The sequence below is a fragment of the Mirounga leonina genome, unplaced genomic scaffold (assembly GCF_011800145.1).
Source record: "Mirounga leonina isolate KUSES-001 unplaced genomic scaffold, KU_Mleo_1.0 Mir_376, whole genome shotgun sequence".
In the NCBI taxonomy this organism is placed as follows: domain Eukaryota; kingdom Metazoa; phylum Chordata; class Mammalia; order Carnivora; family Phocidae; genus Mirounga; species Mirounga leonina.
Window position 1 is genome coordinate 2,378,190 of NW_023270718.1, and position 273,820 is coordinate 2,652,009.

Sequence of the window (273,820 nt, forward strand, 5' to 3'; positions counted from 1 at the left end):
CATTCCTCCCCGTTTTATTTACTTTTCCCCACAGAACTTTTTAAATTATCTGTCCCCCCACTAGATGGGGGAGGAGTCATTTCTGCATCTGGTTTGTTTACTGTTGTGTGTCTGTTGCCTGGAAGGCGGCTAGGCACAGGATAGGTATGCAAGACATGTTTTCAGGGAGTGAATACATAAGGGTAAAACAGTATTTGCTGATTTTTATTATGATCATCACATCCTTCATAAATTGGTCGTGAGAATTCATTCTTGGTCAAAGCACTATGGACAGACCTGGCATCACGTAGCACTCAGAAATGACAGCTATTGGGTTCACAAATTCTTTCTTTTCTTTTTTTTTTTAGAGAGGGAGAGAGCGCAGGAGAGCCAGGGAGGGGCGGTGCAGAGGGAGAGAGAGAATCTCAAGTAGACTCCATACTGAACATGGAGCCCGACATGGGGCTTGATCTCACTACCCTGAGATCATGACCTGACCGAAATCAAGAGAGGGATTCCTTTTTTTTAAAGATTTTATTTATTTGACAGAGAGAGACAGTGAGAGAGGGAACACAAGCAGGGGGAGGGGGAGAGGGAGAAGCAGGCTTCCTGCTGAGCAAGGAGCCCGATGTGAGGCTCAATCCCAGGATCCTGGGATCATGACCTGAGCCGAAGGCAGACGCTTAATGACTGAGCCACCCAGGCGCCCCAAGAGAGGGATTCTTAACCGACTGAGTCACCCAAGCGCCCTGTTCTCAAATTCTTTTTTCTTTCATTCTTTTTTTTTTTTTAAGATTTTATTTATTTATTTGACAGAGAGAGAGACAGCGAGAGAGGGAACACAAGCAGGGGGAGTGGAAGAGGGAGAAGCAGGCTTCCCGCGGAGCAGGGAGCCGGATGCGGGACTCGATCCCAGGACCCTGGTATCATGACCTGAGCCGAAGGCAGACGCTTAACGACTGAGCCACCCAGGCGCCCTAAGGTAGCTATTCTTAAAGTCATTTACTGCGTGCCCTTGGACAAGTGACTTCACCTCTCTGAGCCATATTACCTACTTCTCAGGGCTCTTGAGGGACACAGAAAGTGAGAGAGTTAACTAAGCACCCAAGCAATGCATAGGCAAATAAAGGCATTTTCCTTTTGTCTTCCCTCAAGGAGACAGTCAGGAAAAGCACGAAGGGAGGTATCAGATCAGGAAGGCTGTAGCCCCTCCCCACAAATAACCCCATACACATCCTATCGTTCTCAAGACAAGTCCCACAGGGCCCTCCTGTCAGAACCTTGGTCATTCCAAGCTCCTCCTAAAAAGAAATTCTAAGGGTCCACTGGGAGGTGAGGATCCCCTTCTCTCTTGGGCTCACCCTAGGTTTCTGCTGATCCAGTCCTGGTAGGAAATAGGTGGCCATTCAGAGCTTAAGTGGGAGCACTTATGAAGGGACATTTCAGAGGGGTGGGCAGGCTGAAGGAACCCACACAGTGTGGGGCGGTACCAAGGGACCAGCCACAGGGAGAGCCAAGCCGTTACCAACCTTAGGGCAGGAAGCTGGAGTTTGGAGAGGAGCCCGTAGAACCTATAACTCTAGGTAGAGAACACAGCCACTTCCAGAACAGCAGGGATGCAAGGACAGGCCCCCCCAAATACTCCCACCTCTCTCCTCCTACATTCTGATTTCCTGTCAGTGCTTCCAGTTGGCAGAACCCAATCAGAACGTGGAGGGCAAGGGAGCCCCATGGATGGAGTCCACACGGGGCAGTCTCCTAAGGTCCAGAGCAGGAAGAGAAAGGCTCAGAGTGACTCTGGGCCGGAGGCGGGGGGGAGGCGGGGGGGGGGGGGGGGGGGGGGGGGGGCGGGTCACTGGGAGAGAATCGCATTTCTTCTTCCACGCAGGTCTGAGACTGGGCACAAGAGGGCGACAGAGCACCAAGAAAACCAATGAAAAGGCTGCTTCACTAGCCCCGGCCCTCCCCCTCCAGAACTTGGACCGTTGAGAAGGGTCAGAAGGTGGGGGACAGTAAAGGAGACTTTGATCCGAGAGCGGCAGAAACTGGCTTCTGAAACCTGGAGATCTGGAGGGGTGATATAACGGCTGAAGTGGTGGTGGCTGAGTAGGAGTTCTCCACGTGGACGCGTTCAGGCGTAGCGGGGCGGGTGCAGAGGGAACAGCATGTACAGAGGCTCTGAGGCGCGAAATGTCACAGGGAAGGGCAAATACGGGTGACTCAAATGGTTGGAGATTAAAGATGGGGACAGGAGAGAATTCTGGCTGAAACAGCAAAGAAGACAGGATTGGGGGGGGGGCAGCTAACATGCAAAGAGCATTGACTGCATTCCAGGCATTATTGTAAGCACTTCGAATGAATATCTCATTTAATCTTCAAAAAACCCTACAGGGAGTTACCATTTCACAGATGAGAACATTGACACACAGATGCTGTCAAAAGGCAGCAATTTTGGCAGCTGGGTTCTGATGCTTTAACCACTGTTACACTATTTCTCAGGGTGGGAAATTGAGGGTTGAGGCATTTGAACTTCAATCCCCTTCATATAAGACACAACTCTTTCACACACTTCAACACACACAGAAAACTCGAATATTCATTCAGCAAACATTCCCTGAGCCCCCGCTGCCGTGCTAGGCAGCTCTGGGGACACAACAGGGACCACAACAGCTGTGGCCCTTCCCTCCCAGGGCTGGCAGCCTGTGTGGGGGTGACAGATCTATCCCTTACAGTGACCTCTCAGGTCAGGGGGGATGCTGGAACCCAGAGGGGCTTTGTCAGTTTGTTGGGGAAATAGGAGGAAGGGAGACAAAACCCTCAGAACTTGCACCTGAAACACTCCCCTCACTTGGTTCATTTCTTCCTTGTCCTTCAATATTCAACTTGGTTATCCCCTCCAGGAAGCCCTCCTGGTTGCCCCCTTGGTCTTCCTCTGCCCCCTCAGGGTCACCATTGTCTGAGGATGGATCTGCCTTCCTCTAAATCTAAAAAAAAAAAAAGATACTGATCAGGGTTCCTACTCCCTGCATTCCTTTTTTTTTTTTTAAAGATTTTATTTATTTATTTGAGAGAGAGACAGCGAGAGAGGGAACACAAGCTGGGTGAGTGGGAGAGAGGAGCAGGCTTCCCGCGGAGCAGGGAGTCAGAAATGGGGCTCGATCCCAGCACCCTGGGATCATGACCTGAGCCGAAGGCAGACGCTTAACGACTGAGCCACCCAGGCGCCCCTCCCTGCATTCCTTGGCATTAAAACTTGTGATTCCTGCCTGTATGTTAATTTATAATCTTTTGAGCTTTGACAAGATGTAAAGAAGATAACCCTCTAAAAACTGTTGATTCTCCGGAGCATGTTTCCCAGGCAGCTGTCCTAATTTGGGCTCAAATAAAACTCTCTTTCTTACTTTTAGAGATACTAAAGAGGGGCACCTGGGTGGCTCAGTTGGTTGAGCGTTTGACTGTTGCTCTCAGTTCAGGTCTTGATTTCGGGGTCATGGGTTCAGGCCCCACGTTGAGCTCCACAATGGGCGTAGAGTCTACTTAAAAAAAAAAAAAAAAAGGATTCTAAAAGGTTTGTTCATTTTGTGTTGACAGATCCTTGGCCAGAAAGATGGAAGGGATGGAACCCTTTGGCATGATTGAACACCCTCCTAGAATTTCAGGTTTCATGCGGGGGGGGGGGGGGGCTGTCATTTCTGAAGGGTATTGCAATTGGAAACGTTATAGCTTAGGCAGCTGTTTCTGGAGACTCATGGACAATCCTCCTTACTGGACAAAGGGGCCTTTGCAGGCTTCTCCTGCAATAATTTTTTCCTCTTTTAGGAAGAGATGGGCTTTCGAAGTTGTCACTCTGAAACTATAAGGCTCTGAACTTTCCGACCCAAGAGACCATCTTGACAGTTGAGACAAGGAAAAGAAACACAAATGTGTCATGTTCTACAAAATTCTTTTTTTAAATTTTATCTTATTTAGTGATCTCTGCACCCAACGTGGGGCTCAAACTGTTGACCCTCACATCAAGAGTCGCACGCTCTACCAGCTGAGCCAGCCAGGAGCCCCTCCACAAAAGTCCTATGTATTGTTTTGTCCAGGAAAATCCTATGTTTGCTACCTTAGAATGTTTCTATGAGAGGAGTTGTTCTCAAAGTGTGGTGCTCACAGTATCAGTATCATCTGGGAACTCTTTGGAAATGCAAATTTTCTCCGGAGGACCCCAGACTGACTAAAGTGGAAACTCTGAATGGGTGGTTAGGAGAAAATGCATTTTCATTCTAACAAACCTGCAGGTGATTCTAACACACCTTCAACTTTGAGACCTACTGAGCTAGAGAACAGGAAAAAAAAAAAATCCCCAAAGCAACTCCAAGTGCCTCCAACATTAAAAACAAGATGTAGGGCGCCTGGGTGGCTCAGTTGGTTAAGCGACTGCCTTCGGCTCAGGTCATGATCCTGGAGTCCCGGAATCGAGTCCCGCATCGGGCTCCCTGCTCGGCAGGGAGTCTGCTTCTCCCTCTGACCCTCCCCCCTCTCATGTGCTCTCTGTCTCTCTCATTCTCTCTGTCTCAGATAAATAAATAAAATCTTTAAAAAAAAAATAAAAAAAATAAAAACAAGATGTAGGGGCGCCTGGGTGGCTCAGTCGGTTAAGTGTCTGTCTTCAGCTCAGGTCATAATTTTGGAGTCCTGGGATCGAGCCCCACGTGGGGCTCTCTGCTCGGCAGGGAGCCTGCTTCTCCCTCTCCCACTGTCCCTTCCCCTACCTGTGCGCTCTCTCTCTCTCTCCCTCCCTCTCTGTCAAATAAGTAAAATATTTTTTAAAAAATACAAAAAAAAAAAAATAAAGGGAGAAGATGAGGATGTATGGCGACATATGGAATTCTCCCTTTTCTGGTAACTGCACCTGGTTCTAAGTAGCTCATTGGTCAGTGAGAGCCTATGGATATTTTGAGGTCGCTGTGGTCCCCTCCTCCATTCCGTCATTCAAGGCTGTTTGCCTGAAAGCAGCTCTATAAGCTTGCGCCCAATGTGGGGCTTGAACTCACAACCTCGAACTCAAGAGTCGCATACTCTACGAACTGGGACTGAGCCAGCCAGATGCCCCAAAATGTTGATCTTTAGCCCAGAAGTAGGATGTATGTATAGCCTGCGTAGTTTTGATAAGGATTAAATAAGTGCTGGTTGATACACTTTTTTTTTTAAGATTTTATTTATTTATTTGAGGGAGAGAGAATGAGAGAGAGCACATGAGAGGGGAGAGGGTCAGAGGGAGAAGCAGACTCCCTGCTGAGCAGGGAGCCCGATGCGGGACTCGATCCCAGGACTCCAGGATCATGACCTGAGCCGAAGGCAGTCACTTAACCGACTGAGCCACCCAGGCGCCCCTACACTTTTTTTTTTAAGTAGACTCCACACCCAAGGTGGGGCTTGAACTCACAACTCTTGAGATCAAGAGTCACATGCTCTACCAACTGAGCCAGCCAGGTGCCCCAACATCCTTGAAGGGTTTCATGGCTGCCTATATATTTCATCGATAGTTAATATCAAACCAAATGATAAAGGGTGCCTGGGTGGCTCAGTTGGTTAAGCGACTGCCTTCAGCTCAGGTCATGATCCCTGGGTCCTGGGATCAAGTCCTGCATCGGGCTCCCTGCTCAGTGGGGAGTCTACTTCTACCCCTCCCTCTCCACTCTTGCTCTGTCTCTCATTCTCTCTCGAATAAATATTAAAAAAGAAGCAGTAAGAAATCTTGGAAAAGTAGTTTTATGAGTAGAAATTTGAAGAAAACATTTATGATCTGATACTTCCTGCATGCCCCGTCTCCCTTGAGCACTAGGCATATGACCACCAGCTGCAAAAGTGCACTTTCTGCCCTGGGGTCTGTCCCCCTGCTGCTTAAATAAACTTACTGAGTTGCACCATAAAACATCTCAAGTATTCTTTCTTGACCTTTGTGCTCAATGATCCTGAAACATTTTTGGTGGCCCGAACGGGGATTACAGCGTGAATCCGAGAGCCTCCATGGGGCTTGGTAAGTCTTCTTTAGCTCCAGTCTTTTTTTCTTACTTGTTCTTTTCTGGAGGTGTCCTGAATAGTGGTCAGGGGAGAACCTATTGCCCATGGGACAAGCTCCTGCCACTCCACGGGACACCACCAGCGCCTTGGGTGTAATGGTGTTGGGCTCAGAAATCAGGCTCTCTCTGTCTTACCTGGTTTTTTTTTAAAGATTTTATTTGGGGCGCCTGGGTGGCTCAGCCGGTTAAGCCTTACCTGTTCTTTTAATACTTGTATTTTTCTTGGGCATGGGACGGCCATACATGTCCTTATAACGGCTGCTGATCTTAAGACTCCTGTTTAAGGTTTCCTTCCAAATAACCAGGTGTGATCCCTCAATGAGCATAAAATCCAAGATACTTCTGACTGCGTGCTTCCAGAAAGGGACTGATTGAAGCTATTACCCAGGTGGGGCCCTCACCTAAGAGGGCACAGCTCCCTGGGGCTGGATCTCGGAGAAAGCTCATGAGAAAGTTGCCTGGGTTAGAGAGGAGTTCCATCCTTTTGGGGTTTTTTTCATGGCTCTCATTTGTCCTTACACATGGGCTAATTGGCGTTCTCGATCCTGCTCTCAGATTGAAAGTACTTCTAGTGGGGGCGCCTGGGTGGCTCAGTCGGGGAAGCGTCTGCCTTTGGCTCAGGTCATGATCCCAGGGTCCTGGGATCGAGCCCCGCATCGGGCTCCCTGCTCTGCGGGAGGCCTGCTTCTCCCTCATCCTCTGCCCCTCCTCCTGCTAGTCCTTTCTCCCTCTCTCTCTCTCAAATAAATAAAATCTTAGAAAGAAAAAGAAAAAGCACCAAACCCACACCCTTTCCCACTGTGCTGCATGTCTGTCCTTGAATTCCTTCTCATGAGAAGACCAGAAACCTTCAGTGACTCCTTTGGGTCCGGCTAGGTCGAGACCGGGGGGGGGGGGGCCTGGGGTGTCCCCAGTTCACCTGGCAACATCTTTTTGGTGACCACGAAGAGACAAGGTCCAACAGCGGCTTGAGCGACCCTCTTCCTCGGTGAGGCTCCCACACTTGCCTTCCTCCTGCCGGAGACTCGCTTAGTCACGGTTCCCCTTTGTTCTTCTCTCTCTGATCGAGCAGGAAAAGGCCTAAAAAGGACACCTCGTGTGCTTCCGTCCTTTCTGCTTCTTTTTGTAACACTGTTGGCCTCGATAGGAGCTAGAGGATAGGAACGTCTGAGCAGAAAAATGGACCGAAATCCCTTATGGTCAGGCCTTTGTGGTCCTGTGCCCAAACCCTGATCTGTCCGCACTTTCAGGACAACCAGAGGACACCCCTCTCCTCACCTCTACTCCTCAATCCGCCATCAGCTCAGCTGCCTCAGGCCCTTCTATTGCTATTCTTCTGCCATGTCCCCTGAGTTCTGTCCTGTTCTCTGCACCACCCCCCACCTGTCCTGTTCATGCCTGCCTTAGTTTTTCCCGAGTCACTCGTCTCCTCCCTGCTCGCTTCTTCATTTGTGTGTCAGATCCGGAATAGAGAGGGCTGCCTCTTGTGTGGGGGGCTCCCTCCCTCATTCGTTGCCCGGCTAACGGACAGGAGAACTGAAGCTAATCGTCCCGTGAGTCAGGCCTGTAAGGAATATTCCCCAGGAGCTGCCGAAACACTTTTTGTTTCGGGGAGGTGCCCTGTCTTCTCCTGTGGGTCGCGAACTGCCTATTTTCACTTTTTGTTGCTGGAAAGAAAACGTGTGTCCTTTCCGTCTGTCCAAGCTGATGAGCTTTAGGACCGGGAGTCCTCTTTCTCTGCCCTCTGGGCTTTTATCCGCCTCCAGCCTTGCTGGGGGCACCTCACCAATTCTGCCTCCACCCCCCCATTCCTGTTTCTGCACCACCATGGGCTCGGCTTGCTTAACTGGCTTCTCTACCATCCTCAGTGCCTCAGGCCATTGGCTCCTGCTCTTCCTACCCTCTCTCTATTAAAGAGCAAAGAGCACCCTCCCTGGACTTCAACCTCCCACTTCAGATTTCCCCGCAGGTGCCCCAGCTAAAACTGACCGGGGCGGCCGGGGGTGGGGGTGGGGGGCAAATTGATTGGCGTTTGGTGGATCCAGGTGCAACATATTCAGTATTTAATTTGTCAGTTTCATTAAGGTAAACATATCTGTAGAGTTGTCAGCATTAAATACAAAAACCTTAGGGGCACCTGGGTGGCTCAGTCATTAAGCGTCTGCCTTCGGCTCAGGTCATGATCCCAGGGTCCTGGGATCGAGCCCCACATCGGGCTCCCTGCTCGGCGGGAAGCCTGCTTCTTCCTCCCCCACTCCCCCTGCTTGTGTTCCCTCTCTCGCTGTGTCTCTCTCTGTCAAATAAATAAATAAAATCTTTAAAAAAATAAAAAAAATAAATACAAAAACCTTAAAATAAATTTTTTTAGAGAGGGAGAGCAGTGGGGGAGGGGCAGAGGGAGAAGGAAAGAATCTTTTTTTTTTTTTAAGATTTTATTTATTTGAGAGAGAGACAGAGAGCGCACAGGTGGGGAGGAGAAGGAGAAGCAGGTTCCCCGCTGGGCAGGGAGCCCAACGTGGGGCTCGATCCCAGGACCCTGGGATCACGACCTGAGTCAAAGGCAGACGCTTAACGACTGAGCCACTCAGGCGCCCCAATGTTTTGCCTTTATCAGGTCTTTGATTACTTAAAGTTAAAACTTCTCAATATTAAAGGAGCTGAGTTTTGCTAACAGCTATATAACTTCCAGTAGAATCCCTTATTGCCACCTTGGTGAAATATAGTTTTGTAATGATATTTAGTAATCCTATTTAGGCACGTGCTTTAAAACCTTCTGAGATCTTTCACAAAATTCCCAAGATTTAAAATCTAAATGAATGCCTTTCAACTAATCAGGCTTGTTTATTTGATAAGTTAAGTTCCTCGGGTTTGGTTTTTGTTTTGTTTTGAAAAAACATTTATTTAAGAGAGAGAGAGAGAGAGATGGGGCAGAGGGAGAGAATATCCAAGCAGACTCCCGCTGAGCACAGATACAGAGCATGATCTCACGGGCCATGAGATCAAGACCTCAGCCAAACACCAAGAGTCGGATGCTTAACCGACTGAGCCACCCAGGCGCCCCCATTAAGTTACTTGGAAAGCATGTCAAAGAAATAATGATAAGCCTTAGGTTGTACTGAATAGGTAAGTAATATAACTATTCCAGAAAATATATGAAATTCCTTAAGTTTTAATATGTCCTGGTATAAGGTTATTACTTGAATTCTTGAAATGTGTCACAGAAACAACCAGATTTCCATGTCAATTGCATTATCATGAACTTTCATATCAGATCTTTTTTTAAGACTTTTTTTTTTTAAGATTTTATTTATTCATTTGAGACAGAAATAGGGAGCACGAGCAAGGGGAGAGGCAGAGGGAGAAGCAGGCTCCCCACCAAGCCAGGAGCCGGACATGGGGCTGGATCCACCCACCGCCCATCAGGCTCCCTGCTCTGCAGGAAGCCTGCTTCTCCCTCTCCCACTCCCCCTGCTTGTGTTCCTTCTCTCGCTGTGTCTCTCTGTCAAATAAATAAATAAGATCTTTAAAAAAAAAAAAAAAGAATGTCACTTTCTGGAAGGTGCAGGAACCTCAGGTTATTTGGGGGACCTTGAGAAAAGGAATACACCCAAATCCACAGGAATTACAGGCAAGTCTGATGACATGTATTTGGCTTGGCTCTGGCCTCAAGACGCTATTAAAAGTTCAATCTAAGGGCACCTGGGTGGCTCAGTCGGTTAAGCCTCTGCCTTCAGCTCAGGTCATGATCCTGGAGTCCTGGGATCAAGCGCCCACCCCCTGCATCCTGCTCCCTGCTCAGTGGGGAGCCTGCTTCTCCCTCTGCCTGCCGCTCCCCGCTTGTGCTTCTCTCTCAAATAAATAAATAAATAATCTTGGAAAGAAAAAGAAAACCCTTAAAAAAATAAAGTTTATTTTTTTAATCTCTACATCCAAGGTGGGGCTCAAACTCACGGCCCTAAGATTAAGTGTCGCATGCTCTTCCAACTGGGCCAGCCAGGAGCCTCTATTATAGTATTGATCTTTTTTGTTTTGTTCTCTCCTATTGCCAAGATACATGCAAACAGTTCCTGACTCCTTCAACCAGCTGACAGATGATCCTTACTATTCAAAACAAGGTCATCTCGATGTCCCCTCTGGACCCTACAGCAATGGCCTTCCATAATAATTGCTTGTAAGGATAGATAGTGACCAATTTCAGTCCATAGGTAGGGACATCTCTATGACCCCTGCCGCCTGAAGCAGTTCCAAATGATGTGCCCTTTGCCCTTCCACAACCTTAAAGATACAAGGACCAGGGGCGGCTGGGTGGCTCAGTCGTTAAGCGTCTGCCTTCGGCTCGGGTCATGATCCCGGGGTCCTGGGATCGAGCGCCTCATCGGGCTCCCTGCTCAGCGGGAAGCCTGCTTCTCCCTCTCCCACTCCCCCTGCTTGTGTTCCCTCTCTCGCTGTGTCTCTCTCTGTCAAATAAATAAATAAAATCTTTAAAATATATATATATATATACAAGGACCAAAAATTGTTCAGGGGGGAAACCATGAGGGATAGAAGCAGAAAAAATGTTCACCTTTAGCCCAGAAGGCTGACCTGCATAGTTTTGATAAGGATCAAGTAAGTACTGGTTGGTACATTCTTAAAGGGTCTTGTGACTGCCTGTGTATCTCATCGATAGTTAGTATCGAACTGAACCATAAGCACCAGAGAAATCTTGTGAAAGTAGTTTTTTTTTTTTCTAAGATTTTACTTATTTGAGGGGCGCCTGGGTGGCTCAGTCGGTTAAGCGTCTGCCTTAGGCTCAGGTCACGATCCCGGAGTCCTGGGATCGAGCCCCGCATCGGGCTCCTTGCTCCGCAGGAAGCCTGCTTCTCCCTCTCCCTCTCCCCCTGCTTGTGTTCCCTCTCTCGCTGTCTCTCTGTCAAATAAATAAATAAAATCTTTTTTCCCCCATAAATAAAATCTTAAAAAAAAAAAAGATTTTATTGAGAGAGAGAGCATGGGCGGGGAGGGGGAAGGGAGAAGGAAAGGGAGAGAATCTGAAGTTAACTCGGTGCTGAGCCCCACTTTGGGCTCCATCTCATGACCCCGAGACCATGACCTGAGCTGAACCTAAGAGTTGGACACTCAACCAACTTGGCGCCCCAAGATTAACATTTATTTTATTTTTTAAAGATTTTATTTGACAAAGACAGCCTGTCTTTGTATAGCTCATGTGCTAAGATGGCTTATATATTAATGTTTAAAAGAAATCACAATAGTATTTTGTGGCAGGCGGAAACGAGAAACTCAAACGTCAGTATCCATCAACAGGTTTATTGAACACAGGCTGTGTTTGCACCGTCTGTGGCCACTTTTGTAGGAGTGTCCGAGTTAGTTGGGACAGAGACGGGGTGGCTCACAAAGTCTAATGTATTTACTAAGTGGCCCTTTAGGGAACCAGTTTGCCAACCTCTGATGAACCTATTCTATGGTGTGAGAAGTCAAGGGAGTGGTTGCTGCGGGGGTCAGTGTTTGGAGGGGGCCCAAGGGGACTTCTGGGGGGCTGGGGATGCTCTGTTTATCCATCTGGGAGCTAGCTGCATGACTGGGTCAGTCTGTGAATCGAGGAGACTGTATGTTGTTGAGTGTACTTCTCTGCATATTACGTTAAACATCGATAAAAAGTTAAAAATGTGCTCAAGGTTAAAGATACTCAGATGAGAAGTCCCCAAGAGGAGAACCCTAATAACCACAGTTGAGCCCCCGGAATCCAGCTGGGCCCCTCCTGGATCACCCAGCTCCATGGCCTGGCAACTTCTTCTTCTTCTTCTTTTTTTTTTAAGATTTTATTTATTTATTTGCGAGAGAATGAGAGAAAGAGAGCACGAGAGGGAGGAGGGTCAGAGGGAGAAGCAGAGTCCCTGCTGAGCAGGGAGCCCGATGTGGGACTCGATCCCGGGACTCCAGGATCATGACCTGAGCCGAAGGCAGTTGCTTAACTGACTGAGCCACCCAGTCGCCCTATTATTATTATTATTGATGCTGGAGAGAGTTGGGTTTCTGGCTCTTACAACCCAGAGTCCTCATACCCCATCTCCCAGCCATTTATTGTGTCACCTGCCCATTCCTCTGAAAAGTTCCCTTGGCTGATTCAAACTGGTTCAGGTGGAGGCTTCCATGTTCTCACACAATCCCAGGTCCCTGGCCATCATGATGGGTCCCTGGCTGATCTCCACCCAAGGGGAGCCAATCACAGTAGCCCAACCAGCAGGCCAAGCTGATGAGCCAATCAGAACTTTTCCCTGAGATTTTTGGATGCGAGGCCCAAGGCTGGTAATTAATGAGCCCTGAAGCCTTGTTTCTGTGGAGGATGCTGGTCCCAGAGAACAATGCTGACTCGTGAAAGGCCAGAGAAGGTATGGAGGGAATATCCTGATTGCCCTCAAATCTCTGCTTCGTTGGCCCCGAGGCCGGGAAGCACATCTGCCCTTCTCGGTCGGCGATGTGGGCCCCCCGAGTGCTCTTTTGGCCTGAGTCAGAGCAAGCTTGGTTTCTGTCAGGCTTAAAGACCAATGAGACCTAAGTCATTGCAAACATTGTCATCGACACATACCCCGCCCCACGCACACGCTTAAAGCCACCGAATCCCTGGACACACACAGACCCTGACCCTCTGCGTCAGTGCATGTGTCTTTATTTCTGGGTGATATAAAAGAATAAACTTAAAAAAACACTCCAAATCAAACACCTTAATGGCTCCCCAAAGCAATGTGACCCCTTTTCCCACCCCGATAAATAGAGACTTCTGTCAGTCTACCCTCCCGTCCCCATAACCCCCTCTGCTATAGACATACTCTGGTATATATTACTCTACTCGGCAATAGACATTTCCCGAAAATACAAGTCCAGCCCTGCCACCTGACTCTCCCCGGGCCCCACGTCCCTGGGACTCTCCTTCCCCACCTCAGACCACCCTCCACTGCAGCACACTGGTGTCCTTGCCCCCCGTGGTCAGGGCCACGCTGTCATCCCACAAGAAGGCCACATTTGTCACGTGGCTGCTGTGTCCGCCGTATTTGTGGCTGAGGGCCTGGGAGAGGGAGAGAAAGAAGTGAAAGAAGGTGATCTGTCATGTTCATGGCTGGAGCCCCTGTGCCAGGCACACAGTAGGGGCTCAGTGACTGTTTCTGGCGTGAATAAGGATCAGGGAACCCAAGAGCCCCGAATCGCAGACACTCGGAGCAGAGCGTTAGCACTAGAGACTGAAAGTTACCGACTTTGAGGTTCAAGAACAACCCTTGGGATCATGTCACGGCCTTCCTTGCACAGATGGGGAAACTGAGGCCTGGGGAGTGTTGCCTCACTCTCGCCCCCAAGGCTGCTTGTCACCTCCACCCTGCCAGCCTCCCGGCGGTGGGGGGGGAGGACTCACTCGGGGCTGACAGCAGGGGTAACTGAACAGGTGGACTTTGCCAAAGTCATCAGCTGAAGCCAGCAACTTCCCGTCATGGGAGCGGGCCACAGCGTTGATATCAGTACCATCTGCTCCTTCAGACCAGATCCCTGTGGGCAAGATGAGGGGTGGGTGGGGGTGAGAGGTCAGCTGGGGTCAGGGACCCCTGAGGTGAGCAGGCCCCAGCCTCCCTGCCTTCCTCCCACCTAGCTTGTCTCTGGCCAGGGAGGATAACTGGAATGATCTTTTTAATTTATTTAATTATTATTTTTTAAAGATTTTATTGGTTTATTTGATAGAGAAAAAGAGAGAGCATAAGCAGGGGGAGGGGCAGAGGGAGAAGCAGACTCCCCGCTGAGCAGGGAGCCCGACATGGGGCTCCATCCCAGGACCCTGAGATCATGACGTGAGCCAAAGGCAGCCGCTCAACTGACTGAGCCACCCAGGCGCCCTGGAATGATCTTTTTTAAATGTGTAATTGACCCTGGCCTTCCACTGCTCAAAACCCTTCTGTGGCTCCCTCGTGGCCTTGGGAGAAAGCCCAGGCCACCGCCGCCGCTGCTGCTTTTTTTTTTAATTTTTAAGTTTAGAGGTGCCTGAGTGGCTCAGTCGTTAAGCATCTGCCTTCGGCTCAGGTCATGATCCCAGGGTCCTGGGATCGAGCCCTGCATCGGGCTCCTTGCTCTGCGGGAAGCCTGCTTCTCCCTTTCCCACTCCCTCTGCTTGTGTTCCCTCTTTCGCTGTGTCTCTCTCTGTCAAATAAATAAATAAAATCTTAAAAAAAAAATTTTTTTTTAAGTTTAATTTATTTAAGTCATCGCTACACCCCAGGTGGGGCTCGAACTCACGACCCTGAGATCAAGAGCTGCATGCTCTTCCGACTGAGCCAGCCAGGCGCCCCAGAAAGCCCAGGCTTCTTAGCATGACCCCCAAGCTCTGGCCCACGCTGCTCCAGCCGCCTCCTCCCTGGGGCTCCCCTTGGACTTCGCAATGATTTACCCCTCCTGCCTTCTTGGATTTCTCCAAATGCCAAGTTCTCTGCCACCTCCCTGCTTTTGTGGGAGACGTGCTATGATTCCCTAGGCCCCAGGACTGCTTTCCTTCCTCACTGCCTCCTCATCCTCTAGGTCCAGCTTCGATAGCCCTTCCTCCAGGAAGCTCTCCTTGACTCCCTCCCATGCTGGGCTCAGGTGGCAGCCCAGTCTCAACCCCGCTGACTCTGGGTTGTCTGGGGACAGGTCTGTCTCCTTCACTGGACTGTGAAGCTCATGAAGGCAGGGACTGGGCTGGGCCCCGGGATAACCAATAAGAGACCCCGAAGACCACCAGTCAAGGATGTTTCTTGGAACTCCTGCCCTTGGTGGGACCTCCCCCATTCCAGAACTTACCAAACACCCCAAATCCCAGGACACAAGTGGCCGTGGCCCATTCCACATTCCTCACAGCATCTGCACTAGTGATCTGCTTACAGGTAGCTGGGTCCCCTGGGGCAGAAAACAGGGAGGTGCAGGGGGCTCAGAGCAGTTACTAACTTAATGCATTTCACAGTCCAGGGGCACCAAGGTCTGAGACAGGAGGCTGGGGTCCTAGGACTCATTCCACCTCTCCAGACTTGGATGAAGGCGCTAGATCCTGGGTGGTGACATTCCCAGGCCTGAGCAGGTGCATCTGCTCAGAAACCTGTGCCCCACCCATCGAACCAGAAAGGGGAGCAAATCCGAAGCCAGGAGACCGATCAATGAGAACAGCCCCTGACACAGGAGCTAGAGGAGAGAGGCCAGAAAGCCCTGCCCCCCTTCCGGGAAGTCTACTAAATCGCACACGGAAAGAGGGAAGCTGAGTGGGGGGCGGCCTTTGGCTTTCAGAGCACTCACAGTACAGAATCTCGTAGTCCCCGGAGTTGGTGACAAAGCAGCTGCTGTCCTGGGCCCAATCCAGGTGGGTAATAAAACTGGAATGGCCCTGCGGGGGGGAGGGGAGGGGTGGAGTTAGAACTGGACGGGGTGGGATTAGACCAGGAGAGGTGGAAGGCAAAATACAGAGGTAGGGTGAGAACACGAGGGGGCCAAAGGAAGGATACACGGCCTTTGGAGCGTGGGGGCGGGGCCAGACTACCACGGGCGGGGCCAGACTGATGGGCGGGGCCAGACAGAAAGGGCTTAGAACACAGTGGGGTTTAGAACAGGTGGGCACGGCTAGACACAGAGGGGCGGGCTTGTAACACGGGGTGGGGGTGGGGGCAATGTGTGGGCGGGGCTAAGACTCCTTGAAGTGATCAGGGCAGAGTCAGTAGCGTTGAAGCTGTGCTCCCTTGAAGGAGAAAATTGGTTAATTCTGCAGCCCCTGGACGGGGTGGCGGCGCGGGCTGGGGGCCACTGCCCACTCACCGAGCACTTGCCCAGGCGGCTGACCTTGCGGCCGCCCTGGTCCACCGTGTACACGTACACCAAGTTGTCGTGGGAGCCCACGGTCAGGTACGCCCCGTCTGGGGGAGGGGGAGGGGGGGCTATGAGGAGGCACCCAGGCTCTACCCCCTTCTCTCTCAGACTCAGCCCCCGCTATTCCAGACTCCTCAGCTGTCCCAAGCTCCGTCCCCGCTACAGTCCTAGAGCGGCCCCTCGGCCTTGCCAACACAGGCACCACGCCTTCCCCCTGCTAGTGACTGAGCCTCAGTTCCCCAGCCTGGCTTCTCCAAGATCCCTGGGCCCCGCCGCTTACCTGGAGAGAAGCTGACCACTGAGATCTGTTCATTGCCATCGGTGTGGATCGCCACCAGGTCATGGGTCTCCGTGTCCAGGAGCAGCCATCTTTAAGGAGAAGGCATGATTGGGGGAGGGGATGTAAGCTGATCTGGTCGGGGGGCGGGCAGCAATCTGTGGGGCCTGAGGGAGGGACCCCAAAAAAGATTTGGAAGAGAGGCTGACTCCAGACAAATGCTGGGAGAACAGCTTGGTGAAGTCTCTTAATTACAGATTCTGCGGGCTCTGGGGACATAGGGTAGGGGGATGGGTGTCAAGGGACAGTTCTCAGGGACAGCAGAGAAGCTCTCCCCAAATGCCCACTCAGCTTTACCTGCCAGTCACCGTGCCCACAGCCAGGACAGAGCCACTGGGGTGGAAGCCAGCAGAACGGGCAGGGTCCTGAGGGGAGAGAGGAGACAGGGCTGAGAACGGGGGCCTCCAGTCTATCCGGCCATTGTTCCCCAACCTCAGATCTACCAGACTTCCTCTGCTGCCACAGAGGTTCCCAAACCACCCTCCCTTCCTGTACCATGTCACCTCAAACAGAAAACATTCCTCCTGTCACTACTGACTGGAGCCTTTCATACTCCTGGGCTAAATTCCCACAGCTTTACTCACCTGTGACTTCTGTAGGTAACTTTCTAAGTGAGATTGTTGGGACTCAGGGTATCCATTTTTTTGGTAAGAACTTTGATAGGTAATGCCAACTTGCTCTCCATAAAATTCTATCAACTCAGAGGCGACTGGGTGGCTCAGTCGTTAAGCGTCTGCCTTCAGCTCAGGTCATGATCCTGGGGTCCTGGGATCGAGCCCCGCATTGGGCTCCTGGCTCAGCGGGAAGCCTGCTCCTCCCTCTCCCACTCCCCCTGCTTGTGTTCCCTCTCTTACTGTGTCTCTCTCTGTCAAATAAATAAATAAAATCTTAAAAAAAAAATTCTATCAACTCCTCACCAGGCATGTGCAAGAGCCAGTTTCCCCACATCTTTGTGAAGCACCCAGCAATGGGTATTTCCATTTTTTGAATGTTGGGGGCACTTGGTTGTTTCCCAGGCAAGGTAGCACCCTGGAATCACGGTTGGTTGGTTGGTTGGTTCACACGGTGGCTCTGACACTTCCTAGTTATATGACATCAAATAACCTTCCCTGTCCGAGCCTCAGCTGCCTCGTCTAGCAAAGGCCGAACATCAATCCTTCACAGGATTGTTATAAGCAAGATGTAAAGTCCTTAGAACAGTAGGCTGGTAAGCCAGATGGCGTACAGGAAGCACTCCACAAAGGCTGATTATGAGTATAATTACACGGTGAGGATGGGCAAGTGATTTTTTAACCTTCCCATGCCTCTTTCCAAGCGGGAATTGGTCATCCCCACTGCCTTGTGGAGGTTGCGAGAAATTAAAAGGACGAAGCGGTTAACGTACTAAGCCAGTGACTCTGGTTGTGGTTGACAAGCTGCCCGAATCAGAAGAATCTAAGGGAGCTCGTTACCAACTTGCAGATCTCGGGTCCCAAATATAGAACTCCTGAATCAGACGCTCTGTGGATGGGGTGAAGGATTCTGCATTTCTAATGACTCCCGGGTGGTTCGACGCCAGAATGGGGATGATGATACCCGGCCCTAACAATTTCCAGAACGCACCATGCCCGACTCAGGAGTTCAAAGGCCGTCAAGTATTCTAGGATCAGCGGTAACCCGGCATTCCTGGAGCAAAGCCTCAGAGAGTGGCACGGGGGATATGACAGACTGATGTTCTAGGGTCCCAGGAGGACAGGCAGGGGACCTTAAAAATTACACTACCCAGAATCCTCTGCACTGTGATTTGGGTCAGACGATCCGTTGGGCTCTTGTGGGCTCTGGAAGACAGAGGCAGAGGCCCCGCTCTCCCACCCATCACCTGGGCTCTGAAATCAATGGCATTTGCTACCCTCGTGCGCAGTTGCCAGCCTTGAAAGGTGGGAGCGCAGAGTATAAAGACTACAGTGCAAACAGGGCCAGCGCTGGGTTGCTCTGGGGCAAGCCAGTCCACCAGAAGCCCCTACGATGGAGATGTTCGTGATCTGTGCTTCCCAATACGGTGGCCACTAGCCATGGGTTTGAAAGGTCGCTAGTGCAGGGGCGCCTGGGTGGCTCAGTTGTTGGGCGTCTGCCTTCGGCTCAGGTCATGATCCCAGGGTCCTGGGATCGAGCCCCGCATCGGGCTCCCTGCTCAGCGGGAAGCCTGCTTCTCCCTCTCCCACTCCCCCCGTTTGTGCTCCCTCTCTCGCTGTGTCTCTCTCTGGCAGATAAATAAATAAAATCTTTAAAAAGAAAAAAAAGAAAGGTCGCTAGTGCAACCGAGGAACTGAAGTCTTAATTCTATTTACGTTTTAAAGTTCATTGGCGAGCCACACATCCTGAACAGGGCAGCCCCAGAGCCAGCCCTCGCGGTGACCCCGGCCTCCTGGTTCCCAGGCGAGGATGGCACTTTCTTGAACTCGGTGCTCCTGACCCCGCCCTCCTGCCTGTGGCAAAGGCAGCAGCTGGCTTCCCCGGCAGGTGGGTTCTGGGCCTCCTTCCAGGGGAGAACCCGCTCCTCCGGCCCTTCCAAGCAAGTCCGTAAGCACCCAACTCTCTGCATCAGGGCGCCAGGGGGGGCTCAGTGGGTTAAGCATCTGACTTTGGCTCAGGTCATGATCTCAGGGTCCTGGGATCGAGCCCCGTATCAGGCTCTGTGCTCGGGGGTGAGGGGGTCTGCTTGTTCCTCTGTCCCTCCCTCCAACTCCCACGTGCACACACGCTCTCCCTCTCAAATAAATAAAATCTTAAGAAATATATATATGTATATATATAAATCCCAGTGTGCTTAAGCAGACTTGACCCTGAATCCTGACACATTGAGACAGGCGGTTCTGTTAGAACAGGGTGCCGGGTTCCCTGTCCCCTTACCTCGATGATCCTACTCCACAGAGGCTGGTGGGACTCCGCATTCCACAGATGCACCAGCTTATCCTGCCCACATGTCACAAACTGGGCCCGGCTGGGGTGTGTGGCCAGGCCCCATAGCTCTTCCATGTGGCCCTGGCGCAAAGGGGAGACAGCAGCGTGGAGACGGCCAATCTGGGCCCTTGCCCCACCGAGCCTGGTGCCAGAAAGAAGTGCTAGACTAGGCGCGCCTGGGTGGCTCATTCGGTTGAGCGTCTGCCTTCCACTTGGGTCATGATCTCTGGGTCCTGGGACCCAGCCCCGCATTGGGCTCCCTGCTCAATGGGGAGTCTGCTTCTCCCTCTCCCTCTGCACCTCCACCCCGACTCCCCGCCTCGCTCATGCTTTCTCTGAAAACAAATAAAATCTTGGGGGCGCCTGGGTGGCTCAGTCGTTAAGCGTCTGCCTTCAGCTCAGGTCATGATCCCAGGGTCCTGGGATCGAGCCCCACATCGGGCTCCCTGCTCTGCGGGAAGCCTGCTTCTCCCTCTCCCACTCCCCCTGCTTGTGTTCCCTCTCTCTCTGTCAAATAAATAAAATCTTAAAAACAAACAAACAAACAAATAAAATCTTAAAAAAAAAAAAAAAAGGTGCTAGACTAGCCCCAGCAACACATTGGGGCCACAGGGGACCCAGGGAAGATCCTTTCCCCAGTGTGTCCGGAGGCTGTGACTGAGCAGCCCCTGGCCCCGGTGTGTGGTTCGAGGCAAATCCTGCCCCTCTCTCCAGACCTCTATCCTCCAGTTTGTACATGGGGGGGGTGGGGAGCAAGAGAGATCCTGGGTGGGAGTTGGACCCTGGGAGTCAGGTGGCGTCCAAAAGGCCGTGAGATCCCATGGAGGGTACTTGGCCTGGGGAGTCTGACCTCAGCTCCCTCTGACTGATAGGTCAGGTGACTTCTCCCTGGATCCTCAGTGTAACCTTCTGTAAAATGGGACTCATCCCCATGTGTGTCTCATGACATTACTGTGCTCACTCGAATCATGGATGGGAAAGTGTCCGAGACTAGTACAAAGCGCTCACGAAATTAGCACTATATAAAACTAATAATTACGGGGCGCCTGGGTGGCTCAGTCGTTAAGCGTCTGCCTTCGGCTCAGGTCATGATCCCGGGGTCCTAGGATCGAGTCCCACATCGGGCTCCCTGCTCGGCAGGAAGCCTGCCTCTCCCTCTCCCACTCCCCCTGCTTGTGTTCCTGCTCTAGCTATCTCTCTCTCTGTCAAAAAAATAAAAAAAAAATAAAAAAATAAAAAAACCAAAAACAAACAAAAACCTAATAATTACTATTATTAACATACCCTATTAATATACTATGAAATAACAATGAAGAGTGACGAGATAATTGTTGACATCAGTTTAACGATTAATGTTAATAATAAAGTTCTAATAATATACTAACCTATTAATTATATAATCAACAATATGTAATATTGATACTGTTTTTAGGGGTCTCTAAGGTCCCCTCTTGGCCTTGGGACATCTAGAAAGTTCCCCTAACCCGTGTTTTTCTTCATGCACCATGGAGACCAGAGCCAGAAGGAGATCTAAAAGCAGGAGCATGGATCTCAGCTAGCCTGGGACAGGGAGAATGCACGGAAGGAATGGAGGAAGCAGAACCACAGATCAAGGAGTAATTTTGGCCAAGGCTTCTGTGCCAGGCACCATCCTAAATGTTAAATAGGAACGGACTCATGGGTCCTTACAAACCCCCACGAAGATGGGCTCTGTTACTAGCCCATTTCCCGGAGGCACAGAGGCTCCTCACTTGCCTCACGTCACACAGCTAGTGAGCGACAGGGAGGTGATTCGATCCCAGGTAGTCGCACTGCAGAATTCCTGTTCCCAACCACCATACTATACTATCCGGCCCCTCGGGGCGGGGGTGGGGAAGGGGTGCTCACTGGGTGTGGGGTAGGGTTTGGGCATGCCAGGAGGGAGGAGCGGGCATTCGAGCTGCAAGAAGAAAAACGGGCAGACTCCACAGGGCCTTCCCAGATCCAGGGAGCTGGGACCTGGGAGGTGCGTGGCCCAAGGTGCGTGCAGCCCGTGGGACCACGTGCCCGGGCACTTACCGACAGAAATGGACAGCACCCCTGATCAGAGGGGCAGGGGGCGGCATGGCTGCAGCAGGGTCCTGGGGTCCCCCTGCTGTGCCAGCAGGTAACTCGCTGGACCACAGGGAGTTCTGGGGCGAGGGTCCTGGGACAGGGTTGGGTTTATGGGCTGGGTGCAGGTAAAGGGAAGGTGAGTGGGGTTTGCCAGGCCAGAGGAAAAGGGATGGGGCAGGGAGGTGGTGAGAAATCAAAGTGGGAAGAGAGATGGAGAGACGTGGGAAGGAGGGCAGACGCGGGAGAGGCACTCACCTGGACGAGAAGTGAGAAGCCCGTGTGGACAGAGCCCTGCAGGATGGAGTTGCGGGTGGTCCCCACGTACAGCGTGTCTCCCCGGCCCTCCGCCACGGTGCGCACCGGGCCGAAGTCCTCCGGGACCTGAGAGTGGGGGGTGGAGGCAGATGAGGGCAGGACGCACGCAGAGAAGGGGGAGGGGGAGACCAGCTGGGGAGAGGAGGGTCTATCTGGAGCCCTGGTGTGTGTGGGGGGAGGTCCCCTCGCCTTCATAGGAGCCTCTCCCCCTCCTCACCTCCACCTCCTGCAGCTTGCTGTAGTCGGAACCCCAGAGGACCACCCGACGATCACGGCCCCCTCCGGACACCAGCGTCCCGTCCCGCAGGGCGCAGAGCCCAAACACACCGCCATCGTGGGCACCCAGCACCGCCTGTGTGATGCGGTTCCCACCTATGGGGGTGAGGAGGGGTGGCCAGGGGCAGGGATCAGCATGGGAGGCTGCCCCCGTACTGCCCCGGAGAGCACCCTGAATGCTCAATTCTACATTCAGCCATTCACCCACCCACGACCTATCTATTCCAATACCTTCTCATCCATCCATTAAACCATCTGAACTAACATCTACCCATCCACTTTTGATCCATTCACCCCCTCACCCACCCATCCATCCATCTACCCCCATCCATCCATCCATCCATCCACCCACCCATCCATCCACCCATTCATCCATCCATCCACCCATCCATCCACCCATTCATCCATCCATCCATCCATCCATCCAACCATCCACCCATTCATCCATCCATCCACCTGTCTACTGATCCACCCACCCATTCATCCAACTCTCATCCATCCATTCACCTCTTTCATCCAACTATCATCCACCTGTCAATCCATCCATCTATCCAAACATCCGCCATCTGTTTTCCCATCCATCTACCCATTTACCCATCTATCCACTCATCTGTCCCTTTGACCATCCACTCATTTATCCATTAACCTATTCAATCAACAATTATCTTACTTGAATATACTCAGGGCCCAGCTTCATGCTGGGCGATACTGGGGACACAGTTGTGACCAAGACAATGTCAGATCTTGCCATCATGGGACTCACAGTCCAATTTCAGAGATAGACCTACTACCAGTCAGTGGCAACCCAAGGTGGTTGGGGCTAGGATGCAGAAACCCAGGAGACTGTGGGATCCCATAGAGAACACCCAGCCTGGTAGGTCAGGGTGGGCTTCCTGGAGGAGAAGATGGCTGAGCAAGGATCTAAAAGATGAGCAGGAGTCAGCTAGGAGAACAGAAGGTGGAAAAGTGCTGTAGGCAGAAAGAACAAGGTGTGCAAAGGGAAAAGAGGACGAGAAAGCACGCACTATTTAGGGAACTGTAACAAACCTAGCCTGGGGTGCCTGGGTGGTGCAGTTGGTTGAGCATCTGACTCTTGGTTTCAGCTCAGGTCCTGATCTCAGGGTTGTGAGATTGAGCCCTGCCTTGGGCTCCATGCTCAGCACAGAGTCGGCTTGGGATTCTTTCCCTCTTCCTCTCCACCCCTACCCTCCCCTGCTCGTGCATGCACATGCTCTCTCTCCCTATAATAAATAAATAGAATCTTCAAAAAGAAATCTGGTGTGATGACATGTAACATGCAAGGGGCCAGGGAAGGCAGGGCCAGACCACGCGGGGCCTTGGAGGACCTCAGTGAGGAAAATGGACGTTGTCTTGAGGGAACTAGGGAGCAATGGAAGAGTTTGGCAGGAGAATGGGGTCCGATTTACACTTGGTTGAGAACAAATGGAATTCGAGGAGGCAAGACTACAGACCAAGGACGAGGGAGGAGGCTGGGACAGGGACTCAGAGAAACAGTCCTCCTCAGGCCCCATCCTTTAACTCAGATGTGGTGTCACATGTACATACATCATCCTGTCCACTTGTCTTCCCACCCACCCCGCAGCCCCACGGGACAGACCCAGGGGTGGGTCTGGGGATATGGAAATCAATCAGACCCAGTCTCTGCCCTCAGAGAACTCACGGTCGGCTGGGAAAGACACACCGCCAATGATTCAGAGCTTATTCTTAGCTGTCTGAGCTCAAGGGAAGCTCCAAACAATGCTGTGATGGAGGTAATATTATACCCATACTAGAGATGGGGCAACTAAGTCTCAGTCACAGAGACACCTGACTCAGGCCTGTCTCCCATATACCCATGTGCGGGGGGGGCAGGGTGCCTGGCTTGGCCACTTGCTGGGTCATTTCCCTTCTCTGAGCCTATGGTTTTTCCTTTTCTTTCTTTTTTTGTTTTGTTTTGTTTTTAAGATTTTCTTTCTTCTTTTTTTTTTTTTAAGTAATCTCTACACCCAAGTGGGACTCAAACTCACAAACCGGAGATCAAGAGTCACACGCTCTAGGGACTGAGCCAGCCAGGCACCCCAGGGGCCTATGGTTTTTCATCTGTGAAATGGGAATAATATTCAGTGCAGCCTTGAATAAGGAGCATCACGTATATGAAAGCAAACGTACCCAGGCCAAAAAACTCACTGATTGGTTCATGCCATCCATCTGCCGGCACAACCCATTCATTTCTTTGTTCACAATTCACGCAAAGGCTGGGGCAAGCTTTTATTCACCCCGTTGGCCTTTGCTGGGACAACAACACACCAACCCACTGGTTGGGACAACCATTCATTCATTCACTTGCTCATTCACCTCATCGTTCGCCGTCAAGGAGGACAGTGCACTCACTTACTCAATCTTCCAGTCACTGAGTAGGATAATTCACTCATTCCCTTATTCTTCATTCCCTGCTCTGGAACAAACCATCCCTCTACCCACACACCCATCCATCCACCCATCCACCCACACCTGGGTTAACCAGCTCATTTGTTTTTCATTCAAACTTGATCCCTACCACAGGATTTGCAGGGGACAAGGGTAGGGAATAAGAGATTTCATGGAGGTGGGGATACCAGAGCTGAGCCTTGATGGGGGGGGTGGCATGGGAATTAGGCAAGTAAGGATTCAGACTGTTTTATCATATGCTCCACGCAAGCTGGGGCAGAGGAAGGCTCAGCCAAAGGGGGTTAGGGGTGACACTGACCTTTGCCCCAGACATAGAGGTTCCCCCCAGAGTCCCCGGTGATCACATCACCACCCTCCAAAAAGGTCACACACAGCACATACTTCGGTTTCTCGTGTTTCTAGGGTAGAGGAAAAGGGGAAGGTGTCAGAAGGTTGTTGAAGCAGAGAGGCTCCTAGAGCTTACCCCCCCGCATCCAGGACCGTGGTCCAGGGGATCCCCTCCACGCTTTTGGGTGTGAGGCCCAGTGTGGAGCATCCCATCTCCAACCTGCCTCCATGGATCACTCTGTGGCCTAGAGCTTCTGACCCCATTGTCTCCCTTGCCCACTCCCAGACCCACTTCCTGCCTCCTTTCTGACTTTTCTTCTGTCTTCTCTCTGCCCTGACTCTCCCTCTCCATCCCTGGCTCTCCCCTGTCCTCTGTTCCCGGGTTCCCCCTCTCCCCATCCCCGGGTCTCCTCCTCTTTGTCCCGGGTCTCCCTTTCTGTCCCCGGCTTTCCCCCTCTCCATCCCTGGCTCCCCCACTCTGCCCCTGCCCCTCTCTCTTCCCCTCTCCTTCCCCACCCTCTGTCTCTCTGTCCCTCTCTCGGCCTCGCCCCACCCTTTCCTCAATATCTGTTTCATCTGTGCCCAGTGTTCTCAGGGCCTCCCTTTTTGGGGTGAAAGCCCCAGTTCTCACCAAAAACTGGTGAGTCCTGTCAGAGGTGCCCCTGCATCTTCTCCCAGGCCCTCTGCTTCCTGCTCAGTGTCTGTCTGTCTGGGTATGCATCTCTTTCAGCCAGTCGGCCTCTGACCTCGGTGTTTTTCCATATTCTCGGCAAGCATAGCACTGCTTACTGAGCATTTACTATCCGCTAGGAGATGCTATACTCTTCACCCCATTGAAGCCTCCCGGCTGCAGAGTTAAGGAGGATTATCCTCACGGTATGGATAAGGAAACTGAGGCCCTGGCGGGCAACACCGTAGCATCCCCATAATCTCCAGCCTCTGAAACCCTCTAGAACCCTCTGGAACCCTCTGGGGCCCTCTGTTTTGTTGTCTGCCTGGGTGTCTCTGCCTGCCTGCTTCAGGGCTAGCCTGTCCCCGCACCCCTGGCACTCACCTCAAAGAGGCCCTGCCGCTTGCTCAGGCCGCCCCCCTCCAGACTCCAGAAGTAGATGTGGGATTTCCCGCAGGTGATAAGCAGGGTGGGGTCTGTGGGGTGGAAGGTGGCCACCAGCACGGCCTCATTGGAGCACTTTGGGAAGTGGGGGAGATTCTGAATCAGGACCTCAAAGCCACCAGGGCCACCCCACGTAGGACTGCCCTATACAGCTGTGCGGGTTGTGCACTGCACACCCTAATTGCCTGTGTCTTTACTATACAGGCAAACTAAAGTACAGGAGGCAGGGCCAGCCGGCATAACATTATTGCCATCTTTGTCAACATAACAGCAGACCCTGGAGAGCCCCAACTCTGCATCAAGTGCTGTGCTCAGTGCTTCACCCATTAACTCCTGTAATCCTCACAGCACCCTGTGAGGTAAGGCTCATTAGCGACCCCCATCACTGATGAAGACTGAGGCTCAAAGAGGGGATAACGTCCCTTGCCTTAGGCCACACAGCCAGGGAAGGGTCAAATCCACAATCAACTCCAGAGCCCAGCCTCTCAAACACTAAGTCTCTGTCCCCAAACTGTGGGCCCCATCCAGAACCCAGTTCTCCTGCCCCGTGCCCAAAATAGGCATGTGACCTCAGGCAAGTAGCTGTCCCCTCTACCATGCCTCAGATTACTCATCTAGAAGTCAGGCCACCACCCAGAGATGCAAGTCAACGTTTTGGACACTGCAAGGCTAAGGTCAGTAGCTGCCTCGCACCGACCTTTCTGTTGGGCCTGGTCCAGCATCCCCGTATCCCAACATCAAAGCCAAGGCCCTACTAGGAAGATGCTACCATTATCCCCATTTTACAGATGAGGCAATCGAGGCTCAGAGAGGCAAACCTCTTGCCTGAAGTCACACAGCCACCAAATGGTAAAGCCTGGACTTAAACGTGAGTCTCTCTGGTTCCAGACTCCCAACCGCTGAGATCCAGGCCAGTCCCAGAGAGGTACCCCAAGGAGAGGGGATGAGAACAGTCACCCCACCTTGCCATCCACCACCTTGCCCTCCTTGGCCCAGTCCCACACAGAGAGCATGTGATCGTTGGATTCATCCACTGCACAGAGCAGGTTGCCCCCATTCTAGAAGGAGGAGAGAGGAAGGAGGCAGAGAAGGTGGGTCAGGATCCATCCCCTCAACACTTTGCCCACAGGGGCATTTCCCACGCAGGCCTGTTTTAAGATTTTCAAAGCTCCTGGCCCACATTATATGAAATACATTCAAATACACTCCCTGTCCAGCAGCCAGACACACATTTTAAAGGGTTTCTAGAATTTTCCTTTTGAAATGACCTGTCCCTAAGAAATATCTCCTTGGGGGGCCTGGGTGGCTCAGTCATTAAGCGTCTGCCTTTGGCTCAGGTCATGATCCCGGGGTCCTGGGATAGAGCCCTGCATCGGGCTCCCTGCTTGGCGGGGAGCCTGCTTCTCCCTCTCCCACTCCCCCTGCTTGTGTTCCCTCTCTTGCTGTCTCTGTCAAATAAATAAATAAAATCTAAAAAAAAACCAAGAAAGAAATTCATCTTTATCCTCAGCTTTTTCTCTGCAGCCACCATGCGGTGAGGAATCCTGACACCACCTAATCTGTACTCTTATATGGAGTAACTTTTATGTACATGAAATTCCACAACAAAGTTGGTAAAATGTTGGGTGTTTATACCTTTGGTTAAACAGGTTAAGTTTGATTTTGCAGGGTTCACCCGTCCCCATACACACTGTGGCAACAAAATAGCTTTCCTCTCCCCCCCCCCAAGTGTTCTCAAAGGACTCCCTGGGCCTCAGAAAATCCGTGAGGCTCTAATCAGTACTTCTTACATAATCGGGGGGTGGGGGGGGAGGACTGGTTGTTTCTTATTCCTCAACCCCTTGCACATCAATACTTTGGTAGAATGCATTTTGATAAAAACGTAAAATATGATTAAAAAGCCCACCAATCACAAACTTGGATGCGGTGGGAAATGTCCAATTGCTCTACAAATTCCTAAAGGCTTACTCTTCAGTTCTGGGGTTATCTCACCCAGACCTGCCAACGCCCATCCTGCCAACATCCACCCAGGCCAGCACGGAGAACCACAAGGCCCTACACACTGGGTTACAATACCTAAGGGATAAGGACCTTTGGAGAATGAGAGCTGGTGCCAAAAAACACAACCAAGCATGGGCCGATCAAAAGATCGCCAAGGAGTTTGTCTGGGGACAATCAGGTCATGTGGGTCCCCGCCTCCCCCCGCAAGGGCTAACGGAGCAGCCCTGTGAGGTCACAAAGATGGGGGCTCAGCCTGGAGGGCCTGGATTTCTGCCAGGGGGCATGGCCTACACCTTGCATGTTACAGTGAAGGCGTGGCCCCACCCCAAAGTTATGGGAGTTGCGGGGGGAGGTGGGGGTGAGGGCTTGCTCCTGACTTTGGAGCAAGGGGGCAAATGGCGGGCGGTGCAGAACTTACAAATTTGGAAAAGCCCACACAGCACACAGCTCTGTCAAACACCCCCAGGCCCAGCACATGTAAGGTGGAGAGAGAAACTGAGTCCCAAATGCGCACGTGGGGTGGTAGGGGCTGCAAGGAAGAGAGAGGCCTGTTACCTGGGGGGCCCAGCTGTCTGCCCCCCACCCCCACCCCACCCCCGTCTCCACGAGCCGCCCCCTCCAATCTGTTACCTTCCCCTCCTTCGTGGTGCCTGCTACCTGTCCCGTGGCAATGGTGACCATATCAGGGTGGACAGCCAGGCTGAGAGAGAGGACAGATGGACAGGGCTCAGGGGGAGGGAGGGGGCTCACGGCGGCCCGGGACCCCTCCCAGCGCAGGCCGAAGTCTAAGGCCGGGCTGTTCATTCCACAAGCTGGTTGAGTGAGTTATTCAGCCAATAAACAGCAATGTTGCCCGTTAACAATAATGGGGGCACGTTCTGGGTACTCAGGCTCAGAAGCAAGACTCTGGCCTGGCGTCTCTAACTCAAATACCCGCAGGGGTCAGGCCTGGACCCAACTGGTAGCCAGGAGAGTGCACCCATTTAAACGGGCTGTCTCTATCTGGCTTCCAACACGCTGTGGGATTGTCTGGGGCGCCAGCTAGGAGTTTTCGAAAGAAGTGAAAAATCCACGCATTTGAGTGAATTCACCGACCTTTAAAATACTGATAAGCGGGCGCCTGGGTGGCTCAGTTGGTTAAGCGACTGCCTTCGGCTCAGGTCATGATCCTGGAGTCCCTGGATCGAGTCCCGCATCGGGCTCCCTGCTCAGCAGGGAGTCTGCTTCTCCCTCTGACCCTCCCCCCTCTCATGTGCTCTCTCATTCTCTCTCTCAAATAAATAAATAAAATCTTTAAAAATAAAAAAATAAAATAAAATACTGATAAGCAATCCATTCCCGCCCCCCGCCCCCCCAGTTCAGCCTGTAGGCCCAGCAAAGGCCTGGCCCCGCCCCTCCCAGCAGGGCCCCTCCCAGGCCTTTACCATTTGATGTCATCGTTGTGTCCCAGGTAATGCCGCTGTCTCTGCTCCTCCACGCTGTACAGCACGGCCACGGAGGCCACGAAATACACTATCTCGCCGGTGGGCAGCAGGTAAAGGTTGGCCCGGCAGTCTCGGCCGCGGTAGCCATAGCTGGAGATGCCCGGGGCAGGTCAAGGAGCCTGTTTTACATTGCACATGCGCACTGACTGCCAGACTCAAGAACTGGGCTTAGGGGCGCCTGGGTGGCTCAGTTGGTTAAGCGACTGCCTTCGGCTCAGGTCATGATCCTGGAGTCCCTGGATCGAGTCCCGCATCGGGCTCCCTGCTCGGCGGGGAGTCTGCTTCTCCCTCTGACCCTCCCCCCTCTCATGTGCTTGCTCTCTCTCATTCTCTCTCTCAAATAAATAAATAAAATCTTTAAAAAAAAAAAAAAAAAGAACTGGGCTTAGGTTTTCCTGCTTCCACTCTGATCCCCGGCGACGGGGGTGGGGGCGGGGGCTGGGGTGTGTGTGTGTGTGTGTGTGATGGTATCCCCCCCCCCCCAGCAATATGTCCACCAAAATATTAACCCTCGGAACCGGTGCATGAACCCTTCCCACTCACTTGGGAAAGGAGTCTTTGCAGATACAATTAAGGATCTCAAGATGAGATTATCCTGGATTATCTGGGTGGGTCCTAAATCCAAAGACAAGTGCCCTTGTAAAGAGTCAGAGAGGAAAAGACATGAACACCGCGGGGGCTGTGGGATGGAACCCACAGGAAAATCAAGAGACTGGAGTGATGTGGAGGGGCTACAAGCCAAAGAGCCCCAATGGGCTGCCGGCAGCCACCAAAAGCCAGGAGACAGACATGGGACAAGTTCTCCCCCAGAGCCTCCGGAGGGAGTACGGCCCCGCCAGCACCTTGACTTTGGATTTCTTTCTTTTTTTTTTTTTTTTTAAGATTTTATTTATTTATTTATTGGAGAGCGGGAGAGAAACAGCATGAGAGAGGAGAGGGTCAGAGGGAGAAAGAGGCTCCCCGCTGAGCCGGGAGCCCGATGTGGGACTCGATCCCAGGACTCCAGGATCGTGACCTGAGCCGAAGGCAGTCGCTTAACCGACTGAGCCACCCAGGCGCCCCTTGACTTTGGATTTCTGGCCTCCGAGAAACTGTGAGAGAAATTTTTGTTTCAAGCCACCAAGTTTGTGGTAATTTGTTACAGCAGTCACAGAACACCAATCTAACCCCCGTCCCCCTCTCTCCAGAAGGATCCTGTTAAGACCTGTTAACACTGTTAGCTCACATCTGCTCCAACCTTCCCATGGGTCCCAAGTAACTCAGAGCAAAAGTCAAAATCCTTACGAAAGTCCAGGCACGAGGCCTGGCCTGATCTGGGCCCGATTCCTCATTCCTCAGGCAGGCTCCACTCACACTGGCCTCCTCTCTGTTCTCACCTCAGGGCCTTTGCACTTGCTGTTCCCTCTACCTGAGTCCTCCTCCCCTTCATCCCTCCATGGCTCCCTCACCTTCTTCGGGTCTCTGCTCAACTGTCAGCTCCTCAGAGAGGCCTTTCCTGCCCTTGCTATTTAAAACTGCAAGCTCATGCACCCTCACTGCCTCCCCTCCTCCTGTTTCCGTCATACACTCATCAGAATCCCACACAGTTTAACTGTCTCCCCAGCTACAGTATCTGCTCCAGGAGGGCAGGAATCTTTGTCCATTTTGTTCACTGCTGTATCCCTTGTGCCCAGATCAGAGCCTGGGACAGAACAGACATAGGAATTTAGTATCTGATGAAGGAATGGCTGACTCCTCTGTTCAGAACTTTGTGTGGCTCCCCCCATTGGCCTGGCTGGGCCTTTTCTGGCTTCAACAGGGCTTCTGCCCTCCTTGGCTCTCTCTGATCTTGGAGTCCCTCAAAATGTCAAGATCATGGGATGCCCGGGTGGCTCAGTCGGTTAAACGTCTGCCTTCAGCTCAGGTCATGATCCCAGGGTCCTGGGATCGAGTCTCACATCGGGCTCCCTGCTAGGCGGGGGGCCTGCTTCTCCCTCTGCCTGCCGCTCCCCTTGCTCGTGCTCTGTCTCTGATAAATAAAATCTTTAAAAAAAAAAAAAAAAAAAAGCCAAGATTATGACTCCAAGCCTTGACACTAACCTTTCCTTTTGCCTAGTACATTCTACCTGCTACTCTTCTCAGCTGTCACTTCCTCCACTGGCCTCATCTCACTCATTAATTACCTGGTTCATCTGTTAACTGTCCCTATTCCCCAAGGAGACTGTGAGTTCCACAGTGGCCAAGACTGGGCTGTTTCATTCACTTCTATAACTCCTCCTCTGGGAAGCCCTCCCTGACCCCCAGGCTGGGTCAGCTGCCCCTCTGGTTTCCCCTATCCCAGCCCTGATCACTGTGGGTTGTCACTGTCAAGGAGTCTGTCCCCACACTGGACAGGGAGCCCTAGTAGGGCAGGATGTCATGGTGACTACTGGGTGCCCAGCCCTTGGCCCCAGACGGTCAGAAAAAATCTGAATGAATGCTGACCCATGTATCGTGACCCCACAGAAAACTGCTTTACCCTGCAGTTACTTTGGAAACGGGGCATCTGAGGCCCACACTGATTTCTGCAGCCTCGGCTGATCTAGCCTGGTACAACAGCTTAGTATGCTTGGATTCTCGTGAATATTTCCAGCGGTCTCGAAGAGACCCTGGGCTCCAACAACCCTGCCTCCTCCAGAGCCGAAACCAAGCCCGAGAGAAGAGAGGACAAGGACTGGGTCCCTAGGATGCTGATCCCAAGCCCCAGTGGGCTTTTTGGAAAAAGCCTGGGCCACACAGTCGAGCATTCTTTGCCTCAGAACTGTTCTGACTCCCTAGGACAGGGCTAGGTCCTCTCTCTTGGACTCAGTTTTCTCATCCAGGAAGTGGGGGTCATAATTCCCAACCAGCAGGCTTCAGAGAGCTCTCGGAGGCTGCTGCTTATGCAAATACATTCTCAGTTCTACAGAAGAGAAGGATCGTATCATTCACCATGTTTATCTATAAAACACTTTAGAACAGTGCCTGGCACCTAAGTCCACAATAATGAGTAGTTACTATGCTATCAATCCCTGTTTATGAGGCACATATTTTGAGCTTGGCACCTTTACACACTGTTTCATAGCCTTATGAATCTCAGATCACAAAACCCATTTTTCAGGGGACACAACTGAGGCACAGAGAGGCGAGGTGACTTGTCCAGGGTCACACAGCCAGGCAGAGGCTGGGCCGGGGTTTCAACCCATTTCTGCTAGGGTTCTTCACCATTTCCAACTTCTTCAATTTCTCAAATATGCCAAGCTCGCTCTGGCCACAGAACCCTCATACCTGACGTGCCCTCTGGAACGTTCTTCTTCTAGTTCTTCCTATGCTGGCTCCTAATTGCTCAATTCGTGCAGCTCAAAGGCCCCCTCCTCAGAGAAACACGGTGACTCCTCTCACATGACCTTGGGTTCCTGTGTTCCCAGCATTTACTACTTAACTGAAATTACCTTGTTTGACCACTGGCTTCTGGTACCTTCTCTCCCACCCACCCCCCAACCGTTCCCTTTAGAAGGTGAGCTCCAGTTCACTCCTGGAATATAGAAGAGAATCGGACATATGGAAGGCACTCAGCAAACATTTGCTGCCTTCGTGAATCATAAAAGGTCATTTCATCTAATCTGCTTTCCTCTGGCTCCCTTCTGACTCCAGGGTCATGCTGACCCCTCAGGCCACAGAGGCCTACAAGTCCCTCCTGATTCAGCACAAAGAACGTCCCCCCCAAAGTCTCATTCCAGAAGGGCTTTTGTCCCCTCCCGACTGGAGGATGAGGGGCGGGGAGGAAGGGATTAGAGCAAAAGGATACACCCAGTCCAGTTTGAGACGGCTGGACGGCAGCTCCGAGCGCGTGTCCAGGCTGTAGGTGGGTGCCAGCTCGTCCGGAATCAGCATGGGCACAGGGCGCCCCCTCAGGAACATTTTCACGGAGCCCTCCTCTGCCAGGACACCCCCAGAGGTCAGGCGCTGACACCAGCCCCTATCCCCTATTCCCTCTCCCCTTCGGGCTTCACTTAAAAAAAAAAAAAAAAGATAATAATGGGCGGGAAAACTGAGGCCAGAGAGGCAAAGACTCCATAAGCCAGGTCCCCTGACCTCCAGCGATCCCCAACCATGCCCCTCCCCCTCTCCCCACTCACCCATGCTGAAGATAACTTCTTTGGTTTTGCTGCCAGGAAAGGGGGAGAAAAAGCGCCCTAATTAGCAGACGGGTCAGAAAAGGGGAGAAACCACTCCCCTACCGCACCGCTCCCCGGAGGTCTCTGATGAATAATGGGGGCCGCGTAAGGAGCGGAGCGCTGCCTCTCTGCAGGCCGTGTGCTTTGCTCGGTTGATCTTGCAGAGCCTAAGACACAGGCCCAGAGAGGCAGTGATCGCCAGAGATCACACAGCACGAAGTGGCAGGGACGCGATCCTGGAAGACGGGAGTCACCAGGGACCCCTCCCTCCTAATCAGCACCGCGCTCCCAGCGCTCCCCACCCCCAGTCCCACAGTGACCCAAACTTCAAGCAGCAAGGGAAGCGGTGAAGGGGCGTGTCTCCACGTTCCCTTGGCGGGCGGGAAGGGGTGATACTCGCGGGCCCAGGTCCCTGGCGAGGGCGAGGGGAGACCTGGGATCCAGGCCCCGGGGGGTGCAGGGAGGAGGGGGTCTGCCAGAGGGTCTCACCCAGCTCCAAAGCTACTCATGGCGGCGGCCGGCGGAGCGTCGGGGCCGGGGGTGGAGCCGGGACGGGCTCCGCCGCTTCCGGCCCTGGGAGGCGCCCGCGCCGCCGCGCCCTGCCCCGCCCTCCGCGGCCGACCCCGCGAGCTGGCCGGTCACACTGGGTCTCAGATCCCGGGCTGTGGGGTCCTGACACCAGGCTCTTTTGGGGGTGGGGGGAGAGTGTTGTTTGAGAACAGGACTAGCGGGAGTGTCTGCCTGAGTGCAAACCCCACCTCTGCCACTTCCTAGTAGTGTGGACAAGTTGCCCAACCTCTGCCTCGGTTTCCTTGTTTTCAAAAAAATGGGGATAATAAGAATACCTACCTCGCGGGGTGATTGCGAGGATTATGTTGGTTAATTCATGCAAAGTGCCTGGAGTTGTGCCTAGCACATAGCACTATGTACGTGTTTGCTATTATTTGAGTCGGGTTGAAATGTGTGGTTTTGACCCAATTCCTGCCTTAGTTCAGCCCCCAGGCCCACAGCATCGTGACTCCATCCTCAGGTTTTTACTCCGCCCAGACCTTCAGTGTGGTCCTGCCTCCAGGGAATGGACCACGCCCAACATCCCCGTCACACCCACCTCCCTTTCTGATCTGTCCCCAGACTTGACTCCTCTCTTGACAACTGAGTGCTCCCCCCTGAGCCCTCGGGTCCCCCCAGGAATTCTGACTGCGACCACTTTATCGGGATCCAGTCCCTGGGCTGAGTCCCTTCAAAGCCTCCAGGTTGGCTCCGCCTCCTGGTGTTGGGCCACGCCTATCTGTGGCTCCGCCCCTCTGGTCTGGTCCGACTCCGCGGCCCCTGCTTCTTGCACCTGACATGCCACCAGCTGGTATTGGGCCCAGTGATCCCCACCCCAGGCTCTGATTCTGCCCAGGCTCACACTCTGCCCATGCCCTCAAATCCCAATTATACCCGTGCCTCTATTTCCCTATTCCCTGCAGACACTGCTCTGAGGCTTCTGTCCCGGCCCCACCCCTGAGATTCAAGGGAGACGCTTTTACCTTAATGGCCACGCCCACAAGCCTGGCTCCCCCTCGATTTCCATTGTGGCTTACCCAAAGGACCCTAACCACTCACTTCTAAGTCCTAGTGCAGCCTCTTAAGGCTTGACCACGCCCCTCGATGCTGGCTGCGCCTTTCCAGGCCTTCCCCTTGGACTATGCTCCCTCAAGATTGGTCTCTCCAAGCCTCCGTCTAGTCCCCGCATTCGGAGCTACATAGCCTCGCTCTAAGTTATCACCTCGGGGCCTGGGGCATCACCCGATAATTCCCCATCCCCTTTCCCATGCCTCTCTGGGGTCCTGGCCGCACCGTCGGTGACACAACCCCACCGCAGACACCTACCCTTCCTTTTTAGCGCTACAATTGCTGCTAGAAGATGTGGTGCGGCTGCGGGGGTCCTCGCGGCGCACCGAGGCGAGGCGCTCTGGTGACAAATAGCGGCGGGCACTGCGAAGAGAGAGCACACGGTTAGGAGCCTGTGAGGTTAGCAGGCCGGTGTTAGAGGCGGGCGAGAACCTCCTGGCACTTCCCATCGCTGGAGTTCGAGCACCTGAGCCCATCCCTCGCCGTAGAACAGCCTCCGTCTCCCGCAGGGTCTTGGAGGAGGCTCGGGACCCCGGCTTCCGTGCCTTACCTGCGCCCGGAGGTCGCCTCCTTCTTGGGGGAGGATGGGGAGGTGGCATAGCCGCCCGGGCGCCGCGGAGGCCCTGCGCCATTGAGAGGCGTCCTGGTGGGAAGGCCTTTCAAGAGCTGACACACTAGAGGAAGAGGATGTGGTCAGAGGACAGAAGTAGTGAGGATGACCTCTCCCCATCTCATCCCTCTGGTCTAGCAAAGATACCCGAGGCTGTGGTGCCTAAGCGTGGAGGCGCTCGGCCCTTGGGGGTTCCCCGCGCGCGCAGCGCAGCACCCTGCTCTTCGCATGCCCGCAGGCGACGCAACGCGTCAGCCAGCGCCGCCTTGAGGACCGCGAGCTCGTCTTCCTGCAGCTGCAGCCGCTGCTCCAGCGCCGACACGCGGTCGTCCACCTCCATGCCGCTCGTGCCCGACAGATTGTCATCTGGAAGGAAGGACAGCGCGGGCTGCGGGGGCCACTCCGGAACTCCAAGGCTCAAGATGTTCCCCCGCGTCCCCCACCCCCACCCCCGCCACCTTCCCGAGTTAAAGCGGGGCCAGCCACCCCCCCTTCCTCTCCCTCAACCTGCGAGGACGCTCGCCAGGAAGACGGCTCCGAGGGACAAGGAAATCCCCACCGCTCTCAGACCTGTGCTCCCACACTCCTCTGCCCGCCCTGGAGGTGTGACCTTAGGGAAGTCCCTTCCTCTCTTACTTTCTAAGATTCTACCAGTCAAGAGCCTCTCGGCTCTGATTTCAAGATTCTATGACTAAGATGCTAAATTAACTATGAGTGATACCAATATTTGTATCTTTTTTTAAGTCGGCTCCACGCCCAACGTGGGGCTTGAACTCACGACCCTGAGATCAAGGGTCGCATACTCTACCGACTGAGCCAGCCAGGTGCCCCCATACCAATATTTTTTAAATGACACCGACTTAATCCTAGTGACACCAACGTTCTAGAATTGATCCTCAATATTCTCTGACGAATATCAATATTTTACCGCAGGTTCTAACGTTTCCTTTCTGTTTCTTAAGACTTTCCAAGCCAAAAAGGTCATGCCTGGTCCCTCCTCTTCCCCTTCTCTCCTCTCCGTGAGGTTCAACCCCAGAGTAGGCTGCAAGGACAGAGTTTCTGCGGCCCCTGGCGGTAGACTTGGGGGGTTGCAGGCAGCGCATCACAGACCCAGGAGACCCACCGGAGGGAGATGCGGGCGGGGATCTGACAACCAAACTCTCTATCCCAGCCAGAGCTTCTCTCCTGTTCCTCTTCTCTATTTCGCTTCTGTACCCCACGCCCCAGATTCGGCTCTCCCTCTCCTCTCCAGCCCATGGGTGCAGCCAAAGAACTCCTCCATCACCCCCCAGCCCATCTTCCCCGAAGTGGGAGGGGGTGGATGACTGAGGCGTCCCTCTCCCGTCCCTCTCCCCTCTCCCTCCCAGATCACTCATACCCAGACTCATTGCTGGCAACAACCGAGGAAGACCTGGCTCCCAGCCGGGTGGAAGTAAAGGTGGTATCATTAACAGGGACGGGGCGTGGAGGTCGCACCTGCCGTCCCGCGTCAGTAGGCCGCCCGGCCCGCCCGCTGGGCTCCGCAGTGCAGCCGTCCGTCCCTCCCCCCCCCCCCCCTCCTGGCGGCCCAATCGCCAGCCCGGCCTCGCCCGCCCTGCCCCCCACCCAGCGCCTCTTTGGTCCGGTGCTTGGACCTGCAGAGGAAGGTGGGGGCCTCCCGAAGTCGGAGGAAGGGAGCTGTCAGGACTTAGAACTCGGAAGGGAAGGGACTCTCAGGGTCCTGCTGGGATCGCCTTTTCCAAAGGAGGAAACTAAGAACGGAGGCTGCGAGAGTGTGCGGAGACTCATCCAGTCAGTAGGTGAAGGGACAGGAGGGCCCAATGACCTCGTTGCGCCAGGCCCCCTCTTACCTACCATCGCTAATACTACACACTCTCCCAAAAAGGGGGAGGGGGAGAGAGAGAGAGAGGCCCCTTATAGTGTTATAGGGAGCTTACATGTGACAGGACTCTTCGAGCGAAGCACTCAGCACTGTCCACTTAGCACTGTTTCCTGGCTCATGGTACGGTGCTCAGTAAATCCAGAATACAATTAACTATTATTATGGCACCTACTGCTCCAGGCATCTTTGGTAATGGTGGTATTACCTCCACTTTAGGAGGAGGGGAGGAGGAAGGGGATTGAGGCCCAGAGAGATGAAGTTACTTGTGCCTGGACACACAGCCTTCAGCAGCAGAACAGGCACTGGACCCAGGCTTAGGCATTCTGCCTCTTAGAGGGTCAGAGGAGGCTAAAATAAGCATTCTGGTCCTCTGCCAACTCCAGTGTGACCAGGGGAGTGAGCCTCCAAACTGGAAGACAGTCTCTTCTCAGAGTCCCCTGAGTGAAATGGAGGTGCTTTCACCTTGGTCCTTCAAGCCCCCACCCAGAGAGGCCAGCTGCGTTCTGAGGCCTTGGACCGCCCCCCCCCCCAGCCCCCGTTAACTCAAGTCCTCTGCCCCCTCCTGAGCATTCCCCCACCCTCAGCCCTTTTGCCCAGAGATCAACCCTGGCTTCTCCTCCTCCCCTCCCTTCCACCTCCTTCACCTCCTGCTCCCCTCATCTAGGCCTGACACTCACAGTGGTCCTTTGGGTAGAAGGAAGGGGTGTTTAGGAAGAAGGGATGAGTCCTAATGGGTAGGAGTGGTGGGGCCTGAGGATTTGGGGGTACAGTGGAGGCTAAATCCTCTGGTCATCCTACCTGCTCCCACACCCAGCCCACAAGCCTACACCAAATCCCACCTCCCCCTAATCTGTCAGTCCCTCTGCCAGGGAGAAGGGGGAGGGTCCCAGAGGATTGAGGGGGGGAAGGGCAGAGTTCCAGACCTCCAGGCCTATCCTCTCCGACCCCAAGCTCCTGAAGGTTCTGCCCCATCCTCTTCATCCAGTCACTTCGGGAGAAGGGGAGAGTCGAGGCAAGTGGGGGACTGGGATCAGGGCTTTGGGGATCAGGGACCTTGCTCTGGGGTCAGGGTCCTCCGGGGGGGCGGGGCGGAGAAGGGAGGATCTTCAGCAAGGGGCGAGGATGGGGACTTGGAAGGAGGAGGTTGGGGCAGGAGGAAATGGGTCCAGCCTGGGCGGAGTCAGGGTCGGAACTGAGGAGGGGTCTCACCGTTGCAGTATTGAAGCAACGAGGACGTGTCGTAGAGGCCGCAGAAGGCCGGGCCGCGCTCCGCCATCGCCCCGCCACAGCCACCGCCGGCCCCCCCGGCCCCAGCCTGGGCTCGGTCCCCCCCTCCAGGCCCTGCCTCCCGTTGCCATAGCAACGCCCTTCGTTCCAGCATCCCCGGCTCGGCCCGCCCGGCATCAGGCGGCCGGCGCCGGGCCTGGCACCGGGGTCATCCCCCAGGATGGCGAGAAAGGGGGGTCGGGACACCCCCTGCCAGGCCCCCCAACGCAATCCTTGAACCGGGATTGGTTGAGCCTAGATCCCCCTAGGTACCGTCTGGTCCCGCCCACAACCGGCGCGAATTCTCCCTAGACCCCCTCCTCGCCAGTTCGGGACCAATGAGAGCCTGTCGCCCAGGCCCCTCAGCCAATAGGGATGCAGAAGGATTGGAAGGGGCCGGGCTTTCCCTGCTTTTCAGCCTGAAGCGTAGCCCCGGGCTCTGAGAGGAAGAGAGGGTAGAGGAAGACACTCCCCCAAACCCCCAAACCTTCTCCTCAATCTTTTACTGAATTTCCCAAAAGCCCCCTCGCAGGACCAGGGCCCGACCCTAGAGCCCCAAATCTGCCTAGATATCCACTAGCTCCGCCCTCGAACTCTAATTCTTAGAGTCCTTGTTTATTAGATGGCGGCCCGCCCCCAGGCCCTTAGCTCCACCTCCAGAATCCTGCTGGAGCTAAAGTTCTATTCCTGCCCGCAGAGCCTCTGACACCGCCCGCGAGGTATCCGAGAACTATGGTACTTCGCCCAGGGCCCTTGACCCTGCCTTCTTTTAGGGTTAACCCCACCCCCGGGTTTAAGTCTGATATCGCTCCCCAGCCTTTCCTTCCTCTTTTTTATCCGCGGTCCCTTGGTTCCTCTCCGACAGCCCTCATCTCCCGCAACTTCATTATCCAGTCCGGGTTTTGACATAGGCCCAGCTGTGACGCCGGGAAGGCTGGCAGTGTCAGTCGGAGCTGGCTCTGATGTTGGGGGAGGAGGGGAGGAGAGAAAACCTGACAATGGATTTAAAGAATAGTGGATCACCTTCCCCCAGTCCCCACTGAGGGTCAGCACCTAGTCTTGACCAGACCATGTTGTATAGGAAGGACAAGAGAGCCCAAAGCGGGAAGAGATTTACAGGACACACAAACAGACCGTGAAAGCCCTGGGCTTTGGAAACGGATGGACCTGAGTTTAAATCTTGACTCCACCAGTTTCTGGTTGTGACCCTGAGCCTCAGTTTCCACGTTTGAAACGTGGGCGGTCATATTGTGCCTATGTCTCTCCTTCATTCAAAAATGTTTACTGGGGCGCCAGGGCGGCTCAGTTGTTAAGCACCTGCCTTCGGCTGAGGTCATGATTCCAGGGTCCTGGGATCGAGTCCTGTACATCGGGATCCCTGCTCAGTGGGGAGCCTGCTTCTCCCTCTCCCTCCACCTGCCGGTCCCCCTGCTTGTGCTTTCCTGCTCTCTCTCTGTCCAATAAATAAGTAAAAGCTTTAAAAAAATGTTTACTGATTTAAAAAGGAGTAACAAAAATGTTTCCTGAACATCTAGAGTGTGTCAAGCTCTGTGCTAGGTGCTGGAGTTTCAGTAGTTACCAAGTCAGTGCCAGAGTTTGTTCTCATTGATCTTGCAGGGTGACGGAAGAGGTAAGCCACCATACACAAAACAATTAACTAATAATAACTAACATTTGTTGAGCACCTACTACATGTCAAACACCCAGTTATCTTCACCACGAGCCCTATTTTCACCACCATTTTACAGATGAAGAAACAGGCACGGAGCTGGTAAGGGAAGGCCTCTCTGAGGAGGTGACATTTGAGCAGAAATGTGAATGACAAGGAAGCAATCACGCATGAAGTTGGCGGGGGAAGCTTTCTAGGCAGAGAAATCAGTAGGTGCAAAGATCCTGAGATAGATATGAGTGTGGCATATTCCTGGGGCAACAAGAAGCCTGATGAGGCAGAGGAGAGCAGGAGGTAGATGAGGTCAGGGAGGTGACGGACCCACCAGATCCTGTAGGGCCTCGAAGATGTGGGGAGATGCTCGTAGTCTGTTACTGTATCCTCCGTGAGCCCCAGTGAGGCCACAGATGTAAATCACACATGAGTACAGTAGCAGGCACACATAGGCACCTGTAAATGCTAGCTCCCATCCATTTCTCAGGGAACACCTACTGTGAAAGGCACCAAGGTCAATAATGAGTTCAAAGTGATGGGCAAAGTAGATGTGGGCCATTATCATTCTTTGATCACAGCTGGCTGTGTTATTGATAGAAACAAAGAGTTCAGATCCTGCAAGGTCTGTGTGTTGGGGGAGGGGTGTGGAGCCACAGGGAGAGGAGGTCAGCCAGGTGAGTTGTGTGCTTGTGTGTGTGTATGTGTGTGTGTATTTGGGGGGTGGGAGGGGGTGACACACAAAGATGAGTCGGTCCTTGCCCTCCAGGGGTCAGGATCCATGTGAGATGGGTGACCTTGGCCCAACAGCTTGCTTCTCTGCAAAATGAGAGCCATTCCAGCACCCACTTCCCAGGGGAGAAGAGCAGGTTCAGTGAGCTCAGGCCTGTCAAGTGCTCAGCACAGTGGCTTTTGGGTACAGCTAATGGAGCTAGTTGTTTTTTTTTTTTTAAGATTTTATTTATTTATTCATGAGAGACAGAGAGAGAGAGACAGAGGCAGAGGGAGAAGCAGGCTCCCCGCAGAGCAGGGAGCCCGATGCGGGACTCGATCCCAGGACCCTGGGATCATGACCTGAGCCGAAGGCAGACGCTTAACCGACTGAGCCACCCAGGCGTCCCTGGAACTAGTTTTATTACAAGTACTTTTGCAGGGAGATGTCAAAAGCCTGGAAGTGGGGCGGAGGGGAATGGGGAAGAGGGAGGGAGCTCTGCGCTGGGGGGACAGGGCAGGACTCCCAGTCTGGCTTCCTCTTTTCTCTCTGCCTCTAGGTTTCCTTCTCTGGGCCACTTCTCTCTCTTCTCTCTGTCTCCCTTTATGTCTCTGGAAATGGGTTACATCACTTATGAGCTATGTTGCCTTGAGCAAGTGACCTCCCTTCTCTGCTACTCCTACTTCTGATCCTACATTCTGTTTTTCCATCAGCTTTATTTCCCGTCTTCCTGATTCTTTCTTCTTTCTTTGTGTTTCTCTTTCTCCCTCTCCTTCTGTTAGTCTGTCTCTCTATTTGGGTCTATGACTGGGCTGGGCAGGAGGGCTGGGGCCCTGGGACCCCCAGCATTGCTGAGTCCAGGGCCTGATACATAATAAGTGCCAGTAAAATGAATAGAACCCTGCTCTGGGCCGAACCCTGCTCTGGGCGATGCTGGGGTCCCACAAGCCACTGAGAGAGCCGGGATCCTGTCCTCACAGAGCTCAGAGTCCGGGAGAGGAAGTAGTTATTGGTTGAATGGATGAATGAGTGAGTGAGCTAACTTTGAGGCAGGCTTGGGAAACAAAACAAAAATTCGGTGGAGGCACTTGAGGCAGAGAATATTGCTAGAACAAAGGACGAGGGCCCAGGAAGGGTCTGAAGAGCTGGGACTTCTCAGAGAGAAGGCTGGGGAGCTCAGCAAGCACCTTGGAGGCCATGGAGGGGAGCCCAAGCTTTCTCCTGAGGGCACTGGGGAGCCATGGCAGGTTCTAAGCTAGAGAGGGATGGGGGCAGTTTGTGCTTTAGCATCATCACTCTGGCTGCCTAACTGTCCTATGGGAGGGGGGTTGCAGGTGGGAAAAAAAAGGGGGGTATGACTGGGGACAGAGGGGCCCTGGACCAGAGCAGGAGCTGTGGGGGAAGATTCTAGAAATCTGGAGGAAAATGCCCAGACCAGCCTACTCTTCTTGATGCTAGGAAAGGAGCTTCAGGGCTGGCCCGCCACCACCAGGGGGCAGCGAGGGCTGCAGTTTTGAAACTCTCAGCTCCTTTTCCCAGGGCTGTGAGGTTTACACCTTGCTTTGGGGAGGTGGGGGGGAAGTTGGAGCTATCTGCAGGGCCCTGGCTGAAAGCCCCTCTGCTCTCCTGCCCCCCAGCCCGGCCTCTTGGGCCCCTGGAGCCCCCACCCCACCAGCAGGAGATTATGTCAACACAGCCCCACTGCTTCTAGCCAGGACAATATTTGCCCTCAGGATCTGGGGAGGTCGCTATGGAAACGAGCTGCAGGGTGTGGGGGGAGCACCCCCTCCCTCCCGGAAGAGGGCGAGGGGGCTGGGCATCTCTGCCTCATCTCTGTGTCTTTGGGAGAGTTTACCCCCATCCCCATCTATCTGCATTCCAAATCTCTCTCTCTGGACCATCTCTTCATCCCTGTGTCTGTCTCTTTCTCTGGATACCTGTCTCTGGGTCTCTGTCTCTCTGGTCTCATCTCTGTGGGTCTCTGTCTCTGTTCTTTCCTGTTTCCCGGCTCTATGCTTCTCCATGTCTCTGTCTCTCTCTGGGTTTCACGTCTCTACGTCTTGGTCTCTCTTTGGGTCTTTGTCTCTGTCTCTCGCTTGGATCCCATGTTTGTGTTTGTCTCTTGAGGCCCCTGTCTCCGGATCTCTGCCTCTTTTCTGTCTCTGGGTTCCTGCTTTCTCTGGATCCTATTTGTGTGTGCGCGCGAAGTGTATGTCTCTGTCGGTCTCTGTCTTTCAGGCCTCATCTATCTTCAGTCCTGAATCTCAGGGGGCCACCTCAGCCTTCCATTTCTGGCCTCGGTCCCCATGGGGTGCCCCCTCTCCCCATCTCTCTCTGCCTCATTTCTCCTGTACCATCTGCTGGCACTCCGGGCCCCCTGCCTGCTCCCCACAGGCTCGGCTTGGCCACAGCCCCAGTGGGGCAGGCACAGGCCTTCCAGCTCCTTCCCTTGGGGGGCACTGCCTGCTCCTTGCTGGGGGGTGGGGCGACAACAGCGTCCCGCAAAGATCCAGGACCCGAGGCAATGGAGAGAGAGAAACAGAGACAGACACCCTGAGCGCTGACAGATGACAAGGGGAAGAGAAAGGGGAAAGGTTAAAGATGGGAAAGAGAGGGGCGCCTGGGTGGCTCAGTCGTTAAGTGTCTGCCTTCAGCTCAGGTCATGATCCCAGGATCCTGGGATCGAGCGCCGCCACCCCCCTCCCCCCACCCCCTGCATCGGGCTCCCTGCTCGGCGGGAAGCCTGCTTCTCCCTCCCCCGCTCCCCCTGCTTGTGTTCCCTCTCTCGCTGTCTCTCTCTCTCTGTCAAATAAATAAATAAAAACTTAAAAAAAAATAAAAGATGGGAAAGAGAGAGAGAGACCCGGAGAACTGAGGTCTGGAATTCAGAGAGGGCTGTGTGCTTGTGTGTGTGTGTGTGTGTGTGCGCGCGCGCATGTGTCCCTGCTGCCCCCCTCCCCAGACCCTGGGAGACTGCAGAGGACCCAGGAGAGGGCTTCGGTGTGCAGAGGGCCATGAGGGACCCAGGCACCACCCTCCTGTGCACCTTGTGCTGGGTTCTGACCCGGGGGTCCCCCCGCAGGGATGGGTGAGGACCTCTGAGCCACAGCGGAGTCCTGGCTAGCTCGCCTCTCCTCAGCGCCCATCGTTCAGGCTTTCTCTCCCTCCATCCCCCCTGTCTTCCTCTCAACGTGGACTGTGCTCTGTCCCTACCCTCCTCCCCTATCTCTCTGTCTCTCTCTCATTGTCTCTGTGTCTCTCTCTCTGTCTTTCTCTGTCTCTCTGTGTATCTTTCTCTGTTTGTCTCTTTCGATCTCTTCCTCTCTCTGTCTCTGTCTGTGTGTGTGTTCTTCTTCTTCTTTTTTTTTTTTTTAAAGATTTTATTTATTACTTACTTGACAGAGAGAGACACAGTGAGAGAGGGATCACAAGCAGGGGGAGTGGGAGAGGGAGAAGCAGGCTTCCCGCAGAGCAGGGAGCCCGATGCAGGGCTCGATCCCAGGACCCTGGGATCATGACCTGAGCCAAAGGCAGACACTTAACGACTGAGCCACCCAGGCGCCCCTCTGTGTGTGTACTTCTATGTCTCTGTCTCTTTTGGTCTCTTCCTCTCTGTCTGTCTCTCTTGGGCTCTCTCGTCTCCATCTCTTCCTGTCTGTCTCTGGTCTCTCTGGGCCCTTGGTTTCTCTTCCTGTCTCTCTCACCACCTCAATTCCTCTCCACCGCTTCCCCCTTCCCCAGTCTCTCCCTCCCCCTTCCCGGCCTCCCCCCACCTTCCCAGTCCTAGCTGAGTGGCCCCCCCCCAGGCTCTCTTGAGGCCAAGGAGAGACTCCCTCCCAAGCCCAGCCTCTCCCCGAGGTGCTGGGCTATCTCAGACCCCTCTCCCTCTCCACTCCATGAACCGAGCCTTTCCCAGGACCCAGAGAGCGCCAGGAATTTGGGGCAGAGAGCAGGGAGGCCAGCTGGAGGCCAGGGAGCCAGGACCCCCCCCCCCCGTTACCCCCCTCCCAGACTTGTCTCCTTCCAGCTCCTGGTGCTGGACCTTGCATCCCCCAGTCTCCCTGCCCCTGCTGGGGCCTCGGGGCCTCAGTTTCTCGTCTGCCAAGTGGGCACATTCACCTCTGCCCCACTTATCCCCTAGGTCCCAGGGGAGTATATGCTCCTGAGTGTTACAAGTTGACTAATGTGCATGAATCCGTGGTTTGGTTTGTATTACTGGGGATGTGAACATTGAGAACCGGGACTCGGTTGCTAAGGCTTCCCCCTCATGTACAGACGCTCCCCGTTCCCCATATTTTAGAGCAAAGAAAGAGACTAGAAGTGGAGACTGCGGGAAGGTGTGTGACTCAGTGGTGCCCGTGACCGCGAGACCCGGTGAGGCTGCGGGTTCGTGCGTGATTGCGGCATGACGGTGTGTGATCCTCTCTGCATCCGTGGGGCGTGCGGGACCCCATGGTGGTGGCACGGTGGCACGCAATGTGTGTGTGACTCTGTGGGACTTGTGAGTGTGGGTGAGGACGAGCAGAGTCGTGTGTCCCTACCACCATGGCACTGGGTGTGACCGTGTAAGGGTGACGGCATGACGACATGACACCCTGAGAGCGTGTGCCTTATTGACAGTTGGGGAAGGTGTGCTGTCGGGGTGTGACTGTGGGCTCAGGCGACCGTGTGAACTGCGAGAGTGTGGATGGGTACGGTTGCGTGACCTTGTGTGTGGCCCCCCCGCAGGTGGTGGTGGGCCACGGGTTACGTGACTGCGTGAGGGACTGCATATCGACGTGTGCATGTCATTGACGGTCATTCTTCCAGCCTCTGCTTGATGCCCAAGCTGGTGCTGAGTGATGCTGGGGACCCAGGGGTGACCGCAGGCCAGTGGGGAGACGAGACCTAGTGACTGGGCGGCTGACACGGCATCACGAGAACTGTGGGAAGCCGTGATTGTGTTGCTCTGTGAGTGGAGTTGCCTGAAGTCCGGGCCCACGGCTGTGTCACTGTGGATGACTGTCAGCCTGTGCGGGGAGTGTGACCACGGCTGTGTGCCACGGCTGGGTGGGATGGGTGGGACCGTGTGAGAGCCTGTGACCCCGGCTCCGTGACTGCTCTTCCACGTGACCCTGGGTGACTCTGATCCTTGCGCGCCACTGGCCGCCACCCCCCGCCGGGTCTCTGCCCCAGAGCTCCCCCTTCTGCTCCCTGGCCCCGCCCTCTCCCACCACCCCAGGCCGTCACCTCTTCCAGAGCTCAGGCGGAGGCTGTGGAGGCGACAGCCGCTGGAGTGAGTGATCGAGAGCAGATCTGGGGACAGGTGAGGGCTTTCCCAATCCCAGCCCATTCGCCCGCCCCCATGTCCCACTCAAGCCTCTGGGTCCCTCTTTCTCTGTTTCTTAGCTCATGCCTTTGTCTCTTTGTCTCTCTGTGCCCTCGCTCTCTATCTTCCTGTCCGCCTCTCTCTCTGTAGCTCTGTCTCCATGTCTCCCGATCTCTGTTTAGCCTCTGGATGGCTCTGTTTCTGTCCCTTTATCTCTCCTTGCCCCATTCTCTGTGTCTCTCTCCATGTCTCTGTCCCCTCTTTGTCTCCTAGCCCACATTTTTATCTGTCTTTTCCTCTCTGGTCTCTTGCTGTGTGTCTCATTCTGCTTAGTCTGTATGTCTCTCAGTCTCTATATTTCTGTTTCGCCCATTTCTGGGGCTCCATCTGAGATCTTCCCTGCTTCCCCCTTTCCCCACACGGAGCTGTGGGGGGGGGGGGAGGATTGGGGTTAGACCCATTTTCAGGCATCTGGGCCCCTGCAAACCTAAGCCCAGGATCTGACTCCTCTCTGGTCCCTAGGGAGAGGGTTGTTCCATTGACTCTGGGCTTCATCTACAGCGGGCAAGTTTTTTAAGGTCGGGATCCTATTTGCCATTTGAAGACCCTCTGGGCGGGTAAAGCGGGAACTCTGAGGGTCATTTCAAGCTCCATGCCCGACGCTTACCTCTCCAAGGCAGTCCCCAGATTCCCCAGAATCTCTAGGTCTAGACTCCGGGTGACATTAGCGCTTCCGCCCAAAGCAGCTCTAAGGGCAACCGCGCCCTCAGCAAACACCCCCCTTCCACCGCCGCTGCCCCAGCAACAGTTGGGGGCGGGCCTGGGAATCACGTGCTGGATCTCGGCCTCGCCCACTCTTCCCCCACCCCACAAGTCCTCACTGGTGGGGGCGGAGGGGGGCCACTGCCTACTAGTCCGCCTGTTTGAATCTCAGAGCGGGTGGCGCTGGGGGCTGGAGGCGGAGGGCCGAGGCTCCTGACTCTGCGCCCTGACCCTCCAGGCCGGACTGCCCCTACTAGACCAGACCCTTCGCCCCCCATGCCCCGCCGCCCTCACGATGCCGAACCGTCCGCCTTGGCGGCTGCTACTGCTACTCTCGTGGTGGGGGCCGCTGCTCCGGAGGGCGGAGGTGAGGAGCCCAGGAGCCACAGGGGTTCAAGGCTAGGAGGGAGGTCTGGGGACAGTTTTAAGGCTTCCCCCGCTGCAGAGAGAGTTTTAAGACTGCCCCGCCTGTCCAGATTCGAGTTGTTTCCAGTCTCGCTTCTTTCCCTCTCAAATCCTCCTGATGATTTCCAGCCACTCCTTCCCCTAATTTTCCTGAAGGTTTTCAGCCCCACACAGCAACTCCCCTGGTCTAGGCACCCCTAGAGACCTAGAAGAGGTTTCTAAATTACCCAAGACTCCCGGACAAAACAGGGCAGCCTCTTCAAGTCTCTGTAGGGTGTTTCTACACGAACCGTGCTGCCTGGGAGCGGGGATCGGTCGAGGTGTGTGTGTGTGTGGGGGGGTCCTCCCTCCTCTCTTTCCATAGACAGGCTCTGTCGGGCAGACGGCGGAGGAGCTGTACCAGCGCTGGGAACGGTACCGCAGAGAGTGCCAAGAGACACTGGAAGCCTTGGACCCCCCGGCAGGTGTGACTGGGGAGCGGGGCCTGGGGGCACGGGAAGGACTAGGGTTGAGAGGGGTGTGCTTGAGGGGGGGCTAGGACTGACAGACGGGGCCTGAGGAAGTCTGGGGTAGAGGTGGGCTGGGTCGGGAGAGGCCTGGGTGATGCTTGGCCTCGGTGGGACGGACCTAGACCTGAGTGCGCGGGGCCGGGGGCGGGGGGAGGGGGGCGGTGGGAACTGGGACGTAACTTGGATTAGTGGGAGAGGCCCGGGCAGAAGCTCGAAAGGGCGGGGCTGCATCAGGTGGGTGGAGCCTGAAGTGGATGGCGGGTGGGGCGGGGCCTGGGGTCTGGTGGGAGGGGCTGTGGCAGAGCCAGGGACTGGAGCACCCCCGGTGGGCGGGGCCAGAGCAGCGCTTGCGGAGAAGCCTTGGGCTGTGTGCGGTCTGTCCACCCGACGTCTGGCCCCCACGCCCACCCCAGGCCTCGCCTGTAACGCGTCCTTCGATATGTACGTCTGCTGGGACTACGCTGCCCCCAACGACACTGCCCGTGCGTCCTGCCCCTGGTACCTGCCCTGGCACCGTCATGGTGAGGTGCCCCCTGGACCCCGGGCCCTCCCTTGACAAAAATAGCTCCTAGCCCTGCCCCAGACAACACTCCCAGAGTTCGCTTGATCTTGATCTCACACTTGATCTCCTGCTCCTCTCTGTCCGGCTGAGTGTCTCCTCCTGCCTGACCAACCCTGGTTCTGTCACTTAATGCCCCTTCTCTGTATCTGTATCTCTCTGAGGACCACAGGGTTCTTATTTCCTCCGGGCGTCTTGGTCTTCCTGTCCTAACTAGCTATTTGGCCTAGAGCAACTTATTTAACTTCTTTATGCCTCAGCTTCCTCTTCTGTAAGATGGGGTTGATAATAGTACCATTTTTTTTAAAGATTTTATTTATTTATTTGAGAGAGAGAGAATGAGAGACAGAGAGCATGAGAGGGAGGAAGGTCAGAGGGAGAAGCAGACTCCCTGCCGAGCAGGGAGCCCCACGCGGGACTCGATCCCGGGACTCCAGGATCATGACCTGAGCCGAAGGCAGTCGCCTAACCAACTGAGCCACCCAGGCGCCCAATAGTACCATTTTTATAGGCTTGTTATGAATATTAATTTAATTAATACACAAGGGTTTATTATCATCACATCACTTTGGCTATCTCTGCCTTTGTCTTATTTTTTTTTTTTAAGATTTCATTTATTGGGACGCCTGGGTGGCTCAGTCGTTAAGCATCTGCCTTCGGCTCAGGTCATGATCCCAGGGTCCTGGGATCGAGTCCTGGATCGGGCTCCCTGCTCCTCGGGAAGCCTGCTTCTCCCTCTCCCACTCCCCCTGCTTGTGTTCCCTCTCTTGCTATCTCTCTCTCTGTCAAATAAATAAATAAAATCTTTAAAAAAAAATTTTATTTATTTGACAGAGAAAGAGTTAGCGAGAGCAGGAACACAAGCAGGGGGAGTGGGAGAGGGAGAAGCAGGCTTCCCGCGGAGCAGGGAGCCCAATCCAGGACTTGATCCCAGGACTTGATCCCAGGGCTCGATCCCAGGACTCTGGGATCATGACCTGGGCCGAAGGCAGACGCTTAACGACTGAGCCACCCAGGTGCCCCTGCCTTTGTCTTACTTTTGTCTTTCTGTTTTATTCTCTGTGCCTCTGACCCCCTCCTTTGTTTCCCCCACAGTGGCTACAGGCTTTGTCCTCCGCCAGTGTGGCAGTGATGGCCAATGGGGATCTTGGAGAGATCATTCGCAGTGTGAGAACCCAGAAAAGAATGGGGTCTTTCAGGTAAGAAGCAGTGAGGGATTCAGGTCAGGATGTGCAGGGAGAGATGAAAAGGCAGCCGCCTCAGGCTGAGCCTGAAACCCCTTGTACTATTCAAGACTCTAGGTTCCAAGTGATAAAACCCAACTTAAACTTGTTGGGTGGAGGAAAAAAGAGAAATGTATTGACTTCTGTGATTGAAAAGTATAAGGTAACAGCTTCAGGCACAGCTGGATCTAGGTGCTCAAATGATGTTGTTGGGAGTCTTTTTGTCTCTCACCACACCATGACTTTGTTTTTCTCTGTGCTGGGCTCATCTTTTCTGTGGGATGGAAAGTGTGGTCCTCATTAATTAGCACCAGGCTCACATCCTACCAACCAAGCAAGACTGTGGGGAGACTGAACTGTGTTCTTAATAGCTCTAATGTAATGTCCCAGGACTGATACCTTGGGCCATGCCTCCACCCTGCACTAATCACTGTGTATGTGTGTGTCTCTGTGTGTGTAGGGGGTTATATAGAATGCTCTGATTGGCTGGTTACATGCTCGGCCCTGGACTGAGGGGTGGAATCAGCCAGTCAGCCCCAGTCAAGCAAGGGTAGTTGGATCCCCAAGAGAAAACTGGGATGCTGGGCAGGAACAAAAAGCAGGGTCCCTTTCTGGTCCTGGGGGGGGGGGGGAAAGCATTGAACTGTGTTCCTGTGTCCTCCTACCTTCCTGCACCCCCCTACCTCGACCTAGGATCAAAAGCTGATTTTGGAGCGGATGCAGGTCATGTACACCGTGGGCTACTCCCTGTCCCTGGCCACACTGCTGCTAGCCCTGCTCATCTTAAGTTTCTTCAGGTGAGACCTCCAGCCTTGAGTCACAGCTGCAGAGCCTGGGCCACAGTTTGCCCAGTAAGATGGGGTGGTCAGGCTTCACTAGTGACAAGCATCTAATGGTGGTTCTGTGGGAAGGGCGGGGAGGTGACTTAAGGGGATCTGTGTGGCCAAGGACAGGTAGGTATCCAGGGGTCCCCAGACTGCATCCCCAATCCCCTAGGAGGCTGCGCTGCACTCGCAACTACATCCACATCAACCTGTTCACATCTTCCATGCTGCGGGCGGCGGCCATCCTCACCCGAGACCGTTTGCTACCTCCACCTGGCCCCTACCCTGGGGACCAGGCCCCTGTCCTGTGGAACCTGGTGAGCAGCATCCTTCTCTTTCTCAAATTGGGATTCTGCCTCCTCTGGTGGGGCCAAGAAGTTCCCAGTCCATTTACTACTTTCTACACTATCAACAGTTTATCTCTCTTGACCTCTCCAAACACATTTGGAGAGGGGCCCTCCCAACTCAGCCTCCTCCATCACCCACCCCATCACCTCCTATGTGAGATTTTCCCCTTGCTTAGCTCTCATTATCTCACCCGTCCCTGGACTTCTCCACCAATGAGAGAGTCCCCTACTGGAGGTGGGGCGTGGCAGGATGGGAGGGGATTTGGTAGATACCAATTTGTTGTTACTGCCAAACTAAGGTGGGGGAGGCTAGAGGCTGGGGGCCCAGGTGAGAAAAACTTTCAGGTAGCCAGTTGGGCCATGTCGATTGTGAAGAAGCTATGGGGTGGGGGAGTCCCTGTGCTGGCTGGACAAGGGTGACGGGGTGGGAGAAACTTTTTGACAGGTGAAGTAGTTGAGTTCAATTTTTAGAAGGCGATGGGGTGGGAGAGGCCATATTTGGGGGCCATGGGGTGGGGGAAACTGATAGCAAGATGGAAGATACCAATTGTTAAAGAGGTAAAAGCGGGACAGCTCAGAGGGAAGAGAACAGAAGAGAGAAATCAATCACAGACACCATCCTCTAGTGATGCAGAGCGGGAAGTGAATAGTGGACGGCAGGAAATGGAGGTGGAAGGACGGCTTGGGGACACCCTGAAGGCCTTGACTGCCCTCTCCCCCTGTCCGGCCACCCCCTAGGACCTAGCTGCCTGCCGCATGGCCCAGATCGTGACCCAGTACTGTGTGGGTGCCAACTACACTTGGCTGCTGGTGGAGGGTGTCTACCTACACAGTCTCTTGGTGCTTGTGGGAGGTTCCGAGGGGGGCCACTTCCGCTGCTACCTGCTTCTCGGCTGGGGTGAGCCCCGACCCTGTCCCCTGCCCAATCCGGCGCGCCTCCACTCCCTCGACTCCCCAGCTGGTCTATCTCAGGGGGTCTCCTCCCCTCTCTGGGCTTCTGCCTCCCCACCCCGGCGGCGGGGGAAATTCCGCGGGTCTTGGGCCTGGCGGGGCCCGTGCGCGCGCTGACAGCTGCGGCGGGGTGGGGGGCGGGGTCGGGGTCTGCACAGGGGCCCCCGCGTTTTTCGTCATTCCCTGGGTGATCGTCAGGTACCTGTACGAGAACACGCAGTGAGTCTTGGGGTCTGGGGTGGGGCCTGGGAGGCGGGCGGAGCTTTGAGGGACTCGGGCGGGTTGTGATGGAAAGGTGGGGAGGTTCGGAGGGTACATAGGGACTGGGACGGGGTGGGTGGGATCTAAGGGAATGGGGAGCTAAGAAAGAGTGTGCTCTGGAAGGGGGCGAGATGGGGGCGGGGCCTGGGTAGTAGCGGGGAGGGGCTTTAAAGGAATGTGAGTGTGGCATTAAGGAGAGTGGGCGGAGCTGGCGAGAGAGGGTGCGTGATCCTCTGAATCCAGGGGTTTTTCTCTTAGCTCTACTCCCCCTCTCCCCAGGTGCTGGGAGCGGAATGATGTCAAGGCCATTTGGTGGATCATACGCACCCCTATCCTCATGACCATCTTGGTACGGCCAACCCTGAGTCCTCCAGGCCACCCTCTGGAATTTCCCACCCTGGGAAACGGGGCGCCACCCTCTGTCCCCCAGGACAGGATGGGGCTGGCTCAGCCTCTATCTCTCCCTGCAGATTAATTTTCTCATCTTTATTCGCATTCTTGGCATCCTTGTGTCCAAGCTGAGGACGCGACAGCTGCGCTGTCCGGACTACCGCCTGAGGTGAGGGAGCCGGGCCGGGATGGAGGGAAAGGGGCAGGGTGCAAAATGGAGGACCTGGGGCTGCGGGACCACTGCCACCCTCTACCCTCAGGCTGGCTCGCTCCACGCTGACGCTGGTGCCCCTGCTGGGCGTCCACGAGGTGGTGTTTGCTCCGGTAACAGAGGAACAGGCCCGGGGTGCCCTGCGCTTCATCAAGCTCGGCTTTGAGATCTTCCTCAGCTCATTCCAGGTGCTAAGGCACTAAGGCGGGGTGTAAGGGCTACACCCTTCGTCCTGGGGCCCTCTTCCCCAGAGGGGCAGGGGGTCTGCAATTGTCCACTGATGCGGGCACTGAATGGGGTGTGAACATGTTCACATGTTCATTCGTACATTTCTGCGCAAAACACTGAGCTAGCTCTGTCCTGAGCTGGGGAGGCAGCAGGGAGCAAGGGAACAGACCAGGCAGCCTCAGCAGACTGCCACCTAGTGAAGATGGAGGGCTTTGCAGCCCGGGTAGGGCTAGGGCCAAGTTCAGGTTCTGCCACTTCGCAGCTCTGTGGCCTTCACCTAGGGTGAGGTAAATGAGGTGCTTACAGTGCAAAATGTAAGGGGGCACTCCAAAATTTAAGGCCAACCCTGCACTTGCCTGCCAGACCCTAGTCGCCATACTGCTTTTCCTTGTCGGGCCTCAGTTTCCTCATCTCTAAGTTGGAACAATACTAATCTCACCTCACAAGGCTGTTCATTCATTAAATTCAGCAGAAATGTACTGAGCTCTTACTGTGTACCAAGCACTATTCTGGGCCAAGAACCAAATGGTCCCTACTCTCTAGTGGGAGAGACAGATGCTAAACATGCTATGTAAATAAAATGAACAGAGTGTCAGATGGAGAGATGTGCCTAGAAGCTGGAGGTTGGGGGAAAGAGAGCAGACAAGATATAGAGCTGTAGACAGGGGGTAAAGGCCTCACTGAGAACACACTGGAGCAGAGACCTGGAGGTGAGGGAACAAGCCAGGCAGATAATTGGGGAAAATGTTCCAGGAAGAGAAATATCAAGTGCAAGATCCCTGATATCCAACATGCTTTAGGCGGTGGGAGCCAGAGGGAGCAAGGGGGAGATAGGACAGAGAGGTGAGGTACCCGGGCAGATCCTTGGGCCAAGTAAGTACCTTGGCTTTTCCCTGAGGGAGCTGGGAGCCACGGGAGCAGAGGGATGTGATCAGAGTTAGATTTTTTTTTAAAGATTTAATTTATTTATTTGACAGAGAGAGACACAGCGAGAGAGGGAACACAAGCAGGGGGAGTGGGAGAGGGAGAAGCAGGCTTCCCGCGGAGCAGGGAGCCCGATGCAGGGCTTGATCCCAGGACCCTGGGATCATGACCCGAGCCGAAGGCAGACGCTTAATGACTGAGCCACCCAGGCGCCCCCAGAGTTAGATTTTTAACAGGATCATGGAAATTAATAATAAGATTTGTAAGATTTTAACATAAATAACTGATCTGTATTATCAAGTAATTTATTAGTAATTATATTTTATAGAAGTTTATATGTAAAATGTATACTTAAAGATAATTCTTAAAATTAATTTATTAATAATATGTAATATATATAACAAACTTATAACAAGCTTAAGAATAAAGTTTAACGCGGGGCGCCTGGGTGGCTCAGTCGTTAAGTGTCTGCCTTCGGCTCAGGTCGTGATCCCAGGGTCCTGGGATCGAGCCCCACCTCGGGCTCCCTGCTCCTCGGGGAAGCCTGCTTCTCCCTCTCCCACTCCCCCTGCTTGTGTTACCTCTCTCGCTATGTCTCTCTCTGTCAAATAAATAAATAAAATCTTAAAAAAAAAAAAAAAGAATAGTTTAACGCTACGTGCCAGGCATTCCAGCTTCTTGCATATTACCTCAATTCTCACAACCACCACTCTATTATGACCCCATTTTCCAGATGAAGAAACTGAGGCACAGAGGGGATAAGCCCTTGCCCAAGTGGGTCAGGAAGTGGGGAAGCGGTTCTCATATCTAGGCAGCCCACCTCCAGGGTTCCCTGTTAACTCTCTTATTGCTCAGCAAACCTGAGAGGGCAAAGGGGGGGCCAGGGAGAGGGTGATTGAAATGGTCTCGGACCAGGGTGGCGGCAGCCGAGGTGGTCTGGGACCTGCTAAGGGCCCAAGCTCACTCAGGGGGTGTCTGCGATCCTGCCCCCACTCTCGATTTAACCCCCGCGCCTCCTCCCGGCAGGGCTTCCTGGTCAGCGTCCTGTATTGCTTCATCAACAAGGAGGTAGGGACAGCGCCGGCTCGCCGCCCGCGCCCTCTGGCGGCCGCGCAGGGAACGGCCGGGAGCGCAGGGAACGTTCTGAGCCCCGTCGCATTGCAGGTGCAGTCGGAGATCCGTCGCTGCTGGCACCGCCGTCGCCTGCGCCACAGCCTCGGGGAAGAGCAGCGCCAGCCGCCCGAGCGCGCCTCCGGGACCCTGCCCTCGAGCTCAGGCCCCTGCCGGGTCGCCCCTGACCGCGGCCTGTCCTTGGGGACCCTCCCAGGGCCTGGGGACGAGGCCAGCCGGGTCTCGGAAAGTTACTGCTAGGCAGCGGGGATCCTGTGTCCATTCGAGATCGCACGTATTTATTGAGAGCCTACTGTGTACCAGGCCCAGTGTGGAGGGCGCTGGAGAAACTGGGGTGCGGTGGGAGGGGGGAAACAAGGTCCCCGTTCTCCTAGAGTTCACAGTTCACAATTGGGGGGGGGCAGCAAAGACAGAACATCACGTTAGACACACACTGTGGAATGGCTAATGAGGAAAAATTAGAAGGGAGCCTAGGGTGGTCCAGGAGGGCATCTCTGAGGAGGTGACACTTAAGCCCATGCCTGCAAGGGGTGAAGGAGACCGCTTTGGGAAGAAGATTCTAGGCAGAAGGAACAGCATCTGCAAGGGCAGAAAAGCTTGGTGCTGCCTGAGGAAAAGACAGGAACAGACGGTGCCGTGTGATGGAACAGATTACTGGGGGGGCAGGAGAGGCAGCTGCGGAGGGGTGTGAAGTGGTCGGACTCTGGCGCTGCTCTTCTAAAGGTAGAACTGAGGATTTGCCACCGTTTCGCATGAGGGAAGTGCAGCAAGAGAAGTCAAGGAAGACTCCTAGGTTTGGGATGATGGCAAGAGAGGGAGATGGGGTTCAGGGTGGGGAGAGCCAGGAGTGCTCTTGGGACATGTCAGGCTGGGGAAAAGGCCCTGGAGCTCACAGGAGAGGTGAGAGCTGGAAAGAGAAATATGGGGCAGCACTGCAGGGGGTGGGGGGGCAGAAAGGAGGACTTGGTGTGTAGACTAAACAGGAGCCATTCAGGGCAGGACTCAGAGGAACTGGGAGAATTGGGGAGAAGCTGACAGCCTGGATCTGGACCACCTGTACACACACAAGACTCTCACTCCTAAATCCATCCCTGACTCAGATCTACACTTAGATTCAGTTAGTACCTGGGTGTTGTTTTCCTTAGGGTCCCCAGCCCCCTGGACAGATGTGCCCCATAGCCCCTGAGGAGAGTCCTTCAAGCATGGGGTTGTGCTGGGCCCCCCTCATGGGTTTGGGGGGGGTGCTCTAAGGCACGGGCCTTGTAAATCAAGCATGTATTTTTGTGTATGGGAGGTGGGTGGGAGGACCATCTTGGCCAGGCCATCAGGAGAAATGAGAGGTGGGCTGCCTGCCCGTGGTGGCCTTGCAATCTCTTCAGCCATGTGTTGCCACAAGAACACGGGACGCTATGCCGCCACTGTCCCCCATGCCTAAGAGAAACCCCTATTGGGATTGTTCATGTGATCTCCCGATACTTAACTATTTACAGTGTATGCAATTAAAATTATGTGTATGTGCCAAACATTTTCTGAGGGTTGCTTCTCTAAAAGGTAGTGTAGGAATAGTAAGACTGCAGACACCAGCCTGGTCCAAACTTAGTTTGGGTACTTATTAGCTGTGTGACTTGGGAGAAATTCCCAACTTCTCTGTGCCTCAGTTCCCACTTCTGGAAAAATGGGTATAATGATGGTGTCTACATCCTATGGTTGCAAGATTCCGGTGAGTTATTCTTAGGGTAGTTCCTGGTGCACGGTGCATGCTTTTCCTGCAATCTCTGCTTTCGCTTTCACGCAATGAAGGAAGAGGTGATTAGAAACCATTTAGGCAGGGGTGGGCGAAGACGGGAGGAAATTCAGACTGATGCCAAGCAAGGTGCCTGAGGCTGGAATTTCTGCTGCCAGCCCGCAGGGCAGGGAAAACCAATTCCCACTTCTTGGGGAGGCTAGGTCAACAAGAAGGGGGAGGCAGGGCAGGGATCTGAAGCCAGGACTGATTCCAGCGCTTGTGCTGTCCCAGCTCCTGCACAAGAACTGAATCCTTGCAGGGGCGGGGACCGGGGCAGGAGGGTCTCCTGCAGCGGCACCATTGCCCCCCCCATTACAGATAACTTGGCTCCATTATTTCCTGAGTGACCCTGGGCAAGTCACTTACCCTCTCTGGGCCTCAGCTGTCTCATCTGTAAGATGGATGACTCTGGTATCTACCCACCAGATAACTGTTCCCATTAGATGTGGGCCACTCAGTAAACGTGCACCTTTATAACCTCACAGCTGTCGCCCTGTGTCAAGCCTTCTCCTCCTACAGGGTCCCTTGCTCTGTCACTAATGGATCACGGAATAACTCAGGATGTGCCTTCCGCAACTCAGTGTATCAAACATCTCATTTTATCTTGATCTGAGGCCTGCAAACTCCTGCACCCACCTGGTGTTTGGTCTTATCTGGAGAACAGAGTAAGAGATCCAAGCAGAGATAGGACACAGAGACATGGGTGGGGGAGAGCACAATGTGTGGGCATCAGAGCAAGACCAGGATCTTCCTTATCCCCCCCCAATAAGCCAGTCTCCTCCTTTCCCACCTCTATCTCCCCACATTTGTCAGAGAATTTCTCCCAGGGGTAATGAAGCTGTAATTTGAGGCCAGTGGAGCTCAGGGTTAAGCCCCAGGCTCTGGCGCAGGGTGGAGTTGAATTATACCATCACCACTTCCTGGCTGGGTAGCCCCAGGGAAGTGCTTGCCCCTCTTTGTACCTCAGTTCCCTCCTCTGGAAATGGAGGTCATCATTAACAGTGTCTGCTCACGGTGGCTGAGAGGAAGTCTGATCAGCACAGAGGCTGGGGCCTGGCACCCTAACAGCTCGGCAGGTGTTAGCCGCAATCGCTACCAGTATTTGGGTACTGGCCGCTCCAACTAGATCCTCCTCCTCCTCTCAGTGAGGGCTGGTCAGGGCTCTCCTGGGTGCTGCCGGGCCCCCAGCAACACTGCAACACAGACCTGGCAGAGAGGAGGCACTTGGGGGGCTGTTTCCTGACTGAACAAATGGAGAAAAAGACTGCAAGAAGTTCTGAGCTAGACCTCAACTTACTGAGAGAGGGACAGAGGGAGGGAAGAGAGAGAGATGCAAGAGAGAGACACAGTGATGAAGAGAAGATAGAAAAGATTAGGAAAGGGAGCTCTCTGTATCCACCCCATTCGCTTCACAGATGGGGAAAGTGAGGCTTGGGAGGGGCAGAGAGGTCCTGACCCCAGCACCCGGCCCCACACCCAGTTGCCTCCCTTCCCCAAGTCTGCCCTGCTCGCAAGGCTCTGGGAACAGATGCGAGTAGAAAAAACACAGGACTTTATTATTCCCATTACAAAGGGCAGGTCTTCGCAGGATGAGGGCGGGAATTCTGATGGTGGAGAGGAGGCCCCTACTTGCCGGCGATGAGCGGGTTCCGCAGGACCACGATGACCGAGTCCCCGCGCAGGAACATCTTGGAGATGTAGCGGTCCTTGTTGACTGGCTTGGACTTCTTCTTGCCCTTGCCGCTCTTGGGGACCTCGGTCCACATCTCCTTCACATTCTCCAGCACCATGTTGCAGTGCCTGGGGCGGGGGGAGGCACCGGGAGTGAGGGGGGAGGCTTCCGTCCGCCCCTCTTCCAGCAGCACCCACAGACCCAGGACCAGGACAGTTGGGGCTCCCATAGCACCTCCGCCAGTCCTCAGGTTGAGGCTTGGGCAAAGAACTTCACCCCTCTGGGCCCCAATATCCTGCTCTCTAAAATGGAGCCATTCCCAGTGCCCCCATAGGGCTGCTGTGAAGCTCAATCAACACGGCATTCTTGTAAAGACTTAGAACAGGGCCCTGGTCCAAGGTAAAGGTAAGCAAAATGCGTCTGCTTGTGTTTCTTAATTCCAAGTACTTCTGAAGGCATCAGCAGGGGAGCTGCTTCTCTCTGTGGAACCAGAGGCCCCTGGGGCCTATGCGGGTACACGACGCCTCCACTACAGTCCTGCTTGGTCCCTGTCTCCTCAGGGTGCCAGGTGGACGCATGTGAGGACAGGATGGATTAACTCACTCCACAAGCACTTGCAATGAATACAGCAAAGAAGCAAACAGAGGATAACCCTGCCCTGATGGGGTCTGCATTCTAGTGAGGAGAGAAGAATGCTAAGCAAGTCAACAGACTGACCTGAAACATTTGTCAAATTACGTTACCTGCTATGAAGAAAAATTAAAGCCAGGAGAAAGGACAGAAGGATAGAAGGAAACGTTACCGAGTAGCAAGAAAAACAAAATAGTTAAGAGCAGGGAAGCTCTGTGCCTTGCTATGGAGTAATATCCACAAGAAGCTACTGAGTGACAAATGCCAAGTATTTGAGGAAAGTGATTCTCTTGAGGGGAAGAAGGCGGGTAGGAGAAGCATCGATACCCCCCACTTGCTTGTACAATACAGAATCCTGGAAGACATGCAGAGATAGGGGGCGGTGGGGTGACCTGGGTAGACTGGGGACAGGCTGGATGAAAGTTTTCATCAGACTGCTATTACTGTTTTTGGAATCCTGTGAATACATTAGCAATTCAGAGAAAAATAAGTTAAAAAAAAAAAATAGCGTACCAGTATAGAAACATTTCCAAGATATACTGTTAAGTGAAAAAGCCGAGGTCTAAAACTGTGTGATGTGCCCTTAGCAGTGATTTAAAAATAAAGAAAAGCACCCTCCTCCGTCTGTTGGTCTGATGTCACGTAAGGAGACAGACCTAAGGAATTCGCCATGGAGGGATTCCTGGGGAGGGCCACTGGTGGGCAGGGAGCAAAGACTTGGTCTTCATTGGGTGCTTTTGTTTCTTTTGAATTTTGTCTCAATTGCATGCACTGCTCACCCAAGAAAGTAACATAATTAACACAGTAAGTAAGGGGGTTAAGAATGCTTTAGCGGACCTGCAGGGATGTTCTCAGACCACTGACACACTGTGAAAAACAAAATGCAGAAGAGCAGCACATGAAAGATTCAATCTTAAAAACAATTAAATTGGGGGCGCCTGGGTGGCTCAGTTGGTTAAGCGACTGCCTTCGGCTCAGGTCATGATCCTGGAGTCCCTGGATCGAGTCCCGCATCGGGCTCCCTGCTCGGCGGGGAGTCTGCTTCTCCTTCTGACCCTCCCCCCTCTCATGTGCTCTCTCTCATTCTCTCTCTCAAATAAATAAATAAATAAATAAAAATAAATAAATTAATTAAAAAAAATTAAATTTATGATATGATGACATGTCAATTAGACCTCAAAAAAGCTGTTAGCTAACACCACAGAGGAGCCCCTGGATATGTGTGAGAGTCAAATGTGGCAGGATACATATTAGGGTGGGAGGCTGGGTAGGGTGGAGAGGTGGGAGGCTGATGTGGGGGCAAGAAGCAGCAGCTAGGGGAAAAGGAAAGAATCACCTTAAAAAAGAGTGTGTGTGTGTGTGTGTGTGGCGGGGGGGGGGCACCGGGGTGGCGCAGTTGGTTGAGCGGCTGACTCTTGGTTTCAGCTTGGGTCATGATCTCAGATCATGAGATCGAGCCCCGCCTCCGGCTCCGTGCTCAGTGCAGAGTCGGCCTGAAGCTCTCTCTCCCTTTGCCCCTCCTCCCCAAATTAAATACAATAAATCTTACAAAAAATGTGTACACACACACACACACACACACACGCGCGCGAATAAACCACCACTTAACTGTGCTCTTACTAAGTGCCCCTCTCCTAAGCACGAAGCCAGCAATCCTCACTGCATCTCACCCCCAGGAGGTAAACACCGGTGTCACCTCCAGCTTCCAGAGCAGGACACCGGGTACAGTGGGATGACATTTTGGAAGTGGCAGATCCCGTGTTCAAATCCAGGTCTATCTGCCTCCGTGGCTCAGCACTTCCTGTTCTCGTTCTCATTCTTGAGAAGAAACTGAGCCTCAGAGTGCAAAGACTTATTCCTGGTCACATAACAGCTTGTGGCAAAAACACTGTAGACTTACGCTTCGCCACACTATTTCCCAAATGCTAACTGAAGGCTGCAGGTTATATGTTTACTGAGCACTTAGGATCTTAGCTACTGAGCCAAGTACTCTTCCTACAGAAATACTTAACCCTCACAACTGTCCTACGAAGGGTATTTTCTTTTTTTTTTTTTTAAGATTTTACTTATTTATTTGACAGAGAGATAGTGAGAGCAGGAACACAAGCAGGGTGAGTGGAAGAGAGAGAAGCGGGCTTCCGGCAGAGCAGGGAGCCCAATGTGGGACTCGATCCCAGGACCCTGGGATCATGACCTGAGCCAAAGGCAGAGGCTTAATGACTGAGCCACCCAGGCGCCCTACGAGGGGTATTTTCATGACGCCCGTTTTGCAGACAAGGAAACTGAGGCCCAGAGAGGAATAACCACTTGTTGTTCCCTCTGGCCAAAACACTTGGACCCTAGCTTGCTCCTTCATCGTATTTAGGTCTGTTCATCATTGCCTCTTCCTATGGGGCCTCTTGCATTCCAGTTTAGGACAGCACCTCCTTCCCAGCACTCCATACTCCTACTTGGCTTTTCTTTCCTTTTTTTTTTTAAAGATTTTATTCACTCAAGATAGAGAGCGAGCAAGAGAGAGCACGAACTGGGTCCGGGCAGAGGGAGAGGGAGAAGCAGACTCCCCACTGAGCAGAGAACCTGACATGGGGCTCAATCCCAGGACCCCAGGATCGAAAGCAGATGCCCACCAACTGAGTCACCCAGGCGCCCTTGGCTTTACATTTCTTATGACAAGTTATGTATGTGCTTGCTGTCAGCTTCCCTACCTACGGCATAAGCTCTCTTAAGTATAGGACTTGTTTTAGTCACTGCTGTGTCTCTGGAGCCTAAAAAAAAGTACTGGGCATGGGTACTCTATGTTGTAACTGCAAAAAGTGATTAAGAGCTTCCTGTGTGCCAGATGCTGTACTTCTAATGACTTTATTACACGTCAAATGTATTAAGTCACTGAATCTCAGCAACCACCAGAACTAGTGCCACTGTATGGAAGAGATAAAGTTACCTGCTAAAGGTCGCCTGGCTGCTAAGAGGCAGAGCTGGAAAATGAATCCAGGAAGCCTGGCTCCCAAGTACATGCCCAGCACTACCAGCTGCACAGCTGGAGGGACCACAAGATACTGTCACACCTTGAGGTCTGAAGGCGCTTATGCCCCAGGACTCTGAAAACCTTGTATTCAGGCTCCTCACACTGGAGCTAGGACCACATCTCCAGGCTTGGACAGAACACCTTCCAGGACCCAGGCACTCACCTGTCGAAGGCCTTCACGCGGCCCAGGAGCTTCTTGTTGTTGCGGCAGTTGATGAGCACCTGGGTGTTGTTCTTGACTGACTGCGTGAGCACAGAGAGCGGACCTGTGTTGAACTCTTCTTCTTCCCGCTTCTGCAGCTCCTCTGGGGTCATCTCACTCTTGGGCTTGTTGAGGAGGCTCCTGAGTGGGCAAGCATGGAACCCACAGGTGAGAGGGCCCAGCGCTGGAGCGTGCGTGGTCACATGGCCTTGCACTTGGGTGTCTCCCCAACCCTTCCCCAACACATCCACCCTCCTGCTCAGGCCCTCTCGCTTGGCATCACCACTTGGATGCTTAATACATGTTTCCAACCTTACACATCCTCAGTTGAGCTCCAGATCTCCCAACCACCCCAACCTACTCCATCCACAGCCTTCCTCATCTCCATCCTTCTGGTTCCTTGAGCAAAAATTCTGATACCAACTTGACTCCTCTCTCTCACATCCTGCATTCCATCTGTCAGCAAATCCTGTCATCTGCCTCTAAAATATACCCAGAATCTCACCATTTCTTACCATGGCCTAAACCTCCATCACCTCTCTCCTAAGAGGCTTATTTGTCTCCCTGCCTCTGCCCATGTTCCCCGACGGGTCTATTCTCCAGAGGAGTCCCAGAGGTTGTATCAAACCTAAGTCATATCTTCTCATGCTCTGAAACCCTCCCATGGCTCCCATCTCTGTGTAAAAAGTAAAATCCAAAGTTTTTACAATGCCCTGCAACTGTCCATCCCTCTGTTCCAGCAGTGGCCTCCTAGGTGGTCCTTTAAGATATTAGGCAAACTTTCACCTTGGGCCTCTCCATTTCTTTCCCTCTGTCTGGATACCTCCCCAGTCATCTTTGTGGTTCTCCCGCTCTTCAGGTCTTTGCTCAACTGTTGCCTTCTCAGTGTGTCCTGCGCTGGTTATTAAGTTACTCTCTCTCAAAACTGGCATTCCCCATTATTTTTACCCTGCTCTATTGTTTCCTTACTCACAGCTCTGGTCACCTAACATTATGTTTTACATGTTTATTATCAGTGTATTCATTGCCTGCCTTTTCCCACCCCATAAGCTGCAGCAGGGGAGTTTTTTTTCTTATGGGGCGGGGGTGGTATTCACTGATGTATCCCACGTGTCTAAAGCAGTGCCCCATACGGGAGCGATAAATAAATACTTGCTGAGTGAATACATAAATCAGGAAAATCATTTCGATGACTCGTGAGCCGAAAAAGTCGCGAATGAGGTGGAAAGCCAACCGTCTCCAGCTCAAATGGTCCGGGTAAGTCCCGTACCTCAAACCGTTATTTCTAAAACTCCGCATTCCCCTTTCCCAGGTTCTTTCCTTCCCCTTAAAATCCATTTCAGTAAGACTATTTATCTGGGAAATCCCAGCCCATTAACTGGTAAAACTGCCTTCTCACTCGAACTCAGGACCCGTCAAAGGCCCCATGCCCGTCCTCAAACTCGTCAGGAGAAAGATGCGTACTTTACCCCTACAATCTCTGTCCTCGCCCCGCCTCTGCGCACCACCGGTAAGCGGCCACATTTACGCCCTCAACCCCACTCCCGCAGCCAAAGCCTAGCCCGGCCTCACATGGTGATAGTGCCTGCGGTCCCAGATCAGCGCCGTCTCCTCCGCGTTGCTGCCGCCTCTGAAGACAGCGCGACAGGCGGGACTTCCGTTTCCTGCGGCCCACTTCCGTCGGCGCCTGCGCAAGCCCAACCTGTGGGGGCGTGGCCTGTTACCATAGCGACCCGCCCAGCCCAGCGCAGAGGTGGGGTAGAAGCGTTGCGTAGTAGTTCAAGGTCTTTCAGGACCATACGGGGCAGATATTCACGATTATGGAGAGAAGAAGAAAACGGATTCGACTCAAATCACTTCGTTGTAGAGCGGCACAGGCTGAAAGAGGGAAAGGACACCCCATTCCAAATGCCCGCCGGCCCTGCCTTCGGGGGCGCGGCCTCCGCGAAGCCAATCGGCTCCTCGGTTCAGGGACGGACACCGCCCCTTTTCCTTCAGGGTCTGTTCTATTACGTGTCTATTGATCTTTCCGACTCCGAGTAACCAATCCTTTGCCTTTACACGGAGAGGCGTGGACCTGTGCCTAGGTCCAATGTTTTCCACGATCAAACATTTCTCACTGGCTTCCTTTCCTCCGCTGAGACGGAGCCTACCCTTTTCGCGCTCCCTTTTGGGGTTGTGCAACCCTCAGGGGAACCAACCCTAAAAGCCCTAGGGAGACAAGAAGGCGTGTTCTCGGAACGAGAGTCCCCATTGGCTTTACTGATCGAGGAAGGGTGGGATGGTGCAGCCTCTCTTATTGTTCATTGGTCCGGTGATTCCATGGGGTGGGATTTGGCTGGGCCTAAACTATCCGCGGTCCGGGACCGGTTTCTGGGCGAAGCTGCCATGCCTTCCGGGGGCCGCGGGCGGTCCCGGCTGCGGCTCGGGGAACGTGGCCTCTTAGAGCCACCCTCACCGCCCAAGCGCCGCCTGCTCCCGCGGGCGCACTTCTTGCCCCTGCTTCTGCTGTCCCTGGCCGTGGCCTCGGGGTTCTACACCATCTGGAGCGCCTGGCACCGCCAGACTGAGGAGCTGCCACGGGGCCGGGAGCTGCGGGTGAGGCCGGGCAGGGGCACGGGCACCGCGGGCGCCCTCATTCCCCGCCTCGCCGTCCCTGAGGTCTCAGGTTGACGTGGCTGTATCGTATGGCTCTAGCCGCAGGTGCTGCGGTCTCCATCGTTAGAGCGCATGCTCGTTGCTAACGAACTGAGGCTTCGGGCTTGTTCTGCAATAGGTGGTTCTCCCTAAGAGGAAGGGTCTGGAGTAGTAAGACTTGGGAGTTCTGGGTTCCAATCTGAAAGTCAGCTATTTGGAAGAGTCCTTCCTCTGTCTCGGCCTTGATTTCCCCATCAGGATTGGGGTGGGCTGGAGTTGATGGGCTTAGAGGGACTTTTCCTGAGTCCCTCGGCTGGAGGCTCGAATTAGGAAGAAGAACCGGGGTTTCTTAGGGGCGATGGCGTCTGGGTTAGGGTCGGAATGGGGGTTGCTCTCACACTCGGCTCTTCTCTTCCCTATCCTACCCCCTCCCAAGGGCCGGTTGATCGGAAGCCTCCCCGAAGCTCGGCTGCGGAGGGTGGTGGGGCAACTGGACCCACACCGTCTCTGGAACACTTATCTGCGCCCCCTGCTGGTTGTGCGGACCCCGGGCAGCCCTGGCAATCTCCAAGTCAGAAAGGTAAAGGGCCCCACCTCCAACCCCTGACCCGCAGCCTGCCAGGGAATAGGAAATAGGCATTCTGCCCAAGATACCCCAAGCAGCTAAAACGCAGAACTGGGGCTCTGACTGGAGCTAATCTGAATCTAGAATCCCACGCTGGTAACCACTAGGCTGTATTGCCCTTCATACTCCCCCCAAAAGCTTACTGTGTGCTAGGCAACAGCTCTATGAGGTGAGCACTGATGTAATCCTCACTATGCAGATGGAAATTGAGGACCGGAGCAGTTAGGCATTTTGCCTGAATCCCACAGCTAATAAATGGTATACCTAGGGTTTCAACCCAAATTTCAGATTGGTTCCAGAGCTGGCACAATGACATCTCTATATCGCTTCCCAGAAAGCATCCAGTCATTTGAAGACTTACCCCCTGAGTTCAGATCCCACCTCAGCCACTTGGAGTGTGACCCTGGATTAGTTTCTTAACCTCTCTGTGCCTCAGTTTCCTCATCTATGAAATGGAGCCATCAACAGTGCCTATTCCTACAGGGTTCCTAGAACAGGGCTTGGCACACAATGAGTGCTATCGATGAGTGAGCTGGGATTAGTCTTGGCATCGAGAGGCGGGGTCACGACACACCTGGCACTCAGTAGGCCCTCAGCAAAAGCGTGTCAAGGGAATGATTTAAACCAAAGTGGGGATTATGAGTCAGCCCAACTGCTCTGCATGGCTCAGGTCACATGGCCCTTCTCCCAACCTCCTCCCCAGTCCCCACCCACCCTCCCACCTCTCTCCTGCCACTAGTTTCTGGAGGCTACACTGCGGACCCTGACTGCAGGCTGGCATGTGGAACTGGACCCCTTCACGGCCTCGACACCCCTGGGGCCACTGGACTTTGGCAACGTGGTGGCCACGTTGGACCCAGGGGCTGCCCGTCACCTCACCCTTGCCTGCCATTATGACTCCAAGCTCTTCCCATCTGGTTCAACTCCCTTTGTGGGGGCCACAGATTCGGCTGTGCCTTGTGCCCTGCTCCTAGAGCTGGCCCAGGCCCTCGACAGGGAGTTGAGTAGAGCCAAAAAGCAGGTGAGGAGTGGGTAGAGGGGTGGGAGTCTGGGGCTGCCTCGACCCTAGTCTAAACCCCCCATCCTTCCCTGCCTGGACTTATCTTCCTGCCTCCGTTCCACACACTCAGTCACAGGGATCTTTCCCTCCTCCCCTGAATGTCCGATCCTGTCTCTCCTCCGCCCAAAGCCCTCCCAGAGCTCCTACCCCATTGCAGGCATAAGCTAGAGTCCTTATAGGGGCCTCTGAGTTGTGCCCTGTTACCTCTCAAGTCTCCTCTCCCACCCCTGTCCCTCCTCACTCCACTCTAGCCACCCACCTCCTCAGCGTTCCTCAGACTCACAAGGCTCACTCCCGCCTGAGAGCATTTGCACCTGCCGTTTGCTCTGGCTAGAATGTGCTTTTTGCAGATACCTTCCTAGCTGGCTCGCACCCTTCATTCAAGTGTCCACTCCGATGTCACCCCCTCAGAGATGGTTTCCCAGCCACCCTGGAAGAGCTCCCTGTCACTATCCCAAGCATTTCTGGTGCTTTATGTAGATATGTTTGTCTGTCTCCCCAGCTAGAACAAGCTCCCTATAGGCAGGGATTTGGCTGCTTTTGTTTTCTGCTGTATTCCTTGGGCCCACAAGATTACCTGGTGTAAATTAGGATGTCAAGAGAAATGTGTGGAATGTATAAATGAAAGAAAGCACAAATCCCCTCCTGCTTCTCCCTTGCTCAGGCCCCTTCCGTGGCTCAAACCCTCTGTAACAAAGCCCAAGTCCCTGGTATCTGCTCATCCCTCGGGCCTCTTCACAAAGCTCTCTGGCTCTGGTGCCAACCCTTGGCCATATTGGTTCTTGCCTGGGAACATTCTCCCTGCTGCCCCATTTTGCCAGGCCAGCTCCCACTCACCTCCATGCAAACGTCCCTTCCCAGCAGACCCAACATGCTCTGCAGGCCAGGTTATCCCTAACTCCCTTCCCATGCTCTTTTAGAACCCCAGAGTTCTTGGAAGCATTCGTCCAAGTGCAGTTCACTGCATAATGATTCGTTTGTGGGTCTGTCCCTTCTGCTAAAGGAACCTAAAGAATAACAGTAATAATCAGAGCTGCCCCTTCTTAGTTACTGCATACCAGGTGCTATTCCAGGACCTGGATTCGCATCCTACCATATGATTAGAATTGTTATTAACCCCATTTTGTCATCTGATGCCTTGAGAAGTTAGTAACTTACCCGTAACTGCCCGGCTACAAAGTGGCCGAGCCAGGATTTGAACCCAGGCGGTCTGGCTTAGAGTCTGCACTTCTGGCCCCCACCCCCTACAAGTGAGGAGACCTAGTTTGTGCTATTCAGCAGTGCAGGCGGGCAGGAAATGTGGATGGGTTGAGGCCGAGGGCTGGAACCAAGCCGGCTCTGACCCCCGGCTCCCACAGGAAGCCCCAGTGACTCTGCAGCTGCTCTTCTTGGACGGTGAAGAGGCACTGAAGGAGTGGGGGCCCCAGGACTCCCTCTATGGCTCCCGGCACCTGGCCCAGCTCATGGAGTCTGCACCCCACAGCCCAGGCCCCACCAGGATCCAGGCTATCGTAAGACCAGGGCCCCACTGGGTTCCGGCGAGGGAGGGAGAGGGCAACGCAAGGTTGGCGAGATCCCACCTGGCCTCTCTCCCTAGGAGCTCTTCATGCTTCTTGATCTCCTGGGCGCCCCTAATCCGAACTTCTACAGTCATTTCCCTCACACGGCCCGCTGGTTCCATCGGCTGCGGACCATCGGTAAGGGTGAAGGTGGGGGCAGGCACCAGCCTGGGATGTAGGAGGGAAAGCCTGGTGGGGTGGGTCCCTGTTCTCTGAGGGGTCATCCAGCCTGCCCTCCACCTCCCTACTCTCTCTCTAAGGCATTAGGGCAGAAACACACAAAGATCCCACAGCAGTCAAGTGCAGTGATTCCACATAGTCTCTGGGGTCCAGTAGCCCTGGCTTTGAATTTGGGCTCTGCCTCTTCCCAGCTGGGTGAACCTGGGCAAGTGGTTTCATCTCTCTGAGCCTCCATTTCCTATCTGTAAAATGGGCACAATAGTAACAATAATAGGGGTATCTACCTCCTAGGCTCAGAGAGAATAGAGGAGACTGGGAACACAGTGAGCCTGTGGAAAGGGCTAGCTAATTACATCCTTGTGGGGATGTGAAGATTAGTTCTTTACCCCCAGGCCTCCTGCCCTGCCCTGATCTGTGTGCAGGAGAAACTTTGACCCTGAGGGGGCTGACCCTTGCTCTCTAATCCCCACCACCTCCAGAGAAGCGCCTGCACCGCATGAATCTGCTACAGTCTCATCCCCAGGAAGTGATGTACTTCCAGCCTGGGGAGCCCCCTGGCTCTGTGGAAGATGACCACATCCCCTTCCTCCACCGAGGTACTTCCTGGGCTGGGGGTGGGGAGGGGGGGCGGGGAGGGGGCTCACGGCATCCAAGGGAGGACAGGTGGGACCTGGCCCTGGCCCCTTCCTAGGGTCGGGGACTGGTGGCAAGTTGCTGAACTTCTTTGTGCCTCAACTTTCTCATCTGTAGAATGGGAACACTAAGAGCCCCTATCTCAGAGTTGTTGAGGGGACTGAATGAGCTCTTATAGTAAAGACGTTACTTGCATAGTGCCTGGCACACAGTAAGCCTCCAGAGAACATTAGCTAGTACTGTTGGTGCCTCAGTGATCAGATTCCAGTACTTGTCTTTCAAGGCCCTGGGAGTCCCGCAGAATCACCAGAGGAGCTTCGAAAAATGCCCAGTTGCATTTCAGGTGTTTTTCATTTCACTGAACCACAATCTTGGGTGTCTGCATTATTTTTACAAAACTCCCAGATGAATCTGTCGCACAGCCAGGGCTGAAGACATCTGGTAGAGGGGTTCAGAACATAGGTTTTAGAATCGGACAGGCTGGGGCGCCTGCATAGCTCAGTCGGTTAAGCGTCTGCCTTCGGCTCAAGTCATGATCCCGGGGTCCTGGGATCGAGCCCCGCATCGGGCTCCCTGCTCAGTGGGGAGTCTGCTTCTCCCTCTGCCTCTCCCCTCCAGCTTGTGCTCCCTTTCCCTCTCTCTCTCAAATAAATAAATAAAATCTTAAAAAAAAAAAAAGAATCGGACAGGCTTGGGTTCTAGTGTCTACCACTTACCATTGGTCAACCAAAGGCAGATTACTCAGGCTCTCTGAGCCTGTCTCCTGCATTTCTTCTGGAAAACAAAAAGACACATACATACATACGAACACACCTGTTTGTGTATATTCGTAATCACAGGGTTGGGAGGATTGAATGAGATTAGGTAAAATGCCTTCTCATGCAGTGCATGGCATATTATATTAAGTGCTAAAAACTGCTTTTAAAGTTTTTACTCTCTAATTTACTCACTCCATAAATATGCCATTCCTGACAGTGCCTTTAGTGATTCTTTCAGTGATTATTTCCCAACGCAGGTCCTGGGCTGTCCGGGATACTGTGATGGCCCATAACCTGCCTGGGTCCTGTCCAGTGGGGGGAGGGGACAGATATTTAGCGAATCTTGACAAACACAGAGGGAAGCGCTCGGAGGATGGGAACCCATCGTAATGCAGGGATTAGGAACACAGACTTGGAAGACAGGTGGCCCAGCTTCAAATTCTCACCGTGCTGTTTACTTGAGGCAGGACCTTAGGCAAATCACTCTGCCTGCCTCTGTGCCTCGGCGTCCTCCTCTATAAAATAGGGGTAAATATAGGATTATTGTAAAGGATTACCGTAAGGGTAAAATGGTGTGTGTGGCCTTAGCTGAGGGCCTGGACTAGAAGGGTGCCTGGCTGGCTTAGTTGGTAGAGCATCCGACTCTTGATCTTGGGGTAGTGGGTTTGAGCCCCACATTGGGCATAGAAATGACTTAAAAAAAATTTTTTTTTAAAGATGCAAGCTATGGGGCACCTTGGTGGCTCAGTTGGTGAAGTGTTTGCCTTCTGCTCGGGTCATGATCCCAGGATCCTGGCATGGAGCCCCACATGGAGCTCCTTGCTCAGTGGGGAGTCTGCTTCTCCCTCTGCCTCTGCTTCGCCCCCTGCTTGTGCACTCTCTCTCTCTCTGTCAAATAAATAAATAAAATCTTTGGGAAAAAAAAGTGCAAGCTATCAATAAAGAGAAAAAGAACCTAATAATAAACCTGGCAATATGAGGTCAGACATCTTTCCCTTCTTCTGGCCTTTGCATAATCCATTAGGTTTTGAGTTTCTCTAGTTTGTGTGTGAGAACAATAGATATTCTGTATATATATATTTAAACTAACATGTTGCCCTCACACGCTTAAAATCATCATTCAGAGTTCTTCAAGTGCTAGGACAGAGTATCTTCTGGGTGGGGTGAGGCAGGTTTCCCCAGGCCCAGGGCTGGGCTTCTGGGTCAGCCATCAGCCTGACCGAGCTTCCCCTCTCTCCTGCCAGGGGTCCCGGTGCTCCACCTCATCTCCATGCCCTTCCCCGACGTCTGGCACACACCCCATGACTCTGAGGCCAACCTGCACCCCCCCACGGTACACAACCTGAGCCGCATCCTCGCCGTGTTCCTGGCTGAATATCTGGGGCTCTAGCCTCCATGGCTGACTCTGAAGTGCCTGGCCAGGACATGCCAAGGACACATGCAACCAGCTCAGGCCAGGCTTCCCCGGGGTATGCTGGCTTATCCTTTTCTTTGGTATGGATTCTACTTGCGCTATGATTGGAAGACCCTCTTTCCTTTGACTATCTCAGGCTGCCACTCTTTAAAGACATGGAAGAGACGAGAAGACTGTGGGGGTGGCAGCCGAAGAAATAAGAGCTTGGACCCCGTCCTGGAGGAAGCACTTGGTCTGAAGATTTGCGGGGGCCAAAGGCTGTTCTCAGTTTTATAGTCGGCACACCTTGGACTGGCATCTGGACCAGCAACACCACCGCACCAAATGAATTCTCTGTGGCTTATGTTTTTAGGTCCATGGATTGCTGTGTGGGGTCCACAGGGGATGTGTTTAGAAGCAGGAACAGAGGAGGTGGAAGCCAGTATTTGGGAACTCGAGTCAGCCAGACCCAAGTGCAATGAACCAGTGTTTCTGTGAAACATATTTTACAGAATTAGCCTAACTAGATGTTGCATGAAAAAGGCGATCTAAGATGCGGGGTGAGAAATTAAGTGAGTTTCTTCATTGCACAATGTGAACTTTGAAGAGTAAGGCAGAATGCAGTGTTGTTTCCCCAAAGTATTTCAATGTGGAACCCCTTTATTGGGGAGCTCCTGAACTAGGGTACCTCAGAAGACACCTTGGGAAATGCTAGGTTTTGACAGTTGGAGTTTATTTGTGGGAGGAATGAGTAAGACGGAGTCACTGCCGATGAGTTCTACCAAACAATCCCTTCCCTTTCACTTGTGGGTAGAGGAGTGTGAGATGGTGGGTGTCACCGCAAGTCTAAGTGATGGCTTGAGGAAGTACTTCCCAACCCAGCTACGGTTCAGACTCAAGAAGGGGTGCTTATTAAAAAATGCAGACTCCCAGGTTCTACCCCAGACCTGCTGAATCAGAACTCCAGGGAGGGGCTGGGACTCTGTAATGAGCACCCGAGGGAGTCTCCTGATCAGCGAAGTTGGGGACCTGCTGTCCTTAAGGATACAGTGTGGTGCGTTCCCTGCAGCTTAGCAAACCTCAAAAAAACCCCACCAAACCCATAAAATAGGGGGCGTCTACAAAGGGAGACCTCTGCTGGACTCCGTGCCTGCCGGTTTTGTGACATCGATGGAGTCCTGGTAGGCAGGGGGGAGGCCAGGCGAGGATGGAGAGTGTGCAAAGGTGAGCACTGGCCTTCCAAGCCAGCTCGGGGCTGGAGAAGACTCTCTTGAGTCTTCACTCAGAGGCTGAAGCTCAGGATCTCAAACGAGGGAGGATAAACAGAAGGTCCTCGTTTGTAGTTTTCCATTGTAGCTGACATGTATTGGGCCCCTACTGTGTGCACTTGACACATATCAGCTCATAGTCTCCGACCAAGTCCTGAGGAGGGTACAATTTCCGTTCCCCTTTTGCAAAGGAGGAGGGCGAGGGCTGAGGGTTATGACCCGGGTGTTTACAGAGCCATGTGCTCCCCCCCAGCTGCAACTCCTAACCTCCTGTCCCATCTCCCAGAGATCACCTGTGCTGGACCAACAGATGGTTGGCAGCGAGTAGCGCCTCCTGAGGCTTAAATGACTACAAGCTAGAGCGAGCAGCGTTGGTGGGGGAGGGGGGAGACTAATGACCTCTAAGAGGTGGAGGTGGCATGAGTCCCGCGTTCAGAACCGGAAATTGACAGACATCAACAGCCAGGGTGGCAAGGCTCCCCAACCACAGGGATGGCTCCTGTTTGTTCTTGTGTGGCAGGCAGTGCCAGGCACGTGAGAGCACCCCATCTCCCCTTCAACTCACAGCCACCCCAAAAGTAGGTGACACCATCATTTCTGTGTTCAGAGACCAGGAGCCATGTGCTGTTACGCCCCAGGCTCTCCATGGGTCCCTGAAAGACCTCCCGCTTGAGTACTGCACACCAGGCACTGGGCAAGGGGGCCTGATGCCCACTTTCCCTCTGGAATCTGGGGCAGGGATCGTTAGCCCATCTCACAGATGAGGCTGCTGCTTGGCAGGATGCTTTCCCCAGCTCCCGTCTGTCCCCCAAACTTCACACTCTGATGGGCCCCCTAGGTTTATCTGACAAGCACAACGCTTGAGCACTCTAGGTGCTGATGTCTCACAAATCGATCTTTTTGGAGGACTGTCAGGATTCTCATTTTTCACCTGAAACAGCTTTGGAGAAATCAATAGCTGCAGATCATGTGTCTAGGTGCACTTTTCTTTAAAATTCATCCTGCTTTGGGGCACCTGGGTGGCTCAGTCGTTAAGTGTCTGCCTTCGGCTCAGGTCATGATCCCAGAGTCCTAGGATCGAGCCCCGCATTGGGCTCCCTGCTCAGCGGGAAGCCCGCTTCTCCCTCTCCCACTTCCCCTGCTTGTGTTCCCTCTCTCGCTGTCTGTCAAATAAATAAATAAAAATCTTAAAAAAACAAATTGCAAGAAAAAAAAAATAAAATTCATCCTGCTTACAATGCATTGGGCTTATCGGTGTCACTCATCAGTCTGGAATTCACAACCATCCTGTCTTAAAACATTATCTTTGCACCATTGTCTCTTCTGATTCTAGAAGGTCAACTGAATGTGTTATAGATATTCTCACTCTATCTTCCATTAACATTTTTTCTTTCTTTCTTTTTTTTTTTGTTTCTGCCTCTGTGCTACTTTTTGGACCTAGCTCTAGTTCAATCAGTCTTTTTTTTCACTTGTGCCTGATTTGCTGTTGAGCCCAGCCACTGAGTTTTTACTTTGGGTTCTTGTGTCCGAGGCTTTCCCCTTTCCCATCTGCTAGGCCATTACTTAGTTCTGGGCTGCCTGCAGAGATTTCCAAGCTCTTCTACACATTTGCCCTGCTCGCTGAAAGCAGAGTGATCCTGCAGAACCTTTCATAAGCCATAAGCGCAGAGTATCCCCCACTTTCCAAAAGTTTGTGTCCCGCCACTGCACCTTCACAAAAGACCTACCTTAGGTTGGTAAAGCGTCTGCCTTTAGTTCAGGTCATGATCCCAGGGTCCTGGGATCGAGTTCCACATCGTGCTCCTTGCTCAGCAAGGAGCCTGCTTCTCCCTCTGCCTGCCTCTCTCCCTGCTCGTGCTCTGTAACAAACAAAATCTTAAAAAAAAAAAAAAAAAAAAGACCTACCTTAGTACCTGTTATCGCTAACAGAAAGAGATCCAAAGAGGATTTTCACTTTTTTGAAAAAAGCCGTATCGTACTAAGGCAGATCTTTTGTAAAAAGCAAAGTGGTGTAATTTGAGCTTTCGGAAAGTGGGGGAGACCCGTATTCTAATCCGTGACTGGCAGGTTCACTGTCCAAAGCCCTTGTGAGTCTGCTTTTGCTCTGTTGTCTCTTCTGGTTCTTGTTCGTGGTGCTTTATTTCCACGCATGTTGGGTGACTTGACTGTGGGCTGCTCATTGTCTGGGGATTGCGGGGATTCTAGATGACAGTTCTTTACCCCGGAGGATTTATCTTTGTTCCTGCCAGACAGCTCAGCTCAGAAGTACCCTGAACACATGGATGATGTCACAAACCTGAGCTGAGGGCCAGCCTGTGTCTGCAGTCTCAGGGGCCACTTTCTTCTCTCCTTTGGTCTTGTGCCCCCCTCAGTATTTAGAACATCTCTGCAGTCTTCTGGGCCATCATCCTTACCTGAGCTTGTAGAGCTCCTATTAGATTGCCCACCTTGGTCTTGACTTCCGCCTGCTTGTCCCAATAAGACTACAAATTGGAAACCCAAGTTTGTCGCACAAGCAAATGCCCTCAGAGCAAAAGTGGCTTCAGGGTCCCATGTCCTTTCCCCTGAAATTCTTGGCGTGGTGTATCCTTTAACTGTATTATATTGGCTAGTTGATGCTTTTATGATTTTTTTACACCTCTCCCTCTTTTTCAGCAGGAGTCCAAATAATCTGGCCCCTCCCTCCAGATAAAACTGAAATCCCACAAAGCCAAGCCAAGGGTCAAACCCAGGTCTCTCTGATTCTGAAGTCTAAGTATTCAATAACTACTATGATACATCCTAGTCTCTATAGTCATTTTTTTTTAAGGTTTTATTTATTTGACAGAGAGAGGGAACACAAGCAGGGGGTGTGGGAGAGGGAGAAGCAGGCTTCCTGCTGAGCAGGGAGCCCGATGTGAGGCTCGATCCCAGGACCCTGGGATCATGACCTGAGCCCCGTCTCTGGTCATTTTTATTCCCTGATAACAATGTCAGAGACTGTGGGGGCGCCTGGGTGGCTCAGGTGGTTAAGCGTCCCACTCTTGATTTTGGCTCGGGTCATAGGATTGAGCCCTGTCTCCGGCTCCATGCTGTGTGTGGGGCCTGCTTGGGATTCTCTCTCTCCCTCTGCCCCTCTAATAAATCTTAAAAAAAAAAAGTCAGAGACTGTTAATTATCTCTCACTACCCATGCTTTCCTCTTCCTTTATACTTGAATTTTTTAAAATGACTTAATTCCCTTTTTATTTAGTAAATAATTGACTGTTTTGAAGCTTTAATTACAGGGATCTTTAGTAGTTTTTTTTGTTGGGCATATGTACCCAAGCTGAAAAACTCCATGTCCCAGTCTCCCTTGCAGCCCTTCCATATGGCTAAAGCTTGGACCAGTGAGATGTACATATAAGTATAGTGTAGTACTTCTTGGAGGAAGGAGACTTCTCTTCCTGCAAATTGGTGATGGTCAGAGTTCTAGCAGATCCACGGCCAAAGGACAGTGAGTCAGAAGCAGCCTGGGTTCCTGATGACTTCAGAGCCACCATTATCTGCCCACTCGGGATTTCTGAAGAAATGAAAACTATCTTGTTTAAGCTACTACTATTTTGAGATTTTTGAATCCAAACCGACACAGATGAAGAGTCAAAAATAATCTCGAGCTAAGGGACTTGGCGAAGGATCCTTCTCCCAATCTTTCCCAGCTCACCATGCAGTGCTCCGTGGCTCCCTTCTCTCCCCAACCCCCCCCCTGAACAACACACAAACCAGTCTGGGCCCAGCCTTATAAATATTGATTTTATAGAAAGGACCAATTCAAAACTGGTCAGATGCCACACACCAGAAGCTTCCAGAACCACAAGGGTGAAAAAACAAAAAAACAAAAAACCCCAAATGGAACAAACGAAAATACCCCAGACCAACCTGCTTGAAAATCAAGGTCTCTGTTGACCAAAGGATTCTAAAGAAACACATATGGCTGGGGCTAGACAGGCCCCAACGCCTGAACGATTACCCAGAGTGGAAGGAAAAACAATCCAGAAATTCAAAGCCACAGTCCCTGCCCACCGGCCCCCCACGCTGTCAAGAGCGAGGCAAAGGGCTTCACAGCTTTTTTTTTTTTTGGGGGGGGGGGGGGGGAGAAGTGATGGCAATAGCTTCAATAATGGGAGGAGGGGAATCTTTATACTTCAACTTTTTTTTTCTCTTCCCCTTTGGGGGAAGTGAAAAGACCGGTAGCTTTAGGTTACGGAGAAAACAGTGATTTTTATTGTTTTAATGGGGGAAAACGTCTAGAAATGGCAGGCTGCCACGAAAAGTGCCACATCTGATCTGTGATCTCACTGGCTGACAATTCCTTAAGAGGAGGTGAGCCCCGGTGTGGTAGGTCAGAAGAGGTACCAACCTTGTGCCCTGCAGCCTCTCAGGAGAACACAGCTCTAGAGACAAAAAACTGGGGGGGGGGGCGCCAGAATGGGGGAACCCTTGTGGAGTACCAAAATTAGCTGCCTTCTGCTCCCTGCTGGTGGGTCCCTGGGGTGTAGAGTGGCAGGGAGGGGGTTGGGACTGAACGGAGAAGTTGAGATGCTGATAAAAAACACCCTACTTGAGGGTCCACGGCCCTGGGTCTGAAGAGTAGAAAACCAATAGGTGTCAGTCGATCAGAGTGCTTTCTCAATCATCCCCCTGAGCCCCATCTCAGTTCTGGAGGGGGATCAACGCCGCCTGGACTGGGGGTACGGGCTGGTGACCCAGTCCTGGCCCTCGGCTCCCGGGGGGAGGGGGGAGGGGTGGGCATGGTGGGCTCTCCCCACCCCTCCCCCGGCTTCACCTCCCTTCCTCCCGGCCAGCCCGGCCCCCGCCGCCCCCGCCGCCGCCGCCGCCGCCGCCCGGCCCATTGCAGGGCAGCACCCAGTTGTTATCGTGCAGACCCAGGCGGCAGCCGGGCGTCTCGCGGTCGGCCCGGCGGCAGCACATCCAGTAGGAACGTCCGTAAGGCAGGTCGTGGTGGTAGGGCTTGGGGTGCCAGCGGCAGAGCGACACGTCCCCCTTCTCGTACCTCTTGCGGCACTGCTTGCAAGGGTCATCGCGGTACAGCGGGTCGCGGCTCCAGCGCGAGTCCGTGGCCCGCACGCCGAACGCCTCGATGATGCCCTTGAAGTGGTGGCAGGTGCACTTGAGGGCCGCCAGGGCCCGCGTGGGCAGGAAGCTGAAGATCTTCACCAGCACGTGCTCGGGCAGCAGCAGCATGTACTGTCGCGGCTCCAGCAGCCGCTGGATCTTGAAGCGGATCTCCAGGAAGTCGTGGGACACGTGCCGGTAGAGGCGGCACAGGGACGTGTCCGCGGCGCCCTCGGCATCGTCCGGGCCTGGCGCGGCGGCCGGGGAGTCGGCCGGGGCTGGCTCGGGGGGCCCGTCTGGGCCGCGGGGCTGGAGGAAGAAGAGCTGGCCCGGTGGGGGCGGCTCCTCGGGGCTGACCGTCAGGCACACCGTCTCCTCTTTCACGTTCTTGGTGCCGTCCTTGCCGAAGAAGACGCACTCGTCCACCACCCCCGTCACCACCACATCCACGTGGAAGCCCGATGCTCCGCAGTCCCGGGCGGGGGGCGGAGGGGGGGCCGGGGGGGTGTCCTCGGGCCTGGCAGGGACCTGCGTCTCCCCCTCGCTGGCCTCATCCGCCCGAGCCAGAAGGAACTCCACGTTGCTGGGGAGGGCGTCCCGGGAGGGGCTGATGAGCTGGTACAGGTCGCAGGTGATCTTGTCCTTGGCCCGGGCCCCGGGGCCTGGGCTGCCCGGGTAGGCACAACCGGGCCGGCCCCCGCCCCCGTTGGGCAAGCTGCCGTCGGGGGCGCGGGGCTCTCGGCCATTGGAGATACGGAAGGCGATGCGTACCTCCCCGGGGCCTGGCCCTGGCCGCTCCTCTTTGCGGAGGCCTTTGGCTGGAGGGCTGTCCCGCTGGGCCTCGAAGTGGGCCACCGCCTCGGCTACCCGGCTGCAGTCGCCGCCACCGGACCGCCGTTCGGACCCCAGCCCCTTGGCAGGCCCGCCCTGCTCGGCTGACACGAAGACCACAGGCGCTGGGGTGCCGGGGCGTGGGTAGTTCTGCAGGGCCAGGGCGGCCCGCTGTTCCACCAGCGCCACCATCTCAGCCACAGAGAGCAGGTCTACGTCCTCACCAGCTGAGGATGGGGCCCCCTCAGAGGCAGGGGGCGCCTCTGGGCCTCCTGGGTCCGGGGGAGCCTTTGTAGGCTCAAGACAGCGCCTCCTCCGCTTGGCCTTGGAGCTGTCACTGCCCCAGTGCCCCTTGACCTTCATGGAGCTGGCCCGGCTGCCCCCACCACACTGGTGGGCCACAAAGAAGGCCACCTTCTCCTTTGTATTCCCGGGCTTGATGACGTACCACGTGTCCAACAGGACTCGCCCCTCATCACCAGCAGCTGCTGCTGAGAGGAGCGGGGACGGCTGGGAGGCAGGGGCCTCCGTGGCCAAGGTGGGCGGGGTGTTCTCGGAGTGGGCAGGCCCGTGGTCTGGCTCAGCCCCGCTGCCGGGCTCTGGGCAGGCCGCCGGCTTGAGGGCTGCAGTAGGCGGGCGAGGCTGGTTCTGTGAGTAGGTGCCGAAGGGCCGGGGGCACCACAGCTGGAAGGGCAGGAGGCTGCCTCGGTCCATCCTGGGGAATGGTAGCAGACAGGCAGGGGTTCACCGCATTTCAGGACCTGGATGGTCAGGGGAGGTTCCACGGGCCACCTGGAGACAGGGAAGAGGAGGTTGGGGAGCTGGGGGGGCGGATAGCCTGCCCTTCTCTGACCACCCCAACCTCAACTCCTGAGGGGACAGACCAAATTAGATCTCTATTCCTGCCCCACTGCACAGGTGAGCAAATGGAGGGTTGCAGAGGGAATGAGAGCTGGTCTTTAAACACCCAGAATGGGGGCGTCTGGGTGGCGCAGTCAGCCGATGGTCTGACTCTTGGTTTCCCCTCAGGTCATGATCTCGGGGTTGTGAGATTGAGCCCCAGCACGGAGTCCGCCTGAGGTTCTCTCCCTCTCCCTCTGCTTCTCCCCTGCTGGCTTGAGCCTAGGCTCACTCGCTCTCTCTTTCTAAATAAATAAAACACCCAGAATGTAACTAAAGCTGGCAGCTTGTTCCAACCCCACAGGTCATATTCCACGGCCTAACTGCTTTCACTCACGATCCAGAGGCCTCCTGCTGCCATAACCCTGAACTTAAGTGAAAGTACCCACTGACAGCTCCTCCTTCTTCCATTTGCTCACCTAGTAGCCAGTTCCTGAAAAGACAAGAAATTCCCAGCCCTGCCCACAGCTACAGTACTTGAGCCCACGGAGGAAGGAATGAGGCAGGCTGGGCAGGGGAAGAAAATTTGAGGTCAGAGCCAGCCAGGCCCTTAAGAAATAAGCTCTTTGGGGCGCCTGGGTGGCTCAGTCGGTTGAGCATCCGACTCTTGGTTTTGGCTCAGGTCGTGATCTCAGGGTCGTGGGATCGAGCCCCGCGTTGGGCTCCACACTCAGCATGGAGTCTGCTTGTCCCTCTCCCTCTGCTCCTCTCCCCCACTCATATGCTCTCTAAAATAAATAAATAAATAAAAATCTTAAAAAAAAAAAAAAATCAGCTCTTCACTTTGTTCCAGTCCCCAGGCTCCCTGAGAATCTCTCAAAGCTGTGTATCCTCACCCAGAAAAATGCACCCACTTGCACAAGACGGTGTAGGTAATGAATGCCCTTAAGCTCAGGCACAGACCTCTGGGATAAGGCCTGTTCTTGTCTAGTTTCCTCTTCAAGTTGCCCACAGGTAGACCGAGTGGGGAAGGGTTACTTATCATAAAACCAGGCCCTCAAACTTGGCTTCAGGACTTTTTAATTCAGGGCTCTCTTAACAATGACCATTTTAGGGGCACCTGGGTGGCTCAGTCGTTGGGCATCTGCCTTCGGCTCAGGTCCTGGTCCCGGGATCCTGGGATCGAGCCCCGCATTGGGTTCCCTGCTCGGCGGGAGGCCTGCTTCTCCCTCTCCCACTCCCCCTGCTTGTGTTCCCTCTCTCTCTCTGTCAAATAAATAAATAAAATCTTTAAAAAAAAAAATGACCATTTTATTTTGCAATGACTTTGTGCATGACCTAATCTGGAAGCCATTCTGCTAATGAGTCTGACATGACCACTGTCCACTGTAGGCCCAACAGGTAGCATATTCCTCCGTCTCCATCATTCCCTGGGCCCATCTCCCTCCAGTCATCTTGAAACCAAAATACTCTCCAAACCTCAAATCTTCCACATGCCCATAGACCAGGGGTAAGCAAACCATGGCCCACGGCTTGTTTTTGCCAATAAAGCTTTATTAAAACATGCTCATCTATGTATGGCTGCTTTCACTCTACAATGGCAGAGTAGTTGCAACAAAGGACATATGGCCTTGCAAAGCCTAAAATACTCATTTTCTGGCCCTTTATAGTAAAAGTCTGCTGACCCTTGCAGTATAGACTGACCCCACCTATAGATGGCTAAGTTTACCATCCACCAATACATCTAAATGCCCAGGCATAGACATGAACACAGCAAAAGCCATTTTCTATAGATACTATCTCTCTACAACTTGGCTACCCCCTGAAATCCTCCAATCAGTTCCTACCCTTATCTCCAGAAGATAAATGCCCTCCTCCAAATATCCAGACCCTTTCAAATCCTAATTTAAACTTCCAAACCTATAAATATCCCCTCCAGCACAGAAGGACCCAATCTCAAGGAACGCCTCCCAAATCCCATGTCCACCAAGAACTCCAACACACACAGCAATCGCCCAAACTCACACATGCCCCAAAAGACCAGTTTCCTGAAATCCTATACTCCCCTTCAAACACTTTCTAAATCTCCACATGTATTTCCTAATTCCTAACAGAAGCCCCCCTAACTGCAAAAAAAAAAAAAAAGGCTATTTTTGTGAGGACAAAAACATAAAAGCTCCCTAACACATAAGACTAATCCCAAACCATATATTTCTCAAAGCCCAAAAAACTCCCAAACACTCCCAAAGAATCCTCACCAATGACACGTGCTTACTGCAGGGCTCACTGGAGTTTATTAGGTACTGTTCTAACCATTCCCGCTAATCCTTCCCAGTCCCTTTGAAGCAGGTAGCCTATTAGTCCCAGCGTCCAGATGAGGCACAGAAAGGTTTAACCCCACATCGCGGGTCAGACAGGTAGGAAGGACTCGAGAAAGGCGAAAGCCCAGGCATTCTGGCTCCAGACTTGGCACCCCTGGATTCTTTACTTTGCTTTTAAGTCTCCCCATGAGCTTCCCAAATCACATACCCACCAAACACCCCCAACCGCAAAGGAGACCCCTACAATACAACGGAAACTTCAACATTACATAAAAGAACCCAAACCCAAGCTCCAAGGCTCCCCCTAAGCTCAAGGGAACCCCAAGTATCCCCCACACCCACGCAAACACTTCAGGCCCCAAAATACCGCTTAACTGCAAAGGGAGCCCCCCAATTTTGTAACCGCCCCCCCAACCCACTCAGACGACCCTCGAAACCTAGACACGCCCCTAAAGTACCCTCACCGGTGAGCCCCGCCCCCCCAGCGGCGGGAGAGGGTCGCAGCACACACGCATGCGCACAAGAGAAGAGGGCCCGCCCCCTCGCTCTTTCCCTCCAGACTTCGCGCGGACAGCCGCGCGACTAGTTTCTCTCCGCCCCTTTGTTGACAGACCCGCGCGTGACGCCCCCAGCCAATGAGCGGCTGCCGTTCGGGGCCGTGCCCATATAAGGAATGCCTTGGCGAAGGGGCCTAACTTCGAAAGAGGGAGGAGTAGGCGAGAGGTGAAGGGGGTGTGGAAACAGTGGAGTGTAAGAGAGCGAGGAACAATTCCCAACTCCTTGCTAAAACGGAGGAACAAGACCAGGAGAGAGGCCAAGGTATTCAAGGAGAGGTTTATTACACGACGTTCCCTCTAAACAGGAGCCCTGATTGACAGTTGAGATTTAAAGGACCAAGCAGCTCCGGGATTGAGACTCGAGGGCGGAAGGAAACCGGCAGAAAGATAAGCGCCCAGGTTTGGCTGGAAACCCTGAAGACCGAGATTCCCTGCGGGAGAAACTGGGCAGCAGAATCACTTCATCCTTGAAGAACAAATGGCCGAACCCTGCGACGACTCCCTCGGCACTGAGTTCAGCCTCGGGGCTTGGCATCAAGGATCAGGCTGTGTGGCCAAACGCACCTTTCCGTTCAACCTGTCCAACCAAGCGCCCCAAATCTGACTCAGACTTAGTACAAGAAAAGAATATCAAATGCCCCGATAATGCTTTTTAAATATTAATTACCTGTTAAAATGATAATACTTAGGATATAATTTAGTTAAATAAAGTACTTAAAATTAACTTCATCTCTTGACTTAAGATTGGCTACTATAAAATTTTAAACTATACATACGGCTCGCATTATATTTCTATTGAACAGCGCTGGTCTAGATCCTTTCAATGCCAGGCCCATTCAAGAGACACCCAAAGGGGGCTCCACTGTAGGCGGTCACCTGTCCCCCCACCACCCTGCCCCAGCCTTGCCTGCTTCCAACCATCCTGCAAGTCACGGCCAGAAGGGTCTTCTTATAGCACAAACCTGACCCCGTCCCTACCCTGTTCAAAAACTACCATGACTCCCCAGTGCCCCTGGGAAAAAGCCCAGGTACCCAGCAGGACAGGTTGCCCACACAGAACTGGTGTGAGTTGGAGCAGGGATGTGAATCCAGGAATCTGATTCAAGACTGCTGTGCTCTATTATTGCTTTGCTATATTCTCTGGTGTCCTAGCTCAGCCATTCCCTCCAAGAAGCTGAAACCCCTAGGCTGGGTCAGACTCCACCTCTGGGCTCTCACCCACATTGGCCTCCTGGCTTTTTATTCCTCTAGAGTCACCAAGCTCTTCCCTTCTGTGGTCTTTGCATTTGCTGTTCCCACTAACTGGAATGCTTTCCCCCCAGATCTCCACATGGCTCAGTGCCTTATTTCATTTGCGTCTTTGCTCAAATGTAACTTTAACAGAAAGGGCTTGGCCAAGCTTCCTTCTTGGAAACCTGCCACCTGACCAGAGGAGGACCTCTGTCTGGGTTCCCAAGTCCCAGCCCTGCCCACTGCAGTTATCACTGTTCTAGGGATGGATCTGGTCTCCTCTATGGGACAGTGGACCCAGTAGGGCCAGAACAATCAGGGTCATCATGGTGCCCCCAGCCACACTGCCCAGCATGGGACTGAATGGATGAATCAAAGCTCCCTCCCCTGGAACAACAAGTCCTAAACTTTATGAGGCCTGGGTGTGCCTAGGTGTGAAACTCTGTTTCACACCCAGGTTCTGTCTGGGTCCTAGGTCACCGGGGCAGAATTTTCTAACTTCCCCCACACTGAGCCCTCCACGAGGCCCTCCATTAGGTCAGCTTTCAGAGAATGCTCCATGAAGATCCGTTTATTGTAAAACATCATGACCCAGAAAGACTGAAAATTTTTTTAAAAAATGGAAAAAGACCAGACAAATATGAACCAAAAGATAAATAGAAGAGAGACAATATCATTTAAAAAAACAATAAGGGGGGGTGCTTGGCTGGCTCAGTCGGTAGAGGATGCAACTCTTGACCTCGGGGTTGTCGGTTCAAGCCCCACGTTGGGTATGAAGATAACTCAAAATAAATTTTTTTTTTTTTAAGATTTTATTTATTTGTCAGGGGGAGAGAGAGAGAGAACAAGCACAAGTAGGGGGAGTGGCAGGCTTCCTGCTGGCAAGGAGCCCAATGTGGGGCTCGATCCCAGGATGCTGGGATCATGACCTGAGCCGAAGGCAGACGCTTAACCGACTGAGCCACCCAGGCGTCCCTTAAAAAATATTTTATTTATTCATTTGTCAGAGAGGGAGTGCGCACAAGCAGGGGGAGAGGCAGAGGGAGAAGCAGGCTACCTGCTGAGCAAGGAGCCTGACGTGGGACTCGATCCCAGGACCCTGGATCATGACTGGAGCCAAAGGCAGACTCTTAACTGACTGAGCCACCCAGGTATCCCTCAAAATAAAATCTTAAAAAAAAAAAGTAACAGCTGACAAAAGCAAAAGGTATTAGTAGGCACAAAGATGGTAACGAAATAAACTGACCCATTATATACAAAAGTTCTCAACATACATGCTAACACAATGGCCTCAAAATGTATAAAGGAAAAAACAAGAGAATGGCAAGCACTTTGGCAAATCCACAACCGTGATGGGAAACTGCAATGTATCTCTCCGTAAGAGGTGGGCTGAACAGATAAAATTAGTAAGGAACTGAACCCCATGATCGACAATCGGTGGGATGCCCCCAACCATTCGAGAATCCAGTTTACACCCCTTATCTGACAGTCTGAGGTCCTCCTGCTTGCTGGCTCGGAGCTGGTCGCCTGGCACACAGAGATGACACTGAGCTCACCAGGAGGAGCTCGTGAGAAACGGGGCAGACATCCAAATAAACCATCATGACCCGCATGAATATATTAAGAGAGAAACTGATCACAAAGGCAGTTCACACCCGAGCATCATGGTTGGGAGCCAGGCTTTGCTCGAGGCATTTTACAAATATTAACTCACTGAATTGTCACATCATCTCGCTAATCTTAACCTCATTTCAAGGACGTGGAGGCATGGAATGGCGAAGCGATTGCCCTCAGACCCAGCTTTGTGGCAGGAGTTCCTGAAGTGGCCGGCAGCTTTAGTCACTGAGCGGCACTTTTGTGCAGATCATCTTACTCGGTCCTCAAACAGGAGCAGTCCCCCTCACCGAGAGCCACAGACAATGGCCTTTCTCTTCCCGATTTATTTTTTTCCTTAGCACATATCCCTATCTAATGTACTAGAAACTTTGTTGATAAAGTTTCTTGTCAGTTTCCCCTCCCAGGACCAGTATTTTTGCCTATTTCACTTCGCTGCAGGATCCCCAGCATTTAGAACAGCACCAGGCACTTGGGCTCCTGTAACTGAGCTGCCTGGAACAGGAGACCCCGGCAGTGTGTTAGGAATGAAGTCTCTTGTGCTGAACGGACACTTCCACAGCTCTCAAGGGGATTTGTATGCACATTTGAGAAGGAATGCCCTAACCCATCAGAGGTGTGCAACGCATGTTTATTTGAACAGACTCCTAAGACCGCCACGCCGTCCGTCTTTACATGTGCTACTGGGGACCTCTTGGGAAAAGCCGGCTGGTTCCAGCCAAGTCCATGTGTGGAAATCCTGCTCCCAGGACGGAGGCAGATTGGCACCCCTTCCAGGAGCTAGTCCAGCATCCTCCCAAGCTATTTGGGATCTCTTCCTCCTGAGGCCTCCTCTGGCTGCCCCTGTCACCTGTCATTGCCGAATGACAATGACCTGGGTGAGGGCCTCTCTCCCCTCCATGCTGTGGGTTTCTGGAAGGCTGGGACCTCTCCTCAAAGGCACAGCTGCTCCAGCCTCCGCACTTGGCTCACTGGCCTAGTTTAGCTCTTCCGGCTCCATCCTTTCCACGGTAGCTGGGGAGATTGCTCCAAACATAAATCAGACCATATCAACTCCCCTGCTTAAAACCTTTCTGTTGAGAGGCGCAAGTTTGCAAAAACAAAAATACATGTCCGGGAACCCTTCTCAGGAAGCTACCGGAGGATTTGCTTCACCAAAATAAAGCGGTGAACAAAGAGAAAGGGAGCTATCAGATCAAAGACAAAAGTCTAGCCCAGAAGAGAGGCAAAAGGGCATCCCCAGATGAAGGTAAAGGGAGAGCCTGGGAGCACAGCTTGCAGTAGGTCTAGGGAGAACTTGTTTCCACAAATGCACAAAGAAAAGAGAGAACAAGCTAAGCATGCACCCTAAGAAGTTGGAACCAAGGGGCGCCTGGGTGGCTCAGTCGGTTGAGCTTCTGACTCTTGATTTTGGCTCGGGATCTCAGGGTGGTGAGATCGAGCCTGCTTGGGATTCTCTCTCTCCCTCTGTCCCTCCCCCCGCTGCCGAACGTACTCTCTCTCAAATAAATCTTAAAAAAAAAAAAAAAAAAAAAGTTGGAAGTTGGAAACAATGTCAGCTATAGCAGAATAAAGCAAAGAAAGAAGATAGGAAATAAAAAGTGGATGCCTGGCTCCCCTCACTCTGACTCAGGTGAGGCCCGCCCCCAACGCTGGGGCACCTCCATCCCACAGTCAGGGTCATGCCAGCACAGGGCTGGGCACGGAGCAGGTGCTCAGGGAATGCACTGGTCCATGGTCATGGTCACAGGAATCGGTGGCAGGATACCAGGGCTCTGTTCCTGGCCCTGCTCCTTCTATCCCCCACCCACTTGACCCCCCCCCCCATCCCCACGCAGTCCACAATCTTGATTCATCTCTCCCTTGGCTTTTTGGCCTCAGGGTCAGCCGCCCTCTCTCTCCCTCTCAAACCTTCCTTTCCAACAGCTCTTGCTGACGGCAGGAATCATCCAAATCCTCAGGATCTAGAGATCCAGGATGCAGACAGAATCCAGGCAGGGCCTGCAGACACCCCAGCTTTCCCACTTTTGGGGGTGTGTCTGTAGGTTAGGGTGCTTAACCCTTGGTGCCTCAGTTTCCTCCACTGTAAAATGCAGATAATAACAGTACCCCCACCCACAGGCTGCCTGATGATTCACGGAGATCAACCCAGCAGAGTGCTCAGTGTCAGCTAGGTACTAAGGAGAGGCTCAATATTCCGGCTCTGGGCTTATCAAGGGAAGGAGAGACTCGGTACCTAGGAGTTTGGAAATCACTGAGTAAATCAAAGACTTCGTCCCTCTTTACTTCATATTCTTTTTTTTTTTTTGAGAGAGAGAGAGAATGAGAGACAGAGAGCATGAGAGGGAGGAGGGTCAGAGGGAGAAGCAGACTCCCCGCCGAGCAGGGAGCCCGATGTGGGACTCGATCCCGGGACTCCAGGATCATGACCTGAGCCGAAGGCAGTCGCCCAACCAACTGAGCCACCCAGGCGCCCTACTTCATATTCTGAAAGGAAACTGACCCTGGTTCCTCCAGGTAGTCAAAATATGGTCATTCCTTTGTTACTGTTGCGTATTGGGTCTCAACTATTAAACGGATATTTACAGAGCAGCTACTGTATGCCAGGAACCTGTTCTGGGCACGGGGGGTGAGGCGGGGAGGAGACAGAAATCCTCGCCTTCGCAGGGCTGACATACTAACTGGAGACAGGGACAGTAAAAATAGAGTAAGTTCTAAGGTGGCAAGTGCTATGGGGAAACAAATATAGCAAGTTAAGAGGACTGGGAGTGGAAGTGGGGGTTCTGATCTTAATCGAGGGGTCAGGATGGCATCATGGAGCAGGTGACGAGCCAAGCCTTTCAGAAAACTTGTAGTTTTAGGAATCATACGGCGTTGCCAGAGCTGCTAGAAATACCCCATTAGAAATGGTAAAAATATCATGTTGTATGAGTAAGCTTCGGACAAGCACAGGCTGAAAACACATTGAAGATTTTAAGAAGAGGCAAAATGACTTGGAAGCGGACACATTTTCTAAGACAGACAAATAAATGAGAGGGGGGGAAAAAGTGTCACATGACCTCGGGGGCCCAGATGTGACATTCAGGCACAGGGATGAGTGAGAGGCTGGCCAACTTTCCCCCAAACCAAGAGGTTTTCAGAGGATTCGTGGAGAGCTGAAGACAAAGTGTTAAAGACCCCTGAAGTTAATGACACAATGACAAGCAGGCAAAGCTAGCATAAGGAGCTGCAAATGAATCAGGGAGAGAAAAACCCAAACCCGAAAAATGAGCCCGAGTGCCACCAACGTTGGGATAACAACGAACTCCCCAAGGGCAGGGTGTCAGTCTGCACACAATAGGTGCTCTATCAACACTGTGGCCCCACTCAAGGAATGAACCCCCATTTTCCAGAAGAGGAAACTGAGGTCCAGAGGGGTTGAGTGACTTGCCTAGAGTCACACGGCTAGTGTGTGATGGAGCCAGGATTCAAATCTGGGTGTTCTGGTTCCAAAGCGCATGAGCCAGGGTTTTTTCTTAAAAGAATAAAAACCATAAAGAGACCCCAGACTTACTGAGAGCTTCATATGAACTACACATTTTATACAAGTTACCTCATCAACTCTTTACAAAAGCCCCATGGCTGGAATGTGGCCCCATTTTGCCCGAGAAAACTCGAGGGCCAGAGTGGGAACGCAGCGTGGCCAAGGACACACAGCAGCAGAGGTAGAGAGCTGAACCTGGGCCTATCTGAGGCCAGTGCTTTTAACCACAAGCTTTCCTATCAGGGACAAAGAATTTATGTGATAAACTCAGGAAGCCTCACAACAAATGAACCAAACTGTTTCAAGATGAATTACACAGTTACCAAACTGCCCAGTGAGGCTGGAATAACCAAAAGGTTGGAGGGAGAAAACACAGTTGTCAGAAATAGTCCTTATTCACTAAAATACCTGGAGTTGGGCCAGGCTGGGCATTGGCAAGTGAATTATTTATATCTGGCTAGGAATCAGGATGGGAATGGGGACAGATTGAGTTTCTGAGCACCCCTTCGGGGGTCGCCCTTGGACTTGGAAGCCCAGGGGTGTAGAGGGTGGGAAACAAGAAGAGACAGATATGGGGGCAGCCTGCGGGAGAAGGAAAAGGGAGGCAGCCTGGCTGATGTCTCCCTCACTGGTCCCTGTCTTCTGCGTTCTTTCTCAAGTCTGTTTCCCACTCTCTGTTCAAAAAATGACAACTCATGTGTATTGAGCACTTACTCCAAGAACTTTACGTGCTTACCTCCCTGAACCCTCTAACCTTCTTAAAGTTACTGATCCCAATTTATAGTTAAGGAGAGACCCAAAGACTTGCCCAAGGTCACACGACAAATGAATGGCAGGGCTAAAATTCGAATTGAGGACTGCTTCTGTTCTGGAGTCTCTGCCCTAACTCATAACACTGTATTTCAGTACAAGAAGAGGGGGCGAAATCACAGTGGTGAAAGCAGATTCTGAGCCAGTATGCCTAGTTTGGAATCCTGAGTCTACCGCTTAATGCTGGATGACCTTGGGAAAGTTGCTTAAGTTCTCTGTGCCTCTGCTTCCTTTGGGGAGAATGGAGATAACCCCACCTATAGACCTTAGGGGTGTTGTCAGAATTAAATTAGTTAATATGCACGAGGAGTTAAGAAAAGGGCCAGGCACTTCCTAAACTCTTAAGTGTTAGCTGTAATCCACTGTGGAGAGCCCCTGCCTGCTTCTTAGCTGTGGTGTGCCCTGATCAGTGCCAGGTTTTGAGAAAAACGCCTCTAGGGTTGGACTGATAAGAAGGGAACCCATTAGCACCTGTGACCCAGTCACATTTCTCGGGTGAGAAACTTCCCACCAACAGCTCCCAGACCGAGGAATTATTGCAAGGGAGGGTAACAATCTTAAGGAGTCTCCCCTCTTCTCAGTGGCAAGTTGTTCCCACAACACAGATAAGGGCACCGAGTTTCAGAGAGGGGAGACTTACCCAGGTCTCAAAGGAGTGACAGATTAAGAGATCAGAATGCTGGACTGCCAAAGCACAGAAGGCACTACACTTTCGAGATCCCTCTGGAGAAATGAGAGTGCAAAAGGTTCTAAGGCTCCTTCTGGCCATCTTATCTACAGTTCTGTGACTGTCCAGTTTCTCGGGAGTCTCTGGCTGGTCTAGGCAAACTATCGTTGCATCCAGGCGCCTAAAGCCATGCTCCCCACCCCACCCCCACAGTACGGCAGCCTCACCAACACACCACTCTACCATTGATTTCTCTCTCCCACCACCTCAGCTTGCCCTCCTGCCCCCAATCTGATCTAGAGGCCCTAACCCACCGCATCCACGGCTGGTCTCTCCTTCGGAGTCTACAGTCCCCCTCATTCATCTAGCTCTGACCCCCATGCCTTTCCGCATCCCCCAGGCTACCCGCCTCGAAACTGCTCCCTTCAGGGCCTCTGCCGGGACGCCCAGCCCCTTCTCCAACTCGGGACTCCCTTCCCCAGCTCTGAGCTCCCTTACAATCAATCCCAAAGCTCGACTCCTTCCCCACCTCCAAGACCCCTCCCCAGCCCCCATTCTTCTACTACTCCCTCCGGCTCCCATTCCTCCCGCACCCTTCCCCAAAGCGATCTCTCGTCGTCCAGCCCCTTCTTTAGCCCCAGCTTCTTCCTTCTTGCCACCTGGCCCCGAACCCCCGCCCCAGCTTTCAAGAGCCCCCGGCCCCGACTCGGGGTTCTCACCATCTCCCCGCGCCGCAGCTCTCTCGGCTACGCGGGTTTCCCCCACTCGCTCCTCTCCAACCTCCCCTTCCGGGTTCCCGCCCCGAAGCCCGCTGGGAATTGGAGTCCGAGCGGCCACGGACTACACCTCCCAGAAGGCAGCGTGACCACGCTTGGAGGTGGGGAAAGGAAGCAAACTGGGCGGGCTGAGGACAAGAACGACTCTAACTCCCAGGAGGCAGAGAGGGCGCTTTGTAGCGCAGGCGCAGAGAGCGCCCCCGCCAGGAGGACTGGGAGATGGAGTCCAGTCTCCTCCATTTTGGCCCGGGGCCCCTGGAAAGAGATTGAGCAAATTTCAAAGAGACGTTTGTGAGGGGTGAAGAGTTGGGAAGGAGCAAGTTTATCGATTTCCTTATGCTTATTAACATAATAATTAACAGTGCCTTGTACTTTCTCAAACATTTTTCCATCTCTTCCCCCCCATTTTCTTACCATCACCTCCTCTAATTTACAAATGAGAAAATTAAGCCTTAGGAGGGAGGAAAGCCCCATGAACTAGGAACTATCCAATATCCTAGAAGCTTCACGAGGACAGGCACCTTTGTGTATCTCATTCAAGCACCCAGAACAGTGTAAATAAGTGTTGTGCAATATTTACTACATACCAACCATATGCCAGACACCCTGCAGACAACCCAAGTATTACCCCAAATTTGGAGAAGTTAAGGCAAAAAGAGATGAAACCTCTTCTCCATGGCAACTCAGCAAGAAAGTGATTTGAACTGAAGTGTGTTGGACATCAGGGCCTCTACTCTCCACTCGGTCTTTAGATCGCTTCCCCTTAAGCTATATTTCCCAGTCTATCCTCATCGGCCATGAGAAAGAGCTTTGGAAAATAGAGCATTTGCTCTGTCAAGGAACGTACATCTTCGTGAAAGGAACTGCTACTAAGGGCCAGTTCCCATGGCCCTCCTCTTTGAATCTTTTCTCAATTTATGGCTCTTTAATGCAGCCCGTGCTTCCCTAGGTTCTCAAGGTCTGTGAGCCTTCCCGATTGCACTGGGAACACCGCGGTGAAATTCCCAACTTCCGGCATGATCCTTGGCACACGGTAGGCCCTTATTAAGATATTGCACTGAAGGGGAAAGGTGGAAAGGGGGCCAGAAAGGAAACTGACGAGATCTCTTTTCTCCTGAGAGATGGCAGTTGGGGAGACCCCGCCTCCTCATCAGGATCCCCAGGCTCTGGTCGGCAGGAGTCGGGTGGGGCGGGGGTGGGGCCAGGCGGGGGCGTGGCCGGCCGAAAAGGCGGGCAGCTGACTGAGCGCTGATTGGTCGGCACTTTGGCGCGCTCCAGCAAAGGCTTTGTCGCGAGGCGCGAGGCCAAGCTCGTGCTGAGCTAGAAGCCGGGGCCCTTCCCCAGGCGCGCCTGCGCACGGCCACTTGGACTCTGCCGTTTCCCCTCTCCAGTCTCGCGCCCAGCACACCTTGGCGGGAACTGGTGGGGGCGTGGCCTGGCCTCAGGAGCTCACTTTTGCTCCCTTCCACAGGCCTCCCGCAGGAGCCTCGTTCCAAGGGGATTCGCGCCCACCCCACGACCGGGTGGGGAACGCAGTGGCCGGGGCCCGCCTGGGGCTCGCGCGCGTGGCCAGCCTCCCGGGACAGGCGCGAGACACTGTCTGATCAGGCTCCCGAGTGTGGGACTGGCGTGAAACCAGAAGGGGGGCCTCACGCCATTTTGCACGTCCTGAGGCGCGTGCTGGAGGCCGACGGGGAACGGGGCAGGGGACAGCCCGCTGGAGGGGAGCGTGAGGTCCGCTCAGGAGCAGCACTCTGTGGTCGCGGCCTTCCTCCGGGAGTTTCAGGGGGACAGGAAGGCGGGCGTGCCCAGGTGCTCGGAGTGAGGCAGGCCAGGCGCGGAGCTGGAGTTTGGGTTTGAGGCTGGGCCTAGGTTTTGGGATCCAGGCTCAAGTTTGAGACAGGGAAGGCTCTGTCTGAATAGTGTTGGGGCTTTGGGGTCACAAGCTAGGATCTGGGATCTCCGGCTTCATATCTGGCTGTGACTAGTATTGGAATCTGAAGGTGTTGGGTTTTGTGACTGGAAGTTTTCCTGTTGGAATCTGGAGAACCTAATTTTAGGATGTGGGTGTCTTAGTTTTGAATTCTGGAGTGTCATTTGGGAGTCTGGTGTCTGATTTGGGAGGTTTGAAGCTTCAGTATAGATTCAGGGTCTAGAATCTCAGTGTAGAGTATGAGGTATGAGATTTAGGGTCTGGAATCACGGTTTGGGATTTTGAGGATTAAATTTGGGGGCCTGGAGTCCCCACGTTGAGTATGGGGCTTCAATTTTGGGACTCACATGTGAGATCTCAGCTTTAGGGTTGGGGGTCACAATTTGAAGGTCTGAAGTGACAGTTTGGGGGTCTAGAGGTCTTTATTTTTGGATCCGAGGTCAATTTGGGAGACTGTTGTTTGCTATGGGGCTTGGGTTTCTTACTTGAGGGTTTGGGTTCTCTATTAAGGTTTGTGGTCTGTGATCTTAATGGGATTGGGTTGTCTTTGGAGATCAGAAATGGACAGTTTGGGGGTCTAGAGTATCTCAGTATTAGAGTTTAGGGTTTTGGGGTTTGGGAGGGCACCTTTTTGGTTTTTGTTTTTTTTTTTTAAAGATTTTATTTATTTATTTGACAGAGAGAGACAGAGTGAGAGAGGAACACAAGCAGGAGGAGGGGAGAGGGAGAAGCAGGCTTCCCGCAGAGCAGGGAGCCCGATGCGGGGCTCGATCCCAGGACACCGGGATCATGACCTGAGCCGAAGGCAAACGCTTAACGACTGAGCCACCCAGGCGCTCCCCTTTTTGGGTTTTAGATCCTCACTTTGGGAGTTTAAAATCCTAGTTTTGGTGTCCTAACATTGCAGTTTAGAGATCTCAAACCACAGTTTTCAGGCCTGGTGGTAGGACATCTCACTATTAAGACCAAAGCTCTGAAGTTAAAGTTTGGGAATTTGCTGCTTTTAGTTTTAGGTGTTGATCACGACTTGGCCCAAATTTACAACTTGGGATTCATGGACTTCAGTTTAGAGTTTGGGGGTTTGAATTTGGTCTCTGGGCCCATATTTGTGGGGGGTCGGGGACTCTTGGGATCTCTGAGTGCTCAAAGGAACAACATGGGGAAAATGAAGGTTGCCCACCATGTGGCCCATTCCTCTTGGAATCCCAGAGGTCACTTAATAATTCTTTCTTTTTCCCTCTTTGCAGATGTGGGGCTCCAGCAGACACCTGTGTTCCCTTGGATGGCCCAGAGCCTGTTCCCTGGGTTCCAGTGACAGGTAAGGGCTCTCCCCTGTCTATCTCTGTTCCAGCTTTGGCCACTCTGGTTGAATAATAACAATAATGTTTACTGAGCATTTACTGTTTGTCAGACTCTTTGCTAAGCCCTTTTGTTTGTATGATATGCTTTAATCCTTACACCTCCACAAGGAAATAGGTGCGAATATTACCGCCATTTTCAAGATGAGAGAACTCTGAGGTGGTTGCCAAAGATCATCTCAGAGGCCCTGCAGGCTTTAACATTTGGAGTTTTGTAAATGCCCTGCCTTCCTCTTTTATGCATGTATACATTCATCCATCAAGCACCTACCAAGTGTCAGGAATCTCATAAGAAGGGATGTTCACAGGATATTGAGGGTTATATCGGATTCCCCTCCCCCAGCCTGGATAAAGAAAAGGGAGCCAGAGTTCATCTTATCTTCCCTATCTCCCAGAATGACTTACTGTCCATCCATCTCTTCATTCATTAATTAACTCCAAAATTAAGCATCTGCTTTGTTCAGGTTCTCTACTTAGGTACTGTGCTCAGAAGGAGCACCATGAAGAAAATGAAGAATGCCCATCCCACTGCTCTTTCCTCCTGGAATCCCAGAGGTCACCAACAATGTTGGGGGGCAGTCTTTCCCCCTTTACAGATGTGGGGTGGGGGGGTCATTGTATTAATAAAGACTCTTAGTTGCCATGAACAGAAACCTAGCTAAAACCAGCTTAGGCATAAAAGGAGATTCATTGGGTCCTTTAAGCCAAAAATTCAGGGGCATCAGTGTTGGCTGGTTCCATGTGAGGATTAAATGATGTTGCCAGGAACCTGCCTCTCTGGGCTCTGCTGTTGCCCTGTGTTGGCTTCCTTCTCAAGCAGACTCTCCCTTTGTGAGGGCAAGATGGCTCCCAGCAGCTCCAGGGCCACATCCTGCCAGCCTGACAACCCCAGCCGAGAGCCTCTGTCTGGGAGCCATTGATTCTGATTGGCCAAACCTGGGTTATGACCCCAATCCTGAGCCAATCACTGTGACTCTTCTTAGCTGGACCTTAGTTCTTTTTTTTTTTTTTTTAAGATTTTATTTATTTATTTGACAGAGAGAGAGACAGCGAGAGAGGAAACACAAGCAGGGGGAGAGGGAGAGGGAGAAGCAGGCGTCCCGCCGAGCAGGGAGCCCGATGTGGGGCTCGATTCCAGGACCCTGGGATCATGACCTGAGCCAAAGGCAGACGCTTAACTACTGAGCCACCCAGGCACCACGCTGGACCTTAGTTCTGTGCTGCTAGTGGAAGGGGTGGTTGGGGCCCACCTCTCTGAACCACATAGAGCCAGTGGGGGAGAGGGGTGGTCCCAAAGGAAAGTATTACCAGGCAAGGGGGGTTAAATGTCAGTCCAAAGACAACAGCCTTATCAACTGTAGTTATCCAATACAATACTTCCACCCCATTCTTCAACATCCCTTATCCCTAAAAAATTCTGACAAATGACTGTCCACTTTCTGTCTGTAACATTTTTTGAGCACTCTCAATGTGCCAGGTGTTATGCTCAAGATCTTTCCAGACAAGATCAGACTTTCTAGCCACTTCCATTTTATCAATGAGTTAAAAACAGCATCAGAAAGAGGAAAACGTGTCCAAAGTCACACAGCAAATGGCAGAGCTGGGATTCCGATCTAGGTCTGTCCTATTCAAAAGCTGGAACTTATAACCAACTATGAGGCTGCCTGTTGGGATTGCCCCCTGCTTTGTCCTACTTTGGGGCAGCTCTTATTCTTAAATCTCTGCACATGTTAAAGCAAATTAGGGTCTGGGCCTTGGTTTTCCTGTATCTAATATGAGAAATTTGGACCAGCTCTTCTAGCTCCTGTAAAATAAAAGAACTAGGGAGGGTTTAGGCTGATTGGCTCAGGGAAGAGGAAACCCAGGAATTAGGTCATTTGCCATTTCAAAGGCTGAGACCATCAGAAGACCGGAGCATTCATAAAGTCAACAATTTTTTGTTGAACACTTACTAAGTGCTGGTCATTATTCTAGGAGCTAGGGATATAACTAGGGCCACATAAGACTTGCTTGGGCCCTAGGCAATTTTGCCTTCTCGGGCTGTTCCTCCATTTTTTAAAAAGCTTTCTTTCTTTCTTCCTTTTTTTTTTTTTTTAAGATTTTATTTATTTATTTGACAGAGAGAGACACAGCGAGAGAGGGAACACAAGCAGGGGGAGTGGGAGAGGGAGGAGCAGGCTTCCCACTGAGCAGGGAGCCCAATGCAGGGCTCGATCCCAAGACCCTGAGCCGAAGGCAGACGCTTAACGACTGAGCCACCCAGGCGCCCCCTTTCTTCCTTTCTTTTTTAAGGTTTTATTTATTTATTTGAGAGACAGAGCATAAGCGGGGAGGAGGGGCAGAGGAAGAGGGAGAAGCAGGCTCCCGGCTGAGCAGGGAGCCTGAGCAGGGCTCAATCCCAGGACCCAGAGATCATCACCTGAGCTGAAGGCAGACACTTAACCGACTGAGTCACCCAGGCGCCCAGGCCCCTTCCTCCATTAAAAACGTATTTAAAGGGGCGCCTGGGTGGCTCAGTTGGTTAAGCGTCTGCCTTCGGCTCAGGTCGTGATCCCAGGGTCCTGGGATCGAGTCCCACATCGGGCTCCCTGCTCCACGGGAAGCCTGCTTCTCCCTCTCCCACTCCCCCTGCTTGTGTTCCCTCTCTCGCTGTCTCTCTCACTGTCAAATAAATAAAATCTTAAAAAAAAAAAAAAAAGTATTTAAAATTATAGTTTACAACAACACTGGCATAGAATTTAAAAGAAATTAAAACATTTTTAGGGCACCTGGCTAGCTCAGGTGGTGGAGCACGTGACTCTTGATCTCTGGATTGTGAGTTCAAGCCCCACGCTGGGTGTAGAGATGACTTAAAAATAAAATCTTAAAAAAAAAGAAATTAAGACGTTTTCATGAGCCCTTAAAAGTGGCACCAGATTTCGACTCTGTGCTTACTGGGCCTAATGAGTAAGTCAGTCCGGGATATAAACATTAATAAAATAGACAAAAATCCCTGCCCTTTGGTGTTGATAATAAAGAAAGAAGATTTCAGATTCTGATAAATGATACGGGGATGTGACCAAGAATGTGCTTAGCTAGATTGGTTGGTCAGGAAAGGTCTCTCTGAGGTTACATTTAAGCTCCGTGCTGAATGGCAAAGTAAAACCAGCCATACAACAATCAGGGCAAAAGAACATTCCAGGTGGAGGGGGGCGCCTGAGTGGCTCAGTCGTTAACCGTCTGCCTTCGGCTCAGGTCATGATCCCAGGGTCCTGGGATCGAGTCCCACATTGGGCTTCCTGCTCAGCGGGAAGCCAGCTTCTCCCTCTCCCACTCCCCCTGTTCGTGTTCCCTCTCTCGCTGTGTCTCTCTCTGTCAAATAAATAAATAAAATCTTAAAAAAAAAAAAAATTCTAGGTGGAGGGAATAGGAAAGGCCCTAAGGCAGAAAGAAACTTGTTTAGAGAAACGGAAAAAGGACCTGTGTGGCTGGAGCTGGCCTGTTCCCTGAAGACCCAGAGGGCAGAGCTGGGATTAGTGGGTGAAAATTACAGAGAAGAACTTGTCTGAAACCAGAACCATCCAGCAAGGAAAGGGGCAGACTTGGGAGGAAGTGCCTGGCTTGCAGAGGCCCCCAGGGAGCACACCCCAAGTCACACCTATTCAGGACTCCTGCCCAGGAGATGTCAAGATTTTGTGATGCCTCATCGTCACCCTTTTCCTCCCGCCAAATTTTTTCCCAGGAACTGCTGTGTTTGCACATAGAAGGCTCTCAGTGCTTTGCAAAACCCAGAGTAAACACCCAGGGACTATAGTTGATACGAAATTCTTTTTCTCAGCCTTGGTCAGGTCACACCTTGAACTTAAATAGGCCTGGACACTTTTTTTCTTCCTTGCTTTCTATGTTGTTTCTCGCTGGGGCTTCCAGGAGGTCCTTCTAGAACAGAAGGAAAGTGATATGCAAAAAGTAAATATCAGGGCTAAACAGGACTTTAGAGGTCAGCCTACCCAGTTTTCCTCCAAAGATAGAACCCCAACGCCCTTGCCCCTCAAAGTTATGGCTTCTAGCAGGAGGTAACTAAAGACGAGAGATTTTTTTTTTCTTTCATTCCTTCATTCAGCTGACATATATGTGTGTCTTCTGTATTCATAGCGGTTTTGAGAGGGTGCACTAATGATATCCTCCCCTGCGTAAAGCCCCTTTATGGCTTCCTGTTGGTCTTCAGATAAAGGCAAAACTCTTCTGTACTACGAGCCTTTGAGACCCTGCCTCATCTGGCCCCTATCTTCTTCTCCAGCCTTGTCTCACCCCACAAGACTCCTTGCCTTCTGTGCACCAGATAGGGCAGCTTTGGTTCCTTTGAGTTCTCCCTGCTTCCTTGTGCCACAGGGCCTTTGCGCATGTCCCCTCTATCTGAAATGTGCTTGTTCCCTCTTCACCTATACATCTCCACTCATCCTTCAGAACCAGTTCTGACCAGGTTTACTTCCTCAGGGAAAACGTTGTAGATTAGATCAAAGCCACCTGTTTCAAGCAGCCTTCTTCTTTGTCCCCATCAGGGCCAACTCCCTGGGTGTGCAAACTCATATGCAGTTACAGAGCCCTGTGTTTAGAAGAGCCTGACGTTTGGTTTAATGCCCTGCTCTCACCACCTTGAAAACCTTAATTTTTAAAAAGGGGGCCCCACGTTTTCATTTGTAAGGCTCCCCTCCCCAGCAAGTTATATAGCTGGTTCTGGTCCTAATTGGAATTTTATGCTTGTCTGTGTGTGACAATCTGATTAATGACTTTATCCCTGATGGTCCTGTGGGCTCTAGAAGGGGCTGTATTTTGGGTTTTATACTTTTATCCCTATCACCTAACACCATTCCTGGCCCATCGTAGGTGCTCAATAAGTAATTGCTGAATGAGTGAGGGAGGATGATTCTTTTAGGACTTCAGGGTTTGGTTAGGGAGGTAAGTGCGTCTCCCACCCTGCTCCCCCATCTCCTCGAGAGCAGTGACAGTGTCTTCCCTCTCCTTCTGTGGTGTCCAGCGCAGGGTCAGTGTGTGGGTTTGAGTAGGAACTGAACACCCATCTGTAATCAAGGGAGTGTTTGGGGGCCTGGCCAGGCCGCAGGTGACAAAGTATTGTGGACATTCAGAGCAGGGGAGGAAGGCAAGGGAGGTCTCCGGAGGCTTTTTGGGCAGGTGGCAATGGTACTGAGCCCTGAGGGGAGGCAAGAAAGGATTGGGTGGAGACAGGGTGGTGTCCGGGCATTCCCAAAGGAGTTGTGTGTGAGTCTGGCAACAGCACATAATTTGGGAGAGACACTCCAATGTCTTTGTGTCCCCATCTGTCGAGAGAGAGAGATGGAGGTGTGTGTGTGCAGGGTTATATTATGAATTATGAATGCAGGGATTAGATCCTGGAAGTTCTGCATCCCCAGGAGTCAGCTTCTGTCATGCCCTCATTTATTTATTTAGCAAATATGCAGTGAGTTCCCACGGTGTGCCAGACCCTCTTCTGGATGCTAGAGATACAGTGCCCGCCCCCTCCCCCCCAGCTCTCAGCTCAGAGCAGGGCTCAGAGAAATGCATGAGCACGGGGTTGAGGGCCCTTAGCAGGGGTACCTCACCTGTCCTGTAAGAGATGAGACCAGAATGGTCAGCCGGGCCAGGTCTTGAGGGCCATTATAAGCCGGATTAAGGCTTTCAACTGGGTCCTTAATAATGGATGGCATCGAGAGTTCTGAAGCACTTACTAGACAACTAGAGTATCAGGCTCCGTTCTGGACGATTTCACACACACAGGTGTGTTTGGTCCTACTGGTAATCCTCTGAGCCTCAGTGAATATCCTCATTCCCATTGCCCAGATAAGAAAACCATGGCCAGATCTGTGTTGCAGAAAGCTCACCCTGATGCTAGTAGACAGGATGAACTGGAGGAGGCCGGGGGGAGGCTGGGAGGGCTAGGGGGACAGCCACACGTGGACTAGGGCAGGGCCTGGGGCTGGAGAGAAAGGATTGGAAGGGGAATGGGTGAGATTTGATGAGACCTACGATGCCTAGGATTCTGTCTGGGGGTGCTGGGGTGGACAGCCTCTCTGAGATGGGGAGCACGGAGACAGGTGGTTTGGGGGGGTCAGGTGCCAATGTCCTAACCAATACCAGCTCTCGGCCCCAAACAGGAGGCAGAGGAAGAACCACACCAGCAAACTTCATGAGTTGGCGCTGCTGTTGCCTGTGGCCCTGAAGACAGGCACCAAGAAGCTCACCAAGGTATGGGGGTGGAGGGAGAGGAGGCGGATGTGGGGGGCAGGTCTGAAAATCTCAGTAACCGGGTTACTGTCTCTCGTCCTGGGGCCCCAACACAGACCCTCTCGGCGACAGCACCAAGATGGGCATGGTCCCGCCCTGAGTGGGCCTTTCTGTGATCCCATCACTAGAAGCCTGGGGGATCCTTTCTTGCAAAGGGGCAGGGGCAGCTGGGAGGGAAAGATCGGCAAGGAGCCAGATAAAAGTCATCACTTTGGGGAGTCAAACAGCCATGGGTTCGAGCCTGTCAGCCCTGAAGCGGCAGGACTCTGGGCAGGGCCCTCAGCTTCTCAGCCTCTCAAGCATCCTGTTTCCCAGCCATAAAACGAGGGAACATAATGTCTACTACCCAGAGATATTGTGAGGCCCAAACGGCACACTAGCCGTGACCGTCCTCGAAGAAATGTCACTTCCCTCTCTGAGTCCCTTGTCCTGGGTCCTGGGGGCGGCATCTCCATCTCCCGAGGTAGCAGGACTTAAAGCTGCTCTGCGCGTCCCCCAAGTGGCTACTCGATAAATACATACGGGGCTGAGCTGCCTCCTCACTCCGCCAGTGGCGACAACTTACTAAGGGTCTCAGAGATCTTGAAGGCGTGGTGGGATGTTTTCTTGCTATAGTTCCTCTCATTCCATCACGTATCCACTTATTCATCAGCCAGTTATGGAAAGACTGTTGGATGGCAGAAGCTGTTCTGGTCGCAACGAGGGGAGGCAAAGGAACTTGAGACCCGCCCCTCATCTGCTGGGAACTCAGAATGTGGTCAAGACAATAAAGATTCCAACCCAGGAATCACCGATCCCCAGCTAGAACGTGCTTCTTGCCTTCTGAGAGGCTCAGAAGAGTGGGCGTTTGGGGCAAGATCCAGATCTTTGGGTGCCAGATCCTAACCCTCACCTCCTGGGTGCCTACCACCTTCCATCGATCACCGGTTCATGTGGACTCTCCCTCCTAAGCCTCTTGCAGCCGTTGGCACTGTGTCCTAGCTTCCTGTGGCCGCTCTAGCTTCCTGTGGCCTCACAACTCTGTGTCTGCAAACAATGCGGATTTTTTCTCGAACAGTGTAGAGGGCTGAGGTCCAAAATCGGCCTCGCGGGTCTAAGAGTCGGTTCTTCTCCAAGGCTCCCAGGGAGAATCCGTTTCCTTTCCCTTTGCCAACTTCTAGAAGCTGCCTGTGTTCTTTGGCTCATGGCCCCTTCAAAGCCAGCAGTGTAGCATCTCCTAGTGTCTCTCTTTCTCTTCCTCTGCTCCCATCCTCACCTCGCCTTCTCTGCCTTCGACCCTCCTGCCTCCCTCCCACTTGTAAGGACCCCTGGGACCACAGTGGGCCCACTCAGTTAATCCAGAACAATCTCTGCATCTCAGGATCCTCCACTCAGTCACATCTGCTGAGTCCCCTTTGTCATATTAGGCAACATATTCACAGGCTCCGAGGACTAGGACATGGACGTCCTTAGGGAGAGGCATTAAGCAGACCACCACGGTGCTCAGAAATACCTGAGGAATTTTGCCCTCTGTCCTCAAGCATCTGTGTATGCAATGTGCACAGGTATTGCGATCAACTCTTGGGAGGTGGGGGGGGCAGAGACGACTGGGGGACAGTCCTGGCCCCGAAGGAATGACAGTCGAGTCAGGCGACAGGCAACATTTCATCACTGACCGCATGACCACATCTCATGGAATTCTCCCCAGGCCTCAGCCTGCTTTCGTGACCATTGATCCTCTAATGTCTTTTTTTTTTTTTTTTAAGATTTTATTTATTTATTTGACAGAGAGAACGAGAGAGCACAAGCAGGGGGAGCAGTAGAAGAAGAGGGAGAAGCGCAGGCTTCCCGCTGAGCAAGGAGCCCGATGCGGGGCCCCATCCCAGGACCCTGGGATCATGCACTGAGCCGAAGGCAGACGCTTAACCATCTGAGCCACCCAGGCACCCTGATCCTCTGATGTCTTAAGGATCCCTCTTCCTCCCCACCTTCATCCTTCCTTGGGTTCAGTCCTGGGTCTCCTGCTCCATGGACAACCTGCGTCCCTGCCAGTCCCCAGCCTCCCCCTCGACTTGTGTGCCTGGAGGGTGTCACCACGACTTGTGACAGGGCTGTGCTGTGACAGACGCGCTCAGTCTGATGCTCAATGAATGAACTGAGCTGTTATGTGTTGCCTTTCCTGTGTCTGAGATTTGGGGTGTGGCTTAGGTTCGCGGCATCCTTCCTCACCATCCTGACTCATGATGTGCCCCCAGCCCTGTATGGTCCTGTGGCTTCTCTCTCTGACCATCAAAGCCCTGGGCATATTCCTGGGACTGTTTCTTTATCTCTGACCCCTTTAGATGAGGGGTTTTGTGAGGGTTAAGGACCATAATGGAAGCATTTCTATCCCTAGCACCCGCAGGGCCAGCAGACAACAACCACAGCTACTCCCAATTTACTGAGGGTTCTAGGTGTCAGACCCCGAGTGACAAGCATTTTGGATACGTTTTCTCATTTAATCCTCCCCCAAGGCTTGAGAGGTGCATCTGGTGTGCTCATTCTCCACTGTGAGGAGAGGGGTCATGTTGCCCAGAAGGACACAGCTAGTTAATGGCAGAGAGAAAGAGTCAGATGTGTCTCATTCCAAAGGCCCACATCCTCAACTGCTTGGTCACTCAGTGCTCAATAGGTGTTTGTTGAATGAATGGGTGAATGAGTGAGTGAATGAATGAATCCCCTCAGCTAAGACAGTTATAGGACCTGTCGATCTTGTCTTCAGAAGGTCTCTGGGATCGGAACCTCTGGCGTAGCCCCCAAGCTAACCTTCCTGAACCATCAATTCCTGAACCTTCGGTCTTGGAATCTGAAATGATGCCCAATGGCCTTCTGCATAAAACCTTTATACTGCTACTAATCACATTTCATATAACTTGACAGTTTACAGACACAGCGTAGTGAGTGCCAATCATGTGCCAAGCCGGGGGTTGGAGATAAAATATCTGCTCTTGAGAACCCCATGGTCCGGTTCTCAAAGTTAGAAAAGGTCCTCATTTAATCCTTTGAGAACCTGATGAAAGCATTCTCATTCAATCATCGACGAAGTATTTATTAGGCAACTGGTATATCAGGCTCTGTGTTGGGTGATTTCACACACACTAATTTATTCAGTCCTAATGATAATCCTCTGAGCCTCACTGACTATCCTCATTCCCATTGCACAGATGAGAAAACTGAGGCTCAAAAAGGTAAAACGGTCTGTTCCCGATACAAAGCCAGGAAGTGGCAGATTGGATCCGGGTCCTTCCAAAGTAACAGTCTCCTGCCTGTGTTACATGTATTCCTTAGTTAGATTATAGCTTCCTTCCATGGATCAGGTCACATCATTTCAGTGACCGTCGCTTTCTAGCTTATGGAACAGTTTCACACAAGTCCCTTTGTGGGACCGTGTTTCCTGATCTAGGGTTTGGAAGATTACTGCTAACGGTTTTATTGGTATTCTAGGGACCCAGTTCAATCCAAGAAATACTTACTGGTGTTCTTCCCTCACCTCTTCACCAGGCTAACTCCGGTCATTCTTCAGGTCTCCACTTAAATGCTGGAGGCCTGGGGCGCCTGGGTGGCGTAGTCGGTTAAGCGTCCAACTCTTGGTCTTGGCTCAAGTTGTGATCTCAGGGTCCTGGGATCAAGCCAAATGTTGGGTTCCATGCTCAGGGGGGGGGGCTGCTTGGATTCTCTCTCTCTCTCCCTCTGCCCCTTCCCCATCTCTAAAATAAATAAATAAATCTTTAAAAATAATAAATGCTGGAGGTCTTTCCAGACACTCAAGTCCAATTTTAGAATCTCTTGTTACACTCTTATTCATAATGCTTATCACACCGTTGATAATTCTGTATGACTTACGAGTTTATTGAGGGCCGCTGTCCTCACTAGATTATAAATTCCATGAAGGTAAACAAAAGCATGTCTGCTTCACCCCTATGTACCTGGCCCTCAGTGGGTAGTAGTCTTTTTTAGCTTTGTGTCTTTGACACTGACTTAGTACTTGGTGGCTGGCTGGGTGATGCCTGCTGGGCAGAAGGCATCATGCTCTGTGCTACGGAGATCATCCTTCAGCGATCAGTGGCTAAGCTACCTCTTGATTCTGTGAGCAAAGGATACAGAAATCACTTAGCTACAGCCTCTACCCTCAACTAGTTCAAGGTCAATGAGAGAGAATAACGCATGAACAGGTAATTAGGCCAGGGCATTGCAAGAGTGCTGAGGAGGGACATCCGACCCAGCCTGAGCGAGAAGGTTCAGGGAGGTGGGAAAGCTTCCGGAAGGGGAGACCACTGTGCTAAGGCTCAGAGGAGGAGAAACCAATGCGGGAGCCTGTGGGGAGAAGAGGAGGGCTTTGCAGATAGAGAATACAGCATGTGCAAGGGGCCATGGGTGAGAAGCCAAATAGTGTGCGTTGAAAAACTGGGCCAGGAGGCAGGCAGACCTGAGTTCAGATCTCAGCTCTGCCCCTTCCTCTCTAACCTTAGCAAGTCATGCTAGCACTCCGAGCCTTGGTTTCCTTAGCTGCAACAGACCTCTCCCTGAGCTGCAGCAAGGTCTAAACAGAATAGGAATATCTCCGCCACCAGAGGAATTGTCGGGCTGGGGAACGGGCTCCTGCAGCCTGTCTCTGGTCCCCTGCAGCCTCACATTGTCTTGGGCCCCCATTCCTGTGCTCAACCCTGTCTTTCTTTTGGGGGCAGAAGGAGATTCTGCTGCATGTCCTGCATTACATTCAGTACCTCCAGAAAAGCATCGATGTGGCCAAGGCCTTGCTCAAATTCCACACCACCAATGGGGAAGGCGGACTCGGGGGTAAGTAAGTTCAGTCACCATTTCCCAGGGCCTGCTCTCCATCAAGTCCGGTCCTGGCTGTCAGGGATACCAAGTGACTTCGATGAGCCCCAGTCCCCGGGGATCTCAGAGCCTGGCAGAGCTGACAGAGTCAGAGAGATGGGCCCGATGCCGTGAACTCAGAGCGGGTGTCTGGGGCCTCGCGACCGGGCCTGCGCGGACAGTAGCCTGGGGGAGCCCCGGCAGGCAGGAGAAGCCGTGAGCAGGAGCACGCAACCACAGGAAGACATGTGTGGAATGTCTGGGACAGGCCAGCAGCTGGTGTGCTTGGAGGGACCGTGTAGCATCAGGACGACGTGCGCAGGCTCGCGAACCAGACCCTGACGCAGACACATGTCTTATGACCTTAACCTCCCTGTGCCTCAGTTTGCTCATCTGCAAAATGAAACCAATACTAGTACACTTGACCCTTGAAGAACACGGGTTTGAGCTGCATGAGCCCAGTTATACGCAGATTTTCTTAGATATATCCTGTGCAGTCCTGTAAATGTCTTTTCTCTTCCTTATGCTTTTAACACTTTTCTCTAGCATTCTTTACTGTAAGAATACAGTATACAACACAGGATATACAAAATATAGACTAATCACCCGTTTGTGTTATTGGTAAGGACTCTGGTCAATAGTAGCCTAGTAGTAGTTACATTTTTGGAGGGCCAGAATTAGACATGGATTTTCCACAGCGCGGGGCTCGGGCTAAGGAGAAAGACGAAGATGAGAATTATGGCGGAGGACTTTAAAAAGCCAGGAAAAGCCATGATCAGATTTTTTTTTAAGCAAGAGGTGCCTGACATCTAGTGAGCAGGACTAGTTGGTTACTAAGGGAGAAACTCGAGTCAGGGAGGTCAGCAAAGAGGGCTTTAGGAGGGATCTGGACCGGAGACAGGCCAATCTCGCACTGAGGGTGAGGCTGGGGACAGAAGTCGTACCTTTGGGCGATGTTGAGGAGGAAGAATTGAGAGGCCTGACAGAGAGGCAGGGAAGCCTTTGGGAAGCGTTGAGTCTGTCTTCCTTCTTGGAGGACCCCGAATGGCTTTGGGGGGAATCTGAGTTTACGCCCTGGAACCTCTGTCGCCTGGCCGTGCAACCTCAGACCAGTCCAGGCTCCTCCTGGGAGCTCAGTTTCCACATCTATAAAGTCAGCTTGGGGACTGTGGCTGCCCCGCAGCCCCCTGCCCAGGATTGGGAAGCACGTCTGGAAGGAGGAGGCAGGACGGCATGAGGTTGGGGGGCATCTGACCTCTTTCTCTACCCTGTGCAGGGCTGGGTTGGAACTGGGCCTCGGGCCCTGCCCGGCGGAGACACTCCACCCCTTCGAGCTCCCCGCACTCTCTTAAGTCCCGTCTTCAGGGAGCCTGCCGGAAACCCAGGAAGAAGAAACCCACTGGATTGTCAGGTACAAGGGAGACCAGATAGGAAGCCAGGTCACATGGGAGCAAAGCTCCTTCTCCAGAGCCTTCCTCATTCCAGGGAGGCCCGATCAGCTACCCAGAGCCCCTGGCACTGCTTTACAGCGAGATCTATCTGGTTCAACGCCCTGGCCCCTGGGCTCACTGTCTCCGAGGCCTGGCATGGTTGCTTTCCTTCTCTGAACCTCAGCATCCTGGGGGTGGACCACAGGGTGGTCTTAAGGACCAGGAGCCTGGGTACATACCCTTGGAGCAATGCTGAGTGGAGAGGCTCATGGTCAGTACTCGGTGAAGGGAAGCTGCTGTTACCATTTATTGTCCTTACAGCCAGTCACCCGTCCTGGGCCAGGGCATCAGGGAGCACAGGCTGATGGAAAGACCCAAGTGTGGAAAGCAAGCATCCCCGGGCCAGCTTCAGCCTTGCTGCTAACTCTCCACGTGTCCCTTGGCCTCTTGAAGGCCTCAGTTGGCCTGTCTTTAAAATGGGAGTTGTACCTAACCAATGATTTCTAGTCTTAGCCGCACATCTACTGAATCATCCAGGGAACCATAAAAAATGCCTGTGCCTGAGCCTCACACCCAGAAAGTCAGGTTCCAGTGGCCTGGGGTGGAACCTGGGCATCAGTATTTTTTCCAGAGCTCACCAGGTGATTCGAATGTGTGGGTAGGGGCAGGGAGCCTCGGCTGAGGTGACTGCTTGCTGAGGATCCAGACTGACCTGGGAAGGGCTGGTGAGCGACCAGGCCCGGCAAAGCTTGGAATAGGCTGGGGGGCCCAGGGCAGAGACGCCCTCCACCGGAGCCCCCTCTGATGCTCGTCTCTCTGCTCCCCCAGAACGCCAGACCTGGGCCCAGAACCCTCGCCGCTGTCTGGCCCTGGACAAGCCCGGGAAGTGGGCGACCCCATCCCCAGAACAGCAAGGAAGAAACATGGGGGGGACCACCACCCCTTCAAGATGTGCCAGCCCCGGCTGTCACCCCAAAGTTGCGTCATCCCTGCCTCAAGGTGACAGGAAGGGAGGCAGGTCCCGGCTGACGTTGCTGGACATGGCCGAGAACAGCATCCACTATGACTTCTCAGGTTGCTGTCTGCCCTCACCGTTAACTTAGTCCCTTCCACACTCCTGGGCAGGCACCCGCAGCATCCCAAGTCGGGGCCCAGTAGCGGGGCCTCCGCAGTGGCCAAGAAGGACTCTGTCTTGGGCCTCCTTCCCCACGTCTCCTTCCCTCCAGGCCCCGTTGTGGACGGAAGGGTGGGGCGGCGTCAGCGAGCCTCTTGGTGGGGCTGTGGGTCACAGAGCCAGGGGAAGACGGGCAATGGCTCCCGTGGCTCCCATCCCTGGGCCACCTGGAAAAGGTGTGGTGACGCGCCCAGCAGGGCACCGGATGAGACGGGGGCGCCTGGCGGGCTGGGGCGGTCCTGAGCCGTCCTGCCCCCCCCATCCGTTCATCCGGCCCCTGCTCCCCGAACATCTCGGGGCCAGGCTGCGTGCGAGTGCTAGTGCCACAGCCCAGTGAAGGGGCACAGAGGGACCCCGACTTCCCGCGGTCACCCAGGAGGCCATGGGGGCCCAGAGGAGGCACCCGACCCACCTGGGGAGGGAGGGCTCTTCGGCTCTTCCGCTAGTTGTGTGACCTCGGGGAAGTTACCTGGTATCTCAGGGTCTCAGTTTGCTTAACTGTAAAACGGGCATAATCATGGTACCCTCTGGCAAAGGGCCACTGACTCGTATTAAAATGCCCCAAACCGTGCCGGCAGGGCGAGCGCCTCGTATGCGTTGGCTCTCATCGTCTTCCTCGACAGTATTCCACTTCAGGAATTTAGTTCTCTTACACCTCTGAGAGGGATGTGGGTTTCCAGAAACCGAGGGGTCATTCGGGGCATCCCATAGGCTCACGCAGAGGCCCCACAGCCCGAGGTCTTACGAGGATGTGGGAGGGAGAGGCCGTGGCAGACCGTGGCACTTCTCTATCCAGGTATCTGTGACTCCTGGGATTTGTTCCAGTCCCAGCAGTAAGCATTCCCGCTTGCCTCCCATTCCCCCCAGGCTGCTATGGCCGAGTCAGCGGCCAGGGTGATGGGCTCTACCGTGCCTTCAAGGCCCAGCAAGGGGCTGAGCAGATCCACTTTCTCAACAGGACCCAGCCCTGTCCCAGGTAAAGGAACCCCAAGGGCGCCGAGTGGGGGAGGCTGAGGTGTCTGGTCCGGCACGGCTGAGGGGTGGTGAGAAATGAGGTCGCTTGCCATCCTCACTGGTGTCTGTGGAGAGAACACCGCAGGCCCAGCTTCGTGCGGGCGGCGGACGCTCAAAGCAGAGCCTGGCTTTGGGACTGCCGGACCAGGGCTGCGGCCTCTCGCCAGCCTCCCTGCCTCGTGCCTCACCCCTCCAGCCCGTCCTCCCCAGGGGCCGCAGTGGCTTTTCTAACCCCGGACCTCGGTCACGTCAGCTCATGGCTTTCAGGCCTCCCTCAGTGCCCGTGGGGCAGAGCCCCAGTATCTTAGTCGGTATCTGAGAGCTTCCCTGGCCCCAGCTCATCTTGCTAGCCCCCTCCCCTGCCCCAACCCCATGACCCTGACCCAAAACACCACCACATATTCGCCACTCCATGGGAGCCGTGGCCTTGGCCTGCTCTGGACTTTTCACCCTCCTGATCCCTGTTCCTGACAAGCCTGTTGCCCTAGACCACCGAGAAGACCACCACCCTTCAGGCTGAGCTCAGTGTGGTCCTCCCTCTGAGTCCTGCTGGAACACGGCCCATCACAGCCCTTCGCCCTGGGCATCAGCACGCGGGGACGGCTGCCTCTCCTCACCAGCCTGAAGCCCCTTGAGGGCAGGCGCCTCAGCTGACTAAGCTTCCCGCCCCCCCCAGCAGCCAGCACAGAGTGATCCCTGTCTTTCGTCACAGCGGGCGACACCAAGACACCCCAGGGGGAAATGGCTGGGCCCAGGGCTCCGGGTCTGCCTCTCGAATTCCCACCTCTTGCAGGCAGAAGCTGGTGTTCTACGATTCCAGCGAGGAGCTGGACAAGGAGTCCCCAGATGCTGACCCTTGGCTTCCTGCCTGGACCCTGGAGGGCAGCCCCCCTGGTGACTGAAACTCCATCTCTCCTCCTTGTAGGCTTGTGTGGGGCCTTTCCCGCTCACTTCCTTCTGAGCAGCACTGAGGTGGGAGGAAAGAGGACGGGGACCCGGGTCTGCCCGGCACAGGGCTGTGTGCGGCCACCGTGGCAGACGTTGCTAGCCAATCATCCCTCTTTCTGTGAAGCGCACACGTTGCCTCAGAATCTTTCTTAACCCAGAGCCCCAGGTGGCTACAGTCAGTCTCTCAGAGGTGGCACACCAGACACTGATTCTGTTTTTGGTTATCCATGACCTGATGCCAGGCATGGCGTCTCCTAATTTCCTCTACAAAGCACTCAAAATGAGCACTTGACCGAGTTACCCTTCCCCCATGTCTCACACCATCTCCTCAGCTCCAGCCACCGCACTGGGGGAGAAGGTCATCCTCAAGCCCGATGCTTCCTTTTCAGGGAGCCCGCTGGCCTTGGGGCCTCCCCAGATTAACAACTGGAGTGTGACAGGCCACCCGAGTGAGATCCTAGGGCTCAGCCCCTCCCTCTTCAGCTCCCCAGGAAGGCTGCCACCAGATCAGATCCGGGGGGATGGCACTGAGTTCCTGACCCAAGGTGAGCTCCCGGGCCCAGACCCAACGCTTGGTCCGTTCAGAAAACATACGGCGATAACCCACCAAGTGCGCCGCCCTGGGCTCGGCCGTGCTGGGTGCCCCGGGGTGGATCGCACCCGGGCTCTGGCTCGAGAAGCCCGCAGCTCCGTGGGGAAGCGGCCCCGGACCGGCCCAGTGAGGGGAAGGCCCAGGAGCCAGCGTCAGGGGCCCACGCCCTCTGCTCAGCTTGGAACTGCCCCAGGGGAGCTGGCCTGTGAGCCGGATTTGGTCCTGGGACAGGAGATTCCTGAAGCAGAGACCCGGAGAAGGGCACCGGGGCGATCTGCTCCAGCCCCCGGCCGCTCTCCCTCCCCGACAGCTCTCTTCAAAGAAGTGTTCCTAGATCCCAAGTCTTCACCTTCTGACGACATGCTTGAGGCGCTCCAGGACAAGGTAGGCAGCCGTCCACAGACACGGCCGACCGTCCGTCCTTCCCACACGCATCACTCTCCTGCTTCACGGACTCACCCGTGCCCGCGACCAGGCGGCCGCCTCCCCCCACCGGCTCACTGTCCATCTGCTCGAGCTTCTCCCTGTCCTTCCAGAGACTCGTCTACCGTCTGTGTCCTCATCTGGCCACCGGGCGCCCCACTCTGTGCTGGGCATTTGGAATGAACTAGACCCCAAGGACAAGAGCTAAAAGCTGCCGGGTGCCCAGAAAAGACCCCACGTAATTTTAACAGCTGCGGGGTCTCTGGTGACCCCAGTTGACAGATGAGGAAACTGAAACCAACAGAATGAGCTCAGGAATCCTCAGTTGGAAAGAGCCTCCCTCCCGGGCCCCAGGGCTCACCTCTGGCCACAGTCCTCTCTGGGGTCTCACCGCCCAGCTGACAGAAGGGCAGCCCCAGCTCGGGTCCCCAGATGAGTCTGCCTCCACCTCTACTCTTTCCTCCAACGAGGAGCTGAACCTGTGGCAGAAACAAAAGTAGGCACTCCTAGCAGAGCTCTTAGGAAGCGCCAGGCACGGGGGAGGTGCTTCTCAGCCCTGCAGGGCATGTGACGTGACCTCATTCTGTAGGTGAACTTGATGCTCAGAGAAGTTACCACTTGCCCAGGGCATCACGGCTGCCGACCCGATGGCATTAAGAGCTACTGGCCCAGAACGGGGGGCGGGGGGCGAGCCCCCTGAGCCCAGCCAGTCCCCCCGACCCGCTGTGGGAACCTGGGAACACTTGCTTGGACGTCCAGGGGCTGTTTGGACGAGGTTGTCTTAAATTCGAGCTGGTTCTGATGCTCCCGTGACGTTAGGAAAGCCGTGAGTGGGGACATGAAGGGACACCGTGGTCTCCCCTCACATCGCCCGTCTTTCTCCTTCACCCTCCAGGAGATGCGCTCGGAGGCTCCCGAAGACCCCCCTGACTCCCACAGCTTGTGCCAGTCGTCTGTCTCGCTGGACCACTGCTACCTGTCGCTGAGCGAGAACAGCAAGGCGCCGTCCAGCTCCAGCTCCAGCTCCAGCTCCAGCTCCAGCTCCAGCTCCGAGGACTCAGACACTGAGTCGGTGTGGAGGCAGCAGGAGGTGACGGGGGGACAGCCATCGGCGAGGTCGCTCCCCCGTCTCCTGCCGGCGCTCACCTCCCCATCCCCCACCCAGGACGCTCAGGCCGACCCCGAGGGCCTGCCGTCCTCCAATGATGAGGATGGGGACTACACGTGGACCCCCACCCGACGGGCCGCCACCCTGCCCGCGGCCGGGCGGAAGGCCAGGAAGGGCCGGGCGGGCCGGGGCCCGACGAAGCCCAAGGAAAACAAGAAAGCCCCCTGCCCGACCCAGATGAAGAAAAAGTGCGTCAATGGCTTCATCATGTTCTGCAGGATGAACCGGAAGCAGTACATCCGGTGGGTGGGGGTCCTCTTGGGCCCTGGGTGGGGCCCGAGCTGCACGGTCTCCCCCCACCACCACCCGGAGCATGTTGCCCCTGCTGACACAGTTGCCCCTTCTGGCCATGATCCCCTGACCCTTCCTCAGTCACCACCCCCACCCAGCATCTAACCCGGTCCCCTTGCACTGGTCAAGGCCTGCAAATTGTACGCAGTGAAACCTAACTCAGACTTAAGAAAAAAGGAACGTGGCTCACATAGCCTGAAAGAGGAGAGAAGGTAGATGGCCTTCAGGTGTGGCTGGGCCCAGGGCTCAGGCGATGCCGTCTGGGCGTTTTGTCCCTCTCTCCGCTCCGCTCTTCTGGGTTGGCTTTGTTCTCAAGCACATGGGGTGCGCTTGGTAGAGGGTCCCCCCAAGGCTCAGGTCCAGCGACCCACGGGGAGGAGAGCTCCTTGTTTCTAATGTTTCCCGCAAAAGTTCTTGGGGCTGACTTGATAGGTCAGGCGCCCAGCCCTGAAGGTGGGGGGAGGCCCCCCAATCCACAGCGAAAAGCTGGTGCCCTGACAGGAAGATGCGGGTCCCCTCCAGGTCCCAAGACTCGGTGTCCCCTTCCCGACAACCCATCAGTCCCCCTCCCTTCTTTGACACCTGGGCTCCAGAGGGTGTGTCCTGAGGCCCTTCAGGCCAAAGTGGGTAGAAAAGATCCGAGTTCTAAGAGGGGAGCCTCCTGTGGTCAGACCGTTGGCCTTCGCCCCGAACAGCCTGCCCTGTGGGCCTCTCCTCACCTCTTCCCTCCTGTCCCAGAGCCTGTCCTGGGACTGCGTCCACGGCTGCCACCAAGGAGCTGGCCCAACTCTGGCGGGTGATGACCCAGCAGGAGCGAAGACCGTACTGGTGAGGAGCCCGGGCCCCGGGGGCGTTGGGGGGGCGGAGCGGAGGGGCCTCCTGGGCCCCCGGACACCTGCTCTGATTTTTAGAGCCTTGGGCTTCATGATATTGGGAACAGGTTGGAGTTTATTACTGGGGTGGAAGATTTGGGTGTTGCCAACTCTTATGAGATCGTTGGGGGGTGACGGAGGTCGGGAGGTGCTCGACCTTGGAGCTTAGACGGGCAAATAGCCCAGTTCGGGCTTTGGACCCCCTTTGCCCTTCCTGCCACAGGGAGTTTCTCAGAGCAGGAGGCTGGGTCTTTAGTTCCCTGTTACTAGCCCTCCTCCCTCCCTCCCCTCCTCCTGTCCACCTGGTCAGAGCAGCCGCCTGCCCCCCTCTCATCGGCCCCTGAACACACAGCCCTAGGTGCGCACTTCGTAACAGATCTCACAGGAGTGTGGGGCTCTGGCGGCCCAGCCCCGTTGTACAGATGGGGACCTGGAGGCCTGGGCTCTGGCGGGGGGCGGTGAGACAGACGCCCCCCAGGGCAGGGAAGGCGTGACCACCGATCGGCCCCCCTCTCCCCCAGCATCAAAGCTCGTAGGTTCAGCCTCCAGCACAACCGGATCGTGAAGCAGGACAGCTCAAGCAGCGAGGACGAGGACTGGGGGACCCCCAAGCCCTTCTACCAGCTGCTGGCCGAGAAGGCCCACCGTTCCCCAGAGCTGGGCCCTCTGCTGCCCCCTCAACACAACTGAAAGGGTAACCCTGCCGCACCCCCTCCTCTGCTTTGCAACCGGGAGCCGGTGAAGAGGTTGTCCCCTCCTGGGCCTCACCCCTCCTGGAGCAGACTGGGAGGGGGCGTACTTAGGGCCCCTGATGCTGTGTGCGTTTGCCTGGTGCTGGGGCCTCCTGAACTTGGCCTGCCCGCCGTCCCCTGCCCTGCCCTGCCCTCCATCCCCCGCCCTGCCCGCAGCCCCTCCCTCGCTTAGGTGCCTCCGGGGGCGCCGCTGGGCCCGAGGAGGGGAGTCCTGAGTGAAAGGCAGTAAGGTGAAGTTTACGAGAAGGGGCCCGCTCTGCTCTTCCGCTGCCCACCCCAGGGTCCAGTGGTTTCAGCCCTGTTCATTCTTACCTCGCCCCACTGCTCCCTCCCCCTGTTCTATTTATAGATTATTTATTGTTTGCAACAAAATAAAGTGGAAGCCTTGTTACCAGCAAGGACAAGGCAGGCTCCTTTGGTCCCCTGCTTCCTCCGCCCTGGGTGGGGGCTCCTCCTGCAGGATCTGGAGGGCCCGGGGCCTGCAGTTGGAGAGAACCCACACCTTCCCACAGAGCTGCCCTCCAGCCCCCCGGCCCTGTCAGGCAGCGGCGGCCAGAAAGCCAGAATCTCGGGTGGGGATTTTTTATGGTCCAGTGTTTCCTTCGGACAAGTAATTTAGAAGGTAGCCCACACCCCTGGAGGTTCTAGTTGTCTGTTAACTTTATTTTAATTGAAATGGAGGCATAACATGTCCTAGAAAAATAAAGATTTATGATACAAACTAGACACAGGGGTCAGGGTTGCCCCAGGGGTGAGGGGATCTTTGGTCTGGGCCGGAGGTGAGAAAGAAGGCTCTAGTCCAGGGGGAGCCTCACGCAGGCCTCCCCGCACCTGCCTCCCTTTTCAGCAGGGAGGGCCCAGCCGGGAGGGTCCCGGGGGTCTGGGGCACAGGACTGCCTGTCCTCCACCCTCCGACTCCAAGTGGTTCTGAGAACACTGGATGTCAGTGGACCTATTAGTGTTTTAGGGAGCGACGGGGGCGGGCCCAGGGGCTCGGAAATCCAGCCACGTGGCAGGGCTTGCAGCTCACAGCTAGTACCAGGTTGAGGGGGGCAGAGCCCCCGAGTCAGGACCCCCAAACCTCCCCGTATATTTGGGGCACAGAGCAAGGGCTGTAACAGAGGACGCCGCCGAGCCCAAGGTCAGTGTCCCTGGGCGGGAGTGGACAGGGGCCAGCCCCCCTCCCCCCCGGCACCTCCAGGGCTTGGAGAGTTTCCGCGGCCCGGCTTGGGGGCAGCGCACGTAGTGTGTGGCATCTTGGGCTCAAAGCGACCGTGTCTGGGCAGCCCCCTCGTTCGGCCCCAAGGGAGCTCTGCGCGGCCCCAGATCTTGAGCACCATTGGCAGCAGAGGCGCGAGGCCCGGCGCGGGGGGCGGTCACAGTTCCAGGGGCTCTTCCACAGGCACCGACTGTAGCTGGGTCAGAACCTTGGGCTCGGCTTCCAGCCCCTCGTCAACCTCGCCGCCGGCCGTGGACCCCAGGAGCAGCCCCTCGGGGTCGGGGTCCGGCAGCCTCAGCACGGCGTGGGGGGCCTGCGTCCCCAACCCCTTTTCTGCTTCCAGCAGCCCCTCCGGGCCCGCGCTCAGTTCCAGGCCCGCGGGCCAGACGGGCATGGCTGCAGGCGACAGCAGGAGCCCTTCGGGCGGGGGCGCCGGGAAGCCGGGTAGGAGACCCGAGGAATCCGGCGAGAAGGGCAGGCTGGCGGCGGCGGCGGCGGCGGGGACGGGGACGGGCGGCGGCGGCGGCGCAGACAGCGGGCCCAGGGCGTGCACGTCCGGGAGAGCGGGGCTGGGGGCCACCGGGAGGGCTCCTTCGGGCACGGAGATGGCCGGGTCTGGCTTCAGGGGCAGGGCCAGGCCGGGGGCAGGCGGCAGGACCTGGGAGACCAGCATGCTGGTGGGGAAGGTGGCCGTGAGGATGATCTTGCCCTGCTGCACGGCCACGCCTGTCACGATGGGGCTGCCCGACACGGGGTTGGCCAGGAGAAAGTTTCCTGTGGGGACGAGACACGGGCCAGGCGCTGGGGTGAAGATGGCGCTCAGCAGGGCAGGCAGGGAGATCAGCAGGAGGCAAAGCGAGCCTCTTCGAGCCCCTCCGAGGCCGGGGCTGCGTCTGTGGGGCCTGAGCCTCAGGCCGCCGCCGGCTTCTGGAGGGTTCTGGGCCGTGCCAGGGGTGGGCTGCCCAACCTCCCCAGAGCCCACTGCCGGCGCCGCCCCCCAACCCCCCACCTCAGGCCCCAGCAAGGCAGGAGGTACCTGGGGCGGTGGCCGAAGGCAGCTGCAGGGCAGTCACGCCCACCCCGGAGTTTATCAGGTGCACGTTGGCGGGGCCCGCGGCCGCCACCTTCACGGGGCTGCCCGGCCCGGCCGCCAACAGCTGCAGCGGCCCCACCGCCTGGGGCAGGGTCACCACCTGTGAGGTGGGCACCACCTGCGGCAGGTTCAACAGTGGGGACGCGGGGCCCAGGCCTGCAGGGTACCCAGGGGGCGGGGAAAGCGGCACCACCTGGGGAGCAGCCACGGACGGCACTGGCCCCGGGGGCAGAGGGAAGGGGGCAGCCGGCGGGGGGCCGGGCACCACCTGGGGCAGGGGCCCCGCAGCCTCCTCTCCCGCCGGCCCCGAAGCAGCCACCTGGGCCTCCTTGGTGTCGGCGGCCTCGGGCTGAGCCTCTTCTAGCCGAACCTCCCCGGTCTGAGGGTCCAGGACCAGGGAGGTCTTGCCCTCGCTGGCCCCCTGGGGCCCGGGCTGCGGTGCAGGAGGGCCGCTGCCACCCGTGAGCAGCAGGGGGCCCAGGCCGGAGGCCTCCCCGAGGGCCAGGCTGTTGATGATGACGGGGCTCCCGTTGAGGAGCACGGCGGGAGAGCTGCCCGCAGCCAGGAAGCTGCCGTTCACCAGGATGGAGGAGGAGGCGGCGCAGGGGGCAGGAGGGGCGGCCCCGGCCAGGAATATAGAGCCCTGGGCGGGGGCCTCCGCCGCCACCGGGGCCACCGCCCTGTCCAGGTCCTCGGGACTGCGGCTGCACTCGTCCTCGGTGGCGGGGTTCCCGTCAGACTCGCTGGCCAGAGAAAGGATTGTGAGTTGTGGTCCCCAACGCCCTGCGTCCCCACTGGCCGCCCCGCCGGAGCGCGGGGCTCACCGCTGCCTCCCCACCTTGCCGCGGCCCAAACTTCTGCAGCCGAAGGCCTGGGCCGGGCGGGTTATAAAACCTCCTCCTGAGACCACCCAAGGACCCCCCAAGACGAGCCTCTGCAAGTCCAGCATTGATACCTCTCCGTAAAAGCTAAAGCTGGCCCCACCGCAGGGAGGAGGCCCTCCTCTCCCAATCCCTCGGCCTCCGGGCCCCAGAGGCTGAGCACTGGGCTGCCCTGGGGTCCCCCGGGTCGGGCCGCAAGCTGCCCGGCGTCTTCCCGGAGAGTGAGGAGGCAGCCGCCGCCGCCCGCTCAGCTCCCGGTGCCTCCCCCCGCCGGCGTCAGCAAAGGGAGTGAGAGGCCGGCGCGCAGGGTGGGAGGGGAAGGGCTTGGGTTACAGGGAAACCGGAGCTGGGGAAGGTTCACGTTTCACAACAAAGACAGACGACGGACCACGCTGTTTGGGCCCCGAGGGGGGGTGAGTGGGGGGGTGGGGAAGAGCCACGGCCAGGGAAAGGCCCGGCAGCCCGGGGGCGTGAAAGACGCCTCCACGCGCGGTGGGTGGACAAGGCCCCGTCCCCCTTTCCGCAGCCCCCCTTTTCCTCACTGCCTCCCCCCAGCCACGGACACGGATGGGATTGGGGACGGCGCTCTGAGCGCAGCAGAGGGGAAGAGGTCTCCCGGCCTCCGCGACAGGAGCTGCCGGGTCGGGAGAGGGCCCGGGCCGTGTGCCTGTTCCGTCCACACGTAGTCCCTGCGCCCTGGGGGGCGCCTGAAGGCGTGAGCAGGAGGCGTCCCCAGAGCTCGGCGCGCTGACCCCAGCCGTGGGCATGGGGGAGAGGGGGGTGGCTGGTGGGTGGCACGTCCCCGGGAAAGCGGGACTTGCGCCGCCCGGGTCCCCTCACCTCTTGCAAGGCGCGCCGCCGCCGCCCCCGGTCCGATCGCGCTGTCGCCGGTTCTTGAACCAGTTGCTGACCTGCGTGAGCGAGAGGCCGGTGAGCGTGGCCAGGCGGCGCTTCTCGTCCGGCGTTGGGTAGCGGTTGCCGCGATAGCAGGCCTTGAGCGCGGCGCGGGAGCGCTCCTTGAAGCAGTAGACGGTCTCCTCGCCGTCCCATATGGTCTTGGGCAGCGGGAACTTCTTGCGCAGACGGTACTTGTCCACTGCGCCCAGCGCGCGGCCGCGGGCCCGCTCGGCCTCGTGGTAGCGCGCGCGCAGGTAGAGGTCCTGCAGAAAGGCGTGGTGGGCGGCGGGGAAGGGGCGGCTCTCGAGCAGCCGGTAGAGCTCGGCGTACTCGCCCCGCTGGAAGGCCACCAGGGCCCGAGCGCGCAGCACCGGATCGCTGCCACGTAGGCGCTCGGCCGGGGGCAGCGCGCCCAGGAAGCGGCTCAAGCGGCCGGCGTGGCCGGCTTGTAGCAGCGCCTCGCAAACGCACGCCACCTGCTCGGGCGAGAAGCGGAGGCCCGTGGGCGGCTCGGCAGCGGCCTCGGGGGGCGACCCGGGGACGCCCGGGGATCCCGGGCCCTCCGCTCCCGACGCCGCTTCGCCCGCCCCGGCCCCGGCCGCGGCCGCTGCCTCACCCTCGGCCGCCTGCAAAGTCTGCAGGAGCTGGCGCGCTTCCTCCTCCTCTTCTTCGGTCGCCGCCGCCGCCGCCACCGCCTCCCCCCCAGCCGCCGGCCCCGCGCTCGGCTCCGCAGGCAAGGTAGCCATGTTTTGCAACTTTGGGAAGTTCCTCCCTCCTTCTCCTCCTCCCTCGGGCTTTCCCCAGCCCCCTCCCCCGCCCGTCCCCCCTCTCCGCCCTCCTCTTCGCGCTTCCCGATCTTCTCCCCCCGCGCCGACCCCGCGTCTCCCCCAGCAATGCCAGGCCCGGCTCTCCACTTGGGTCTCGGTCCCAGTGTCTGTGTGAGTGCCCGCCCCCCTCCCCGTCTGTCCGTGATTCTCCTTTTGTTTTCCCTCCGCCTCAGGCCGCGCTTTTTTGCCTCCCCCCGCGTGTGCCTCAGGCTCAGGGCCTCAGTTTCCCCATCGGGACAACGGAGAAGGTAACGGGCCGTCCGGGAGCGCTAAGGGCGCGAAGCCACCTCCGCCCCGAGACTAAGCTTCTGCACGCCTCCGTCTCCAGAGTCCTCTGAAGGCCCCCCCACTCCCCCATCTCCGCCTGCGCTCCGCCCCTCGGAATTCCCGGCGCCGCAGGGGGGCGGGCCTGGCAGGGAGAAGGGGCGGAGGAAACGGGTTAGAAAGTTTGCAGCAACTTTTCTTGAGCAAGTCTCTGGAACGGAGGCGCGTGGCCCGCGCAGGCGCAGTGGTAGGAGGGTGGCCGCGCGCGCAGCCGGCCCAGCCCCCTTCTTCCCGGGGAGCGGGTGGCACAGCTGGGCCACAGCTGGACAGGGGGCGGTGCCTCCTGGTGGCTCGCTAGCCATCTCCTATTGGCCGGATGCTGAGGCCACGCCCCTCAGCGTCCCCATCCCCACCCCCGTCCCTGATTCGTCAGCTCTGCGGCCCGCTAGCCTCCCGCCAGGCCATTGGCTGCCTCCACTCGCCTTCCGATTGGCCCCCTGAGCAGGCTCCTTCCCGCAACGAAAAGAGAGCGGACACCCGGGACTTCAGAGGTTTGGGCAGACGGGGGGGCCTTTTATTCGCGAGGATCGGGGGTGGGGTCCTAGGTGGGGAGAGACAATAAATACTGAGGAATGTCGGGGTCTCAGTGCATCCAAAACGTGGATTAGGGCGCTGGGGTCCTGGAGCCTGTCAGCGGGTCGGAGGACAGGTCAATAAATACCCAAACTGCCGAGGCGGGCGGAGCCTGCGGTGGCTCCGAGAGCCGCTTACGTGAGGAGGGCGCGGGAGTCCCCGAAAAAGCGGGGCTGGCAAAAGCACAAGGTTTCCGAGAGAGCGGGCGGAGCTCGCACTAGACGTTCGCCGCGGGGGGAGAACGTTCCCGGGATAGCAGGGCCTCATGCACAAGGATTTGTGGTCTGCGAGCCGATGGGGGCGGAGGGGGGGAGGGGGGAGGCGGGGAGGGTGAAAAATTGATGGCCGAGCCCTGGCCCTGCTGCCTTCTCTAGATCGCAGTTTGCCCATACATGTCGGGGCCTCAGCCAGGCCGCAGGAAGGAAGTGGTCTGCCATCCCCACCCCCCCACCCCCCGGCAGCAGCTGCAGCATTGCCGGTTACAAGCCTTCCAGGAGTCCCATGCTCCGACCGCGGGCCCGGCTCCTCCCTCTCCGGCCGCCAGGGGGCGGGCCCGGATCACAGGGCTGGAGCTGGGGCGGACACCCACGCTTGGAGCGGTGTGAACGCGGAGGCGGTGGGAGCGGCTTCTGGGCGGTGCCCAGGTCACCCAACCCTCCGGCTTGGGGTTCTAGGGTTCAGGGGGCGAAGGCGGGTCCTGGGTGGCGCCAGACCGGGGCGAGATGGTCGGCGCAGGCCACCAACCCAGTGCAGCCCAAGGCGGCGGCAGCAGCCAGAGCAACGGCGAACAGGAGCAGGGAACGCGCCTCCGATAGGTCAGGCTTAGGGACCTGCGGACAAGAGGGCGGGATCAGGTCCCCGCGGCACGGCCCACCGATTGGCTCCTGAGACTCGCCACGCCTACGCCCATAGGTGGGTCCACAATCCTTTCTGCACTGCGCCCCGCCCCCGCGGGCAGCTGCGGTTGGTCCGCTGGCAAGCCTCAAGTCTTGTCGGAACTCGCCACTGGCTGCTTCCTAGCGGCCTGTGCTGATTGGCTGCCCGGGCATCCTCCCTCCCCGCGGCGGGCCGGGCCCGACAAAGGCGCAGCTAAGCAGAGGCAGCTTGGGGTAAGTGGAGCGAGGAGGGGGCGCGGCGGCGGCGGGCGGGCGTGAGAAGCCGGACGTACCCTGGCAGGGAGCAGCAGGTGGCGGCGGTGCATGGGGCCTGGCCCCACCAGCGGGCATTGGCCCAGAGCCACGGCCGGGGGGCCATCTAGCTGGAGAGAGAAGGGACAGGTGACCCGATCGGAGCCCAGCCCGGCCCGGCCGCCCTCGGCAGGGGGCAAGAGACAGCAGAGGGAGTCGGGGAAGGAATCGAGGGAGCTCCTAGACGGGATCTGGTGGGGCTATCTGGTGGGGGAGGGGGGCCTGAATGGAGGGTGTCTGCTGTCTGGAACTCCCAAGAGATAGGGTGATCCCTAAATCTGGACGAGAAGACAGGGGCGGGGTCTGCAGAGGGGCCAGCAGGCTTGATACAGGGGAAAAAGAGGGGTCTTACATGGGAAGGTGGATCCGTGGCCCCGGGACTGGGGACCCCCGTGACAGCTGGAAGGAGAAGAGAGACGCATAGGGCGCGTGGAGGGGCGGAGGAGGGCGGTGGCGCGGCGTGCCCCAGCCTGGGCCCCTCGCCCTCCCCCAGGTGTCCACACACGCCGGGGGCCCACCTCCCTGGCCCCCCCCCCCCCCGCCCCGTCGCCCTCGGGAAAGGGGACGCCTGAGGGACTCGCCTGCGTCTCCCCCAGCCTGCAGCAGCTCCATCCGCTCCTGCAGCTGCTGGACGTGCGCCTCCAGGTCTCGGTTCCGGGCCTCGGCCTCACGGAGCTGACTGCGGGGAGGAAAAGACCGTGAGCCCGCCCGGACCCGAGCGAGACAGGCTGCTGGCGGTAGAGAGGCCCCGGCGCCCCGACCCCGACCTGGCAAAGCTCTGGTTAGCTGTGCGGATGGCCTCCAGCTCCCGGCTCAGGCTCTGCCGTGTAAGCACCTCCTCCTCCAGGGCCTCCTGGAGCTCCCGCAGCGTCACCTGGGCCTCCCGGGCCTCCCGGGCCTCCGCCGAGGCTGGAATGGCCTCCGGAACCGCCGCTTCAGCCTGCGGGCGGGACGCGCTTAGGGCGGCCTTTGGCTCCTGCGGCACCCAAGACCTGGGCACAGGTTCTAGGCTGGGACCCCGACCCCCACCCCGCCCTGTCCTCTAGATCTCTGGGAATCCTCACAGCTCCTGCAGTGACCCAAGTCTCCTCCTTCCCTAACTAACCCCAGCCCCTGGTCTGGGCCTTTCCCACCCACCTTGCACACACAGGAACCAAAGGACTGGTCCTAAAACTCTAACCCAACTTGACCACGGCCCTCTCTTTCTCTCCAGCCCCTCAGCGCCCTCAGGGGAAGGCCTGCCTCACCAAAAGGCCCTGTTTGGTTTGTTTCCTGATGGCCTCAGTCTCGGCTCCCCTCAGCCTCCTCCAGCCTCCTCCTGGAACAAGTCAGCCTTACTGCCCGCCCTCCTTTCCTGTTCGAGAATAAGCCTTTGCCTTGAAGTTCTGTCAGCTGACCAGTGAGTGGGTCCTTTTCTTCCCATGGATGGTCCTCCTCCTCCTTCTCTTCGGTGTTGTCCCTTCCCAGAGTCCCCTCCTCCCACACACAATGGCCGGTTTTAATGTCTTCATAGGGATTGTTTCTGACTGAAGTAACTTTGTCTCTACTGTGTTTTCTGTCCCTTTCTGTCAAGTGAGCTCCCAGAGGGCTTACTTAGCACTCCACAGCATGCAAGACCCCAGAAGCCCTTGCCTTTCTTGCCCATTCGTCCCTGACTGACCTCCTCCTCCAAAGACTCAGTTTCCTCCAGTGGGGGCACTGTGGCCTCTGGGCTGGGTGCTTGCACAGTTGGCTCAGGCAATGGCTCGGCCTCCAGTTCCATGGCCGTGGGGCCTGGGGCCTCCTCGTCCCTGGGGAGAGGAACAGGGCAAGGGGAGGGAGAGCTGGGCCCCCTCAAGAGGTTGCCCCGCCCCTGGATTTAGAGCCAGGACTCCCTCTCCTGTGGCCATGGGAGAGCCAGACCCTGAAGAACCCCTAGTGTGAGGAGGGGGAGGGACAGAGAGAAGGGAACTGATTGCCAGGTTGGTGTGACAGGTCCCCTTCTTGTTAGTAAAGGCCTGCCCTTCGCATGGCCTCATGGGCCTGGGAGCTGGCCTCTCTGCACCTTCTGGCAGATCCTGGGCTCCAGATACCCATGCTCTGGGGTCTGCTCATCTCCTCCCTCTCCATGTGACCTTTGCAGACCCCTCTCCTTTAGACGTCAGGACAGTGAGGGGGGACCCCACCCATCTCTAAGCTACCTCCCAAGATACGGTCTTTTTCTGGTCATCAGCCCCCTGCCCCCACCATCCCCAGCTGCTGGGAAGAGGTAACGCTCTCCCTGGGAATATGAAATTGCAATAAAAGTGGATGTTGCCTCCAACCCAATGCTCCCTCTCGTGGAAACAGGTCTCAAGGGCCTGATGAGCCTGGTGAGCATGGAGACCAAGCCGCAGCTATTCATCCAGCTTGGGTTATAACAGAGATGGACTGATTGAGTCCCGACCTGCCCAGTGAGAATACTGCACAATGGCTCGTGCTGTTGTTCATTCATGGTAAGAAATGGCATTTGTGGGGTGCCTGGGTGGCTCAGTTGGTTAAGCATCTGCCTTGGGCTCAGGTCATGATCCCAGGGTCCTGGGTTCGAGTCCTGCATCTGGCTCCCTGCTCAGTGGGGAGCTTGCTTCTCCCTCTGCTTGCAGCTCCCCCTGCTTGTGCTCGCTCTCTACTCTCTCTGACAAATAAATAAATAAAATCTGGGGGGAAAAAAAAGGCTTTGGGGCGCCTGGGTGGCTCAGTCGTTAAGCATCTGCATTCAGCTCAGGTCATGATTCCAGAGTCCTGGGATCGAGCCCCGTGTTGGGCTCCCTGCTCAGCGGGAAGCCTGCTTCTCCCCCTCCCCCTGCTTGTGTTCCCCCTCTCGCTGTGTCTCTCTCTCTCTGTCAAATAAATAAATAAATAAATAAATCTTAAAAAAAAAAAAAGGCTTTATGGTTATGAGTGATTCAATGAGTTTGTATTCTTTTAAGATCAATTTAGAAATTCTAAACTTATTTTCTAAGATTCTGAGGTCCTATGACTGTACTAGAAATCTGAAAGTGGAAGGTTGGAAGATTCTAGAAGGCCGAGTCTTTGGCTCTGAGGTTTTACAACTGAATCTAAAATTTCACAGTACTTATGGTCTGAGATTTTAAGGTCCTACATCTCTGGACTCCTAATAGTCCGTGGTCCCAAGGCAGGAAAGTTCCAAGATTGATCCTGCAATTCTACTGGGTGCCCCTGGACAGCATCCCGGGACCTGTGGAGGCTGGCACCACTGGCCCGCTCCTCACAGGCTGCCCAGGGGCACTGCCTACCTGAGGGCCATGCACGAGTAGGAGTAGCCCACAAACGGCAGGTGGACCCCCAGTGGCATGCCTTCCCGCATGTCCGTCAGCGTCTCCTATACAAGAGAAACAGATGTGGAGTGACCTGTGCTTGTCAGAGCTGGTCCTTCGCCCCTTCCCAGTCTGGCTTTAAATACCCGCTCCCACTATCTTAAGTGGCCCCTCCCTCGTTTTCTTTCATTGTGTTCTGCGGCTCCCCTCGGGGTACTCTCCATGCTGTAATTATATACTTCTCCGGGCTGTAAGTGGATGAGGGCAGGGGCTAGGGCTGGCTTGGTCCCTCTGTGTCCCTAGCAGCACCTGGCACAAGGGGACCCAGGCTGAAAATGCGCTCACTCAGGATAGTTTGTTGAGAGAGAGATGGCCTAAGAGAGATTCCTCCGCACTGTGGTGCTTTCCTGCCTCTCACTTCTCATCCCTCAAATAGTGCCTCCTCCAGGAAGCCCTCCAGGACTTTCCATGCTGGGTCAGGAGCCCCACCCCCTGGCCCTCCCCTGTTCACCCCCCCCCCACTCTCTGTGGCATCGTTGTCTGGGGACCAGTCTATGTTCCCCACTGGACTGGGAATCCAGGTCACCGCTGGGTTCACAGCACTGGGCAGGCACAGAGCAGGTGCTCTGGGGGAGGGATGATTTCAAGACCCCAAGAGATGGGTACTATTCTAAGCCCAACTTTCCGGGTAGGGGGGGGGGGGGGGGGGGGGGGGGGGGGGGCAGGAATACCCTCTGCCCAGCAGGGGTCGCAGGTACCTACCCCGCCCCCGCTCACCATGGCAGTGAGCCCGTCTTCCACCACATCGAAGTTGCACGTGTCAGTGGCACCCTCAAAATCCGGCGTAAAAGGGGGCACGCTGTCTCGAAGACCGTCCCAGTCAAGGCCAAAGAAAAAAGGATGATTCTGGAAATCACCTGCTCCGTCCCGGCCCAGCCGCATCTCAGGGGGACATAGCAGCTGCTGGATGAGGTCTCGAGCCTCCTCAGGGACCCCTGCATCGGTCAGGGGTAGAGACAGGTGCTCCTGCCAGAGGGAGAGGGAAAGCGGGGGACGTTAGCCTGTCAGTATGCGTGGAGGGAGATCAGGGGTTCCTCTGGCCGTGCTCACCTTGTAGTGCACGATCTTGCCGTAGGTCTCAGCCGTGGAGTCGGCGTAGAAGGGCGTCTGCCCGTAGAACATTTCATAGGCGAACACTCCCAGCGCCCACCAGTCACACTCGGGCCCATAGCTGCCCATCCCGGGCCCGCCACCCACGGCCTGCAGGATCTCGGGGGACAAGTAGTCCGGGGTGCCCACAGCCACCAGCGACCGCACCTGAGCCAAAAGGTGCAGAGCTGGGCTCGGTCCCGCCCCTCCGAGCTCTGGCCCCGCCCCTCCCAACCACGCCCCGAGGGCTTAGTCCCTCCCCTTGCCTGCTCTAACCCGGAGCCGCTCAGGCACTTAGGCGTTGGTGCCCTCCTTCTCTTTCCCACTCCAAATCTGGTTGTGCCCCCACCCTAACTCTACCTGTGCGCCTCAGCCCCGCCCCCACACTCTGCACTTCCGGTCCCCCCACCTGACCCCACTCCTCTTTGGTGGTCCGAGCTGCTCGAAGCAGCGCCCCGCTCAAAGCAGCGCCCCGCACTGCTCACCGTTCCGTCTGCCCGCAACTTGAGGCAGGAGCCAAAGTCGGCCAAACGGATGTGGCCGCAGCGGTCCAGTAGGATGTTGTCGGGTTTGATGTCCCTGCGCAAACGGAAGGAGAGGGTGGGGGGATAAGTGAGCCTCCCTCCATCCATCTCACCAGGCTCCACCCCTCCAGACAGCACGGCCTCGGGTCCCCACCCTCTTAGGGACCATGCTCTCCGATTGCGGTCCCCCCCTTAGGGGATTCTGCAATTCTGAACCCCACTCCTCTGTCCCTGTCCCCAGTGGTCCCAACCAATGAGGTCCCTCTCCAGGCCCCGCCCCCTCTGGCTCCAACCTTGGCGGTACCCTGCCCCCTACCCGGGTGCAACTTTTGCTTTCCCTCTCTGGGCCCCGCCCTCAGCCCCCGCCCCTCAGCCCCTGCTGCGCCCACCTGTGTACATAGCCCAGCCGGTGCACTGAGTCTATGGCCATGACAATCTCGGCCAGATAGAAGCGCGCCATTTCGGCCGGGATCCGCTCCCCAAACTTGCTCAGCAGCGTTAGCAGGTCCCCGCCCACGTAGTACTCCATGACCAGGTACTGGCAGGGGACGTGTCATGGGGGGGGTCAGTCGCACCCCTCGGCGCTGACAATAGCCCGGGACAAAGACTCCCGCAGATGCCCCATCCCTGGGCAGAGACCCCGTAGCCCCAGCCCCAAGAGAGGCCAAGAGATCTCCCAGGCCAAATCAGAGACACTCCCCCCGCCAAAACCTAATTCTCCCAGGATGTCACTGGACAGAAAGAGAGAGGGGGAAAGAGAGCCCAGAGAGCTCCCAGTGCCCAAAGTACAGAGCCTAAATACCCTGCCCAGGGGCCCCCACATAGACTGTACAGAGCTATCCCAGTCCAGGTAAGAGATCCGCCCCCCGCACCCCGACGGTGGCATCTTTACAGGGTCCTCTGGAATCAGCCCGTGAAAAGAGCTATAAGGGGCATCTCCCAATCCCGGGAAAGGAAGACCAATTCCTCCCACACCCAGAGACACCGCTGCCATTTCGAGACAGCCTAGAATTTCTCCCTGACCCCGCCTCGTTCACTGACGGCCTCGGGATCGGGATCCGTCTCCCTAGTCCCCCCGGGTCTGGGGCTCACCAAGTAGTTCTCATCCTGGAAGGCGAAGTGCAGCTCCGTGATCCAGCGCCGGTCCCCGTTCACCAACACATCCCTCTCCTCCCGGAAGCACGACACCTGCGGGGCACCCGGAGGCACTGAAGCGGCCCGGAGCCGGAGCGGGGTGGGTAATTCTAGCGCCCTGCACATCCGGCCCCCGCCCTCACCTCGCCTCTCTTCAGCATGTCCCATTTATTCATGATCTTCATGGCATACACCTGGCCCGTCTGCTTCATCTTCACCACCGCCACCTGAAGGCCGAAACAGGGTGACTGGGGGCGGAGGTGTCGGGGGAAACACGCGGGCTCGCCAAGGCTGGACTCCACCCATAACACAACCTACTCGTGGCTCCGCCCCACGATTAACGCCACGCCCAGCGACCTCAGGCCCCGCCCCCGCCCGGCTCGTGTAGGCTTTCTCAGCTCAAGTCATTCATCAATTTCTAAGGTCCCGCCCCAAACCCCTGGGTCCCTCCCACTGCACGAAAAGTCGCGTCCCCTGCTCCGCAGAGCTGCAGCCGCCGCTCAAGGCTCACCTCACTGAACGCCCCGCGTCCGATCACCTTCAGAATCTCGAAGTCATCCCTCTGCAGTCGGGCCTCCTTAAGCCTCGCCGCGATGGGCTCCACTGGGGGGCGGGGTAGGTGAGAACCGAGGGTAACTGGGATTGACACTGGAGACCGGAGGAAGTCCCACCCTCTGTCCCTCAGTCTCCCCCTGTCCCTCCTCGGTCTCCTCTGTCCCTTGTTCTCTCCTCTCTCTGTCTCTCTCCTAGGACTGTCAGCCTCCCAAAGGCTTCCCCGCAAAAACACTGTGTGAAGTTTTGGAGACCCCAAACTGCCCTCCTACAGAAAAAAAGGTGGGATGCCTGAGGAACCCCTTTTGGGAAGGGCATTGGGCCAGAGGGGCTCTAGTGGGTGCAGGTGGAGAGGGCGGGCTCTGGGAAAGGGAGGCTCTGAAGAACAGAAGATGTGAGTTCCCAGGCCTTAGGGTCTCCTGAGCTTCAGTCCCCACCCCTACTCTGGCTGGGAGTGGGAGTGCCTGCCAGGCCCACACCTGGGTTCTCAGTCTGTCTCAGGTCCTGTCCTGGAACATTCAGTTTAGTCCAGCACCTCCAGGTTTAGAGGCTGGTGGCTTTGGACTACACTTTGGGAAACACTGGATTTGGGGATGGGGCCCTGAGAGGGAACAGGAGAGGGAAGACAAAGCCAGCATGGACCCAAATTCCAAGCTCTAGTGTATTCGCTCTGTCCTCAACTCCAGGAAGAGGGCTTCTTTCGTCACCCCTCATTTACGGGAGGCCCATCATTTACTGGAGGCCCCTCGTTTACGGGAGGCCTTTACTTGGCTCAGATGGGTGAAGAGGTTGGCCCGAGGTCCTACAGCAGGTAGGGAGGGAAGGCCCAGGTGGAGGGAATGCAAGGGCACAGGGAGAGGGAGGACGCTGGGGACTTGGGAGGCAGGACAGAGAGAGGGACGGATTCAAGTGAAAGTAAGGGGAGATAGAGTGGGCTATGGCAGGGAGAGACAAGCCCCCATGAGTTTCGAGGTTCGGGAGAGTGGGCCGGCAGGGAAGAACCAGCCAGGGCCCAGGACGGGGGAGGGAGGAGAGAGCCAAGATGTTGAGCCCTTTTAAGGCAGCAGGAACCCAGGCCCCCTCCCCCGCCCTGGGCAGCCTAGCAGGGGAGGGGCCGCAGGATGCTGCTCAGGCCACAAAAGGAATGCTCCTTACGGGAGAGCCCAGACCCCTGCCCCCAGCTCCGGGCTCAGTTTACCCTGCTAGCTCAACTTCACGCTCTGCAAAATCAGGGCTGAGAGAGTTACTAAGGACTGGGGGAGGCGGGGAGAAAGTTCTTCCAGGGGCTGAGTGGCCCGGCCTTTGGTCTCCACCTTCCTATCTGCGAAATGGGAGGGACAGGAACAAGGCCTGGGTCAAAAAGAGATGAACGCAAGAAACGAGGGAGAGCGGAGAGGCAGAGAGACAGAGACATACAGAGCCCCAGGACCGAGTGCAAGCCACTGAGGGACAAACCAGTGCAAGGACAGAGTGGCAGGGTGTCAGAGAGACGGAAAACCAAGTGAGCCTGAGTCCTGGGGTGGAGGAGGGCCGGAGGCAGACAAGGCCAGAGGGGGAAGCATCTTCCCTTCAGACCTGTCTCCAGGGAAAGACCTGGCCAGAAGGGACTGTGGGAGAGCCGGAAGGTCAGAAGTCATGAGAACCAGGGACTTGGGGAGCTGCCCCATGCAAACTCGACAGACCAGGGCTGGTGGAGGGGGGGTGGCCAGACCCTAGAAAGTGGGCACACCCAGAAGAACCTGAAATTGTCCCTCCTCCATCCAGGGGGTGGGGGGTGCTGGGTGCCGCCTGTCTGCGGAGCCAGTTCTCCCCCAGGGCCTGAGTGGCCGCACCCTCCCAGTGCCTGGGCACCTGTTGGGGCAGCGGGAGACGCTGGCGCCGAACACCTGCCCACTGGCCGCACCCCTGGCAGCTGCCCCATGCTGTCCCTTCCGCCTGCCTCTGTGCTCTGGGAGGCCAGGGTGGAGAGCCACGGGGCCCATCTTGGTGGTGGTGGGGGCGATCCTAGGATCCAGGGCTCCCAGCATGTCCCTAGGCCTAGACCTTGGGGAGGGGGTACAGAAGGACCACGGAAGGCCATGCCCAGTCCAGCCTACCATGGCTCCCAGGTCAAGGTTCGGAGTCACGGCTGCCCTAGCCTCTGCTGACCCCAGCCTGCCCTGCCAGGGTGGCACAGGGGTAGGGACATGCCACCCTAGGACCCAGGACCAAGTTCCGGGCTCCTGAGTCAGAGGCTCTCCCACGTCCATCTTGACCCCAACTATCAGCCCCGATGCCCAGCCCCATCTCCTACCTCTGCCCTGCCCCTACCGCCCCCCAATCTGTGGCACCCACAACGGCAGGCACTCACCCCACTGCAAGAAGTCGGCCACATACTTGTCCTGGGCCAGGTCGGAGGCACCCAGCTCCTGGTGGACGCCCAGGAGAAGGTCGAGCAGGGGCTCCAGCCCCAGGAAGCCAGGGTCCAGCACCAGCTGCTGGAGCCGCCTCAGCCGCACCTCGGCTGACATGTCGGGCAGGCAGCACCATGGCCCCTCCCCGGGCCAGGGGCTCGGGGTCCTCCAGTCACGGGGCCTGGCAGCCCCTGTCCAGGCCTCGGGGCTCTGGCTGCATGTCTGCCTGTCCCTGGCTGTCCCCTGGGCCTCTCTGGCCACTTCTCTCTGCTGCTGAGGCCTCCTCCCCTTCTCCCCACCCCTCGGGACGGCCCCCTCCCGCCTCCCAGCCTTAACCCCTTACGAGCCAGGCCCCCCAACTCCCTCCTGCCAGGGCCCCTCAGAACGCGTCAGTGTGAGATGGGGGGGTGGAGAACCTCAACTCTCCCACGATGCCTGCCCCCCAAAAACGGAGGAGCACATTAGTAGCTACAGGTGTGGCAGATGCCAAAGATGAGCCCTCCCATTCTGAGGGGGCCAATTAAGGTTCAGAACGATCGGGTAACACCCTTCTCAAGCCCTGGAATTGGGGTGGGGGAGAAAGGGGTGAGGCCTGGGAAGGGGGGGCAGGAGGCCAGGGAAGCTTCACGGGTGACTCAGCCACAGATTCAGACTTTGGGACGGTTTATATTTAGCCCTCAGGCCCTCTGCTTTCCACTGACTTTTTTTTGGCAGGAGGTGGGGAAGGGGTGGTGAGAGAATGGGGAAGGGAGGCCCTCAGGAGCCAGGACCAGGGGTGACCCACTGGCCAAAGCCTGGGGGAGGCAAAGGAGCCCCCAAAATAGCTCCTTGGACCCTGGCCGCACAGCCACATTCCTGCCCAGGCTAGGATTAGAAACAGAAACATTTCGGGGGGTGGAGGGCAGAGGGGGAAGACACCCCTCCCTGCAGCTCCAGAGAGCCAGCCAGGAGGGATTTTCGTTGTTCTCGGCAGGGGTGGACAGAGCTCCGGGAGGAATCCATGGTCTCCAGCTGGCTCTGGACGCCTGCGCCCTGTGAGCCTAGAGGCCTGAGGCAGCGGGAGGCCAAGCCTTAGGGTGCATTTTGGGCACCTCAGGAGCTCCCTGGGGGACCCATCTGGGCAGCCCCCCACCCCCCGCCGGTATCTGACCTGGACAGTTCGGGCACTTTCAAACTGGGAAGGAGGCCCCGGTGGCACTCTTTCCTCCGGAGTTGGGGGGTCTGGGGGCTCAGGGCTGGAGGGCTGGCGGCTTAGTGACCCATCAGCTGTGTGCCCTGAGTGAGTCCCTCCTCCAGCCTTCAGCTTTTCCGGCTATGAGAACGGAGCAGGGAGGGCACCGGGTTGGGGACAGGCAGGGCCTCTCTTCGTTCGGTGTTAGTAGCTGGGTTCTAGGACTGCTGCTAAAGCACGCGCTCCCTCCCTCCACACCTCCCGGAAGGGACCAGAGACGCTGTGAAAACAGGGAACTTTAGTATAAATAAGAGGTCCTGGGGGACAGGGAGGGCCCCGAGGGGCTTCCATAATTTAACACTCTTCAAAAGCACAAACAACAGCAAGGGCAGGGTAGGGGCCAGGGGAGGGGTGGGCCGCCCCAGCCCTGCCCACAAGAGGAGGGGCACACTGCAGAGCTTGTGGGCGGGGAGTCTCTCCCCCAGGAGTGACCAGTCACATGCTGGGGACAGGGATGAGGTGAACACTGATGTTTCAGAGGAAGGGGTCATTGTACTTGGCAGTGGGTGGGGACAAGGCTGAGGCCACATGGGCCACTACATCCCCCCGAGTGTCTGGGCCGGTCTGGGGGACCCTCTGACCCCCAAATTTGTGCAGGGCAAGGGACTGGAGCAGTCCATCCGTCATGGTTAGTCTTGTTAATACGTTGATCCGTGAGGTCAGCGGGAGGGTTATGGCTAGGAGGCGGGGAACACTGTGGGGGAACCCCGACATCCATGGCTTCACACCACTGTGCCGCTCGGGGAGTTGCCTGGTTGGGAGGAGATGCCCTGGGGAAGACGAGAGGGGAGACAGGAAGGTTAGAGACCGCCTGGGGCTCCCACCAGTCCCGTGGGGAGGGAGCCAGCCCGGAGTCCCTAAGGCGGCTGCCACCCTGGCCTTGCCCTTCAGTCCACCCCAGAGCCCCCCAGACAGAGGCCGCTGCTCTAGGTCGGGAACTCCCAGCTCCGCTAGCTTCCCTGGCCCCGCAGGCAGCACTCTTGGACAATAATTAGAGCACTTGGGTGGTCCTGAGCAGAGAATGGGGGTAGGGGTGGAGAGGATAGGGGGGAACTCGGGGCCCCGACTGGGGGGGTGAGGGGGAGAGAACTCAGGGACAAGCCTACCTCTACCACTGACTTGCTGGGTGACCTGGGCCAACTTCCTTCCCCTGTCTGGGCCTCGGCCTCCTCGTCTGTGAACTAGGGAGATAGAGGGGTCTCTTTCAGGACTCCCCAGACTCCCCAAATCCCAACGACCCTGCATCTGGGACTGTGTCATAGAGTTCTAAGGATTCAAGACCCTACAATTCTAAAACCACTCTTTGAGGGAACCAAGCCACGGGCCTCAGGCCTAGCAACCCAGGCACACAAGCCCAAACCCTGTGGAGCTGAGCCCTCTGAGACAAGAGCTCCAAAGATGGAAGGCGCCAGGCCTGTGCTCCCCCCTAATGGGGTCTTCCTGAAACCCCAGCGCTCCCCCAGGAGGTGGACACGTCCATCTACCACCCACCTTCAAGGCTCCCTAAGAGGTGACAGAGGTCAGCAAGGAGCGGTGACTTGCCCAAGGTCGCACAGGGAGCAGCCCCGGAACCCAAGCTGGGATTCCATGAGCTGGGGTTCCAGAGTCTGAGATCCAGGCCGGAAGGCAGGCCCACAGGCTCAGTGTTGCCCCCAGAATTTGACCCACATTATTCAAACAGTTTCACAATTCACAAATTGTATGTCCCGTAGAAACACAGACTTGGCTTCAAGTGACAAGTGATAAGGCCCGGCTGTGCTGGGCCCACTGGCCACCCTTCAGATAGCTGGCCACAGCCCTCACCACTCCTGGCTGTCTCTTCTACCCAACCCTCTCTCTGCTGCCACGGAGAGTTCTAGAAGCCTGGTACCCTAAGATCTGAGAAGTCTTGCTCTGGGATGCTAAGATTTCCCTGGCTTCCCCTCATCCCACAGGGCCAAAGGCTATGACTGTGACAAACCCTCCTCCCCACACCCGCCTCCTCCTGGGCCCTGGGTCGGCTGGCATGGGGCCACTCACCGCCTTGCCCGGCCGGGCCCAGGTACAGATGAGGCCCTCCTGGCAGGCGGTGATGATACAGTCCTCCAGGAAGAGAAGGACCGTGAGCCGCTCCTGGGCGATCTTCTTGCACACCAGGGGCTCGAGCAGGGGCACCTCGTGGATGCGCGGGCACAGCGCGGTGCCCAGCACCTTGGCTGGGTCCAGCCGGCTGCGGGGGGCGGGGCCGCTGGGCTTGTCCCCGCCCCCGCCGCCCCCGCCGCCCCCGCCCCGGCTGATGTTGCCGAGGCTGTGGTAGCGCTTGTGCTCTTTCTCTGACCCCCGGTCCCGCCGCTCCTGCAGCGTGAGCGTGGCAAAGCGGCCGATGCTGAACGGTGTGCCCGGCTCAGTCGTGGCGCCCGCGCCGCCCGCCTTGCCACTGCCTGCCGGGTGCGGAAGGCTGTTGGAGCGGGACAGTGAGCGGGGCAGGGGGCCGGGGCCGGGCTCGCCCCCGCGAGAGCTGCTGGCGGCGGGTGGCGTGGTGCCAGGCGTGCCGGGGAGGGTGCGGGTGCGGGCCAGGGGCGGGTGGGGGTACAGCACGTCTTCAGTGAGGTCCCACAGGCAGAACTGCGTGTCCTGGCCGGCCGAGCCGAAGCGGTAGGTGATGGGGCCGGCTTTGGGCAGCGGGGAGAGGGGGGCTCCCCCGCCCGAGCCTGTGCCCCCTGCCTCAGGCTCCTCCTCCTCTTCCTCCTCCTCCTCCTCCTCGCCGCTCCGCTCGCCATCACCGCTGGCCGCTGCCGCCTCCTCGGCCCTCGTGGTGTAGGGGTCAAAGGCCACAGCGTTGACCCAGGACTTGTGGCCGTGGCCTCGGGCCACCACACGGCCCTCGGTGAAGGACCACACGGTGACCAGGTCATCTTCGCCCCCCGTCACGACATAGCGCCCGTCAGGGCTCCAGCACACACACAGCAGGCCCCCAAAGTAGCTCTTCATGAGCCCCCGCAGGAGCATGGAGTCGAAGTGGAAGACGCGCAGGCAGCCGTCCTGGCTGACGCAGGCCAGGTGCCGGCCGTCGGGCGAGAAGGCAAACTCGTTGAGGGGCCCCTCGCCCACCGCCCACTTGGCCAGCGGGTTGCGGGGCGCCTTGCTCTTGGCCGCGTAGACGGCGAAGCCCTCGCCCTGCTTCAGCAGGCTGTACTGGGGCGGGGCCGAGGCGCACGGGTGGCTGACGTTGTACAGGTACAGGTGGCCGCTGGCGTGCGAGGCCAGGAACAGGCTTTCGGACTCAGGCAGCCACTTCAGATAGGTCACCTTGGTCTTGTCGATCAGCCGCTGCCGGGAGAGACGGCGGGGGTTGGGGAAGGCGGTCGGCTCCTGGCGACGTCCCCCCCGCCCGGGTTCCCCGAAACGGCCCTCAGACCTCCTCGGAGAGCCCCCCCACCCCCGAGGGTAAGGGCTGGACCCCGGACCCCGGGCCACAGGAACGCAAAGGAAGAAGGGCGGCCTGTGAGGCAGCCACAGAGAGCTCCACGGAGCCTTGGTGTCCCCGTCTTTGGGAAGGGGGACAAGTCCTGCTTTTCAGAGAACTCTCATATGTCTAACCCTGTCCTCTGTCTTTACCGCGTCGGGCTTCAGGCAAGAGGTCGAGTCACAGAACATCAGCTCCCCCAGGGAAGAGATCCTTATCTGTGTGGTTCACCGGTCTAGCCCCAAGGCACAGACCTGCGCACGCAGGAGGCGCCCGGACCCACGAAGGACCGCCCCGTCCCGCCAGCTGCGCATGCGCCTCTGCTCCTTTCCCCCCCAACAGCTCACGTCCAACCCTTTGCTGATACCCCGAACCTGCACTCGTCTCCCCCATGAACCCCACGGCAGCCTTTCTCAAGCAGGGCTCCAGAGAGAACTGAGCCCTGAAGCTCCCGAGCTCCCGAGCACCCGACGTACACAATGAATCAACTTCCCCAGGCATCTAAGTTGCTTCTATTTCTTGGAAGAAGTTAAAAAAGAATCCCATCATCTCTGTGTTCTCTGGCTGAGACGAACCCTGGTCGAGAAAGGCTCTGAAAGCCAAAGTCTTTACCATGACCCTCCAGACCCTCCAGGGACCAGCGTCTCCCAGTTGTTTCTCAGGACCCATCTTCCACCCTCCCCTCAGGAACCGTTCTGGCCACAGAACCCTTCTGCTGTCCTGCTTCCAGGCTTTTGTCCTAGTTGTTCCCTTTCCTCAGAATGTCCTCCTCCCCTGGTAACTTTCTTGCCTCCTTCAGGTCTTTATTTCAATGTCACCCCCCTCAGTGAGGCCTTTCCTGACCCAGCCTACTTAATTTAAGCCTCACCAGGCACTCCACATCCCCCATCCCCCTTCCCTGCTGGATTCTTCTCTGTGGCGCTCACCACCTTCTGCCATACAGCATCCTTAACTTATTTGATAACTGTCTGCTCCCCGAGCTAGATGAAGGCTCCACAAAGGCAGGGCCCTCTGTTTTGCTCACTAATATGTGAAATCCCTGGTGCTTAGAACAACGCCTGGCACAGACCAAATGCTCAATAAATATTTTGTGAATGGATGAGCCGGTGCATTTTTAATCCATTCACTGTTGTTACCCTCACTCCCTTCTGCCATTCATACATTCTGTATATTTGGAACACCTCCTCTGAACAGAGAAAAAGCCAGAGGACAAGAGCAGCCCCCGCCCATGGATAATGTCGTTCCTTGGCATGTTCCTTTGGCACCAAGTCTAGCCAGGACTGAGCCATCTCCACATACGATTTCGTAATAATGGTCCCATGAGGCAGGGATGAGAATCCCATTTTTCAGAGAAGTAAAACTGAGGCTCAGGAGGGACAGTCACCTCCCCAAAACCATATAGTGAGTCAACGGTGCAGCAATGACTTGAATCCAATGCTCACGGGCCCAGAATTTGAAGATCAAGGGCTCTGGCTTCCAACAAGTCCCAACTAGAGACTAGCCTTGGTTGTCTTACGGGCACCACAACCCCTAACCCATGGAGGAAAACTCAAGGAGTAAAGTGTTCAGCACAGGGCTAACAGCCCAGAGGCCCCAAGCATGGCAGGTGCAGCTGTCATTATTAGCTGATGTCCCACTAGCTGCTGTCCGTGACCCCATGCCATATATCTGTCAGCCCATCCCCTCTCTCTCCTGTATCCTGCCCCTCTCAGGCCTCCACTGCTCCCCAGGCAGCTGCAGTCTCATGGCAACGCTGTGTGGGTGGTGAATGGGAGGGGGGAGCCGTTCTAGGCCCCGGGGGCCCATAATCACCTCTTCATTGAATAGCTTGCTGGTGTCCTTCTTGATGAGATCCAGGTACTGCACCTGGCCAGCTGAGAATCCCACCAGCAGGGAGATGGTCTCTGTGGCAGCAGTGAACTGGTTGAAGTCATGGCAGGTGGGCTGGGTGCCCTTATAGATCCGCTTGTCAATTGGCTTGTTGAGGTCAATGGACTTGAGCAGTGGGAGAAAAGGAGTTAAAAGCTTCTACCACTGAGAGGAAGGAAGAGGGTGTTGAGGTTGGGGGAAACCACTAAAGGAAGCAGGGTTAAATCCCTAAGGGAAGTGGGTAGGTGGATGAGTGAGTGGGCAACCACAGACAGGAAGGGGGACCCAAATCACAGACCCAGTAAAGGAAAAAACAGGAAGGTGCCCCCCCCCACCCCACATGAGACCACAGTGCCTCCCCCCAAAGTTGACACCTCTAACTTTAGGGACACCCTTGCCCACAGTATAAAGGCTTGGGGTCCCCACAGTCCCTGAGCTCCAATTCCTTTCCAGTCCTGGCCCACAGACTCAACAACTCCCCCTGGATCTTGGCACCTCAATATTCCAAGCTCCCCAAAACGCAGAGTCACCCAAATCCCCAGGACTCTAACACCCAACATCCCAGGATTCTCTTTACTTTGGAGTCCCTAAATCTCAGGACCCCCATCACAGCTCATGGACGCATTAAACCTCAGGGTCCCCCACATTTTTGGTCCTTCACCACCTCTGGGCTCTCAGGATCTCCATCAGTTTTGGGAACCATCATAACCTCCAAGGGTCTCATCCCCTCTGGGACCTACATCTCTCTAGAAATAGCCATCACACCTGAGGATGTCCCCTTTGGGCTCTTATCACCTCCAGCTCCTCATCAGCTCAGAGATTCTCATTCCCTCCAGGAATGATCTCATGAGATCCAGAACCCCAGTGTTCCTTAAGACTTCATATACCTGCAGGATCTCTATCACCTCTAAGTGCCTCATCAATTCCACAATCATCCTCACCTCTGGGCTCCCAAAGTCTCAAGATCCCCCCAGCCCCCCGCAACACCTCCGGATTTGCAACACCCCTGGGTTCTCCATCACTTTCAAGCCTGCATCACTTCAGGATTCTCCATCACAGGCAGATTCCCTATCACCCAGAACCACGGAGGGTCCCATAGCATCTCAGAATCTCTCCAAAATACCACTCCAGAACCCCCACGCGTAACTTGGGGATCCCGCATGACCTCAAGATTCTCCATCACCTCTAGGATGGCCAGCACCCCGGAGGGCCTCCCCGGCTCCCCACCACCTTTTAGGATTCTGCATTACCTCTGGGTACCCTTCCCCCTGGGATGGCCGTCACATCGAGGATGCCCATCTCAGAACCCCACATCCATTCGGGGACCCGTCTATCACTTCTGGATCACCTCAGGGGGCCCTATCCTCTCTGCCAGCACCGAGGCCACCACGATGCAGGCCGCTCACCCGTTGGCTTCCGCTGCGGCAGCAGCCGGGGTAGAAATAGAGCTCGCGGCCCAGGTTGAAGCAGACGCGGTCTCCTCCGGCACCCAACCCCGCGGGCGTGGCGGGCGGTTCCCCGGCCCCGGCGCCGTCGGGCTCCCCGAGGCGAACGAGGCTGAGGCGCACGGCGGGCAGTGCGGGCCCTGGACCCGGGCCTGCGGGCGGCGGGGACGGAGCGGAGCCCGCGGCGCCGGGGCCGGAGGAGGAGGCAGGGCCGGGCGGGGGCTGCGGCGGCTGGGGCGGCGCCGGGGTCTGGGCGGAAGCCGGCCCCGACCTGCGAGCGGCGCCATCGCCAGGGAGCAGCTTGTAGAAGCCCTCGCGGGTGCGGAACTGCGACTTGATTTCCGCGCAGTCCCCCATGGCGGCGCCGGGGCCCGAGCCGCCCTCCGCGCCGCCCGCCGCCATCTTGGGCGCCCCCCCGCCCAGCCCGGGCCCCGCCGCTGCCGGACCGCCGCCCGCCACCGGGCCCCCTGCCGGAAGCCTTGGGCCCGCGCCGGAAGGGGTGGGGTGGTCACCCGGGCGACGCCTCTTCGATTGGCAACAGGATCGGGAGGCGGGATGAGCTCCGGCCGTCGCTCGGGTAACGGTTCTGGGGCTGGGGGCGGGGCGAAAGGTGGGCGTGGCCTTGTGTGCCTGCGACCGACGTGTGGTTGGCTGCGGGGCGCGGCCCAGGGGGAGATGGGCGGGGTCATGGAAAAGCACAAATCCCTAGCAACGGCGCCCTGGGAACCGTTTGCCTAGCAACGGAGGGACCCTCAAAAGAAGGCCTGGTTCATAACCTGGCCTTCCCATCACGTCACAGATGACCCCAGTGATTCCAGTGCCGCCTTAGACTTCCAACATACACCTTCCTGACCTCCAGTGTTTCCCACTGACGTCTTAAAATCCCTGACTGGCGACAGCATCTCCAGACCCTCCTCCCCGACCCTTGATGATCCCGCAGATCCCGCTGATCTCCAGCATCTCCATAGAATTCCAAGGACTTCATCCGACCCACTACCGATTAACGTTAACCCTAAACATTTCCACATTTCCCACCAACCTCCAATATGTATCTCCATGACTTCACTATCTTCAACAACCTCACTTCGTCCTCCAACACCCTCCTCTGGTTCCAAAATTTCGTTGATCCCCACAATGCCCCTCGGTGTCCCAGTGATCCACTAGTAATCCAAAAGCGCTTGCTGATCCATGAGCCCCCGCTGATAGCCAGTGCCCTCACTTCCGCTGAAGCCACCCTGCCCCCATCACAGACCTTCTTAGACCCATTCTCAGTGGTCTCTCAGATTTCTCACCGGAATGTCCCAGAGGCATCTTACACTCGACAAGTCCTACAATGAAACTGACATCTTCCTCCAAATGCTGCTCCTCTCCTGTGTCCCCATCTTAGAGCTCGCACTGCCATCCCCCCCAGTCACTCAGGCTGCAGACCTCAGGGTCTCCCTAGATCTGCATGGTCTCCCTTCATACCCTGCTTCCAGTTCCCACGTTTTTTGCATTCTGTCATGTGAAGTCCTCTTTTCCAGTCCCTCTCTCTGCATAGCGCTGGTCCAAAGTCCTCCTCTCTTGCTCGGGCCCTCTCAGCATCAGCTTTGTCTCTGCTCCCCTGGACCCTACTGCTCTCGTGGCAAAGTAAAGCCCTGAGTGCTCTGCTCCTGCCAGTCTCTCTTTCCAGCCTCATCTCTCACCACTCACTCCTCACACCATGTCCCTAACATGGGGTTTCAGGAAACTACCTCAACACAACGCTCTCTTGCCCTTGGGTCTTTGCACTCCTCTGCTTGGAATGCTCTTCCCCACTCTGTTCTTGACCCTTTAAGAGTCAGTTCAGGAGCTCTGTCCATCCTCTGGGCTCCCCCATCTGGGTTGTCACTGTCTGTCTCTCCTGTAGAGTGTGAGCCCCGGGAAAGCAGAGCTGGGCTGACAGAAGGCACTTCAATAGTTGTTTGCTGAAGGAATAAATGACACAGATAGGAGAGACTATGCCGGCCAATGTCTGTTCCCAGCAGAACCCAACAGCCCTGACTTGGAGGCCGTGTCAACAATCGAATGAGGAGCTAGGCCATGATGCCGTGGGGAAATTTTATTTAGAGCAGTTACCTTCTTCTTCTACCCCTGCCCTCCAGGCAAACCAACTGTGAACAAAACAACCCATCCCTCACTATGCATGAGGGAAAAGCTGCTATCTACCTGCTTGGGAGAGGGGGCTAGGGGGCCCCTTCAGTCCTCCAGGTCCTCATCCTCATCTTCCTCCTCATCTTCCTCCTCTTCCTCCGAGGCTGCCAGGGCCTGCTCCTGGGCTGCCTTGAGGGCCTGCTCCTCCTCCACCGTGGGGTCAGTCATTTCCATGACGTCCGGGCTGCTGGGGTACTCGTGCTGAATGGGGGCTGGCAGGGGTGGGTTGAAGTTCTCAGGACTGTACTTGTGGCCCCAGCCAATGTAGATGTTCTCAAACTTCCTGGAAAGGCGGAGAGATACTGGGAAATCCTCCCCGAAGGCTCCAGCCTGGGTTTTCACTGAAGGTGGGACCCAGCTTGGGCCCAGCATGACTGCAGAGTGGGAGTGGTGGGTGTTGGGGTGATATGTGCCCAGGGGGTTTCTCTGCGTGTTCTTCAGTCGTTATGGGGCATCTGTCTCCTAAGTGCCAGGCGTGTCTAGAGCTGCAACAGCACGTGGAACCACTGAGCACTTGACACGTGGCCAGTGAGTGTGACCAAACAGCTGAGTTTCTAATTGTATTTGATTTTCTAATTTCACCTGCAATTTCTTCTTCAGCCCCTTGGTTATTTAGGAGTGTGGTAATTTCTACATATCTGTGAAATTCTCCCAAATTCCTTCTGGTTTTTTTTATTATTATTATTATTTCTAATTTCTTTTTTTTTTTAAGGTTTTATTTATTAATTTATTTGTCAGAGAAAGAGAGAGCACAAGCAGGGGGAGCGGCAGGCAGAGGGAGAAGCAGGCTCCCCACAGGGGGCCTGAAATAGGACTTGATCCCAGGACCCTGGGATCATAACCTGAGCCAAAGACAGATGCTTAACCAACTGAGCCATGCAGGCATCCCTGATCTCTAATTTCATTCCAGTATGGCCAGAGAACATATTTTATACCATCAATATCTGGGTACATTTATTGAGACTTGTTTCATGGCCTAGCATATGGTCTGGTCCTGGAGGCTGTTCCATGCACACTTGAGGAGAATGTGTGTTCTGCTGTTGTCTGAATGGATTTTATTTCATTGTAATGAATTTAAATTTAAGCAATAAAACTGATACTCAGTTCGGTTACTAGAAAATGTCTAAGCATGTCTGGGACAACTGGGGTCCATGAATCTACTTTCTCAACTGTAAATGTTGTGAAATCTGAGTACAGGTCAAGTACTTCTGATGACAAGGTAGCTTCCACATGGAATGTGTGCTTTAAGTGTCAACTTCACACCAGATTCTGAAGAACATGGTATGAAAATAAAAGAATGTAAAATAGCTTGTTAATTTTTACATTATTGCTTTCATATTGCAATGATAACATTTAGGATATTTAGGGTGAAGTAAAATATATTATTAAAATGAATTTTGCCTGTTTTTACTCTTGGACATGGCCATTACTAGAAAATTAAAATAAATAAATAAATAAAAAGTTAAATAAAGTTTAAAAAAAGTTTAAAATGACACAGGTGGCTTGTATTTTATTTGTGTTGGACAGCGCTGGTCTAGATGTGGGGACCCAGCAGTGAACCCCTTAAGCAAGAATCCCTGTGGTGATGCCTACATTCTAGAAGGAGGACACTGATAATAAACAAGAATGTAACTGGTTGGAGCCAAGCCCTGTCAGTCCACCTGTTCCCAGAATTTTAACTAGAGGAGGAAATGGGAGCAAAGGAGGGGGACTGGGAGACAAGGAGAGAGGCAGAGAGGAGTGGGGGTGAGGGAGAGAGATGGATGGAGAATTTGCCATGGGGACTCTGTGGCTTTGCCCTTTATCACAGCCTTGCTGTTCCTAGGACAATTGTTTTCCACCAGGTCTTCCTTGGAGCCTTCGAATATATTGCCTCCTTGGAAGCCTCGCCCGGGAGGTTGAGCTTGCTGGGAAGACAGACTCTCAGGCCCCAACCCCACTCCCGTGCCACCAGAACCTGCCCTTCAACCAGATCCCTGGGGTCGTGTGCACTCATGGTCTAGGAGGCTCTGGTCTAGAATGTCCTCTACCTGCTTTTCCACGTTACTTCTCTCTTTCCCCAAATATTTCACGTCAGGTTTGCTCTCCCCAGGGATCCTACTTTGATCCCCTTACGACGAGACTTTGGAGCTGTAATTGGTCCCTGCACTGTCTGTCCCTAGTGGTACTTAGTTTGTAACAGGGTATTTATTTGGCTGGGGGGCGGGGTGCTATACCATTAACCTCTGTGCTTCCTCTGCCTGCTCTCAGGGGCAGGAGCCACATCGCCTTTTCAATAAAGGGCCTGGGACCTAGCATACAGCTGGCAAAGAAAAAAAATGGAAAAAACATGGATGATTGGAGGGATGGACGATTGAGTGGTGGATGGATGGATGAGCGGAGCTCCAAATTTGGATCTTTTGCTTTCAGAAAGATGTTGGCAGGGCACCTGGCTGGCTCAGTTGAGGAGCGTGTGACTTCCGGTTGTGAGTTTGAGCCCTGTGTTGGGTGTTGAGATCACTTAAAAATAAAATCTTGGGGCGCCTGGGTGGCTCAGTCACTGGGCGTCTGCCTTTGGCTCAGGTCATGGTCGCAGGGCCCTGGGATCGAGCTGCACATCGGGCTCCCTGCTCAGCGGGAAGCCCGCTTCTCCCTCTCTCACTCCCCCTGCTTGTGTTCCCTCTCTCTGTCAAAAAAAAAAAAACAAACTTAGGGTCACCTGGGTGGCTCAGTCAGTTAAGCGTCTGCCTCCAGCTCAGGTCATGATCCCAGAGTCCTGGGATCGAGCCCCGCATCGGGCTCCCCGCTCCACAGGGAGTCTGTTTCTCCCTCTCCTCCTGCCCCTGTTCCTGCTCTCTCCCTTTCTCTCTCTGTCATGCTCAAGCTCTCTCTCTCTAATAAATAAATAAAATCTTTTAAAAAAGAGTCTTAAAAAAAAAAAAAGAAAAGAAAGATGTTGGCAAATTAGAGTGTGGCCAGAGGAAGGGGGTTGGCAAAAGCAAGCAAGTGAGACTCTTCTGTTTCTGGAGGGGAAAAAAATTGCCAAGAATGTAGTTAAGGGGGGCGCCTGGGTGGCTCAGTCATTAAGCGTCTGCCTTCGGCTCAGGTCATGATCCTAGGGTCCTGGGATCGAGTCCCGGATCGGGCTCCCTGCTCCGCGGGAAGCCTGCTTCTCCCTCTCCCACTCCCCCTGCTTGTGTTCCCTTTCTCGCTGTGTCTCTCTCTGTCAAATAAATAAAAAATCTTAAAAAACAAAACAAAACAAAAGAATGTAGTTAAGGTATCAAGATTACATGAAATCTCATCACGGGATCCAACACAGTATATAGGTTTATCATGGAGATGGAAAGGAAAAATCTATGAAAACTTATCATGCCATCTAGTGGACAGAGTGGTAGAGGAGGGCACTCCGTAAGTGGCTAAGCAGAAAGGCTGGGATGCGCCTGGTGGGAGAGACTAAGGGACTCTCAGTGTGCAGTGAGTGTGTAGTGAGCATCTCAGTGAATGTGTAGCTGTGGGTGGGAAGATGCAGGAGTGACTTCAGCCTGCAGATCTTTTGGAGCAACTGGTGGGGGATCCTGATGGGGAAGACTTCTGCCCTGTAGCGAGAACTGTCCAGGGGCCCTGCGGAAGGAGTTACATCCCTCAGACACAAGGCTCTGCCCCTGTCAGGGTCACCTCAAGGTGGACTCCTCAGTCCTGTCTGGCTCTGTGACCCATATAGACGAGAGGCCTGGGCCAGGAGGCCAGAGATTCAAGTTTGAATCCTGCATATGCTGTGTGACCCTGAGTCAGTTCCTTCCCCTCTCTGATCCTCCATTCTTTTATCTGAGGGGCTCACGCTCTTTGTCCGGGATTTCTCATTTTAGCCCTAGTGGAATTCCTGGAACTGAGTGTGGAGGTCAGCCCTAGCGGCTTCCAGAAGGGGGTCCTTCCGATCTCCATCCTGCCCCCTGCCCTCAGCACTGAAGAAGTTGTAGGGGCTTTCTCTGTTGGAAGGGACTAGACCTACTTGCCACTGGCGTAGGCATAGGCCCCTGGCCAAAGATTGGAACGCACGACGGCCACGGAGTACTGCGGGCAGAGGCTGCAGGACAGGCGGGCTGTCCACGGTGACATGTGCATGATTTCTGCAGGGAAGTGGAGAGCACCAGGGAAGTCAGAGCTCCCCGCAGCCCTGCACAGCCCCCTGGAGGGGAGACAGAAAGAGGGGAGAGAGCAAAGGGGGAGGACAGGAAGGGGCATGAAGGGAACTGTGGCTGGCTCCAGATCACTTTCTCGCTGTGTGGCCCCAGGAAGCCACCGCATCTGTCTGAGCCTCAGTGACCACACCCAAGAAGTGGGTATCCTTATCACACCTGCCTTGCAGGAGCTGCTGTGGCCTCCCTTCCAGGTGGTCATTGGTTTGGACCAGGGTGCAGAGCGCACGGGTCAGGCCCTGGGCTCCTGGAAATCTGGGTTCAAATTTGGGCTCTGTCCACTCACCCACTCTCACTCTCTCCTTTCCCCTTCCTCCAGGTGCCTGAGGCTCTGACCTCAGGACATTCCTATCCAGGCTTCCAAAAATCCAGCTCAGGTCCTGCCTCCTTTGTGGAAAGGCTTAACTCTCTCTCTCTCCCCAAACCCACATGGGACTCGAAAGATCATACCCCCCATAAGTCGGGACATTGCCAGGTGCCTGACACAGCTCAAAAGATGGACGTGTCCCCATAACCCCACGAGGGAGGCGCTGTCACCAGGCCCATGGAATAGAGGAGAGAACAACTGAGGCTCAGAGAGATGCCCCCCCACAGTCTTGCTGTCCCTCCCACTTTCTCCCCAGGCCCCACCTGCTCCAGTGGGCTGGTGTGTGTGAGGTTAAGAGGGTGAAGAGGATGGTTACCTGCATCTTCTGAGAGCGGGGTCAGCAGCGGGGGCCCGACCTCCTGCTCCACCTCCTCTATCCCCTCATCTGCTTTCTCTTCCTCCTCCCCCAGCTCCTCTTCCTCTTCCATCTTCTGCAAAGGGTTCACCCAAGTGCAGCGGCCCTGGGGGTGGGGGGAAGGTCAGTCGGCACGCCTGGCGGACAGAGCCTGGCCTGCACTCTGGGAGGAGGTGAAGGGCCAGGAAGGACACTGGGCACTGGCCCTATCCTCAGGGAGCCAGGGATGGGCCAGAGGACAGGGTTAGTCACACAGGTCAGGGAAGGGAGGGCGGCTCAGAGAGCTGTAGTGGTGAGGTGGAGACTCCTGCCACCTCCTAGCTGTGTGGCTCCCATCTGTGCATTCATTCATTCATCTTATACTTAATGAGCGCCTACTATATACAGGTAGGTGCTGGGGATAAATCCTTGAGAAAAGAGGCCCCCCCCAATCTCTGCCCTGTGGAGCTGACATTCAGCAGCCCATATGATCCTCTGTTTGCTCATCTATGGAATGGGGGTGTCATGGGGTCTCTCTCATTGGACTGCTGTTGTGTTCCACGAGGCACTGGAGGGCTGATACGTGTTTGTTGAATGAATGAACCAAAGCACGCAGCATAGAGCCGACTTCAGTTGCCTCAACTATGAAACGGGAATGACAGTTGTAACGATCTCAAAAGGAGTTATTTGGATTCAATAACGTTGCCAGGGTCAATAAAAGTTTGTTGAATGAATGAACGAATGAATGAATGAGTACAAAGTTCCTAGCATACAGAGGTGTTAACTTGAATGAGTGAATGAATGAATATAAAGCCCAACACATCGGGCATTCAAGAAAGGCAGGTCCTCAGTCTCTTATCCACAATTCCCAAACCTGAAAAGCTGTGAAAACCAAAAGTTGCTTTTTTGTGCCTGACCTGAACTAATGAGAGGTTATTCAGTTTTGCAACAGAAATAAAGTCTTGGAGGATGGCTGCAGCCCCAGCCCCCTGGCTTGAGGTGCTGCATGATATCTGGTATGTGCGCTCTGTCACCTTTTTAAAATCTGAAAAACGCAGGCCACCGGGATGCATCTGGCCCTGGAAGGTTTCTGTCAGGGGCACCGGCAGCCGACATCGGCCCAGTGAATGAAACAACGGAGGAGTGCACATTAGTGAGCACCCCATCTGGCAGAGAGCAGTGCGCCAAAGCCCCCTGGTTCTGTCACAGCAGGGGTGGGGGGTGTGCGGGGGCGGGGAGGCTGGAGTCCCCGGACCTCACCTGAGGCAGGATGTGCTGCATATGATGCACCCAGTTGGCCATCGAGTCCACCAGCTCGAGCACCGGGATGCCCTCAAAGTCGGGGTTCTCCTCGTAGGAGTCGCGCCCCGCACCGCCCTCCTCCTCCTCATCGCCCTCCTCTTCGCCGAACTGGTAGAAGCCAAGCGGGCTGATGTGCGTGGCGGCCGAGATGCGGGCGATCTGGGCCCGCAGGTAATTGGCTTCGTTGCCCGGGAAGGGCGGGAAGCTGATGACCGGCGCGTCCAGGTAGCCCGTAAAGAACTTCTTGATCTTGCGGGCCTGCACGATCTGGATGGGCGTGACGTGCGGCAGCCGTGTCCACGGCCGGCCCGGCTCGTTGCACACGAAATACAGGTACTTGTTGGTGCCCGAGCGGCTCTCCTCCTTGGGGATGACAGGTGGTGGCTTCCACGTGGGCTTGGGGATAACGTCGGTGACCTTCTCCTCGTCCTCCTCGCCTTCCTCCTCAGCGTGTGTGTCCAGACCCTCGCCGCCCTCCATCATCTCCTCCACCTCCTCCTCCTCCCCTTCCTCCTCGCCCTCCCGGAACTCCACCTCAGCCACCAGGTAGCTGCGGCTCAGCCCCAGGATCTTGCCCCAGAAGCGGCAGGTGTGGATGGGCTGTTGCTCCACCAGCTGCTTCAGGGCCATGAAGATGCGGAAACTCTCGTCTGAGCTCAGACCCACGCCAGCCTGTTCGAAGTAGAAGGCCGTCTCCATGATGTTGGGTACTGCTGTCTCAGCCTGCAGAGGGTGGGGTGGAGGGCAGAGGGAAGAAGGCTGAAGCCCTGCTCCCAAGCCTGACTCTTCTAAAATCCAGAGACGTGAACTACTCTGTAACCCAGCTGCTCATGAGACCACTGCTGATCAGTGAGATGTAGGGGCAAGTCCTTGGGGAGGATGTCCCTTATAGGAAAAGAAAAGGCAAAACAACAACAACAACAACAAACCACTAGGAGAAAATCCGTTGCTCCTTCATCCTTCCCTCTTCTTTCTGCCTGGAATGGGGTGTGAGATCTGGAGGCACAGCAGCTATTTTGGGACCATGAGGCAATGCACGGGAAACAAAGTCCCATACCCTAATGATGGTAGAGCTAAAAGATAGAAACTGCCTGTCCCCAGTGGCATCACTGAGCTGCCTTGCCGCCCCAGCCTTCTTGTTCTATGGGATAAAGAGGCCACTTTTAGTCATGGTTTCTGTTGCTTGCAGCCAAATGCACCCCTAACAGATACCCCAAATCATATAGCAAATTAAGGGAAGAGGTAGGTCTTTAAAAAAAAAAAAAAAAGGTATTATTTATTTATTTTGAGAGAGAGAGAGAACAAGCGGCGGGAGGGGCAGAGGGAGAGGGAGAGGGAGAGAGAGAAATGCAAGCAGATTCCACGCTGAGCGCACCCCAAGTTAGTCTGGAATTATAAATGCAAGAATAATCGGCCTCTGTTATGAAACAGAGGCCCGGTGCCGGGGAGCCTTATGCTATCAAATAGCCAAACCTGCTATGCAGCGGCTGTACACAGCAGGCAGGAGAGTTCTAAAGCAGAAAGCCAGCCACAGAGCGAACGTGAAGAATAGAGAACCCACAAACAGGTCGAGTCCATATAGGTGTAAATAATTCATAGAGATGGCATTTCAAAGGAGGGCGTAAGGAAAGCATGCATTTTTCCACAAATGCTGCTGGGGACTAGAAAAAGGGAAATGAGAGCCCCAACTCCTGTCAGAAAAATAAATACAAAAAGCTGAATCACGGATTTCTTTAAGTCTCCTCCTAGAGACATGCACAGGCCACAAACGCCCACAATTTTGCCCGTTTGCTGACCTCCCATTAAGAATCCCAGCTCCAGGGGCGCCTGGGTGGCTCAGTCCTTAAGCTCTGCCTTCCCATCGGGTCGTGGTCCCGGGGTCCTGGGATCGAGCCCCCACATCGGGCTCCCTACGGGGAGCCTGCTTCTCCCTCTCCCACTCCCCCTGCTTGTGTTCCCTCTCTCTGTGTCAAAATCAAAAACAAAAACAAAAACAAAAACCCCAGCTCCAAGTACTTAAGGGGGTGGGGCCTTCAGGGACCAGGCGTCTGAAGGGGCGGAGCCTCCCCGCAGACTGATTTCCAAGGGGGCGGAGCCTCAAGTGCAGCGGTGTTCTAAGGGGCGGGGCCTCTAGGAGCAAAGCGTTCTAAGGAGGCGGGGCCTTCGGGGACTTGAGTTAGATGTGGGTAAGACCTGGGGGTAGGGAAGGAAGGGTGCAGTTCTAAGTGGGTAGGGCCTCCTGAGGAGAAACTGGATCTGAAATTCAAAACCCTATTCCCGGGTAGAACTTCGTGCCCAAGACTTGGGATTTCCACCTGCGCTTTGCTCACCCAAGGGTTCATTCCTTTGTCTGATTGTCCTTCTCCCATTCTCTCACCATCCCACCCCACTATCGCCAGAATCCTGGAGTCTCAGAAGCATAGATAGAAGTGAGCACAGAGCAAAAGCGTCTGCAGATAGGTCAAAGGTTGTATATAGCACGGGCTTTGGAGATCATGGCCCTACTTTCTTAGTCCAGTCCCTGGTACTTCCCACCTTCCTGCCCTCCGAGCCTGCGTCTTTCCTCTATAAATAGGAATAAGTAGCACTCGACTTGCAGGGTTGTTTTAGGGATGAAACGAGAGCTCTCCAAGCTCTTAGCAGGGGCCTAGGAGGTGTCAGAATGATCATAAAGAGTCCTCAACAAATGTTTCTTGGACGAGTGAAAGAACACTTTACCTGAATTTTCCGCCGTCGTCCAATTCTGGAAACAATTGTGGAATTAAATATTCTAAGGATAGTGAAATGTTAAGGGGCCAAGAGTGAAAGAGTTCTTAGAGGGTCTCAACTTAATAAAAGGGGAGACTGAGTCCGGGAATTAGTGGGCACTTCAGCGTGGAGAGACTCCAGGAGGCAATGGGCTTCACAGAGAACGTCTGCAAAGCAGAATTATTTTCGGGAGGAAGGAGTCAAGGATGGTAAGAGGGACCAGTCTCCACCTCCACAGGAGTTCTGCTTTCTTAAAAGGCAGAGCCCACTAGCCCTTCTTCTGCTTCAAACATTTCAGGGCGTTCCAGACGCCTTAGGAGAAAGCCCAAGCCCCTTGGCCGGGCATTCAAAGCCCTCTGTGACCTGGTCCTGGCCCCCTCTGCCCGGTGCGCACACGAAACTGAAATCGTTTGTGTTTCTGGGTCACACCGTGCGTTCCCTCACTTCGGGGCAGAAGCACAGGCGGTGCCGATTGCCGGCCCCGCCTCGCGCCCCTCCCACCGGCTCACTCACCACCTCCTCCTCCATCTCCTGCTCGCCCTCGCCTGCGGCGCCGCTCCGAAGGAATAGCGCCTTCTGCCTGTCCGCCGTCTCATAGGTGGGCTCCATCTCAGGGTCGTCCCGCATGGTGTCCAGCCTGGGGTGGAACCACTCCCATTGTGTGGTGCGGTTCAGCGACTCCAGGATGGGCAAAGGGTCCTCGGGCCGCTGGTTCAGGATCTTGGTCAGCAGGTTCACCAGGTGCTCATACCTGCCTCCCGCGGGAGGGAGTGGGAGGTGGGAGACATCACTCGCTCAGCTCAGTGAGCTCACTGTTGTGTGCCCGGCCCTGTACCTGGCGCTGGGCACCCCGTAGGGAAGAGAAAATGTCCCTGCCCTGGTGGAGCGCACATTATGATGATGGAGACAGACATCAACCAAATAGGCAAAAATATATAGTGTGTCTTTCTATGAACACAAAGCAGGGAATGGGGACTGGGAATGCCAGGGATAGGAGATGGCTTCCGATTTTAAATAGGGAGGCCAGGGAAGGTCACACCAAGGGGCACATTTAAGCTGAGATCTGAATGACGTGAGGCAAACCATACAGATATTGGGGGTGTTTCAGTCAGAGGGAACAACTGGTGGGTAGGCTCTGAGACATTTCATGAGTCTAACAGAATGTTAACAAAGCTCAAGGAAACTAGGAGACAGGAACATTCCATGCCAATCTTAGAAATAGATTAGCAGGATTAGATTAGAGGATGCCTGCTTAGAAATATAGATGCTGCAGGGGCGCCTGGGTGGCTCAGCCAGTTAAGCATCTGCTTTCAGCCTAGGTCATGATCCCAGGGTCTTGGGTTCAAGCCCCATGTCAGGCTCCCTGCTGAACAGGGAGCCTGCTTCTCCCTCTCCCTCTGCTGCTCCCCCTGCTTGTGCTCTCTCTCTGGCTCTCCCTCAAATAAATAAATAAAAATCTTAAAAATATATATAGATGCTGAAATTCTAAGCTAAATATTAGCAAATGGCACCCAGCAAAAAGTTACTCTCAAAAAGATGACACACCATGATTAAACTGGGCTAATAACAGGACTGGGCTTGATATTAGAAAAATAGAAAAAATATAACTCATGTTAATATGTTAAAAAATATATATGTAAGTTGGGGCCCAGGGTGGCTCAGTCAGTTAAGTGTCTGACTCATGATTTCAGCCCAGGTCATGATCTCAAGGGTCATGAGATCGAGCCCTGCATCAGCAGGGAGTCTGGGATTCTCTCCCTTAACACCCCCCCCCCCCACTTGTGCATGCTCTCTAAAATAAATAAATCTTAAATAAATATATATATGTATATATACATATATATGTAAGATAATCTCAACCAGTGCAAAGAAATTTTTGATAACATTCAACAGCCATTTATGACTTAAAAAACAACAACAACAACAACAACCCCAGCAAACTAGGAATAGAAGGTAAATTTTTATAATCATATAAAGGGGATCCACAAGTAACCTACAGCACACATGATGGTGAAAGACTGAAAATTTTTCCCTATGAGACTGGTAACGAGGATGCCTGCTTTCACAGCTTGTATTTAACACTGCACTGGAGGTCCCAGCCAATGCAATCTGACATGAAAAAGAAAGGAAAGGTAAAAAGGATTGGAAAGGAAGGAGGGAAACTGCCATGGTGTGCAGGTGATGTGATTGGGAATGATGTGCAGAGGCCTTGAGCTGAGGGTGCACCTGGCATGTTGGAGGAACACTGAAGAAGTCAGAGTGGCTGGGGTGGAAGAGGGGAGAGGGGTTGTGGGGAGAGAGGAGGCAGGGTGATGACAGTGTTGTAATGGCTTCTTTGCAACTAAGCCTGGGACTATGCTGGGCACTTGGGAGCAGTGCTGGATTCTCAACCACAATCACACATCTGAGGAACAATGATGATCCCTACTCTCCAGATGAGGAAACGGAGGCTTAGAAGAGTTGAGGGCATGAGGTCACACAGTGGTTGCACAGCTAGGATTTGAAACCAGATTGGTCTAATTTCAAAGCCATTTGGTGGCAGTCTGGGGTGTGCTGGAGAGCCATCACTGAATTGGGAAGGGTAAGGAGAGTTCAGACTTTGGTCTCGGTTTGTCAATAGCCTTGAAGTTCCTGAGGGTGGGAAGAGCTAGAGGTGAATTTTGACTAGACTCTAGGATCCTGGATCAGGAGCTGACTAGAGATGAAGTTTGGAGAGCCAGTAGGGGCTGAACTGCTGTTGTGAGAAGCATGAACTGACTCCTGAGGGCACTGGGGAGCCATGGCAAGCTCTGCACATGGGAGGGATAGGGTTAGTTTTGTACTTTAACAAGATCTGTTACTTCTCCAGCCTTGTCTCCTCCTGCTCCCCCTTTCACCCTTGGTTCCAGTCATATCAGCCTCCTTGCTGTTCCTCAGACACAGCAAGCCTTAAAGCCTTTAAACGTGCTGTGTCCTATACCTGAACCACTGTTCCTCCAGTTACCTCCAAGGTGCTCTCCCTCATCTCCTTCAGGTCCCTGATCAAATGTTACCTCCTCTGAGGCTTTCCTTCACCTCATGCTATTTAACATGTACTCCCTAACCTCACCTACCCTGCTTTACTTTTTCCACTTTAGCTCTTATCATCACCTATCACTTGTTATCTTGTCCATTCTCCCAATTAGAATGTAAATTTCACTAAGATGTAATGGAGACTGAGAAGTGTATTGACTACAGCTAACCAGCCTTGGCAAGTGCCTTCCCCAGGCAGAAAAGTTTAGTGGAGAATGGGGCCTCAGGAGCCAAATCACACGCATCTGCCACATCCTAGCTGTTATCATCTTGGATTCGGGACCTAATTTCTCTGTCTCAGTTTCATCCTCTGTAAAACAGGGACAGTAGGTGTGCTAATCTCAGCTGTGAGAACTAGATGTTAACGTGTGAATGGTGGCATGACGTTTGGAAACTAAATATTAGCTATTATTAGTTTCATCCCCTGACTCCTAGACTGAGTCAGATGCCCCTGGAGCAGGCACTGATTACCCACGAGGGATGATCCCGTCTGACAGAAGAGACCCCAGAGCCTGAGGCAGAGTCTTGGCTGGATGGGGCCTTTCCCTGCCTGGGTCCCATCCCTTCCCCTCCCCTCCCCTCCCCTCCCCACTCATGAGCCCCATCTCACAGGCTGAGGCTGCAACTGACGCTGGTCTGCAGCAGGTAGGCCTTGGCATTCTGTACGGCCAGCTCCCGAGGCTCTGGCTCAGGCACCTCCATATTGAAGGGCATGAAGCCCAGCTCGGAGGGCGAGTACTGGAGGGCGGGGTCATCCCTCATGTAGGGCCCATGCGGGGCACCCTGGTTGAACTGTAGGTCTTCTCCCTGGTACATGTTGAACTGGCCCAAGAAGTTGGGCTGGGTCTCCAGGTAGGCAGAGTCCAGTTGCTGGAAGAGGCTGCCCTGGCCCTGCTGTAGTTGCTGCAGCATTAGGCTGGCGTTTCGGGCGGCCTGGATCCCGCCTTCTTCCAGATAAGGTTGGGGCTGAAAGCCCATATTCAGGGACGGGTACTCTACACCACCCAACTGGGCTTCCTCAGCCTGGAACACCTCCTGTTGGGTCAGGGGGGGCCCTGATGACCAGTCCTGGAGGTTGGTCTGGCTCGCCAGGATCCCTTGACCGCTCTGCAGGACCCGGCCGTCAAAGGCTATCGGCGGCACCTCCTCGGAGATGGTGGGCGGGGGCTGACTGAGTTCCCGACTGCGCCGCTGGGAGACCTGGGAACTCCTCCGACTTGAGGGCTGCTGGGGACGGGGCTCAGGGTCGGGCGGTGGGTCCCCCATAGTTCAAAGGAGGTCGCAGACTTCCAGGAGGAAGGCTTGCAGACAGGCAGGCCAGACCTGTCGCCCGCCTGCCAGCACACGCCCTGTAGCCTCTACGCCGGGCGCGCCCGTTTCTAAGGAGGGAGGGGGCGGGCCGTTACCAGGGGAGGGCGCGCGCGGACGCCGGGGCCGAGGAGCTGGTCTCTGCGCAGGCGCGGCCCCACGACCGAGGGCCTGCCAGTCTTCCAGCCAGCACCTGGGGGCGTTCACTCCACACCGTGCAGTCGCACAGCGGACACGCAGGGAGAGACGAGAGACTGCATCCACGCCCCAGACCCGCGATCTTTTTAATTTTAAAGGCAAAGCCCCGCCGGCTAGGCCCCGCCCCGCCCTTCCCGAGCTCCCTGCCCCACTCCCCTTCCCCACCAAGCCCCGTCAGCTGTTCCCCTTGCTCTCGGGTTCCCCGGATTCCTCGGCGGCGGGGCTGGGGGTCTTCATGGTGTCTTCTCCGGCAGGGGTGAGGGTCTGGGGACTGCGCTCCTCCTTTGAGGTCAACCCGCCCGCTGCCTCCTGGTGACAGGAGAAGGGGGAGCGGGTCAAGGATAGCTTAGCGTGGCCCTAACTCCACACTTCCTTCGGGCTGTACCCTCCCCGCCTCCGCCCGACCCTGGGCACTTGGCATATACCCTTCACCCGGGGGCCCTGACTGTTTTCTTCCTTTGCTGCTTGGAGGTTGTCATCCCTACCTTAGGTAGGGGCCCCTCAAGACTAGAGTCCAGGAGTGCGGCCTCGGTCAGCCCCGAGTCGTCATCCATGCTGATGAAGATGGCCGGGGTCTCACACTCAGGCCCCTCCTCCCGGAAATCTATGGTTTCTTCGGGCTGGGGAGGGCCTGGCCGGGTGGAGGAAGAGGACGACGACGAGGGGGCTCCCACTCCTCCTGGCTTCAGCTTCTGTTCCTCCTCTAGCTGACGCTTTAAGGCTTTCTCCTGGGCCAGCCGCAGGCCGATGAGGTCCTGAGGGGGCCGGGGGGCTGGGGCTGGGGCCGGGGCCAGGGCCAAGGGCTCCAGGTCGTCCTGGGGGTGGGGAAAGGCACACAGAAACTCAGAGCGGGGGTATGGGGGCCAGGTCATAGGCTGCTGTCAGAGGATGGTGACAAAGAGCCAGAAAGCACCCTGGGGGAGACAGCAGGGTGGGCAAAGGGAGTTCATAAGGGGCAACTGTTCCCCCACCTCCCATCCCTTTCAGCAGGAGCCTCCACCAGACAGGTGGCTGAGGTGGGGAGGAGGACAGGGTGGGCCTTGCTGGCTTGGGGGTTGGGGAGCTGTGGGCCCTCACCTCTTCCAGGGGCCCGGCAGGTACTTCCTTGGCCTCTGGCTCCTGCTTGCCACTGGCCTCCAGGATGGTCATGATGGAGTTGGGGATGTGTGCTTGCTAGGGGAAGAGCAGATTGGGGGCTCTATGGAGTGCCCAGACCCAAGACCCCTAGTGGACGCCTCTGAGCTTCTGCAGCAGTGCAGGGCTCCCCTCTGCCCACCCCCATCCAGTCCTCCAGGGCTGAACCCATGGGGCCACCCATCCCACACCCTGGGGTACCTGGTGGGGGGTGAAGGATCGGACGTGGGCCAGCAGGGGCTCCCGGAGCTCTGGGCACTTGTCAAAGACGGCACCCAGCTGCTGGGGTGGCAACTGCAGGATGACCTGGAAACTCTGGGGCTTGGTGCGTTGACAGCACTTGATGAAGCCCTCCCACACCTTGGGATACTTCCACACCTGGACGGGGCAGGGAGGGAGCGGTCCTGAGGGGGTGCACAGGAAGCCACCCCAGAAACTGAAAGAAATTCAAACCTTACCAAGATGGGGCCCAAATCCCTACCATCCAACAGAGTCCTCTGGGCTACCCACAGTCCTGACCTCCAGCCCTCCAGAGGACTTTCTTTCTCTTCCTGATCCCAAGCAGCTGAGGCATGAGGGCAGCCCAGGGAAAGGGGAGAAGAAAACGGAACACCCTTTCACGTGAGCAGTCTCCACTCACTCTTGCGGCAGCCTCAAGGGGTGACTCAGCCCTGCTAAACAGACGAGACCTGGGAAGGTGCGGGGGCTCATCCGCGGTCAGGTGGGTGCCATGGGGCAGAACTGAGGTTTGAACCCAGGGCTGTCTGAATCTGCATCGCACCTCTAAGCCGGATGTTGCAAAGTGGCAACCTGTGGGCTGAATCCAGTCTGAGCGCTTGAGAATTTTTTTTTAATTTCATCACGGTATTTTTAGAAACCCAGATTTCTAGCTTCTCTTGAGAAATGGGCCCATCTTTCAGCTCTAGTATGCATCCTGGCTGGGTGCAGAGGTGGCGGCAAGGGGCACTAGGCCTCTCCTGGGACGCCCACCCGGTGAAGCCTACCACCACCTGTTCCTGCCCTCACGCATCACACTGCCATCTGGAGCCCTGGAGCCGAGTCAGTGACCCCTGTTGGGCTGTACTGTCTTGGCCCCGGGCAGGGCAAGGGGCTGGCCGGTCTCCTAGAGTGTGCTCTCCTCCTCCTGGCTCCCTCTGCAGGGTGGGAGGCAAGCAGGCTGGAAAAGCCCGGGGTCCTGCCTCCCCTCTATCTTCAGTGTGTCCTGCCGCAGCCCACTGCCTGCAGGACTGGGGCGGCCGGGGGCGGGTTACCTGCTTCATGATGAGGCGGGACAGGATGTTCATGACGAAACCCCCCAAGCGGGGGTACATGGTCAGAGACTGGATGACGGTCCTCATGAGCAGCATGGGCAGGGGGCTCTGCTCCATCAGCTGCTGCATCACCACGGCCAGCACCTCCGATGTGTACACGTTCCGCTCCGCAAAGCACAGGTTGGTGGCTGCGAGGAGGCGGAGAGTGGGCCTGTCCTCTTTGCCCAGCTCCCCTGGGAAGGTGGGAGCCCCACCACCCTTAGAGAGCCTCAGCCCCATTAATGTGCCCACGTGAGTGGAGACCTGGCCCTCATTCCTGAAGCTCTGGACGAGAGAGACTTCCCCACCCAGCAGGTCCCTGAGGGGATACTGTGGCCTGGGGTGTTGGTCGAAGGGAAAAGACATGTCCAGTTGCTGGAAGCCCCACGGTGGGCAGACCTTGGCCCTTTTTCTTTGGGGGCAACCCACGGAAAGGCCGAGGCAGGAGAGACAGGTTGCCAATGCCTGGGGGCCCATGCTGGCTTGCCCTTCCCACCCCTACCAGAGAGGGAAGGCAGTTTTGACTTCCGTAAGACCCCCTGTAGGAGACCAGAGATGCCCTCCACCAGCAGGCTGGTCAAGGGGCTGCCCACTCCCAATCCTGACCAGAGCATAAGGATTTGTGCTGGTGCTGGAGGGATACCAGATGTGGACGCATGTGGGAGGCACAGCACACAAAATAACAAGGGAGGAAGGAGCAAGAGGAGGAAGCCTGGGCAGATGAAGCGCTCCCCAGCTCAACACCCAGTGCCAGGAAGGGCCCAGGGAGGGCCAGCACAATAGGGGCATCCACGAAGGCAGGCAGGCCAGGGCAGGCCTTGGGGTCTGTTCCCTCAGGAATGGGTAGTGGTACCCCAAAATCAGTGGGATCGGCGGTGCTCCAATCCATTGTGTAATGGGGAGACCCCAGGTACTGCCTCTGAACCCCTTCTTCCCCAAACACCACTTGCCATGTGAGTCTGTCAACCAGGAAGTCTTTATTGAGCCAAAAGAGAGGCCCCCAATCCTTGAGAGGCTAATGGAGAACAGGTGTGGGTGCCTATAAGGAATGAGGGGGGCTCCTATAAGGAACAGGGGAAGGATGGAGGCATTGCAGGAACACAGGCAGGAAGGAGACTAGAGCGGGTTAGGGCAGGTATCTAGGCCAAAGGAGCAGAGGAGAGTGTAGAAGGTAAGGACAGTGTAGAAGCCAGAGTGAACCTACCAGAAACCAAGAAAGCTCCTCCTCCTCCTCCCTTCCAGTTAGTGGCTGGCTCCTGCCTGCTCTGCCTAAAAGGGTCCACAACCAACCCCCCTTTCCCCGCCCCACCCAAGTCTCCCCCTGGGCCTTCCACCCAGCCCTCTAATCCACCCTCCATAGCAGGCTAAGGAGGGGTCCTTTCGAAAGCTCAGCCTGACCCCATACACCTCCCAGGGGCCCTCAAGGTATCAAGTCCAATCTACTGTGGCCTAGGAGACCCTGTGTGGGTGGGGCCCAGGCATGGTATTCTTAATGCTTTTAATCTGACCTCTCCTGACCAGGCCCCTTCCCCTAAACCTCAAGATCTAGTCAGCCTCACCTCTGCAGTTCCAGAACCAGGCCATGCCAGCACATCTCTTGGCCTCTGCAAATATTCTTCCTTTCTCTGGGATCAGTGTCTCCCCTGCTACCTCACCCCTACTCATCTCTCTGTGGTTTCAGCTCAGGTGTCCTCTTGGGGCTCCCCTGTCCCAGCTCTGCTCACTGTGGGCTCTTATCATCTGGGGATGGACCGTGAGCCCCAGAGGGCAGGACCAGGGCTATCTCCATCGCTGCTGGGTCCCTAGCACTGCCTGGCACAGGGCTGAGCAGAGGCGCTCACTGAGTTTTCTTTAATTGCTGCACCAGACCACTGGGGCAGGTCCCATTATAGAAAAGCTCACCAGAGAGAGGGTGGCTTTTAAAGGAGTGAATGCCACGAATGAATGCTTATACTATCAGGCATGGGGGATCCAACGGTGCAGAAAACGGGACTGGATTTTGGATCCAGAGCTTATAGTTGAATGGGGTTCCTAGTGCAACCAGGAAAACCACTGGGGCCCAAACAGAGAAACGTACTCTGGGAACTGGCTAGCTTGGGTGCTGGGGCCAAACAGCAGGTAGGGAGAGCGGCTGGAAGGCTGCTAGGCGCTCAGCAGCATGGAGGCTGTGTGTAGACCTGGGCTTGTAGAAAGAAACAGGTGGGCTTCTAAAGGCCAGGCCTTGATGACGTCTCCAGGAACCTGGCCGCTGGCCACCTGAGTGACCTGTGGCAAGGCTCTTTTTCTTCCTGGGACTTAATCTGGGTCTGTGGATGGACTTAGTGGGATGGTGGGGTCTGTGAATCCCCTCAAATTGTGCGCAAGACTGTGTGAGCCTGTCATCCTCGGGAATGGGCCCACAGCTTCCCTGACATCATCAAAGGGGCTACAGCCTGTAAAAGGGCCACTTCTGGGGGCGCCTGGCTGGCTCAGTCGGAGGAACATGTGACTCTTGATCTCGGGGTCATGAGTTCGAGCCCTATGCTGGATGTAGAGATTGCTTAAATAAATAAACAAACAAATGTAAAAAAATAAAAAATAAAAAGGTCACTTCTGGATGCTCAGCTTCGAGACGCTTTTCACTTTACTGTTCTTTCACTAGAGGCCTTAGTCCCTCCTCCGTTGTAGTGTGAGTTTTAGACTTCCACAAGCTCCTCTCTCGACCTAAAAGATTCTGAGAGAACTTGCTGAGGAAGGCCAGGAAGTTAGTCATCACGGGAGGAGCTATTTTAGGCTAGACAAGCAGCTAAGTGGTGGTGGTTGGGGGGACCCCTCCCTGCTCTTAAAGAAGAGGACGAATCAAAGGACAGGGGTCTTCTGAGTAGAGGGGGCAACAGTGAGGGCTCCCACCTTGGTGGGAAAGCACGACTTCTGGACCAGAAACCTCCCTTGGGGAGGTGTGGGGGGCAGTGCTGAGGAGAGTTGATGGAGAGAAGTCCTCCTATGGGAGGTGGTGGCCCTGGGACCCAGGGTGCCATGGGCAGGCAGAACTGGCAGAGCTGGATTCCAACTGGGGTCTAGTGGGCTTCAGATTCTGTGTGGTTCCACTACACCACTCAGCTTGTGTGCGGCCCTGAGCAAGTTCCTCAACCTCTCTGGAACCTCCACTTCCTTGTCTGTAAGATGGAAGTCCGCATACTCACCAGGTAATGGGTGGTGTGTGTCGGCAAGCAGGCCTGTAGGGCACTCAGGAGAGTGTGGCTCAGTGTAAGTGCTCGGTAAGTGGTGGCGGCAGCTATTAGGAAACTGCTGGTTGAGGGGAGCTGGCCAGTTTGTCCCCCACCCCCTACCCTGGAGGCACCTTCTCCTGCCTCAACTGGAGCCCGGACCAGACTTAGCATCTACTCCTGGTCCGACAACGGCCCTGGCGTGCTCCATCTGCTCTGCTGCCCCTCTGCCCCCTGCTGGGCCGAGGGCTCTGCTTCCTTCATTCCTCAAGCCAGGGCTGGGGAGGGAGGGGCTCCCCACCTTTCTTGAGGACTACTCTGTGCCAGCGCATAGCAGATGCACCAGTCCCTTGGACGGAGGGAGGGAGGAAAGAAAGGAGGGAGGGAAGGCAAAGGAATGAGGGCAGGTGTCCAGAGCTGAGATGGGGTTGCAGGTGGCACATCTCCAACTCGGCAGATTCCAGCAGGGACATGTGGGTGCCTGAGGTTCTTCCCTGGGTCCGCAGCAGCCAGGCCACTTGGGGGGGGGGGAGCGCCTCACCTTTGATGATGGACTTCATGTCACACTTCACCGAATCGATGTTGTGCAGTGCGATCAGAAGCTCTCCAGGGTTCAGCGGGGACAAGGCTGAGTTCCCTTCACCTGCAGGGAGGGAGTGGGAAGGGGAAAGAGACAATACGGCATCTAAGCGAAGAGATATGTCTGGGTCCCGCAGATTAGGGGCGTGGTGACTGAAGATGAGGTGCCCTCTGCTTCAATGGGACTAGGAGGACAGAGGGCTAGAGCAGGGGAAGAAAAGAGGGGACTGAACGCTACCCCCTCTGGGAAGCCTTCACCTTGCTCTCCCCCTCCCCCACACTGGGTTCCTACCCTTCTAGGGCAACATCGGATGTGGTCCAGCAGTTCCTCGCCCTCCTCCCTGGGCTGTGCCCCCAGAAGGCCGGACCCCCCGCCACCCTCCCCCCAGCACAGACATGGGCATTTGCTGGACAGGACAGGCTGGGCCGGGCAACGTGCTTGATGACAGTGCTTAGAGGCATTTCTAGCGGAGGCGGCCAGGGGAGATGGAGCTCTGCTGGTACGGTTTGGAGGGTCCCAAACACTCTTGTGTGGGGGTTTTAAATCACGTGTTATAGGTGCAACAGCCAGCCTCACTCCCACCCTAGCACCAGCCCCTGGGGTGAGGGGGAGGAGTTCATCCTAGGTCACTGGGTCGTTTTTCTATGTTGAAAGTTCTACTTTGCTTCTTTCAACCATGGAAGATGCCACCTACCGTGCTGGGTGCCCAGCAGGCGGTTGAAGACCTCTTTCACCACAATGGGGTTGAGTTTGATGAGCTTTGGCAGGGCCTGGATCACTTCTTTCTGCAGGGGGAGGGCAGGGGAGGCCGGTCAGAGGGCACCCCTATCCCAAATGCTCGCCCTGAGGAGGCGAGGAGAAGCTGCGGCCTTGCCACACCCTTGGATACTTCCCTCCTCGAGCTCCCTCTGGTCCCTCGGGGTTGAGCCTTCTCCCTGAGTCACTGGGCCTGACTCAGCCCCAGCCTCATCACTCCCCATCTGAGCCTTCCTGGTGCCACACGCCCCCTGATGGCCCCTGCAGGGGGAGGGTGTCATCATCATTCCCACTTTACACGGGAGAAGACAGGCTCACCAAGGCCCCACAGCCTGTTAGGAATAAGACCTGGGCAGGGGAAACACATTTAGGCCTTGGAATAGGCCTGTGTGTGTGGGTCACGGTGATCCTCACTTGACAGAGAAGAAAACCAAGGCGCAGAGAAGGGGGTGGCCTGCCTGAGGTCACAGAGGATGAAGCAGAGGTGAGACTGCTCTGTTAGTCTGATGAGCCCTGGGATGGGCTCAAAAGCGTCTGACATGGATACCTGGGCACCCATCCCTGCCCTGCCCGTCTTCATCAGTGGGGACATCCGGACATCCAGCTCTGTACCTTCTCCAGTCCATTGAGCACAGGGATGAGAAAGCGGACATCTGGCAATCGCTTGTGGTAGAGATCCCGGACCCGCTTCACCAGCTCTGGGGAGGGCGGGACTGCAGGCAGAAGAGTAAGCAGGGGGCACAGGTGGGGTGAGGGGGGAGCACCGAGAGGAAGGAAAAATGCTGGTGGCTGTGTGTGAGGGAAGGGGAGGGCCAACTCCATCCCAGAGCAGGAATCTCTGGCCCCTGGTTTCTCAAATGCATTTAGCAATATACCCAGCAGCTCCGAGGGCCAGGTCTTGGAAAGGGCCCGTGAGGAAGTTCTGGGACATGGAGGAAAAGGCTGAAAGGTGGGGGTCCTGGGAGCACCTTTGTCCGTGAGGCTGTGCAGACATCGTGTGACCAGTGTCTCTGCCCCCTTGGGACAGTTTTCTACCAGCAGGAGCAGCTCTGGTGAGTTCATGCCCATTCCTCGGATCTAGAAGGAGAGAGAGGGATAGCAGGCTGGGGAAGGGGCTGGGTGATGTGCTGAGGACTAGGGGGCCCTAGGGGAGAACTCAGGGAGGCCCAGGTGTCAGAGGCAGGGTGGCTGGGGGGGGATGATGGGACTCTGGGGCAAGAACTGGAGACAGAAAGAGTAGATCTCGGGGCGCCTGGGTGGCTCAGTTGGTTAAGCGACTGCCTTCGGCTCAGGTCATGATCCTGGAGTCCCTGGATCGAGTCCCGCATCGGGCTCCCTGCTCGGCAGGGAGCCTGCTTCTGCCTCTGACCCTCCTCCCTCTCATGCTGTCTCTCATTCTCTCTGTCTCAAATAAATAAATAAAATCTTTAAAAAAAAAAAAAAAGAAAGGGTAGATCTCATCACTAGAGAAAAAACAAATGACGTGAGGTGATGGACGTTAACTAATCTTCTGCAATATATATATGTCCCCAAACATGTTTTACGCCTCACACGAACACAAGGCTGTGTGTCAATCATACCTCAGTGAACCTGGAGGAAAACAGAACTGGTGGCGGGGTTCAGGGACCTGGGGGAAACGTGGGGAAGGTGGGAAGAGGCAGGGCGGCAGCATCTGACCTTCCTCTACCCCACCTCACAGGGTATAGACTCGCTGTAGCTCCCAAGCCCTCACCAGCACTGGCTGCCTACTTAGCAGGAGGGGCCCTTTCTGTCACTTCTGACCTAACCCGACCTCTGATGCCCAACCTGCCCTCCAATTCCTCGGTGAAGACTTTTCAGGTTTCTAAAGGCATCAGTGACAGCCAGAGCCCCGCGTGGCGGCCTGCTCAGATCGGGGCTCGACCTGCGTCTGCAGCCTTCCCCACTCCATGGGCAACAAGTGCAGGGAGCACCGGGCCAGGCTGTGAGGGCTCATGCCTTCCTCTGCCAACAAACATTTATAATGGTCCGTGGAACTGGCAGTCTGTGCCCTCCAGGAGCTCACTGAAAACAGGGGGAAGACACTGCTGAATCCGGGTGGCGGGTATTTGGGGGTGAGCCTACCAGACTCTCTCCTTTTGTTTATGTTGGAAATTTTCCGTAATAAAAAAAGCAGGGACAGAGAAATATTAAAAAAGTGGTTTCCAATCCAGCTGCAGATTGGAAGGGCAGAGAGTCTGAATTTCAGGTGCCAGCTGCTTTTCATGTGGGTGACCTTGGGGCTCCGGAGAGAGCGGCAGGCGGGACTTGTGTAATGACAACTAAAGACTCCCACTGGCCAGGCAAGGGAAGGCCAGCTCCTAGATGGTGAGAGCGACACAGATGTTTACATGTACGAGCTCATGGAGCTCCTGCAGCAAGCCTGGGGGACAGAATCAGCCTCCCCATTTTTACTGAAGAGGGGCCAGTTTGCACAGCGAGAAAGTGAGAGGCAGAACGTGGACCCGGGTCTGCCCAACTCCAGCCTAGTAATTGCAGGGTGACCCTGCTGTCCTTTCATTGGCAGATGCGGCAGGTGGACCACCCACAAGCCCCAGCGCCACAGGACCCAAGGTGGCACCCATTGGTGCTGAGCCCATGCCAAGGTGGAGATACTAGGGGAAGGGCTAGAGTTGGGGCCTTAGCCCTGCCCACGGATGGGCAGAGCCTGGTGGGCTCAGGGGCCTCACCGGCTGTTCGATGACCCTCAGCACCGTCCGCTTGATGTCGGCGATGGCCTCCGTGTACACGGCTGCCAGTTCGTGGATGAGCTTGTGGTTCTGAGGCAGGAGAGCCAGGTAGAGGTACAGACACTGCTTTACGGTCTCCTCGGTCCAGGGCGCCGCCACCTCTGATAGGGCAGGGAGCGGAGATCAGGGACCACTCTCCTCCCCACCGTCTCCCACCCTCAGTGTCTGTCCCTTCTTTGGGAGGCAGCACAGAAGGGAGGCAGGCCCAGGAAGCAAACTGTTCCAGGGCAGGAAGCCAAGCATCAGAGAAATGGGGTGGGACCAGGACTGCTCCCCTTTTAGAAGCCTGTGCACTGAAGTCCCACCTCGTCTCTGCCCATCAATCCACAGGGCAGCCAGATGGATCTTTCCGAAGGGAAGTTCTGACCCTGTCCTTCTCCTGCTCCGTGCTCCCACAATTACCCTATGCTCACGATAAATCCCCTCTAGGAGCGCACCCCCCCCCAGGGACTCCCTGCTCTGGCCACATCCTCCTCTGACAGCACCCCCTGAGCCTGCACAGGTCCCTTCGCACACGTCACTCCTTTGCCTGCAATGCTCTTGCCTAACTCCCCTCTCTGTATCTCCTCATCCTCTGGGTCTCACGCAACCAGTGTCTCTCCTGGGAGGTCTTCCGGGCACCTGGGCTGTGCCAGGGCTCCTGTTCTCCCAGAAGGCCATGTGCTTTCCGTCACAGCCTGAACCTTGCAGGTTTCTTTAATTTTTTTTTTTTTTTAAAGGAAGCTCCATGCCCAACATGGGGCTTGAGCTCACGACCCCCAGATCAAGAGCTGCATGTTCCACTGACTGAGCCAGCCAGGCACCCCTGAACCTTCCAGTTTAATGGTCCGTTTCCTGGGGCTTGGGTCTCCCCACCTGTAATTCTGAGGGACCTGGGGCTTTGTTGAAGGAATGGGCCTATGCCTGGCCCCTCCTGGAACCCCATCGCTGGCTAGCTCTCCTTGTCCTCTGGCTCTCAGCCCTCCATCTCCAGGATGCTCTCCCTGACCCCTGGGGCTGAGGTGAGAGGCCCCTCTGGACTCTTGCAGGCCCTAGGCCTCTTGGTCTGGTCATCATTGCCTGGCTGTCTTCCCTAGTAGGCTGAGCAGGGCTCAGCTTCAATCCAGCTCCATTCCCCCAGGGCCTGGCCCAGAGCCTGGGATCCAGCAAGTGCTCAATATGCATCTGATGAAGCTGCACCAAACCTGTATCCTTGTCGGCTCCAAACAGCACGGATGGCGGGTTGGGGTGGACCAGGAGTTGGAGGTAGTTGAGGGCAAATTTCTCCACATACTCTCGCAGCTGCTCCTTCTCATACATGCGCTTGATGAACAGTAGGGCCTGGGAACGCACCTGAAGAGAGAGTGCGGGCAAGACGGTGGAGGGGGAGACCGCTGTTCTGAGCTTGGCAGGACCAGTGGGAAAACAAGCCCAAGACTGAAAAAGGCCTGGTCTACCTGAGTCATCTGTGCCCAACGCTGATCACTGGCTTGGGGGAGTGGTTTCCTGGCCCAAGTCAGGGCCTGCATCACCTCTCCATCTACCTGCTCAGCCCCATCCCTTACTGTCTCTTGCCTTGCTTGCTACGTTCCAACCAGAATGAACTTTCCTTAGTTCCTCAAAAGTGACAGCATTCTCCTTGGCTTTGAGACTTGGCACAAAAGGTTCCCACTGCCCAGAATGCCCGTCACTGGCTCTATCCCATTTTACTCAGACATCACCGGCTGGGAGCCCTGAGAACAGGGACTGTTCCTGGGCACTGCTTTGGCCCCAACAGCACCAAAGGCCCAAGCCAGAGCCAGAGTCCGCAGTGAGGGTCTGCTGAATGAATGGACACATGACACCAGGAGAGGAGGTGGCAAAACAGTTGGGCAGGGGTGGGTCTAGGGCCCTTGCAATCACACATGCACACACCTTGCTCCCTCTGTTCAGTCACACCCATCTACTCCTATTTCAGGTCTTGGCTCACCTGCACTCTCCCCCAGAAGTCTTCCTTAAGCCCCGCCCATCCCCCCGGGGGGGCCATGTAGGTCAGGCCCCTCCCCAGGGCCCCCACACTAAGTGCGCCACTCTGGTGCTGCCCCACTCCCTGGGCGGGCTGTGTCCCCACTGCTCGCTGACAGGCCACACGGCTCCTCTCCTGTTAGCTCCCCCGCCAGGCCCCAGCACAGCACCAGGCCATACGGGGCTCCCCAACATGGGTGGAGTAGGAGAGAGAATGGGACTGCCCTTCCTGGGAGGATGAGTGTATCCATGTGTATATTCTAGGCAGCTTCATGCCACCACAGATGAAAAAGCATCCACCACCAAAACACTACAGCAGGAAGGGCATTAGGCCCAGAGAGGACATTCAGGGGCATGTGGAAGAGGCTGGGCTAGGCGCTCGGCACAGAGGAAGGGCGGTCAGCCCAGTGCAGGGTGGCAAGGGGTCACCTTGTCCTTCTCGTGGGAGCTGAGGTCTAGCAGAACATGCAGATACTGGAACTGGCGGGACGGGCGTTTGAAGATCAGGTCTCGAAGAGTGGACATGCCCAGGTAAGTGCGACTCTGTGGCAGAAGGGAGGGACACCAGAGCTCAGCCCACCTGCAGTGTGCCCCTGGGATGTCTTCCTTGCCTCCCTCAGATCCGGTCCTGGACAAAAGGACTGGGTCCCTCACAGAGTCCCCTGCCACCAGGTCTAGGCTGTGTGCCCCTCAGACCCCCGACACAGGCCCCTATCTCCCTGCAGGGCTCCTGCATGCATCACGGTGCTAGGGACAGAGAGAGATGGGCTGACTGTCCTTACCTCATCCTCGCAGTACTTGCGAATCACCTCCAGGGCACTCTCGGTGATCAGTGGCGCCTCCAGCACCACCTTAGTGAAGATCCTGCCAGAGACGAAGGGGGAGGGAATGGCTATGGCGGAGAAGCTTCCCAGTCCTGCTGGAGCTTGGAGCCGGCAGGCTGCCCCTCACATATGGCCTGCTCAACTCCCAGGGAACAGGGCTTTGGAGGTAGATGGAGCTGGGTTCAAACGCTGACAGCTGGGTGACTTAGGCAGAGACTCTACCTCTCTGAAGCTCGGTTCTCCCCTTCGTCAAAGGGGATTCCTAACCTTACTCATTTACTACAGTAATGGAAGGGAATGATGGGGAATGGGGAACGGTACTGCTTTTCAGATGTGGTGGCCAAAAATGGCTGCTCTGAGGTAACACTGAGTTGACACTGGGGGATGAGAAAGAGCCAGCCATGCGAAGAGTTGGGGGAAGAGCATTCCAGGTACAGAAATAGGAACTGCCAAGTTGGCATGTTCAAGGGTCAGAAGACAGAAGGCCAATGTGGCTAAAGTCTGGGGACAGAGGAGTAGGGGGGCAGAATAAGAAGGTAAAGAGGTTGGTAGGAATTGGGTTACGCAGGTCTCATAGGGCACAGAAGGAAGGCTGCATTTTATCCCAAGAGCGATGGAGAACCATGGAAGGTTTTTAGTGGGTAACAACAAGACCGTATTTACATTCTAAAATGTCACCCAGGCTGCTGTGTGGAGAATGGATCAGTAGGAGGTCGAGAACAAGGAGGAAGCTACAGGAGCAATTCAGGTGAGAGATGAGGCTGGAGAGAAGTCAACCTCGGAAACAAGCCTATGAGGCTAGGCACTGTAACCTACAAGAACGGAGGCTCAGAGGGCACGCAGCAGAGTGGAGAATAAGCCCAGGGAGTGGGCCCCAGAGCACACCCGGAACCTGCCTTGCACGTGCCTCCAGAGAGCAGGGAGAGCAGGGAGTCTCGGGGGATGGGAATGAGGCCTTCGGTGGTGAGGAGGGAGGTGATAAGAAACCACAAAAGAAAGGCAGGACACAGGAGAGTGCAGGGCGGTCCCCCTCACCCATCCTTCTGGTCTGGCTTCTCCTGCAGGCCGGAGAGCAGGCGGATGAGGCAGTCCTCGTACTTGTCCAGGGTGCCCGAGGCACCAGCCGCCAGGTAGGTGTTGTACTCCTGGTACAGCCAGGCGAAGGCCAAGTCCAGGCGGGCCCGCACATCCTCCAGGATGAAGGACAGGACCTCAGCCTTCAGGCCCGAGTCAAACTGCGTCACCAGGCTGGCCAGGATCTTTATGCGCACCTGACAGGAGAGTGGGTGTACATATGGGTGTGGGAATGGGAGACAATCCCAGGCACCTCGTGATCATGCCTTACAAGTCTTCCTGCCCAGGTTCAGGGACCCCCACTAAAGACCTGGTGTTAAGTGAGGAAGGCAAGCTGAGGAAGTTTATACCCCACAGGAATCATTTGTGTGGAAGGGAAAAAAAAAGCGGGGGGGGGGGGAGTCAATCATCATAGAACAAAACTGAGTTTGTAAAAGTAGTATCTACATACTTAGGTACACAGAGAAAGCTCCTGAAGGCTTCCTCTAATTTGTACATTGGTCATCTTGGAGGAGGGGGATGGGATGCGGGTGGGGGCCAAGGAGGACTTATGGTACCTCTATGGCCTAGAAATATCTTTTTAACAGAAAGAGTACTTTTATATACTTCTTGGTTAATTAAAATTAAACTTCAAAAAAAATGGGGAAAAAGTCGCTTGGCTGAGGTTACGATGCCAGTGCATGGCAGAATCGGGATTTAGACCTGGCCATCTAAATCTCAACAATAATAAGAAAAGCACTATTAAGCACCAGAAAGAAAGAACCCAGCAGCAGCCCTCACTTGCAGGGCTTTCCCGGGCAGCCAGCTCTGTGCTGAGCGAGAGCCGTGCGTGTCCATGCATTTCCTCCTCATCACCATGTGGAGCTGCTGCTGCCACCTCCGTTTCAAGGACAGAAGAGAGGCGTGGAGGGCTGGTGGGCAGCCCAGCTGGGACCCCTAGCCAGGGAGCTTTGAGCCCGGGGCCGTATCTTTCCTGGGCTGTGAGGCAGGCTCGTGGGGAGAGGGTCTGGAAGCATGGGCCAGGGAGACAGGGGCACACCTGGGCTGCCCCGCTGCAGGCCACAGCCTTCTCCGCCCGAAGGATCCGCTTCACGGCGCCCAGCTTCATAGCCTCCACCTGGGTGTCCGTCAGGGGCTTCAGCACATCGCTCAGGCGGAAGATTTTCTTGCGCCCACCAGCGCCCGCTAGCCTATGTGAAAGAGTAGGGACAGGGACACGGTGACTCAAAACGTCCTTTCTGGAGCCCAGGTCCACCCCAGGCCATACACCGCCACCGCCACCGCCACCATACTGCCTTTCTAACTCTCCTGTGACTCAGGCATGGCAAGGTGCAGGGTAATGAGAAAGAGGATGCCATTTTGTTTTTGTAAAGCGTGTCTCAGGGAATGCTTCTCTGAGGAGGCTGTGTGGGAGTGCAGATCTGAATGAAGCAAGAGGACGAGATACACAGATATCTGGGAGATGAGCTTTCCAGGTAGAGAACAGGAAGTGCAAAGGCCTTCCAGTGGGGACCTGCCTGGCTGTTCAAGGAGAACCAAGGGGCCCGTGTGACTGGAACGAGGGGAATGGAGAGCTTGGAGGGCAGATCAGGCACAGCCCAGGTCTTGGAGGGGGGCAGGGACTGGCTAGATTTTTTGGTCTGTAAGGGGGATAATAATGAAGAGGAGGATGATAACAACCAGTAGCACTTACGACATGTTAGGAATCATGCTAAATACTTTATATCAAATTCACTTCCAATCTCAAGAGTTATCTAATTTAATGATCTGTCACTGTAAACTCATTTAACTCTCCCTTGATCCTTAGAGGGAGATACTATCATCCCAACTTTAGACGTAAGTAAGGAAGGGGGCATTTTTATGTAAAAGAAAACAACAATTAAGGCTTGGTGGTTATGGCACTGACTCTGGAATCAGGCAGATCCTCATCCAGCCCTAGCTGTTTATCTGTCTTTGTCGGTCTGTCTTTAACACACGCACACACATGTGCATGCACACACCAAAAACCAGGCCTTCAGTCCTTCACCTGCACCTACCCGGGGACTCACCGGGGCTGCGTGACAGGGATGATGGGCTCTGGCCTCCTCTTGGCCTGGGGCGCCTCCTCCTCCAGAGTAGACATGGAGCTCAGGGAGCCCACCACTGAGATGGCCTGGCCCTGGGCTGACAGGCGTCGCTTGATCAGGACACTCTCTGGCTTCACCACCTTCTCCTCCTTGGGCTCCTCCTTGCACTGTTTGGTCTGCTCCACACCTGAGGGGGAGGTAGCAAATGGGCTCCAGGAACGTCACACCCCCTTGCTCCCATCCAGGGACCTCCTGTGTGCTGGGCTCTATTCTAAGCCTTGTACACACAAAGCTCATCTAAATCTGCAAAACTCCATTCTGAAACAGGCACACTTTTTATCGCCACTTTGCATATAACCAAGGCTCAAACTAGATAAGCCATTTCCTGCGGGTGGGGGCACCAAATGGCACAGCCACGTTGGAACACTGATGAGCAGCTTCTAATAGCACTGAAAATACCCTAACCTATGACCCAACAACTCCACTCATCGGTATATACCCAAGATAAACAAGGACATGCGTACACCGAAACACTTGTACACACCAACTACACTCAAAAAAACCAACCAAACAAAAACAAAACCAAAACCAACAACCCTGCCCCCAAACCCAAACAAACCCCAAAAAACACTTGTACAGCTTCATTCACAACAGTCAAAAACTGGACATAAGCCACAGGTCAATCAACAGAAGAGTGTATAAGCAAACAATGGCCTATTTGCATAAAGAAATACTACTGAGCAATACAAAGTAAACCACTGGTTCACACAACGTGAATGCATCTCAAAAATTTATGCTGAGTGGGCGCCTGGGTGGCTCAGTTGGTTAAGCGACTGCCTTCGGCTCAGGTCATGATCCTGGAGTCCCGGGATCGAGTCCCACATCGGGCTCCCTGCTCGGCAGGGAGTCTGCTTCTCCCTCTGACCCTCCTCCCTCTCATGCTCTCTGTCTCTCATTCTCTCTCTCGCAAATAAATAAAATCTTAAAAAAAAAAAAAAAAAATTTGTGCTGAGCAAAAGAAGCCAGACTCTCTATGATCCTGTTTATATGAAGTTCAGGATTAGGAAAAATTAATCTATGGAGACAGAAATCAGAAAAGCGATTCTCTCAGGAGGTGGGGTGCTATCAGTGCTGATTGGATAGGAGCAAGAAGGAATGTTCTGGAGTGGTGGAAATGGTCTATATCTCCATCTGGGTGGTGGCTACATGGGTGTGTTCACTTTGTGAAAATTCACTAAGATATACAGTTAAGAGTTGTGTTTCTCTGTACATAATTTATATCTCACTAGTATTGTTAATGTAGGAAAACACCCAAGTCAGAGAGGTTCAGTAACTTGACCAAAGTCACACTGCTATTGCGTGGCTGAGGTAGTCTGGTTCAACTGAGACTTCAAATCCAGGTCCGCCGGATTCAAAGCCCAGGGCCTGAAAATATTAAGCACTCAGTGTATCTATGGGACCTATAATTGTTTATACCTAACATCTCATGTGAGTTTCATTTGTACCGCCCTGAGGAGGTGCTCTTCCAGGAAGGAGAACCCAGCAGCCACAGTGCCAATCCCCGGTCAGGGCCAGTGCCGAAGGACACTCACCTGGCCCCAGTCCTGCAGCCGTCATCTGTGTGGCCATGAGCCGAGCCAGGTGCTTGATCTGGGCTTCAGTGCCTGCTGACTCCACTGGGGTATAGATGGCTTGGAAGGAGGCGGGCATGGCCTCAGGCAGATACACCATGCTGATGAGGACCTGCAGGATGCCCGGGGAGAGGAGCCCTTCCTTACTCACTGACTCAACAAGGCTCTCTTCCATGCCGGGCCAAGGCTGGGGACATGGAAGTGACTAAGACAGTCCTGGGCCTGCTCCTGTGGGGCTCAGACTCCTGGGGAAGTCAGAGAGAACAGGCAATGGTGCATTGTGGCACACGAGAGCGGGAAATAAAGGGGGCCATGAGAAACGTCAGGAGCGGCTTTGGCTTCCGGGGGAAGTGGCAGCTAGGCTTAGAACTGAGAGGAAGGCCAGTTTCAGGCTGGCCCAGGGGGATGCTTCGCAGTGGGAGCAGGGTACAGATTCCAGGCAGAGCAGCAGCATGGGGGAAGGCTGAGCAGCAGGAGAACCCTGCCCAGAGACTGCAAGTTCAGTGAAGAGTGTCCTATGAACCAGAAATGGACTTTAAAAAAAAAAAAAAAAATCGGTATCCTAACAAGAGCTCATCCAGTTTTGTCAGGAATTGGTAACAAAAGGTCATTTCCAATGCCCTACACGCTTAGAAGTTTAAATATATACCTGAAATAAGAAAATAATTAGAACAGAGAGAGAATGAAATCACTACAAATCAAAATGTGTGGGATGCAGCTAAATGGTTCTTTCACGGAAAATCAGATCCTTAAATGCTTACATTGGAAAAGATGGTTGAAAACTCTTGAGCCAAGCATTCAACTTAAAACGCTGGGATAAAATATTCAAAAGCAGCAGGGAAGAATAAGGACAACAGAAATAAAACAGAAAAGGTTACAAAAGGGTATCAGTGAAACTTCAGAGCCGGTTCTTTCAAATGACTGAAAACAAACAAATTGATGGTGAGACTGAACAACAAAAAAAGGAGTTAAGAACCCAATACTTGGGACAAAAAAGCTGCACATTACTACACAGACAGCAGGTATTATAAAAATAAAAAAGAATCCTGTGAAGAACTTTAGGCCAATAATTCGAAAAGAGCGTGAAGAGGACAGACCAGGTACCACGAGTTAACGGAAGCATCACCAGACAGGGCTTAAGGCAGGCTGCATTCAAATTTGATCTGGAAGGAAACAGAGAGCCCTGGCAGGGCTGGAGCAGGGGAGCTTCACAATCTGTACTTCTGGCTGCTGCAGGGGGAGTGGAAGCCAGAGCCAGGGCGCAGGCAGGTGGAGCCTGGGCCAGGTAGGGGCCAGGGGAGATGGAGAAGACGGGAAGATCTGGCGGGAGGCAAAAAGCTTAACTCCCAGGTTTGTGGGTCGGGAACTGGGAGGCTGGCGTGCCAAGAACACAGAGAGCGCCGAGGGCCTGCAGAAGAGCACAGGGAGAGATTCCACAGGTTTATTCTGACATAATGAGTCTGCGGTGCCTGTGGAACTTCCAAGGGGAGAACGATGCAAGAGGCAGACGCCTTTCCAGGCCTGGAGCTCACCAAAGAGATCTGAGCGGGACAGAAAACTCCTTTTTGCTACCCTGGTGACAAAAATTCCACTTCATTCACCCAACAACTAAGCCTCGTGGAGTCTCTAGGCAGAGGGAAGGGAAGGCTGAGGGAGACTGATGAAGAGGCATTGTCCATGAGCACCCAATGAAAAGGTCTGGGTGCTGCTACAGCCCGAGGACTGATGTGAGACACCCCCCCACACACACCACCAACTCAACCCAGCTGTTCTTTCACTGTAGAGCAGGGTATCTTCGACAATCTAAGGAAAACATTGCCATTCCACCCCACCAATGCCAATCCCCCACCACCTAGCCAACAAGTCATGGGGTTTGCTCTCCAGTTAATCTACCCTCCCTTCAAAGGAGAGGTGTGGGGGGGTTCAGATGGGGACTCAAGACTATCCAAAGAAGGACTGTTGGGGGGTGGTGACAAGGGATCTCCTAAAGGAGTAAAGATCAGAGAAAAGGTCCATCCAAGATTGAGAGGGCCCACTGGACCACACCCTCCCAACAGAGGGACAGAGAGGTGTGCTGGGACTAATGCCATCTGGAAGAGGTGGGCAGTGTGCAGTGAAGGATAGGAAAAGGAGTAGAGAAACCCTTCCTCCTTGCCCTGTAGGAAATGGCCCACACCCATGCTCACCAGATTGGCCACATTGTCAGGTGTCAGCAAGGGCTGCAGGAACTCGGCTGTGATGTCTGTGTCTGACTGGCCTGAGATCTGGGCTGAGGCCTTGGAGGTTCCCGACGGGCCTGGCTCCAAGTCCTTGTCCTCATCATCTTCCCCCAGGTTGGGCTCTGGTAGAGGGAAGGAGACAAGATGCTGGTGTCCGAGAGAGCAACAGGCCCTCTCCCCTCCTAGGGAGCCCAGGGGGTCCCTGCCTCCAGGCAGCCTTAGCAAGCAGCAGAGTGCAGTGGGCGAAGACCTGGGCTGTAGCCGTGCTCTGTCATCAAAGCACCGCGTGACTTTGGGGAAACAACCTGCTTCTGTCTGTGCCCTGTTCTCCTCATCTGAGAAATGGGAATAAGCCACACCAGCCTGGCTGATCACACTAAACTCCAAGAAGGTGAAAAGGTTAACTAGTAATTTCACTGAGCTTTATTGTTTCAAAACCTCTATCTTTGAAATACTGCTCAACCTCACCAGGAATCAGGAAAATGTAAAGACAACCTAGTAAGATAGCCTTTTTGCCTACGTGATTGACAAAAAAATAAAAAGGCCAGTAGCGACAGCTGTTAGTACCGTGCAAATTAGGACTGTGCAAAGGTACACCGGTATGGCCTTTTGGAAGGGCAATTGAACCGTAGTGCCAACTTCTAAATGTGCGCACCTTTTGACCCAGCAAATCGACTTCTAGATATTGACCCTTAACTCGTATAAATATATACTGAAGGTACAATGTATGGAGAAAAAGCTTTATGTATAAAGATGTTCCCTGAAGCTGGAATGTTTAATAGGATGATGATTTAAGTAGATTATGGCAAAAATACGATGCAATGTTATACGGTACTTTTTTTTTTTTTAAAGTAGGCTCCATGCCCAGCATGGGGCTTGAACTCACGACCCCACGATCAAGAGTCTCATGCTCTACTGACTGAGCCAGTCAGGTGCCCCTGTTACTCAGTCTCTTAAAAAAGTTTGCAATGCACGTAACAGAAAGCTGATACCCTGCATTAACCAAGAAGAGCAAGGGCACATATAATTTAGTTACAAAAGGCTGAACAGAATGGGCACTTCAAAGACATGCAAATGGCTAATAAATGTAAAACAACACACAGCCTGACTCCAACATGTGCAAGAAAGCGAATCTAAACCAGGGATACCGTTTATACCTAGCGGGTTTATGGAACATCCAGGGCTGGGAAGAGTGGGGTCACGGGCATTCACACACCAGTGGGGGTGTGTATGGTCGTGCAGTTTTTTTGGAAAACAGTTTGGCAACGGCAATCAAGAATGTCCGTGCACCCAGTAGCAACGGGCACATCCAGTGCTCAGATCTCGGTTTCTGAAACTACTCCCTGCTTAAAAGAAACCAGGGCTCCTTACGGAAAAGGCTGATTCCCAGGCTGGGGTAAGGAAAGTACAAGAAGAGTCCAGAACATCTTGTTGTGCCAGAAAATAAGAAATGCTCAAAAAAACTAACAGGACACATCAAAGGGTCATCGGAGCCAGCTCAAAGGCTCCCCTTGGCTCAGTATGAGGCAATGTGAGCCACAAAATGAGTACCGAGAGTAATGGATTACAACCCAGAGAGTAAGAATCCACAACTGCAACTGATAATAAAGTAGGGAGAAGAAAGCTCTTCCTTACAGAATGCCAACTAACAAATGTAGAAGGAAAGCTCATTAGAGCAATAACAGATGTTAAAACCACCGGGTCAAAGTCAAGGGAAACAGGTAGTTTTACAGAGTACAAGTATCTCCCTCAACTTCGTATTTACAATGGGGAAAAGTGCACCTGATACTAGAGAAAACTGGGAGACACTATTTCAACCAAGTGATCAACACTCCCGTCACCAATAAGGTGACAAATTGGTATCATGTGCCTCCTGACACCACACAGAGGCGGTCAGGGCATCAACTCTGCAGCGTCCCTGCCCCAAGTGCAGAACCTGGATGCAGTCAAGAAGCCAGAGCAGACGAGCCCAAACAGGGGGACATTTCGCCCAACAGTAAGTAGTCCTGGACTCTTCACAATGGCAAGGTCATGAAGCAGAGGAATGCTGCAGAACGGATTAGGGAGGCCAAAGGGGTGCGACAACTGAATGAAACATGTGAGCCTCGCCTCATCAGGGGTATGCAGGAGCTTTCAGGACTATTCTTGTGACTTGTCCGCACGTCCAAAATGACTTCAAAATAAAACATTTGAGGAAACAGAACAATAAAAAAGGTGGGCAAAAAAACAGCTTTAAATGCACCAACCCCACTACTAGGAATCCGTCCTGTAACTGGACATGCACTCAAGACTCTCATACTATAGCAATCTTTACAGAGATTATTTAAAAAAAAAAAAGACACAAATGTCCATCAACAGGAGGACTGGTTAAAGCAATCTACGTGCACTATAGACTATTATTCCACCATTAAAAGGATGTAGTAGGTATCTATGTGCAGATATGGAAGGAGCTCTAAGATGACTACTAAACATATTAAGGTATAGAAACTCTGCTTTGCATGCTCAATTATGGAAGAAGGTAGTAGATCTCTACCTCACTCCTTGTATCAAAATAAATTCCTTGGGGCGCCTGGGTGGCTCAGATGGTTAAACGTCTGCCTTCGGCTCAGGTCATGATCCCAGGGTCCTGGGATCGAGCCCCACATCGGGCTCCTGACTCAGCGGGGAGCTTGCTTCTCCCTCTCCCTTTGCCTCTCCCCCTGCTCATGCTCTCTCTCTATCTCTGTGTCTCAGATGAATAAATAAAATCTTTTAAAAAAATAAAATTAAAAAAAAAATCCCTTATTTTTAAAAATAATAATTAAAAAATCCAATTCTCTCATAAACATTCTGGAAACAAACATCAGTGATTCAGAAAAAAAAAGTTGTGGATTAAGGAGGGCTGCCGTGGTTGACACTATTGACAAAATAATACAACCATCAAGAAATTACTTCAGGGCGCCTGGGTGGCTCAGTCGGTGAAGTACCCAGCTCTTGGTTTTGATTCAGGTCGTGAGATCAGGCCTCGCAAGTGGCTCTGCGCTTAGTGGGCATCTGCTTGAGGATTCTTTCTTTCTCTCTCTCTCTTCCTGCCCCTCCTCCCGCCCCACCCTGGGGCTCTCTCTCTAAAATCAATCAATCAATCTTAAAAAAAAAAAGAAATTACTTCAGAAAGAAAATCCAATTATAAAGGAAACAAAGGAAAGGAGAACTCAGGTATTTCTGAAAGAAAACATAAGTGTTACTATAGGGGAGTGGTTACTTTTGGGGAGAGGAGTAAGAGGGAGACTTTTCATTCCATTCCTTTCTGCAAGATTTAAGTAATTCATCATTACTTTTATGTATATTGCACACTTCATTAATTCTATTTTGATATCACCTTCTATGTCATATCTATATACTGTAATTTACAATATAATATTAACTAATACAAATCAAACTCATAATTTAATGTAAGTAACTGAATACTGTAAACATGGTCAGTCCCTGCCACCACCTCTGGCCAGGCCTGGCTCAGCTCCTCAGCTCACCTAGCTTCATCTTCTTGAGCGTGGAATCCGAGTCATCTCGGGGCCGCTTGCGGGCATCCTTGCCACTGGGCATATTGCGGGCGATCTCGGCCTGGGGTGTGCCCAGGTCCACCAGCAGCGTGGTGATCTGGGCCTGAAACTCCAAGGAGGCTGGGTGCTTCAGGACACTCAGCAGGTGCAGCTTGAGGTTCTTGCGCACACTGCTCACCTGAGATTTGGCCAGCGTCGGGGGCAGGTTGGCTGTGAGGAAAGAAGCAGGAGCTTTGTTCTGTGGACATAGCCCGCGTGTCCCTGCTCGTCTCACAGCCCAAGCCCCAGCTTGGGCGGTGGTGGCAAGAACCTCCTAGAAAAGTTCCTTTGTTCTCGGATCTACTGTGTATGTAGCCTTCCCCCTGTACAAGCTGATGCTTAAAACCCTCAAAAGGTCTCCATCAGGATTAGTCAACCTTAAAACAAAGGAAGCTCACCCTTCCTTTGATTAAATGTAAAGGCTCATCTCCCCACATCTCTGGTCTGGAAATTCCAGTGTGCCTCCCCTGGGGAAGGCTATCATCACTACCTTCACCTCCACAATGTCCCAACTGAACGGCCCCAACAGTGCGCCTCGCTGGTCCTGCCACCAGAATGATTGTCCAGTGTCTAACAGTCACCTTGATGAACAAGCCTTCCCTGTTCCACAGAGAAAGAGGATGCCTGTAATTTTGCCTGCCCAGCATCCTTCCCTCCTTCCTCAGCCAACAATGCTCCCATTTTCCTTTGAGGGAACCACCCCGGCTCCATTCTCAGTCCAAGTGGGCAAGAGACTCAGGGCCACTCAGAACAATGCAATCCCTTGGCCATTGTGATTGGTTCGGAGATAAGCTACCAATGTCTGCTCAGCCAATCAGGAACAATGGGCATCAGCCTTTGGACTTTTGCTAGAATGATGGGGAAGGAAACACTCTGTCCCCTGGGGTTGCCAAGTGGATAGAATGGAAGCCTGGAGCTATCGGGGGCCATCTTTGTTACCCCAAGGAAAGAGACACAGAACAGAACAAAGCCAACAAGGAGAAAATAAGAGCCAAGAAATGGGAGACAGATCCACGATCTGTTCATATTCACACTTCGAGCCTGGACATTTCAGTTTTCACACATGCATGAAAGTAGAGAAAAGACTATAACAAATCACCAGGTACCCATCAACACTTTCCCTTCTGCTTTCTTTTTTGGTTGTTGGGGTGCAGGAAAGTATTTCGCAGACATCATGTCATTTCACCCACACATACCTTAATATTAAAGACAGCTTTGAACCAGCTTTCTGTCACATGCAACCGAAAGATTCCTGTCTAATCTAGAGCATGCTTCCTATGTCCAGACCTACTAGACTGATGAATCCCTCAGGGATCTGCTACCTAGCTCACATTTTCTCTGGACAGAGCAGACTGGCCAGCGGAGAGTGGGAAGGGAGAGGACCAACCTACCATGCAGGGTTTCATAGGCCTGGATCACCTCTGACATGAACATGGGTCTCTGGCGGGCGATGTTGGCAAGGGAGCCCAGCGCCGTGGTCAGGTTGATGGAGGAGATGGCGGGGTGCACCATGAACTTGAGCAGCTGCTCCAAGGCTGCCTTGCCTTCTTCCCACAGCACATCTAATGAGGGAGAGAAGAGTACCAGTTAGCAGGGGCCTTTCTCCCTGGCCTCTGGAGAGAGCAGACTTTAGGGCCAAAAGGAGAAAGATTCTTACACGATGGCTCGGAAGGGCTGAAAAAACAGAAAATCTAGTGGTTGAGGAGTCCTATGAGATAGACGATTAATGAATATAAAAATTTAGGGGTGGCTGGCTGGCTCAGTCGGTAGAGCATGCAACTCTTAATCTCAGAGTCATGAGTTCAAGCCCCACATTGGGTATGGAGCTTAATTAAGAAAAAAAAAAAAAAAGAAAAGAAAAATTAAGAGATGATGCTCAAAGCATGGGGTTCCAACAGTGAAAGACTAGAAATGATTTTAAATATCCAACTATAGGAATCTGATGATATGAGTGATGTTGAGATAAAACTTTAAATATGTAGATATGCATACGTACACATAGACAAAGCACTGAAAGTAGTTTGTACCACCACTTTCCTTGATCTGGTCGCCAAAAGTTAACCCTTAACAACTTTGGTGGATACCTTCCTTGACATTTTCTATGCAAAAACATACTGGAGGAGCACCTGGGTGGCTCAGTCGGATAAGCGTCTGCCTTTGGTCAGGTCATGATCCCAGGGTCCTGGGATTGAGCCCAGCATCGGGCTCCTTGCTCAGCAGCTCCTGCTTCTACCTCTGCCTGCCACTTCCCCTGCTTGTGCTCTCGCTCTCTCTGTGACAAATAAATAAATAAAATCTTCATAAAAGGGCGCCTGGGTGGCTCAGTTGGTTAAGCGACTGCCTTCGGCTCGGGTCACGATCCTGGAGTCCCGGGATGGAGTCCCGCATCGGGCTCCCTGCTCAGCGGGGAGTCTGCTTCTCCCTGTGACCCTCCCCCCTCTCGTGCTCTCTATCTCATTCTCTCTCTCAAATAAATAAATAAAATCTTTAAAAAAAAAAAAGTCTTCATAAAAAAGAAAAGCCAACAATCGCAGGCTCTATGAACATACATATATACAAAATGTCCATTCCTGCCTAAGAAAGGTCTGGAAAGAAACATACTCTTAGTACTGTTTATCTCTGGAAAGTAGGACTGGGGGGTGGTATTTTCCCTTTACACCCCTCTGTATGCTTTGCTTGATACTTCAGTAGTGTACATGTACTATGCTTATAATTTGCAATTAAGAAAACCATTAACGGGTGCCTAGGTGACTCTTGATTTCGGTTTGAGTCATGATCTCGGGGTCGTGAGACTGAGCCCTGCCTTGGGCTCCGTGCTGGGTGTGGAGCCTGCTTAAGATTCTCTTTCTCCCTCTCCCTCTGCCTACCCCCACTTGCACATGCACACACTCTGTCTCCCTAAAAATAAATAAATAAATGAAAATTTTAAAAAATGGGGCACCTGGGTGGCTCAGTTGGTTAAGTGTCCAACTCTTGGTTTTGGCTGGGGTCTTGATCTCATGGGTCATGAGAATGAGCCCTGCTTTGGGCTCTGCTCAGTGAGGAGTCGGCTTGAAGATTCTCTCCTCTGCCCCTCCCCCCACTCATGCTCATGCTCTCTCTCAAAGAAATAAATCTTAAAAATCAGTTAAAACTAGCTACCACTTACTAAGTGCTCACATCCTCATGGAACCTCATGACAAACTCATGAAAGGGGTAATACTATCACCTACTTTACAAAAAAGGAAATGAAGGTCAGAGAGAAGTAACCTGCCCAAGTTCACATAATAAGCGGTGAAGCTGGGATGAGAACCTAGCATCAGGGCTCTTAACCAATGTCGGTCGATCGATTATTTATTTATTTATTTATTTATTTTTATTTGTTTGTTTATTTATTTATTTCAGAGAGAGTGAGTGTGCGTGTGCGCACCTGGGGCAGGAGTAGGGGAGGAGGGGAAAGAATCTCAAGCAGACTCTGTGCTGAGTATGGAGCCCGATGGGCTCAATCCCATGACCCTGAGATCATGGCCTGAGCCAAAACCGAGTCATGCTCAACTGACTGAGCCATCCAGGTGCCCCTCTTAATCAATGTCTTCTACTATCTCCAGAAATGAAAAACCAAGAAAGAGAAGGGGGAGGGAAAGAGGGAGGAAGGGAGTCAGAGTAGTTAGTGACTGACCAATGGGATGGGCTGATGGGTGGCACTCACTGTACTGGATATAGGGGTGGTCACGAGGGATGCGGTCTAGGCTAATGTCATGCTCCTGGCGTCGGGGCACCTCCGAGTCAGCCATGCGGGGCGACAAGGTGACGATGAGGCCCTCCACAAACTTGATGGCGTGGGTGCGGATCCCGTCATTGTCAGAATCCAGCAGCAGAATGATGTCCGCAGCCATGGCAGACACCATGTCCCAGCAGGCCTCCTGGAGCTCACTGATGACTCGTGACTTTACCATCCACTGCGAGGGGGCCAGGGAAGAACGGAGACAGAGAGATGGGGACAAGACATCAACTGCCAACTCTATCACTACCCAGAGACCCATAATGACGATGAATACATTCCTTTGGGAAACATGTACTGAGCTACAACTCTGCCCCAGGCCCCGTGCTAGATGACACTGGGGACAAGACCCAGGGGTGACCACGACCAAGTCTGATTCTGCCCTCATGAGGTTCACAGACAGTGACAACCCAGAGTGAAGAGGCTCAAATCTTAAGACACAGGAATAACAATACTGCCCTCACAACGTGGTGGCCGAGAGTAAACGGATTCATTTATTTCATTAATGCTAATGAAACCACAGTGGGTGCTTTTCCTTACAGCACTTACCTCGGTACAAAATTAAGATTTCTGTGATTCTTTGATAAGCATCTACCTCCCTCACTGGGCCGTGAGCACCATGAAGGCAGGACCCAACCCATCTGAGTCACAGAGGAAGTACTCAGGGAATGTTTGTTAAGCGCATGAATGGATGGATGGATGGAAGGATGGATTAATGGCGATTCCCTGACCATTAGGACATTAGATCCCTTTGTTGTCTGTTCCCAGAGATCAACAGCACATCTTGCCTGTAAAGAATTTGATCTGTCCCTGGTTTAACAGACCTGCCCCTGTGTCCCAACAAAAGCTATAAATGAGACCTGTCAGATCAGGATGCTCCCAGGTGGGAAGGAGCACTCACCTGCAGGGCCACCTTGTAGAGCTGGGTCATAGTGAGGATGGCCTTCTTCACCACATTCACATTCTCATCCCTCAAGAGCATGTTGAGGTTTGCGATCAGTTTTAGCAGTAACTCAATGTCTCGCTTGCTGGGGGATAGAGAAAAAAGGTCAAGGTCAAAGTGGTCTTGGGGTATGTGATGGGAGCCGGTCAGGTGTTGTCAGGAGACTGGAGTTGGGTGGGGGGGAAGTCAGGGACTGCATCTGTCTCGTTTGTCAGCACGTCCAGAAACTGAGAACAATGTCTGGCATCTTCGGACATAGCCACCCATGAACCCTCACTCTGGGTTAGTCCTGCAAATGCCCACTCTTTTACTCTAGTAGGGCCCTGCTGTTCACATGAGGGGCAGCACAGCCAGACAAATGGACAAACCAACTGTCTCATTTAGGATAGTACTTCCCTTGTAGTAGCTTGTTGTGAACACTGCAACAATACTTGTAAAGTACTTAGAACAGTATAGGAAGCATTCGGAAATATTAGCTGTCATTACCTTTAAGCACTTTGTTTTATGTAACCCCTAGTTTTGTTCACTAATTTGTTTACCTCAGTCCCGAGGGCTCTGAAGGTGGGGGACCCTTTCTAGTCATACAAGCAGAGTCTCATTTTTGTTGAAGAATGAAATACCTATTTGTTTGATGAATTAAAAAAATTCAAGAAGGCCACACCTAGAGCTCAGATCATGAATATAATTTTTACAACATTCTATAATCTGAAGTTAAATATTAAGCTAATCAGTCAAAAAATATGAAACTCGGGGCACCTGGGTGGTTCAGTCCGTTAAGCGGCCAACTCTTGATTTCGGCTCAGATCATGATCTCAGGGTCATGGGATTGAGCCCTGAGGCAGGGCTTGAGATTCTCTCTTTCCCTCTGCCCCTCCCCACCACCTCCCCCCCGCTCACATGCTCTAATAAATAAATCTTAAAAAAAAAAAAAAAGAAAAAAGAAAAAAGAAACTCAACTGCCAGCTACGTGAAGTCAGAAACAGTATCTGTATTTACTCACTGTTGTATTCCTACAGCCTGAGACACAAATGCCTGGCACATACCTGTTGAACATATATTGAAATTTACCACAAATTCTCCCAGTAAAAGGTGGAGATTACGAATTTGGGCAATAGCATTACAGAAATGGGTTAAAATCCCAGCCCTGACACACACTGGCTTTTTGGCCTTAAGAAACTCACTTCGCCTCTATGAGTCACAGTTTTGTCTTGTGATAAATGGGCCACATAACTTATCCATGGTGTTATTTTTGAAGATCTAAGTACATAACAAACTAGGTAAAGCATTTAGTATAATGCCCGACAAAGAGAAAACAGTCACTATTTAGGGGCTATTTTATTTCCTGAGTCACAAAGCATCTGATGAATGTTGAATGAACAAATAACTCAGCTTGAATGAATCACTTTATCATTCTGAGCCTCAGTTTCCCTTTCCTTAAAAGGAGGATAACAAAGCCTCCCTTTCCAAGGCTGCTGTGAAAGTTTCAGGTGAAAACAGAGGAGGGGACCTAACATAGCGCATGGCAGAGTAAGCTTCCCATGTGGTCACCACTACAGTGAAATCCTTGTTCAACAAATACGTATTCAGTGCCTCCCATGTGCCAACACCGTCCTAGGCATGGGCATACAGCGGTCCACAATACAGAGAAGGCTTGCCCTCGGGGGGCTGACATTTTTGTGGGGAAGACAAGCATCAAGGTCATTCCGGCTAGTGAGGACACCATAAAGAACAGTGCAGATAGTATGCCAGAGGTGGGGGGCTGCACTGGCAGAGCCAGGAAAGGCTGGCTGAGGAAGACCAGAGTCAAGTGAAGGAGTGAGCTGGGGGCTCCCTGGGGGTGAGCATCCCTTGCGGGTACAGTAAGCTGAGAGAACAGTGTGTTTTGAGGAACAGGGAGGCCAGAGGATGTGGGTGAAGATCAGGGAGGGCACCAGAAGATGAGGTGAGGGGGAGAAGTCTGGGTTTCGATCTAAGTGAGCCAGTGGGCCAGTGGAGCTCTGAGAGCTGGGGAGAGCCGAGAGGATCACTCTGGCTACTGTGAGAGAGGAAGCAGAGCACAGGTCTGGTATTTCCTTTGGGGAGGATAAAAATGCATTGGAACTAGATGGGTAAACGTGCTAAACGTCACTGAATTGTTCATTTAAAAATAGTTAATTTTATGGTATGTGAATTTACTTCAATTAAACAGAAGAGAGAGAGGGGAAACCGGGTAACCAGACAGAAGGCCACTGGAGCCACCTAGGTGGGAGGTAACGGTGGCCTGGAGCAGCCTAACAGCCAAGGAAGTGGTTGAAAGATGGTCAGATGCTGTTTAAATTTTGAAGGTAGAGCCAACAGTCCTTACTGATGACACAGATATGAAGTGTGGGAGAAGCAGAGCAATCATGAATGACTCTAAGACTTCAACCTTATTAAATATTTGCTGAGGAATCAGTGTGCATGGGAGGGAAAATGGGTCCAAGAAGCAGAGGGCAGGGCCAGGCGGGGAGCTGAAGAGGCTATCTCCACCAGGGGTGCTCCCAGGGGCTCCCTGCGTCACCCCATACCATGCCTCCTCGATGAAGCCAATGACAAATTTGCGCACTTCGATCGACTTGTCCGCTTGGAAAGCGATGATCTCCTGCCAACATCAGGAAGGCGGGTCAGGGCTGTACCAGGATCCATCCCCTTACCCCTATACCCACACCCTTTCTCTCCCATTGGTCACTCACATCCAGGAAGTTGTCTAGTAGTGTAGGATCTTTGTTGATGATCAATTCCTGGACCTGGAAGGACACTGGGGATGAGGAGGAGGGCCACACATATAAAACCAGGCTCCAATCAGTACAGACAGGAGCGTGTAGGAGAAAACAGCATGGAGGCAGGCAGCAGATAAACTCAGTTCAAATCTGGCTCTGCCACTCCCAACCACGGCCTGGGCAAGTGGCTTCCTCCGACTTTGTCTGCTCTTCTACGAAATGGGGATCTTAAACACCAACTCAGGGCTCTTGTGAAGCTTTAGTAAGAAGATCCTATAAGGCGTAAGGTCCTGGTCGGTAGTGAGCACGTGACACACAAGGAGGGCTAAAGAAGAGGGGAGTGCTGCAGGAATTCCTTCCTGAGGCTCATCCATCAACTCTCCACTCTCCTCCTGTTTCTACTCCCCAGTCACTGCCACAATTCAGCAGGCATTTCATGACAGTGAGAACCCGTCTCTGATGCCCTTAGACTTGCCCGGCTCTTTGGAATAAGCCCTTCCCACAGACTTTCTCATAAAAGCCCGGTGCCAGCACAGGCCCGGCTCCCACTGCTAAGAGGTTGAGTCAGCTACCCAAGGCTACAGGCTGTACACGCTGAGCAAGCAGCAGAACTAGGGCTCTCACCCAGGCGACCTGACCCCCCTGACCCCTGAACTTCACCTGCCTCCCGGTCTGAACTGCACGTGGCCCCTTCCCTCCAATTCTTCCTGTTTTCTTTTGCCTTTGCATAATCTATTGTGCCCTCCACTCCACTCGAGACACTCTCCCTCTCTCACTTAGCCTGCTTCTCTCCTCGTCCTCCAGGTCTCAGCTCCGATGTCCCCTCTTCCGGAAAGCCCTCTGACTCCCCACCCCCAGGCGGGGGCAGCAGCCCCCTCGAGGCTCCCACAGCAAGCTGGGTTCCTCCATCCCAGGCCTGCCCACTCTGTTCCCACTGTCTGGTGACCTGCATGTCTTCCCCACTAGACGGAAACCAGGCAGAGAGGAAATACAAGGATGAAGAGCATAGGATTTGAAGCTGGAATCCAGCATTCAAGTCCTAGTTCAGCCAGCTCCTAGCAGACTGACCTGAGGCTCATTATTTTAAGTTCTGAGACTCTGCTTCTTTCTATAGAAACTGGGGACCAAATTACCCTGCTTCACAGAGCTTTTGTGAGAATTAAATGAGAGCATGTCTGTACAGCATTGGGCACCACAGCAAGCATATCCTAAATGCTTAAAGGTGGACACTAGCGTTATACCAGTGTCTTCTTTTTCACATGTTCCCAGCCTCTCCCCTTGGGATGCTCAGCCCAGCATCACCCCAGACCCTCACCTGCTTGAGTACTGTGATCTTTGAATCATTGGTGATCAGTGCTGCCTGGTTCAGGAGATCCACCACCTGGAAGGAGGGGGAGAGGCAGGGGATGGCGCTAGCTTCACCCGCCCAGCCCCTCTGGCACCCCTGGGCTCTGCACCCGGGGGTGGACTGCCCTAAAGACACGGGCTGTGCCTCCCCATTCCATGCCCTTCTCTCCAGGCTCACTCTCTCTGAGGTGGTCATGCCATCGATGCCCGGGCCCTCCTCTTGTGTGAAGAACTGTGACGCCACGCTCCGCCGAGTGACACTATCCCCACTGCTGCCTGCCATGGCTGCTGTCCGGTACTTCCTGGAAGAAAAGAGGACCCATCAAGCCCTGGGGCCCCGTGGATAGGGTGGACCTTCACCCTACTTTGCGTCCACAAAGGGCGCGACCCTCCTTTCCATTCTGTCCTGCCCCTGTTGGGTCTTCTGAAGCCCCTCTCCCATCCAGGCTCTGTCTCAGACTATGCATGTATATAGGGGTTATAATCTGGGAGAGACGAATGTCTCCCAGGCCGGAGGCAGTCCCTTGTGGAGTGCTAGGCCCCACCTCCAGGACTTTGCACATAGCAGGCTGGCCACAAACATCTGCCGAATGACTGAATAAATGAACACACAGCAGACACCTTGCTGGTTTCAGGGCCTCGTCTTGCCATCTGGGCTGTACTCGGGACCAGACATGACAGCAGGCTTTCTACAACACAGCTCTGAGGAACACCAGTCAGAGTCCTACATGCTAAGTATTCAACACATCAGAAAAGGCCTAGTTAAAATAAATGGAATACTATGGAGTTGTTTTTTTAAAAAGGGGAGAGGGGAAGGGAAGACTTTTGGGCATCTGTCCCAGAGTCACACTTGGCAAAACTATTTAATAAGGATCAACTACAGCATTATTCCTAACAGCAAAAGACTATTAGCAACCCAAGTGTTCTCAAACAGGAAGACTGGCTGAAAAAACATGATAAATCCACATAATAAAATACTATGCAACTGTAAAAAGGATGGGGGTGCCTGGGTGGCTCAGTGGGTTAAACGTCTGCTTTTGGCTCAGGTTATGATCCCAGGGTCCTGGGATCGAGTCCCACATTGGGTTCCTTGCTCAGCAGGAGCCTGCTTCTCCTGCTCCTCCCCGCTCATACTCTCTCTCGCTCTCTCTGTTGCTACCTCTGTCTCTCTCTCTCAAATAAATAAATAAATAAAATCTTAAAAAAAAAATGAGGGATGAGAAAATGAAAATCTCTATACATTGATAAACAGTGGATTCCAACATATATTCACTGAAAACATGCGAAGGGGAAGACAATGTTTGCTGCATGCTCCCTTTTTACAAAACACACACACACATATATATATATACCTACATACACATATATATTTAAAAAAATGAAAAGATAAACCAAAAACCAGAAGAGGAGGGAAAACAGTAAAATAAATCTGGTAGGTCTCAGGGGCGCCTGGGTGGCTCAGTTGGTTAAGCAACTGCCTTCGGCTCAGGTCATGATCCTGGAGTCCCGGGATCGAGTCCCGCGTCGGGCTCCCTGCTCGGCGGGGAGCCTGCGTCTCCCTCTAATCCTCCCCCTTCTCATGTACTCTCTCTCTCTCATTCTCTCTCTCTCAAATTAAAAAAAAAAAAATCTGGTAGGTCTCAATGTTTTATTATAAAAAGCTGTCTGCAACAGCCTATGGCATCAAAGAAAATAGCAATTCAATCCATTTTTGTAAGATTTGTGTATGAAGACACAGAATGAACTGGGTCTGTTTCCTTTTCTATAAAAGAGGGATGGGGCACCTGAGTGGCTGAGTCTGCCTTCGGCTCAGGTCATGATCCCAGAGTCCCAGGATTGAGTCCCACATCGGGCTCCCTGCTCAGTGGAGAGCCTACTTCTCCCTCTGACCCTTCCCCCTCTCATGCTCTCGCTCTCAAATAAATAAATCTTAAAAAAAAAAAAAAAACGAAACAAAAAACAGGGATGGCAACAGTGTTTACCTCCCAGGACTATTCTGAGGAGTAGATGAGTTAGTATACAAAATAAACATAAGATAAGTACAGCTACTATTTTTATGTTCCCCTGAAAAGATCTGAAGGATGTTGCATAAACTGTTAACAACCATTTGAGGAGGGCGAAAAAGATGCACCTTTTAAAAGGAATGTAATATACTGCAATACAGTAGTTATTCACCAGATGTCTGCTGACTGAATGAGTATCCAACAGCCTCCTTCCTGGTCTTCCTGCCACCTGTCACAGCCACATCTTGCTTAGTGTCCATGCCATCACCCTCACCAAGGCCTAGAAGACCTTGTATGAAAGGCCCCTTCTACCTCTGCCCTCACTTTCCTCTAGGGTCTCTGGGCTCCAGCTCTTCCGTCACTACCCTATTTCAAGTGTCAATTCCTTCTCCCTCTCCATCTGTGTTACTCTATTTTTCTACACAGCCTTTATTACCATCAACATACTACAAATTTACAAGCTCCATGAAGGCCAGGATTTGTGTGCGTCTGTTCACTTTTTAGATCTCCAGCGTGGAACAGTGCTTGGCACCTAGTAAGTGCTCCGTAAATATCTGAGTGAGTGCCAAAGGGCTCCCCCAATCCCTAGACTTAGTATCCCCACCCTTTGGCTCTAGAATGCTTGAAAAATAGTAACTAATATTTAAGCATATGTGCCGGGCACAATTCTAACACACATGTTAACTTATTTAAAGCTCCCAACACCAACTCTTGGAGGCAGGTACTATTTTTAATCTCCATTTTACAGATGAGGAAATCTGAAGGCAAGGGAGGTAAAGTCACTTGACTGAAGGCTCACAGCTTCTAAGATGCAGACCCAGCAGTATGACTGCAGAATCTATCCTCCTCACCACCATGCAGTCCTGCCTCTCTGAAAGCCATTCCTTCTCCACCCCAGGTCTGTTCAAGCAAGCCAAGGGGCACGGTCACCTGACAACCAGCATTCTCCAGTCCCTTATCAGAACATAATGAACCTTTTCCTGATGAACCTTTCCAACTTTTCCACTCTCTCCATGACAATAATAGATTGAGATCTAGCTTTTTTTTTTTTTCTTTTAACCCTGTGTTCTTCCTCTTCTACTTCTTGGTTTATCCTTAAAAAACAAAACAAAACAAAACAAAAAAACAAGGTCTATACACATTTCCCTTTCTTTTGTAAAAAGGGAGCATATAATTAGCATGGCCTTCTCTTTTGTTTGTTTTCACTTAATATATCCTGGAGCCCACTCTCTATATCAATGTAGAGACATTTTCTTCATTCCCTTCCCCCAACCCCCCACTCCCTTTAATAGTTGCATAGTATTTTATAATGTGGATGTTATCAGCTTTTTTTCTGCCAGTCTCCCTACTGAAGAACACCTGGGGTGCTTGCAGTCTTTTTGCTATTACCAACAACCCCTGTTTCCCCTTCCCTCCCCGTGTACTCCTTATGGAGTACCACTGCCCCACTCCCACTTGGGGCTATGACGCCACCCCTCATGTACGGAGTAACCCCAGGAGTATCTTTCATTCATTCAACGAACATTAACCAGGCGTCTTCAGTGCGACCAGCGCTGTGCTAGGAACACAGCGACGACCAACACATACTCTTGTCCCCGTGGGGTTCACGGTCAAGGACCTAATCGAAAAACCGCACCAATAAAGGTCCAATGATAAATCAGACCACATGTGACATGAAGGAAAGGGACAAGGACCTATGAGAGCGTTTAACAGGCGGATTTCGGGACGGAGGGCGGGAAAGGAGGCCTTCGCAGAGGAAGTGACGTTGATGCCGAGACCCGAAAGATGAATGGGAGTTAGCCAGGCAGAATGGGTAAAAGGATGTTGCGGGCAAAGGGGACGGCATGTGCAAAAATCCTGAGGCGGAAAGGCGCATGGCGAGTTTGAGGAACCGGAAGGCTAGTGCAACTGTGCGAAGTGAGGAACGAGCAGAGAGGCCGAGCCGGGGCCGGCGGGGCGGACGCGCCTTGGGGGCCACGTTGGAACTTTGCCCTGAGGGCACAGGGAAGCCACGGGAGGGTCCTGAGCTGGGGAAGAAACTGGGGTCCCGAACGTCACTGCTCCCCTTTCCTCGCAGCGCCCCAACCCGCCGGCCAGCGCCCCTGCCGCTTCAGAGTCCCTCCCCCCTTCGTTCCCGGGCCCCCACGCCGCCCCCCGCTCACCGCGGCGCCGGCCTCCGTCCCCCTCGCGCCCCCTCAGCAGCGCCTCTTCACAGACGCCGCCGCCGCCATCTTCCGTTCGCCGCCGGGACACTGCGCACGCGCCGCGCACACAGGGCCGCTGGGAAATGGAGTCCACACTGCGGCCCGACCCCGCCCCTACCTCCTGCGGCGCGAGAGGCCTTCCGCCCTCCCCCCGACGACGCCGGGATGCCTTTCATTTCCGGCCTTTGAACGCCATGCCTTAAGGGAAATGTAGTCCCTTAGCAGAGGCACTGGACGGAAAGGGAGGTAGAGGCTTCTGGGAAATGGAGTTCACGGTTGTTCTGAGTCCCTGGACGGCTGGTGTTAGAGAGGGTGGAGAGTCCGGGCGACTAAGCTCCTAGGTCCTGGAGGTGGTCTGTTGCCCCAGTGGAGTCTAAGCAGAGTCCCCGATCCCGTCCACCTTAGGTCCTGTCCATTTACGCAGTCTGGAGCATTTCCAGTTGTCGGAAGCTTCAGTCTTCCTGTCCGTCCAATGGGAATGGGGGTTCGAGGGTCTCTTACGGTCCTTATGGTAGCATATACTGACCTCTGGAGTCCACTGCGCTCTGAGGCCCCTCTCCTCCGCCGCGGTTATGCTGGGCTCTGGCTATTCGCCTTCTCCTGTCGAGGTGATGAAACCCGCTGGCGTAGAAGAGCCCAGAACTCTGCCCTTGGGGCCTTTAGCATCGGCAGTGTCTCCCACCCGTAGCTCCCTCTCTCCAGCCACCTCCAGCTCTCGTGGCCCCGGGCTGCGGCTCCCGGCGCCTGAGGTCTGTCTCCGCGCAATCCCGCAGGGGGCGCCCCAGTCCGAGCGCGCCGCCCTCGGGGAGGCGGGAGGGGAGCCCGGGGCGGGAGAGGGCGGGGGGCGGGGGTGTCCCAGCTATAAAGCGTGGCCGCCTCCCGCGGCGCCCAGGACGGCTGGGACCCCGGGCGGTCGGACGGGCGGGCACCGGTCGGAACTCGGGCCGTGCCGGCTGAGAGATCTGAAGCGCTCGGTTCCCCCCGGGCCGGAGCGGGGGCGGGAGGGGGCGCAGGCCCGGGGGATGCTGGGCTCGGTGAAGATGGAGGCCCATGACCTGGCCGAGTGGAGCTACTACCCGGAGGCGGGCGAGGTGTGTCCACGGGGATGGCGGAGCGGGAAGCGGGGGGCAGGAATCAGGGTGCGAGCGTGAATGGGGGGCAAGGATGGGGTGTGGGATCAAAAGGGGGCCCCAACTACAGTTGAGGAGCGGAGGAACTAGAGACACGCAGACCAGGTGTAGGAGTCAGGGATGGGGGACGAGGCGTGGGAGTGCGGTTTAGGCTGGTTGGAGCGAGGGCTCAAACGGAAAAATTTAGGCAAGGGGCAGGTCATAGTTTAAACGTGAAGACTGGGTGTTGGGGACCCAAAATCCAAGGGATTAAAATGAAAAAACAAAAAACAAAAAACAAAGATAGGAACCCGAGTTCCAGGATAGGGGACAGAGCTGGGGGATTAGGAAATGGGGTTCCAAAGACCGGAGCTAAGAGATGGGAGAAAAAGGTCACCATTAAGGAAAGTCTGAGGTGGGAGCTCAGGGATAGAATATAGTTAAAGATGGGGGTTCTGGGGTAGAAATCAGAATTGGGATTGGGGGATAAGCATCTTTGGGGTGACGACCTAAGAGTCAGAAATAGGGATTGGGGCTCAAAGTTAAGGGATGGAGGTGCTCAGAGATGAAACATGGTTTGGGAACCTGTAATAACAGGTGGGTGAGAGTTGGGGCTCAGAGAGATGGGGGCCCAGATGGGGTCAGAGTTGGGAGCCTGAGAGCAGATGTGAGCAACGGCATTGTCAGGAGAGGGGTCAATATCCACCCCCATCTCTATTCATGATCCTTACCCCTCCCGACTGAACTTCAGTGGTTTAATTGTTTTTAGAGACCCTCAGCAGGGATACTGCTTGTTGGAGGCTGGAGGGTTTCAGATTTCACACACACCCCTCCTTCCAGTAATCTCCAGTAATTGCTAATGTCCTCACTTGTCCCATCTCTGACAAGGCCACCCTTAGAGTAGGGGGCAGGGTGTATCGTAATTCCCTCACCTCTGCAGAAGGAAAGTCCTTCCCCAAGTCTAACTCCCCTTCCCATTGCTGCAAGGGCTCCTCCTTAGCTTGTTCTTTCTATAGTCAAGATTGTGAAATGGCAGGGGAGGGGGTCCTAGTAGGAGGGTTATGGGGGTCCGGACATTTGGTTTCTTAACCTGGAAGGAGACTTTGGGCTTCAGGTCAGAGGGGGACTGGAATGTTTGAGATCCCCAAGGATTTAGAGATCTGGGGGCTTACAAGGGGCCCCACCGTGCCTGAGTCCTGGGTCTGGGGTTTGAACCTCGGGGTGGGACTCCTGGTTTCCCAGGCCTGCGGGGATTGGCAAAGTGCCCAGGAGGGGCCAGTCCTGGGACTATGGAGGTGTGAGGTGCACGTGGGGTGGGGCAGGCCGACCAGGGAAGGGATTGGGAGGGCTGAGAGCTGAAGGTGAATTTGTACGGTGGGGAAGGCAGAGAGAGACCAGGTTGGAAGTGGAGGCTCCCAGGTAGTGGTGGGGGGAGGAGGGTGGGTTGCTGAACCCCTAGAGAGTTCAGAGCCTGGGGACATGATTGAAGAAGACCCAACTACAGATCTATGTTTGGGTGGGGGGCACATCTTTAAGAAGTAAGTTGTGTGGGTCTAAGGATGGAGGAGTCGCTATTGGGGCACAGTCTGAAGTGTAAGAATTTGCGTTTGCACATTGAAATTGTGTCAGAAATTGAGGGACAGTCTAGAAATGATTCACATTTGAGAGCATATTTTGGAAGAGTTAACATATGGGGGGCCGGAAATGGAAATATGGTGTCCCCAGCCTTCCCATCCGCTGAGCCACCTCCTCCCCCTGGGTCAGAACAAGAGGGAGAGAAACATCTGCACTCACTCAGCAACTAAGAACTAAGAGGGTCCCCAAACTGCTTCTTGCTCACAGCACCCTCCTGCTGGGGTGATTGACACCCCCGGTCAGGCTCCCTGTCAGGAAGGAAATTGGAAAGTTAGCACCCTGGGGTGTCCCGACTGGCCTCCAGTTTTCACAGATCAGCTGGTCCAAGTGCTCCCCCCTTTTAGAGATGGGAACTCTGAAGCCTCTCCAAGTGTTGGGGGCTGCTGGAGGATCTGGACTGGGACTGGGACTAGAAACCAGGCTTCTGGCTTCACGCGGCCTTCCTCTGCTCCTTGTCACACCCTCCCCCAGAGACAATAAGGAAATGAAAGGAGAGAAATTCCAGCCTCCTGGGATGGGGGTGCAGGTCCCCTGAGGGCTTCCCCCCAATCTCAGCCCCGCCCTGGCAGGGGAGATCCGGCTCACACCCGGACACTGGGGGTTCATCCCAGCCCTGGGGCGTGGGAAAGCCAAGGGTGGATTAGGGCAGCTGGAGTGCTTGAGGTCAGACCTCAAGGAGGACTTCCGGGTGGGTGGGGACCCAGAAAAGGAGGGCTCTGGGGTCCCAGTCATTCTTCCTCTGTGATACAGAGGACGCTCATGGAATTGGAGAATTGGAGTGAGGGTCACAGAGGGATTTAGGAACTCTCTGTGGATGCCCCTGAGTCCATTGCCTCCCCTCAGCTCTGAAGGACCCGCTTCCCTTATCCTGAGGAGAGGGCAGAATCAGCCAAGGTGGTGGTGGGGACACCAGTGCGTGGAGGAGGGGTAGCTGTGATTCCAGTTTCAATGGGAGGCTTCTGGGGGGATGGTGATGCTGAGGTGAAGAGACAAGAGAGGTCCAGAGATGTGCTGGAGGGAAAGAGACATGGCAGGAGAGGGGGGCAGAGAGAGACAGGGAGAGATAGGGTGGGGGGAGAGGGATAGGGTTGGAGAGAGTCACGAGGAGGGACAGGCAGGGGGGTTGGGGAGAGATGAGAGAGAGACAGGAGAAGGAGGTGAAGACAGAGGGGCGAGAAAGAGATGGGGAGAGACAGGGCTGGAGGAGAGGAAGCTTGGATGGAGACTGGGGAGTAGAGGGGAGGGGGAGAGGGCAAGAGCAGGGAGGTACTGAGTTGGGAGGGGGGGAGATGGACAGATACACATGGAGCCAGCTGGGAGACTCAGAGACCAGAGACAAAAGAACTGCCTGGAAGTGTCTGAGAGAGAAGAGAATTTCTCTGCCTGGACTCAGACTAGAGTTGGTTGTCACCTGTCCCCGGCTCCCTGAGTGACCCCGGCCATTCCCTTCTCTCTCAGGACCTTAGGACCTGCAGACCCTTACAGTGACAGGGGACAAGACAGGACCCACTGACTCACAGCAAAGGCGGCTCCTGCTGGAAAGATAGCAGCACCCCCAGGGCCACGAGACCCCCGCGTGGGGAGGGAGCAGGGTGGACAGGGGGCCATTAGCGGACTGAGGGAGAGAGGATGGTGGACAGTGGATGGAAGGGGTAAATACACACAGCGAGGGAGAAATCACCACCCACCATATTTTCTGTTTTCCATGTTTATCTGGTTCCTTTCCTGCTAGACTGTCAGGTCTGTGAAGGCAGGCGTTTCTGCTTGTCTTGGTCACTTGCTTTTGTAGCGTGATCCAGAGCACTGGTCTGGAGCCGGACTGCCTGAATTCAGAACCCCAGCTCTGCCCCTTCCTTACTGTCTGACCCTGGACAACCCCTCTGGGCCTCAGCTTGCTCAGCTATACAATGGGTGTTATCGTAGCGCGGTTGTAAAAGTTGAACAGAGACCTTTCCTGTGAAGTGCTTGGAGCAGTGCCTGGCACAAAGTAGGTGGCCAGATAGATATTTGTTTAATGGATGGAAGAATAGAGCGTTATTTAGAGAGACCTAGTGATGTCTACTGTTTTTCATTGAGCTGAGATGCATGTTTTTCATTTGAACATTTCTGAAAATGGGATGGGTTTTATAGTCAATGGTGTCTAGGGACTGACAGTGTTTTTTTTCCCCTTATTGGTATTATTCTTATTGGTACTTAAAATAACACGGCAGCTTACAAATAGCGATGTCTTAGATTTAATGATATATGGTAAAGAGGCAATATAGATTAGGTTGAAACGTGATTTCTGATACTGAAACATTTAAACAATTTTTTTAAGTTGTATTTATTTAAGTAATCTTTACACCCAACGTGGGACTCGAACTCACAACCCCGAGATCAACACTCGCGTGCTCTTACGACTGAGCCAGCCAGGGCGCCTGGGTGGCTCAGTCGGTTAAGCGACTGCCTTCGGCTCAGGTCATGATCCTGGAGTCCCGGGATCGAGTCCCGCATCAGGCTCCCTGCTCGGCAGGGAGTCTGCTTCTCCCTCTGACCCTCCTCCCTCTCGTGCTCTCTGTCTGTCATTCTCTCTCACAAGTAAATAAATAAAAAAAAAACGACTGAGCCAGCCAGGTGCCCCTCCCCCACCCCTCCGCAATCCTGAAACATTTTTGGCCTCTAACAACTGTAATTCTATAACCCAAAAGAGTGATAGAGAGTACCCATATTTATAGATGGGATGGAGATAAGTCAGGAGTTCTCGATTTTTTCGGTTTCAGGACCTCTTTACATGCTTAAAAATTATTGAGGACCCCAAACAGGTTTCATTCGTGTAAATTATGTCTATCAATAGTTACTGCATTAAAAAAAGAAGAGTTACTGTATTAGAAATTAAAACTGAGAAATTTTTATAATATGGATTAATTAATTGTAAGATTTTACTTATTTGAGACAGAGACAGAGCGAGTGAGAGGATGAGCGGGGTGGGGGGCAGAGGGAGAGGGAGAAGCAGACTCCCCACTGAGAAGGGAGCCCGACGCAGGGGCTCAATCCCAGGACCCTGGGATCATGACCTGAGCCGAAGGCAGACGCTTAACTGACTGAGCCACCCAGGCACCCCTGGATTAATTTATTTTATTTTATTTTTGGATTAATTAATTTTAAACCAACAATTTTTTAGCATAAATACTGTGTTTTTATTAATAACTATATTTCGGGGCACCTGGCTGGCTCAGTCGGTAGAGCGTGCAACTCTTGATCTCAGGGTCATGAGTTCAAGCCCCACGCTGGGCGTGGAGCCTACTTAAAAAAATAAAAATAGGGGCGCCTGGGTGGCTCAGTCATTAAGTGCCTGCCTTTGGCTCAGGTCATGACCTCAGGGTCCTGGGATCAAGCCCCACATCGGGCTCCCTGCTCAGCGGGAAGCCTGCTTCTCCCTCTCCCACTCCCCCTGCTTGTGTTCCCTCTCTCGCTTGTCCCTCTCTGTCAAATAAATAAATAAAATCTTTAAAAATAAAAATAAAAATAAAATAAAATAACTATATTTCAAAACATTTAGTGAGAGGAGTGGCACTGTTATATTTTTGGCAAATCTCTTCAGTGTCTGGTTCAATAGGAGACAGCTGCTTGTGGCTGCTTCTACATTTGGTCTGTTGCAATGTCACATGTCCGGTGGCCTCTGGAAAACTCCACTGTAACTCCTGAGAGAGACAGAGAGTGAAAAAGGCTAGTAATTTCTTAGTATTATATGCAAATAGTTTTGACCTCCTGGACATCCTGAAAGGGTCTTGGAGACTCCCCAGGGTGTCCTGGACCACACTTTGAGAACCACTTAAAGCATGAGCTCCAGTATAGGGATCCCTTGGGGGATGGAGGATGAGGTCAGGGATGGGGCGCATGAGGATGGGGAAGAGAGAGAGACTTCCAGAGACAGCCATCTGCAGACAGAGGTAAGGATGGGAGGGACTTGTAGAAGAGGCAAGACAGACAGACAGATGGACACATAGTGGGGGCCAGTGACCCTTTGCCGACCAGGAGAGTGGCAACTCACTGCCCTCCCCCCATCTCTCTTTCTCTCCTTGCAGGTCTACTCGCCGGTGACCCCAGTGCCCACCATGGCCCCCCTCAACTCCTACATGAGCCTGAACCCTCTGAGTGCTCCCTACCCCCCTGGGGGGCTCCCCGCCTCTCCGCTGCCCTCAGGACCCCTGGCGCCCCCAGCCCCCGCAGCACCCCTGGGGCCCACCTTCCCAGGCCTGGGTGCCAGTGGTGGCGGAGGCAGCGGCTCAGGGTATGGGGGCCCGGGCCCGGGGCTGGTGCACGGGAAGGAGATGCCGAAAGGGTACCGGCGGCCACTGGCCCATGCCAAGCCGCCATATTCCTACATCTCGCTCATCACCATGGCCATCCAGCAGGCGCCGGGCAAGATGCTGACCCTGAGCGAGATCTACCAGTGGATCATGGACCTCTTCCCCTACTACCGGGAGAACCAGCAACGCTGGCAGAACTCCATCCGCCACTCACTGTCTTTCAACGACTGCTTTGTCAAGGTGGCGCGCTCCCCAGACAAGCCGGGCAAGGGCTCCTACTGGGCCCTGCACCCCAGCTCAGGGAACATGTTTGAGAACGGCTGTTACCTGCGCCGCCAGAAGCGCTTCAAGCTAGAGGAGAAGGTGAAGAAAGGGGCTGGCGGGACCTCCACCTCCAGGAACAGTGCAGGGGCGGCTGCCTCAGCCGCCGCCCCTGCCGCCACGGTCACCTCTCCCCCACAGCCCCAGCCTCCGCCCCCTGAGCCGGAGGCCCAGGGCGGGGAAGACGTGGGGGCTCTGGACTGTGGCTCACCCCCTTCCTCCACGCCCTATTTCACTGGCCTGGAGCTCCCCGGGGAGCTGAAGCTGGATGCCCCCTACAACTTCAACCACCCTTTCTCCATCAACAACCTGATGTCGGAACAGACACCAGCACCTCCTAAACTGGACGTGGGGTTTGGGGGCTATGGGGCAGAGGTGGGGGAGCCTGGGGTCTACTACCAGGGTGTCTATTCCCGCTCTCTGCTTAACGCGTCCTAGCAGGGGTGTGGGAGTGCGGTGGGCGGGGTATGACTGTAGCTCACACCATCAGGCGCTTGGGGCCTGATCCTCCTGGTGACACTTGGCTCGTCCCGTCAGTTACCATCTTGGTTGGTCTATTACTGCGGTGACTGCTGTCTCTGGAGGCTCGGGCCAATCCTTTGGGTACTGTGATAACTGCTGTTGACATCTTGGCGGGCCCACTGGGTACTACAAAGACTGCCATGTCCATTGATGTTATTCGTCCATCTCTTGGGTGCTCTGATGGCCACCACCCGGGATGACATCTTAGTTGGCCCTTTGGACATGGTGATGGACATCCTCTTGACTAATCCTTTGGATGTGATGGTAATACCATTCCAATGACATCTTCTTTGGCCCGTTGGGTGCTGTGCTCACTTCTTTTTTGGGGGGCTTCTTGGCATGGTAGATGCCGAGTTGGCCACCATCCTGCACAACATCTCTTTCTTGGGCACGTTGGGTGCTATGATGAACACCATCTTGGTGGGCTGACATAACCGGTGTACCGTTGTCCACTGTGATAGCTACCATAGCCCCTGGGTTGGCCATTGTCATCCCCGTCTCTTTGGTGTGAGTTGAGTGAGGGATGGAAGTGTGAATACTCCTTGTTTTTTTCTGGAGCCCATTCCCCTCTCTGGTCCAGGAGAAACCAGAAAGGACTGCCTAGGGTATGGGGAATTTCTACTGAAGTCTGGTTCTTGCCTGGGAAGCGGGATACTGGCTGTGTTTGACCATTAAAGGCACTGTTTTTGCCTCTCCCTGAACGTCTCTTTTCCTTGGAGGGTGGGCCCTGCGGGGCTTGAACACCTGAATTGCAGTGTCCCTGTCCCCTCTCCCGCCTGACCCCAAGAGCTAGCTGCCTCTGGGGGAGGGGTTGGGGGAGGCATCGACCTGACCTTTGGCTCTTCGCTGTCCCTGACCCCAAGGACAGTTTGCTCACAGATAGCAGCCCCTGCAGCAGTGGGGCCAGGGCGGCTGGGAGAGGAGACTCTGCAGTGACCAAGGCCATCTCCCCACCCCCACTCCCCAGACACACACCTCTAACTCTGAGGCCCAAGGAGCCAGGGACTGCTCAACTTTTGGTTAAGCTGGGGAGGAGGGGAAGGCACAAACCAGGTGTTAATTGAAGGAGATGGGGTGTGTGTGTGTGTGTGTGTGTTGGGGGGGTAGGCCTCCATTGGTCATAGGATATCACTGTGCCCACTGGGGTCTCTGTGGCCTGCCCCTTATTCCCTCCGGTTTGTATCCCTCCATTGTGTGGGTCTGCTTGTCTGTTCACACTCTGAGTGCTACCTGTGGGTCCTGGGATCTCTTATTGTTTAGTGTGTGTGGTTCTCTTTGTCCACCTACCCGTGGGTCCTTGTGGGTCTCCCACTATTAGGCGCAGGTCTCTGTGTCCATTTGTCTGCATACCCATCGCCTCAAGGAGTCTGTGTGGGGCTCAATCCGCATCGAAGGCCTGCCTGTCGCTGTTCTGTGAGTCAGCATCCGCCCATATGTTTCAAATGTTTCAAAGAGTCTGCCTGTGCTTGACAATGCCTGTCACCATTGCGTGGAGGGTTGGTTGTCACTTCTGCAGGCAGGTGTGTGGGGAAGGAGTTCGGTCCTCCTTGGGCGGCTTTGGGCCTCTGGGGTTACTGTCTGAGTGTCTCTGTTCCTCCGGGGCTCTCCCTAGGCTCTGAGTCTGGAGTCAGGTGCTCAGATGTTCTGAGCGTGTGGCTTTTGGGGTGGGGGTTGGGGAGGGAGACAGTGAGCAGAAGCTGAGGCTCAGGAGGGAAAGGGACTGGGCCAGGGTCATTCGGCCAGGTGAGGGCAGGTGGACGGGTTTGGTCTTATTTTGTCTTTTCCTTATTTGGGGTTTGCCTTTCTTGGTCCTTGGTTCTCCAGAGGCTCATTCATTTGTTCATCAGACCAAGGGCTGCCTGTTTACGTGTGTGCGTGTGTGCGTGCGTGTGTGTGTGTGTGTGTGAGTTGTCTACCCCAGTTTCTGTGTGTCCATCTTTCTGTCTCTTTAGTGTCATCTCTCTGTGGCACTCTGTCCTTAGCTCTCTCTCTGGGTCTTTGTCTCCTGGCTTTTTTGAAAACCTTTGCTCATCCTCTGTAGTCTATCTCTTATGCCGTCCGCCTTGTGCTTTCTCTCTCTTTCACTCTGTTGCTTTGACTCTGTCCCTCCTTCCCTCTCTCTGGGCTCTGGATGTCTCTGTCCTCCTCTTGGGGACTGTGACTCCTTTCTGGGGTCTTCCTCCCTGCCCCCCCCAACGGCTTTGGATCTCTGGCCTCACTCCTCCTTCTCTGGTCTTCAGCTCCCTGAGTTTCTGCCTCTACCTGCCACCTCGCCGGCCAGGCCCTCTATTTCTGTCGCGGTGCCCGCCCTGCCGGCTGCGTGTCACCCCCCGCCCCCTGCCGTGCTGGCTCCCCGTCAGCCGTCCCACCGGCCTCGCTGTCCTGGGCAGGCCGGGGAATTCCTCCTGGTTCCTGGAAAAAACAACTGGGGCCGAGAGAAAGGCCCTCAGTCTCCCCGGGCGCCTGCCCCCCTCCCTCGGGCCTGGGGGTCTCTCCCGGAGTCGGCCGGCCCGAGGCAGGAAGCCCTGCGGTTTCTGGCTTCTCCCAGGCGGCCTCCGGATCTGGCCCCCGCCCCCCGGCCAACAGCCCAAATATTATTCCGCAGGAGGAGTCGGTGGTGGCGGGAGGAGGCCCAGGCTGAAAGAGGCTTTCAGGGCGGCCAGGCCTGGGGCTTCCTGTCCCCAGGCTTGGGCCTCAGGCCGCCCCAGTAGGGACCTCAGGTGGCCGGAGGGGCGGGTGTTGTTGTAGGGTCCTGGGGGGAGGGTGGGGCTATCCGTCAGGGTGTCTGGTGGCCACCGGCTCGGCTGGCGTGGGCAGGTGTGACCCCCACCCCAGGGACAGCCGGCTGATGTCCAGCGTGGAAAAGTACCACGGTCAGACGTGGGACGCGTGGACAGACATGAGGATGCCAGGGATCGGGGGATGGAGGGATAGCCATGGGGACACAAGGAAGCCGGGGCTGGGACAGGTGAAGTTGGACAGAGCCTGCGGGCCTGAGGTGACATGGTCCAAGGGAGGGGCCCATGGGTGGGGAAACAGAGGGCCAGGGCAGGGTCTCAGCTGTGGGCAGAGGTCCCATTACATCAGAAGGCATGGGATAATAATGCTGGAAAGAGTAATCATAATAATAGCTACTAGGGCTTATCATCGGTCCCGCAGTGTGCGAGCATCTTACAGAACGGATTGACCCAATCCTTCCCACCCCCCCAAATTATTAGTGGTGAAACTGAGGCAGGATGAGGTGAGGCCACTTGCCCAAGGTCACACGGAGAGTGTGTGGGCGGCGGGAGCTAGGACTTGAACCCAGGCAGTCTGGCCCAGAGTCAGTGCCCTTAACCACCATGTTGTTGTGGAGCCTGAGAGGGGTGACTGCACCGTGGGGCTCTGGGGTCCCAAGGCCTCCCTCGGAGTCAGCCCCATTCCCTGCCACGACCTGCCCCAGGAGGAGGAAAGCACCCCAGAAGCCAGCAGTCTGGCGGGGGTTACAAGTGTGTCTGTGTGTGTGTCCTCCCGTCACTGTTGGTGTTTCGTCCTTGTATCTCCGTGCCTCGCCCCCTGTTGGCCTGTCCTCGCAGCCTGATGTCTATTACGGTGTGTCTGTCACTGGGTCTGTTCCAGTGAGTCTCTGTCACCAGGTTCGGTGGGTCTGTTTATGTCTCTCTTACTCTGGGTCTGCCTATATCTGTCCCTGTTTGTCACCATGTCTGTTCCCCTATGTGTCACCATCCACCCAGGTGTCACCGCGTGTGTTACTCACCGCCCAGGCCACAGGTGGGCGTGTCGGGCCCACTGGTGCCAGGGCGAGGGCCCGGCCCAGCCCACCCTCGCCTGCCATGGGCCAGGCTGGGCGCCTGTTTGCAATGCCTGCCACAGGTAAACACCGAGATCCGGAACCCAAGGGCCGCCTCCCTCCCCTCCGCTCCCTGCCCCTCGGCCTGCCCTGGACTGGGCTGCAGCAGAGCCCCCACAGGTGCTGCCCCCAAACCGGAGACGTGCCCTGACCCACCCCTCACCCACGGTCACGAGCCTCCCTGAGCCCCCAGCCGTGGCCCGGCCCTGCCTGTCTGTCTGTCCGTCTGCTTCTGTCTCTCTCTTTCTGGGTGGCTCCTGGCCTCTCTCTGTTCCTCTCTGTCCTTACTTCCTCTCACCTGAGTTACTCTGCGGCTTTGCCTTTCCCTGGAATGGCCCTTGTCTGCATTCTGTCGCTGTCCCTCTACCTCCCTCTTGTTCTGTTCTCGCTCAGTGAAGTGTGATTTCCCTGTCTTCCTGATCTGTCCCCGTTTGAGTCAGCCACTCAGGTCTGTGCCTCTGAGTCTCTGTCGGCCAGGCTTTCTGTTGCTCTTTTGTGCTTTGTACGTTTCTCCCTCTCTCTCCTTCTGTCCCTGCATCCCTCTCAGCCCGTGTCTGTCAGTCTTGGCCACTCTCTGGTGTGTCTCTGAGCCCCCCAGCCCCCACGGGAGCAGACCTCTGCCATTCCCGGGCCCTTAGGGAAGCGTGTGGCCCCCGGCCTCCCGCCCCCAGCCTGCTGGTATATATGTATATATATATATATAAAGGTATATGTACATATTATTTATATCTGTACCCGGGGGCAGGAGGGGCAGACACTGGGGCCTTTGTGTAGCCATTGCCCGCTGCCTGCCTGCCCGCCACTCCTCTCCCTTCGTCCCTGCCACCCGCCCGCCTCCACCCCCCCCCAAGAAAGGTTCCTGTGGGGCCTGCCAGCTTCCTCTGCCTGAGGTGTGAGTGGGCACGCCACGGGCAAGGCGGGCAGGGGGGCCTGGGGACTTTTCCAGCTCCAAGGAAGCTTTCCGGGTGGGGAAGAAACGGGACTTCTCAGCCGGCTGCTCTCTGTCTGTCTGCGTCTGTTGTCCCTGGGCGTCCCCGGGTCCTCACCTGGCTTCTCCCTGGGAGTCTGTCCATCCATCTAATGTCATTCTGACTTCTTCTCTGTTGGCTTGGGGCTTATTCACTTGTGCACACACCACACACTGCTGTTGGGCATGTGTGCGGGGCCATCTGTGAAGCCCCAGACACAGAGCAGTGAGATGCTGTCCATCCCGGCTCATTTCGTGGCCGCTTCTGTCTCATTTCCTCCATCTCTTCACCCAGTGCTTGAAACCCTCCACCTGTTCCCATTAAAATAGAAGCCAAAGTCCTTATCATGGCCTACGGGGCCCTCGAGGTTGCCCTACTATCCCTCTGACCTCATTCTTTTTTTTTTTTAATTTTATTTTTAAGTCATCTCTACACCCAACGTGGGGCGCGAACCCACCACCCCGAGATCAAGACTCTCATGCTCTACCAGCTGAGCCAGCCAGGTGCCCCCACTCTGACCTCATTCTTATACCCTTCCCCTTTGCCGCAGTGGCACTGGCCACCTGGCTGTTTCTGGAACAAACCAAGCAGGCTCCCACCCCAGGGCCTTTGCATGTGCTACCCCCCCCCCAAATTTCCCCTGGCTTGCTCCCTTGCTTCTTTTAGTTTCCTGTCCGCTCCTCAGCGAGCCCTTCTCTGCCTCCTTTACAGCAGCAACCTCCATCAGTCTCTATTCCCTTCCCCTGATTTGCTTTTTCTTCTTAGGACTTACCGCTCCATGGCTGTCACATTTTATGGATCTGTCTGTATCTCCTACCCGAATGTCAGCTCCACGAGAGGAGGGGCTGCATTCTGCATATTGTATCCATAGCACCTACCACAGTGCTTGCCGCACAGAGGATGCTGAATAAATATTTCTTAAAGGAAAGGAGCACATTAATCTATCCACCCTTTAAACTAACTCTGTGCTAGGTAATGCTGGGTTCATAGTAGTGACTGAGACAGCCCTGGCGCTGCCCTCGTGGGGCTGACAGTCCATTCCCCAATGATGATCCAGAATGTGCAGGGCTGGGATAGGGGAGTGCGGGGGCTGTGAGAGCCTGGGAATGGCACTTGACGCAGCCTGGGGGTCAAGGAGGGCTTCCTGGAGGAGGTGTCAGCTGAGCTGAGACCTGGAGGACGAGTGGGAGTGAGCCAGGCCTTGTTGTGGGGACCAAGTGATCAAGACAGACCCAGCCTTGCCCTTCTTCACGGACCTCCATTCTCTCCCTTTGTCTCATAGAACTTGAGTCTGAAGATGTCTTAACTCTCTAGTTCAAACCTGTACCTTTCCCTGATTTCATAGCCTCTCCTTCTTTCTCCCACTCTCAATTCCTCTCTCTCTGAATCTCCATCTCTCCTCTCTCGCTCTCCTTCCAGGTCCCTATTCTTGGCCTCTCGTCTGTGTATCTCAGTCTCTCTGAACCCATCTGGGTATTTCTCTACTTAGCTCTCTTTCCTGAACGTCTGTCTCTCTCTGTCTCCCCCACCTCCCCCATCTCAGAGGGTCTCCTGAGCTCTCTTGTCCCTCTCTGGGTCTCTGTCTTCTTCCAGTGAGCTGGTCTCTCTTTATAGCTCCCTCTACCTCTGTTGTCTCCCACCTTTCCCTGGGTCTCCCTGTCCGTTTCTCCTTTCTGGAAGCCTCTTCACCTACTCACTGATCCCCCAATAAATCCAGAACCCCTCCACTCTGGCCCCACCCTGGCACGGGGGGAAGGGGGACTGATCCAGCCCCTCACACCCACACAGGTCAGGCTGTCTGCTCTGTTAATGGTTAACTCAACCTCTATCTAGAATACACACCAGCCAGGCTGGGGGTGACTCCCCTGCCCACCCCCCATACCAGCTGTTCTTAAAGGACCAGGTGTCCTCCGCAGCTCTTCAGCCCTCACCGGGGGACCCTGGTGTCTGGCGACCTCTCGCCCTGGGGATGGAGGAGGGGGAAGGGAGGACTACCCCATGCCTGGGGCTGCAGAGCTGGGACAGGGGAGGCCACAAGATTGCCAGGGATGGGTGGCCAGGCCTGGAGCTCCATCCAGCGTCTCCCTTGCCCCAGGCTTATCGCCTGGTGTATTTAATCAGGGGTGGTTTTCCCAGCCCTGCCCAGGGCCCAGGCTGGCAGTACCAGGGGTGACAGAACACCTGAGACCTGATATCTGGGGGAGGGGATGGGACCCCTCCACCCCAGCCCAAGAACTGGGGGGTTTAAGAGTCGAGGGTCCTCCAAATGTTGAGGACAAAGTCCCGGGGTCCCTAATATTTGGGATTTGGGACACCTGGGTCTGCAAGATACGCGAGGCACGCTACGTGGATAACTAAGAGGATGGGTCAAGACTTTAGGGTCTTCCAGATTTAGGAGCTGGAACACCTGTGTTTCTGAGATCTGGGGCAATCTGGGGTCTCAGGACCGTGACAGTGCCGCAGTGACAGGACACACTAACATTCCCCATTTTTCCATCCATCCATTGGCCTTGACGCCCCGCATTCCCCCTTCCCGCAACCTCCACTTTAGGGCCGCAGAGGGAGGCTGCAGGGGTGGGGGCTGGGCTATTAGGGCAGCCCCCTCCCCTTAACCCCTGCTTTGCCGCAGCCTGTTCAGGTCCCGCCCCTTGACGCCAGACAGCAGGAAGTCCTGGTTAATGATCAGCCCATCGGGACAGGTGCGGGACAAGGCCGCGCACATCAGAGGCAGCCCGCGGGGGCTGTGCCTTTTACCCTGCCAGTCCCGGTGTCCTAGGATGGCCACCGTTGAGACTGGTCTCCCAAGATGGGCGCGAGGAGCGCAGTTCAGGGCACCACCAGAGGTGGGAAGCACTTTGTTTCCAGGGATCCTGTTAGTGTACCCCATGGAGGTAAACTTCCTCTCTGGTAGGGCAGTCCCTCTAAGCAACGTAGCCTTGATGCTCTGCCTCCTGAGCAAGAACTCACTGCCCATCCCTTCTAGGAAGCTCCTGATGCCTCCTTCCCCTCCCCTCGAGGGCGCGGAGTCCCCCACATCCTGGGTAGATACAGGGGCTGGATCAGAAGGGAAACCTCATTCCCAAGCTTGGCTCTGGTTTCCATGCAAGGAGCCTCACATGCTGAGCCTCAGTTCTATCATCTGGAAAACGGGCAGACGGCTAGAACGCTTGAGGAATGGCCAGCATGTCTAAACCAGCCAACGGGGCCGCCTGAGTGAAGGGCGCCACCTGGAGGCTACAACGCAACGTCCTTCCCCTGCAGGGTCGGTTCGGTGCCAGAGGGGGCGCAGCTTCTCACACAACTGAGGGACCAAGAAGGAAAAAAAAAAAAAAACCCATCTTTCGGTTTATTGAAGGAGGAAAAGGGGGCGGGAGGGGGGGGGGCAATAAAATGCTTTTGCTTTGTTTATAAAGAGCGAGATTTCAGGAGGCCCCTTCTCAAGGAGGAGGGGGGCACCTCTCCCCCAACTACAAGCAGCAGCAAAGCCAAGCCAAAGAGGGGAGAGGGAAACCGGAGGGGCCAAGGGACCCCAGACACCCCCTCGAACAGAAGCCACAAGCTTTCTCCCCCCACCCTCAACGCATCTACCCCAGGGGACCCATCTGGGATGAGGAAGGGGGTATGTACACAGGTGGGGGTAGCACTGGGCTGGGTGGGGGAGAGAATAATTTATCCGCAGCAGCGGTGGGTAGCAAGGGGGTGGGAGGCAGTAGACTGGCGGCAGTGGCGGCCTAGGGGTCCCGTTCTTTCTTAACCTTGATGTCTCCAGCAAGGATAGTGGCGATCTCGCCCTGCATGAAGGCCCAGGGGACAGAGGAGCCCACCAGGGGGCACTTGTCTCCACTGGGGCAGTACACCTCCCCAGCAGGGCCCTGTGCCTTGATGAATTCCCGTGAGCAGGGGAAGCAGAACTTGTGTCCGGGCACTGAGGGGCACTGGACGAAGTGGGTGTCTTCCAGCCGCTCCCGGCACAGGGTACAGCACAGGGGTGCCCCAGGGGTCGCCCCGGTGCCGCCACCACCCCCGCTAACAGCTTCTGCCCCTGCTGTGGGGCTGACTTCTGCCTCACCGTTGCGGGCCACTAGACGATGCTGGGCAGGAGGCTGGGCTGCGGAGGAGGCGGCGGGGCTGGCACCCCCAGCGCGCACGGGGCCCCCACCCCCGCCAGGGTCCTTGGGGGAGTGGCCCAGGGCCTCGGCCACATTCTTCAGGGCGGCGATGGGTGAGGGCACCCCAGGCGTGTCCGCGGAGTACGGGCCACCGGGTGCTACCCAGTGCCGCTGCTGCTGTTCCTCGGTGGTCATCTTCCCAGCCGCCTCACCCTCGGGCTCAGGGGACGCCTTGCGACGGCGTGGCGTGGGCGCCAGGTTCCGGGATGGGGCTCGCGGGGGGGGGCCACAGAGAGCTGCAGGGGCTGGCTCTGGGTACTGCTGGGGCAGGGCCTCAGCCGGAGCTGGCTCTCGGAAGCTGCGGACACCGTCGGTTAGCAGCTCCCCCAGCTGGCGCCATTCCCCGGAGCCGTGCCTCCGCTCATACTCGAGGTACTTGAAGCCCGAGGAGGCCAGAGCCTTGCCCGGCTCCCGCAGAGCATCATGAAACATCTGGCGAGCCACGGCCAGGACTCCTGCGTACACGTTGCCAGAACCACAGGGGTATTCGGTAAAAAGCTTCAGCTCGAACTCGTAGCCCGGCGGGCGGGCAGCGGCATCAAAAGCGAACACCCGCCCCACCAGCCCGTGATCCTTCTTGAAGCGGACATTGAAGGGGGCGCAGGCAGACAGCGCCAGGAGCTGCTCCCGCACAGCTTTGGGGCGCCCGTGCCACTCCTCCGCCCGGCCACGCATGGCCTCGTTCAGTTCTGCCAGACAGTCCGCATTCCTCTGCTGCTTCTCTTTCTCGAAATCGGAGCCAAACGCCGGACGGGCAGGACTCAAGCCGGGTGCCAGCGTCAGGCCTCGGCTTCCCAGGCCAGACACCGCAGCCGCCAGCAGCCCGGGGGGCACCAAGCTGGGCATGGAGCCAAGCAGGGCCCTCCGCGCCCCCTCCGCCACGGCCTCCTCGCGGCCCAGCCCATTAGCCAGGCGGGACCCCAGGGTGTACTCCAGGGCGGGCGAGGGCAGGGGGAGGCGGCCCGACGATGTGGCCCTGTCATAGCGGTCCTGGCCAGAGATGCCACCGCCTGTTCCCGACGGCTGGGGCTGGGCCTGCGGAGGCGGTAACTGAGGCCCCTGTGCAGCGGCCGCAGCCAGGTCCTTAGTGGTCGGGTGCTTGAGGGCGGGGGGCCCGGGAGAGCGGCCCTCGGGGAGCACGTGGCTGCGCTTGAGTTGGCGGGCCGCGTCGATGAGCAGCTCGATGCGATCCGCACCCTCGAAGTTCACGCAGCCGCGGCACACCGCCTCGCTGAAGTCCCACACCATGGCCCACGGCATCTTGGGCAGGTCGCAGAGGTAACACCACTGGCGGCGGGACGCCTGCACCGACGCCATGACCCCCGCGCGCGCGCCGCTGCGCCCCGGCGTTCCACCCGCCGCCGCCTCCGATCCGCGCCGCCGCCGTTCGATTCGTGTCCCCGGGACGGCGCGAGCCCAGTCAGGCCTCCGGCGCGGCCTCCCCGCCGATCCAGGCCCGGCCCCCCTTCCCCGCCCCCTGGGCCCTAAGCCTTTTTCCTCACTCCCGCCTCCTTGAAAAGCCTGTTAGAGGCACGTCGGCGCCCCCGCCCGATCCGGGCTCCGGGCCGAGGCGCACAGCTCGGGCCCCGGGATGGGCCGCTCCCGCCGCCGCCGCCTCGGGCTCCCGCCGCTCCCGCCGCCGCCGCCGCCGCCGCCGTCGCCGCCACTGCAACGGCCGCCGCCGCCTCCACCTCCTTCTGCCCCAGAGGCCGCTTCGCAGGGAAAGTTACATAACGCGCCGGCAAAGCCTTCTGGGAAACGTAGTCCCGCCGGGGCCGATTCTTAAAGGGGACGGCTGGCGGCGGAGGGGCGGGCTTGCAGCCTCTCCGACGCGCAAACACTACTACTCATCTCGGCCGGGCAGAGAGTTTCACGCGCTCGGAGGAGCTCGGGCACAGGGCTTGGGGGCGGGGATGAGATAGGAATGGTCAGAGCTATCACGGATTCAGAAATGGTAGGAAGTGGACAGGCTTCGGGCGTCTAGTTTCTGTTCCGACTTGCTGTGCCCCTTTAGGCAAAAGTCTTGCCCTTTCTGAGGCTCAATTCCCCGCCCATCAAAGGTGGGCCAAAGCCTAGTTAGGGAGGTAGCAGCTCCTGGGGCAGGGCGGAGGGGCTCTGATTGGATGGTTTCGGGGTAGGGGGACGGGAAGCTGTCAACTGGGGGAGAGAGGTTTCGGCTTGGCACCTCATTTGCCTCTAATCTTGTATATCATTCTCTGAATGGGGCCGGAAACAGCCGGAGAAAGGGGAAGAACGAAGGTCTCTGCCAGTTGCCTCATCTACTAAAGAGAGTGGTCGAACGCCCTCGAACTTGTTCCAGCTCTGCCGGCGCGCTCTGGTCTACAAAGGGTTACACTGTGTTTCTGCCCCCCCCACCCCCCACGCTCCCCATTTCCACTTCACTACAATTCCCAAAATGCTCTGCCGGGAGGACAAATTGACGCACTTCCGCTGTCTGGGAGGTTGGGGGAGGCCTTCCCGATTCCCGCTGTCTTTCACCCCCCGCTCAATTTCTGGGGGCTTTACTTTTTTGGGGAGCACCGCTTTGAGGGAATCCTCACCCTCTACTCCTCGCTAATTTGGGGGAAGAGAAGGAGGCCAGAGATGGCCAGCAAGAGTTGCGGGGGGGGGGGTAGTTTTTCTCCAACCTTGAGTGCTTACTACCTGATCGGACCAACCAGGCTTTGGGGACACCCCCACCCCACCCCGCCCCCGGAGAGGGATTTCTTCCCAGCATCGGGAACAGTGCGAGTCAGGCTGGAAGAGTAGGGATGGGGAGGAGAGACAAGTCTCCAGGTTCTAAGCCCCATCACCCTCTTACTCTAAGCCTGGGTCCGTGATAAGCGCTCAAAAATATTTGAATGACTTGTCAGACTTGCATTCATTAGTGACTTTCAAACTAATCGGACTGTCTGCTTCCTCTCCCACATCCTGCTGCAATTCTAGCAGCTCTGATTTTGTTATACAAACATCAGTGTCAGCTTCACAATTTCACTGAACACCTGTATTATTTTCTGGAAACTGACTCCCCTGGGGGGGTGGCGGGGAAGACTATCTACTTTTGCCTCATCCTAAGCAATACAGACATACCTCGGAAATATTGCAGGCTCCTTCCAGACTACCACAATACAGCAGACCTAGCAATAAAGCAAATATGGCAATACAGCGAGTCAAATGAACTTTTTGGTTTTTCCAATGCATCTAAAAGTTTACACTATGCTACAGTTTATTAAGTGTGCACCAGCATCATGTCCAAAGAAACAATGTATATACCTTACTTTAAAAATATTTTATTGCTAAAAAAATGTTAACCATCATCTGAGCTCTCAGAGGTCAGTGATCACAGAGCACCATAACAAATGTAATAATAATGCAAAAGTTGGAAATATTGCACGAATTACCAAAATGTGACACAGACACATGAAGTGAGCAACTGTTGGAAAAATGACATCGACAGACTTGCTTGACCCAGGGTTGCCACAAACCTTCAACTTGTAAAAAAAAAAATAAAATGCAGTATCTGTGAAGCGCAACAAAGCAAAGCACAATAAAACGAGGTATGTCTGTATTATGTGCAGAAGTGCAGGTTTTTAATGTCCTGGCTACATTTTTTTGGTACTAGCTACATTTTAATCAAGTTTAACACGAGGTAAGCACCATTAGAAAGGTCATCCATAGGGATGCCTGGGTGGCTCAGTCAGTTAAGCATCTGCCTTCGGCTCAGGTCATGATCTTGGGGTTCTGGGATGGAGCCCCACATCGGGCTCCCTGCCAGCGGGGCATCTGCTTCTCCATCTGCCCCTCACCCCGCTTGTGCTCCCGCTCGCGCTCTCTCAAATAAATACATAAAATCTTAAAAAAAAAAAAAAAAAAGCGGCCATCCATATATCCCCTAAAATTGCCTTTAAGCCATTCTTCAGTAAACACTAGTGGGGGTCAAGAGTTCTGGCTGGAGTCCAGCTTCAGGTGCGCTGAGTTGGGATTGGCCCCTGACAAGTCTAGGGCAAGTCTCTAAACTCAAGAAAAAACAGAGACACCCCCCCCCCCCCATAGAGTCTGCTTTTCATAGGGCAGCCTCAAGTTAAAATGAAAACATGCACATAAATGTTTAGCATGGTGCCTGGCCCAGAAAAGGAGCACCATACATGGAAACTGTTTTTAAGCAGCTCATTAACTCAAAGATGCAACCTTTGAGTTGCTGTGCTGGGTGCTGGGTGATGCTGGGTGATGCTGAGGACACAGCATTGACTGAGCTAGGCTCAGGCCTTCCCCTGACATGGCTCATCCTGGTGATGGAGGCAGACATTCAATTTAAATGTACTCAAATGATTATTTAACTACATTTTTTCCCCAACTGCTGGGGGAGAGGGAGTGCCAGGGAAGACTTTTCTGAGGAGGTGATATTTGAGCTGAGACCTGAAGGATGAAAACAGAATGGAGCTGTGGACTCCTACATTTTTTTATGCCCATTTTACAGATGAGGAAAAGGAAGGCCCACACAGCTGGCCCGGGCAGTGCCAGGCCTGACTGAGTCCAGGGTGGTGGTTATTAGCTACTTTGCTACTATGCTTTCAGTAGGTTTAGGAGTAAAAAAGAGAACCAGCTCTTGCCTTCATGAAACGGGTGGGGGGGTTGGGGGGGGTAGGTGGGTGGATGAACCAGCTTTAAACAGATAAAGGCATGTGTTCTTTGAGGGACCACAGGACACTAGAAAAAAATCTAATCAGGCCCATCCTAGCCTGGAGGAGGAAATCCAGAAAGTTCTCCTGGAGGAGACGACACTTAGGCTGGTATCTGAAGGATGGGTAAGTAGGAATAAGATTTGAACACAGGATTTGATGACTTTAAGGAAAGAAAGGAAAAAAGGGCGGGGGGGGGGGGCTGGAAAACAGCCAGCCTCCAACTTCAAGGGAATGCCACCTGTCCATGGAGGGGTGGGGGCAGGTATAAGTGCTGAAACCCCAGGCCTGTCTCAGAGCCCAAAGTAATCGTATTAAAAATAAGTTTATTCATATCTTGTCACCACTGGGGAGAAACGAGGAGGTTGAGCTCTGGAGGTCAGAGACAGCAATGGGAGGCAGAGGACCCAACCTGTACCTCCCCAGTGAGAACTCCACCCCCCTCTCCCTAGGGTACAGACTGCTGTATCCTTTGTCATCCATATTCTGATTTGTCTCGAGCCTCCCACCCCCTCCAAAGTCTGGATCGGGGAAGCGAGGAGGCCCCTGCAGGTCAATTCTCTTCAAGTCAAGACCAGGAGTTGTTAGGGAAGGGGGTATGTGCAGACCCGAGGGGTTCCAACCTCCACAACCCACAAAGGGCGATAATAAATAACGTAAAATCGATGGCTTAGAAGTTAGGGTTCAGGGAAGCAGCCAGGCAGACAGCGCTGTACTGGAGAAAGGGCCGGGGCACCCATCAACGAGGTCCCCTGAGAATCAGGCACTAACTAGTGTAGGGAGTGGGGTGCTGGTGCCCCTTCAGCAGGGGAGCCAGGGGGCAGCTGAGATGGGGAAGGTGCATTGCCCTCCTCCCCTGGGCTAAGCTGGGGGGAGGAGGTGCAGGCAGAAGGAGCGGAGAGACGAGCTCAAACCCAAGAGCAGATTTCACGGAGATTTCCATCGCCCCCGCCTCTTCCGCGTAGGGAAGCCTTTCCTCCTCTTGTGTGGGGGTGAGTCGTGCGGAGGAAGCGGGGCTGGGGGTGGCCGGGGGGTCCCCTCCTCACTCCTAGGGGCGATGATCACCCCCCTGGTTGCGACCACCGCTCTGTCCACCACAGCGGCTACCACGGACACCGGCTCTGGGGTGATCTCGGCTTTGGGGGTAGGCGGGGGCAGGAGGGGCCTGGGGGCTGGGGGCGGGGGCGGGGGCAGAGGCGGGGGCAGCCTGTCGACGGCCGTTCCGGGCAGAAGGGGCAGTAGGGCGCTGAGGGCCTCACTCAGTTTGGCCAGTCCCTGCTGCAGGGTACCAGCCAGCTCCCGGATGGCGTTGGCAGTCTCCTGCTGAGCCCGCAGGAAGTCCAGGGAGGGGTCTGAGGCCGAGGGCGTGGGTGGTGGCAGCGGAGGAGGTGGTGGGCTGGGGGACGAGGGTGCCACATGCACCTGCTGAGGTGGCTGGGGTGGCGGCTGCGGCGGAGGGGCTGGGGGCGGTGGAGACAAGGCCAGGCGGGGCAGCTGGACCGTCTGCAGGGCTGGAGGGGGCGGGGACTCACGCTCCTTGGGTGGCGGGCAGCCCCCTTCCTGGGGACTGCAGGAGGGCCGGGCCCACTGCTCAGGGCTGCTGGAGCCCCCCTTGCTGTGGGCTGGTGTATCTGTGGAGAGAGAGATGTAGGTAAGGTGACAGCGACCCCCAATGCTGTCTTGATTTCCCCTTTCCGCTTCCCACCGACCCTGGCCCCAGAGCCATCTTTTCAGAACCCGAATCAGATCATGCCCTGGAGGAGAACACAGCAGGGAGAGTCAATATATTTATTTAACAACCAACCACCTGAGGGCCGATGGGGGCCTTAGTGGAAACGGGGTCCTGGAGGTCCCCTGCTGAGCCAGGCAGGACCAACATTCTAGAAGGCTCTGAACTCTCTGGACACTACCCCCCACCACACACCTCTCAGGCTGCATTGCTGGGCTCTGTCCTATCAGGTGGTAGGAGTTCTGTCTCAGCTGTGGTCTGTACCCCGTTCAACCCCAAGCCTGCTGCGCTTCCCTGGCCCCTTTCACCTGAGATTTCATTCATGCTCATGAACTTGAACAGAGTGTGCAAACAGACTCCCAGGTTTCCGGGCCCAGCCGGAAACCTCTCCTCCAGTTGTGTTGTTGGCATACCCGCTCCATCATCTAGCAATGGCTCACACTCTGGCCCAGAGCTGAGCTCCTGGTCCTCCCCCACCCCCTTCCGCCCCTCCCTCAGCCATCCCAGTCTTGGCTGATTCCCACCATGCAGGCCAAAAACTTTCACTCCTTTTCTCCCCCAAGACACCGTCCATGTGCAAATGTCACTGGCTCTGCCTTTCCAACTATTTCCAACATCCAACCTGTTTGTTCTGTCCACCTCCATAGCCCCTCCTAGTCCAACCACCGGCATCTCCCACTTGGACTGTGGCGGTCCCTCCAAAATAACATGTCAATTCTGCCCCCCCGCAGAGGACCACCTAGCCTCTGATCCATTTATATGACATGTCCAAAATAGGCAAATCTAGAGGAGACAGAGAGTAGATGAGTGGTCGCCTAGGGCTGGCCAGAGCTGGGGGTGGCGGCTAAGAGGTGCGGGAGGGGTTTCTTTTCTGAGCGATGAAAATGTTCTAAAATTGATGGTAGGGATGGTTGTACAACTCCATGAATATACTAATAGCTCCTGCATTGTCCCTCTTTAATGGGTGGTTGTACGGTATGGGAATTGTAGCTCAATCAAGGTGTGTAAAAAACACAAGTCAGATGTGGTCTTTTTCTGCTCAAAAGCTGCCTGGGGCTCTCCACTCTCAGAGTAAAAGCAAAGCCCTTGGGGCCCCCAAGGCTCTGCATACTTTGTTCCATTGCCTCCCTGACCTCATCTGCACCCCCTCCCCTTTGTATCTCTCTCATTCAGGAGGCTCCAGCCACAGTGGCCTTGTTGTTGGTCCACAAACACAACAGGTCTGCCCCTGCCACAGGGCCTTTGCACTTGCTGTTCCTCGGCCTGGAAAGCTCTTTCCCCAGACACCTGCCTGGCTCCCTCCCTCAGCTCCTCTGCTCAAATGTGGCCTCCATGGGAAGACCTTCCATGACCTGCTGTCTACAGTAGCTCCTGTCTCTGTCCTTTTCTCTCTCCTAACCCTACCTGATTTCTTTTATATCACTTATCTCCACCCGGCATGGGGTCGCTCTGTGTTTGTTGTCTGTCTCCTCCTCCTGATGTCAGCTCCATCAGGCAGGGCTTTGTTTTGTTCACCGCTGTTTACCCAGCGCCTAGAACAATGTCCAGCACAAAATTTTTTCTTTAATGAAAAAAGAACTGTGGCTTCCAGGGAGTCAGCCCTGATCGGGGCCCCGGGCCCCAGGTCCTTGCCACAACCCTCCCATGGCTCCCCAGCACCCACAGGGGAACACAGGCCAGCCCCTCCCGAAGGCTGCAAGGCCTCAGTTCTTACCCCTTTCTGTCCCTCTTCCTTGGCTCAGGGCCAGCGTACATGCAGTTCCCTCCACCAGGAATATTCCCCCTTGCACGGCCCCTTGGCCAGCTCAGAGACTCCTTCCTCGGGGAAGCCTGCCTCCTACTCTGAGGCCAAATCTGATCTCCCTGCTCTCCTTTCACAGCAACAGCCAGCTACCTCCAGCCATAAATGCTGGGGGGCCAGCCTCCCTGGGCCAGCCGGGCAGGGGAAGGCAGGGGAGGCGGCAAGAGAGGTGATAAGCAGAGCTAACACTTGTTCGGCTCTCTCCTGGCCCGGCCCTGGGGCGAAGCAGCTAAACTTTCCTGCTATGTTCTTTCAATGCGTCCTCTCAGCCATTCTCTGGGGGTAGGTGCTGTCATTATTCACCCATTTTACAGATGAGGAGACCTGAGGCCCAGAGAGATGTCACAGTGCTGGTGAATGGGAGAGGAGGGATTTGAACCCCAGGCAGTCTCCAGAACCCATGCTTTTAACCAGTCCTTGGACAGGGCTCTGGGCCCAAGGGCGGTGAGTCTCCCTTCCCTCATAAGGGGTGTGGGGACTGCTCCCGCCACTCTGAAATACCGCTTTTCTAGCCTACTGAACAACAGAAAGTGGCCCAACCGTCATGCCCACCGGGTCATGGAAGGGCCACGACACGATTTAAAATCATTTATCTGCAACCTTTGGGCTTCAATTTCCCCACCCATAAATAGGTATGTGTGTGAGCAAAGGACCAAGTGACCCAATAACAGAAGATCTCCCTGAGGGCCATCACAGGGATTAACTGAATCACCCTAGGCACAGGGTTAAGGCCAGTGCCTGGCACACAGTAAATCTTCAATGCCATTACTGTTGTGTGTGTGTATGTTTTTTTGTTTTTTTTCAAATATTAGGTCAGAGAGAAATTATCCTTAGGTCTCCCTCTAGTGTCAACAGAGACGCCTCAGGCTGCCCCAAACCCTGTTCCAGTCCTACAATCAGAACAGTTCCTCTTTTATGAGTTTACACAGTGGGGAATCTCCATGTGAGGTTCCAATCAAGGATGCTTTAAACACATTCCTGCCCCAGGGCCTTTGCATGTGTGGCTTCCTCTAGCTGTGAAGTGCTATTCTCCCAGACATCTACTTGGCTCACTTTCTCTATTCAGGTCTCTGCTCGGATTCCACTTTCTTAGAGATGATCTCCCTGACTATCCTACGTATAAGCGGCCCCCTTCCATCACTCACTATGCTCCTAACGTGCTCTGTTTTTCTTCTTAGTTCTTACCACCTCCTGGTATATGATCGGTTTTGGGGCTCCTTGTTTGTGGTCTGTCTCCAATAACTGGAATGCCAGCTCCATTGTCTTTTTCTCCATAGTATTTCCAGCATCTACCACTGTGCCTGCCTTGGAAGAGGTGCTCAATAAATATTTGTTGAATGAATGAATGAATAAAATAGTTGTACAACTCTTGAAAAAATAAGTTTGCCATCTCTGCTCTGGTTCAACGTGGCCATTTCACTGATAGAAACAATGAGGTTTGAGATTCATATTGAGAACAAGGGTCCCAAGCGATTGTGTGTCTCTCTCTCCTGCCGAAGATGCTTTCAGGCCTCCCCAGTGCCCTGAAGATAAAGTCCAAAGTAATGACCTTCACTTAACACACTGTGTGTGATCTAATTCTGGCATACCCATTAACTCTCAGTCAATATTAATTGTTGCTGTTATTGCCAGGCAATCTAGCCCAGTGGTTAAGTGCATGCACTGTGAGTTGGACACAACCTGTAATTGAGTCCCAATTCTACTACTTACTTGCTGTGTGACCTTGGGTAAGTGAATAAACCTCTCTGAATCACATGACCCTGAACTTGTTTGATCACTTCCACGTTCTTCCCTTCCTCAAAACCCTTCAGTGACTCCTTATAGCACTTCAGATAAAATTCCTCACCTCAGCCTAAAAGGCACTGCATGGTCTGGCCTTTGCTGACCTCCCTGACTTCATCTCAAAACATTTCCTTTCTTGTCTTTTTACTTTCCCCTTCTCCTAACTTGAAAACTTCTCAGTTCCTAAACTGGCTAAACCTTCTTGTGTCAAAGTCACTGTACATGCTGTTCCTTCTACCAGGAACACCTCCTCAGCTCCTCACTCTGTGTCTCTGATGTTTCCTCCTCCAGGAAGCCTTCCTTGACCTCCCAGCCTGGGTCAGGTGCCCCCTCCGCACTCCCACAGCTCAGCCCCAGAAGGGCAAGGCTGGGGATGTCTCAGTCACCACTGTGTCCCCAACACTGCCCAGCACAGGGCAGCTGCTCAGGAAATAGCTGTAGAAGAAAGAATGATCCAGAGTCAAGGCTAAGTCTTTGTACTCTGCTCTCCACACTTGCCCTACTCATGGCATGACCTTGGGAAAGTTACCAAACCTCTGTGAGTCTCTGACTTATGAAACGGTAAAACAGTTCATACCTCCCAGCGTTGGTAATCCTATCAAGAGCTAACTGACCATTCAGGAGGTGCTGTACTAAGCAATTCACACATATTAACTCATTTAATCTTCGCAGCAAGCTTTTGAGGTGGGGACTGTGTTTTTCATCCCCATTTTACAGAGGCGGAAACTGACCCGCAGTAACTTACCCAGAATGACACCGCTGAGTGGCAGACTTGTGACGGGAGCCCACACACTCTGCCACCATTCTCACTACCTTACATTGCGTTTAATGAAATCCCGTGTGTGCTGATTATCCCAGGTGTGGACTCTGGAGCCAGGCCTCCTAGGTCTGGGTTCCGTTCATGACTCGGGCAGCCATGAGCTGTGGGACTTTGGGCAAGTCATTTCACCTTTCTGAGCCTCAGTTTCCCCAGATTTAAAATGGGCGTAATTACAGCACCCACCTCACCGGGTTGTAAGTGAGGATGTGATGAGCCACGGAAAGGGCTCGGAACGGTGCCGAGCACACCGCTGACTTGGTGACCGTCCGCTCTGGCTAAGGTGATGCTGAAGGAACTCACCTGCCCGTCGGTCCTCCCTGCGGTCCTCGGACAACACGTAGCGTTGGGGGCCGGCACTCGGGGCCGGCGGCTGTGAGGAAGCCGCCCCGGAGGGAGGCTCGGCCCCTGCACCAGCTCCTGGCCCCGCCACGCCCGGCCCCAGGATGGCAAAAATGGTCTCCTCCTCCGCGGTGAAGGCGTCCTCGGCGGCAGGCCCGGCGCCCTGCGTGGAGTGCGGCACGCGGGCCAGCTTCTCCTTGGTGCGGCGCTTGAAGTCATTCCAGCGCTTCTGCACCTCTTGGCCGGTGCGCTTCCAGCTGGTGATGCCGTTGATCTTGGCGGCGATGCCGTCCCACACACGCCGCCGCTCTGCCACGCTCACCCGACGGCTCTGCGCGCCGTAGAGCTGCGGGTAGTGGGCGCGCACCTCACGGATCAAGATCTGGTTCTCCTCGAACGAGAAGCGCGGCTTGCGCAGCCGGGTGGTCTCTTCCGCTTCGCCCGCCGCCGCCGAGGCCATGGCGCCCCCCGACGCCGCCGTCCGGCCGCCTGGCGCATGGGGGGGCGCCGGCGCTGCGGGCACAGGGCGCACAGCGCTGGCGGGGGCTCGGCGTCCGCGCGCCGCCCGCCCCACCCCGGCCGCCCCGACACCGCCTCCTATGTCCCCGGGGCCACGGGCTGGAGCGGAGAGTGGCTGGGGGCGACGGGCCACGCGGGACATTCAGAGTGCCTAATAATAGCTGACACCGGCTGAGCGCTCCTCTTGTGCCTCGCGCAGCGCAAAGTGCCACGGCGAGGAGTTGATGGAAATTGGGGGAGGGTCTGGAGGGGTGGAGGGAAATGAGGAAAAGCGAAAGAAGAGGGGGTGTCTGCAGGAGTTAGAGGAGAATGAGGGCATAGGAGAATGCGAAATGGAGGAAGAATGGGGGTGTCTCGGGGGTCGAAGAAGCATGGGGGTGATGGGGGTAAGGAGATGCTGAAGGAGAGATGCAGCAAGAAGGGGGGATCTGGAGCAGAGGAGCGCCCTGGGGGTGCCGGGGCAATAAGACGTCTGTAAGAACGGTATGAGAAGGGGTCCTCAGAAGGGATGCCCGGGAATAACGGTGAGTTGGGGGCTTCGAGGACAGTGGAGGAGCTGGGACTATAAAATACGAGGGATTAGGGTCTGCGGGGATTGTGGGGGCTCTGGGGATTGCCAGGAATTAAGAGGAGCTCTGGGGGTAATGGGGTCCGGGAGTAAGAGGGGACAACGGAGGCGATGGGGGACTCCAGGAAGAGTGAGGGTCGTGGAGGGTGGGGACCGAGTCGGGCCGCGGGTCACTCACCGGCGCCGCCGCAGCCCCCGCCTGCCCGTCGGTCAAGGCTCGGGCTTCTGCGGGCCTCTTCCCTCCCCCCTCCTCTCTCTTCCCCCTCTGGGCCCCGCCCCCGGCCGCCCCAAGAGCCATGGCGCAGGCGCACCTAGCGCCAGTCAGCCCCCAACGCCCTTACCGCTAGAGTTTCACGCCCCTCCCACGGCGCAAGCGCAGAATTACCTTCCACGGGCCTCCTTGAGCGGGGCTTAGCTGCGCAGGCGCAACATTAGCGCTGCGTTAGGTCCCTTAGCTTCTTGATGCCTCGGCAGCGTACGCGGAAAACTCTGTCCACGCATGCGCGCCCCTGGCTCGCTCTCGCTCTCTCGCTCTCTCTCTCTCTCGCTCTCCCCCCCCCCCCCAGCTTTGGTACCCGGGGCTCCGTCCCGGCGCAGCCGTAGCAATCCTTGGAGGAGGTGGGAGAAATGATGGAGAGATCGCTGAGAACGAGCGGCGTCCTTGCCTTTCTGACAGTCTTCCCGCCTAACCCAGCGTTCTTACTCTGCTTGGGTCTCATTTTCTAGGAGAGAGGGGAGGGAGACGGCGCTGGAGGGAAGCGCTCCGTTTCCATGACAACTGTGTGGGTGAGGTGGGGGCGTACGAAAACACGATTGCCGCCCGCTCTGATCTGCCCCAGCGCGGGGCTGCTCTGGATCCGCCAAACAACTATTACCCACTGGGGCGGGGCACCCTGGGGATATTCCACCTCAGGCGGGTGCAGTAACCATGGCAACCCGTCAACCTTCCAACCGTGCCTGGGGGGGGCCCCCTGTCCACACGCTGACGTCATGGCGCGGGGAGGGAGAATTTAGAGGGAGAGTTTGTCGAGTGGGGAGGGTGATCCTGGTGCAGGTATGACTTTAAGCAAATGTGCGGAGGCAGGAATGAATCTAGAACACGGGTTGGGTGAGCTGGAAGAAAGGATGATGGAGTTAAGTCGGGCTGAGAAATTTGTTTTGCATCCTGCAGGAATCCTCAAGGTCATTCAACAAACGGTGCTTCATTCATCTAGTCAACAAATAGTTATTAAGCACCTACTTGGTTCCAAGTGCAGTGAATACAAAAGACAAAAATCTATACCATCACGGAGCTCATATTTTAGTTGGGAGTAACAGACAATATGCAAAATAAGATACCTACGTGAGGAGGTGTTGAGTACTATGGAAAAATGGAAGTAGGAAATGGGGTTGGGGAACATGGTGCTCGTTTGTGTGTCTATAATTTTAAAATAAGGTGGCTAGGGGAGACCTCCCTGAGAAGGTGACATTTGAGTAGACACGTGAAGGAGGTGAGAGAGCAAGTGCTTCCTGTGTTCCAGGACTGCAGAGGAGGCCAATGGGGAGGGGAGGGCAGGGAGATAAATGGCACAGATCTCCTGGATCCCTGTCAGGACGCCGGCCCTTACACTGAGTGGGAGTCACAGAAGGCCCCTGAGCAGAGGAAGGGCATGATCTGACAACTTCGGTTTTTGTAGGATTTCTCTGGGGAACTGCGTTTAGGAAGTGAGAGTGGAAGCTGGGTGCCCAGTGAGTTGAGGAGAGAGGTGGTTCAGGAGAGGGGTGGTGGTGGTTCCAGCCAGGGTGGTAGCTGTGGAGGTGAAGTGAAGCGTAATGGGGTACAGGAACTGCAAGAAAGAAAGGAGACGAGGATGACTCCAATGTCTTTGTCCTTAAGCAGCAGGAAACTTGGAGCTACCAGAAGCAAGAAGGACAGGGCTGCAAGAGGATCAAGAGTTCAAGTTTGGGGCGCCTGGGTGGCTCAGTTGGTTAAGCGACTGCCTTCGGCTCAGGTCATGATCCTGGAGTTCCGGGATCGAGTCCCGCATCGGGCTCCCGGCTCAGCAGGGAGTCTGCTTCTCCCTCTGACCCTCCTCCCTCTCATGCTCTCTGTCTCTCATTCTCTCTCTCTCGAATAAATAAAAATAAAATCTGAAAAAAAAAAAAAAAAAAAAAAGAGTTCAAGTTTGCCCAAACTTGAGATGCCCTTTACTCCACCAAGTGCCAATGTCAGATAGACAGTTGGATATTTGAGACTGGACTTCAGGGGAGAGGTTCAGGTTTGAGATACAACTTTAGGAGTTGTCAGTGATTAAATGACATATAAATCCTTAGGAATAGGAGAGGTTAGAGAGGGAGCAACTATAGGTAAAAGTCCATGGCCTGAGGCTGGGGCACTCCAGAACAGACTGCTGGCATCAGCAAAGGAGGTTGAGCAGGTGCATTCAGTGAAATGAGAGGAGAACCAGGGCTGTCTGCTGTCCTGGAGACCAAGTGAAGGGTGCAAATCAAGGACAAAGGAAGAATCAAGGAAGCCAAGTGCTACCTAGAGGCCAAGTCCAGTGAACCTGAGAACTGACCCCTAGGACCAGCAGTATGGAAGTCATTAGTAATCTTGAAGAGGGCAATTTGGGTGATGTGGTGGGGGCAGTAGTCTGATTGGATGGGTTCAAGAGAGGGTTCATTGGGGCACCTGGGTGGCTCAGTCGGTTAAGCATCTGCCTTCTGCTCAGGTCATGATCCTGGGCTCCTGGAATCAAGGAGCCCCACATCTGTCTGTCGGGCTCCCTGCTCATTGGGGTGTCTGCTTCTTCCTCTCCCTCTGCCCCTCTCCCTGCTCGTGCTCTCTCTCTCTCTCTCTCAGATAAATAAAATCTTTTAAAAAAAGAGAGGGTTGATTGATTGATTGATGATTGAGAGGGTTTGGAGAGAGTCAGTGTATATGGTCAAAGGGGTATATCTGGAAGAGGGCTTGGGGTCTTGAGAGGTTTATTTAAGATAGGAGTTGTAATAGTATGTTGTGCGCCAATTCAGGATGATTCAGAAGAGGGGAGATTGATGGTGCAGATGAGGGATGGGAGAGTGTCTGGAGCAATGTCCTCGAATAGGCATGGTGAGTGGGACCGAGGGCAGGAGTGGAGGGTGGTCTAAGGGGCAAGAGCTGTTCAGACACAGAAAACAGTGGGAGGGGGAGGACACGGAGGCAGGCAGGAGGCAAGATGTGATGTCAGGAACATGTGAATGAATGTTCTCTTCTGTTCCTTAGGTTGTCTCAGGCGAGTAGGAAGCAGGGTCTGAGGTGAGAGAGAGATCCTGAGGTTAGGGAAGACACAGGAGAAAGCACTGAGATAGTGAATGAGTGGCCAGGCCAGTAGACAAATAGACCCAATCATTCAAGGTCATTGGCTTTGAAGTTGAAGTGAGTTGGGTTTTTCTCTGATCACATTACTCTCAGTGTATGCAGGTGCACAGTGGGTAACAAGGTGACTTTCACCGGGGCTAGATTTATATGAGGTCCCACCATGTGCCCCATGAGCGGTCAGGGTCCAGTGGTCACGGGCAGCCCATGCTGGGCCTTACTGAATGCAATCCTACAGGCAGTGAGTTCTGAGAAAGGAAGGACAGGGTCTGATTTGTGCTTTAGAAAGACAACCCCCCCCCCGCCCCCGCTGTTGAATAGAGAGTAGATGGGAAGAGGAAAGATTATTGGCTAGACTCAAAGGAAAAATCTGGGGTAGGGGCAGGAGGGGGAGAGGAAGAGGGATGGAGGAGACTAGGCAGGGATGGTGGGAAGGGTAGAAATGAATTGGAAGACATTTGAGAGGTAGTATGTACAGGGCATGTGACTGTCAGTCTGAGGAGGGGAGGGGAGCCCTAACAGGGTGACAGCAAGTATTCTGGTCCAGGTTCTAGTTGGATGTATGGAGTCAGGACATGGTGAGTATAAGGTGGTCAATGAGTATTATGGGTTGAATTTTTCCCCCAGAAGAGATATGCTGAAGTCCTAACCCCTAATACTTCAGAATGTGACTTTTTTTGGACATAGGGTCGTTGGAGATGTAGATCATATAAGATGAGGTCATACTGGAGTAGGGGGCGCTCTTAATCCAACATGACTGTTGTCCTTATAAGAGGAGGAAAGAGATACATAGAAAGAAGACTGACAGAAATTGGAGTGATCCTGCCACAAGCCAAGGAAGGCCCAGGGCAGCCAGAGGCTGCAAGAGGCAAGGAAGGATCCTCCCCTAGAGCCTTCAGAGGGAGTACAATACTGCCAACACCTTGATTTTGGATTTCTAGCCTCCAGAACTGGGAGAGTACCTTTGTGTTTTAAATCACTGGTTTGTAATACTTGGTTATGACAACCCCGGGGAAAACTCATATGCTGGGCATCTAAAGGAGGCATCCAGGATGCTGGTGGCCCCAGAGAAGAGTGGGTTGGGGGGAGTTGGATCTAAATCAGGTCTGGAGCTCATGGGAAGGCTGAGACAGGGAGCCATGGGCAGAGGTTAGGCGTGTGGAGCTCTGCAGTTGTGGGTATGGGAGGTCAGAGAGCAAGGGCCCTGGGATGGGAGTAGATCAGGGAAGCCTTTCTAAGGCTTGTTTTCCAAACTGTGGGTCCTGAAAAATACTTAATGGGTTGTAACAAGCATTAAAGAAACAAAATAAAGCAGAATCGGAAAAAAATCAGACTGTGCTGTATGGAGTAAGGTACATGTTGCTTTGAGGAACTTTAGTTTCTTTTTTAAAGATTTTATTTATTTATTTATTTATTTAAAGATTTTATTTATTTATATGACAGAGAGAGACAGCGAGAACAGGAACACAAGCAGGGGGAGTGGGAGAGGGAGAAGCAGGCTTCCCGCTGAGCAGGGAGAGCCCGATGTGGGACTCCATCCCAGGACCCTGGGATCATGACCTGAGCCGAAGGTAGACGCTTAACGACTGAGCCACCCAGGCACCCGGAACTTTAGTTTCTTATATATTTTCAGAGGTTCTTGAGACACATTTCAGGATAGTGGAAATTGCTCAACTCCGGAGCCAGCCTATCAGGGCCCAAATTCTCCCACTTACTTGTTATGTAATGTTGGACAGGTTAGTTAACCTCTCCGGGCCTTACTTTTCCTCTCCGGAAAGGGGGGATTAACCCCAGAATCTACCTCGTTAGGCTGTGATGGGTCAATATGTATTAAGTATCTGAGCAGCTCCTGGTATGTAATAATTGTCCCGCTAATATTACTAAGATTATTATTTTGTGAAACTTTCGTTCTGGGTGTGTGTGTGTTGAATCAAGATGTGAAATGAATTTCTCATTGTGGTTTGCAGTAAAAAGTGAAAGGAACAGAATTTAGGAGAGGAAGTCTCAGCTCTGTTCTTTAAACCTGTCAACTAATTGGATCAGGCCCACCCCGATTATCCAGGATAATCTTCCTTACTTAAAGTGAACTAAATATAGACTTTAATCGCATCCACAAAATACCTTCGTGGCAATACCAGGATTAGTGTTTCAATAGCTGTAGCTTTGCCAAGCTGACACATCGAACTGACCACCATAACCACAGACCTAATCAATAAATAAGCAGTAAAGCATGCTAGATGGTGGGAGGTGTTAAGGAGGAAAGAGAAGGAGAACAGGGTAAGAAAGATCAAGAGTGTGAGGATGGGAAGGGCCTCACAGAGAAGGTGACATATAAGCAAAGGACTATAGGAGGCAAGGAAGGAAGCCATGTGGCTATCTGGGGCAAGGGCAATCCAAGGAGGGGGAAGGGTAAGTGCAAAGGCCCTGAGGCAGGAATGTTCCTAGAGCATTCAAGGAACAGCTAGGAAAGAGTGGGTGGGAGAAGAGGTCAGAGAGAGAGGCCAGGACTTGGGCTTTTACTTAGTGAGACAGGGACCATGGGAGGGCTCTGAGCTGAGGAGGAGCATGAGCAGACTTGTGTTTTAACGGGATCACTTTTGTTGGGGTTTGAAGTACGCTCTAGGAGGTCAAGAGCAGAAGCAGGGACACCAGCGAGGAGGTGACTGCCTCAGTCCTGGTGAGAAGTTGTGGTGGGGATCAGGTAGGTAGTAGTGGGCTGGGGGAGATGGTTAGATTCTGGGTGTATTCTGAGGGTAGAGCGGACAGGATTTCTGTTTTGGATGTAAAGAGACATTTGAGCAGGTATTTCATTGACAGTGGTAAGTGATGAGAGTGGAATCTGGTGACTGACAGAGGAGAGGGAAGGAAGGGTGGGAGGGAGAGGGGAGAAGGAAGAAAGGAAAGATAAGGAGAAGAAGGGAGGGAGGAGACCAAAAGGACAGACTGAAAGACATAAAGGAACAGGAAGAGAAACCTAAAAAGTGATCTCTCAGCATGCTCAATACAGATTAAAGTTAAAAAAAGGTTAATGGAGTTACCTTTTCTTCTCCTTCATAGGAAATCCGCCAGAATGGGGACGTCTGGGTGGCTCAGTCGGTTAAGCATCTGCCTTTTGGCTCAGGTCATGATCCCAGGGTCCTGGAATCGAGTCCTGCATCAAGCTCCTTGCTCAGTGGGGAGTCTGCCTCTCCCTCTGCAGCTTCCCCTGCTTGTGCTCTCTCTCTCTCTCTCTGACAAATAAATAAATAAAACCTTAAAAAAGAAAAGAAAAGAAATCCTCCAGAATGGCCCCAATTCTGGTCAACAGTGGAAATTAGCTTTAACTTCTACGCACGCTTCACCAGGACACCTAGACCTCCGCGGGTGCACGAATTCATTTTCCAAGCCCCACAAAATGGTAGGCACCCATGCGCACAGTGGGAACCTGAGGTTCAGGGATTGGACCTTAGGCTCACATGCCTCAGGGCACAATGGGAACTCTGTGGAGTTCTAGGTCAATCTTTAGTGGATCTGATTTTCCTTCCCCAGCGCTAAGTGGGTGCAGAACTGCACCTCCTAAGCCCAAAGTGGATCTGGAGGTCACTTCCAAGTGTTCGCTCCTCTGCATGGAGTACAGCCTCAGTCTCCTCCTCTGTCCTGCTCGAGAAGGGGCAAAGTGACCGCACAAAGCCCCTGAGCAGACGTTTCTGGTTGCCCTTCCAGCCTACCCTGCCCCTTGTCTGCCTGCTCTGAGCCCAGGAGGCTGCCTTGTGAGCTGTCCATCTGCCTAGCTGCGTTGTCTCTGTGTTCAGGGGGGACGGGGGAGGTGCTGGAGGATGCCAGCCTGCTTGCATCCTGCCTCAACTTACCCACACCTGCAGAGCTGCAGACGCCTCACTTCTGCCCCCGGCTTGCTGTCTCCAGCCTTCTCATGAGCTGATTTAGACCAGCTCCCCTCTCAACCCAGACTCCCCCTGGTGTGAAGAGCATTCTGGATGCCTCCCCTGAGTGCCCCATGTATTAGTTTCTCAAGGATGCCTCAGTTTCCAAGGGCAGCCGTAACAATACCACAAAGTGGCTTAAAACAACACAAATATACTCCTCCATTTCTGGAGGCTAGAAATCCTGAAACCAAGCTGTTGGCAGTATCGTACTCCCTCTGAAGGCTCTAGGGGAGGATCCTTCCTTGCCTCCTGCAGCCTCTGGCTGCCCTGGGCCTTTTTTTTTTTTTTTTTTTAAGATTTTATTTATTTATTTATTTATTTATTTATTTATTTATTTATTTGAGAGAGAGAGAGAGAGCACATGAGCAGTGGGAGGGGCAGAGGCAGAGGGAGAAGCAGACTCCCCACTGAGCAGGGAGCCCCATGACTCTGGGCTCTACCCCAGGACCCCAGGATCATGACCTGAGCCGCTTAACCGACTGAGCCACCCAGGCACCCGCTTTCCTCTTCTTATAAGGACACCAGTCATGTTGGATTAAGAGCACCCCCTACTCTAGTATGACCTCATTTAACTGATTACAACTCCGATGACCCTATGTCCAAAGAAGGTCACATTCTGAAGTACTGGGGGTTAGGACTTCAACATACCTTCTTTTTCGGAGGGGGACAAAATTCAACTCATAGCACCCATTGAGCGCCTTATGCTCACCATGTCCTAACTGACCCCATTCCCCCAACCGGAACCTGCACAAGACACCCGCATGTCACCCAGACGTCTCCCTTCCCCTGGGCATCCAGGGGAGGCAGCCAGGACGCTGTGACTCGTGGAGAGTCTGGGCAGAGTGGGGAGTTGGGTCTCAGCCTGGTGTGGAGGTCATGGGAAGCCTGATGTCAGGGAGCCATTGGAACAGGTTCCCGGAGCTCTGCAGGTGTGAGGTGTTGGAGGAGATGGAGCTCAGGGTCCATTGCTCCCTTGGCTTCTTTAGTGTCCTCACCTTCTGTCAGCTACCCTGCCACTTAATTACCAGTTGAATAAATGACTTAACTCGTTAAAAAAACAAACCCCGCCAGCTTGACAACCCCACTAACTACTTGTCTCCAGCCCTCTCCTCTGAGCCCCATCGCAGGTGTCTAGAAGCTTCCAGGATGCGTCACCCTGTGAAGTGCTTGTGGATGTCCCCAGGAGCCTCCCATCCTCCACACTCCAGACCCACCTCAGCATCTTCCCCTCCCTCACTACTCCGGGTCTAAAGTGCACCCCGTTGTAATGCCCCCAAGTACGGCGCACAAGACCCCTTGTCCCTTTCCATACCTGCGGCCCACGCTTTGTCAGACACGGTCCCTTTATTAAACTATGAAGCTCTCCTCCATCGCCCCATTTGAAAGGTCATCACCTTCCTGCCCGATGCAGCTCCCTTTTCCTCTGGGGCTCACCCTGCTGCCCGGGGCCCACCACAGCTCTGGGGTTGGGGGTCCTCTTTTTATCTATCGTTTGACTTAACTTGGGGGTCTCTGTTGTGCACAGAGCTGTGTTTTTGGAAAAGCTGTGTTTTGTGAGGTCCTGAACTGGGCTCTTCGGTTCCCTGTGTGACCAGCGTATACACATAGGGGCCCACGGTGCAATTTGCAGTCTGGAGATGCACCATAAAGGTCAAGTTCTCACCAGGGTCTGCAAGATTCTCGACTGCCCTCCCCACGTGACTCTCTGATCTTCACTCTTAATTACTCAGCTGGCCTCCCACCACCGCAGGGCCTTTGAATCTGCCGTCCCCTCTGCCTGGAATGCTGTTCCTCCAGATAGTCTCTGCTTGCCTCATTTCGTTTGGATTTTGCTCACATGTCACCTCCACAGAAAGGCCTGCCCTGACTGCCCCGTAGAAAACAGTCTCTCCTTTCTTTCTGCACCCCTTTACCATATCTGCTTTTCCTGCAGAGCACTTCTCACCCACCTGTCATGTTACTATATATTTGCTGATTGATGGTCAATGCGCCCCCTGCCCCTTGAGAAAGTCAGCTCCGTGAGGGCAGGAGCCCAACCCACCAGTGCCTTGAAAGGCCTGGCACAAAGTAAGTGATCAATAAGTATTTGTGGCCTGGTGGAAAGAAAGAAACCCTGATATGATTTGTGCATGTGTGCATTTCCAAGGGGCCAGGGACCATATTTTCCGTTGCCTCTCCAAAGCGGGTCTGGGAGCCCAAAGTTTAAGAACTATCATCAAGTTGGTCCTGGCAGATCTGTGGTCTAGCGGGCCGGGAGGGGGACCCCTGGACAGAGCCCCAAGAAGGACATGGAAAAGGAATCTGGGGTTAAGGTGGAGGCTGGGACATGGGGACCAGTCCCTAGGTGACCTGTGTTGGAGGACGTGGTGGGGGCACATCGTGAGAGGAACCCAGACCCATTCTTGTTCTGTCTCCTGTTTCCCCCGCATTGGGACAAACGTGGTTCCCTCCCCCAGCCTCCAGGGGAGAAGACAGAACCAGAGTGATTTCAAAGACAACCAGAAATGCTCTTTATTCACCAGAGCTGAACACCAGGGTCCCAGCCCTGAGCCCCAAACTGAGCAACTTAAAATCTGAAGGGAGCTCTTTCTTTTCGTTGCCCCTAAAAGAAAATCTAGGCAGTTGCCTTTCCCATCTGGGCACTAAAACCCCTTTTCTTGTTGGAGCTTCGTTGATTAAGTGTTGGAGGATGAAAAAAAAAAAAAAATGGGAGGGGAAAAAAACACAAAGACCTTTAGCAAACCAGGAGGATTTGAAAGGTGGGTGGGAGTCAGTGGAGAGCTGCCGTCCTGCAGGGGGAAACGCCCATCGGTGATTTGCAGGTTGGGGGCGGGAGTGCAGTGAAACAATCAACAAGAAGGTCGACGAGGGGAGCTGAAGGGTGTCGCAAGCACCCCAAGGCTCTCCACTCCCAGATAAGCCTTGGAAGACCAGGTGCCCCCCTCCCCCTGCAGCGTGTCTCCTCCCATCCCCAGCTCCTGATGGAATGGGCTGCTGGGGCAGGGAAGGAACAGTCCCGGGAGGTTTGTGATGAAACCGTGGGTCTACAGGTGACTGAAGAAGGTGGACAAGGCTGGTCTCAAGTCAGAATCCCATCTTGGAAGTTCTTGGGCTAGAGTGTCCAAGCCAGTCTTGTTCACTCTCTCCAGATTCTAAGGGCGGGCCTGGGAGAGCACGCTGGGTCCTGTAGGTCCAACGGTCCAAGAATTCCAGAAGGAATGGAACCATGGAGCTGAGAAGTCAAGGGGGCAGGGCTCATGTCACCAGCAGCCCCAGAAAGACGAAAGATCCATGAACTGGGGGCCCAGAAGGAGCCACAAGGCCGTGCGGTCCAGGGGCAGCGGTCCTGCCGCATCCAGAATCCACAGACACCCTCAGTTCAGAACCCCAAGGCCTGAGAGGTCCCCGGGGGCGGGGGCAGAGCTGGCCTGGCTCCCCAGTAGCCTGCATTGTTTCAGGATCCAGCAGGGAGTAGCTCTGGGAGCCGGAGGCTCCCAAAGGCTGGGTGAGTCAGAGGGAGGGTCCGGGGACTTGGCAGGGACCGAACCAGGAGGGTTGGGGGGCGCGGGGCGGGCATCTCGCGCTCCTCAGCGCTTGACCTTGCGGCCGGCCGAGTTGCGCCCGCCGCGCCGGTAGAGAGACTGCTGGCCGCCGTTGAGCGGGCAGTACTTGAGCGTGTGGGCTTGGCCCCCGGTGGCCCCGCACAGGGGACACACATAGTGCCGCAGGATGGGGCACACCACCACGCCCTCTGAGGTCTTCAGCTGGTGTGAGGAGTAGACATGGCGCGATTCCCCGTTGTGCTTGCAGAAATTGCACAGGGTGGCCAGGCCTGTGCTGGCCCCCGGCCCTCCCAGACCCTGCTCCTGCCCCAGCTGGGGCCCAGGCTTCTCCTCCCCATTCCCCTGGGCCTCTGGCCTTTGCCCCCCACTCTGGATCAGGGCCAACACCACCTGGTTCAGGTTGAAGTAGTCCTTCCACATGTCAAAGGGCGGCAGCTGCATGGCTCCCAGGCAGAGGTGCGGGGCGGGGGCGGGGGCGGGGGGCGACTAGAGGCAGGCCAGGGCTTCGGGGGCGGGTGGTCAGGAGCAACAGGTGCTTTTCTGCAGTAGGGAGGAACTGCACCCCCTTTTATACTCCCCCAAACACCCTTCTAAGCAAAGGTGGAGCTTAGGATTTAAAGGGCCCACTCCCTGCCCACGATCCCCATCGGACCGTAATCCCCCACGGAGATGGGGAAGGAGGCCCTTCCCCTTGTCTCTGGTCCTTGCTCAGCCTCCAGGGCGCCCCGCGACTTCTGGAAAGGCCTTTCCTCTCCCTGGACCTCAGTTTCCCTACCCATTCCATTAAGATCCATGTGTTCAAATGCCCCCTCGCCCCCATCCTCCCTTACTCCAAGGCTAGGGGCCTCCAGATACTCCAGAACCATTCCTGATAATAATAACAGGTCCTTACCACGAGCCAGACGCTGTGCTGCATAGTAGATATCTGCGCGATCTGATCTCATTCTCACAACGTCTATGTGGGAAACACAGTTATGAGCCGCACATGATAGACAAGTTACTTAAAGCTCAGAGAGGGATACTCCCTGGCCTGGAGTCACAGAGCATGCAAGTGCCGGAGCTGGGACTCTAACCCAGGTCCTGAACTGGGAGCCATATGTTCAACAAATATTTTTTTTTTTTAAAGATTTTATTTATTTATTTTAGAGACAGAGCACAAGAGGGGGGAGGGTCAGAGGGAGAAGCAGACCCCCCGCTGAGCAGGGAGCCCGATGCGGGACTTGATCCTGGGACTCCAGGATCATGACCTGAGCCTAAGGCAGTTGCTTAACCAACTGAGCCACCCAGGCGCCCCAACAAATATTTTTTTAGTGCACACTATGATGTTCAATGTTGTATAAATGAGATCTATGTTCTAGAAATGAGATCTGTGAGATCTATGAGATCCACATGATTTGAGCCTCATAACTACTCAGGGAAGTGGGCATTATCACTTGCATTTTATAAAGAAGGATATGAGGCTCAGAGAGGTTAAGGAATGTACTTTAGGTTGCTCAGCAGGGAAAAGGCACAGTTGGAATTCACTCCCAGTCTGACTCTAGAAATACTGGGAATTGATCTTAGAGGCAGCAGAGGACTGTGGCTTGGCACAGTCTCACTTAGAATGCCCCACCGTGGCCCTGTGCATTGTCCCACATCCTACCTGACCTTGGGGGCCAAGAAAAGCCTTGCTTCCTGCCCACACCCCCTCCAGCAATTCTTCCTCCACTAACCTCCATCTGTCCCCTTGACCACTCCACGGGATACTGGAAACTCGGCAGTGACCATGCCGAATCTGGTGCCTGTTTCACGAGCTACCAGCCCACTGGGGGAACAGCCAGCAAATGAGAAAACAATAGACCAAAAACACCCGATTGCATACAGACAGGGTGCTCCGAGGGAGACTGGGCTGCGGGGAAGTGGTCTAGAAGCTGAGACCACAAAGAAGAATCTTCCAGAAAGAGGGAAACAAGATATGGAGGTCTGAAGTTTGGGGACAGCAAAGCGATTGGGGTGGATGGAACAGAGCGAGGATCCCAAGATCCCAGACCGTGGATTGCTTTTAGGGGCTGTTTTGGCAATGGCTGGGGCCCATTGGGTTTGTCACGGTGATCGGCAGTGTGACTGGATTTAGTGGGCAGGGAACCAGGGATGCCGGATATCTCAACAATCCACATGACCAAGATCTGTCTTGGGCCCTATTTAACCATCCAGTGTCCCCACTGGACACCGATATATGTAAAAAAACGCATTTGTGATGATCTGCGTCTAGAACCTCGCTGTTGCACATAAACACTAGCGCTCTCATGATATTTTCGGATACACTGACTTTTCCTGGGATACAACCACTGTGTACATTGTTATTCAGAGCTGTCCATTATTTCTAGAAGCCCCACCACCCCAGGCAATGCTGATTGTGGCAACTGTCCAAACAACACACAGTTTGTCCCTGTCTCACTCGTGGGAGTCTACACAGAGATGCTAGTATCTGCCGAAGGAGATGTGTTTTAGATTGGCCTTTTCTGAGCATCCGTACATGAAAACGGATTATTATTTTATTATAAATGGCTGTCTTTTATTTCCCCTTTGTAGCTCAGTTAAGACAGGATATTAATTTTTGAAAATACAACCTGTGCGTTGGTGGGCTATATTACCTATGAGTTTAATTTCAGAATATTATTATTATTATTTTTTTAAGATTTTACTTATTTATTTGAGAAAGAGAGAGAGAGAGCACATGAGAGGGGGGAGGGTCAGAGGGAGAAGCTGACTCCCTGCTGAGCAGGGAGCCCGATGTGGGACTCGATCCTGGGACTCCAGGATCATGACCTGAGCTGAAGGCAGTCGCCTCACCAACTGAGCCACCCAGGCGCCCCAGAATATTATTATTTTATTGTTATTTTATTTTTAAAAATATTTTATTTATTTATTTATTTGGCAGAGAGAGAGACACAGTGAGAGAGGGAGCACAAGCAGGGAGAGCGGGAGAGGAGGAAGCAGGCCTCCCTCTGACCAGGGAGCCCGATGTGGGGCTCCATCCCAGGGCCCTGGGATCATGACCTGAGCCGAAGGCAGACGCTTAACGGCTGAGCCACCCAGGCACCCCTATTTTTATTTTTTTAAAGATTTTATTTATTTATTTGTCAGAGAGAGAGAGAGAGAGAGAGATCACAGAGGGAGAGGGAGAAGCAGACTCCCCGCTGAGTAGGGAGCCCGTCTCAGGGCTCAATCCCAGGACCCCGAGATCATGACCTGAGCCCAAGGCAGACGCTTACCCAACTGAGCCACCCAGGTGCCCCTAATTTCAGAATATTAAAGAAGCATTTCAAAATGTTAGATAAAGCAAGTGTTGGGTCTTACAGAGTAAGAACCAGTGATATAGGCCAAAGTCAGCCCATTGGTCTTTGCCTTCCGAGGAATAGGGAGCCACTGAAGGCTATAAGCAGGGGAAGGACATAAGAGAAATATGTTTCAGGACACTCCTCTGGTTGCTGTTGACTGGATAGGGGCAGTGGAGCTGTCCCCATCAGCTCACATTGTCTCAGTTTGGTCAGGAAGCAAAGTCTGAACAAAGTCTGTTAAAAATCCCCAATGGTAAACACCACGTTATGCTTTCAGAAAGAGCTTAATAAATGCTTATTGAGTTAATGTATTTTTTCTGTGGATGGGCTCATGGTTGGGAGGCAACAAAGGGAGGAATTCATGAATGTCACAGGAAAGGTTTTCTTGTCGTATGATTTCCCAGCTTTCTGTAATTTCCTTTTGAAGTAATGATTTGGGTAATGACTTGTTCGATATCTGAGGACATATCTGTCCTCAGATATCGAACCCATGAGCCCTGGGAGGTCAGGCCAGGGCTGTCTCAGGCGCTGATGTGTCCCCAGCGTTGCCCAGCTCAGGGCTGGGCATTGAGCAGAGCAGGAGATATTAACAAGATGAAAGAATGGGGGCACCTGGCTGGCTTAGTCGGTGGGGCGTGTGACTCTTGATCTTGGGGTTGTGAGTTCAAGCCCCATGTTGGGTGCAGAGATTCCTTAAAAAAAAAAAAAAATCTTAAAAAAAAAAAAAAAGATGAATGAATGGATGGAGGTGATCTGACTCTCCAGACCACGTTCTATTTCCTTGCTCTAAATATCCACAGACCAATTATAAGTTTGCACATTGGTGACTCCTGTATCTTGAGTGCTTACGATGGCTGTCACTGTTCAGTTCTAATGTCTCCTCCTCCAGGAAGCCCTCTTGACCTTCAGGCTGAACCCCTGGGTCAACTTCTCTAGGTGACCACATCCCAGTCCTGCCCACTCTGAGTTACCACTGACTGGGGATGGGTCTGTCTCTTCCTCCGGACTGTGGGCCCCTGAGACCAGGGCTGAGGCTGTTCCCACAAGGCCCTGTACACATCTCAAGTCACTTAACCCTCATCCCTTTCTTCAGTCAAGTGCTATTATTAGTCATGATTTGCAAAGGTGGCAACAGATGCTCAGAGAGGTTAGGTGACTTGTCTATGGTCACACAGCTGACAAGCAGCAGAGCTGGGATTCCAACCTGGGTGTGCCAGAGTCCAAAGTCTTTGCCTTTAACCACTGCCCTCGATAAATACTTGTCAGCACAATGAATGAATAAATGAATGCATCCGAGCTTTCCATAGAGTCTTCCAGACCACCTGGTCTAGCTTGCCCCACTTTCTTATTTTGCAGATGTTGAAACAGGCCTCTGGATAGGAAGGATTCAAGAACTCAGTTCAAGCTACGGTTCCTGGCCAAGGTCCCTGGATTCATGTGCACACTAAGCACTTTCTGGAAACCTATAAATAAAAGTACAACCCTGGTTATATAGTGAGCTGCTGGTTCACCTCCCCGAAGAAGTGAGTCAGACCTCTCTGTTCTAGAGTGTTGGGGTCCTTGGGTCAGACAGTGGGGTGACTTGAGCACAAAACACCCCAGGTTAGTTGGTGGACAGCATCATGGATAAATGCTCAGTAATCAGCCCCGGGTTCTAGCCTGGCTCTACCACCTGCTTGCTGAGTGGGCTTATTACTTAACTTCTCCTAGCCTCAGTTTCCCATCTGTCAAGAGGGAATGACATCAGCACCTGCCCCAGAGCACAGAGCCTGGTTCATTGGATGTGTTTATTAAATATTAGCTAGGATAATTAAGACACAGTTAAGGCGATAATTTTAAGGGCCCTTATTTACTAAGCATCTCCTTTGGGTCAGCATCATGCTCTACCCAGACCCTGTAAAGTAGGGTGTATTAAGAGCCCCATGTTACAGATGACCAATGGGAGGCTCAGAGGAGTGGAGGGGCTTGTCCAAGGTTATACGGACAGTGCGGGTAGGCTGGAGCTGAACTCAGGACATCCTCCCATTCCTGTGAAAGTCTGCAAAAGTGGTTAGCAGAGAGCAGGGCTGGGGCGCCCCGGTGGCTCAGTCAGTTAAGTGTCTGACTGTTGATTTTGGCTCAGATCACGATCTCAGGGTCGTGGGATCAAACCCCGTGTAGGGCTTTGTGCTGGGCGTGGAGCCTGCCTAAGATTCTCTCTCTCTCTCTACTCCCCTCCCCCAAAAAAGCAGGGGAGCAGGGTGGGATTTGCCCGGTGTAGGGACTGTAGGATGAGGTGGGAAACTGGGAAAGATGGGGGTAGCTGAGCCACATAGATTTTCACTGGTAGAACACGAGACCTACTCGCCAAGGATGGACCTTCTTTTTTTTTTTTTTTAAAGATTTTATTTTTATTTATTTGACAGAGAGAGACACAGCGAGAGAGGGAACACAAACGGGGAGTGGGAGAGGGAGAAGCAAACTCCCTGCCGAGCAGGGAGCCCGATGCGGGACTTGATCCCGGGACTCCAGGATCATGACCTGAGCCGAAGGCAGTCGCTTAACCAACTGAGCCACCCAGGCGTCCCAAGGATGGACCTTCTTGAAGGCAGAAGAGACCGGAATCTACCGTGTGGAAGAACAAAGCTCCTGGGGGGAGGGACCAGAACGAGTATGGGGGTCTCTGGGCTAAGTGCGCTCCACAAAGTCACAGTCAGGACCTTTCGCTCAGCAGGTGTGAGTCCTTGCATGTGGACAGGGACGGGGGACCGAGTGCTGGTCACGGCAGCTGTCGCATCGGCTGCAAGCGTGAGGGTGACTACGGACAAATGGGGGTTTAGAGGTTCCATGACTCCCCTTAATAATGGCACCTACTGTCTGGAGACTCAGATTCTGTTGCTTGCAAGTCTGTTTTTCTTTTTTCCTTTATTACTTATCCCGCGCCCCACCCCCACCCCCACCCCCCACCCGCACTCGCTTTTTTCGAGGACTCTGTTATTGGGGCCATGGCTACCCTTCCTCCCCCTCCTTGTGGTATTTTACTGGATCAGTAACTGCAGGACATCCCTCCTCAGACAAACTTTCTTCCCTGGAGCGGCTGGGGCTGTGCACCGAGGAAAAGGCAGAGATGATACTGATGAGAAATTCATCAGCCACGGTGTTTACTCCCTCACATCCCCCACCCCCACCATGGCCGTCTTGTCTCCAGACTCCAAGGCGGCCTGTTTACTCGTGAGTTTCCCTCTCAGCCTGGTGCCTGGAAGTCCCGAGAGGGGCGGGGCGGGACAAGGGTGAGTCAGGAGCAGGGGTCCCAGAGAAAGTGGGGGAGACACAGATAGAGAGGCGGTCAGGATTCCTAGAGGGACCGAGGGGCATGCTTGTGTAGAGACCAAGATGGGGAGGGGAGGGGGCACCTGGGTGGCTCAGTGGGTTAAGCGGTTAAGCGTCTAACCCTCATGATCTTGGGGTCCTGGCATTGAGCCTGGAGTCGAGCCCCCACAGGGAGCTCCGCACTGGCTCCTCACTCAGCAGGGAGTCTGCTTGCCCCTTTCCCCTGCCCCTCTTCCCCTGTCCCTCCCCCTGCTCATGCTCTCTCTCTCTGTCTCAAATAAATAAATAAAATCTTTAAAAAAAAGAGAGAGAAAGAAAGACGGGGAGGTGAGAGACTCCCCCAGGACCAAGGAAGTCACGGCCATTGTCCTCACGATCTCTATCGAGTACTGGCCAGTTGGAGCTCATGGAAGCCACCCAACAGCTCTGACAAGTAGTCTTCTAATATCCCCATTTTACAGAGCAGAAAACTGAGGCTCAGAGGGGCAACATCACTCATCGATGTCCAGTGAACCTGGATTTCAAAGGCAGGTCTGCAGAGAGAGAAGAAGGACACCCTCACATTCAGGGCGATTGCAGGAGAGAGGCTCCAGCAGAGGAAGTTGGAAACAAGAGACAGAAAATAAGAATAATAGGATACGTAGTCTGGTGGTTGGCATAGAAAGATGGGGAGAGTATTTGCTCATTCATTCAACAAATATTTATTGATTATGCAATGTGTGTCTGGCACTGTTCTAGGTGCTAAAGATACAGAAATAAGCAAAACCTACAGAAATGCCTGCCTTCATGGAGCTGGAACTTTATAAAGATAACAAATAGGACAAACAAATGATAGATAATATATTGGGTAAGGCTATGTACTATAGAGAAAAAAATAAGGGGGGTAGGGAGATAGAGAGTGGTCAGGGAAGGTCTCTTGGAGGAGGTAAGCGAGGGAGTCTTATAGACACGTGGGGAAAGAGCGTCTCAGGCAGAGGGAACAGCCCGTGCAAAGGCCCTGAGGTCAGAGCATGACTTAAGTATTCAAGGAACATCATGGTTGGGTAGATTGAGAAGGGGAGCAGGGGGAGGTGAGAGACGATGCAGGACCCTGTGGGCTACTGTAAGAAATTTGGCTTGTGCTCTTGAGTGAGGTGGGAGCCGTGGAGGGTGGGTTTTCTGAGCAGAGAAGGGACATGATTAGATTCAAGATCTAAGGGGTCTGTCTGGCTGCTGGGTGAGGGAAAAGACTATGGGAGTTGAGGGTAGAAGCCAGGATCCCAGTTCAGCCTGCGGGAGGGGTGATGGTGGCTTGGGCAGGTGTGGGCAGAGAAGGGGAGGGAAGCTGTTGGATGTTGAATATCACGTAGCAGCAGAATAAGGTTTCTAAAATGCAAATCAAATCGTGTCGCTCCTGCTTCAAACCTCTCATTCTCTGTGAACCTCAGAATACAGTCCCAAAACTTAGCCATGGCCTACAGGTCCCTAAATGCCATGTCCACACTCCCCTCTGGCGCCCATGGCCTCCACTGTGATCTCTCTGACCTCATCTCCTATCTCTCTCCTGCATCCAAGCCTCCTTTCTGACCCTCAGATGTGCCACGGAGCTTTTGTATTTGCTGTTTTCCCCTTCCCTGAACCATTCTTCCTCCCCTCGCCCCCCCCCCTTTTTTTTTTGTAAATCCAGCTCCTTAGCTCCGTCCAAATCTTGGCCCGAGCCCAAATCAGCCTTCCCTGGCCATGCTCTCGGCAGCTCACCCTCTCACCCCCAGGTCCTCTGTCTTGCCCTCATTTATTTCCTTACTCTCTCATTACCCTGTTGATCATCTAGTTTAACATTAGCTAGTTTCCTAGAGCATGAGCCTCACAGGGCAGTGTCTGGGTAAGATTGTCTACAGTATTCCCAGGCTTGGTACATCCTGGACAGTAGGGATGTGTGAATGAATGTAATGGGTCTCCATAATTCCCCACAGTCCACGCCTTTGTTGAGTCAAAGCAGAGATAGCATGAGGTCTGGAGTCACAGGTTTGAATCCCAGCTCTCTTACTTCCTGTGATCGCCGTCACAAGTTCTTCAATCTGGCTGTGCCTTGAACAGGAGAAACATCTTAAGGATCTCTGTGAGGAGTTAACACATGCTAATCAGTCAATAGGTGCTTCAGACAATGTCTGACCCCCCACAGCTATTTCAACAAATATTAGCAATTACTTTGATCTTTACAACCATCAGAGAGCACTGAGTAGGTAAATGTTTGTTGAAGGAATGTATGAACGCCAAGCTAAGGAATTTGAACTATGTGTTAACAAGGGCCCTGGGGAGCCTAGGAAGCTTTGTGAGCAGGAGAAGGTCATGGTCCTATCTGAACTTTAGAAGACATTCAAGGCTTTCTCTCTGTTCTGGGCCATCATGGCATATGCTAGTCCCTCTGCTTGAAACATTCCTATCCACTAACTTCTACTGCTCCTTCAGATCTTAGCTTGGGTGCTCCCTTTTCCAGGAAGTCCTCCCAGACCACCAGGCTGGGTCAGGGGCCTCCTCTGGGCTCCTGCAGCCCCCTGTGTTCACTCAATCCCAGCCCTGCTTACTCGAGGTTGTTATTGTTATTGTCTGGGGGATGGGTCTGTCTCCCCTGCAGGACTGGAAGCCACATCATTTCAAGGCCAGGAATGTTCTGATAACAGCTGTGTCCCTAGCACCTGGGTGGCTCAGTCGGTTAAGTGTCTGCCATCAGCTTAGGTCATGATCTCAGGGGTCCTGGGATCGAGCCCGGCATTGGGCTCCTGCTCAGCGGGAAGCCTGCTTCTCCCTCTCCCTCTCCCTCTGCCTCTTCCTCTGCTTGTGCCTGCTCTCTCTCTTTCTCTCAAATAAACAAATAAAATCTTCAAAAAAAAAAAGAATAAACAAATAAATGTTAAAAAAAAAGAGAGGTGATTAAGTTAAAATAAGGCAGTTAGGATGGGCCTAATCCAATCTGACTGGTGTCCTTATTAGACGAGATTAGGACACACAAAGAGGCACCATGGTTCCCAGAGGAGAGACGACGTGAGGACACCATGTTCTCGCATGTGGCCATCTGCAAGCCACAGAGACCTCAGAAGAAACCAGACCTCCTGACACCATAATCTTGGACATGTGGCCTCCGAAATAAGTTTCTGTTGAGCCACTCAGGCAGTATTTTGTTATGATGGCCTTACTAAACGAATAAAACCTACACTCCTTTTTAATAAAAGTTTTTATTTATTCATTTAAGCAATCTCTCTACCCAACGTGGGGCTCAAACTCACCACTCCGAGATCAAGAGTTGCATGCCCTTCTGATGGAGCCAGCCAGGTGCCCTAAACCTACATTCTTCTTCTTCTCCTTCTCCTCTTCTTCTTTTTTTTTTTTTTTAACATTTTATTTTATTTATTTGGCAGAGATAGAGTGAGAGAGAGAGAGAGAGCACAAGCAGAAGGAGCAGCAGAGGCAGAAGCAGACCCCCCGATGAGCAAGGAGCCCATCATGGGACTTGATCCCAGGACCCTGGATCTTTTTTTTTTTTTAAAGATTTTATTTATTTATTTGACAGAGAGAGACACAGCGAGAGAGGGAACAGAAGCAGGGGGAGTGGGGGAGGGAGAAGCAGGCTTCCCGCGGAGCAGGGAGACGGATGCGGGGCTCGATCCCAGGACCCCGGAATCATGACCTGAGCCGAAGGCAGACGCTTAACCGACTGAGCCACCCAGGTGCCCCCAGGACCCTGGATCTTGACCTGAGCGGAAGGCAGATGTTTTACCAACTGAGCCACCCGGGCGACCCCCAAACCTACATTCTTAAAAGTTATTTTTGCGGGGTATACAATTTTACATTTGAAGTTATATTCTTTCATCACACTGGAGATTTCATTTCATGTTCTCTTGACTTCCACTGGTGCTATTGGGAACTCACCTCCATTTTTTTTTTTTTTTTAGTTTTATTTATTTAAGTACTCTCTACACCCAACATGGGGCTTAAACTCACCATGCTAAGATCAAGAGTTGCACGCTCTTCTGACTGAGCCAGCCAGGTGCCCCAAAGTCACCTCCAGTTTAACATCCTTCTGCCGAAAGTAATCTATTTCCTTCCTGGCTGCTTTTAACTGTTTTACTATTGAGTTCTCAATGTGTGCATTCCTTTTTGTCTTGTGTTGGATTTGCTGGCTTCTTCAAGTTGTAGTCTGATGTCTTTTATCGGTTCTGGAAATTTTTCAACCATTCTGCAGATACTACCTCTGCCCCATTCTCTCTCTCCTTTCCTTCTAGGATTGGAATTAAGTATATGTGTTAGACCTTTTCCCTAGATTATCTATTAGCTTCTCCGTCTGTGTTTTCAATTTTCCCTTTCTTGGTGCTGTCTCCTGGATAATTTCTTCTGCCTTCTCTTCTGTGGGGTCCACCCAGCAGTTAAACACATCTGTGGAGTTTTAAATTTTGGTGCTTGTCTTTTTCATTTCTAGTTGTTTGGTTATCTTTTGAAAGACAGTGTCACTTTTTATGGTTTCCTAATTCCCAGCAGATGTTCTCAAGTGTGCATGTCCTTAGTTCAACGCGGTAAGCAGAATTTTTAAAACCAGTGTCTAATCATTCCAGCACCAGAATTCTGAGCACAACCTGTTCTGTGCTCTCAGCTCTGGTTGGTGTTGCAGTATTTCCTTGTGACCCTATTATTTCTGAGTGATGATCACTGATGTTTACGTTCGATGGTGGGATTTCCCCTAGTCCTGATAGGGATGCCCCACTGCCACCTCCACCACCACCGGAGGCTGTGTTTGCTTTGGCCCGAGCTCTGGGGCAACGCTTGCAATTAGAGCCACCTCAGACCCAGTTCTGCCTTAATGTCCCTTGACTCACCCAGTTATCTGTCCCAGGGGTGGCAATCTGCTCCTGAGTCATTCTGAGGCCACAACTTCTCAGGGAGTTTTGAAAATTTCCTTCTCCTGTTCTGCTTAGTGTCAAGGCTGTTGCTCCTGGCTTTGGGAGAGGGGCAGCTTTAGATCTGACTTGCCCTAACTCGGAAAGACGCTTTGGGGTCCCAGTTTAATGTGGGAGGGTCTTCCGTCCTACTTCCTGTCTTGGCCAGGCCCTGGGCCTTTGACCCTGGGGGCCACAGTATGAAACCCATTTGTGTACGCCCAGAAAACACTCTTAGGAGACAGCACCTTCTGTGTATTCTTGCATCTCTGTTTATGCCATAAATTCTGCAGGTTTTTATCCCGTCTGTGTTTACAGCTCATCAGTGCTTTTTTGAAAATTAAACTATTTTTTTAAAGATTTTATTTATTTGAGAGAGAGATAGAGCCTGGGTGGAGGGAGGGGCAGAAGGAGAGGGGGAAGCAGGCTCCCCGCTGAGCAGGGAGCCCCATGTGGGGCTCGATCCCGGGACCCTGGAATTATGACCTGAGTCAAAGGCAGATGCTTAACCGAATGAACCACCCAGGTGCCCCTGAAAATTACACTTTTTATTTTAAGATAAACTGTAGAGTCCACATCCGGTCATAAGAAATAATAGAGATCCTGTGTACTCTTAACTCAGTTTGCCTAAATGATAATATTTTACAAAACAATAATATAATACCACATCCAGGATGTAGACATTGACACAATCCACAGATCATGTCCAGATTTTGCATTTAATTGAACCCATCAGTGTGTGTGTATGTTTAGTTCTATGCAGTTTCATAACATGTAGATTTGCATATCTACCCATTATCAAGATACAGAACATTTCCATCACCCCAAGGATCACTGGCTGCCCTTTTATAAGCACGCTCACTTCTCTCCTGGCTCCAACTCTCTTCTTAATCCCTGGCAACATAGTCTAGTCTCCATTTCTATGATTTTTGTCATTTCAAGAATGTTACAGAAATAGAATAATACAGTATGCAACCTTTTGGGATTGGCTTTTTTTTTTTTTCACACAGCATAATTCTCTGGAAATTCATCCAAGCTGTTTTACGTGCCAAGAGTTCATTCCATTTTATTGCTGAGTCTCGGTCCATGGCATGGGTGTCCCACAGTGTGTTTAACCATTCACTTGTTGAAAGAGATCCAGATTGCTTTCGATTTTTGGCTATTTGAATAAAGCTGCCATGACTATTCATGAGCCAGTTGTATGTGTGAACATGTATTTTCATTTCTCTGGGAAAGTGCCCACGGTGTAATTGCTGGGTTCTGTGGTAAGTGCCTGATTCGTGTTAGAACAAACGGTCAAACTATTTTCCCCTCAGTGCTTCTGAGATGAAAAAATACAGGTAGCCAGCATTTCCCTTGTATTAAGTGGGAGGGTTGATGCAAAAAATTCAACCTGCCATTGCCCGAAGCAGAAAAAACTAAACTTGCCAACCTATTATCTTTAAGAAGATGGCCAGACCACAGCTTCTCCATGTTACAACCTTTCCTAAAGGTCATTACTGGTTTCATTCCCATGTTTAAGCTCACTAAGGTGAATGTCTTTCTTCTTTTTTTTTTTTTTTTTTAAGATTTATTTATTTATTTGAGAGAGGGCATGAGCGGGGAGAGGGGCAGAGGGAGAGGGAGAGAGAATCCCAAGCCGACTCCACGCTGAGTGCGGAGCCCGATGTGAGGCTCAATCTCAGGACCCTGAGATGACCTGAGCTAAAACCAAGAGTGGTACGCTTAACTGACTGATCCACCCAGGCACCCCTGAGCGTCTTTTCTTATGTTGATTACTTGTTTTGTTTCAAAGATTTTATTTATTTGACAGAGAGAGAGCGCGCACACAAGCAAACAGAGCAAGAGCGAGAAACAGACTTCCCACTTAGCAGGGAGCCCCAAATGAGGCTGGATCCCAGGACCCTGGGATCATGACCTGAGCTGAAGCCAGATGCTTAACCGACTGAGCCACCCAGGTGCCCCTGAGCATCTTTTCTTATGACGATTACTCATTTGTATTCTGTGGTCCAGTGTGGCTGCTTTGTTATTTCCAGGAACCACCCTCCTCACCAGAGAAACATTTCAGAAGGTGGAGCAGGGGATGGTGAGGAGAGAGAAACACTTGGGGAGGAGCAAGGAAGAGATTAGGGGGTCTGCCAGGGAAGCAGGGGAGAGGTTTCTCCGGAGCCAAGAGCCTGGCTATTATCATCCTCCCTTTTGATTAAGAATGGAATCTGACATACCGGTCTGTCCCTTTGCTCCCCGCTGCGGGTAGCTTCCATTAGCTCCTGTCAGATCCACGCCTGCCCTTCTCTTTCCAGCTCTGTCTCAGATGCATCAGTGGGATCCGGCTTCCCATTGGATTCAGCCAATGTCTCCCGCTCCCCCCATTTCCTCTCCTCACAGTTCCCAGCCTGGAGTGGCAACTGTGCCCCAAGTTACCTGCCCCAGGGTCCTGCACCATCCCTTGGGGTTTAGCTACACCCTTGTCAGTGACAACTCTTCAGATGACCCAGATGGAATGTGCCTTCTGCTTCCTTTTAAAGCAACAGTCTGGCCTTCCCTGGCGGGGGGGTCCTGAGCTTCCTTGCGGGTGGGGTGGGCTCATGTGCTGGGCTCTTCACAAATCCTAATGGCCCTGCCTCCCCCCACTGCCTCATCTCAGAGTCCAGCACCCCACTTCTTTGAACAAAATATACACAAGCACACAACCCTGTGGGCTCAAGGACCCCCACTCTTCAGAGAAGCTCTATGGACACTCCACAGTGAGGACCTCTGGTGTGTTTGATGTCAATTATTTTAATTTAATTTTTATTCTTTTTTTTTAAATTTTATTTATTTATTTGAGAGAGAGAATGAGAGACAGAGAGCACGAAAGAGAGGAGGGTCAGAGGGAGAAGCAGACTCCCTGCCGAGCAGGGAGCCCGATGCGGGACTCGATCCTGGGACTCCAGGATCATGACCTGAGCCGAAGGCAGTCGCTTAACCAACTGAGCCACCCAGGTGCCCTTAATTTTTATTCTTAACCCAACCACTTTGAACTGTTGTAACCCCTTCTTTTGGTGTTTTGCTCCCAGGATGTTAGATAACGTGTTTAAATTGCTACTTCTTATTTTTCTATTTCACATTATCCATTGACTTCCACGGTGGAAGGTGATGGAGTTTCTTACGCACACGCCCCTTCCCCTGAAGACACTCACCCTCTCCTTCCTCGCTGTAGAATTGCTTCCCAATTTATTATTAAGTCAGTATTCATGCCTATATTATTATGACTAAGTAAAATCCTGTCCCCAGCTGAGCCTTATAGTATGCTGTGATTACATGTCTCTTCTTGGACAACTTTTTGTTTTCGTGAGATTGAACATTTGCCATCCGTAGTTGTTGGCCTAATCTCCCACCACGAAAAATTCTTCACCATAAGACTAAAAGCTCCTTGGGGGCGCCCCGCTGCTCACTAGGAGAAGCACGTGACTCTTGATTTCAGGGTCACGAGTTCAAGCCCCACACTGGATAGAGAGATTACTAAAGAAAAAAAAAGAAACTTAAAAAAACTCCTCTCAAAGTTCCAAACGTGCTGGGGGTACATGGCAGTTATATCAAGTGCTATTAGGAATTTTTCTACAAAAATGTTTAGGTGTGATCATTGTAGTTTAGTGATGTTTTAAAAAGCCCCCCCCCTTTTTTAAAGATTTATTTATTTATTTAAGAGAGAGACAGAGCACAAGCAGGGGGAGGGGCAGAGGGAGAGGGAGAAGCAGACTCCCTGCTGAGCGGGGAGCCCGGTGCGGTGCAGGGCTCGATCCCAGGACCCTGAGATCATGACCTGAGCCAAAGTCAGACACATAACCCACTGAGCCTCCCCCCCCCCGCCCCCGGCACCCCAGTAGCTGCAATTTAAACCAGCACTGGGTGATTCAAATGCACATTGGCATTTGAGAATTCTCCCAAAGAACTTTTTATTATGGAAAATTTCAAACATACACTGTTATGGGCTGAATTGTGGTTCCCTTCCTGCCCCATTCATACGGTATTTGGTGATGGGGTCTTTGGGGAGGTAATTAGGGTTAAATGAGAACATAAGAGTAGGTCCCTAATCTGATGAAATTGGTGTCCTTAGAGAGGAAGAGACACCAGAGCACACTCTCTCGCTCTGTTTCTCTCTGTATCTCTCTCCATCCCCACCAGCAGGAAAGGACATATAAGGACACCATGAGAAGGAGGGAAGGTGGCTGTCTGCAAGGCAGGAAGAGAGCTCTCCCCAGAAACCAAACTGGATGGAACCCTGGTCTTGGACTTCCAGAACTATGAGAAAATATATTTCCATTATTTAAGCCACCCAGTCTATGGTATTTTGTTATAGCAGCCTGAGCAGTTAATACACCCACAAAAGTGGAGAACATGGTTTAGTGAAGCCTCACATACCCATCACTCCACCTCCACTGTTATTGACACATGGCCAATCTCGTTTCATCCTTATTCCCACCACGTCTCTGGCATCTGCTAGATTATTTAAAGATTCATTTATTCATTTTAGCGTGGGGAAGAGAGAGTATGTGCATGTGCAATCAGGGGAGGGACAGAAGGAGAGGGAGAGAATCTCAAGCAGACTCCCCACCGAGTAGGGCCCCACATGGGGCTCGATCTCATGACCCTGAGATCGTGACCTAAGCCAAAATCAAGAGTCAGATGCTTAATCACCTGAGTCACCCAGGCAGTCCTGCTAGATTATTTAAAACAAACCCCAGCCCTAACGTCATTTCAACCACATATACTAGAGTATGTAACTCTAAGATTTAAAGTATAGCAATTCAGTGTATCTAAATATTAATCATAATTTCTTAATACTATCAAATATTCCTTAAAAAAAGATTTTATTCTTAAGGAATCTCTACACCCAACGTGGGGCTCGAACTCACAACCCCAAATTCAAGAGTCACTCACGCTCCACCGAGCCAACCAAGCACCCCAATACTATCAAAAATTCAAGTGTTTAAAATTCAAATGTCCAAATATATATATGTATACATATATACGTATACATATATATATATATATATATTTTTTTTTTTTTTTTTTGAGAGTTAGTTCCAGACATCATTCAGGACTCACTCTGGTACATATTTCAGCATGCATGCACCTCCTAACAGCGGGTACATTCTCCTAAACAACCATAGTACAGTGATCCAATTCAGGGAACTTAAAATATAAACAGAGTACTATTATCAAATATAGATATTCAAATATTCCTAATCACTTCAATAATGTCTTTTATGCCTGTTGGCTTCATTTTTCTCAGTCCAGGATCCATGCTGCACTTAGTGATAACGTCCGTTCCGTCTCCTTTAATCTAGAACAGTCCCCTACCTTTTTTCTTTCCCATGAGCTTGAGATTTAAAAAAAAAAATAGACCAGGTATTTGGTAGACTGTCCCTCAATTTGGGTTTGTCTGATATTTCCTCATGATTAGATGTATGCATTTTTAAAAATTTTTTTAAAGATTTTTTTTTAAAGATTTTATTTATTTATTTGACAGAGAGACAGCGAGAGAGGGAACACAAGCAGGGGGAGTGGGAGAGGGAGAAGCAGGCTCCTGGCTGAGCAGGGAGCCCGATGCGGGACTCGATCCCAGGACCCTGGGATCATGACCTGAGCCCAAGGCAGACGCTTAACCGACTGAGCCACCCAGGCGCCCCTAGATGTATGCATTTCAGGCAATCATAGGGCAAAGGTGCTCTCCTGTTTTTCTGTGTGGGGAGGGGTGGCACGTGGGGGCACGTGCCATCTGTTTGTGTCATTATCGGTGATGCTGAGTTCCTTGGTTAAGGTGGTGTTCAGATCTCACCGCGTAGAGGTGCCTTCTCCTCTTTGGAATTACCAAGTAACGTCTGGAATGACACTTTGAGACTATGTGCAGATCCTGTTTAGGATACATTTTAAGATTTTAAAAAGTGTTAGGAGACAGGAATGCTCCTTGCTCTCAGGGAGCAAACATTTTATTTGGGGGTGGGGTGGGGGAGGAAGACAACAGAGCAGCAAATAAGCAAATAGTTAAGAGGTTCAGAGTGTGAGCCCCCGTGAAAGCAACGACTTTGTCTTGTTTACTGCTGTGTCTGTTGCCTAGATCAGCACCTGGCACATACACTTTAGAAAGAAACGTTGAAATCAATGAATGAATGTTGTTAGTTGCTATAAAGACTCTAAAATAGGATATTCGTTAGAGACGCTGAGGTGGGGGGAGGTGAGTTGTGTGGCTATATTAGGTAGGATGTGGAATTGGAAAGATGAAAAGCAAATGTAAAAGGTCCCTGAGGCAAGACAGAATTTGGTGTGTTGATGAGCAGAGAGAGGACGAGGAATGGGGTGGGGTGGGGGAGGAGAGCCGGCCAGGCTGAATCCAGGTCCCCTCAAGATCAGGCTGATGGGGGCGCCTGGGTGGCTCAGTTGGTTAAGCGACTGCCTTCGGCTCAGGTCATGATCCTGGAATTCCGGGATCGAGTCCCACATCGGGCTCCCTGCTCAGCAGGGAGTCTGCTTCTCCCTCTGACCCTCCTCCCTCTCATGCTCTCTCTCATTCTCTCTCTTGCAAATAAATAAAATCTTAAAAAAAAAAAAAAAAGATCAGGCTGATGGCCAGTGGAGTGGGACTTTGCAGACCATGGTGGGTAGTGTGGATTTTACATGGGAAGCCTAGGGTCCGGGCAGGGGTTATAAACAGAGAGTGATGTGATTAGGGGTCCCTTGTTATGGAGAAAGACACCTCTTTGTGCCTTTCTGTGGATTCTCTTACCACTTGGGGGACCCACTGGGGAATCTAATAAAAGCTGTATGTGAACACATGCAATTTTGTGTGCAGTTTCAGGGGGTTCAGACTGGTTTGGTCCATGCCACGCCCCCCCAGACCGATAAACTGAGGCGCACATCTACTAATAATTAGCACGTACAGAGCCCTTAGTCTGTATCAGGCTGTGTTTTAAGTGCTTTGTAAACAGATAACTCAGTCTTTGCCACATCCCCAAAAGGAAGGTCCTTGATGTTTCATTATATAGATGGGAAAAAGAGAACCAGAGACAGCCTTTCCCATGATCCTATAAGTAGTAAATGACCAAGGAAGGGTGACGAACCTGGAGTGTCTCTTCTTAGCTATTAGGTGAGGACTCCCTCCAAGTTAACCCAATCTCAGGGCTCAAGGACACTCTGAAATCCCTGCTGGGTCTTTCCAAGGGTCTCAGGCTCAGTGGCTGGAAATTTTGGTTATTTGTGCATTGTTGGGTCAGGGGAGGACCCCAGGCTTGGAAGGCGGGGAGGCTGGGATGTGGAGTCCCACCGCTGGCAAGGTGGGCAGGGGGAGAAGATCACCCAGTCAGGGTGTGCGTTGTGTGCATTTGCTGCTTGTTACCTTGTGTTTGCTCCTGGGGCCCGTGGGAGTATTTGAGTCTTAGTAAATCAGAGCCTAGGCTCGGGAAGGAGTTTGCATGGCTTCAACTCCCCCTCACGGCTCACTAGCTGGACGATTTGGGGCAAGTTACTTAGCGTCTCTGTGCTTCCTTTTCCTTGTCTGTAAAATGGAGATAATCACATTTCTACCTCGTAAGGCCTTGTGAGGGAGGATTCAAGGAGATGGTGCATGTCAGGTGCCACCCAGCTTGTGGCGGGGGGGCCCTCAAGGGCAGCCTATTCGATCTAGTGTGTCATTCGGCAGCGTGTGCTGGGTGACATTCCATCAGCTTCACTGTGCGTCCTCTGGGTATTCGGTTTGCCACCCCGCGTATTCCTGAGCGCTTGGAGGAGCTACATCGATACTTTCCGGATCTTCTGTTCCCAGGGCTAGTTACAAGGTTACCCCCGGCATCCACTCTCAGACCCCGGCGCGAACCCGGGTTCCGGAACCACTCCCTCTCCCCAGCCCTGCGAGCCCTAACCTTCGCCTCTCCCGGAGGCCTGCGTTCCTTAGCCACGCCCAACACCCTGCGGTCACGCCTCAGCCCTCCAATCCCAGGCGTGAGACCGTGAAGCCACGCCCACCTGTCAATTCCAGGTCTGGGTGTGTCCCCCCACACTTTACCACGCCTCCCTCCCTTCCCGCTCTAGCCACGCCTTCTCCTCCACCGGGTCCAGCACCGACGCCTGCCCACCCCAGTCTAGCACCTGGTCCCGCCCCGCCCCCTCGATGCCTTAGGCTTTGAGCAGTCACTAGATTGTGGAGGGGTGTGGGTCCTGGAGACTTTATTTGCCCGCAAAAAGGTCTTGTCATGGTAGGTTGGCAAAGTACATCTTGCCCTAGGGACACATGACTCTCTGGGCCTTGGTGGGTAGGCAGAAGCCGACCCAGAGACCTCTGCCCACCCCCTCTTTGTCCGTAAGTGATCTGTATTTCAAAAACATCTCCAGGGATCAGTCTTCCGGTGGGGAGAAGAGAGCCAAAGGCACCTGGGGTGATGTGGGGATACCCCTCACCAAAGGCCACTTGTTTTCTACCTTCATCCTCAAAGTTCCACCCAATCTCTGGAATCTACAGCAAGAGAGGAAAGCGTTATGATTGTTTTGTTTTGTTTTTAAAGAGGGGTGTCAGAATTGGGTAGGCTCCGTCTTGCCTCTAAGATACAAAACTGAAAAAAAAAAAAAAAGGAAAAGAAAAGGAAAATGAGCTACATATAGCTGTCACTTTGGAATGACCCAGAATGGGTCTTCACTGAGTGAAGGGGGAGGGGGGAGAAGGGTGGCTCCAGGGAAGGTGAGGAGGGGGCCTCTGGGTTCTGCCCCCAGCCACCCTGCCCGGATTTCTCTCTTTTCAGTTCTCTTTTTCTCTTTCTCTGTGTCTCTACTCACTCCCTCTTGATCTCTGTCTCCCTCTCTCTGGGTCTCTATCCCCCATCTCTCTAGCTCCTCTCTCTTGTGTGTCTCTGTCCCCTATCTAAGTCTCTTGTCCCTCTCTCTCACTTCTCCCCTCCTCTCTGCTGTCTCTGTCCATTTCTCTGTGCCTCTGAGTTTCTCTGCCTTCTCAATCTCTGCCGTCTCTCTGGACTTTTGGCCATACCCCTTCTCAGCCCTCCAATGCCAGGGTTGAAGACTGTCCGTGGATATTTCTCCCCATCAATTCCAGGGCTGTTAATCCACTCTTCTTCTCCCAGAGTCCCTTTTGTATCACTGGTAAGGGCCAAGTGACTAGTGTTCGTGAATGGAAGATTAGCAGAAGCGACAGAAAGAAGTTAAGAAGGCTTCTCCATCTTCTCCTTCCCCTTCCCCGGGCAGCATTCATTGGTGATGGTGAAGCCCATAAATGGACACCTGCTGTAGGCCCACATTGTACTGTTGTGTGAGCAGGAGCTAAACTACTGTTGTCCTAAGCCACTGAGATATCAGGGTTTACTTGGTACAGCAGCTAAAGTTACCTTAGCTAATACCATGCCCACCCTACCTCCCCATACAGAAAGCTGACAAGACCCCCACGCTAAAATTCCTGAATTTTCAACTCACATCCATCTCCAGTGGTGGGACGATGTCCTCTCATATTAGGACCTAACCCACATCCTGCCAAAAGCTAAGTCAACATTTAAAGGTAATCTTACCCCAATCTTAGTCTCAGCTCCACCTTTGACCTAACCTGACTCTGACCTCAGGTAAATCCCTAGCTCTGTTGCTGTTATAAACCTAACTTCGACTTTGTCCTTAATGCCACTACCGTCTTGGCCTAATTCTCTTTCTAATGACCTGGACCCTGATGCAACCCCAACCCATTTACATCACAAGTCTAAACCTTAACTCTGGTCCCGAGCAGAGATTCACCCTGACCTTGATCCCAGCGTCAGCCCCAATCCAATTCTAGATCCGAACCAAGCCCTAATTTTAGGTATAATCCTGGCCTTGATTTTGAGTCTAGCTGTCTTAACTCTATACCCAGTCTTTACCCAGGTCTTGGGTACCTAGCCCTAACCCCAGCCATGGCCATAACCCAAATACCAGCGCTAGTTGTCATCTTTACCTGAATCTTAACCTTCTCTTCAAACCCCAAACCAAACTCCACCAATACTGATTGCTACTGATCCTTAATCTTAGCCTTAGCTTGATTCTTAATTTCTAATCCCAATTGGAACCAAACTCCAGTTCTAAGAGTTTCATGTGATTTGGAGTCATCCCTGACTCTTCTTTCTCTTTCACTCCCCACATCCAGTCTGCCAGTCAATTCTGGGAGTGCTACCTTCACATTCTATCAGTGTCCAACCATTCCTCTCCACCTCCACAGTCACCAGGTCCGGCCACCGTCATCTTCTTCCTGGATTGCTGCAGTCGCCCTCCTCCTGGGCTCTCTCTTCATTCTACTCTCCTAGCCCCCAACCCAAAGGGGTCTTATTAAAACCCAAGTCAGCTCACATCTCTCTGCTCAGAACCCTTCCATGGCTTCCATCTCACTAGGAGTAAAAGTCAAAGTCCTGCATTGGCCCCCAAGATCCTAAATAAAATGGCCCCCTTTGTCTCCTTTCTGACCTCATTTCCTCCCACCCTTTTCTTGCTCACTCTGTTCCAGCCACCCTGGCCTCCTTGCTAGCCCATACATACTCCAGGCACATCCCACCCCAGGCCCTTTGCACTTGCTGTTTTCTTTGCCTGGAATGCTCCTTCCCCAGATATCCACATGCCCACCCCCAACTCTCCTTCAGGTCTTTACTCACATGTCACATTTCCAGTAAAGTCTTTCCATTCAGCCTATTGAAAATTGCAGTGCCTTTCTCTTCCAGAATTCTCTGTTTTCCTTCTCTGCCTCATTTTTCTTCATCACATGTATTATCATCTAGTGTAGTGTGTGGTTTACTTATCTTGTTTAGTGTCCATTTTCTCCCATAGAGTACAAGCTCCCCAGGATAGGGAAAATTGTTGTCTCTTTTGTTACTCAATGTCTAGAACAGTGCCTGGCACATAGCAGACGCTTAATGAATATTTTTTGAATGACCATGTGCTCCCTGAGAAGGCTGCAGCTCCATTTCCATGTAGTTCTAAGATGATTGCATAAGAGGAAGAGTAGTGAAGAGGGGGTGGGGTGGCAGTGGCCACAACTTCCAGGAGAGCAAGTTGAGTGTTCAATTACATCTGGTCAACAGAGGGCGTGGCTCTGTCCCCAAGCCGCTATGGCCACTTTTCAGCCCTGGCCAGGAGCTCACTAAGCTTTTGGTTCACGTTCACCTGTAGCGAGAGCAGCTGAGAAACGCGAAAGCCTGGGTTCTCTTCCTAGTTTGTCCGTGGAACCAGGGGCACCCATAAGTCCCCCTCTCTTAAGGTCTGAGCCTCCATCCAGTTCAGCTGAGAATGGGGTGAGGGCCAAGAGGGAGACTCCCCTCAACGCTGGGGCTGGAACTGGGGATAGGGGTGAGGATGAGGCAGGAACACCGCGGGGCTCGGCACAGCCAGAGCCAACGAAGGAGGAGAGAGAAGGCCATAGAGATGGAAGGACTGAAATAGAGCTGGGCAGTGAAAAAGAGGCAAAAAAGAGAAAAATAGAGACAAACAGAAAGGCCGAAGGTGAGAAGCAGAGGCACATAGAAACAGAGCTGGACAGAGAAAGAGTGTGTGCAATAATGGGGAGAAAACGGGTCCCCCCAACATCTATTCCGCCTAGCGTCTATTTCACTCTTCCCCAGCACCTTCCTGTGACTGCAGAGACTGGCAAGCCAAAAACTACACTTCCCAGGATGCCTTGCGGTGGGGTTCCGGAAGGAGGTTTAGGTTCCACCAATCAGATGCCTTCGCGGGAAGCTTGAATTTCTAACTCAAGTCAGCAGGGAGGGAGGTAGCCGCGAAGCCGCCGCCCTGCCTCGCTTTCTCAAAGCTGGTGCGATTGCGGAGCCAGCAGCCGGCTCCCTGATCGCGCAGGAGGAGCGGCAGTTCCCGGGCGGATATTTCTGGAGGGTGGATTTGGGGATGCCTTGAAGGCTCAGCCTAGAATATTTCTTCAGACAGGCTCTGTGTCCCTTCATAAGTCCTTTTCTATTTACACTGGCCAGAGTGGATTCTCTTCGCTGCCACCGAGCAATACTGGGTACACAGACAGGGAGAAAGAGATGCAGAGGCCGGCAGAAACAGAAAGTGAGTCGGAGAGATCCCAGTCCCAGCGGGGAAGAGGAGAAAGACAGAGTCCTGCAGGGATACAATGAGATGAATTTTTTTTTTTTTTAAGGAGGAGGGGGAGGAGCGATGGAAGGAGGAAGATGGGGTGACAGAGACACCCAGAGAAATACTGGAGGTAAACTGAGGCAGAGAGGAGCAGAGGCAAGGGCGAGGGGGCCAGAAACAGTGTCCCAGAGCTCTCCCCAGAATGCTGGCTTGGGAGTGTTGGTGGAGAGGACCCTTTAGAGACTAAACTTTTCCAGAAGGCAGAGCTGGAAGCCGGAGACTGGAGGGGACCCTGGGGAGGTCCCTGACTTGCCAGACTCACCAAGGCCTGGCCTGCTGACAGAACATTTTTTTCCGTAGAACGTCTCTTTTTTTCCCCCATGCTTATTCCCAGCCGCAAGCTTCAACAGCCCTGACTGAGGAAAGTGTGGTGTCCCTGAATGGACTCTCCACCTGCCTGCCACTCGCCGCTCAGGCCTTGCCCCGAAAGACCAGCCCACTTGACCTGGGCAGGAGTGCCAGTGGTGGCCCAACCATCTTTGAGGACTGAGGCTGATTCCTGAGGGTAGAGGAAGACTGAGCGACTAAAAGGAGTGGAGGGAACAGAAAGAGGGTCTGCAAGAGAGGGAGGCTGAGTGGAAAAGAGGGGGCCTGAGGGGCAGAGAGCTGGGGAGACTGAGGCAGAGAGAGGCGGACCCAGGGGCAGAGAGAGGGGGACCCAGGGGAGGGACAGGGGCAGTGAGCCAGGGAGGCCAGATTTAGGATTCCAGATAGTGGGCTCGGATGACCTGGCTTCTCTGACTAGTTGTCCTGGCTTCACTGTTGTCCCTCAGATCTCTTTCTTCTCTTTCTTCTCAGGTTGCCACATAAAATACAGAATGCCCTGTTACGGTTGGATTTTAGAGAAGCAACAGCTAATGTTTAGTGTAAGTATGGTGCCAATATTACATGGGATGTATTTACACTTAAGAAAATTATTATTTTTTTAAAATCTGAAATTCAGATCTCACTGAACATACTGTATTTTTATTTACTACACCTGGCCACTCTATCCCCATGTCTGTCTTGTTTCTGCCTCTTTTTCATCTCCTCTTTGTGCTTGTCTTTCCCTCTGCCCCAGTCCACCTCTACCTTCTCTGTTCTGTCCAAATGACCTTGTTCTGATGTTCGATGGCCTCTCAGAACCATTCCTGAGACACCCCCCGCCCCCTGCCTAGACCCCCTCTTCCCTCCGTCCTCCCATCCCAGCCCTGTCTCTAGGGCCATCTCCCTCTTTCAGGCAACTCCTCCTTCTTCTTTCTTCATCTCTCTTCTCATCGAGGCTCCCCACCCCCAAACCACCACCCCACCCCACCCCCGCCACCAGAGAAGTTTTGGAGGCTTTGAGGGAGTTAGGAATCCCCCATTACTCACCTGCATCCCGGCCTCACCTCCTTTCCTTTCCACCTCCTGGGTCAGAGAGGTCAGAGAGTTTCCCAACGTCACACAGCAGAATAGAGACCAAACTCCACCCTTTCCCCCAAATCCCTTTTAAGTTCCCAGCTTCCTGGTGGAAAATTCCTCTACTTTGCCAGAAAATGGCCTGGCTTGGCAATATTTCTGAACCCCAGGCAAAACTTGAGCGCCTGCAGGCCAGGACCAGAAGTGCCTGTGGTGCAAGGAATGGTAGACTTTTGAGCATCTACTATGTGCTAAGAGTTGGGGATATGGCTCTCGGGTTTTGGCAACATGAGAATGATGACTTGTCGTGGCTGTTGCCATGTCCCTAGGCCTGAGAACATAGGAGGTGCTCAATAAATGTCTGTTGAACAAATGAATGAATGAATGAATGAGTGAATGAACGAAAAAACACACCCCAAGCAGTTGAAGACCCTTCTCCATGTCTGCTACTCTCATCATTCCCATCACTGTCTCTTTCTCACTTTGTCCCTGGTCTGTTTCCTTCCTCCCCTCCCCCATCGCTTGGTTTCTGTCCTTCCCTAGAGTAATTTTCTTGTTAGTTTTCAGTCAGAGGGGTCTCTACAGTGACCATCATGTGCTGAGCATCTCTTCTGTGTCAGGCACTGATGGGGTGAGGCGCTCGTGGAATCCTTCTGGAATATTCCAGAAGGTAAGTACAGTTTTGTGGGGTCTTTTTCGTATGTGGAGACTGAGACCCAGAGAGAGGAAACAAGGTGCCCCGGTCACACCAGAACCAGCATGTGTGGCCTCACCTGTCTCCTCCATCTCACATGCCATTCTCCCTCCTCCTTGGCACATTGTCACCTGCCCTCTCATCCCTGACACCTCCAAAATGTAAGGATATTAGTATTAAGCACTGACCACAGGGGTTGCAAACTTAAATGTGTCCGGGGGCTGGGCAGGTAACACAAGAGTCTTGCAGAGCCAGGAGGGGCTGAGGCTGCCTGCCTTGGCTGATGGGCAGTGCCTGGCCCACTCCAGCCGGTTACGGCCACCCAGAGATGCCACATCTGATTTCTCAAGAGGGTCTTGCAACCCATATTTTCAGAAGTCTCCCAAGGTTTTAAATGCTGGCACCAAATTCACACAAAACGCTGTTCAGGTCAAACGAGATTATGTGTGCCCCAGATAGGCCTGCTGGCTGATGCTTTGCAACCTCTGAATTGTTTTTAGTCCCATGTGCCAAAGAAGAATTTCCAGGTTCCAGTAGAATATATGATCTGTGAAGGCAGAAATTTTGGGGTCTTTTTCGTTAAGGGCTTTATCTCTAGCACCCAGAAAGGTGCCTTACACACTGTACGTGCTCCCTAATTTTTTTAAGTGGATGGTGTATTGAATCCTAGCATCAACCATAGAAATAACATTTAAAAAAAAATCTCCTTTTTATACGTAGCGAGATGGAGGCTCTGAGGGGCAAAATCCCAGGGTTCCGCAGCAGCACTGGGATCTGCATCCAGATCTTACCTGACTCCAAAACCGTAACCCTAGTCTATCCTGACTCTACTTGGGGTTATGCGTTTGCAATGCGGTGTGTGTGGACCTGAGTCCAGGGACGCGTTTTGGGGACTGTGGTGCCGGGTATGAGGTGGTGATGGTGGAATCGACCCTCCTGATTGGACACTGACGCTCCCGAAGCTAAACCTGGACGCTTGCTCCCCTCGGGCACGCTTGCTCTGGGTCCTCACCCAGTCCAGAGAGAATAATCCACCCCTCCCCTCCTTCCCCCTCCTGGGCCCATCCTCAGGGGTCCCCCCACCCCCTCCCCTAGATACCCAAGAGCCCCGAGGGAAAGGGGGAAAGAATTTAGGATGAGGGTGGAGGTGCGGGGAGGAGGGAGAGGGAAGGGGATGGGTTAAGAAGGAGTGTGTGATGTCAAGCAAAAAAGACAACATTAGACACAGATGCTGAGATGGCGTTTATCGCGGCAAAAAAAGGTGAAGTCGCCGAGGGAGGGGGGGAGGGGTGTGGTGGGGGCCGGGGTGGGGGCCATGGAAGCTAATACATGGTGCACTAGGTCACACGACGGACACTGGGGGTGGGTGGGTGGGGGTGGGCGTGGCCCAGGCATGGCAATGTGGGGAGGGGGAGAGGAGAGGGCAGCGGGCCCCAGCCAGGAGCTTCTGGAGGTGGTGGGGTGGGGGGTGCGGGGGGGGGTGGGTGGGCGGCGTCTCTGGTCGCAGAGGATGGAAGGAATCAGTTAGAGGGGGTTGAATGGAGGCACTGGAGGCATGGCCACATGGCGGATGGTCTGGGCCCAAGAAATGGAATGTAGGGGTGGGCCGGCAGGCAGCGGGCCAGCTCTGGGCTTGGACCGCTAATCTAAGGATTGGGGATACCCAAGGGACCTTACAGGTCCTCCAAGCCCCCCATTTTCCAAGAGAGAGAACAAGCCTGGGGAGAGGCGAGCTTAAGGTCCCCATAAGGATTTAGTGGTCAGTTGTCCAAAGATGGTCATACCCTCACCCGCACTCTCCTACCCTGTCTGTCCCAAACAGAGAAAGGGGGAAGAGAGATTCTAACTCCACCATTATCTCACTGAGGCTCCTCAGGGAACCCGGAGGGCGAACCCAATTCTTAGATGGGGACAACTGAAACATTCCTGTCAGACTACACCTTTCCACGCCTCTCCCACCTCCCTGCCAGGGGATCTGTGCACCGCATCCGTCTAGGAGTAATACTGATATCTTGAAATCCTTAGCACTGGGGACGGGTGAGGACACACCTTGGGATTCTCCCAAATGTAACCGGGATGTGGGCCATGCCTCCAGTGCCCTGAGATGCCAACACAAAGAAAAAAAAATGACTCCCCACATCCCCTGGCTCAAACCCAGTACAAAAGTGACTATTTACAATGAAGGGGTGGAGAGTGGGGGGGCAAAGAAAGGAGTGGGGCCAGAGTGAGCGCTCCACTGGCAGGAGGCCACGCCCCTGGCCCCGCCTTTGAAAGGGACAAAGCCAAACAGCTGAGATATTTATAAAGGTCGCCCTCCCCAGGGCGGGGAGGACCCTGGGGGTGAGGGATGGGGGTAGGGCATGGGATGGGGTGCGAGTGGGGAGGCATGGGCGGTGGGAGGAGATGGAGGAAAGGTAGCTACTGCCCCTCGCCTCCCCCCTCCCCCTCGCCGGACACACAGTTTTCCGTGGGATGAACACAGAAAGGGTTAATCAAAAAGAGTTCGATGAGCGAGTCTGACGGTCGAGTGGGGCGGGCTGGAGCAATGAGGCCGCAGGTCCCGGTGGCCGGTGGTGATGGAGTCACTTAGAAGATGAGAGGTTGGTGGTTTTGGGGGGAGGGGTAGCGGGTAGGGAGGAGGAAAGGTGTGGGGAGGGGGATTAGGCGGTCCCCCCCAATTATCTCTGGGAGACAAGAGTGTCCTGGACTGGCTGAGAAGGGGTTAAATACCAGCAGCCCCCGTCCCCGTAACCCCCCCCCCCAAGACGTTCCCCATCTCCCTCCCTGCCACCCAGCAATCCCCAACGCGACAGGCAGAGGGCACTGAGACGGACCTTACATACACCGGCAGCGGCGCCACGGAGACAAGCCCCTCCACCACGGCGTCCAGACCGCTGACTGCAGTGGCGAGGGATCGGATAGCAGGGCTGGGTGTCGCGACTCCACGAGAGCCGTAAACTTGTGTCCCCGGCCCTCAGGGCCCCAACTTGGGCATCGCGATCCCGTTCTCCCCGTCGTGACATCCGGTTCAGGCTTTCGCGACGGCCGGCCTCGGAGTTCAAAGTCGGCGGGGGCAGGTGCGTGGCAAACAGCGCGAAGGCCTGCCTGGCTGTCCCGAGAGGTGTGCACCCAATCAGCAGCCTGGACGCCCAAAAATTGCCACCCTCGTCGCCACTCTTAGTGAATACTTTTTCCACCGCTCAGCGCCATCACGACCTCAAGTCCTGGTCTTGCAAGAGCAATAATCCATGCAGGGGGATCCCCTCATCACTTTCCAAACAGTAGGCCACCAATCAGAAACAAAATAAGGAGGGCGTGCGATGGAGGAATAGGCAAGAGAAACAGAAAGAGGGGATATTGAGGGACTTGGGAGTTAAGAAGGGGGAGAAGAAATACCACTCAGAGAAAAGTGGTACCATATTCTTCCAAGTATAGGTCCCCAGCCATCTATAAGCCGACTCTTAACCAAACTCCACTTGGGGTACCCATAATAATTCCCACCTACAAGTCCAGGGCAGGCGTTAGGGCAGATAAAAATGGCACGATCTTCACCTTCTGATCCCCTAATAATTATTGCAATGAAGCCTCCTTGCCCATGGAGAGATGGTTGGGACAGGGCAGAAGAAGGTGGCTGGGGCAGGTTGGCTCAGAGCCCCCTGAGACGGGGGATGAAGGAAGTGAATTTGGCACATTGAACCCCTTCTTCTCATAAGTGCTTTGAGGTCCTTCTCTGGAATCCAGCTGGCACCAATCCCTGGGGCCAGCAGAAGAGGGGCTGAGCTTGTCTCTCCCCCCACGCAATTTCTACAGATTTGCCCGAAGGAGGCAAGTGGGGTTCTCCCCGGCTGGTGGAATTTGGGGAATCCAAAAGGTTAGGGATTCGCTGAAGGGGAGTTTTTTTCTGTCTTTTTTTTTTTTTCTTACAAAGATTCTAAGAAAAACTCAGGGTGGGAGGGGTGAGGAAGGGGGACCCAATTTAGCTAAGTGTCCACAGACTTTTTCAATGCCTCTTAGGGGCCTCCTCAGAGAGAGATGGTCCCATTTCCTCCCCTCTATCTGAGGTTCCTTCCCCCCCAGAGCGGCTCAGTTCCAAGGAAGTTTGGCACTTTTTTTTTAATCAGTGGGAAGGTGGGGGAGGAAAGAGAGTTAAGAGGAGTGAGAAGAGAGAAAAAGACAGACAAAGATAGAGACAGGACAGGTAACAATGGGAGCCACAAGGAGAGAAAGTAGAAAGCCATAGGGAGCCAGAGAAAGAAGAAGAGAGAAAGAGAGGGAGGGAGACTCTGGAAGAAGATGTTGGGAGCTGGAGGGCAAATGGGAAAGAACAGGGAGACAAGTCAATGCAGCAAACACTTATTAAGCACCTACTGGGTGCCGAAGAGCAGGGTGCAAGGAGGCCACTCAGAGTCTCTGAGATCTGATTGGCTAACAGGGAAGGGGGGGGAGAGGCGGTGGGTTTTTCAATGATCCCCATCCCTGACCCCACATCTGTGTCCCCTCTGGACATACTGCAGCACGAAAGATTGAGGTCAGAATGCAGAAGAGACTTTCAAGGGATGGGGAAGATGGTAGAGTGAATTTCCTAGGGTAAAAACGGGGAAAGGTGTGTGGCTCTCCACTCACCAACCTGGTGAGTGAACTAGCTCACTGAGCTAGCAAACTACCTTTCAGATAGCCCTGGCTGGTGGGGTAGGGGGTCCCCGAGAGATGTGAATAGGGAGGGGGTAGTCACACAGATACCCCAAGGGAACACTTTTCGGGAGGCCCAGCCTCCAGAGACGTGTCTGTGTGAGAGGAGTACTGGGTCCCACTGACGGGGACCCAGACTCCCATGAAAGGGGCTATAGAAAGCATCTGACAGACCAGGGCAGCTGAGGATGCAAATGATATGCAAATGAGTGCGTTCAAATCCCACCTCCCCACTTCCAGACCGTTTTACCTCTCCCTGGCTCCTTCCCCTCTTCATGAAGGCCTGGGGTGGGGGGCTGTAGGGGGCATATTCCAGCTAGACACTGCAATACCCACTGTGGGTGGAGATACTGTGAAATACCATAGGGTCTTCTGAGAGGCAGAGGGGCGCAGTGGCCCACAGGGCCACTTCCACCTCCAACCCCAAGAGCCCGGCCCCCTCCCCCCCCCCCCCGCAGAAGATATGTACAAAGTTACATCAAGAATTGTTTTGGCACTCGAATCTCCATCTGGGTTCAGTCTGGAGATTAAGGGTGGGGGCAGCAGCGATGGGAGATGGGGGATGGGGAAATGGGGCCTGCCCCCCACCCTGGAGATGGAGAGGGCATGGAAAAAGTCACCCTAGTGCCCAAGCTACAGCCTCCCATCAGGTGGAAGGGCCGGGGTGGGAAATTCAGTGCAAGGTACCTTGAAGGCTATTGCTTTCTAGGGATTTTCACATTTTGATTTGGGGGTGGCTCTCTAGCAAGGGCAGGGGTCTCCCAGGCTTTAGGGGTGGGAATTGTCTCTGGCTTTTCTTCTCTCCCTTTGTGGGAGAGAGATGAGGAGGCCTGATTCCCCCAAAGCCATGGAGTAGAGAAGGGTCTGGAAGACCTAGGAGGGGGACAAATGGGGGAGAGGGTGGGCATGGGGTGCCCCTCCCCCAGAGATGCTGATGATGGAACCAGGGCATTGGGGGCCCTGCTTTGGGTTGGAGGAAGTGGAGGTGGTCTCCAAGGGGGAGGGGGAGATGGATGAGGGGAGAGGTGGGTCTCAGCTATCCTAAGTCCATAGGGTTGTCAGGCCCTGAAATCTCAGCCTGCCAACAAGGCCTTAGAGCTGACCACAGTCACAGTGCTCAGGGAGCCACTCCCAAACCAACTCTCCGGGCTGTCTGGCTTGGCAGACTCCATCAGAATATTCTAGCTCCTCAGGGCCCATGGCAAGAGCACCAAAACATTCTGATCCCTCCAATACTACCAAAGTACTCCAGCTTGCTGGAAACCACAAGCCAATCTAATCTACTAGACCACACGAAGCACTCAGGCTCAAGGGACCCTACCGTGGCTCACTGAACTCTACACTGGGTCATGATGGCCTGACAGAGCCACCACACATTTGGCTCACCAGACTCAATGGAACAAAGCCACGCAGACACAAGCATGCACACAAAAGGCGGGGGTGGGAATGGGGGTCTTTAACAGTTTTCACTAGCTCCATCTCCCACCCCTCCCTGCCAGGTTCACAGACTTGGTGTATTTGGATAGAGATGACCCTGACAATATTGGGTCTTTTTCCTTAGAGTCCTCCAGATATGCTCCAAGTCCCACCCCTTATTCTCCTCCTAGGCAGACCCCCAGGCCAAGACCCACCAAAGAGGGGTGCGGGCGGAGAAAGAGTGTCAGTGACTGGCCATGGCCCAATTCAGGAAGTGCATGCTCCATCCCAATGACGTCACAGGAAATAACCTGGAGATACCACAGGAAGTACATGCCCCCATGATGTTGCTGAAGTAACCTTCAAGGAAGGCCCACTGAGACATCATAGGAAGTACCTGTCTGTCCTATCATCACAGGAAGTCACCTCTGGGGAACTACTTCCTGTGACATCAGAAGGAGTCCCAGCAGCACCTCAGAGAGTACTTGACTCTTGAGAGGGACATCCCAACAGGGACCTTCATTCCCATTACTCTAGGTAAAACCACAGAAGATGCCACAGGAAGCTGTTCCAGCTTCTCACAAGAGTCTTGCCCACAGGACTGGACCAATCCTAGAGCTGGCCTCATTCCCAGCAGCACTGCACCCCCCCCCCCCCATACGACCTGACAACAAAACAGTGAACAGTCCCACCTAGGAGGGGCAGCTCCAGTAGGGGTAGAGTCGCTGAGAAAATCTGGGAACTCTGGGGTCCCTGCTCCAAATACCCCATTTCAGCTCAGACTCCTCGGCTACCTCTACTCCCATCCCTTCTCTCAGATCTGGAACTGAAAGCAGGAGAGGTGGGGTGTTGTTTGGGGGAGGCCCCTCATTCTAGGTGGCCCAGAGGCTCCCTCCCCTCCTCCCATATGGAAACAAAAACTTACAAAGGGGGAAAAAAATCCTTACCAAAAAAAAAAAAAAAAAGAAAGAAAAGAAAAGAAAAGAAAAATAATAAAAGGAAAAAATAAAAGAAAAAAAAGAAAAAAGAAAAAAAAAAGGAGGGAAAGAAAGAGAAAATAACGCTTTGTTTTCTATTAAAATCAACAAAATGCAATATATACAGATATCACACAGACCCGGGCCCTGGGAGTGGAGGGTCAGGCCCAGTCAAGCACAGGGAGGAAGGAAGAAGGGTCAGTTCAGAGCCGGGGAGGGAGCTTCTGGGCCCCATCCCCAGCCATCCCTCAATCCTGCCTATGACTACCAGAAGGAGGGGAGGGTGCAGTCAGGCTTACCCCAGCCCCATCCCAGGAGGAGCAGGACGACCCCCGAGCTGAGGTCAGGAGGTGGGGGTGGGGGTGGGGGTGGGGGAGGGGAGGAGAAGGAAGAGGAGGAGAAGGGGCCGGGAGGAGGGGTGGGAGCACACACCACAGGCCTCATCCCACTTTCTGGGGGTTTGAGGCCCTCACTCCCTGCTCGTAGGTGACCCGCTGGCTGATGAGGTATTGAGCGGCTTGCGTGGCCGCCGGGCTGCCCGTGATGGTGACCCGCCGGTTCCGCGTGCCAGGCAGGAACTCTCCCTTCTTGGAGATCTGGATGCGCGCGCCTGTCAGCTCCTGGTACTCCACCAACGTCTTGCCCCCTTTGCCCAGGATGGCCCCCACCAGGTTCTCAGGCACCGCGATCTCCACCAGCTCCTTGGCACTCTCAGCGGCCAACTTCTCCGCCGTCAGGAAGCCCCCGGCGGCCCCGGCGGCAGCTGCGGCGGCCACCAGCGGGCCACCCCCGCCGCCCGCGCCGCCGCCCGCGCCGGCCCCGAGGTAGCCGTTGGCGGCTGCGGCCAAGGCGAAGGACCCCAGGGCTCCGGGGGGCGGCGGCGGCGGCGGGGCGGCCCCTCCGGCGGGCCCGGCCCCCGCCTCCCCCGCGTAGGACGCCAGGAGGTTGGCGGCGGCGGCGGCGGCGGGGTTCGCACCAGCGGCCACGGCGGCCAGGACCCCGGAGGCGGCGGCCGAGTTGAGGCCCAGGCCGAGGGAGTTGGTGTTGTAGCCGTAACTGGCCAACGTGTTAAGCGCCGTGCTGATGGCCAGCAGGTCGGTGCCTGAGAAGGCAGGCAGCGCGGCCGGGAAGGCGCCCACGCCCGCCAGCCCCGCGGGGCCCAGCAGGCCGGAGGCGGCAGCGGCCGAGGCGGCGGCAGCGGCGGGCAGCACGTCGGCGGGGCTGGCGTACGGCGAGCCGGTGGGGTTGGAGTTGGCCACGGGGCCGGCCACGTTGGCGTAGCTGATGTTGAGGCAGCTGCTGCTCTGGGGGTCTTCCTGTACCTTCTGCACGATGGCGCTCACGGCCTTGTGCACCTGCTCCGGCTCGCCGCTGACGGTCACCACCCGCTCCTGAAGGTTGATGCCCTCTGGCTTCTGGGACAGCTGCACCCAGGCACCCGACTGTTCCATCACGGCTTTCACTGTGGCGCCCCCCTTGCCGATGATCAGGCCCGCCGTGCTGTTGGGGACGATCAGCTTGGCCTGCGTGTGGGGCGAGAGGGAGGGGCTTTAGGATGGTGGGTGGAGACTGAACGGTAACACTAGTCTCCAGGCGGCCCTGCTCTCCCGTGTCCCCAAATCGGGCCCGCTGCGCCCCTTGATATACACCGGTATGGTCCTACTGCTTGTTCAAAATGGTGACATACTTCCTTCCACATTGGTTGGTTAAAAAAAAAAAGAGCCAGTACTCCATGTCCTCGCAGTAGGCTCTCAGCCACCCTGTCCCCTGCCCCTGGGACCCCTGGGATTTCCCTTCCATCCAGCACCTTAAAGGCTTAATGGCTGACCCAGTGGGTGCCCTCCAGGACAGCGGGTGCTCCCAGCTTGCTTTGGTGCTCACGCCTTCTAGATCATTAAACACTCTGACTCGCAGCCCCAGAAAAAGGGGTCATTAAGTCTCACTTTACAGAGGAGCCACTTGAGGCCTACAAGGGACTGGCCCCAAGGCTACCCAGATTGTGGAGGAGTTGTAATCCAGCCTCTTGGATTCCTGCTCCGTCGTGTTTCCCGCCCTATGGCAAGGTCATGGCGCTTAACCTCTTTTTGCTATGGGCCAAATTGTTGCCCCCGCCGTTCAGATGTTGAAGTCCTAACCCCCAGTACATCAGGATATGACTGTATTTGGAGAGAGGGTCTTTAGAGGCAATGAAGCTTCAGTGAGGTCATTGGGGTGGGCCCTAATCCAGTAGGACTGGTGTCCTTATAAGAAGAAGAGATTAGGACACAGGCACACCCAGGAAAGACTGCGTGTGACTGCGGAGGGGACGACCATCTCCAAGCCCAGGAGAGAGGCCTCGGAAGAAACCAACCCTGCCCCAGATCTCAGACTTCTAGCCTCCGGAACTGTGAGAAAATGAATTTCTGTTGCTTAAGCTACCCGGTCTGCCCTAGCAACCTAATGAAGTTGTCCTATCTGTAAAATGAAGATAAAAAAACCTTACATCGTGGGCGCCTGGGTGGCTCAGTTGGTTAAGCGACTGCCTTCAGCTCAGGTCATGATCCCAGGGTCCTGGGATCGAGCCCCACATCGGGCTCCCAGCTCATCGGGGAGCCTGCTTCTCCCTCTCCCACTCCCCCTGCTTGTGTTCCCTCTCTCACTGTGTCTCTCTCTGTCAAATAAATAAATAAAAATCTTTAAAAAACAAAACAAAACAAAAAACCTTACATCGGAGACAATCGGGCACTTAAATACAGCCGTCCCCTTCTCCAGTGCAGAAAGGCCCATCCTTTGCCCCTGCAAATCCGATCCATCTTAGTTCTGGGGGTGGGGGAAGGGGAGATTTCAAAACCAGAAGTCTCCTTTCACATACCCAAGAGCACTTCTACACATAGGTTCCTGTTGCTCAGTTCTTCCCACGTCCTCTCAGACCTGTGGGTTCCACCCTTTGAAGCCCCTGCCTCTCCTCTCGCCCCTGAGCCAGACACCAGGGGTGTTTGGGAAATTTGTGAGAGCACTTTTAGTTGTCATGACGACTGGGGGGGGCAGATGCAGGCATGCAGTGGGGCAGGGCCTTGGATGTTGGCACCCCACAACCTGAGACTCGGTTATTCACAACGTCAAACCGAGGAGAACTGTCCGGGTCCCGTATGACTTTTAAGTGACTCCCTGGACATTCATGTTGGCGAAAAGTCTGTTTATAAATCTCAGAGCCCAGACCTGAACCCGACGGTCCATATTAAGTACCTAGTATTTTCTTTTTCCCACGTGTTTAAGATCTGCTGAAATTTCCAGGAATGCAACTAATTGGTCAATGAAGGGACGATTTTACTTTGTTTTGTTCTGAGCTTTACCAAGAGTGGTTCATCACTTACCCCCCCAAAAAAAACCCCATGAAAACAGAAGTAATGCCACGTGTCTTATTTACATCTCACTGTGTTTATCACTGTCTCTCTCAGGCTATGTGAGGTGTGAGCAGCTGACTATTTCATTACTTCTACTGTAGTAATATGTAATGTTTACATATTAAAATTCATCTCATTTTATAACCCATCACCTTCCTTTTATTTTTCCTTTATGTAAAAAAGTCTTACGGGATAAAGAAAATGTACATAAGTACAATGAAATTTTCCTTGGCAATCAATTTAAATGAACAAAGTACTGATCCAGGCTACAACATGGATAAAGCTGGAAAACACGCTATGTGAATGAAGCCAGACACCAAAGACCACATATTGTAGGATTCCATTTATATGGATGTTCAGAACAGGGAAATCTATAGAGACAGAAAGTAGATTAGTGGTGGCTTAGGGCTGGGGGGTGGTGCTGAGCTGTGGGGATTGAGGAGTGATAGCTAAGGGGATCAAGATTTCTTTCTGAGGAAATGAAATGTTCTAAAATTGATTGTGGGCATGGATGCACAATTCTGAATATAATAAAAACTTTGAACTGCATGCTTTTGATGGGTGAACTTTGAACTGCATGCTTTTAATACATCTACATTATATGCATTTTCCATGTACTGAAATGAGTGTGTGTGTGTGTGTGTGTGTAATTTCAGAGGTAAGCGGGCTGGGAAAATATTTGTAGGAGAAAGAGGACATGGGGTTTGACAAGCCTGAGAACCACTGCTCTACTTGCTCTGTTCTTTGTTGATCTGACTGCAACTTTTCCCTCCCTCCCTCTTGCTGACTTCATGGCAGGCGTACTAACTCCCTGCTGTTCCTTCAAGTCACAAGCTTGGTGCAGACTCAGGGCCTTTGCACCCGCTATGCCCTCACTTAGAATGCTCCTACCCAGAAAAGGAGGCTCACCTCTCTCATCATTCAGGTCTTTGCACAAATGCACCCCCTTAGAGAGGCCTTATCACCCCAATTATCAAGGCTTGTTTATTTGCTTATTTTATGTCCTTAGCACAGACACCTCCAGACTTGTATCCAGCTGCTAACCTCAAATCTCTAGAATGATGTCGAATGGACACTGCAAACTTAAAATCCAAAGTGGAACTCCTCATCTGCTCAAATGTGTTTCTACCACGGTCTTCCTCATTTCAGTATGTGGAAGGTGCACCCTTTCACTTCTCAGGCTCAAGACTTAGGAGTCCTCTCTTTTCCTCCCACTCAACATCCAATCAGCAATTCTGTTGTCTCTACCTTCAAAATACATAGTAAAGGGGGGGCCTGGCTGGCTCAGTCGGTGGAGTGTGTAACTCTTGATCTCGGGGTTGTAAGTTCGAGCCCCATATTGGGTGTAGAGATTACTTAAAAAAAAAAAAAAAATCTCGGGCGCCTGGGTGGCTCAGACGGTTAAGCGTCTGCCTTCGGCTCAGGTCATGATCCCAGGGTCCTGGGATCGAGTCCCGCATCGGGCTCCCTGCTCCTTGGGAGCCTGCTTCTCTCTCTGCTTCTCTCTCTCTCTCTCTCTCTCTCTCTCTATCTCTCATGAATAAATAAATAAAATCTTTAAAAAAATAAAATAAAATCTTAAAAAATACATATATGGTAGACTATTCTAGATTAAAAGAGATGAACGAGGTATAACAACTCAATGCAATGCATGAATATTGACTGAATCTTGGATAGAAAAATGCTTTATAGACATAAAAGATATTTGGGGACAATGTGAATATGAACTCTTTATTAACTAATAGCATGGAATTGGTGTTAATTTTTGTAGGTGTGATAACAGTAACATAACAATATAGGACATGTCTTCAGTCTTGGGAGATGCATGCCGAAGAACTTGGGTGTGAAGAGTCATGAGGTTTATACTTATTTTCAAATGGATCAGCAAAAACAAACAAACCACCCAACAAACAAGCAAATAAAGCCAACCAGTGCTTGTGTGTGTGTGTGTGTGTGTGTAAAGAGATAAAGCAAATGTTAACGATTGGTGAATCTAAGTGCAGTGTATAGGGAGTTCATTGTATTATTCTTCAACATTTTCAAAATAAAAAGTTAGGAGAAAAAAATGCCCCAGGACTCTTTCCCCCTCTTTTTCTGCTTTATTTTTCATCATAGCACTTTTCACTCTCTGACATTTACTTATTCACTTGCTTGTTTTCGGTTTCCCCATGAAAGAATATAAGATCTACAAGGGTAGAGATTTTTGTCTGTATTGTTTACTACTTGGTTCTCGGTGCCTAGGGGAATGCCTCTCGTAAGCGTTGAGCAAAGTGTGTGTGAATGGATGGATGGATGGATGGATGAAAGGAATGGTGATGTGCCCACAGGACCAAGCAGGAATGGGACTGGATGGAGGTGACCAGATATATCTCACCTATGGTGGTGGTGGTGGTGGTGGTGGTGGTGTGTGTGTGTGTGTGTGTGTGTGTGGAGGTGGGGAGGTAGGGTGCTGTGCATTTCAGTACACAAACTCAGCCTGATCAGAGTTTTTAGATTAATTGGACATTCTGATTTGTAAAATGGGAAGCACCTTAGTTTTTATCTATTGGCTACCTCTTCAAAAGGTCTATGAACTACCATGTAGTAACAGACCACTAGTTTGCAGTTTGTGCGTACGAATCCCTGAAAAGCTGCTTTGGACTCTGGAGTCACTTGCTCAGGTTCGAAATCCTGGCTCCACCACTAATGCTGAGCAAGGGACCTAACCTCTTTGAGACCCAGTTTTCTCATCTATAACATCCATCCCTCCTCCACAGAATATTGTGGAGGCTAACTGAGATCATTCATCAAATGATGAGCTTGATTGAGCATAACTAGTGCCCCTTAGTTATGTTTCTGCTTGGCCCTTATGGGCATGTCATCATCCATTTATTCAAACAAGCAACATTTGCTGAGAACCTACTATGTGCAAAGCATAGGGTGCCATGTGAGTGTGCAGGTAATATGTGCTCATAGTAGATACTCAAGAAATGGTTGTTGTCATTGTTACCTCCATGGGCAGACCTGGATTTAAATCTCATATCTGTGGTACAGTTGCTTTGCAAAATAGTCTGACAATTCTTCCAAAGGTTAGACATATCCCAATTCCATCCATAGATATATACTCCAAAGAACTGAAAACCATACCCACACATATGTTCATAGCAGCATTCTTCATAATAGCTAAAAAGTAGAAACAACCCAAATGACTATCGACTGATAGACAAAGTGTGGTATATCCGTACAGTGGAATATTATTTGGCCATAAAAAGGAATTAAGTTTTGATATATGTTACAATACAGATTAATCTTGAAAACAGTATGCTAAGGGAAAGAAGCCAGACACAAAAGGCCATGTATTATGTCATTCAATTTATATAAAACATCCAGAATAGGCAAATCCATAAACACCAAAAGTAGGTTAGTGGTTGGGACAGGGAGGGGGAGCTGGGAGAATGGACAGTGACTGCCAAAGAGGATGGGGCTTCTTTTTGGAGTGGTGAAAACGTTTTGGAATTACATTAGGTGATCAATGCACAACTTTGTGAATATACTAAACACCACTAAATGGTATACTTTAAAATGGTGAACTGTACAGTATGTGAATTATACCTCAACTTATATATTAAAAAAAATCATCAGAAAAAAGTCTGACAGGTCAAGAGGATAGAACAGAATGCATGAAACCAGACCTAAGAGTCAAGAGGTATTCAGTATGATACAGCATTTCAGAGGGAAAAAGGAAGGATGAAGTAACTGTTCACCAAGAAATGGTAAGAGCAAATGCCTTCACCTTTCTGCACCTCATTTCCTCTCCTCCAACATGGACGTAACCACAGCTACTCCATACAACCATTGGGAATAGTCAATGACTGGAGTGGCAAATGGTTAACTGTCTTCATGATAGGCCCAGGTGGTAGACCCACAGCATCTTAGGGAGATCACAGGTGCAGTTTCATAGAATCCTGGAGTGCCAGGATGTCAGTCAGAACAGTAGAATCTTAGAATAATGTACGTTGAGAATCTTGAAATTACAGAGCCGTAGAATTGTAGGAGTTTTAGGGCCAGAAAGACCTCAGAGAACATCTGTCCCCGTGATTTGCAAGTCTGTGGAGATTTGCAAATAGTAATAGTATAATAATAATTATACAGCTAACAGTCTTTCCATTTGCCAGACACTTTGGTAAACACTTTCATATAGTCACTTAATCTCTACAACAACCCTACAAGAATAGGCAGGCACTTTTATTATCGAATTTTATGGCTTGGAAAGCAGAGGCAAGAGAGGTTAAGAAACTTGCTCAAGGTCACACAGATAGTAAGTAATAGAGCCAGGATCTGATCCCAGTCAAGAATCTGTGTTCAGATTCCCAAGCCTTCACTCCAGAAATTCTGATTCAGTGGCTCTGGGCTGGGACCCAGGAATCTGCATTCTAAGCTACCTAGATGATTCAGATACCAGCCAGGACTGAGAACCACCAGTCTAGCCCAGAGGTGGCAAATTGGTGGTCTTCAGGCCACGGGCAGCCCACAGCCACATAGTGGTTTTAAGATTGCGCCAACCTTTAAAAATCAGTTGATGTCAAATATTTCTGGCTTCTTCTGAAAAATTTGTAAGATGTGGCAACACTTTGTCTACATTCCCAAAGGGCAAGAATTGAGTCGAGTTGAGTAGCAGCTGCCCCCTTTAGGGATGGCATTATATCTCTCTGATGAGGCCAGAGTCCCCAATTCTTTATGTTCCCTTGCTGAATCTTGGAGGCATTTCAATTTATAATCCCTGATTTGGCCCAGCTTCCACACTGTAAAGAAAGGAAACTGAGGCTTACAGAAGGGAAAGGAACCTAGAGTAACACAGCAAGTCCAATGTAGAAAGAGAGTAGACCCGTCTCCTGACTTAAAAATCCCATAATAATATCAGCAGCTGACATTTTTTGAGAACTTTCTATGAATTAGGCATACATGCTAAGTCCTTTTTAAACATCAGTGAACACTGATCACTGCCCTTAAGTAGGTGCCATAATGAATCTCATTTTGCTGATGAGAAAAATGAGGCATGGAGAAATCAAGTCACTTGTTCAAGGTCACACAGGTCTAAAGAAGTATGTTATCAGAGTAAGATTCAACTCCACATCTGACTCCAGAGCCTGAGCCTTCAGCCATTATCTTTCATTCTTTAGAGCCCCCTAAGTAATAAATAAGGAGAGGAAAAATCCTGGTTCTATAACCTTTCAATTCCACTATCTCAGAGTTCCTGTGGATTAGGGGGTGGGGTGGAAGGATCAGGCACAGATGGTGCTGACCCCATTTTCCCTGAAACATGTGCAAACCCTTCATGAACTCTGAGCCCTTTGTGGCAGCGACCAAAGGAGAGGGAAGAGGCAATATCCTTGCCACCGTGTAAATGGTGTGGCCTGCTGGTGGGAAGGGATTCGGGAGAGACCTGGCAGAGCCTCTTCAGCACCAAGGACAGCAGCCGTGCTCCAAGCTCCAAGCCCCAAGCTCGAAGTCTTTTTTGGGAATAATTCGCTTGGCAGCATTCTTCCAGGGCTTTCCGCCCACCGTTTCCCCAGGAGCTTGGGGGAACTCAGGTCCATGGTTTCTCCCATCTCAGGGTAACAAGAATTCCAGATTCCTTTTACCGAGGGTCTCTCTCTCGTCTTTGCTTCTAGGCAGACGATAAGGAGCCCTCACAAGTGGCCTGTCCTCCTGCCAGGGGCTCTGGCCCCTCTGCATCTTGTGTGCAAGTATATGGGAGTGGGGAAGGGGAGAGAAAACGGGGAGTGTGCGCAGCTCCGCTCCCCTCCCCTCCACCTCCTACCCATCCAGGGCCACGCCAGGGGCTTTGCAGCAAGCCCACCTGCCCGGTGAGCACCGTGGTCATGGCAACCAGAGAGGCCAGGGTAGTGATTGGTCCGCTCCCTGCCACGCCCCTACGCCACCGCTTCCCCGTAACTGAGGCAACCAAGAGGCGCTGCCCTCCTTCCATCCCTCCTAGAGAGGGCTGTGTAGGAGAGGGACCTGCCCCCTCTCTCTCGCTAGCAAAACACCCATTTCTCCAAAATGGTGACTTACCCCATACCATAATTAATGGAGAGAGGGAGTATGAGGCCATTTCTAAACTCTTCTGGATGTGGATGGATTGTCAATGAAGTCACTTCCGGTGAGAACAGGAAGTGGGAGGCAGGTTGCTCTGGGAGACAATGGGATGAGGTGGAAGGAAGGAGAGGAGAGGGTCTAGAGAATCCCAGGAAGGAGGGATGGGGGGCTGCTGGGACAAATTCTCCCAGACCTTCACTCTCTCTCTGCGTCAAGCCCACTCTAAGAGGTTTGGAGTCCCTAGGCTGACTCCCTAATAATACAACTGCTACCATGTATTTGATTGACAAACGTCTTATCGGCGTTATCCCATTCCATTCCCACGGTAATCCAGTGATATGGGAGAAGTGTCTTCTCCCGAACCTCACCGGCTTTACAGAAACCCAGTATTTGCCCCTGCTGACCTGCTTGGCTCTGTCGGGGTTCATCGTGGTTTGGGGTTGAAGGATGTTGACCACCTCAGGCTTGGTCATTGCTTGTGGGATTTCTCGGACCTTCTCAGCAATAAAGCTGTGCACAGCATTCAAGGCCTCTGCTGTGCCCTGTACCAGGCATACTCGTTCTGTGGTTCCTGTTGAGCAAGGGAGAGAGAGGGCACCCTCATCACACAGGAATGGGAAGATTCCTGGGAGACAGGCCCCATTTAATGGAAAGAAAAAACCTAAATCTAGAAAGTGGACCTAACTGGGCCCAGGTCACATGGGTAAGCCTGGGGAAGCTGGCATGGACTCCCAGGCCATGATGGGTAGCTGGGAAAGTGAGTGGAATGCCTGTTTTATAATCTGCACTCCATGTCCCTCCCCCAAAACAACCCCAGGGGATGGAAGAATGATACTTAAGTGCTTTGCGATGCCCACAGCAGCCCTGGGCAGGGGAGACAGGGCTCAGCTGCCTCTTCCCAGTCCTTGCTGGCTCCCGGTTGCTCTGGCAACCATTCACTCACTCCCCCCCCCCCCCCCAGAAGCCGAGAGCTCAGGCCTGCAACGGTTGCCACAGTAACTGGAACCCCCTTATCGGTCTGGCTGGCCGGGTCCTCAGCCCACCCCCAGGGGGACGAGGGACGAAGCCCCGTTGCCGTGGCAACCCCTGAAAGCCTGCAGCGAAGGCCTCTGGGCTTTTGGAGAGGATGGGGAAGGGCTGGGGGATGGGGGAGACAGAAGAGAGGCCAGAGTGCCCGCCTGGACCCACCAGATGGAGGGCTGAAGGGTGGGGGAGGGCAAGGGTATGGACAGGAGAGAGCAGAGACAACTCATGGAAGGGTAGGGACTCAGGGATGGAGAAAGGAGGGTGAGGTGGATGCCTTTGCTGGAGATTGTCTAGATTTTGGCTGCGGTTCTAACCTAAGCATCCTCACTCTGTGTGTGTGTGTGTGTGTGTATGTGCATGCATGCGTGTCCATGCATGTGTATACCTGGGCTGGACTGGTTAAATTATCTTTATCTGTGTATGTGTATAAGAGAAAGAGTGGGAGAGACTGAGATGTCAATGTGACACAATGAATCCAGTAAAGATATGTGCACTCTTGCACATGGGAAAGACTTTGGGTGTCACTGTGATGTTCAAGGTTATGGATATACTGTTTGTGAGACCGAACTGCTTGTCCAGGAGAGTTTGAGAGAAAGAAACAAAGAGTCTCATGAAGCAGCACTGGGGCTGTATGATGAATGAATATCACTTTGAGACTGGATGTCAGCGTGAGTGTTGGCAGCAAAGAGACAACCAGACACCTTTCGGTGTTCAAAAGACTATTTGGATGACTGGTGTGTGGTATGTGTGTATATGTGCGTGAGCCTGTGCGTAGGAGACAGACAGACAAG

The 273,820-nt window shown here is 53.9% G+C and overlaps 16 protein-coding genes and 2 long non-coding RNA genes across 29 annotated transcripts in view; 5 read left to right on the top strand and 13 right to left on the bottom strand.

Annotated features, from left to right (window-relative positions):
• Positions 1–12,697: 12,697 nt before the first annotated feature.
• Positions 12,698–35,704, bottom strand: EML2 (EMAP like 2). 3 transcript variants are annotated; one of them, XM_034986790.1, is made up of 20 exons: positions 35,590–35,704; positions 35,298–35,402; positions 33,384–33,412; positions 33,053–33,182; positions 29,188–29,337; positions 28,394–28,463; positions 28,182–28,292; positions 26,725–26,820; positions 25,703–25,837; positions 24,620–24,719; positions 21,815–21,969; positions 21,538–21,663; positions 19,138–19,269; positions 16,546–16,613; positions 16,192–16,280; positions 15,861–15,958; positions 15,348–15,435; positions 14,862–14,957; positions 13,453–13,583; positions 12,698–13,110 (listed from the first exon to the last, which is right to left on the bottom strand). In XM_034986790.1, the coding sequence occupies exons 3-20, from the start codon at positions 33,385–33,387 to the stop codon at positions 12,985–12,987; spliced, it is 1,905 nt and encodes a 634-aa protein (XP_034842681.1). In that variant the 5' UTR covers positions 33,388–33,412; positions 35,298–35,402; positions 35,590–35,704; the 3' UTR covers positions 12,698–12,984. The 3 variants fall into 3 exon arrangements, with proteins under 3 accessions (XP_034842681.1, XP_034842680.1, XP_034842682.1); XM_034986789.1 differs by lacking the exons at positions 35,298–35,402; positions 35,590–35,704 and adding an exon at positions 33,912–33,986; XM_034986791.1 differs by lacking the exons at positions 19,138–19,269; positions 35,298–35,402; positions 35,590–35,704 and adding an exon at positions 33,912–33,986.
• Positions 35,705–45,424: 9,720 nt separating this feature from the next.
• Positions 45,425–55,531, top strand: GIPR (gastric inhibitory polypeptide receptor). Its single transcript, XM_034986799.1, has 15 exons — positions 45,425–45,580; positions 46,391–46,474; positions 47,478–47,606; positions 48,009–48,108; positions 48,567–48,674; positions 49,808–49,911; positions 50,629–50,732; positions 50,932–51,076; positions 51,845–52,004; positions 52,216–52,276; positions 52,598–52,667; positions 52,789–52,877; positions 52,969–53,107; positions 55,098–55,139; positions 55,236–55,531. The coding sequence occupies exons 1-15, from the start codon at positions 45,575–45,577 to the stop codon at positions 55,440–55,442; spliced, it is 1,548 nt and encodes a 515-aa protein (XP_034842690.1). The 5' UTR covers positions 45,425–45,574; the 3' UTR covers positions 55,443–55,531.
• Positions 55,532–58,520: 2,989 nt separating this feature from the next.
• Positions 58,521–64,196, bottom strand: SNRPD2 (small nuclear ribonucleoprotein D2 polypeptide). Its single transcript, XM_034986802.1, has 3 exons — positions 64,090–64,196; positions 62,479–62,658; positions 58,521–58,788 (listed from the first exon to the last, which is right to left on the bottom strand). Coding segments are annotated over exons 1-3 (357 nt in total). The 5' UTR covers positions 64,092–64,196; the 3' UTR covers positions 58,521–58,613.
• Positions 64,197–64,651: 455 nt separating this feature from the next.
• Positions 64,652–72,138, top strand: QPCTL (glutaminyl-peptide cyclotransferase like). The gene is made up of 7 exons (XM_034986800.1): positions 64,652–65,115; positions 65,591–65,734; positions 66,519–66,800; positions 68,198–68,350; positions 68,437–68,536; positions 69,058–69,174; positions 71,214–72,138. The coding sequence occupies exons 1-7, from the start codon at positions 64,840–64,842 to the stop codon at positions 71,357–71,359; spliced, it is 1,218 nt and encodes a 405-aa protein (XP_034842691.1). The 5' UTR covers positions 64,652–64,839; the 3' UTR covers positions 71,360–72,138.
• LOC117998164 lies at positions 68,536–70,173 on the bottom strand. The gene is made up of 3 exons (XR_004675951.1): positions 70,162–70,173; positions 69,928–69,985; positions 68,536–68,566 (listed from the first exon to the last, which is right to left on the bottom strand). It is a non-coding gene; the product is annotated as an uncharacterized LOC117998164 (long non-coding RNA).
• A 4,594-nt stretch (positions 72,139–76,732) lies between the features above and the next one.
• FBXO46 (F-box protein 46) lies at positions 76,733–90,900 on the bottom strand. Its single transcript, XM_034986797.1, has 2 exons — positions 90,836–90,900; positions 76,733–79,346 (listed from the first exon to the last, which is right to left on the bottom strand). Exon 2 carries the CDS (start codon positions 79,266–79,268, stop codon positions 77,430–77,432), a length of 1,839 nt encoding a protein of 612 aa, XP_034842688.1. The 5' UTR covers positions 79,269–79,346; positions 90,836–90,900; the 3' UTR covers positions 76,733–77,429.
• Positions 90,901–99,633: 8,733 nt separating this feature from the next.
• Positions 99,634–113,900, top strand: BHMG1 (basic helix-loop-helix and HMG-box containing 1). The gene is made up of 13 exons (XM_034986486.1): positions 99,634–99,638; positions 100,291–100,423; positions 105,166–105,277; positions 106,575–106,709; positions 107,557–107,808; positions 108,770–108,878; positions 109,710–109,810; positions 110,254–110,409; positions 110,767–110,840; positions 111,775–111,969; positions 112,045–112,289; positions 113,077–113,166; positions 113,732–113,900. The coding sequence occupies exons 1-13, from the start codon at positions 99,634–99,636 to the stop codon at positions 113,898–113,900; spliced, it is 1,776 nt and encodes a 591-aa protein (XP_034842377.1).
• Positions 113,901–114,617: 717 nt separating this feature from the next.
• On the bottom strand, positions 114,618–118,798 carry SIX5 (SIX homeobox 5). The gene is made up of 3 exons (XM_034986785.1): positions 117,996–118,798; positions 116,218–117,017; positions 114,618–115,955 (listed from the first exon to the last, which is right to left on the bottom strand). Exons 1-3 carry the CDS (start codon positions 118,796–118,798, stop codon positions 115,339–115,341), a joined length of 2,220 nt encoding a protein of 739 aa, XP_034842676.1. The 3' UTR covers positions 114,618–115,338.
• Positions 118,727–119,778, top strand: LOC117998163. The gene is made up of 2 exons (XR_004675950.1): positions 118,727–118,790; positions 119,089–119,778. It is a non-coding gene; the product is annotated as an uncharacterized LOC117998163 (long non-coding RNA).
• On the bottom strand, positions 119,696–131,363 carry DMPK (DM1 protein kinase). 5 transcript variants are annotated; one of them, XM_034986794.1, is made up of 16 exons: positions 131,162–131,363; positions 129,969–131,059; positions 127,578–127,669; positions 127,210–127,293; positions 127,025–127,120; positions 126,322–126,470; positions 125,894–125,987; positions 125,370–125,576; positions 125,037–125,285; positions 124,239–124,324; positions 122,624–122,753; positions 121,731–121,903; positions 121,545–121,642; positions 121,316–121,362; positions 120,945–121,030; positions 119,696–120,606 (listed from the first exon to the last, which is right to left on the bottom strand). In XM_034986794.1, the coding sequence occupies exons 2-16, from the start codon at positions 130,126–130,128 to the stop codon at positions 120,447–120,449; spliced, it is 1,911 nt and encodes a 636-aa protein (XP_034842685.1). In that variant the 5' UTR covers positions 130,129–131,059; positions 131,162–131,363; the 3' UTR covers positions 119,696–120,446. The 5 variants fall into 5 exon arrangements, with proteins under 5 accessions (XP_034842685.1, XP_034842687.1, XP_034842683.1 ...); XM_034986796.1 differs by having other exon boundaries at positions 120,945–121,034; XM_034986792.1 differs by having other exon boundaries at positions 125,022–125,285.
• A 100-nt stretch (positions 131,364–131,463) lies between these two features.
• DMWD (DM1 locus, WD repeat containing) lies at positions 131,464–138,419 on the bottom strand. Of its 2 annotated transcripts, XM_034986787.1 has the most exons (5): positions 137,963–138,419; positions 136,500–136,682; positions 133,262–134,551; positions 132,349–132,423; positions 131,464–132,012 (listed from the first exon to the last, which is right to left on the bottom strand). In XM_034986787.1, exons 1-5 carry the CDS (start codon positions 138,401–138,403, stop codon positions 131,965–131,967), a joined length of 2,037 nt encoding a protein of 678 aa, XP_034842678.1. In that variant the 5' UTR covers positions 138,404–138,419; the 3' UTR covers positions 131,464–131,964. The 2 variants fall into 2 exon arrangements, with proteins under 2 accessions (XP_034842678.1, XP_034842679.1); XM_034986788.1 differs by lacking the exon at positions 132,349–132,423.
• Positions 138,420–140,218: 1,799 nt separating this feature from the next.
• Positions 140,219–153,422, bottom strand: RSPH6A (radial spoke head 6 homolog A). The gene is made up of 6 exons (XM_034986786.1): positions 152,764–153,422; positions 149,616–149,853; positions 146,313–147,077; positions 145,035–145,179; positions 144,165–144,282; positions 140,219–140,456 (listed from the first exon to the last, which is right to left on the bottom strand). Exons 1-6 carry the CDS (start codon positions 153,417–153,419, stop codon positions 140,219–140,221), a joined length of 2,160 nt encoding a protein of 719 aa, XP_034842677.1. The 5' UTR covers positions 153,420–153,422.
• A 354-nt stretch (positions 153,423–153,776) lies between these two features.
• SYMPK (symplekin) lies at positions 153,777–189,827 on the bottom strand. 2 transcript variants are annotated; one of them, XM_034986783.1, is made up of 27 exons: positions 189,742–189,827; positions 185,755–185,878; positions 185,545–185,610; positions 184,203–184,256; positions 184,038–184,111; positions 181,450–181,576; positions 180,477–180,726; positions 178,180–178,350; positions 176,720–176,959; positions 173,178–173,332; positions 170,953–171,103; positions 169,343–169,547; positions 168,334–168,484; positions 167,256–167,491; positions 166,179–166,260; positions 165,826–165,939; positions 164,598–164,745; positions 163,354–163,514; positions 161,614–161,722; positions 161,258–161,358; positions 160,584–160,674; positions 159,851–159,952; positions 156,065–156,252; positions 154,995–155,171; positions 154,737–154,832; positions 154,145–154,474; positions 153,777–153,968 (listed from the first exon to the last, which is right to left on the bottom strand). In XM_034986783.1, exons 2-27 carry the CDS (start codon positions 185,857–185,859, stop codon positions 153,834–153,836), a joined length of 3,819 nt encoding a protein of 1,272 aa, XP_034842674.1. In that variant the 5' UTR covers positions 185,860–185,878; positions 189,742–189,827; the 3' UTR covers positions 153,777–153,833. The 2 variants fall into 2 exon arrangements, with proteins under 2 accessions (XP_034842674.1, XP_034842675.1); XM_034986784.1 differs by lacking the exons at positions 184,038–184,111; positions 184,203–184,256; positions 185,545–185,610; positions 185,755–185,878; positions 189,742–189,827 and adding an exon at positions 182,492–184,017.
• On the top strand, positions 189,345–197,575 carry FOXA3 (forkhead box A3). 2 transcript variants are annotated; one of them, XR_004675949.1, is made up of 2 exons: positions 189,345–189,496; positions 196,592–196,638. XR_004675949.1 is itself a non-coding variant. In XM_034986801.1 (2 exons), the coding sequence occupies exons 1-2, from the start codon at positions 190,806–190,808 to the stop codon at positions 197,573–197,575; spliced, it is 1,053 nt and encodes a 350-aa protein (XP_034842692.1). The 2 variants fall into 2 exon arrangements, 1 of the variants encoding a protein (XP_034842692.1); XM_034986801.1 differs by lacking the exon at positions 189,345–189,496 and adding an exon at positions 190,806–190,874 and having other exon boundaries at positions 196,592–197,575.
• An 8,242-nt stretch (positions 197,576–205,817) lies between these two features.
• On the bottom strand, positions 205,818–208,276 carry IRF2BP1 (interferon regulatory factor 2 binding protein 1). The gene has a single exon (XM_034986798.1). The coding sequence runs from the start codon at positions 207,961–207,963 to the stop codon at positions 206,209–206,211; it is 1,755 nt and encodes a 584-aa protein (XP_034842689.1). The 5' UTR covers positions 207,964–208,276; the 3' UTR covers positions 205,818–206,208.
• A 3,071-nt stretch (positions 208,277–211,347) lies between these two features.
• Positions 211,348–219,101, bottom strand: MYPOP (Myb related transcription factor, partner of profilin). 3 transcript variants are annotated; one of them, XM_034986805.1, is made up of 4 exons: positions 219,062–219,101; positions 217,758–218,309; positions 216,041–216,160; positions 211,348–212,956 (listed from the first exon to the last, which is right to left on the bottom strand). In XM_034986805.1, the coding sequence occupies exons 2-4, from the start codon at positions 218,254–218,256 to the stop codon at positions 212,253–212,255; spliced, it is 1,323 nt and encodes a 440-aa protein (XP_034842696.1). In that variant the 5' UTR covers positions 218,257–218,309; positions 219,062–219,101; the 3' UTR covers positions 211,348–212,252. The 3 variants fall into 3 exon arrangements, with proteins under 3 accessions (XP_034842696.1, XP_034842694.1, XP_034842695.1); XM_034986803.1 differs by having other exon boundaries at positions 217,758–219,093; XM_034986804.1 differs by lacking the exon at positions 216,041–216,160 and having other exon boundaries at positions 211,350–212,956; positions 217,758–219,093.
• Positions 219,102–229,730: 10,629 nt separating this feature from the next.
• Positions 229,731–230,147, bottom strand: NANOS2 (nanos C2HC-type zinc finger 2). The gene has a single exon (XM_034986559.1). The coding sequence runs from the start codon at positions 230,145–230,147 to the stop codon at positions 229,731–229,733; it is 417 nt and encodes a 138-aa protein (XP_034842450.1).
• Positions 230,148–259,366: 29,219 nt separating this feature from the next.
• The window catches only part of NOVA2 (NOVA alternative splicing regulator 2), a 27,336-nt gene continuing 12,882 nt past the window's right edge, over positions 259,367–273,820 (bottom strand). The window contains exons 3-4 of the mRNA XM_034986806.1: positions 272,408–272,574; positions 259,367–264,065 (exon numbers count right to left, since the gene is read on the bottom strand). Of these exons, the coding sequence (XP_034842697.1) occupies positions 262,983–264,065; positions 272,408–272,574 (1,250 nt within the window). The 3' untranslated portion in view covers positions 259,367–262,982. The remainder of the gene's footprint in view (positions 264,066–272,407; positions 272,575–273,820) is intronic.

Excerpts from the sequence above, each read along its gene's own strand:
- EML2 (XM_034986789.1), bottom strand. The coding sequence starts at position 33,931 with ATGAGTAGCTTTGGAGCTGG. Across the intron at positions 24,720-25,702 it reads AGCGGCAGGGCCTCTTTGAG|AAACACGAGAAACCGAAGTA; the intron begins GTGAGTGCCAGG and ends CCTCTACCCTAG. Across the intron at positions 13,584-14,861 it reads CCTGGGATTTGGGGTGTTTG|GGATCTGGTCTGAAGGAGCA; the intron begins GTAAGTTCTGGA and ends TCTTGCCCACAG.
- GIPR (XM_034986799.1), top strand. Across the intron at positions 48,675-49,807 it reads CCTGCCCTGGCACCGTCATG|TGGCTACAGGCTTTGTCCTC; the intron begins GTGAGGTGCCCC and ends TTTCCCCCACAG. Across the intron at positions 52,277-52,597 it reads TACCTGTACGAGAACACGCA|GTGCTGGGAGCGGAATGATG; the intron begins GTGAGTCTTGGG and ends CCCTCTCCCCAG.
- SNRPD2 (XM_034986802.1), bottom strand. Across the intron at positions 58,789-62,478 it reads CGCGTGAAGGCCTTCGACAG|GCACTGCAACATGGTGCTGG; the intron begins GTGAGTGCCTGG and ends CCCCCGCCCCAG.
- QPCTL (XM_034986800.1), top strand. The coding sequence starts at position 64,840 with ATGGGGTGGGATTTGGCTGGGCCTAAACTATCCGCGGTCCGGGACCGG. Across the intron at positions 65,116-65,590 it reads CACGGGGCCGGGAGCTGCGG|GGCCGGTTGATCGGAAGCCT; the intron begins GTGAGGCCGGGC and ends CCCCCTCCCAAG. Across the intron at positions 65,735-66,518 it reads GCAATCTCCAAGTCAGAAAG|TTTCTGGAGGCTACACTGCG; the intron begins GTAAAGGGCCCC and ends TCCTGCCACTAG.
- FBXO46 (XM_034986797.1), bottom strand. The coding sequence starts at position 79,268 with ATGGACCGAGGCAGCCTCCTGCCCTTCCAGCTGTGGTGCCCCCGGCCC.
- BHMG1 (XM_034986486.1), top strand. Across the intron at positions 111,970-112,044 it reads CGGTGTGGAGGCAGCAGGAG|GACGCTCAGGCCGACCCCGA; the intron begins GTGACGGGGGGA and ends TCCCCCACCCAG. Across the intron at positions 113,167-113,731 it reads CAGGAGCGAAGACCGTACTG|CATCAAAGCTCGTAGGTTCA; the intron begins GTGAGGAGCCCG and ends CCTCTCCCCCAG.
- SIX5 (XM_034986785.1), bottom strand. The coding sequence starts at position 118,798 with ATGGCTACCTTGCCTGCGGAGCCGAGCGCGGGGCCGGCGGCTGGGGGG. Across the intron at positions 117,018-117,995 it reads GGCGGCGCGCCTTGCAAGAG|CGAGTCTGACGGGAACCCCG; the intron begins GTGAGGGGACCC and ends TTCTCTGGCCAG. Across the intron at positions 115,956-116,217 it reads GCCTTCGGCCACCGCCCCAG|GAAACTTTCTCCTGGCCAAC; the intron begins GTACCTCCTGCC and ends TCGTCCCCACAG.
- DMPK (XM_034986792.1), bottom strand. The coding sequence starts at position 130,128 with ATGTCAGCCGAGGTGCGGCTGAGGCGGCTCCAGCAGCTGGTGCTGGAC. Across the intron at positions 121,643-121,730 it reads GCTAACCAGAGCTTTGCCAG|TCAGCTCCGTGAGGCCGAGG; the intron begins GTCGGGGTCGGG and ends TCCTCCCCGCAG. Across the intron at positions 121,031-121,315 it reads CCACGGATCCACCTTCCCAT|ATGGCCCCCCGGCCGTGGCT; the intron begins GTAAGACCCCTC and ends CTCTCCAGCTAG.
- DMWD (XM_034986787.1), bottom strand. The coding sequence starts at position 138,403 with ATGGCGGCGGGCGGCGCGGAGGGCGGCTCGGGCCCCGGCGCCGCCATG. Across the intron at positions 134,552-136,499 it reads GCAAGCTATTCAATGAAGAG|CGGCTGATCGACAAGACCAA; the intron begins GTGATTATGGGC and ends CTCTCCCGGCAG. Across the intron at positions 132,013-132,348 it reads CCAGCAAGTCAGTGGTAGAG|GGCATCTCCTCCCAACCAGG; the intron begins GTAGGCTTGTCC and ends CGTCTTCCCCAG.
- RSPH6A (XM_034986786.1), bottom strand. The coding sequence starts at position 153,419 with ATGGGGGACCCACCGCCCGACCCTGAGCCCCGTCCCCAGCAGCCCTCA. Across the intron at positions 145,180-146,312 it reads TGCAGCACATCCTGCCTCAG|GGCCGCTGCACTTGGGTGAA; the intron begins GTGAGGTCCGGG and ends CCCCACCCCCAG. Across the intron at positions 140,457-144,164 it reads TATGCCTACGCCAGTGGCAA|GAAGTTTGAGAACATCTACA; the intron begins GTAGGTCTAGTC and ends CCGCCTTTCCAG.
- SYMPK (XM_034986783.1), bottom strand. The coding sequence starts at position 185,859 with ATGGCAGGCAGCAGTGGGGATAGTGTCACTCGGCGGAGCGTGGCGTCA. Across the intron at positions 180,727-181,449 it reads TCTACAAGGTGGCCCTGCAG|TGGATGGTAAAGTCACGAGT; the intron begins GTGAGTGCTCCT and ends GCCCCCTCGCAG. Across the intron at positions 165,940-166,178 it reads GCAAGTACTGCGAGGATGAG|AGTCGCACTTACCTGGGCAT; the intron begins GTAAGGACAGTC and ends CTTCTGCCACAG.
- FOXA3 (XM_034986801.1), top strand. The coding sequence starts at position 190,806 with ATGCTGGGCTCGGTGAAGATGGAGGCCCATGACCTGGCCGAGTGGAGC. Across the intron at positions 190,875-196,591 it reads ACTACCCGGAGGCGGGCGAG|GTCTACTCGCCGGTGACCCC; the intron begins GTGTGTCCACGG and ends CTCTCCTTGCAG.
- IRF2BP1 (XM_034986798.1), bottom strand. The coding sequence starts at position 207,963 with ATGGCGTCGGTGCAGGCGTCCCGCCGCCAGTGGTGTTACCTCTGCGAC.
- MYPOP (XM_034986803.1), bottom strand. The coding sequence starts at position 218,457 with ATGTCCCGCGTGGCCCGTCGCCCCCAGCCACTCTCCGCTCCAGCCCGT. Across the intron at positions 216,161-217,757 it reads CAGGGAGGACCGACGGGCAG|GCAGGCACAGTGGTAGATGC; the intron begins GTGAGTTCCTTC and ends ACCTCTTCCAAG. Across the intron at positions 212,957-216,040 it reads CGATCATATACCAGGAGGTG|ATACACCAGCCCACAGCAAG; the intron begins GTAAGAACTAAG and ends CTCTCTCCACAG.
- NANOS2 (XM_034986559.1), bottom strand. The coding sequence starts at position 230,147 with ATGCAGCTGCCGCCCTTTGACATGTGGAAGGACTACTTCAACCTGAAC.